We start from the raw sequence: 258,433 nt of genomic DNA, 5'->3' as shown, positions 1-258,433 counted from the left end.
TGTGTGTGTGTGTGTGTGTGTGTGTGTGTGTGTGTGTGTGTGTGGGTGCACCAGGAGTGTCATATTAGTTGGTAATGCATTGAACAGCTGTGACACACACACACACACACACCCTGCTAATCTAATTTAACTAACGCTGTCTGATGTGTTGGTGTTGGTGTTTTTGCTCTCATAGCGCCCCCTACGTCCCCTCCACAGGAATGTAGCCTGTCTAAAGTCACTCATCGAGCTCTGACCTGCACATATTCTCTATATTTGGGACACAAACCTCATTGTAGACATTGTAGCACAGTGGGTCAAATTTCCAACTGAACTGCTCGTGTTATGCTGCGGTTAGTAGATGGAATAGTGGCATCACTCAGGTCTGAACTCAGCTGCAGCCTGCAATGTCTGAACTTGTCCAGTGGAAATGCAGCGTGCTAAATTAGCCCCGGCTGGTCGGGATTGTTTGATCAAACACTATGAAGACTGGCTTGTCGGGTTTAATAGGAGAAAGCATTTCACATCAGAAAAACATCACAAAAAAATATAAAAAATTAATTGTACAATGTACAAGTTCCCAGACACATAATATAAGAACACTCCAATACAAATAAAAGTATTATCAGCAACTTATCACACTTATCACAAAAGTACTCTTATGGCTGTTGTTTGTGTTTTAAATAAAAAATAAAAAAAACATTTTACCGGTCTAGCTGATCATATTACCTACGTTATATATTGTTGGGTAATTTAATCCATACAAATGGATCATATTAAATTATCTAAAGTTTTGTATGTCAAAACTAAATTTGTGGGCTGTAACTTTAGCTGTCAGATAAATTTTGTGGACTAAAAAGTATAATACAATATAATCCCTTCCCGTGTTGTGGAGTAGAATTATAAAGTACCACAAAACAGGGGAAACAGTCCAGTAAGGTACCTCAGAATTTTTCTTAATTACCCTACTTGGGTAAATACTTACTGTAGATACTTTCCACCACTTGATATCAACCACCTGGAGAAAAAAAAGCACGATATGATATATATTAATATACATTAGTAGCTGGAGAGTTTTCTTCATTTAATACAGTAGGTATTGATGGATGAGGGATGACATGTGACAAAGGTCCCCCGAGTTGAACTGTTCGATTTAACCCAATTAATAAGTTAATGTGAAGGTTAAGAGTTAAATGTTTAAACATTAAAGTTGTAAAACCTGAAAACAAAATAAATTTTGTGTATGTCACAAAATTGTAAAAGTTTTGTTATTGTTTCTTTTGATAAACATACGTACAGTCACTGAGAATCATTCCCTTTAAATCATCAGTCACCAATACTGATGTTTTTAATTGATGACTTTTATGTGTGCTTATATGTATGTTTGTGTGCACATGTGCATTTGCATGTATGTATGCGTGTGTGTTGTCTGGCTGGTGTCCAGGAGACTTAATGGCCAACACTGTTTGCTTTCATGGCCCGTCTTTCCAACCCGCTGCTCACAGGAATGCAGAATAGACATTAGTCATTTTGCTCACTTTAACACATATGGTGTTTAGGTAAAATGCAACGCAAACACACAAAAAGCCCCGACAACCAATCAAGAAAGCGTACAAGTAGTCCACAATATGCATGACTTCTCATATTCACGGTTGGCCATGTGGAAATGAATTTCAGCTTTTGTTTGGAAGTGTTTGCTCTCCTTTTTTTTCTTCCCCTCTCTTTCGTCTCTAACCCTCTTGCTCTTTGTCTTTTTGCTATCATTGTCAGATATTGTATTTATTTTGACACAGCCCAATAAACATAAATTGTTCTAAGGGCATGGTGTCTTTGCCAGTAACTGCCACATTTTAGCGCCAGTGTTGTGTGTGTGTGTGTGTGTGTGTGTGTGTGTGTGTGTGTGTGTGCAGAGCAGACAGTGGACAGATGGTGCAGGACAGCTGGTCCAGAGTGACAAGTGTGTGTGACCCGAGCCTCTACGGTGGTGAAAGAAAGAAAGACAACATTGACGGAGAGAAACTATTTGAAGAGGAATATTTCAGCTAGCTTGCGATTGCCAGGAGCTGGCAAACAGAGGGGTGGGGGAGGTGAGGTGTGGGGGGGTCTGAAGACATCTTGAATAGATTTGGAGCAAAAGAGAGGGAGGAGGAGGTGGAGTAGTGATAAAAGAAAAGCAGAAACTATGCCTTTCTGCCAATTTGTTCTTTTTTATCTGAATAGTGCTTGGATTTCTTTTTGATGGCCACAAATGTTGTTCTTCCATCTTTTTGTCCTTGCCTTTGGCCCCGTCCCCTCCATCTTCCTCTCCTCCCCACTGCTCTATCTCTCTCTCTCTCTCTCTCTCTCTCTCTCTCTCTCGCTCTCTCTGGTCTAAAAGCGTTGTGCAGGTGTTGGGTCAGATACTGTAAACTGTCGCACCCTCATCGCCCTCCAAGTGCAGAGCGGCTGACTGATGCAGCCCTCATTTCCCTAAACAGCTCTGAGTAGACGATTGACAAGAGGTTCATTCTCACACTGAGTTCAAGTGAGAGGCCTCAGGGGAGGAAACACTTTCTGTCTCTAACATACACAGTCACAAACCCACACACACACACACACACATACACACACACACACACACACGCACACACACACTCTCTCTAATAGCGCCTGAAGGAAGAAATGTGATCTGTCTTTGTACCTATTGAACCAGTGATAACCACCTCGCTCTTCTTCATTCTGTCTATAATTACGTCTCCATCCACCTGTTTTTATTTGCATTTTCAATGAATACATAAAGAAAAAAAAATGCAGGGAAACATCAGAATTGCTAAATATAATTTTTTTCATTTGACAGAGGTGAAAATGTTGGCCTTATGATGAGACAAAATGCTAGAGAAGCTGATAAAACTCACTGTTCCATGCCTCCACTCCCTCAGAAAGTTGTGTCAAAAACAAAAATGCCAATAAACTGGTGTGCAGTGTGTATATTGACCTGAATATAACATAACGTGGAAACACTAACATAATTTAGAGTTCTACTTTACACTTATAAAGGTTAACTAAACATCCAATTTTTTTTAAGCAGCTCAACACAAAACAGGCCGTGCATATGTGCAGTCGTTGGATTCGATGCAAATTATTTCAAGCAGACCCCTTGTCCTCTACAATGTTAATCAGCCTGCAAGCTGTAGCTACCCATTTAGCTATTACTGTTCAAAGTTTGTTGCTTGTAGAGTTGTCCAGGCGTCTTCGTTGCAAACTATCCAGCACGGCCTGCCTTTGGCGAGGGGGAGGAGGGTTCTTTGCATCAGCCGTATGCTTGGTCAGCAAGTGTTATTTGAGCAGGCTGTCAAGCAGGGGAGCGGAGTTCATGTCCCGGGAAAAACATAAGACTTTCACCCAGGAAACGTATCATATCATACAAATTATTGTGCATACATTTTTGTACGATATCATACTAGCCCTTTCATCAGAATGCTTTGATTTGAGACTGTACCTGGTGGTAACTCAATTCACATCGACAGTACATGCAAATAACTTTAGTCTTGTCGAGAGAACCATCTAGAAGGGCTTTGAAACTGAACTTGCCATTCAAAAGACCCTTTTCTTTATTCATTTATGCTCAAGGAGGTTTGTTTCTCCTAGCCATCCACAACATAACTGCTGCATCGCTTCCTGATTTCCCAAACTACGGAGCAGTCAGAGGCCTAAATTACAGAGCGTGTGCGCGATTAAAAAAGTCAAAACATTATTGTGCCGTTAAAATTATTGCCTTAATTTATATATTAGAGCTGTCAAAATTTACGCAAATATGTCTGATTGTCGGTCTCTCTGTTAGTCACTCCATCTTTCTGACTGTCTGTGTGCACGCATGTGTGTATGCATGAGAAAGCCTTGCCAGCATGTCACTCCAAGCTGCTGGGTAAACACAGGGAAGGAAAGACAAAACCGCACAGTGCTGAATTGAGAGGTGTGTGTGTGTGTGTGTGTGTGTGTGTGTGTGTGTGTGTGTGTGTGTGTGTGTGTGTGTGTGTGTGTGTGTGTGTGTGTGTGTGTGTGTGTGTGTGTGTGTGTGTGTGTGTGTGTGTGTGTGTGTGTGTGTGTGTGTGTGTTGCCTGTCTTGTCATGGTTTGTAAACTGTGAATAATGACATCAAGGTGAGTAAGTCATCGCCAGTGCAGTCCTTTGCTGCTGACACACACACACACACACACACACATTTTATGCCTCTTTCCACTGATACACTACATAAACCGTCATTCCTGATGTACAAACAAACACACTCTTCCTGACCATAAACTATCCTAGCTATCAATCATGCTGGAAATGTTGTTCGAGGGAAAAGAAACTGACCTCTAAATTTTCTAGTTGTTAAATTGTTTATGAACTGTTTAGTTTTTTATTTTGATGTTGTCTCAGGTTGTTTGTTTACCGCATCGGGCCGCACGAAACAGCAGATGGGCTTTTCATTTATTTGATTTAACAACACAAATCAGACTTACATAATGCACAGTACAGGATGGGTTCGCTCTACTCTCGACCCCAAACTTATATGTTTTACTTTTTCATCTGCCATTTCTGGTCATCTTGAATGAGCTGGATGACAGATGAATACAAAGAATGAATGATTGATGGATGAAAAGAGTGATGCAGTGATTAAGTGATCAGAAGACTAGTGCAGCAATTGATGGATGAAGCGAAATTGTAAGGGAAAAAAATAGATGGAATAGCTAAGCCTGAAAATGACAAAGGATCGTTGGGCGCCAGATTGATACATTATCCTGTATTGAGAGGGCTTTTTTTGTAAGACGTTGGGGCTTTTAAATGGAAAGGAGGCAGACAAGAAGGGAGGTGGCTGCTTCAGCTTATTGGGTCATGGAGTTTGTGGCAGATCAGGTCAAAGACGTGGGTGAAAAACTTTCTGACCTGGCAAGGGATATGCAGACTGGGACACACACACACACACACACACACACACACACACACACACGCAGATGCAGATCCGCAAACCCACACAAATAGACCCAGACACGCGGCCATGTGCTGTCACTTTCTATTTATCTTTTCTATTTATTATTGTATGGCAATGTAAGAGGCAAACAGGAAAAGGATATGATGTCACTGACCAAGAGTTTGTGGTAACCGAGTGGTCTGGCAACACGGCCAGCGGTGGTCATTTTAGCTGTGGTGTGTGTGTCTATGTCTACATCTTGTGTGTGTTTTGGACACCCTTCCAGGCAAAGACTGCAATAAATTTGGTCATAGTGCTGAGCTGGTTTTAAAATTCACACACACAGAGACAAACACACACACACACCTACATGTGTAGGTGTTAGAGCTGGGGTTATTGACTCGTAGAGACGGAGACAGCAGCGAGCAGCGAGTGAACACACTGCTATCGGAATACGATTAATACTGTCTGGCTGATGGATTAGACTCATTACACAGGGAGCAGGGCAAAGGAGGGTGGTGGAGGGTGGAGATGATGTGAGAGAGAGAGAATAAAGAGAGAGAGAGAAAGGGAGAGAGGAGAGGGAAAGGTTGCCAAAGAAAAAAGGGGGGAAAAGAAGGATTTAAGACGAGAGGTTTGAGTGAGAGAAATGTGAGGAAGGAAGTGACTAGAACTAGAAGGAATCAATGCAGGATAAGAGAGAGATCTAAGATGTGACATTCAAATTCTTTGATTACATTTAGTCCCTATGTGCTGAAAATGCCAAAAGAGTTTGAGAAAGATAGAATCTTTAGAAATCAATCATACTTTCTTTTGTCTGAATCCTCTCTGCACTGAAATAAATCCAAAAAGCTTCTAGAAAAAGAAGGACATTAAACTCCAAATGACCAGCAGAGGGCACTCAAAGAGCAAAATGCTAAATGAATTACAGTCGATCGCAGATCTGCCAATTGTTTTCTCTTTTGGGCTTTACTGATTCATTTTCTGTTTACCGACTAATCATTACAGCTCAACTGTTGATCGGCTTTGAGATATCAAATTTGAGATGGAAAGCTAATTTAATCTATATTGGTTGATGTCATCACTATTACTTGATAGCTACGCTCACTAGCATTAGCACAACAATAATGGCACACTACTTGGTCAATAGGTGCTTGTTAGCGACTGTGTGAGCAAGGATTTATTCAACAATGACAAATAAAGGTCATGCAAACAACACTTTTGTACGAAATTTGCTAAGAAAATATTTCTAAAGCCACAAAAAATATCAGGGAAACCCTTTTAGTCTAATGTTGTCTTAATTGCTAGTTTAGACGATCTACTGTAAAAGTAAGGTTTAGAGATGTAATCCAGGGCGTGTGGGTATCTCACCTGGTAAAGCACGCGCCCATATATAGAGGTTCAACTCCAACCTGTGGCCCTTTGCTGCATGTCATTCCCCCTCTCTCTCTCTCCTTTCATGTCTTCAGCTGTCCTATAAATAAAGGGCCAAAATGCCCCAAAAAAAGAAAGTAGTGCTGTCAGTTAAACGCGTTCTTAACGGCGTTAACGCAAATTTCAACCCGACATTTTTTTTAATATGTGGGCCGTTATAACTGACATTGTCAACTACAATTCCGAGTTGTTTGAACTTCAGAAATCTGTTTAGAATTATCTTAATGAATAATGCAACAAGGACGAAGCATGTAGGCCTAGCCTAAACTGCGCTGTTTGTTTATTCAGAATGGAATGGATCGCAAATGGATCCGAAAGAAGAAACGTAAAAAAAAACTCAACACATTTCTCTGTGAGGGCTTGCCTCGCCCTCAGGGGTATGGTTGGAGAAGTAACAAAAGAGGACATTGAAGGATGACTATCATCTTTTCTGTCACGGTGAGCCTGCTTCATGTGTCTGTTCATCGTCCAAGTCCCCGTCTTATTTGCTGTCGTAGGCGAGCAGCGTGCCGCACTTAATGCACTCGACAAAGCCGACACATACGTTGTCATTGCCCACGACTTGTTTAAAATGGTTCCATACCTCCGACTTTCCTCCAAACTTACTCAAAATTAATTCTCCTGTTTTTCTTTTTTTCTTTACATCCTCGAGGTCCATGCTGTATGATGTGTGCGAGAGGAGGAGACTCCGTGCATGACACCTGTTGCATTTTGTAACTGTAGTCTAACTTGTGTAACGTTTTGGGCACATTTGTTACTTTGGCCTAAATATAGCCTATATAGATAATATTTCTGATTATGGCATAGCTTTCTCCCCAACCAATAATAATAAAGTAATGATAAAAAAAAACACAAATGCAAGGGCCCGGCCCGGCCAGAGGATAGTGGCGGAAAATAGCGGCTTGGGTCGGGCTCGGGCAGAGAATCTAAACTCTAGTGTGTGTTGTCGTTGTGAACTGAGCTATCATCGCAGCACGTCCAGTCTGAAATACATCTTGATGGCCAAGCACACAGCTGATGCGAATTCTCCGCCCCCTCGTCAAAGTTAGGCGACAAAAGCACAAAGCAAGCCAATCCACTTTTCCATGTTGATAAGAGCATTAAAATGAGAAAAAATAATAGGACAAAAAGAAATCAAGGGACATTTAGAATAGATACAAATTTTCACACACAATGGGCTCAGCCAGCTGTTGTGTGAAATAAAAATGTTTCCTACAATGTTTCATACAATTACCTGCTTCTCTTGCAAATGTAAATCCTGAAAGAAGAGCAGTGTTTTCTAACATGTGAGTCAGTGCACAGTATGATAGGCCCTGCTATTGAACCATCTTGAAATCTAAATATCAGCATCAGATGTTTAGAGGGAAACCATGTCACCATTACAAAGTGGTGACATGGTCAGCAGTTACTGCAAGCCACTGTCCATTTCTCTACAGTGTGCGTGCGTGCGTGCGTGCGTGCATGTGTGTGTGCGTGCGTGCGTGCATCCGTGCAACAGATGTATTCCTCACTGGCTATAATTACACGTGTAAACATTTCTGATGATGTCATGGTCTCAGAGCGCTGACTAATCTGTTCCTGAGCTGGAAAGCGACGTAATCAGTCTGGTTTTACACATCCCTTTACACACATGCATGTACATACACACACACACACACACACACACACACACACACACACACACACACACACATACATACCATACATGATCTTTATTTTTTCAGCTTCGTTATTTAGTTTTAGTTAATATTTCTAGATAGATGTGATAGAAATGTCTATTAAGTATGCCATTTCCTCAGCAACAAGACGCTGGTGTTACAAGTTTGGCTAGAGGCTCACAGCTGGCTTTGTTAAGAGCTCACTACAAAACGATTGGTAGCTGAATGGAAAGAGCAGGAGCTATTTATGTAGGAAATCAGTAGGCAGAATGTAGCATTTCTACCAAGCTATCATCTTGGCTTTCCAGTCTGTTTTCAGAGTATAAAGGAAGAAATGTTGCAAAATAAAACTCAAGTAAAGCAGCAAGAAGAAAATAACGCAGCTGTTGCCACAAGAGCTTTTGTAAACTGAGCACTCTGTAATGTTATAACATTTTGGAGGCAACACACACACACAAATAAACACACACCTTCTCTGGCAGATTGCCATCCCGGTAGCCAGATAGGCACATTCACATGCACACATATGGGGACATCCTCTCTGCCAAGTCAAAATGTCCCCTATGTGTCCACTCTGCTCCAGTAACCATAGCAACCCTCTTACCTGGCATTTAAAGTATGTGTGTGAGGCGTGATGAGGAATAAAGAAAACAGACAATGAGATGGGAAGAGAAGGGAGAGGGAGGATGATTGCAGATCTGTCATTCATGAGCAAAGTCAATATTAGTTTAGAAGAGAGCGACCGAAGAGAGGCTGAAAGATGATGTGTGTGTGTGTGTGTGTGTGTGTGTGTGTGTGTGTGTGTGTGTGTGTGTGTGTGTGTGTGTGTGTGTGTGTGTCTTTGTGTGTGTAGGAGGGTATGGGTGATTCTGCATAATAACTTGGTCTAACTTGGAGAAATAATCATTTTCTATCATGTTGTGCACACTCAATCTTAAAAGTCTACCACACTAGATTTCTAGGATAAAACCATCACACTCACATTCCTCCACATTCCCAGGTGCCAGTCCTGCCCCAGTGTGTTCAGTAATCCTCTGCATTGTCTTCAGCAAGCCTCCTCTCCTCCTTCTCCTTTCTCCCCCTCATCCCCTCTCTTTTCTTTGGGAGTCTTTCTCCTCCTAATTGCTCACAGAAGTGTGGTCTTTGGGGGTCCACTTCATGGTATTGCTCCTTGAATTAGCTGAAGGATACACACACACACACACACACACACACACACACACACACACAGTCTCGTTTCAGTCTTTCTCCATGACCATCCCATCCTAAACACCCCTCTACTAAAACTCTCTTGCGAAGTATCCGTCTTATCTTCTGCGCTCATATTTTCTCACACTGTCCATCTCTCCCTTACTTTCTTTTCCTTTTTTTCCATTTTGACTCTTTCCAGCTCCTTCTTTGCCCATTCACACATTCTTATACTTAATAGGATTAAGGTCTCCGAAAGGGATTTGAACAAGATGATTAGTTTACTGTTCTGCCAACTCTGGCCCATACTCTGCCACACACACACACACACACACACACACACACACACACACACACACACACACACACACACACACACATACACACACACACACACACACTGGTATATAGATCCACGGGAACTCCCAGTTTGCTGGACCTGGGAAGAATCTCGTGGCAGTAGGGCACGTACAAAAGAGGTTCAGAAACTATGACTGTGTGTGTGTGTGTGTGTGTGTGTGTGTGTGTGTGTGTGTGTCTAGTATGAGAGAGAAAGAGCAAGGAGGAGGGGAAGGATGAGGAGTGCATGTGTGAGAATTGAGTGCTGCTCTTTCATGCCCAGGTCTTCTTAGCCACGCAGGGCGTCAAAAGCCCCTCTCATTCTGAAAAGACTCTTTAGAAAAGCAGCACTAAGCTCTTAACACTGGAGACCTGACTCTATCACGCACACACACATGCACACGCACACACACAAACACACATCCTGGGCCACCAAAGGTGAGAATAACAGACAGAGGAAGGTCAGTAGATTTAGAAAAAGACCACGTCCACACGATTCGGACTCAATCTGATCGGCTCAAACGATGAGCGTCCATACCTTGGTTTGGTCGGACTTTTTCTCTCTCCGTAGTGAAACACCAAAGCAATATGAAAATTGCTAAATCTCTTCCTCTTCTTCCTCTTTTGGTCGGCAAACAACCAAATTGTGAATCACAGCCAACATCTGCTAGAGTCAAACCCCCATTTCTCAGTCTGAGCTGGTTACATCTTTGTTTCCATTTCCATTATTATTTTTCTGTTTCTGTTATCAGACAGCTAAACAATAATTAAAAAAAGTTATTTGATCATAAATGCTACCTGTTTACCAAGGCAAGTTGTCAATCAAATCACAATTTTGTGATTGTGAACTTGACAATATACTGTAAACATAAATTCAGTTCAATGCCAACACCTGTATTGTGTGATCAGCTATACTGACATTTAAAACAAGTGATCACAGAGTGGGTTACAGGTGACTTACGTACTTTACTGCCACACCATTGTCTTAGCAGGCTTACGTCATTGTTTCTCAAAAGCTCTGTTTTCCCCGTCCACACAAAAACATGACGCTGGTGTTTTCAGATTTATTCAGCCTCCTGTGGTCAAAAAGAGAGAGAGAGAGAGAGAGAGAGAGAGAGAGTGGTGTGTGTGTGTGTGTGTGTGGGTGTGTGTGGGTGGGTGGATGTGTGTGTTTCAGAAGGTTCTTAACTTAGCAGCATGGTATAGTTCCTTTGTGGATTTAATACCTCCGGCCCGTTCAAACGAAAGCACATGCACACACATTCACACTTGCACACATGCACTGGGCTCAGCAGGAGCCTTTTTTAATGAAGGTAACCTCCCGGTTAAGGCACAGGGGCAAAGGTGAGGGGTTAAACTTTGGGGAAGTCCAACAACAAGACCAATTTCAGAGAAAAGGAAGAGAGAGAGAAAAGAGTATGACATGGGAGACTTCAGTGGAGAGAAAGCTAGAGAAGGATATTGGGAGAAAGAGAGGGAAAGTGGTGGGTGGGACATCTACCAAACCATTTAACTAAAGATGAACTTGAATCAGGTGCTTTGGCTCAAAACTGAGGAAAAGAAATCCACTCCTAAGTCTCTAAGAAGTCAATTTCCTCATAGGGGGAAAACTTACTATTCACCCTTTCTCTCTCTCTCTCTCTCTCTCTCTCTCTCTCTCTCTCTCTCTCTCTCTCTCTCTCTCTCTCTCTCTCTCTCTCTGGTGGTCTGAGTGATGAATAGGGTTGAGAGTGGCCTCCTGCACTTCCCCACACTACCCCAAACTGCCAATCATATATGCATGCATGTACTATGTGTGTTTGTGCGTGCTGTCTCTCTCTTGTCGTAGATCACAGGGACAGGTGGACGTAAAAAATCAATGTCCAATCATCTCAGTGCATCAGAAGATAAATGTATATGTCACACGCATGCAAACTTTCATACTGTACACCAGTGGTTCTCTTTTTGACATCAAGGACGCCCAAACTGACACAAATTAGACCACGGACCCCCATTTGATTAGATTTTGTCCCAGATCCCCACCTGATAGGATTTTTGCTTTTAGATGTTTTATTACAGAAAGTCTATGAAAGTGACCAAAATAGTCATTATGGATGGAATTATAGTGAAAATAAATGATTCCACTTTTTGCTGGGGACCCCCTGGAACCCCCTCAAGGACCCCTAGGGGTCCCGGACCTCACTTTGAGAACCATTGCTGTACACCACCGCTAGTGTACCAACCCCTACCTTCATATGGTGTTTACTATACATTACAAGTGTGTTGTACGTTTCCAGGTGAACATGTTATGTGTAAACACACTGTGGCCAACATTAGTTAACTGTGTGCTGTGGGTTACACTGAGGTCTATGTGCGGCCTAAAACATAGACATACAAACTGTCAAGCTGTCATCTCCTCATATGACACATTAACAGGGTTTTACGCATTTCTACATCCAATGATAAAGACACGCAGATGAAGTGGATGCGTAATGCAGGTTACATACTCTGCTGTGTGTGCATGTGTGTCAATGTGTGTTTGCGTAGGGTTAAGGAGTACTTTAGAGTGTTTATTTGGTCTTAGAGTTGCAGCGGTTAAAGGAGCATGGCTGTTTTGCAAACCCCCCCTGGTCCTGTAAAAACAGTATCAGGATACACTCCATTTGATTCAGACCAGCCGCTCTGTGTGTGTGTGTCTGAGTGAGTGTGTGTGTGTGTGTGTGTGTGTGTGTGTGTGTGTGTGTGTGTGTGTGTGTGTGTGTGTGTGTGTGTGTGTGTGTGTGTGTGTGTGTGTGTGTGTGTGTGTCTGCATGAGGAGAAGCACATACATGTTTGTTTTGTGTGTGTAAAACAGCAGAAGTGAAGCCTCTTTTTCATCTACCTTTGTTTGTAAAGTCTTATTCCAGGATCATGTTGATTGATCCCGGCATCAGAGAGCATTGAAATATGATGTGTACTTGACGTGTGTGTGTGTGTATGTGCAGGTGCATATGTATGCATTAATGTGCACATGTAAAGTCCAACTGAAATTACATTAGTTAGGACTGCTTTATCTATTTATGAGGAAGTTACATTTTACATTTGTTGGTCATTCTGTGCAACAATTATTTTGGCCCTCATGATTTCTTCAGAGCTGAAGTTAATGTTTTCAGCTTGTTTTGTCCGACTGAACAGTCCAAAAAAAAATAGTTTTGCATGATTTGAAACGGAGAAAAGCAGCAAATATTCACATACAAACATTTTAAATTCACTGACTGATCGCAGAGCAACATGGATGCAAAAGAGTCATAGTTTGTGAACGTCTTACAACTTGGCTACTAGGAGAAACAAACTTCCAAGAAGAAAACTACACTCTCTCTCTCATGTAATTTCCGCAGGCTTCATAGCCAGTTTCAGCTGTAGCAGTTTGAACATATTAAACATTTTTATGCAGATGTCATGATCAGCGGGTGTAGATGCATAACAATCGTCCTTTTTTTATCAATGCAAACAATCCCTTTGCTAATAAGCTGCAGTTACCAGAGACATTTTGTTTACATTGCTCCCTGCAGTCTCAGCTATCAATCAAAAACGTACATCAGTCCTTCGTCCAACAGGAGTCTGAAGAGGAGCTGACTTTTACCTCTGATTGCAATAAATTGACTAGTTTTGTCAAAGAACAAAAATAAAACCACTCAACGTTCTCCATCTTTTAAACACCCTCTCTGTCATTTTTCTTTATTATTGGCAACACAAAACAAATGATACTTCTGATGTAGATATAAAAGTAGCAGGTGGAAACACAGGAGATGGATGATACCTGCAGTACTGATTATACGATCACACACAAAAATGTGAGGAATGTGGCCGGGCATTAGCTGTTAGCTGATTAGCATGGTGGAGGTCGCGCTGCCACAGTCGGGGGTCAAGAGCTGGAGGGTCAGTGGTGAAAGGTCAAATAGTCTGTCTGGAACGTGGGTCTGTACTGGCGGCGGACGACACACGCACACCGAGTCAAGCAGTCTGGGAAACCATTAAGATGTCTAAGTGTCCTGTTTCCAGTGATGTTGAGATGTTTCTCTGATGATGAGATTCAATATTTTTGATGTTTTAGTGGCTGCATTTCACATCTGCATCTTTTGAAACCGATTAATTCATTCTAATCCCTCTTCTTGCGTGCTAAATGCCTCATTTCATGTAATTTGTGCGTACATCCTTCAGCACCTATGTGTTTGTCCTTCAATAAATGAAGTTGCTATACCAACCAGTGATAGCATGTATTTTAGTTGGCTGCAGGCAGTAGATTTAGTTCATGTGACACACCTGTTCATGTGTTTCTGTTTGAGTGTATTTATGTACTCGTGTGAGTGAAGAGGAACAGGATAATCAATCCCCCTGAACACACTGGCATTATTTCTAGTGCCATTCTGTGTGACAGATTCTGTGAATTTTTCACTGATAAGGTGTCCAATATCCGGGCATTAACATGTTGTACTGCACCAGATCCCGGCATCATACCATTATGTTCAGTCAGCTTTGAACATTTTATGTCAATATCTTTTTCTGATTTGTTAAAGACGGTCCAAAGTTAAAGACCTTCGGTCTGTTCATTGGACAGCCTTCCTGCAAAGCTTTTTAAGGATGTTTTTGACACAGTTGGGCTTTATATTTTAAATATGTCAAATATGTCTCTTTCAACTGGATCTGTACCAGCAGCTTTTAAAAAGGCCATCGTACAACCCCTTTTAAAAAAACACAATTTGAACCTCTCTGTTTTGTCCAATTACAGGCCAGTTTCCAAGCTGCCTTTTTTATCTAAAATTATAGAAAAAGTGGTTTATATGCAACTTTCACAGCACCTTAAATCAAACAATATCTATGAAAAATTTCAGTCTGGTTTTAAATCTGGACACAGTACGGAAACAGCTCTTTTAAAAGTATACAACGATCTCCTTTTAATTTCTGATACTGGTAGCTCTGCTGTGTTAGTGCTTTTAGATCTGACTGCTGCGTTTGATACGGTTGACCACAAGATTTTACTGTCAAGACTTGAGTCCTGTGCAGGCATCAAAGGCACAGCTCTGAAGTGGTTCCGGTCATATCCGACAGACAGATCTTTTTCTGTAAACCTTGGGTCTTTTTACTCTAGTAAAGCACCGATTAACAGCGGGGTGCCCCAAGGCTCAATCTTAGGCCCAGTCTTGTTTTCATTGTATACGCTGCCTATGGGATCAATTTTCCAAAAATATAACATTTCGTTTCACTGCTTTGCAGATGACGTCCAGATCTATTTACCTTTAAATACCAAATTGAATTCTATAGAAGCTCTGAGTAATTGTCTACGTGAAATAAAAGATTGGATGTCATTAAATTTCTTACACTTAAATGACAGAAAAACTGAAATTATAACTTTTGGGGAGCCTGATATCTCAGATTTAAATAGTGCTCTTGGCCTATTACTCTCTAACTACAGCCCATGTGTAAAAAGTCTTGGAGTTATTATTGATAGTTCGTTTAAACTGGATAAACAAATTAGCACAGTAGTAAAAACAAGCTTCTTTCAGCTTAGACTTCTTGGGAAGGTGAAATTGTACCTACCCCAAAGTCAACTGGAAAAAGTTGTAAATGCCCTGATCACAAATCGCCTGGACTACTGCAACTCTTTATACTATGGTCTCGACCAGTCTTCTGTTCGCCGATTGCAATTAGTTCAAAATGCAGCTGCACGCCTGCTGACAGGGAAAAAGCGCTTTGACCACATTACCCCAGTACTATCATCTCTCCACTGGTTTCCTGTCGCTCTCAGAATCCATTTTAAGATTTTATTATTTGTTTTTAAATCTTTAAATGGTTTGGCACCTTCTTGTTTAGCTGATATGTTGATTTTACATACCCCAGCCAGAGTACTTAGGTCAAATGACCAGCTTCTTTTGGACTGTCCTAGATCCAGACTGAAAACCAGAGGGGACAGAGCTTTTTCAGTTGCAGGTCCTAAGCTCTGGAATGCTCTTCCCTTCAATATTAAAGCAGCTAGCTCTATTGAGTCATTTAAATCACTTTTAAAAACTCATCTCTTTGAAATGGCTTTTAACACAAGCTCAGCTGTGACATTGTTAATACTGTTTGTAATCATGTTTTTCATGTGTTTTAATTATTATTATTATTTCGGGGATACTATGTCTTTAATGGGTTTTTACTTTTTCTTCTTGGTTAATTAGTATGCTTTTATGCTGTTACCTGTATTGGAATCTGTACAGCACTTTGGGGCAGGAGTGACTGCTTGTAAATGTGCTATATAAATAAACTTGACCTTGACCTTGAAAATGTATTGGCACACATATGTCTGTGTCTCTGTGTGTGTGTGTGTGTGTGTGTGTGTGTGTGTGTGTGTGTGTGTGTGTGTGTGTGTGTGTGTGTGTGTGTGTGTGTGTGTGTGTGTGTGTGTGTGTGTGTGTGTGTGTGTGTGTGTGTGTGTGTGTGTGTGTGTGTCTCACCGGCTGCAGTAAATTTAGTGTGTTTATCTTTGTGTTTTTGCTGTTTTCCAAGCTGCAGCTTAGTTAAAGTGGCTGAAAATTAAATCTCTGTAAACCCCAGTGTACAGACACACACATCCATCACTCACTCTTTAAAAGCAGAGGAAGGAGGTGGGGGAGGCGGCGAGGGAGAGATGAGTGGAGGAAGAGGAACCTTTGTGGGAAGCGGAGGTCACTAGTGCCCCCTACAGGTTCTTTAAGCCTCTTATACCTGAGTTGGATGGATGTTCAAAGCAGACAATTGAATTGTGTCTGGCTCCAGATACGTGGATATGTGGTTTCAGAGGGAGAGTTTTTTGTGTCACTGAGAGATGAATAGAGACAGTTGATTATATTTGACGAAGGAGTGCTTCGTGTGCAAGGAACTAAATTTTGCAGATGATAAAGTATGTCTGGCACTTAAGTTCCCCCCGCTGCATTTTGGTGATTACATCAAGTACTTGTGCTGCAAATCAGGATTCTCTGTGACAGCTTGGTTTAACTCTCTGACACCTTATTTTTTTTCTCTCTCTTCTATTCACCTTTCTCTTTCTGTCCAGTGATCTCAGCGAGAATCAGATTCAGGGGGTTCCAAGAAAAGCCTTCAGGGGAGCTGTGGAAATCAAGAACCTGTAAGTTGCACTTTGGCAATACTTTTTGTGCTTTTGTGCTTTTGTGTGTGTGTGTGTGTGTGTGTGTGTGTGTGTGTGTGTGTGTGTGTGTGTGTGTGTGTGTGTGTGCATGTGCGTGCACATCTGTCGCTTGCTTTTCAATGTGTTTGCAAATGTGCACAGCCCCCATGTGCTTGTGCATCAATATTTCATTGTGTTAAATGTCATGTGCCTCCTGCTTGCTGTATTGACTGGCACCGCTGCTTATTAGCAGTTGTGAGTGTGTGTGTGTGTGTGTGTGTGCACTATGGTCACGTAACTGGCATTTCTGTTTTCTCTTTTTGTTTTGCCTCAGTCATAGTTATGATCATTGAAGATAATTGTTGGTCATTTCACAGGTAATTGCCCAGCAGTAATTCTAGAAATATGGATTTTCCAACTATTTGGCTGCATCCTGGGTTTTTTTCCACATCAGAGAATTTTTTTTGAAATGCCTCACAATTATTGTAAAAGGGCAGGGCAGTGTGTGTGTCCGTGTGTGTTACCGTGTGTGTGTGTGTGTGTGTGTGTGTGTGTGTGCGTGCATGTGCGTGTGCGTGCGCATTAGCATGCGGATGACAAGACATGATTTACTGTCCTTATGTCTTAATTAAATTTTTTCCGTAAAGTGATTCTGAGAAAGAAGGAGAGAAAGAGAGAGAGAGAAAGTGGAAGGAGGTAAAGAGCAGCGCATACAAATTAGACGTCAGATAGAAGAGAGCATGAAAGGGGAATGGATACAGAGATGAATTTGTTGAGAAATACATCTACAAAGAACAATGAGCTCAGAAGACAGAACCAAAGCAAAAGAGAAAGTGAGTGTGAGGGTGACAGAGAGAGGTTGTTGATGAGTTGGCTGTCTGGCCTGAATTTCACCTGAAGATATATTGTAAGACGTGTGTGTGTGTGTGTGTGTGTGTGTGTGTGTGTGTGTGTGTGTGTGTGTGTGTGTGTGTGTCTGTACAGCCAGTTGGACTACAACCACATCAGCTGTATTGAAGATGGAGCTTTCCGAGCGTTACGTGACCTGGAAGTGCTGTGAGTACCGGTTTATTCAGTTGCACCGCTAACAACAGCATAATAAATGATGAACAGTAACAGCAATGGGAAACTAAACGGTTAATATCCTCGTTAACCTTTGAAAGACTGCATTGCCTGTACAGCTCCTGAAAAAGGGCAGTTTCTTGTATATTCAGGAATGACAGTATTGCTATCATCTTCTCATTTAATAATTACCATCATTAGTGCCATTTTACAGAACACTTGTCTGTCCTAAAGTCAGCCTGACTAAGAAGCTTGTTGATTTTCCTAATGACGGATATTCATTTTCATCGTATTATGGGACAAAGGCATATTGCTTTGATTTCAAAGTCAAAATTACGAATAATTTGCCGTGTATATGCCCACTGTCGTTTAGCAATTGGAAAAAACTGTAAGCAAGATCACTGCAGTCGGCAGCGGCTTAACAAGCCACAATGTAAGTTAACAGGGCAATTGTCCAGCTTGTATTTACCTTCACAAAAGTGCTCGTTTTGCCACAGACAGGCTCAGATTAATAGTCTAAGTGCCTGACAACATTATGGAAAGGATCCCTTCAGAGATAGACCTTTAAAACCTCTTTATTTTCAACCAGAAACAGCTCTGAAGTCATTAGCACTAAACCCACCAGACTCCATTTAAAAAAGCAATACTTTTAGCGTGTATAGAGCCAACATATTTTCACATGTAAATCGGTAAACTGTGTTTATTTAATTCATTCATTAGTTGTGATGGTTGGAAAAGTGGAAACACGACATAGTTTTATTTAGTTTCTGACTTTGAATGAAGTGTATTTTACGATGCTAAAATTACTGTTTATTTACATGGAGTCTGGTGGGTTTAGCGAAAAAAAGGACCTTACTCTTTAACAGAAAGGTTGACATCCTCAGAAATCCTTTCCATAATGTTGTCAGACACTTAGAATATTAATCTGAGCCTGTCAGTGGCAAAACGAGCACTTTTGTGAAGGTAAATACAAGCTGGACAATTGCCCTGTTAACTTACATTGTGGCTTGTTTCGCCGCTGCCGACTGCAGTGATCTTGCTTACAGTTTTTTCCGATTGCTAAACGACAGTGGGCACAACTGGAGTCACATGTGCAAAACTCAAACTACAGTCTGCACTACCAACAGTCACCTGAGCTAAACAGTTCACATCACCTGCAAAACAGGCTCAGTGCAGCCAAACACTATGCACAAGCCTCACTGAGATAACACACACTGTCACTCAGAACACACTGAGGGTAAAAACACTAGCGTCAAACACCAATACAGAAATTACAAACTTTTTCATCTTTACAGTTTGAATAATTTGAGTGACTTGACACTACTCAATAGTTTATTTAAGGAAAAAATATAGATTGTATAGCATACCAATTTTTACATAAGGTAAAAAAGAAGGAATGAAAATCAGCAGTTTTCTTCAATAAAATATTTTGTCTCTAGTAATTTATGGAATTACTGGGGGAAAAAAACTAAAGGTACATACGTAACAGTACCAAAGAATAGAGATGTTCCGATACCGATACCAGTATCGGTATCGGCTCCGATACTGACTAAAACGCTGGTATCAGTATCGGGAAGTACTGGAGTTTATGCACCGATCCGATACCACGTAATAAAGCCCTAAAGAAAATCTACATTAAAGTAGTTTATTTATGTTCTTTTTCCGTTTTAACTTACTGTCAAACTGGAGAATAAAAGAAAGTTCTGGGGAATTCATTGTTTGTGTTTGTTCATGTTTCACAAAGAGTTTAACCTGAGCCAGACCGACAACAAAGATAGAAATCATATCACATCCATACAGGGATAGTAGTATACAGCTGTTAAAACATAATGAAATATATGACACTCTGGTATCGGATCGGTACTCGGTATCGGCCGATACGCAAGTTCAGGTATCGGAATCGGTATCGGGAAGCAAAAAAGTGGTATCGGGCCATCTCTACTAAAGAATAGTGTGACTAATCCTGCCTCTCTCCAGCATCATGTGGCAAGTTTTCTTCATCACATTGGATGTCTGCATCATCTCTAAATAAAAATGAATGTGGTGTTTCTATTGCTTTCACCACCATTACTTTCTGAAAAACAGTAAGAACACAGTTTTACTATAGTAAAGATAGTGTTTTTTACTTTTTTTATAGCTGTGTATATAACCTCAGACATCTTACCTGGACATGTTGGTATCTTTGCTCTTTTACCTGTTTCTCTCAAACGGTACAGTGTATAATTGTTTCATTCTTATTTGGTGTTTGTATACAAAAAAAGGCTTTCTGAGCTTTCTCTGTATAAATACCATATATGTTCACTTACTAGTCTAAAATAAGACACTTGCTTAGGCTTTCAGCTAAAATTGCAATCAGCAGTGTTTGATAGGCACCAGACTGAAATCTATTCTGTTTTGAATGTGTGGTTAACAGTTTTGACAGCAGTGTGTTAGCATTTGAACAAAGTGCTGTAAATCTACAGTGTTGTGCACGTTGTGGTTAAAGTCATGTCAAGTGTGTAGAGTTCTGAAAACTGTGTTCAAGCAATGAAAAACGAACTAGAGTTTGGTCCACATGAACTGCTGCTGTGCAGACTGTAGTTAGAGTTTTGCACATGTGACTCCAGTTGTGCCCACTGTCGTTTAGCAATCGAAAAAAACTGTAATACTGGACCAATTTCAAAGATTGTTGTTCCCCTCAGTCACTTAAACACAAAAACATAGGAAAATAGGGTCCAGGTTGAAAAAAATGGTAATTATCCTTTAAGTCACAGACAAATATTGTAGTCATCAAGACTGTTTGAAAAACAATTTTGTTGTCAGGATGTTTTTAGAGTTAATAAAAAAAAATTCAATGATTACACACTCAGCAGAGTCCAACTTCCATACCTGCTTTGCTGACTAAGCCACTTCTGTGTCTGTGTACAACAACCCTGTCACTACAGAAGAGTCCAATGAATATATATGGCCTTTGTGTGTTTTCTGCTCTTTTCTCTCCTTAGCACCCTCAACAACAACAACATCAGCCGACTGTCTGTAGCCAGTTTCAACCACATGCCGAAGCTCAGGACCTTGTAAGTGTCACAGCCAAGTATTTGGTACACATTACCACCCGACAGGAAGATTTCCTCTCATCTGTGCCTGTTTGTACAGTTGATTGATTGATCTGTACTTGCACCTCTTCCCCCCTACTTCCACCCACCCTGCTTCTGTCTCCCCCCCATTCCTCATATCTATTATTTCTTCGCTCCCTCCCCCCACCTGTTCTCGCCACTCTCCATCCCCTCTTCTCCTCCCTCCCACCTCCTCTCTTCCCCAGTCGCCTGCACTCCAACAACCTGCAGTGTGACTGCCACGTGGCCTGGCTGTCAGAGTGGCTGCGACAGCGCCCCCGTCTGGGTCTTTACACACAATGCATGGCACCGCCACACTTGAGGGGGCACAACGTGGCTGAGGTGCAGAAGAAGGAGTTTGCCTGCACAGGTAGGTTAAATTGACTGTTTGGTTTGTTGGCTATTTTGTGACGTACATCCGCTTGCTGTTTTACAGTAGCAAACCCATCTTCTGCTTTGTGTTTTTGCTTTTTCTTACTGTCTGTTGCTTATGCTTTTCAAGATGAGGACGAAGGCAAGTATTCATCTTTCATTGCATGGCTTGGCTTTAACCGTATGCACTGTACAGTTCTTACTGAAATATGCACCAATCTGATTCTATATACAGCATTTTTATATTAATAAGCACAAGACTAAAAATAATACTGAAGATAGACAAGGTCACTATCACATTTAGGTACATTGCCTCTCTCTCACCTGCACACTTTGTTGCCCTTCTGCTGTTTTTTTTATTTGATTTTTCTTTACTGAATTCTGTGTGCTTGAACAACTTCACTTTTTGGGATTAACACCTGGCATAACCATTATCCGTGGATTATTTTGGCCTTTTGTCTCTACGTAGGTCACCAGTCGTCATCATCTACCTCCTGCAGTGTGTTACAGTGCCCAGAGTCCTGCACCTGCAGTAACAACATCGTGGACTGCAGAGGAAAGGGACTGACTGAAATACCCACCAACCTGCCTGAAACCATCACTGAGATGTAAGGCACACATGTAAACACACACCTGCTTTACTCTACATGCATACACATGCGCTCTGGCACACAAACTCCTGCATTCCGCTCTCGGTGCAGTGATATTTCTCTTGCTCTTTTACCATGCTTCTCTCTGTTTTCCTTCTTTGCCTCTTACCGCCTTTCTGTTTCACTACTTTTCTTTCTCTCTGTGGAGTCAAATAAAACCACATATCTGTGAAATAAGAAAACCTGTTCATGCAGCACTTCCCTGCTTAAGAAAATAATGAAGAGATGAGGGAGGAAGAATAAAAAGATGAATGTGAAGGACAAGACTAATGATATCTCTTTCTAAAGATGGGGCATCAAGAAAATAGAGCCAGCAGATTTAAAGTGACAAAGTACCACGCAGAGCTGTAGACTTGAAACTTGAACTTGACTTAAGTCACAAAAATGAGGACTCTAGACGTGACTTGGATGAGACTGCTCTGAGACTTGACTTACATTAGATTTGACTCCAAAGACTTTGCTTCAAATCTTAAGTTCTGGTAAAATCCTGGAAAAAAGTGAAATACCAGCTTTAGGCAGGCTTTGTATAACCATACACATGTAATTACTAGGTCCAACTACTGTATTATTTGTCATTCTAGTGGTAAGTATTCAGAGATCTTGTTTTTGGAGACTTAATTTGGACTTGCTTTGACAAAACTTTAAGACTTTATTTGCATCTGTCTGATTTGAAACCTGCTTTGATGATAAATGGACTGAGCTGCCATGCAAGGCGCTGGGCTGACCATCCAAAACAATTTCCTGAAAGACACTCAACATGTGGACCAGTGGAGCCCGGGTTTAAACCACCAACCCTGTGACTAGTTGACAACCCGTTGACTTGATTCTGACTTGTTTCGATTGATTTGAGACATGCTTAGACTTGTTTTGATTGCTTTTAGACTTGACTTGGACTTATCTCAGTTGACTTGAGACTTGACTTGAGACCTGATAGGATAATACTTTAGGTCTTGACTTGGATTTGTCTAAATTGATTTGAGAATTGACTTGAGACATACTTTGACTAGACCCGATTGCTTGTAGACCTAACTTCAGCCCTGCTTTGCCAAAACTTGGGACTTGACTTGTACTTGTCTGGATTGATTTGAGACTTGACTTGGGACTTGCTGGGATAGTACTGTAAGACTTGATTTGACTCGATTGACTTGAGACTTGACTTGAACTTTTCTCTGTTAATTGGAGGCGGTCTCAAGTCAATGATTCACACTTGAATTGCACTCATATCTATTAATTTTAGACTTGACTTGGACTTGCCTCAATGACATAAAAACAGAATACATTACAATATGATGCAATCCTCCTGTGTGATCAGTCAAACGTCTTAGTAATGATGAAATGACTGGAGTGGTGTTGAACAGAAGAGAACAGCAAATGAAGAACAAACTAATTTTAGGGAAATGTTTCACAATCGAATGGTTGGTTTGCAAATCATGTTCCACCAGCTTTCTTGTCACGGTGACTGAATATGTGAAATGTTTAGAGAACGCTTGTTTGGGTCTGTTTTCTCTTGTGTTTGTCCTTTCCCACTCTCTTTCTCTCTCCTGGCCTCACGTGATTGTTTGGGCCTGACTGATGCAGAGATAGAATGGCACTTAATGGAACACTGCCCAGATAGTTAAGGGTGTGTGTGTTTTTGTGTGCATCTGACTGTACACATGTTTAAGGAGGGCAAAAGATCAGAGAAATGTGACAGACTTTGGCAACAGTCATCAAAGCGCCTTATCTGGAAATGTTCCCCTTAGCCAGAGCCCCAGGGAATAAGCAGCAGTCAACGATACAGCAGAGATAGCTCTGTGATAGGCAAATGTAAATGTCCCCCCTCAATGGTCTGTGTGTATGTTTGGTTCCAGACGACTGGAGCAGAACGCCATCAAGGTGATCCCAGCTGGAGCCTTTTCTCCTTATAAGAAGCTGCGCAGGATGTGAGTAGATGAGGAGATACCTGAATTGTGCACCCTGTCAACCATCCACAAAAACTTCTGTTTCTGTCCTCTGTGTTTCACTTTTTATGTCTCTCTCTCCCTGACTGACTCTCTGTCTCTTGTTTTTTTGTCTTTGGCTCTGTTCTTCACAGAGACTTGAGTAACAACCAGATATCAGAGTTAGCCTCGGATGCCTTTCAAGGCCTGCGCTCTCTCAACTCTCTGTGAGTACTGTGTGATATGTTTATATTTAAGATGCAGTTTACACAAAACACCACATTATGGCCCTTTGAATTTCATGAAGAATATCTAAGCTATATCTTTACCTTAAAAGTTGTTGTCTATCATAACTTGTTTTTTTGTTTTTGTAGTTTTAGCCATCACTTCTATCTGTTATGTTAACGCTGTACTCACCAAGTTAATTTCTGAGATCTGGGAACAAAATAACATCTTAACAATACAGCGAGCTAGAAGCGCAAGAAAAGTCAGACAGTCAGACTTTGTGAGCACATATGAATTTATGCATCTGTTCTGTTTTTATTGAATTTGGAGAGATTAACCCAAAAGCATCCTCAAATCCTTTTAACATTTAAAAAAAAAAGAAAGCAACAGTTACCAAGGGGCCCTTAGCAAAGGGTCAGTTTTAATAATAATTTCACCTTCCTTTCTGTTTCATTAGTTTGGCTAACCTTGAGTTTAGTTTTTTATCATCTGAATGCAAATGCTTCTTGCCCTGTTGGACTTCTTATCTTATTGTTATGGCTAAAACTAATGACCAAATCTAACAGCCAAAATTCCAAAATTAAGAAAACTAGAATTATCTTTAATTGTGGCTTCACATTTGCAGTATAATAGAGACATTTTAGATGCATTGAATAACCGTGGTGCTGTTGGCCTCCTCTTGGCTCCTCTTGAATCTCAGGTCGGACCATCTGCTTTGCGTGTGAAGCTTTGGGAAGGAAGATGGAGAGAGGAGCAGGAGAGGGAGTGAAAGATGTAGAGTTATTTCATGAAGGAGTTATATTAAGGTCTTGTCTCTCCAAAGTCAATAATTCATAAATGCTGAATTGCTGAATGGAGGCTTCTGCCACCTCATTACACATTCACCACAGAGAGAATGGGACACACACATTCATGCTGACACACCACATACAGTATGGTTTTCACATTAAACTGCAGTGTGTGGTCATTGTGTGTCAGGGTTTAGTTAGAGAGGATGTAAATGAGCCATTGATTCAGTCAGTGCATGTGTGCATCTGTATGTCTTGACGTGTGTGTGTGTGTGTGTGTGTGTGTGTGTGTGTGTGTGTGTGTGTGTGTGTGTGTGTGTGTGTGTGTGTGTGTAAAACAGTACGTGCTAATGTGTGTGTGAGACATAAATGAAGCATCCACTCCCTACATTGTGTGTTTCCCAATCTCAGGTCTCTCAGGGACAGCCACTCAGCACAATGAAATAAAAGCCAATCTAAAACACATGTCTTTAAACTGCCTACATACACAGCTCAACTCAGCATAGAGCGTAAAGATGACTGATAGCTCTCTCTGTGTGTGTGTGTGTGTGTGTGTGTGTGTGTGTGTGTGTGTGTGTGTGTGTGTGTGTGTGTGTGTGTGTGTGTGTGTGTGTGTGTGTGTGTGTGCGTGCGTGCGTGTGTGCGTGCATGTGTGTGTGTGTGTGAGAAAGAGAGATATTTGTTGGGTTAGGCAGTGGCAGTCTCAGCCTTGAACTGTTTGTGTATGTATTTAAAAAATGCTTTCCTCTGATAACAGCCTACATTACTCACACTGGAGCCAGATTTATGGAGGAGTTTTTTTATTGAGACATTTAGATGGAAAGTGTTCATAACTAGTTTTGTTTGTTTCGTGGTGTTTCATACAGCCAGGTGTTGGCACAAAGGCACAGTGTTTACGGTTAGCAACCTAGATTTAAGGTCTTAATGTTTTTCTCTGGTTGTTTCTGCATTCTCTTCAATAAAAAGCCACTCCTATAGTTTTATGCTGCATTCACTTAATGTCGGCAGATTTGGAAAAGCTAAAACCTGGGTTAAAGCCTTATTTCCAAGATGGTTACACCCATAATTATTAGGCTTGTAGTCACACTACATACTGTAAATATGTGTTACAGATCTGGAGCATACACATATTAATTAGAACCAAAACAATCTTGTTTTTTATTAGTGTTAATTTGGATTTTAATCAGATTTAACTACTTGCGATTTGCCACAGATTTGGACACTTCTGTAGTTCTCTTGTAAGATATATTGTAGCTGTCAGGCATTCCTCAAACCTGACACTCAGAATTACAGCAGTTTTTCCCACAGGCTGCTTGCAATTAAGGTCTGTTACAATTTGACATGGACGCAGAATGCACTGGCACCCTGTCAAAGATTAATTGGACCTGCATCTTTCACTAATAAAATATTAATTTCATGTTTGATAAAAGGTACTAAAATGTTCCCATCAGAAACAGATGCTAGTGGAACAGAAGGTAGTGGGCATGGGTTTGGCTCTCTTTACAGTATATGTTGAGTAAACATGTGAGTATTAATAGTATCAATGGATAATATGTGTGGTCTTATTCATAACTTATTTATGCAGTGTTTGTGCTCTGCAGGGTGCTATATGGGAACAAGATCACTGAGATTTCTAAAGCACTATTTGAGGGACTGTTTTCTCTGCAGCTATTGTGAGTAGACACACACACATGCACACACATTTACACAGACACACACACACACAACCAAAGTTGGAGTTGCAGCAAAGAGCTCACATCCGCATCTCATTGGTATCTCATACTGCTGAAAAGTGCTTACCTAAAATATTGTCATCAGAGAATAACAGAATAAACCTTCATGCCCAACCTCTCTCTCTCTCTCTCTCTCCCCCCTTCTTTCTTTAAGGTTACTGAATGCTAATAAGATAGCGTGTCTGCGTGTGGACGCATTTCAGGACCTCCACAACCTCAATCTGCTTTCACTATATGACAACAAGCTCCAGACCATCGCCAAGGGGACCTTCTCGTCACTAAGAGCCATACAAACGCTGTACGTTCACACACACACACACACACACACACACACACACATACACATAGCTCATTGTACACACAGACCAGACTTGTAGTGGTGAATAAGAAGTTGTAAAATGTTTAGCAGTAGTGTCAATCATCAAAACTGAACAACTCAGACATAAACAAAAATCAATCATATTTTCAGAATAGCCCAGCATAAAAAAACGTCTAAAGTCTAAAGAAAACACTTAATTATTGTTAGAAAAACAATATTGTTTATATTGTTTATGCTTCTTGAATTTTTTGCGACCATGCGTTTTCTCGCACACACAAGAAACAGAACGTGCACAACTTATATTGTTCTGACAGCTTATTTTTGTGTGTTTTCTGTGCTCCATGTGCCTGTGTCTGTGTGGCTGTATCAGTCACTTAGCCCAAAACCCATTTATCTGTGACTGCCATCTGAAGTGGCTGGCAGATTACCTGCAGGACAATCCCATTGAGACAAGCGGTGCCCGCTGCACAAGCCCCCGGCGCCTCGCCAACAAACGAATCGGACAAATCAAGAGCAAGAAGTTCCGCTGCTCAGGTATAAACACACATGGCATTGTAAACTAATATATTTTTGATTATTTCACACACGTTCAGACACATACTATACTAATTGGTTCACTGTATACTGTCCTGCGTTCTCATTCTGTGTCTTCCTGCTGGGATTTTCCCACAGCCTCTCTTTACTAACCTCAACTCCCTGTTTTAAGCATTTTATGGCATCTCTCATTGACCACACTCACACGCGCACACACACACACACACACACACACACACACACACACACACACACAGCCAGTAAGTGCTTTATTTTAGACTTGCCTTTTGTTGTTTTTTACTTTTACTCTCTCTGTCTCTCCATTAGCAAGAGAACAGTATTTCATCCCAGGTATTGTACATTGAGCATGTGTATGTAAGACACTGTTTGGTCCGTCACGGCTGATGCTGCACACTCACAAACTCTCGACACTTTGGAGTGACGTGCTTTGACTGACACCTTTTGAATGCCAAGACGATTTCTTTTAATGGTCTAACATACATCGTAATGCATCACGTGACGTCTTACCAGGCACCGGATAATCAAGTCTTGTTTTTCTTCTTTTGTTTTTCGATGGTAACTGTAACCTTGATAATAGAGGGAGAAGAACAATTGAATTAATAAGCTCATGCTGCTGTTAGCTTGGCACTCCAAGTGAAACTCTGTGTAAATAAAAGTATATCAGTACAGCGATCACAGAAACTATATTTTATACTAGTCCTCCTCACTTCTTACCACATCTAATGATAGCTAATGTATGAGCGTGTGTCCGTGAGCATCTGTGTCTTTTTCGCCCACTGCAGAACATCAAAAGGTCACGCAGTTACTATGCTCAGAGGGGTGCTGGGAAATATGTAAATCAGACATGCATATGAGATCAGTAGCAAGGCTAAAGGCGGTCATTACTACAGCAGCACACAGAGGAGGCATGGTGTGTGTGTGTGTTTGTGTGTGTGTGTGTGTGTGTGTGTGTGTGTGTGTGTGTGTGTGTGTGTGTGTGTGTGTGTGTGTGTGTGTGTATGTGTGTGCTCACTGCAGTTATTAACTCACCGGGGGGACAGGGTTTCAAAACCCAGATACCACATGTACGGCAAAGCTGAATAATTTAATTTGCTGTTGAGAAGTTTAATAAACATGTTTTATTCTGTGGTACAACTTTGGTTTTCGCGCCTTGGATCAATACATCTAAAATCCCCTATAGTTCAGTTTGCATCATGTCCCCCTATATCACTTGAACTGAAGTGATTGATGTCAAATAATCCATTAAACAAAATAATGTGCTTTGCAATTGTGAATGTGTAGAACGGGCTAAACGTTATTGTTCATCGGCATTGCACATTTATGTGGTTATGTGTGCCTTTCATCATCTTGCTTAAAGCAAACTAGACCAGGATGTGTGTCGGCACACATGAAGGCACCCACCAAATGTCCTGTTATGCCAGCACGATTCTCACTATTCACGAATCATTACCTCTTTAAATGAATCACTGCCTGAGGACTGAACACGAAAAAGTTGCAGCATTTATTTCATCCCTTTTTTCCCCTTCTGTTCAAATAAACGAGTGAAATCCCTTCTTCTTTCTCCTACTGCCTCTCTCACACACTCAGGAGTACACCATGTCGGCTGTAAGTAACACAAACACACACACACACGATTCTTGCGCCAAGTCCGAAATTCCTGACCTCTCGTCTCCTGAGCTGGCCTTTGACCTCTACCACCCACAGTGACCTTTGACCCCCTCTGTGACTCCTCTTATCTGTTTACAAACAACAATACTCATATTTATAAGATTACAATTTTATTACACAATGGTTAATGTATTTTTTTCTCACCATGCTGCTTTGTGTGTGTGTGTGTGTGTGTGTGTGTGTGTGTGTGTGTGTGTGTGTGTGTGTGTGTGTGTGTGTGTGTGCGTGCGTGCATGAAAGAGAGTTCCTGGAAGTCTGAGCTTCTCTTGCCTTCAGTGCTGCTGTAACTCTCCTCCCACTCCTCTGTAGCTGCTGCTCTGTTCCTGCTCTACTGTGTTATGTCTGTGAGTTTAGATGTCTTTAGATGCTCCAGTCTACTTCCCATGCTTTTTCTTTACTGTACTTTCCACCCTGTCGGATCTTGTCCTCTTCTCCTCCTCTTCCTCTCCTCCTTGTCACTATTGCTCCCCTTCTCTCTTCTTTCCAAGTATTACGTTTCCTCAAGCAAGACGGCTCTGTCTTTCCCCTGCTTTTCAGCCATCATATTTCCATCTTTCTCCCTTACGGTTCTACCTCTTCTTATTGTTATTTAATTTCCTTTTTTCCTCCTCTCCTCTCCTTCTCATCCTCTCCGCTACATTTCTCTCCTTCTCACCCTTTTATCTCCCCTCTTCTATCATTTTCTTTATTCTCCTCTTCTCTTTTCCTCTTTTCTTCATTACTCCCCTCCTCTCCTTTTCATCCTCATCCTCCCCTCCCCTCTCCTACTTTTCTTCTTCTTCTCCACCTCTCCCTCTCCTCTCTCTCCTCTCCTTCTCATCCTCTCCTCCTCTCTCTCCTACTTGCCTTGTCCTCCACCTCATCCTCTCCCCCCTCCTCTCTCTTCTCCTCCCCTTCGCCCTCTGTCCTTCCTGCCCCTGTGTTCCAGCGGAGGAGCATTCAGTCAGCAGGTTGTTCCTTTGTGCTTGATCTAACCATGTGGCTGCCAGGTTCCTATAGTGGAACATGGTTCTGTCAAGCACCATGGAACGGCCCTGCAAAACCCTACAGCATGGCCAAGACACAAGAGACAGCCATCTCCTGTCACCCCCTGTGGTGTGTGTGTGTGTGTGTGTGTGTGTGTGTGTGTGTGTGTGTGTGTGTGTGTGTGTGTGTGTGTGTGTATGTGTGTGTGTGTGTGTGTGCCTGGACGTTATGATAGATGACTGCTGTGTGGGTGTGAACCTTTTTCTGCTATGATCTAAATTTTGATGCTGTCTTGTTTGTGCTGTGGTTAGCAACACTAACAGTTGCTTTGTAGTGTGACAGGACTGAACAACTCCAATATGTTTGTGTGGATGCGTGAATACATGTCTTGACAGTTTGTGAGTTTTGTGAACTTGGCTCCAAGGCCGTGATACATATGCAGCATTTTATAGTAATGCCCATGGGGAATGTTGCATACGATCATAATCAGCAATGTTTTGCCTCATTTTTGACAATTTACACTCGAAACAAAAGCAGCACAGCCCCTCTGCACTATGTCGAAATTCTTCCATTGTATCACAGCCTTCACTCTGGCCATCTGCTCTGTTTTTGTTGAAACCGGTACCAGTAAATGCTGGGGTTCGCCTCTTGCACGACGAGGGCCTTCGGTGACGTTGTGCTTGTGATTGTCACCAGGTACTGAGGATTACCGCAGTAAGCTGGGAGGAGACTGCTTCGCAGACTTGGCCTGCCCCGAGAAGTGCCGTTGTGAGGGCACCACAGTCGACTGCTCCAACCAAAAACTTACCAAAATACCAGATCACATCCCTCAGTACACCGCCGAACTGTGAGTCACGCTGTATTTTTCTACTAGAAAGTGCATCTGTGTGTGGTACAAAGGAAACCTTGCTTTGGCCTTGATCTTCTCGTCCTCCTCAGTCTTCGTCTCTTCTGTTGTTCTCTCTCTTTGTCTCTGACCACCTCTTCTCTTCTCTGTTCCTAGGCGTCTGAACAACAATGAATTCACTGTGCTTGAGGCGACAGGGATCTTCAAAAAGTTGCCTCAGCTGAGGAAGATGTGAGTCAGACATGTTGTAAATGTAACGGGAACAAAAAGTCACATGTAGTTGTCAGAAAGTCATAATCAGGTCACACAGAGATAGCTATGATTGTTCTTATGTTGACACAGAAATGTGTATTTCTCTTTATATACCTTACCCACTTCTACACCCACTTACACTACTATTCCCTCTTGCTGTCTTTGTCCTTCTCTTTCTCTCTCTACATATTCCTTCTTTCTTGATTTCACTCTTTTCTTTTGTTCTGCCTTCTTACCTTTCTTGCTCCTGCAGTAACCTGAGCAATAACCGTATCACTGACATAGAGGAGGGGACATTTGAAGGAGCCTCGGGGGTCAATGAGTTGATTCTGACCTCCAACAGACTGGAGAACATACACCACCGCATGCTGAAGGGACTCAGTGGCCTCCGCACACTGTGGGTACTACACACACACACACACACACACACACACACACACACACACACACACACACACACACTCGCACACACAGTTACTTAAATGCATAATCAATCCATTATCACATAAATATGCATGTGATATTCAAATATGCTCTCACATACTGTGACAGTGTCCACACAAACATTTAAAACATGTCAGCATGCATAAGTCACAGGTTTATATAATCATGAATATATCTATTTTATTATTATATTGTTTTTTTCTGTAAATTATACAGTATACATTGAATTGTGTGTGTGTGTGTGTGTGTGTGTGTGTGTGTGTGTGTGTGTGTGTGTGTGTGTGTGTGTGTGTGTGTGTGTGTGTGTGTGTGTGTGTGTGTGTGTGTGTGTGTGTGAGCAGTATGTTGAGGAGTAACCGTATCAGCTGTGTGAGTAACAGCAGCTTTGTGGGGTTGAGCTCAGTCCGTCTCCTGTCGCTCTACGACAACCAGATCACCTCAATGAACCCTGGAGCCTTCGACACACTGCATTCCCTGTCCACACTGTGAGTAAACATACTGTAACACAAACATTACAAATGCAAATGTACAAAAACATGCACATGCACACACACACACACACAATAAAACATCCAACTCCTTTCTTCTTCTCCAGCAACCTTCTGGCCAATCCCTTCAACTGTAACTGTCACCTGGCTTGGCTCGGTGATTGGCTCAGAAGGAAACACATCGTCACTGGTAACCCTCGCTGCCAGAGTCCTTATTTCTTGAAGGAGATCCCCATCCAGGATGTAGCTGTCCAGGACTTTGCCTGTGAAGATGGTAAGACGGAGCAGATTTACACTTTACACATGAGGTTCTACAGCATTTGCAGCCCTGACTGAGAGATTGAACTCTCTGGAAATGGATGATGGAGATGTTCACATATGACGACTACGATGATTTCAGATTATAGGCAGCTTTATTCAATATTGAACAAAGGAGATAACCCTGTGTACACACACAAGCTGCATGTACCCAAAGTGTCTCCCGATCTTAGGATTGAACATACATTTTATACTTTCTGGGGCCGCCCATCAGGAAACCCTTATTCATGATCTCATCCTAATACTGACAGGTCCCCCTACTCAATAGAGATATAGACTCAAACATCCTGTAACCATTTGTTACTCAATCAGTTAGTCAATTAGTTACTCTAATTTGTTATTAACTTAAACATCTGAACCAGATGCCACCATCGCACGCACGTGGCCTCTTAGCCTCACTGTGATCTTCTTCCTCAATCATAATAACACATTATAGAACATATGAAATATGAAAATACATTTGAGTACATGCAGGCTTGATTATTTCACCTATCACTGACAAATGTTTTTTTTATTTTTTTTTTAATCACCACTTTTCTATCGTCATTCCTCCCCTCTGCACCACTCCATCCATCTATCTATCACTCATCAGGTAACGACGAGAACAGCTGCTCTCCAGTGCTGAGGTGTCCAGCAGAGTGTTCCTGTCTGGACACTGTGGTGCGCTGCAGCAACAAGGGCCTCACCACACTGCCCAAAGGCCTGCCCAAAGAGACCACTGAACTGTGAGTGAGCGACACAACACGTCACTGAGTACAAGCTCATAGAGACATAGGTACACATACTGAAGGCTGACAGAGGATTTTATTCCAGAAACATATCTCAACACAAGCACAAAGTCCTTGATGATCAGACAATTATAGCCCTAAATGAATTAAACATCAGACACCAGGCTTGGTGATATTATTTCACTATTTCACCTTTGGGGAATGTGCATTTTCCAATATTAACAAAGACTTAATTAATACGCTGGATTAATAGCACATTGTCACAGAGTGAAGGAGATATGATCTCAGGCGTGCTCGGTCGGGTTATGCTGTATTAGGATGCCTGTGGGATATTAAACTCCACTGTTTATTATGGCTGCAGCAGTAATGACTGTTCACACTGCTGGAGATGAGGAATTTCCTACATGGCTAAATAACTATTTTCTCTCACTTCCACCCCACCGCCTCTCTCTCTCTCTCTCTCTCTCTCTCTCTCTCTCTCTCTCTCTCTCTCTCTTCTCGTTCTCATTCTCTCTCTTTCTCTCTCACACTCTCATTCTCTCTCTCTTTCTTTCTCTCTCTCTCTCGTTCTCATTCTCTCTCTTTCTCTCTCTCACTCTCATTCTCTCTCTCTCTCTCTCACTCTCATTCTCTCTCTCTCTCTTTCTCTCTCTCGCTCTCATTCTCTCTCTTTCTCTCTCTCACTTTCATTCTCTCTCTCTCTCTCACACTCTCATTCTCTCTCTCTCTTTCTCTCTCTCGCTCTCATTCTCTCTTTTTCTCTCTCTCACTCTCTCTTTCTCTCTCTCATTCTCTCTTTCTCTCTCTCTCTCTCTCTCTCTCTCTCTCTCTCTCTCTCTCTCTCTCTCTCTTTCTCTATCTCTGTCTCTTAGGTATCTGGATGGTAACCACTTCACTCAGGTTCCTGTGGAGCTCTCCAATTACAAACACTTAACACTCATGTAAGTCTCACCCACATGGCCTCAGCAGACACACATACACTCACATCACAAAGCTAAAGTTTTGCTCAATCAAACACACTTTTAATGTGGATCGTGACTTGGCGTGTGTCCCCTGCACTCTGCTTTTAAAGACCAAAACTAACTGACTGGTATTGTACCAGAGCTCTGTGTTGTATCACTTTTGATGTGACCTAGTTTGGTCCTGATGTGGGCGTGACAACCTGAGCACAGTAGAGTACTGACTATGTACTGCATATAGTTTGTGTGTGTACGCATGTGTTGACAGTGCTGCCTGTGTGTGTTTTATGTATCTGTTATTGTTTCCTTTTCAGTGATTTGAGTAACAACCAGATCAGCACGTTGTCCAACCACAGCCTCAGTAACATGTCCGAGCTGCTTACCCTGTGAGTCTGGCTTTACATCAGTCCCTTTGCAGTGTGTGTGTATGTGTGTGTGTGTGTGTGTGTGTGTGTGTGTGTGTGTGTGTGTGTGTGTGTGCGCGTGCGTGCATGCGTGTGTGTGTGTGTTCGTGTTTGCTCTACTGCTTTGCTCAGTGGTATAAACAGGATTGTGCTCTGAAATGTCTTTCTGCATTTGAAGCTATGTTGAAAAAAAGTCTTCATTTGTGTCCATGCCAACATGTGTATTCTGTGTGTAAAGAATCCTGAGCTACAACCGCCTGCGGTGCATACCAGTGAGGGCGTTCGATGGACTCAAGTCTCTCCGTTTGCTGTGAGTACCTGTCACGACACATGCAAGGCGGTAGATAGTGTAAAAACGTTTTAAATCCCACCGGTGCTACAGAAGCGATGTAGACTTTTAAATTGCTCATATTATGTTAATTATCAGGTTCATAATTGTATTTATAGGTTATATCAGAATAGGTTTACATGGTTTAATTTTAAAAAAACACCATATTTAGTTTGTACTACACATTGCTGCAGCTCCTCTTTTCACCCTGTGTATTGAGCTCGTTTTAGCTACAGAGTGAGGCATTTCACTTCTATTCCATCTTTGTTGGGAGTCGCACATGTGCAGTACCTAGGTAAGGACTACTAGCCAGTCAGAAGCAGAGTATGAGGGAGTGCCACGCTAGCAGCTAGCCTAAGTGAGCATTATAACGTGTTACAAAGTGACCCACGTTTGTCACGGAAGTAAAGGCTGGACTACAATAGAGCTGTTTGGAGCAGTTTGTGAACAGTGTTTTCTGTTGTAAGTCCCTTTCGGATGGACTTTGGGCTTTTTCACTTTGTAAACCTATTACATACACAAAAAAGATGTATAACACAATAAAGGAAAGGGAAAAAGCCAAAAAGCATAATATGAGTACTTTAGCATCCAGACTCTTTTTAACATTTCTGTGGCCTTTTTTCTCTTTCTTCCTCTTTCTCTCGCTCTTTCTTAGGTCTCTCCATGGTAACGACATATCACTGATACCAGAGGGAGCCTTCAAAGACCTGTCATCGCTCTCCCACCTGTGAGTAACATAAAAACACACACATCTCAGTTAACATATTTCTCTAGGATTGAAGTGTCTATCTTTTCACCTTATAAAATTGCAAATTAAGGAAAACACATTATCATGACAAAGAGCCCTTTCCTGTCACTCAAAAGGAAAATGTCTGTTGAGTGAGGCTTCTCTGTGAATGTATCCAAACAACAAACTCATATACAGCCATCTCCTTTTCCCTTCTCTCCTCCTTTTTCTCTCTCCTTTTTATTCTATATTTACTATTGAACGGTGGTATATATATATATATATATATATATATATATATATATATATATATATGATGGGATTCTAGAGTTGTTTCCTTCTTTGAGCAATGCTGCTTTGTTTGTAGCGACAACGGAAAAACTGGATTTGTATTTACCTCCCTTGCTAAATAATGGATTTTTGGGCAATCTGCTAAATGTATTTACTGCAAAAATGTCCAGGAGCACTCCTGTGCAGAAATTCAATGCACTGTGTAACCAATAACCGAAAATTAACGTTACAGACTAAAGAACTATTACTTTTCTCTCTCTTCAGTTTACCAACATTTTCTTGTAGCATGGTATCTCAAAACTAAGTACTCTGTAGAGAGAGTACAGGGGATATATTGGCTGCACACAAGGATGAAGGTGAAGGATGATGCTAATAACTTGCTGGTGGGAATGCCCCTGGGACACTCATGAGGATCAGCACCATGGATAGCGATTGTGACAGGCTGCTGCTTTTTTGAGTTATATACCAGTGCAGACCACTAGTCTAGTATTATCTCTACCCAAAACAAAACTACAAGCCTGGGAATGGCTCTAACTTCTTTGTTAAACACTATAACAGGTCAGTCAGTCAGATCTGTTTTTTTTTTTTGAGCTCTCAAATAATCCAAGCGGCAATGAGTATTCTGCAAGGAGCAGTAGCCCCCCAAAATAAACACATACATGAACTTAGATAATGTATAACTGTACAGTTAAGTTAAATCACAACACAAAAACAGATAAGGCAGAGATTAGGCTGGAGATGGTTAAGGAAAGCTATAGCAACAGAACGTGGCATGAGAATATACAGCAGAGTAATAGTCTGGTTTTGAAGGCAGTGCAGGACAGCTGCATGAATGTGATTGATTACTGGTCAGATAGCGCCAAGTAACTGATGAATGTCATGAAATTCATTGTGGAGCATGACTAAAGCAGATGATGCTAATGAGTTTATGCAAGCACGACTTCAGTGCTCTGTCTGGATTAATGCAGTGCTCGTTAAGTTACCTTAAAAAATTACCTTTGACTTTGTTTATTGAGCTGTAGAACATCAGGAAAAAGTTTATGTGCAGCTTATAGGAAGTGTTTTAGGTTTGAGAAATAGGAGTGCCAACGCTGCTACCAGCATGAGATAGATGCATCGCCACTACAGTCTCAGTTGTGTATGGAAGAAATATACAACGGTTCACACTTAATTTGACTGTGATATACAACTCAGTCTGTAAATATCTAGACAGTGACACATTTCCTTTTGTTATGGCTGTGTATTCCAGCACGTCAGATCTGAAATGAAGTGCTGAGTTTTTCTTCTGTTATTAGGACAGAACATTGTTCTCATTCTCCTCTCTCTTTCTGGCTGGCAGGGCTCTGGGTGCCAACCCTCTGTACTGTGACTGCCACATGCAGTGGTTGTCAGACTGGGTGAAGAGCGGCTACAAGGAGCCTGGCATCGCCCGCTGTGCCGGGCCCGGTGACATGACAGACAAACTGCTGCTCACCACGCCTTCCAAGAAGTTTACCTGCACAGGTAAACACACACTGTCACAGGAATACATGCACATGCCAGCAGATATAGAGTACATCAATTCACCCTTGTATTATTATTGTATTTTCAGTGTACAAATGCTCTTTATTAGGTGTCCAAAAACTAAAGCATGCACACATACTTTGTAGACAAGCAGACCATTATTATGCAGTGCCATCAAATACACACTTGGTGAGGACTCCTAGAGGAGACCGCAAGTTGCCATTTACAAATTGTACACTGGGCAGCAACGAATTGTTAATTTTTAAATGTATATATTAACTCTAAAACCCACAAATTTGCAGTGAGCATGATTGTGGCTGTAATCATCATACTGCAAAATGCTACTGACTGTTAACCTTTAAACCTTACTATATCGCATTAACAATGAATACATGACTGAAACCTATTTTTAACCTAATCTAACTGACGCACTGTAGAAGTCCCGGGGCCTTGTGGTTTTCTGGTGCCAGGTAAAGTAGCCAATCATATCCCAGTACTTCCTCCTCAGTCTCTCCTTCCCAATCTCCTCGAGACAGTTTTCCTCGTGCTTTGAGCCCCCACCGAACTGAACCGCTCTGCTTCCCATTCAGCCCTCATGTTCTGACCAGTATTGTGTGTCCCAACTGTTAGAACTTAATGTTCTGTCATGAAATTTGGGAGTATCCGTGTCCTCTGTACATGTCATGGCCTTGCAAAGAAAATTTTCTCATACATAACTCAGTAACATGTCTGTAATTCTTGCTTATTACTTCTATACAATTTTTTATTATTTTCTTTTGCACATGTTTTTAAGTGCTTACCTTATATTAAAGTACAGGTAACGTTGTTTTTCTTTTTTCCATACAAATTAACATATTTTTCTCGTATATGGACAATATTTTATTATCACTATTTCAAAATTCAAAGTGAAATGTCAAAAATACATAGCAGCCAGTGGGAAAAAACACCATGTTTTTTTTCTGCAGCGCAAGTTGACTTGTGTAGTTGATGCAAGGTTCATGCAGGTCCCTGATAATGTACAGCTGTCTGAGTGTATGTCAACCTATGTATTCTGACTCGTCTTACTCCCCTACATGTAGTACATTATATTAAGCTAATTGTCTCTGTGTGTGTGTGTGTGTGTGTGTGTGTGTGTGTGTGTGTGTGTGTGTGTGTGTGTGTGTGTGTGTGTGTTTTTGTGTGTTTGCACCACACAGGTCCAGTTGATATGAGTGTCCAGGCTAAGTGTGAGCCCTGTCTGTCCAACCCCTGCAAGAACGATGGCACTTGCTCTAATGACCCAGTGCACTACTACCGCTGCACCTGCCCCTATGGATTTAAGGTACACATACTGTGGGAGGCCAAAAGCATCGCATTCACTTGCTGAAGAGTCTCTCCTAATCACAAGGGGATAAGATAATCCTATTGCTAAGAAAAAGAAAATGCAAATACTGCAATTATAAGAGGATGTTTTTCTTTGGAAGCACTAAATGTATGTATGTGTTTGTGTTTGCATGTAGGGACAGAACTGTGAGGAGCCCATTCATGCCTGTATCAGTAACCCGTGCCAGAATGGCGGCACTTGCCACCTGAAGGAAGGAGAAGGGAGCAACTTTTGGTGAGAGACTATTAAAAAAAGAAAGTGGTTTCTAAAGTCTGAAAAAATAACCTTGATGATATCACCCATTTCAAACACAAAGAGTATCAAATGAACTAAAAGCCTAGAATACATCAATGGGGAAATTAAAATAATTAAAAACAAAAGACAAGCATTTACCAGACGAGGAGGGTCTTACAAAAGACACTATTGAGTTGTATTATGGGAATCCTAGAATCCACCCGTTTTGTAGCTTTACCCCTGTTTAGGGACCAAGAGTCCAAATATCTCGGGCTCTGTTGTATTGGGTTTGACCTTCTTTTCTTAAATCTGTCTCTTGTGAGATCTCCAACTTAATGGAAAAACTCAGGAGCAGCTGGACTCTGAATATGTGGAGAGGTTCAGGAGACTTTGATGATCTACACAGAAGCATTTAATGAATTCTCAGTACAGTTTAACCACGATTTGTCTTTCTGAAAGTGTATGTAAACTCATGCTGGACAAGAGTCAGAGATTACCAAACAAACCCCTTCTTCACTTATCTGTGCATGTGTGAAGATGCTATTGCAAGTCACGTTGTAGTATTTTGATGTGAGCGATACTACTGCAGTTTCTGTGTGTATGAGTGTTAGGTGTGTGTGTGTGTGTGTGTGTGTGTGTGTGTGTGTGTGTGTGTGTGTGTGTGTGTGTGTGTGTGTGTGCGCGCGCGCGCGCGCTCGTGCATGCATGCGTGCGTGTGTGCGTTCGTGTTTGCGTGTATGAGTTATGTGTTAACTTCCTCCCCTGACCTTGGTGGGATGGGAGTTCTTGAGGCAGCACTGTCTTATTATACAGCTGTTATGTCGCCGGTCATCTATGGAGACATGGTGTTGAGCTACTACTCTGCCCGAGACAGGTTATGACCTACACCTGTTATGTTGGACACTGACCTGGGGTACCACTGTCTCAACTTACACAGCATGAGTTCTGAAGCTGGAAATTCAACCATAGCTGGAGTGCTCCTTTAACATTTTAATTGCCAGGAGGGTAGCTCTCTGAATTACTTGGCAAAATGGTCTTATTTTAAGTGGTACAACTAGGGAGCTGTAAAGTCAGACATCTTCACATTCTACACATAATAGCTTTAAACAAATACCACGATTAAACCAGTTATTAAAACCACCTCTGTGGAAGTGATGACAAAAGTGAAAGCTCCCAAAATGTCTGTTTTGTCCATTGCAGTGTAAAAAATGTACTGTATGGTATGCAGATTTAAGTAGTGCCAGGAATTAGCTCACCTTTGTTCCTCCTTCTAAATGACTGATTTGTCAATATGGTTAAACAGGAAACATTTTGTGTTTGCAGCATCCTCAGCTCTTAGCAATAAGGTTGGTGAGTAAATTGTTATCATAACTGACCAGAATGATGGACACAACTCCAAAAACATAAGATCCAGGCCATAAAAAACTGGAATATTTTTTGTGTTAACCTACATAGAAACATAGAAACATCAAAGCACACATCAACAGAGCTTCTTTAAAAATACAGAGATGTGGTGAGCACCAGGCATCAGTTACCAGACACTAGATACCAATAAACCAGTGAACCAGTGATTATTGAGAACACATAGACACAGCGTGTGATCTGTGGACACTGCGCAGATAATTCCATCAATGATACTGATGCACCACTAATGGAAGGTGGGGATGAGTGTACAGGAGAGAAAGGGCTCCGGGGACCAATTGTGTCCTCAGTCTGTCTCTAAACTGGACAGCTCCGCTGTGAGAATCACCTTCTCTTCATTAGTATTAACAGGAGGGGAGCTGACGCTTGTCTGCACACTCCAAGCAGATTTTAACCGCCCACACAGACAATAAGACCAGCCCAAGATCATACCTTCTCCTCTTTCTCTCCTTCCTTGCCCTCTATTTGTCTTCTCTGTTACTTTTTCATATCAGTCTTCAATTAGATGTCTGTATTTCCATCTTTGCATGCTTTCTCTTCCTTCTATGTCGTCGGGGGTGGAAAATTTATCGTGAAGAGCTGTCATTGACTATATAATGAGATATTAATCCACCCGAGTGTGTGCCGCATGAGAGCTCTTTATTAGACCCATAATATACCACTGTGTGTGTGTGTGTGTGTGTGTGTGTGTGTGTGTGTGTGTGTGTGTGTGTGTGTGTGTGTGTGTGTGTGTGTGTGTGTGTGTGTTAATATACCTGAGTAATAGTTACAGAGTTGAGGCATGCTCACGTTAACAGAATAATGACAGTATGTATTCAGTATGTAGATGGAGCAGACACTACGGTTATAGGCTGCACGCATGGATAGTAGTGTGTTTGTGTGTGTAATCTAGAGTTTTCTAAGAATTCTGTTGACAGTAATCTGCATGCAGCCCTACATGTGTTTATCCTTTGATACTGTGCTTACAGATGTGTGTGTGTTTGTGTGTATGTGTGTGTGTGTGTGTGTGTGTGTGTGTGTGTGTGTGTGTGTGTGTGTGTGTGTGTGTGTGTGTGTGTTTGATCTCAGGTGTGTGTGTCCAGAGGGCTTTGAAGGCGACGGATGTGAGATCAACATCGATGACTGTGAGGACAACGACTGTGAGAACAACTCCACCTGCGTCGATGGAATTAACAACTACACATGCATGTGCTCACTAGAATACACAGGTAATATTCTCCATTCTGTGTTCCCAGGTCAAATTTGTTATTGTCAATATTACCGAACACAGAAACACAAAACTCTCCAGGATAATGTAACGATCCTGTGGGTTTATGTTATGAACACCAGTTTTAACTATTCCAACTTTGTTTCTGATAAATCATGTTTGTCTGTCATTATGGCATGGCAGGTGGCTCAAAATAAAACAATACCCAAGAGCTTGGCCGCTGTTGCCATGGAGAAGAATTTCTCAGAAATTAAACCAAATTGATTTGAGCTGCAGGTTGTGTTTTCACCTCAATCTTAAGCTTTCTCAGACCATTCAAGGCACACTAAAATAATCTTTAGCTCTGGTATTGGATGTCTCTTGCTAAAAATAACTTTGGGAGTTGTAGTTCACTTCTATTTAGAATTTTTTTTATGTACACAAGCTTGTACCTTTTAACAAAGAACCAAATATTTTCTAACACAGTCATTCATCTTTGAGTCTAATGCCGATCTAAGTTGTAGATGTGCTCCAACTGTGAGTCACGAACAGTAACATTGTGTAAATAATAAATAAATGGGACTTTTACTTCTCTACTTACCCCACTTTACAGCGGTATTGTGTCCACTGAAATGTACTCAACATAGAGAAGGCCTTTTTACAATAATAAACTGCAGACATGTCATATTTGTTCTAACTAACACAGTTCTCTTAGTACTTGTTTGTCTGCTTTTGCAATGTGCTAATCATCTCTGACTGCTAACCTTTGTGGCGGTGTTCTCTCTCTTTCTTTCTATATCTCGCTGTCCTTTGTCTTTTTTCATGTCTCGCTCTGCTTTCTATCACCTGTCGTCTGTTTTTTGTGGTTGCAGCTGCTACCAATGAGGTGGAGAGAGGTTAGTTTGTTTTTCTCTCTGTCCTTCCTGTCCTGCTCTCCTTCCTGTCCTGCTCTCCTTCCTTCCTTCCTTCCTTCCTTCCTTCCTTCCTTCCATCCTTTCCTTCCTTCTTTATCCATGCTCCCCAGAAATGTTGGTCTCACAGAATTAACTTAACATATTGTGTGCAGTCATGCTCCATCTTAGAAGTGCATGTGCTTGATGTTCAAACAGACTGCTGAATTTGTCCTCTCAGATATCTGGGGTTATTCTGCTTGCTGCTTTATGCATACATGTTGCTACTTAAGTCAAAGTAAACTGTCTCATAATATTCCAGGTGATCATTTTGACATTAAAGCCGATGGCTGGGGATATTCTTTGTTTTTGTTATCGTCAAAAATGTCCTTAACGTGTTATTTTATCTTTCAATGCTTTCCAGTTTTCCTTGCCTGTCTGTGGCACTCAGGCCTAAGACCATTTGTTCCTCCAGAAGACATAAATCTTTAAGAACAGATCACAAATATTCGCTTTCATTTTTTTGAAGGGCTCAACAATATACAATACAAATAACTGGGCACTGTAGTTTTTATCAAACTTTACTCAGACAGGAGTTTATTTGGTGAGGACTATTTTCAGATTTGGTACTCTAGTAGTTCCCCGCATGCTTTATAGTAGCCCACTGTTCCTAATGATTCGGATTGGTTAAATGCAGAGGTCAAATTTCACTACGCTGTGCTGTGCACAATTGTATATGTGACAGTAAAGAATTTATTTTCTAAGTATCTCTGCCAGCAGGACCGTGTGCTTTTGATGTCCCACAACAAGGAATGAAAGTTGAGATGACTTGTCTGCTGTCTGCAACCTAAATATCTTACAGTATAGCACTTCAAAACTGTTCTTGAAGCTAATATGACTACTTTTTGGTGACCTAGTCTCACACAAAATTGCACAACAATAAATACAAATAAATGACATTCTTTTAAAAGAGCAAATACAAAAAACATCTGAGTCTAAAATCCACTTTATCTACCCACACTGACTCAGACTTTGCACATTTTTAGAGAAACTTGTCAACTTTTAAATGACAAACAAGCATTCAAAGTCTTTTGGATCCAACCCTCCAATCCTCTTAATGGCAGCTGGGTCCTCTTTATTAAAGCCGTTAAAATATGCAATTTAAAACTAATAGACTAGGACAAGAAGACTCTCACTGTTTAATTAGGATTCCCATTTAAAAATGAGAATCTGTTTAGCTAATATGACTGCTTCTAAATAAGTAAGGGTAGCACTGTTAGCTCCAAAGTACAAACATGCATCTCCAATCATTTCTATCACGTTCTCATTGATTACCATGTAATTATTCCCAGAGTAGACTTTGTGCTGTCAGGAGTATTGGTTTATTCCCTGATGCCTCATCAGCGATTTGTACGGAGTTCAGAGTTTCAGAAACGATACACGCAGGAATATCATCAGGAATACAGTATGATGTTCCCAGAGATGAGATCATTTATCAGACCACTGTGTTGGTTCTGGCCACAAGAGTCATCCATCATCAGAGTACACACCCATACAACACAGACACACACACACACATTTCTGTGCCTGCAGTACAGATACATACGGTACTGCATATACACACAGAGATGCTCAATCATACCAACATGCACAAACACTGTCAGGGCATTAGAGTTGGCAAATAGTGATATGTTTTTATATTATAATTTCACTTTTTGAGTGTGTGTGTGTGTGTGTGTGTGTGTGTGTTTTCTTAGGGGAGTTATGTGAAGAGAAACTAGATTTCTGCACTCCAGAGCTGAACCCATGTCAGCACGACTCAAAGTGCATTTTGACTCCTCAGGGATACAAGTAAGTGGACTCCACACACAAACACAAACACTCATACACATACACGTAAGCAGAGTTGGTGAAGTTTGCAGTCTTTTCTTGTTTCTCTCCCACATGATTTGAGTACTAACATTTTTCACACTGAAATAAATGAGACACTGTTTTTTTCCCTGCAGAGATAAGCTGTATGTGTGTGTTTGTGTGTGTGTGTGTGAGAGAGAGAGAGAGAGAGAGAGAGAGAGAGAGAGATTACTGTCTTTGTACATTCTCTACATTGTCTATGTTTAAAAAAGAAGACTGCTGCTCAGTCTGAGGATTAAAATTCAGTATCAACATGCATTTCTGTGTTTGTATGTGTACATTGTAGGTGTGAATGCACTCCAGGCTATGTAGGTGAGCACTGTGAGCTGGATTATGACGACTGTGAAGAGAACAAGTGTCAGAACGGAGGTCAGTGCATTGACGCAGTCAATGGATACACCTGCGTCTGTCCTGAGGGATACAGGTAAGGTACACACCCCAGCAGGAACACACATACTGATGATATCAAAGTACTATTCTCTTGACCAACGATATCTGTAATAAAATTGAATAGTATTGTGCAGTGCATGTTACGTTTTTTTGCATTGCTGACCATCTGCTGCTCTTTTAAAAGATTTCTAACAGATTTAAATAGTTTTAAATCACTGACTTTTGTTAACATTCGCATTACCATTGTCTTTCATGTGGCAAAACATTTTATTGTCTTATTTTCTGTTTTCCAAAAGAAACATGGCATTCTCACCATTACACCATGATAAATGTGTATTTATTTGCAGTGTGTGGTGTAGAAGGAGCTCCCCCTTGTGTTCACTATCAGTTATTGCTATCTCTTCTAAGTTCCAAGCAAGTTGATTTTCATAGCCCGACATTATTTAGGCACACTTTTTGTATTCAATGTGTGTTTGAATGTGTGTTGCAGTGGGTTATTCTGCGAGTTCTCTCCCCCGATGGTACTTCCTCGTACCAGCCCCTGTGACAACCACGAGTGCCTCAACGGGGCGCAGTGTGTTGTCATGGGATCGGACCCCCGCTGCCAGTGTCTCCATGGCTACAAGGGCGATCGCTGTGAGACGCTGGTCAGTGTCAACTTTGTCAACCGTGAGTCCTACCTGCAACTTCCATCCAGTCTCCTCTCACCGGACACCAACATCAGCCTACAGGTGTGAGCTTTATACAGAGTCTCATTGTTTAACTCTTAGATGTCCAGGCCCACAACTTTATTGTTTGGGTTCACCCTTACTGGTCCCATAACATCATTTTTAGACACAGCAGTGAAAGATACAGTTTTCAGTGAAAAAAGCTCTTAAAAGCCACTTTATACTACCTGCTCTGCACCGGCGGAACGACAGAAAGACACAGTTAGTGACTAGCTGGTGAACGTAGTGGAGCATTTGGCATTTTAACAGGAGCTAGCCCCAGTTTGTGCCTCTTATGTATTAGCATACTGGTAATGCTAACCATCAGTTTTGCGGGTTAAGTATCGTTTAGAGACCCAAATGTAGCTATGCTTATAGGCACAAAATGGGGCTAAGGTTAGAAACCAAAAACAGAGCTAAAAGACGACAAATATTGGACTTGAGTTTGACATATAAACTTAAAAGGTGACGATATGTCAACGTTGTGAAATAGCTTGTTTCTGCTGCCCCCAAGTAGCCAAAAGATATTGCAGGTTTAAATACGTTTTGCTGATGTAGGAGTTTGAATGTGGGACATTTACTTTAGAGTAGTTTTACGTTGTTGTATTGGTGCTTTTATTTACTTAAGGTCATTTACACGAACATCCCACTGTGTTTTCAGATTGCTACAGATGAGGACAGTGGCGTGTTGTTGTATAAAGGGGACAATGATCATATTGCCATGGAGCTGTACAGGGGACGCCTCAGGGTCAGCTACGATACTGGATCTTACCCTCCTTCAGCTATATACAGGTACATTCACATACTGTATAAGCAGAAATGTCCAACTGCCACATTCACATGATGGATGATAAAGATGTTTAGACACAATCTCTCAATGCTCTCTCTCCCCCTCTCTCTCTCTCTCTCTCTCTCTCTCAGTGTGGAGACAGTGAATGATGGTAGCTTCCATGTTGTGGAATTGGTAGCATCAGACCAGACTTTGTCTCTGTCCATTGACGGCGGGCCGCCCAAATCCATTAACTCCATCAGCAAACAGTCCACACTCAACATAGATTCTCCACTTTACCTGGGAGGTACGGACTGAGTGTGTGTGTGTGTGTGTGTGTGTGTGTGTGTGTGTGAATGACTGAAGACAAATACATATATGCTTCATTGTTCCACTGCAGGTCAAAGAGGATAATTGTATAGAATAATGTATTCATCAAGAAAATCTGGTTTATTTGTGAAGACAATTATAAAGGAACAAAAATATTTTTTATATATTATTTTCAAGAATACCCATCACAATCACATTGTTGGTCAGGTATAATGAATATATCATAATAATGGGACATAAAACAGTTTTTAATTGCTCTCCTCAAATGTGTCTTGTGTGCTGTTGCATTTGATGAGTATTTACTCTGTTAAGTGTATTGACCTAAACACAATATCCTGCAGATGGCCAAAAATAAGAAAAAGGTTGTTTTCTATTGAAGCAAAGGCCCAGATAGACTTACTCAAAATCCCTGGCACAAAACAAACCGCAAGTAACCTTAATATGCATTTTGATCAGTTGAAGCAAAAACATCCTGCCAGCGGAAGCATGTTATTATTTTTAAACTAAATGCTGATACATTTAAACTAAGTATTTATTGCCACTATTTTTTACTATACTATTGAATCCATTGCCTTTTAATTTACCCTCTTATGTCTGAAACACACATTGCAATCTTGCACAAAAGCCACTATTATAAAGAAAATTTGATTTAGATTTATTTTGTGCACTTCTGATATATACTTAGATTTTACCTCTACAAATTGATGCTCTAATCTCTCTAATCCTTTCTTCCTCCAGGTATGCCAGAACGCGCCTCAGCCTCCGGGGGTCTCTCGTCCATGCAGCACAGCTCAGGCGGACGCAACGGCACCAGCTTCCATGGCTGCCTCCGTAACCTGTACATCAATGGGAAGCTGCAGGACCTGGGGGCCGGGCTGGGGACAGGGGCTCCAGGCTCCGGGACTGCACAGAGCACCACCAGACAGTGGCTGGGCCGCGGGGTGGAGCCAGGCTGCCAGCCATGCCAGAGGGGAGCCTGTGTCCAGGGTGACTGCCACCCAACAGGGCATCGTGGCTTCACCTGCACCTGCCACCCGGGTTGGACGGGAACAGTGTGTGACCAGCAAGTTAACAATCCCTGTGATGGCAACAAGTAAGTGTTTTGTGTGCCTCTACTGTATGTCTATGTGTTAGTGATTGGGTGATTACAGTTATTGGCATGAGTTTAAAACCATAGTGAGTGCCAGATTTCTAGGATCCAAAGGTGGATTTAGCTGGGAGATTTGTATATCTGTCCACATCTTTATCTTTTCTGTCTCTCCCTTCTCCATCCTCAGGTGTATCCATGGTACCTGCCTTCCAATCAACTCCTACTCCTACTCCTGTCGCTGCCAGCCTGGTTTTGCTGGTGTACTCTGTGATGAGCAGGAGCAGGATGCAGCTAACCCCTGCAGTCTGTCTCGCTGCAAACATGGCAAATGTAGAGTGTCTGGCCTGGGCAAGGCATACTGCGAGTGTAACAGTGGATATACAGGAGAGGCGTGTGACAGAGGTGAGATACTCATGTACTGTATGTTGTGTGTGTTTGTGTATTAATTATTACCTGTGTTTACAGTTCTGACTACTCACATTCTTCTAAAAAATATATATATATATATTACTGTACAAGCTTTTGAATATGAAGCATGTTTCTATTAACAGAACTTCTTCTCTTAATCACTTCTTCTTAGCTTCTGCTTTATTGTCTGTTACTTGTAGTGTCTCACACTCAGTATGTCTTTGTCTAACAGTGTTTAATGTCTCTGCATTAACGCTTCTAACCCGTTGCCTTTTCAACTCAGCATCTCCTGAGCTTCCTCTTAATCCCTCGCGGGGAATTACTCAGGTGAGACTGGCTGGTCACATCTTACTGTTGCCTTCTTTTTTCTCATATTCTTTCTTGGTTCCTCTCCAATTCAACCCACAGTATGTCTATCCACTGCCCTGCTTCACCTTGTTTTCCCCTCATTTTTCAACTTTCAAATCACACACAGCAATAGGACAATTGAAGAAAGTCATAGTATCTTATTATATAATTATTTTTCTCCATTCATTCCATAAGGAAAACAACCAATTAGAGCCAAGGAGTCTAACGCAGTGTCAGCACTGCTCATGAACTCCGATCAAACTGTCAAACTAGGCAGCGCTGATCAAATATGAATCAAGATTCTGTTGGCTCAACTTGGTCACAGACTTTCTCTTTTTAATGCTAACGAGTAGCAGTTCATGAGCAGTCATTGAAACTGGGTTAGAGACTCCTCTTAGGAGCACTAGGAGGAGGCAGAGCAACATGATTTTTTCACATAATATGTCTTGTCTCGTTACTGTCAGAATATAGTGATAGTTTCAGCAAATATGACAAAAAGTTATTTTTGTCAGAGTTACCTAACATGTAAGGTCAGTGTTTTGTTTTGTTGTACAAATCTCCTGAAATTCTATTCCATTGGCAGATGTTTTATTTTAATATTAGCAAATTTCTCAACATTTCACAATATTTTGCTTGTTTATAGCAGAGGAATTTTGCAGCGTGTCATCCCTCATGGCATCACTTTGTTTCATTTTACTGTCCTCATATTGTCCTCTCTACAGTCTACTGACATGTTGACATGTTGTTTTCACCATTACGACTTTCATCATTGTGACGCTGTTGTTTCAAAACAGTTAAAAGCTGGATAACTTGTAACCTTTCTGTTCCCTCCTCATGCCTGCAGAGGTGGCCTGCCGAGGGGAACGGGTCCGAGATGTCTACCAGAGACAGCAAGGCTACGCGGCGTGCCAAACCCAGGAGAAGGTCTCCCGCCTAGAGTGTCGGGGCAGCTGCCCGGGGGGAGCAGAAGGACAGGGCCCCTGCTGCACCCCCCTCCGCAGCAAACGCAGGAAATACACCTTCCAGTGCACTGATGGCTCTTCTTTCGTCCAGGAAGTGGAGAAAGTGGTCAAGTGTGGCTGTACACAGTGTTCCTCATAAAAAAAGAAGAAAATAAAAACAACAAAAAAGAGACAACACCCTTGGCAGGTTTCCTCCTCTCCAGATATGTTTTATGTTCTTGCCCGCCTTACTTGATCCCCGTCCCCCTTGTCCAAGGTCCCGATTTCTCCTGAGAAAACCCTTCACCCTCCACGGTCCCCTCCCCCACCATCCCTGTTTGTTTTTTTAAAAACCCTTAAAAAAAGCAACAAAAAAAAACAAGAGAAACAACTAAAAAATAGTTTCTTTTCTTTGTCAGTGCTGGACTGATGATTGATGCTTCCTCGGTGGGGATGTTGAATTGTATTGTAAAGTACAAAAACAGACTTATTTTTTATTATGAAGTGAAGAAAAAGACAAAAAAACAAAAAAACACAAGAGTTGACTTTTTCCTTACATCTACTTCTTTTTGTTGGTCATGATGACTCCAATAGTGTGTCACACTGTCTCTTCCCTGGAGGACTGACCGGTCACTGACGGCAGACTGCTTCCTGTAGACTTCCTGCTTCCTGTCTGTGAGTTATGTGTTTTAGGAGTAACCTTAACTGGTAGTACCACAGACTCACCACTAGGAGGAGCTGCATTAAGGCACGGGAGATGGCGGGCAGTGATAACCCCCTACAACACAAGAAACCACCACTGTATCTCTCTCGACAGACCTCCTGAACCCTCTGAGGCTGTGTGCACGATCCTACACACAGCTGCGCTCAAACTTGTGGTATTTTTTACAGCTACTGAACAACACACACACACACACACACACACATGCTCTCATCGGTAGAAGAGTTATACACAATACCTGCCAGATTGAATACAGTACTCTCTGTATATCTACCCCCAGTCATGAATGACAAGTATTTATTGTATCATAAATACCTGTACTTATTCAGTAGATCCCCTATGTATCAATCTGATTCTTTTAATATATATTAATTTATATTTGTCCTTATTTTTGTATTAAAAAGATAATCTGTCAAAATAGCTGAACTAACAAAATGGTGTCCTTTATTTTGGTTGAAGAGAAGTTGTTTTTTTGATCACTGAAACTATTGTGCTTGCCAGAGACCTTAGTTACATTTTAATCTGCAAATGTGACGTGAAGACATTGTATATTTTTGTCGCCTTTCCTGAGAGTTTGTACTGTGCCATTACCAGAAGGTCTTTATATTAGAGTATAAATGTATAGATAATTTCCCTACCTATGTATTTCACACACAAATCTTGTGCGTAGCATTGACCCTAGAGGATGCTTAGAACTGTTTTTACCTTTTTAACAAATTTATGCTTAAAGAATACTGTGACTTTTTCTAAATGAAACTACTTTGTTAGCCCCTTGGTCTCTGATGTTAACATGTTGCTGCTAAGTTTTTGTACCGTAGACTTGGATCCTGATCTGTATGTTATATAGAACTTCCTGCTCCTACTGTACGGGGGCACCTTGTGTAACAGATAAATACGTCCCCCCACCTCTACACATGTGCATTGTGCTTTATATTCCCCTCTTCTCCATCCCCAGACTAATGTCAGTTCCCTGACTGATGTTTGTTTTATTAAACACAATATTTACCTCACACTTCTCACTTCTGCTTTTTTTTGTCACATTAAGACGCCCAAGTCAGAAATATTCCCCTTGACATACTGAAGAGAATGATTATTAAAGTTAAGCACAATAATGTGGACAGTAATCTTCCATTATTATTTTAAAGATACTTTGCATAAAATGGACAGTACAGCAGGGACTGTGCAATATATCTTCATCCTCTACTTCTTTTTATCCCCTGTCAGTCTCTAGGTAAACATTTAACCTTCTCCAGTGACATGTGTAATCCTGATGTCATATGCTCCTCTACACTCCCATAGTATTTCTGAGTAATTTTGGAGCATGCACCGAAGTGTAAAACCAGTTTAGTCTAGTCCCACTATATTAAACAATAGGGCTGGAGATATTCTATATTTTTCTTATTGCCAACAAAACCCATGAAATGAACAAAAACAACAATGATTTTTTTTCCACTAACTGTTGGCTGAATAGCCAATACGTAATATAGTTTATTCTTCTGGGTTCTAGACCTCCATTGTTGTCCAAAACTTTGCACTGGGTGACATGTTCCTTCATTATGATGATAATGCGCACTGTGGTTTAATTACGTTAGTCCCCCATCCTGCTGCTGTAAATATTCACTAGCATGCCAAATGTGTATTAATCTGCAGCAAATAGTCCCCAAGAAATGCACTATTTGGTCCTGTTTGAGTTACATATCCTAAAAACTGGGGGCCAGCTGTTTTATTTTATTTTGTAAATGATTGTGTCCTTATTTATCAATGAAACTGTATATTTGTGACCAGTTTTTTCTTCAGTTGGAACAAATCAGCTTAAGGCTGAGCGCCACAGACAAGGGAGGGAAGTCAGAAAGTATTGAGAGACGGACTAACACATTGTTGTGTTTGATATTTTCATGAGACGTGTTGACAATAAAAATATAATGCCAGCCTTATGCTTTAATGTTTTTGTATTACAGGTAACAAGTGTGATTTGTGCTAAAATCCAATGTGTTAAAAAACTATACTACTGTATATACTATACTATGCATTGTTGCCTACAATTCTAAGAATGTACTATTTTCAAGAGAGACTCATTTGTGCTTTTGCAGAAAAGCCTCTAAAACTGTATTTAGACCACAATGGGCCACTAAAGATATATTAAGAAGCACTCTGAATATTTTGAAATAGTAGGTAATATTTAAATACTTTAACTGTATCAAAATAATAAGTAACATTTCATGGTCATTGGTCTGGGTGGAAAATGTATCATGCCAAATTTGGATGTGAAAAAAAAATATAGAATATACTTCTAATATTAATTAACACTGCCAGTGTGGTCAAAGTAAAGTGTTTGTCATGTGCAGTGTGAAAGAGCATCTCACTGGACAGATAGGATGCAAAATTGAGTGGCCTTAAGCAGCTGCAAACGCACAGGAGACAAAGACACTCAACTCAAATACCTTAGGTTAAGGGTTAAGATTAAGGTTAAGGTTTAATATTTTATTTGAGTTTGCAGTTATATAGTTATAACGCCATCTGCTGGTGTGCAACTTAACTACAAATTACTGTTTGTTGTAATATTAGATCTTCTTTATGAACAACAACATAAGCAGAAACCCAAGGTTCCTGCCATGTCAATTTAGACACAATGTGATTAGGAGCTTTACAAATTAACCTGACTTCACCTGAACTGAAATCTATTTGGCTACAACTGTGATGGTTGACTAGACTGACATTTCATAATACTCAAATGTTTAATACATCATAAACTACATGTAGGCTACAAATAACCCTCTTAACGGTAGAACAGTAAAACAGCAGACTCAGTCATCTCTTTGGAAGCACTCCAGCCTTGCTCCCTTCCCAGTCTGTCCCAGTCAAATGATGGGAAGTCCCCACACTGGTCAGGGGGGAAATATCCACCTCCTCCTATACAGTACTGGAGACACAGACACACAATAACAGTATAATTACATACTGTGTCTCACTTGCTGTGTTTTCTGACAGACAGCAGAAGTGTGATGATGGACTCACGTGTTCAGTGTTGCATCCAGTGATCGGCTTGACCCCGGAGCAGATAGCCATGGCTGCACGTTCATGATTTATTGCTCTGAATGTGATGAAACCTGCTTCAAACTCCCCTTTCATATAAGACTGGGGGGACACAATGAGTGATAACATTATTCAAGGATAACCTTTGACCTTGAAAGTTAATTGAATATTTAATAATTTATAACATTCTCATACACTTATTACTACACATTAAGCACCATACATGAAGGTAAAAAGCTCTTTATCTTATCTCACATCCATCTCATATTATCTTATTATTTGTTACCTCTTGACCTGGGTCCATATAACATTCTGGTTGACTGTCTGTCTCCGTGGTCGTACACAATGGGAGCAGCTGGCCCTCTGTTGCTGCACGATCCAATGTTGTATCTCACTGGATATTGCTGGTAGAATGTGACAATATCATCATGAGGGCCTACCTGTAGACTTGCAGGTTTGCTTGTGTAGTTAATGATTTTTGTACTGTATTTTTGTTATATCTGATGCCTTGTTATCCATTTGTTACCTAAGTTATAATTGAACATCACTACACAACTAAGTTACCATAAAGAGCTGAAAGAGGTTCCCTCCATACAGGCGGAGGAAGCGGTTTTCAGTGTGGTAGCGGAGGATGGCTGCCAGCTTCCAGTGCTCCAGTGGGAAGTTGTTGGGAACGTGCCACACAGACATGTCTGCTGCTACTATATCATAGTAACCTGGATTCTGTGAAAATTACACACTAGTATCACAACTTTAATTGGAGTGTAGAGTCTAATGACCCAAATAGGCTGTGCTCATTTTTCTGTCTTGAGACCAGTGCCCCATTTATGGCTCGCACCTGGAACACTACAGTGAGCATAAACCTAGTTTAGTAAAAAAGAGCCGCCATTGAGGCATTTTCGAAACAACCAAGATGGCTGCAGCTACTTTTTGTTGAAGTACTAAATTCTTATGGCAAAAACCGCTCACAGACATATTGATGCTACACCATTACAGCTCATCTTTCCACGCTGTAGTCTGTCCGTTGCTTAGTGCTACCACACATGTTTTGTTGCAGTTTGGTCATACTACAAATCCCCATCTGTTAGATGGAAACATTTGTACAGGAATTCATGATTCCTAAACAAAGTTTAAGTTCCTTTTTTTTTTGTTGTTTGTTCTTTTGTTTAACTCCACCCATGACTCCAGCCCACGACTCTTAATTAGCTTTGTATCAACTCATTTCGCAATGGCTTGAATGTAATAGACGTTAATTATTATAAAAAATTATGCACTAAAACTATCAGCTTCACAAAACACTCTTTGTATTTCTCAGTATGGCTATGTTTAGAAAATGGTGTCATCCGGCAACTTTCGCTCGCAGAAACTTAAGTGAAGATAATTTCCTCTTCTGAAGAGTCCATCATGTTTTTTTAATCCTCCATGTCCTCCTTGGCTACAAGTAACTGTGTGGAGGAGGGGTGGGGGTGGTGCACGACTGAAAGCTTGTGTCATTTGGATGCAACAGCGTTGTCATTACTTAGATTTCCTCAGGATTTTCCCTATTTATTCTTTAAATATTTAATTAAATAACTAAATTCTTTACATGACATCCCATTCAGCAATGTGAGTCAATGGTCCACAAGAGAGAATACTACTGCAGCACGTCTGTGCCCTGGCCCCTGTGTACCTTAAAATCATCCGAGGTGGCGCCCTCTGCTGCTCCAAAGGTGTTTCTGTTGGACCAGTTACCGTCTCCATCTGGAAGTTCAGCATTGTTGCCCTGCTGGCTGGACCAGCGATCGCCCACTGTGCACCTTCCGTAAACACTGTTCTCATGGACGCTCGCCACCAGCGTCCAGCCGCCTCCCGCAGTGGTCATATCACAGAAGGTCTGATAGACCATGCCATTAGCAGTGGTCAGGTAGTACAACCCATCTGGAAATATTACATTTAGTGTTAATGAGTGAAAAATATATACCATTTGGTCATCAGCAAAATATTTGTTTACAACATGTGCTTGAGGGGATTGCAGCACAGTGAATTAATAAGAAATAGGCCTAGTATTGCATAGAGCATTGATTCTTAAAGTAAGGTGAAAGGTTTTCAGATTATTATGCTAAAACTTTTTTTTCAAAGGGCTTCATACAGTAGAAACAAAAAATATCTTAATTCTTTTTAATCTACAGATTAAAATCATATCACTAATTATTTGCTAATCTAAGAAATCTATAATTCCTATAATCTGCAAATATGTTTAATACATGTCTAGTATCTTTCTTATACATTTCTCCTCCGTAGAAAGGACATACATGAGGGGGTTTCCTTTATATTCTCTATCTTGTAACGGGTCCTTGGCTGAGCCTCTAGCATAGACAAACATCTCCCACAGGCTGGGCCTGCGTACCTTCTTGCTCATTATATCTGTCCTTGATCTCTTTACAGCTCCTTGCAACATATCTGGACCTGTTGCTCAATTCCTCCAAGCGTTCAAAGATTGTCCTGGTGAGGTTCTGAGTCGTCTCAATATCCCTGATGGCGTCTGTGTGGATAAGCTCTTCATTTACTGAAAATAAAGACAAATTTTTTTAAATAAGAAAGTTAGATAACATATTTCTTGTATGTACAGTATGTGTTGTTGTTTTTTACCTATTTGTAAAGTAGTATCTGCAAATGAAGAATCTTCCACTAACACCAAAACCACCAAAAACAAATGTATGATGTTTAACATGTCTGTGAAAAGAAACAAAAAATGCATTTAAACATCAAAGAAGCATAATTCTACCTATTAGTACAGAGTATGTGATCCCATACAAACATAGTAATTAAAACCTGACAAATCTATCAAAATCTGAAATCTGCCAGAGCTCTATTCTCCCTAAATTGTGTTAATGTTCTTTCCAGCTTTACACTATTGAAAGGTTTAAGACAAAAAGTTAAAGGTCTGACAGATTTTAGGACAAGCAGCAAGTTCTCTTTTCCATAATTCAGAAATATAAAGTAAAAGATGAGGAGACAGGAACTTTCATCCACGTAACTCCAACAGTACATCAAGGGTGAACAGCACTTCATTACTAAGTTGTCATAAACCAGTCCCCAGTGCACCTATTTTTGTAACAAAATATCTACTGTATATCCTACCTGTGTTGATCGCTGTGAGATTTCTTGTGGCCCACTCTTGATCCTCACAACTATATGTATATCTTTGCTCATTTGTCTTCGTTGATTTCTCAACGTTCAAAGTGCAAAGAAATTAATATTTTATCAACTTTATTGCATTACTTACCGAAACATCACTCTGACAAGGAAACTATTCAATGAAAATAAACTGAAATATAGTCATAATGACCCCAAAGTCCAATGCTATCTTGTTGTAACTCATTGTTTCATAAAAATTAAAAATCTTACACCTAACAAAACCTTTTGGGCTTTCTTAATTGTTATATTATACAAACCGATTATAGGGACAAGGGTTACTGGTAACATGTTGCAAGTACAGTATAACTTCTTTGTGTCCCACTTATGAAAACAAAAATGAAGAATAAAAATAAGGATACAACACTTTATTTCTGAAGTGTCCTAATATAGTGTACTAAAGGGGCATTGCCAACAAATGTTCCTGAGTGTCATGGCAGTGGTTTTCACAATGTGTTCCCTTATTGTTTACTGTCTCATGTGTTTCTGTATTCTCTGTGTTTTACCATGTTCCATCCGTGTTCCATCCGTGTGTATGTTTTATGCCTCAGTTTTCCTGTGTTTATCTGTGTTGTGTCTTGTTTTACTTCCTGCCTTGTGTTTTCCCGCCTCTGTGATTGTCTGCCCCGCCCTGATGTATTCCACCTGTTCAGCAGCCCTCATGTCACCTGTCTCCCGTTACTACCCTCGTTACCTTGTCTATTTAGTCTCTGTGCTTTCTTTGTCTCTTGTCTGTTCATTGTTGCTGCTCCCTGTGGCACTCCTTCCTTGTGGGTTTCCTGTTCTTGTGGTTTTTGGATTTTGTTTTGAACTTCCTTTTTCCTTCCTGCCTGCCTCAGGACACCTTCTGTTGTAAGCTTCTTTGTTTAATGAATCTTTTTTCTCTGCCTGCTGTCTCCTTGTCACTTACTCTGCATTTTTGGGTCCAAACTTGACAAGTCCTCAGGATCTTTTAAAATTGTTGGCTACTCATCCAAATCATTATTTTTTTTTTTTTTTTTTTATGTATTCAGTTATTTGATTTCCCATGTGTTTTCCTTTCATTGTCATTGCCTGTGAGACAGGTGTGCCACTTTGGGTATGCCTCAACAGTGTCTTTTTATTTTTATAAATATATATATTACAGTTTAGTCCACTATATTAAACAATAGGAATGGTGATATTCTATATTTTTCTTATTCCCAACAAAACCCATGAAATGAACAAAAACAAAGATTTTGTTTTTTTTCAGTAACTGTCGGAATAGCCAACACATAATATAGTTTATTCTTCGGGGTCCTAGACCTCCATTGTTGTCAAAAAACTATTAATAACACATCAATGAGGGGCAACTTTGCACTGGGTGACATGTTCCTTCATTATGATAATGGTGTTGTATTACAGGTAACAAGTGTGATTTGTGCTAAAATCCAATGTGTTGAAAAACTACACTACTGTATATACTATACTATGCATTGTTGCCTACAATTCTAAGAATGTACAATTTTCAAGAGAGTCATTTGTGCTTTTGCAGAAAAGCCTCTAAAACTATTTAGACCACAATGGGCCACTAAAGCTATATTAAGAAGCACTCTGAATATTTTGAAATGGTAGGTAATATTTAAGTACTTTAACTGTATCAAAATAATAAGTAACATTTCATGGTCATTGGTCTGGGTGGAAAATGTATCATGCCAAACTTGGATGTGAAAACAATATGTGCAAACTATAGAATATACTTCTAATATTAATCAACACTGCCAGTGTGGTCAAAGTAAATTGTTGAAAGCCCAAAAATCTGCATAGGGAAGTTGGTTGGGGTGGTGGAGGGATCAAACACAGGACTTTCACCCAGGAGACCGGGGATCATGTCCCGTGTGTTACATTTCCTAAACCGAACTGTCGCTTTCTTGTTTTACTAAATGCAACCTTCCCGATCTTCTTTTCCTAAACTCAACCGTCCCATTATTGTTTTCCTGAACCCAACCGTCCTGTTGTCCCGCCACGGCCTTTTCCTTAACTTAAGGGTCCGTGTTAATTTCACGGAGTTGTTCCGTGGGCCCATCACGGAATTTTTGGCGATTCCGTGAAACTGCCACAGATTTTGAGTTAAGGGGCCGTGTTCATAGTAGCTACGGCGTAGAGTTGACGCAGAAGCATAAAACAGCTTTTAAGCAGCTGAAAATGCACAGGAGACAAAGACACTCAACTCAAATACCTTAGGTTGAAGGTTAAGATGTCCCGCTGGAGACCTTTGTAGCATTTTCTCTCAATAAATAAATGCCAAAGTTTAATATTTTATTTTAATATGCAGTTTAATACCGCCATCTGCTGGTGTATGACTTAATTACAAAAGACTGTTTACTGTGATATTAGATCTTCTTTATGAACAACAACACAAGCAGAAACCCAAGGTTCCTGCCATGTAAATTTAGATACAATGTGATTAGGAGCTTTACAAATTAACCTGACTTTACCTGAACTGAAATCTATTTGGCTACAACTGTGATGGTTGACTAGACTGACATGTCATAATACTCAAATGTTTAATACATCATAAACTACATGTAGGCTACAAATAACCCTCTTAGCGGTAGAACAGTAAAACAGCAGACTCAGTCATCTCTTTGGAAGCACTCCAGCCTTGCTCCCTTCCCAGTCTGTCCCAGTCAAATGATGGGAAGTCCCCACACTGGTCAGGGTGGAAATATCCACCTCCTCCTATACAGTACTGGAGACACACGCACACAATAACAACCGTATTATTACACTGTTTAATTTGCTGTGTTTTTTGACAGACAGCAGACGTGTGATGATGGACTCACGTGTTCAGTGTTGCATCCAGTGATCGGCTTGACCCCGGAGCAGATAGCCATGGCTGCACGTTCATTGTTTATTGCTCTAAATGTGATGAAACCTGCTTCAAACTCCCCTTTCATATAAACATAAAGAACATGATTTTGATTACAGCAGGATTAATTTAGTTTAGTTGATTTCTTAACCATTTTATAATTGAAGGACAACCCTTTACCTTAAAAAGTTAATTGAATATTTAATCACTTTGTTTTTGTAGTAAATTTATACAGTAGCCTAACTATTTTGGAAAATGTGATAAAAATTAGTAAATTATGAATGAATTAAGCACCAATCCAGATTGATATCCACACACATCCATAATGGTGAGAAAGCTCTATATGATCTTCCTTTTCATTCCTTCTACAGGAGGTGTTTACCTCTAGGATTGGGTCCATATAACATTCTGGTCGACTCTCTGTCTCCGTGGTCGTACACAATGGGAATAGCTGGCCCTCTGTTGCTGCAGGAGCCAACGTTGTATCTCACTGGATATTGCTGGAAGAATGTATTATTGTCATATACCAAGGCCACTGAGAGTTCTTAATTCTGATTGGCTGGAAAGTGCTAATTAACTTTTAGTAACCTATGACATTTGATCTCAGTTCCATATAAAATAAACTGTAGTTAAAGATAGCCAACAGTGTGTGACAAATGTCACCAAGGTCCAGCCAATCTCAGTCACATGTTCTGGTTTTGCCCCACCCTTGCTCCTTTCTGGTCATGCGTTTTTGACCCAGCCATCACATTCACCCCTCACCATAACCACACACATCGCCCTGTTTGGTGTCCTACCTATTAGCCTTTCACTACCGCCCTGTTTTGCTGAGCTTGTTGCCTTTCACTGCTAGCAAGGCGTGCCATTCTCTTGCGGTGGAAAAGCCCTTGTCCCCCGTCTCGCTCTCAATGGATAAAGGATGCGCTTCATTTTATGAGATTGGAGAAAATTAAATATTCCCTTTGTTTCTCAGAACGGAAATTCCATAAAATCTGGCAACCCTTCCTAGACCATGTCAGGTCTCTCCATATAGACATTGACCTTGATGTCTAGACAACTAGTTATATAGTTATATTGATTTGTGTGAATCTGGGCATCCAAACCGTAAAGTAAATTTCTAATTGTGTCTTCAAAGCGCAATTACTTACAAAGTCAATGCAAAGAAAAACTTTCGCATAGGTAAAAATGCGTGTGCCGCTGCGTCACGAAAGCCTGTCAGTGTTGACATTCTCCTGACGTTGCGGACATAAAGTAGTTGAATCAGAAGTGGAGGAAAGAATGATTGTAGCCTTCCGTGGGCGGTCAAATTCACCAAGCTGTGTGCGCCTTTGGATGATGTTGTGAACCCAGACACGACGTATCTGGGCGCATCTGGGACATCCACAACTGGTACAAAGCAGCAATAGTGGTTATTTCGGCCAAGGTTGATGACGGAAAAGCTGCGCGAGTAATGTGAATAAACACAATTTATCTCACTTGCGTGAGTAATGTGTTTGGTGTTAACACAGCAGGGGCGTAGCACAAAATTGTGGGCCCTGTAGAAAGGCATTTTCTACGGGCCCCTCCCCTCATCCACAGCTATTTATTCTAGCATTTTTTTGGGCCCTCCTCACATGGGTGTTCAGTCCCCTTTTTCCCCCTAGTCCGACGCCCCTGGAACACAGCATAATCTTTTCAGGATTATTTTTTTATTCAACCAACATTTTGTGAACCCCTTCCTGTTTAGCTGGATGTTGCCTCGAAATTATATTGAATGTATGTGTAAATGAATTATTTGGTTACATATGGCATTTTGTTGGCAAGTGGCCATAGAATAAGTGGGATACTGTAATAATCTCAAATTGTTACGCTCCATGTAGCCTTATGGATTTCGCAGAGGGTGACTGTTAGCCCCCACGTACAGTCGGGTGTTATCTGTTAAAAAGTCTATAACTTTAACCTTAAAAAGTAGCCTACAAAAGTATTAGAATCAAAATAAGTACTAAAGTACTGAAAGTACTCAAAATGCAGAATGGCCTACTTCAGAATAGATTATATTGTATATTTGGTAATGCAGTTATGTGTAAGGATCACTTAAATGTTGCAGCTGGTAAAGTTGGAGCTAATTTTAACAAATGTATACTGCCAGGTTGCCCATGTATGTAATATAATTTATGTTAAATATATTTTGAATTACTAATTTGAATCTGCAAAGTAACTAGCAACTCCCACTGTGAAATACATGTAGTAGAGTTAAAAGTACAATATTTAGAAAATAGAAATACTCAAGTACAAGTACCTATTTAAGTACAGTACTTGAATAAATGTCCTTAGTAACTTTCTACCACAGTAATTTAACATAGCTTCACATTACCTTGAAGAGCTGAAAGAGGTTCCTTCCATACAGGCGGAGGAAGCGGTTGTCAGTGTGGTAGCGGAGGATGGCTGACAGCTTCCAGTGCTCCAGTTGAAAGTTGTTGGGAACGTGCCACACAGACATGTCCTCTGCCACTATATCATAGTAACCTGGATTCTGTGAAAGTTTGGTTCATTTAGTTTGGTAATATCACATAATTCCCTGCATAGCTCCTCCCAACTCTAACTTGAGGGGTCTAATTATCCAGAGTAATCAAAAACACCTGTGTGAGTATGCAGGGTCTTTAAATTTCCCAAAAAGTAAATAGACTTACAAATTCTCTTTATGGTAAGTTAACCCATTCCCAAGATACACTTTTTAATTTTACTGTTCATCTATTGAAGCAGTGGGAGGGTGAACAGAAGTACTTATCCAGATATCAGATCTACTAATGCAAGAGAGCGGGAGAATGAATCCATTTGTGTACAATATTCCTGCAGTGATGGATGAAGTACTCAGATTCTTTACTTCAATTACCAACAAAACAATGTAAAAATACTCCATTACAAGTAAAGGTCCTGCATTCAAAATCAAGGAACATAACTGTATTATCAGCTTCATGTAGTTAAAGTGTCAGCTGTAAAAGTATGCAAAATGTACTCAAAGTATCTAAAGTAAAAGTATTTTTTTGAGAAAATATGTATTCATATTTTGGACCTTTCTCTAATCTTTGTTTTTTTGGGAAATATATGATCAATGGATCAACAGTTATTCAAGTGAATCCATGTGAGAAGGGAGACATCTCAAACATGACAAGACTATAGTGTTGTCATGTTTGAGATGTCTAGACACAACTTGTTGTATTTTATAATTCGATCATGTGTTTTTAATGTAAAATTTAAATCTGAAATTAACTAGTAACATATTCCCATTTGAATTGTTCTGGAGTTGAAGTAGAAAGCAGAAAATAGATGCAAAAGTACCTGAACATTTTTACTTAAATGCAGTACAGTGTAAATGCACTTTTACTGTTACTTTCCACCACATCATCAAGTTGTACCTTAAAATCATCCGAGGTGGCGCCCTCTGCTGCTCCAAAGGTGTTTCTGTTGGACCAGTTACCGTCTCCATCTGGAAGTTCAGCATTGTTGCCCTGCTGGCTGGACCAGCGATCGCCCACTGTGCACCTTCCGTAAACACTGTTCTCATGGACGCTCGCCACCAGCGTCCAGCCGCCTCCCGCAGTGGTCATATCACAGAAGGTCTGATAGACCATGCCATTAGCAGTGGTCAGGTAGTACAACCCATCTGGAAATATTACACTTAGTGTTAATGTAAAAAAAAAAAATCTTTATTTTCAGAGTGTAGCAACACTTTGAATTACTGTAATGAAAGAATGTTGATCAATAACATTTGTTAAGTTTAAAAGTATTGTCAGAAGAAGCACCTTCTTGTTCATTATATCTGTCCTTGATCTCTTTACAGCTCCTTGCAACATATGCGGACCTCTTCCTTAATTTGTCCAAATGATCAAAGTTTGTCATGGTGAGGGCTTGAGTCCTCTTAACATCCTTTATGGCTTCTGTGACGGTGTGATTCTCATTTACTGAAAATGAAGTCAAATTTGTTAAAATATGAAAAGGAGACAGCAGTGCTGTGGGAAAGTACTGCAAGAGCATAATAGGAATTTGTACATTTGTGTGTTCTGTATTTCCTTTACCTGTTATTGAAGAATAATCAGCTTCAAAAAGGGAAAGGGATGAACGCTTAGCAAAGGATACATGATCCACTGACACCAAAACCATTAAAAGCGAAACTGTGTGGTGTAACATTGCTGTAAAGAAACATATAAATATATTAAAACATTTGAAAGATGCCATGTGTTATCCCTTATACCAGTGGTTCCCAAACCTTTTGGGTCTGAGGTACCCCCACAGCCCTGTCAGATGAACTCACGTACCCTTCATCGATTCCCAATGCATTTTTAAAATGTATGACACTATTCATATAAAAGTGAATATTGTTTCTCATACAATTGAACCATCAGTATTACGGTGGGTTTGATCAGCAAACTACTAGTTAGCAGCAAAGTACTACTAGCCTACTAGGTTACTACTACTTAGAATGAAGCTGAATATTTGACAATTTATCCCATAATGTTACTTTTACTGTAAACAACAATTACAACCATTTATCCAGTACTTACAACTAATCATTTGAACTGTTTAGCCATTCCTTTACCTACCTGTTAAAACTTCTGTGCTTGCTTGCTAACTAGTTTTCTCTCACAGAACTGCAACATCTAGAGTTGAGGTGTTACTGTTGACTTAATGTTAATATGTTGATATATTGTTTTTCATCAAATCATAATTTCAAAATGTTCAAATTGCAGTAGTTGGATACAATCTTCCCATGTACCCCCTGGCAACTGCAGAAGTACCCCTGGTTGGGAATCACTGTCTTACACAACCCTTCATTAGTAAGTTGTTAACATAGTTAGTAGATAGCAAATTTTTTTATATATATATATATATATATATATATATATATATATATATATATATATAGAGAGAGAGAGAGAGAGAGAGAGAGAGAGAGAGAGAGAGAGAGAGAGAGAGAGAGAGAGAGAATATATATATATAACAATTTGCTTGTGGTTAGGGTTATAATGATCCAATCTTACTATTAAAATGATATCCAAACACTAATAGATCATGTCAAACAATATTTCTATGAGAAAACTTAATGTCACATTCATACATGTACATGCAACTTTCTCATCAATCTCCAAAATCTCTTATACTTAAACAGCTTGATATAGATCTCCCATTATAGATAATTACATTACATAATAGAGTTACAGTTAATACAATACAGTGGGTTGTAATATTCGTAATATTTTCATAACAAAAATATTCTGTGGGTCCAACAAGTTAGAAAATTATAAGTTGTGTTCCTTGCTGACAACACAGCTAAGCCTCTTTGCTTTATATATTTATGAATACCAAATCAAGTGTGAAATTAAGCTGAACTTTGATTAGTTTTGATGTAAATGTGAGAATTAAAACCAAAAGCAGTAAATACATAAGTATATGTGCAAGTGTCATTTCTAGTCAGTAAAGCAACAGAGACAACATTCAGGGACTGTGAAGAAACAGTTCTTACCGTACTCTCGACTGAAAATTTTCATCAAAAACCTGAAAAAAATAATTGATCATAAAAAAAAAAAAACTGAACAAAAATTAGTCAATCTTAGCCGTTTCCTCAATAAAACTGCAAATTCACTTGTGATGTAAATTCTGTCCTGGGTTGAAAGACTCTTGTGAGAGCAAAGTTTACAGTATTAGCCAAGCTGAACCAGTTAAACATAAACTACTGTTGTTGGATGTTATTTTTACTGTTGCGAAATTTTGGACGTATCAAAACAACATGCTCTCCTCTGTTGTAATCAAAGAGGTAAAGAATAACTCAGATCTTTTACTTAAGTAAAAATCAGCAATACCACAGTGCCCAAACAAACCCTCCTTTCAAGTAGTAGTTAGTTAAAAACCCTGCATTCAAAACTTTACTTAATTAAAAGTACAAAAGTAGTAGCATCAAAATATCCTTGAAGTACAGTATCAAAAGTAAAAGTACTCATTATGCAGCTATTTTTAGAACAATATATATGTGTAATCTAAGCTAATTTTAATTTCTTTATATACTAGCTGGTGAAAATCGTACTTAAGTACAGCACTTGCATGAATGTACTTAGTTACTTTCACCACTGGAATGTCCTCGTTTGACCAATCATAATGTGATTTTTATTTCTCAGCTTTTTGTGTTATTGTATTAAATTTCAAATCCTCTTTTACAATTTACTGATTCTGATTTGCACTGGATTTCACTTTCCTCTTAAATGTATCAGGACATTTTTGTGACCAGTAACACACAAACCATGACTTCTATTTTTCTCTCTGTGTGTCTTTCTCTGATCTATTTTTAGAGGTTAGACGGACACTGTAAGAGGCGTTCACTAATAATTAAACTGCTTTACACATACACATCCACATAACCTCTGTAGCTGTATACTTTATAAGTGACATATATAATTTACTTGATTTAACTAAATTGACTAGGGTTAGGAACCGGAGCGTCGTGGTTCAAGTCCCCATACGACATACCACACGACCAAAGTGTGGAGTGTGGACTGGTAGCTGGAGATGTGCTAGTTCCATTCCATGTGTGTGTAATTCTGTGTGTTGTTTGTTCTAAGAGTGACAATAAAAAGTATTAAATAAAAGTGGAATATTTTAAGTTTAAAAAAAGAAAACTCATAGTATATCATGTTGAAAAGTCATAGTAGGTGTGTTGAAAAAAGTCATCTAAAAGTAATGGTATAGTATATTGAATAACATGATAAAAAGTCATAGTATAGTTTCTCGAAAACGTTCATGAAAAAGTCATGTTACAGTATGTCAAAAAAAGTGGTAAAAAAATCAATAAAGCATGTCAAAAAGCCATTATAAAGTAATTGTATAGTATGCTAAAGAAAAGTGATAAAAAGTAATAGTATAGTTTGACAAAAAAAGTCATAGTATAGTATGTCGAAAAAAAGGAATAAAAAAAGTCATAGTATATCAAAAAAAGTCATAAAAAAGTCAGAGTACAGTATGTTGACAAAAGTAATGCAAAAGTCTTAGTATAGTATATTGAAAAAAGTCAACAGGTCATAGCATAGTTTTTCGAAAAAGGCATTAAAAAAGTGATGGTATGGTATGTGAAAGAAGTCATAGTATAGTATGTCGAAGAAAGTCTGGAAGAACATACAAACTCCCCAAAAAAAAGGCCAAGCCCGGACTGGGGACTGGCACTAGCCACCATCCCATCAAATAAATCATGTTGAAAACAGTATGTCAGAAAAAATGCATTAAAAAGTCATAGTACGTTATGTTAAAAAATTAGTATTAGTATAGTATGTCGACAAAAAGTGATAAAAAAAAAGTCATAGTATAAGAAAGTCTGGAAGAACATGCAAACTCCACAAAAAAAGGGCCAGCCCGGAGTGGGAATCAATAACATAAAATATGTTGAAATCAGTCATGGTATTGTATGTTGAAAATAGCCATTAAAAACTCATAATATGGTATGTTGAAAAAGTCAGAGGATAGTATGTCAAAAAAAGACCAGAAGACCAGGTTGATGAAGTTGAAGTTTCTTCTCTCACCATCCCACCAAATAACTTATGTTGAAAAAAGTGACAGTATAGTATGTCAAAAAAAATGATGAAAAAGTGATGGTATAGCATGGTGAAAAAGTCATAGTATGGTATCTCAAAAAAAGTGATGAAAAAAGTCATAGTATAGCATGTCAAAAAAAAAGTGATAAAAAAGTGATAGTATAGTATGTCCAAAAAAAGTGATAAAAAAGTCTTAGTATAGTATGTTGAAAAAAGTCATAAAAAGTCAAATATTATGTCAAAGAAAGTCTAGAAGAACATGCAAACTCCACAAAAAAGGCCCAGCCCGGTCTGGGAATTGAACCTGGGTAAGAGTCTACAGTGCCCACTTTCTGGTGCTAGACACCATCCCACCAAATAACTAATGTCGAAAAAAGTAATGAAAAATTCATGGTATATGTGGCCGGGTTGGTTCAGTGGGCAGGTGCACATATACTGAGAGATTTATGCCTTGACATAAAGGTCCTGGGTTTGAATCCGACCTGCAACGATTTCCTGCATGTCTTCTGCCTCTCTCTCATTATGCATTAAAAAGTCAGTTTAGTATGTCAAAAAAGGGATTAAAAAAAAGTCATAGTATATTATGTAAAAATCAAACCAGGGTCAGAGTCTGCTGTGCCTACTTGCTGATCCAATTTCCCCAAAGAGACCGAAAGGAATTATAAGGTATTTTGGACAGAAAGACTTTGCAAGCTGGATCAGAGGAGAAGTCTAGTAGAGTCAAAGCTAATCCACCAGTCAATATCTATGCATATTAAAATGGGAAGTGTTCAAAAACTCTTCATACGGTATGCTGAGGCTTTAGAACAGTAGCTACATTACCTTACACAAATCGATTAACAGCGCCTTCTGAAACTCTAGCTTTCTGTCCTGCCTGCAGCCTCGATGACTAATTTAACTCTCACACATTCAAGGTGGGCGGGTGTAGCCCATTAAAAGTTCCCCCTGACGAACACAACCTACTTCGAGGTCCTTTTCGTGTGACATGAGAATGAAACGAAGGAAGAATAAAAACAAGGACAGTTATTAGTCAGTCATTATTAACAGATGTAATTACTTTATCATTCCTCGGAGAAAGGACCCCACACACTTCACGTGTCAGGCCTGTAATGAGAAAAGTCATTACAGGCCTGTAATGACTTTTCTCACTCAGTAACCTGCATGCAACGACTGCAAAGGGAGACTCATTTTTAAAAATGTATTTGACCTATGTTTTATTAATCCTCTTTGGTATGGTGACTATTCTTACATTAGTTAGAGAAGCCTACAGCTGATGGATATCCTATGTAGGTTACATGCCCATTACACAGCGAATAGCAAAAGTCTGCACACGCTTCCCTTCTGCAAACAGTTATACAGCATCCTGTACCATCTCTGTGTTTTCTCACTCCTGCATAATCCGAATAAACACAAATATGTTATCACTGGTGCCTAATAGTTTTATACATGTGATAACTGCATACATTTTCAGAAAAAACAATTACAAAAATTAAGACTATCAGTTATTGCACTGATCCATGTGATGTACTTTAAGATGTGGTGTACTTTAAAGGAATATTATGACATTTTTGGGAAACACAATTATTCTCTTTCTTGCAGTTAGATAAAGAAAATCCATACCGCTTTTATGTCTGAGAGTGGTATCAATCTTCTCATCTAACTCTCAGTAATAAAGTGTTTGTGTGTGTGTGTGTGTGTGTGTGTGTGTGTGTGTGTGTGTGTGTGTGTGGGAGTGGCAGTGGGGGAGGGAATCCCGTAATAGTTGGCTCTATTAAGGTTTGTACCTCCTTGAGGCTGTAACACCCACTTTCATATTTAACACTAACAAGGGTGTCTCATTAAACAATAATGAACAGATGTTAATCTGCAGAGAGTTCATCATGGAGCAGAGTTGTCACTGTAAAAAGCTTCTGTATTCTCACTGGTCAGGGCATCTTTCACAGGAACAACCTTTACAAATTATTCATGTGTGTTTCTTTCAGGGGATAGAAAGGGGAAACAGAGTGCACAGTGCATCCATACAAGATGCACAGCTGACAGGTGCTAATGTGAGTTAGTTACATAATCCCATTTTTAGAGATTCAGAGAAATCCTGACCTGTCTCTCCATGATGGGGAAAGGCCTTGAATGGAAGCCAACAATACCCATCTTCAGTGGTAAATCCACTGTATGTCAGTGTTTTCACAGTAAAATGGGTGAGATATTTGACTTGTTTGTGGTAACCTTTAATCTGAAAATACTTTTGAAATTTGTCATATTACTTCACCATTTGATTTTAAGGTGTATTATCATCCATGTACAAGATCAATTCTAATCTAAAACTAAATAAATGAGGGGAGAGATGAGCACACCTATCCCAACTTGAATCAAGACTTTGAACTAATCAAGTGTTTGCCTTACTCTGTTTTGTTTTGGCATGTAGCTGTTTCTTAGAAAATGACTCAAATAAGTGCCACGGTGAAATAGGAAATTACTTATTTCCTTTTGAGTTTCTTTTTAAATCGATTTAACTGCAGAAAAAAATATCATAAACCCCAGTCACCTCTTCTATTTTATGTAATCTTGCTGATAGGCCTCAGTTTATACCCAGATCTGGACCTGTCGATATTTTTCTTGCTACTGGAAAACGAGTAGTAATCCTCTCATTGAATTTTTCCAAAAAATGCAATACATTACTAGGCTACTAGACTACAAAGTCTTTGTTGGGTAAACATCATGTGAACAAAAATGAGCTATACAGTATGTAGCCCACACACCATTAAAAAAAATATAGATCCAACACAATTATTCCCAGAGATGTACCATGCTCATGTTATTTTGTTATTTTGTCATCATCAGATCACCTAAGGTGGAACATCTTTGTCTACATGCAGCTGCTTTTTGTACACATAGATGTTAAATATCTGGGAGTAAATTCACTGTGTGTGTGTAAATGCTTATTTTCTCTCTCTGTCCTACAGGCCTACTGGGGTCAGATGTGCACACCATCTACCTTCTTTGCATATTTTTCCTGGTCCTTTGCAAATGGTGTCACTTATATTGGTATCTGCGTCAGTCTGTCTTTGTCGTTGCTTTCCTGAGTGTCCGTGACGTGCTCCGACGAAGTCGCTCTGTGATAAAACACAGTTACCGTTGTGTTCCCGCTGTCCTCGCTTCCCCTGGTATTCGTGGCACAGGAGACGTCCAGTTTCAGTGGGCTCTCCTGCTTTAGGTTTCCGGCCTCGTTGCTCGCCATCACCGTCTCCACCGCTGCGCTCACCGCTGCGCAGCAGCCTCGTCCGCGGCAGCGCAACAAGCGCAGGAATGCGTCTCTGAAGTCCGCGTTAAACGCATAGATGACCGGGTTGAGGGACGAATTGCTCCAGCCGATCCACACAAAGACATCAAAGGTTTTTTCGCTGACGCAGTACGGGCCCCGCTGGTCCTCTGGTCCGGTACAGAAGGGCAGAGCGCAGTTCAGGACAAAGAATGGAAACCAGCAGCAGACAAAAACACCCATGATGATGCTCAGAGTTTTGAGGACTTTCGTCTCTTTTCTGATGGAGACTCTGAGCTCCCGGTGTGACTGATTGGAGCGCTGAGAATCAGGATGAAGATTGATATGAGGCTGATGTGAGTTGGCACCGATGTTCGTGAACAGGTGAGGACAAAGTTCGGGTACGTCCGAGCGGCAACTCTGCGCGTGCTCCGCCGCCCGCTCCAGAGAGGATATCATCCGGATCTGCATCTGGGCTATCCGGTAGATGCGAGTGTATGTGACAATCATGATTGCCACGGGGATGTAGAAACTGATGAGGGACGAGGAGATGGCGTATGTGCGGCTCAGTCTGGAGTCACAGCTCCCATCAACGCCGAGAAGCGTCAAATCCTCCCCATGTGGATCACCCATCTCCGCACGGTGCCAGTTCAGCTGCACGGGGACGAAAGAGATGACCAGGGAGACTGCCCAGGTCACACCGATCATAACAGAGGCCACCTTCTTGTTCATACTCCTCTCATAGAGGAAAGGGCTGGAGATGGCCCAGTATCGGTCCACACTAATGAGGCACAGATTGAGAATGGAGGCCGTGGAGCACATGATGTCGCATGCCAGCCAGGTCTTACAGAACCCTCCAAACGGCCAGTAACCAGCCACCTCGACCACAGCTTTCCACGGCATCACCAGAACGGCGACCAGGAGGTCCGACAGAGCCAGGGACACGATGAAGATGTTGGTTACTTTGGCGCGCAGGTGCCGGAAGCGATAAACTGCTGCGCACACCGTGAAGTTGCCAAAAAGCGTCCAAATGATAAGCAGCGCCAGGACGCAGCCCGTTAAAGCTCGGTGCGCCGGTAACTCCTCCCGGCTGCCGGCTCCGACCAGCGCAAAGCCGGTTGTGTTATTCATTGCATCTACCAGTGCTCGGCCATTTGTCAAACTAAAAGGACAAGAAATCCAAACAAACAAAAGCAATATTAGAGAGCGCGCGTTTTTCTCCAGTCGGACTGATCTGTGTTGCTGCTCCGTGCACATAGCAGATTTACTGGGGACCACATGCAGCACCAGCTGGTACTCACTGCTGACAACACAGCTCAGTGACGCGCAGCGCTGAGATAAGTTTGACATCTGAGCAAAGACAAACATGTCAAGCAATTTTAAATTATTTCTGTTAATTTACTTTCATTCACCATTACTGTTTAATATTCCCTTTTTTACCAGTGTCTTCGTCCTATTTCTCCCTCCCACTCAATGTATCATTAGAGGTTCTATTAGAATAAAGGACTGAGCGGCTTAAATACGCGCTGTTAACAGGGCGACATCAGACTACAGTAATGAATAATTTTTATTTATAGAGCACCCTTCATAACAAAGATACAGAATGCTTTACATTTCAGCACTGTGACTAAATAAAATCAGGCAACTACTGAGATAAGAAATAATACAAATAGATGTGAATAGTTTTTTAAGGAGTAAATAAATAAAACATTAACTGAAGAACCACTGAACTGTATATTAGCAAACTTAAAATTAACTAAATATAAATGTCACATGGGTGTGAAGTTGAGAAAAGAGGAGCTAAAAGGGCTAATTTAACAAATGAGAAGTCATCCAAGATGACGTTGTCCATCACGCCTCACTTCCCTTCCGCTTAATCTCTCCCATTCACCTGGTACATTGGACTTATTGTGAACAATAGATATTCTTAGATGTTTGCTTTTTTAATAGGCATTATTTTATTTGACTCATTTCACTAGACCCATTCCCTGAACTTATTATTTGATAAACCTGTTATTGCATTATAAACTGCTTGCCATACAGTAATTTTGTATTTCAACTTTTGTAATTGCTATTTTTCCATGAATTACTCCATTCCTAATAAGTCCATGTATTCTTTGAGCCAGTCTGTTTTACATTTTCAATTTTCCTGGTGAAAAGGTGTACAAATAAACTTGACTAGACCTAGCATGTTTCTGCAGGACAAAGCAGGCCTGATGTCAGCTTAATTTATAATTTACCTTATTTTTATTGTTTCACATCATTCATGCAACACAAATCTTCTGCATTTGGACTCGCACATGAGTCATGCAGATTCATTTAAAATTTCACAAAGGCACATGAGTTGGCAATACATTATTGCACATCATCATAGGAGTTTCCAGCAGACAGGTTTCAACCAAAGCTCTCGTCACAGTGTAAGGGTCACAGTTGGCAGCAGGACGTCTGTCCTCAAAGTACCCACAGCCCATCCGACTGACATGGCCAGGGATGCGAACACTAACAGCACGAGAGCCTATTGCTGTAGAGAATTCATTGTAACTGGAGGTGGTGAGTCGATTGTTGAGGCGACTCACGTTATCAGCGCCATCGTGTGCATCGTAAACACGGAGGTGCTGAGAGTGACGCTCGCTCAGCCTTCTGATTGCATCTTTAATGTACCTGCAAATTAACAATGAACATATTTTATCTTTGCATTTTAAAATGCACTGGTAGCACAGGATAAGTGTGTTTTGGTTATTGGGTGTGTGTCACTCAGTGGTCTAAGCTTACTGAAGTCCCCCTGGGCTCCTCATCTCCTTGGTGCTGAAGTTAGCGTGACAGCCTGCTGTACCAACGTCAACCTCGATGGGTTTAGGATCCAAGGAGGCAACAACTCCAAAGTCTTCACAGACACGGTGCAAAATGTAGCGGGCCATCCACAGATCATCCCCCATTTCAATCCCTTCACATGGGCCGACCTGGAACTCCCACTGAGACAAAAACACAAATCACATTGTCATGTGTAAAATATTGTATGTGACCTTGAAGTAATGTATTTATTTGGCAGATACCATGTAGATTTACAGGAAATATGGGGGGAGACAGAGATAGGGAAAATCAAACCAGGCACCTTGCGCTTATATGGTACGTGTATCTTTACCGCTAGACAAACATACATTCAATTGAGTAATGTTTTACTGTCATATGAAACTGACTACTACTACTACACACATACATACATACATACATACATACATACATACATACATATATATAAAAAATATAACAAATTTGGTGATCAAATAGTTCAAAACCAGACAAGCTGTTCATACCTGGGAGGCTAATGCTTCTGAATTTGTGCCAGAGATCCTTACACCAGCATACAGACAGGCTTTATAGTGACATATACAAATGTCTCTCCCATACACTTTGTCAATGCCCACAGCACAATTTGCTAAGAATAAAACCACACAGAAAACATTTGGTGAGAAAACAGTTACAATTAAAATCACTATAAGAATTTGAACTGTTACTGCAACTGTTACATACTACATTTCAAGCTATAAAATGAATTGCACATTTCTTTGTAATACTTTCAATATACAGTATGTATTTGTAGTTCAATCCAATATTCAAATATCTATTTTTAAATCACACCTAGTGCTGGGAATCCAACCAAAGGAGGCCAACCAAAGGGACGTCCATCCAAACCAAACAGTGTGTACTCCTGTTCCATCCCGAACCAGGGCTGAAATTCTCTTACTGCCTCCATGACTTTAGCACATGGTGAACGCTGATTACTTCCTGTGTGGAAAAAGTAAAACAAAAAATCAGTAGGCGCAGTAGGCTACATCTAAACTATGGGCTTCTTAGGGTCCTCTGTATTGTACATGTAGCTGACACTGTTGAGTTCTATGTTACCTTTGGGCACACAGTTGCCGTCAACCACTTCACACAGCACCAGTTTATTGGGGTCAAGAATGAAAGGATCTCGAAACATTTTCACCGGGACCAAAGTGACTTCGATTAAAGTCTCACAATCTAACCAGACCGCATCCCATTCTGCAATATCTGAAACAGCAACACATCAGGCAAAATATCCATGGATTGTGAAAGACATCAACAATGTTAACTAAAGCCCTTTAAAAAATAACTACAAAGACCACACGTGGCGATCAGTGTCCATTCTTGCAGTTTGCTGTACCTCTGAGTCCTGTTGGTTCTTTGTTCAGAGTCCTGGTTTTACACTGTAGCTTTTCTCCTGCTTCATCAATCCAAACGTACGTCACCTGGCACTCTGTACCGCTGGCAAGAGACAGATAGTGCTCCCTGACTGTCTTGTGAAGACTGAGGCTTTCGGACAGGACAGACATGACGATTTTCTCCAGATTCAAAGAAATGAACCTCAGCGTAAATTCTTTCAGAAAGACTTCTAAACCTCATCCACCTCTCTCTCTCTTCCCTAAAACTGATCAGCTGTTTCGAGGCGTTCACTTTTCAGTTAGACAAAGCATAATTGGCCATGAATTTCACGAGCCAATCACTTTAATTCTGTTCTCTGCTGCTGTCAGTTGTCATTTCAGGCAAAGCGTGCAACCCTCCTCCTCCTCCTCCTCCTCCCCTTCCACCTCCAGTCATCGTCACCCACGGCACCCTGGGTCCTCCTCCAGCAGACCGCTCCGGTCAGCTGCTCCTTCGGTCCGGTCTTCGGGCTCTTTCACTACCACCATCAGTCTAGACTCCATCGGGGGGATATGCCTTGGCTTCTCTACCCCTTTAAAATTATTTTTATAACGATGGAGTCTAATCTCCAAAGACTGTGTACATTTCATATTATGCATATGTACAAATAAACCTTTGCATATTTGCAACGAAGTCTCTCCTGATTGAAATACTTCTCTTTGAATGTCTTCCAGGTGTGAATGTGTGCAACTGTGTGAATGTGATCAGGGCGTTCCTGCAAAAGAGAGGCTGCCTCTCAATGAACCTTCCCTGAATAAATATAGGTTAAATGTAGCACTCCTGCTCATTGGCAATATCTGTCCCTAATGCAGTTTGGTTCATTACACTATGTTTGAATATTCAAAAGAGTTAAATATTCAAAGAGTTGCATATTCAAATGCATTTTGGGGTTATTTATTATGCATTGTATGTACTGTATAATGATGATTCAGAGAATAATCAACCAAATCTGCAGCCCCCCTCAACTTTAAAGAGCTTTTAGCAAGTTTAAGCTCATTGTTTAGCTGTCATGTCCACATCTTCACTGTTTAAGTTTACTCTCACAGCTCTTCATAGCGTTGTTTTCAGCAGCAGCAGGCAGCTGTCTGCAACACCAAACAACAGACAGACAGAGTTAAATTTTTTTCCAATCGCTATGACAATTTTTTCAATACTTTTAACAACTTTCCTAAACTCTTAACGCACCAACACACCTACAACACACAATTGGCAAAACAGTTAATTTCATGCGCAAAAATTTAAACTAAACTCCAATACAAATTTTCAAAATACAATAATACACTAATACAATACACTATGTCTACCAAAACAATGCAAACATGTCTCAAAATCAAATAATTTTTCCAAAACACTAACACATGTTCTCTGCCAACAGGAACATTTAGTCAACAATATCATACAAAACTCTAAAATCCCATGGAATTACAGAAACTGCATTATTTTATGTGTCAGGTCTGCCCTTATATAACAGACAACAGTGATTGTATTGATCATAGATTGTGTTTTGCACTGCAGTTTCTCTTGAAGCCTCTCTAAATTTTTGTTTTGTTGGATTTAGTACATGCATGCATATTTTTTTTTAAGATAATTTTTTGGGCTTTTCCGCCTTACAGTTTTTCACAATCGCTCTGACACTTTTTTCAATACTTTTAACAACTTTCCTAAGCTCTTAACACAGTTAGCACAACATCCGTCTGTGTAGGCTATACAATTAACACATTTCTTGTTGCTTTGACACAAAATGTATTCAGTTAACACAAATTTAAAATGCTTGAACTTCTTTTACACACAAGCTCCACCAAGACCAAAACAATGGATCTTCACTGCCAAATTTACAAATGCTTTCACACTGTATGTCAGAACAGATAACATCATGTTCTAAACCTAACTTATAGGCTAAAGTCAAAGTGAACAGCTGATCATATTGTAAATTGAAACACAAATATATTCTCTGCATTTTATATATGCATTTATTGAGAAACAGCTGATTGAAGTTATGCAAATAGATCAATCACAGCTGATTCCCTTCTAGGAAACACACTCAGGTGTTGAGGTTCTTTCAATCGCATGATCATATGGTAGTACAGTAAAAGAGGACCTATTTGAACAATATACTGTAAATTAACACAGAAAATAAGAAAAATGCCTTCACGAGGGAGAGGAAGAGGACTACCAGGACAACTTTCTATAAAGCTACTCTGAGATGGGTCAATGATTTTTTGTATTGAATCTCTGCAGCAAAAGAAAGAAAATGGTGGCCGGGTTGGATCAGTGGGTAGAGCAGGCGCACATATACTTGGAGGTTTATGCCTTGACGCAGATATCCAGGGTTCAAATCCGACTTGTGACTATTTCCTGCATGTCTTCCCCCTTTCTCTCTCTGCCCTTTCTCAACTAGCTGTCCTGTTGAATAAAGGCAGAAAACCCCAAAAAATAATCTTTAAAAAAATTTGCTAAACCCAACAAAACAAAAATGTAGAGGCTTCAACAGAAACTGCAGTCCAAAACACAATCTATGATCAATACAGTCACTATTGTCTGTTGTATAAGGGCAGACCTGATACATAAAATAATGTAGTTTCTGTTATTCCATGGGCTGTTAGTGTTTTTTATGACATTGTGCTATGATTGACTAAATGTTCCTGTTGGGAGAGAACATGTGTTAGTGTTTTGGAAGAATTATTTGATTTTGAGACATGATTACATTGTTTTGGTAAACACAGTGTATTGTGTTAGTGAATTATTGTATTTTGAAAATCGGTGTTGGAGTTTAGTTTACAATGTGTGATTTTGAGCATGAAATTAACTGTTTTGCCAATCGTGTGTTGTAGGTGTGTTGGTGCGTTAAGAGTTTAGCAAAGTTGTTAAAAGTATTGAAAAAAGTGTCATAGCGATTGTGAAAAACTGTAATAAGACAGCTAGGTGAGAAAGGGGAGAGAGAGGGGGAAGACATGCAGGAAATTGTCACAAATCAGATTTGAACCCTGGACCTCTGCGTCGAGGCATAAACCTGCTATATGTGCGCCTGCTCCACCACTGACCAACCCGGCCACCATTTTGTTTCTTTTGCTGCAGAGATTCAATACAAAAAATGAATGACCCATCTCAGAGTAGCTTTATAAATGTACGGTTTATGGAAAAGAAAAGGACACAGAGACAAAATTGTCCTGGTACTCCTCTTCCTCTCCCTCGTGAAGGCATTTTTCTTATTTTCTGCGTTCATCTACAGTATATTGTTCAAATAGGTCCTCTTTTACTCTACTACCATATGATCATGCGATTGAAAGAACCTCAACACCTGAGTGTATTTCCTAGAAGGGAATCAGGTGTGATTGATCTATTTGCATAACTTCAATCAGCTGTTTTTCAATAAATGTATGTATAAAATCCAGGGGATAAATTTGAGTTTCAATTTACAATATGAACAGCTGTTCACTTTGACTTTAGCCTATAAGTTAGGTTAGGTAAACATTTTTAAATTTGGCAATAAAAATCCATTGTTTTGGTCTTGGTGGAGCTTGTGTGTAAAAGATGTTCAAGCATTTTAAATTTGTGTTAACTGTATGCATATTGTGTCAAAGCAACAAAACATTTGTTAAATGTATAGCCTACACAGACGGATGTTATGCTAATTGTGTTAAGAGTTTAGGAAAGTTGTTAAAAGTATTGAAAAAAGTGTCATAGCGATCGTAAAAAAACTGTAATAAGAAAACACAGTAAGCTGCTGGTTAGCTTAGCTTATCTAATCTTATTTTAGTTTAGCGTAAAGACTGGAAATGGGAGAAGCCAGCCCAGATCTGTTAGCCTATCAGCACCTCTAATCAGCAAAAACACACATTATGTCGTCTGTTTGATCTGTACAAAAAGTGAGTGAACGACATGTTGTGGTTAAGCCAAGGTAACTTCCTCTTCCTCTATCTTGTCATCATTGTTTCCCCTGCTTCACTAACCAGCTGCTAGCTGTGGTAGCTTCATATTTACAGTACAGACATCTAGAATCTTAATCTTCTCATCCAACTCTCAGCAAGAAAGCAAATAAGTGTGTTCCCCAAAATGTCAAACTAAAGTTTTGTTTTACCCAAGGCAGTATATTGTAATAGTATAGCTTTGCCTCTCATCTACCTGCTACCTTTAGGCAGTATTGTTTAGATAACATACCGCCATGACAGTGCACTCTAAATTTAATACTCCCTCTTCCCACAGCTTTCACTAACTCACTCATTCTCTTACTCACTCACTCACTCACATGCACACATCAGCACACACTCAAAGACACGCTACTGTGGCTAAAAGCAGACTTTTCGGCCAGGAACACAACCAGATGGCACAGCTGAATATGAGCATGGGTGAGGACACTAAAATAGCACTCAAGCAATATTTGATCTTTATTAATGGCAACAGGGTTTTGTTTGAATACAGATTTAGATGATGGTGACAGAGACAGACAGTCCAAAGCAAATAGGAGGACGGGGAGTTTATAATCAGATTATCTCCATCATTTTTGAGAGTTTGTATTATTTTTATGCATTTTCTGATTTAGGACACACTGGAATTAAATCCATTTTGTTGAAATCAAATTGGTTTCATATTTATTTCCTTTCTTTTCCTAACGGGGAGTTAATGGTTGAATCTAGTAATAATAATAATAATAATAATAATAATGATAATTCAAAAGTCACAACATATTATACCTTTTACATTCCTGAATATTAGGTAGTTAGTAGTAGTATGGTCATACACATATGCATGCAAATTAATGTATTTGTCCTGTACAATATTTAATCCATTTTAGAAATCTTCATGTTGTTACTGTATACAGCAGGGAGCTGCAACACTCTCTAAAGCTACGTTCAGCCCCACCAGTCCCATTTCTTGCACATATCCGGACACAGTCTCCACTGTGCTGTGTTTTTCTGCAGACGTCTTCTTGATTGTCTCGTTGCAAGGCTCTGAACACTTCTCATCGCACTGCCTTTTTAAGGCAGACATTTCTTTGTCACACGTTTCTCTCTCCCTCTGCAGGCTGTCCTCCAGCTGTCTCTTGAGGTTTTCTTCACTTGCTTTTTGTTTATCAACTTTAATTCTGATTAGTTTTAGCTCCTGCTGGAGGGCCAGGATTCTCCTTTTCTCCGCTCTCTGATTCTCCATCTGAATGTCCCTTTCTCTCTGGTCCTCCTCCGTCTTGCGTCTGAGCAGGTTCTCTATTTGCTTTTTCCTGTCCTCCTCCTTCCTGCTCTGCTCCTCCAAGCTCTGGCTGAGTTTATCCAGCTCTTTCTGCAAAGCGTCTCTCTTCATTTCCTCCCTCTGCCTGATGGCCTGCTCTTTCTGTATTTGCTGAAGTTCCCTCTCTCTCTCCTTCTTTTCATTTTCCACTCTATCCTTTTGGATCTTCTGCTCCATTGCTCTTCTCAGTTTCTCCTCCTGCTCCTCCTGCTCCTCCAGCATTTTAATAACCTGGTCAAGCTTTTCTTGAAGAGCTTCTCTCTTCTCCTCCTCCTCTTGACGTATATACATCACTCTTACCATCTCTTGTATCTGCCTCTCCTTCTCCTTCTTATCATTCTCCTCCATACATCGTCTAAAGGCCTCCTCGCGTTCTCTTGCCAGCTTCTCCTCCTTCTTCTTCTCCAGCACCTGTTTTTTCTTCAGCTCCTCGATATCCATCTGGCTTTTTTCCTGAACCATCTGTAGCTTTTTTTCATACAACTCTTCTATGGCTGCCTCCTGCTTCTTTTTTAACAGCTGCTCCTTCTCATTCAGCAGCCTCCATTCCTCTTGCAGCTCCTGAGCCAGATCCTCCTCTGCTTTCTCGAGCATCTTGCTGCCATAGAACGCTGCTCCATTTTCCTGCATCATGCTTTCCACTAAGGCAAGCAGCTCGGACACCTGGTTCTTGTTCTTGGAGCTCTGGTTGTTGAAGACACAGTACCTGCCCCCACATCCGGCCACCAGCTCGACCAGATCCTTGCACTCATCTATCAGACAATCTTTCACGGATGTCCCTTCTTCAAGAAGGTCTCCATGGGTAAAAACCACCACAGAGAAACTCAAAGCATGGGAACCCATTGCTTGTTTGATCTGCCGCACCGCCTCCTTCTCCTCCCGAGTGCACCTCCCAATCTGAATAACAAGGAGGAACACATGTGGCCCGGGGTACAGGAGGCTAACACTCCTCCTCAACTCCTTCTGCACCTCCTGTGGTGTCTGATGACTGTCCAGAAGTCCCGGAGTGTCCAGGAGTGTCAGATGTCGCCCACGGAATTCTCCAGCGACCCTGCGACAACGCTGGGTGACAGAGGAGCTGCTAACCTTTGAGTCAAAGACCTTACGGCCCAAGATGGAGTTGCCGGTGGAGCTTTTTCCGCTGCCAGTCTTCCCCAGCAAAACCATTCTGATCTCAGTGGAGGAGAAAGACATCTTCCTGCCTGAAGAGACAAAAAAAGAGCATGGTTATGTTCAAATAAGAGAAAGACAGAAGGAAAGAATAGGTTACATTCAAAACACAAATCCCAACTGACCTGCGCAGCCAATAGAAGACAGTTGCTTGCTAATGGATGACATGCTGTTTCTGGGCACTCTCCTCCATAAAGTGAGAACAAAAGAGAACAGCGCATCGCTATATAGATCCCAACATTGTGGGTGTGTCTGGCCCTATGACACGTAAAACTCCTCTGAACTCTAACCATCACTACCACCGTGTTTCTAATCAGTCTGAAGAACATGTGAGACAATAGTCTGTCTCTGTACATCAGCAGATCTTATCTCTGAGTATACACACTGCAGCAAGAGGCCATCCAGCTTCCAGCAGAGGCAAAGATCTGGAAAGCAGGCTGAGGTACTGTACATGAGGAGCAGTTGGATCAAAGTCCAACAAGACTAGTCATTTGATTGTTAGGTCTCTTTATCTTAAAAGTGATTAGATGTTGTTTAGGAACCACCAAGGACCAATAAACTAGGCACTCTTCTGGCAGTGTCACACAGACCAGACAAACTGGCTCTGATCATACAACAAGACTGAAAGTCTACAGTCATGCTAGCAGCTCTATGAAGCTGTACTTTGGCACAGCAGTGTTTTGAGCCAAATGCTATTGTCAACATGCTAACACGCTGACAAGCACTAAGCAGGTATAACGTTCACCATCTTAGTTCAGCGTGTTAGCATGCTAACATTTGTTAATTAGCACTAAACCCAAAGTACAGCTAAGGCTAATGGGAATGGCATTAGTTTGGCAGGGCACAAACCAAAGTATTGGAAATATTGACCTAATGGTGGTGCTAGAGGAAAAGTCCAAGGATCACCAAAGTTATTACTCTTCTTTTTTAGGGGGACATGGAAGTGTGTACAAAATTCCATGGCAATCCATACAATAGTTGTTTATGCACTCCACTAGACAGAGGCAGAGGTCAGTCTGTGTGATGCTATCTATCAGACAAGTTATTGATTGTTTCCATGAGACGTCAACCAGTCTGGTGTCAATTCTTTGTGCCACAGACACAAGAGCAATAGCATTAATAATTAAGAGTGGATTTTAAATGGATGATTGTGTTACTATTACTGTATTATTCTCTTTTGTTGTGACTTTATTAATTGAATCTACTGAAACTACTACATCTTAAAGCCTAAAAGGGTCTGATAACACTTCACAGAGTCTCTGTAGTTTATGTCTCTTGGTATCATTAAGCTGTCTATTCAAAAAATAAATGTACTGTGTGTAAATGCACTTACATGTTTACTTTGTTATGCATGGAGTTCATTCACTCACTCAGTAAGTCAGCAACTGAATCATCTATGCTTATAGCATATCTGCATTCAAGAGGTGGGGGGACATTGAAATCTCTAAAGAAACTAAGCCAGGTTCACCCATCTGCCTGTTGTACTGCTGAACTGTGTTTAGAGCTTTGTGTGTGTGTGTGTGTGTGTGTGTGTGTGTGTGTGTGTGTGTGTGTGTGTGTGTGTGTGTGTGTGTGTGTGTGTGTGTGTGTGTGTGTGTGTGTGTGTCTGTGTCTGTGTGTGTGCATGCGTGCATGCGTGCATGCGTGTCCTCTTAATCATGGCTTATATGATTGCAATGATTATATACATTTCAGTTTTCCTGAAAATATATATCTGCCTGTTGTTGTTATGAAGAAACTCAGGAGCAGCTCAACTCTGGATACACGAAGAAGTTCAGGAGACATTGATGACTTACACAAAAGCATTTAATTAAATCTAAATGGAGGAGATTTAGGATTAAGCAGTACGGAACCACAATCTAGTGTTGTGTAGTGCCATCTCAACTTTTTCCAGTGAGTACTGAACTCATGCTGGAGGTGTAGCTGAACCTTCAATGCAAACAAAGACATTACGCTGTGAACAAATATGAACCCATGAATCCAAACACCTCAGCACAGACTGAAAACAATGTCAGCCGGACCATACCGCAGTAAAGCCTATATCCTTAGGTCTGTGGGTTTATTCAACAGTGTCTGTGTGTCTGGATGTTATCTAATTCCAGGGACCTTCAGAGACAGAGACACACAGGCCCAATCCTTCTTATCATACAGCTGCTCAGTCTCCCTCAACTCTAAAGACCCAGAGTTGACATATGGCCAGGGGGCCAGGGGTCCGTTTCGTTTATCTGTGTTTTTTGCTGCCTGGAAGGCACCGTTGGGAGGCACTGGTTATGGTTAGGGTTAGGTTTGGGTTAAAACACAATATTGGATTTACAATCATTTATTTCTTTTTAATGTCTCTTACTAGTTTGTGTCCAGGGAACTCTACGTAAACGTTTAAAACACGTTTCAGAGCGAGGCACACTTTTCTGATGGCTCTGTAGACTATACAGTGGCTTTACCAATCCGCATCAACAATGTTGTAAAGAAAACTGCAAAAAAACATAATGCGACACAAATAATGTGCTGGGATGTAGAGCATGTCCACAATGGGTGACGTTAGTGATATGAGGACCGATAAGGTTATGTAGGCTACATAACTGATAGACTAGGAAGAAAACGATACCGCTTATACAGTGAGGAAAATAAGTATTTGAACACCCTGCTATTTTGCAAGTTCTCCCACTTGGAAATCATGGAGGGGTCTGAAATTGTCATCATAGGTGCATGTCCACTGTGAGAGACATAATCTAAAAAAATAAAATCCAGAAATCACAATATATGATTTTGTAACTATTTATTTGTATGATACAGCTGCAAATAAGTATTTGAACACCTGTCTATGAGCTAGAATTCTGACCCTCAAAGACCTGTTAGTCTGCCTTTAAAATGTCCACCTCCACTCCATTTATTATCCTAAATTAGATGCACCTGTTTGAGGTCGTTAGCTGCATAAAGACACCTGTCCACCCCATAAAATCAGTAAGAATCCAACTACTAACATGGCCAAGACCAAAGAGCTGTCCAAAGACACTAGAGACAACATTGTACACCTTCACAAGGCTGGAAAGGGCTACGGGGAAATTGCCAAGCAGCTTGGTGAAAAAAGGTCCACTGTTGGAGCAATCATTAGAAAATGGAAGAAGCTAAACATGACTGTCAATCTCCCTCGGACTGGGGCTCCATGCAAGATCTCACCTCGTGGGGTCTCAATGATCCTAAGAAAGGTGAGAAATCAGCCCAGAACTACACGGGAGGAGCTGGTCAATGACCTGAAAAGAGCTGGGACCACCGTTTCCAAGGTTACTGTTGGTAATACACTAAGACGTCATGGTTTGAAATCATGCACGGCACGTAAGGTTCCCCTGCTTAAACCAGCACATGTCAAGGCCCGTCTTAAGTTTGCCAATGACCATTTGGATGATCCAGAAGAGTCATGGGAGAAAGTCATGTGGTCAGATGAGACCAAAATAGAACTTTTTGGTCATAATTCCACTAACCGTGTTTGGAGGAAGAAGAATGATGAGTACCATCCCTACTGTGAAGCATGGGGGTGGTAGCATCATGCTTTGGGGGTGTTTCTCTGCACATGGGACAGGGCGACTGCACTGTATTAAGGAGAGGATGACCGGGGCCATGTATTGCGAGATTTTGGGGAACAACCTCCTTCCCTCAGTTAGAGCATTGAAGATGGGTCGAGGCTGGGTCTTCCAACATGACAATGACCCGAAGCACACAGCCAGGATAACCAAGGAGTGGCTCTGTAAGAAGCATATCAAGGTTCTAGCGTGGCCTAGCCAGTCTCCAGACCTAAACCCAATAGAGAATCTTTGGAGGGAGCTCAAACTCTGTTTCTCAGCGACAGCCCAGAAATCTGACTGATCCAGAGAAGATCTGTGTGGAGGAGTGGGCCAGAATCCCTCCTCCAGTGTGTGCAAACCTGGTGAAAAACTACAGGAAACGTTTGACCTCTGTACTTGCAAACAAAGGCTACTGTACCAAATATTAACATTGATTTTCTCAGGTGTTCAAATACTTATTTGCAGCTGTATCATACAAATAAATAGTTAAAAAATCATACATTGTGATTTCTGGATTTTTTTTTTTTTTTTTTTTTTGTCTCTCACAGTGGACCTACGATGACAATTTCAGACCCCTCCATGATTTCTAAGTGGGAGAACTTGCAAAATAGCAGGGTGTTCAAATACTTATTTTCCTCACTGTAGGTTATCTGGAAATGAAAATGCATCTATAGTCGGGGCTTCGATTAGCCTAGAAATCTAGACGCACCCTAGCAGCTTCTGGAAGACTTGGAGTTAAGCTTTTCTTTGGGAAAAGAATAAAGAACGACAAATCATTCTTAAAAAAGCAAGATGTGTTTCGGAGTTTTGCCGACCAGATACGGCAAAAGTTTAATCTATCAACTAGCTTCGCTACCTTCTTTGTTGCTCTGGTTGGTTGTAGCGTTAACCTATTACGTGCAGAGGGAATTTGAAAGACAACCGTTTATCCCGCCCCTCGGATTGAGCCCTGTCAGTGGTGAGTACCCAGACCCAACATCTTGATGTGGGTCTGGCTTGTCAGGCTAGGCCTCAATATCATCTTCCGACATATGTTTAACTCCCTGCGGAGTAAAACAGCTTCTTCATCAACGTGATCGTCGACACAAGGAAATGCCATGTTCGGAACAAAAACATTTTATAGTCTGCCTAACATGGTTAATAAACCAACACTGTTATTAATTCATGCAGATAACAAACTGAGTTAAAATGCACCTGATACAGACTGAATGAATGAATGAGGGAATGAATGCGCGCTGTGTCAGAGGGAGGAGACTGAGAGAAACTCGAGGTTTCTTGAAGAAAACCAGCTCCTGACCAGGTTCACAGGCTCAGTTACCATAGTTACTGACTCTGAGGTTAAGTTACCTCTCTTTCTGAAACGGGCTGGAGTTACCCCTCTCTCTCAGGTTTGATTAACCTCTTTTTCTGAAACGGAAAACTCAGAGTTTCCCTCAGGGTTAACAAACTCAGAGTTTTCACTAAACCTGCTTTCTGAAACGGACCCCTGGTCTACAAGTGTTTCCAAATTGAACATGTTGGGCTTTAACCTTTGACTTGAATATGCCTTAGGGTACTACTAGTCTCAATTTAGAGCATGAGTGTGTAAGCTAAAAATTCTACCACAACTCTAACCTCTCTGCCATTGAAGGTGCTAATGGATTCCTGCTAATAGTGTGCATTCACACTATTGATAGTGGTTATTAGTTCATCTTTCTAAACAGATTGAGGGAAATGAATTCCTGTGTATGCGAAACCAATGATTTCACAGAAAATGTATGAAGCAATGAAAAGAGATTTTGTATGCAAAAGAAACAAATGTAAAAAATAAAAGTTTTGAAAGTGTGTGCATACATCATGTATAGCAAATTAGATTCGTACTATAACGCAAACTGCTGTGACAGGGAGCAAAACCATATTTAATAACAAGTTATCAAAGGTTTTATTTTTTACTGGACCAATAAGCAAAGCCTAAGTTAGACAAAAGGTACAGCACATCCACTGTTCACGCTCTGGGGGTAGCCTTTAAGGTCCAAACATCACATTAAAAAGTTAATTAGAAAGGTAAACATTCACGCTTTCTCTTCAAGTTTCACATAGAAGTATTTCACAATTTATGTAAACCAATTTCTTAACACTTAGACCAGAAAAACACCAAAAGGTTGTTTCATAAGTATTTAAGGTTAATCTGCTGGTGCTCTTATTGTAACGAACTCTGGAAAATAGCCTCATCTGGTTGCCTAAAACGTATTGTAAGTAATGTAATGCCTATAGCTGGATGTCACGCTGTAAGCTAATCCATAATGAAGAGGCCATGCATGTTCAAGCGAGGCCTAGATTGTCTTACCGCTCTACTGCTCTGTCACACATGCAAGCACACCTGACGTTAACAAACCGGGAGGCTTTGATGAATTTCTGTGTTTGTGTGTGTGTGTGGTTAAATGGATAATTTGTGTGCAGTGACCTTGTCCTCTTTATGTCAAAGCACAAAACAACAATGAACCTACACAACTGCCCACACACACACACACACACACGCACACACGCATACACACACACACACACACACACACACACACACACACACACACACACACACACACACACACTACAATACAGTACAATACTGACACACTTATAAAATAGTTGCATTAAAGCAAAAATTAGGTGAATCATGAGGTCCATCATTGACGGAGAATGAATGTTATCATGGTGGTAAAAAGATGATGAGGAAGGAGGCTGTCAGGATGCCTTGGCGATGATGAGGACGCTCATGAGGAACACCATGATAAAGAAGATCCACATGAAAAACCTATCCATCACCTTTGCAACCTTCTTCCACTCTGCTGCCTTGACACAATTAGCTTTCTGCTCGCGGAAGCAGTTGGCAATGTACTGGATGTTCTTCACCACCTGAGGAAGAGACAGATAGAAGAAATTAAAGCAAGCACTTAAAGAAACTTTAGAAGAAGAGGAGTAATCAGATAAATGGGTAAAGTGAGTAAATGGAGATGCTGTGGTGATGCACCTGTTTATGTTGGAGGCAGGGGCAGCAGCCGGCGCAGGCTGGGACTTGATGTTTCTCCGTGGGATAGAAGACCTTATCCTTCAGCCCTCCGTTCAGGTGCTTGAGGTTTTGTGGATGGTGGGGGGCCTGGTAGTCCAGTTCATCCCTCCTGATGTGGTGGTAGTGCTGTCTGGGGTCTTGCTTCCCCTCGCCCCTCTCCAGTCTGGAAGCGTGGTTGTAATGGTGACGGCTATTGTTGGCATTGCCGTTTGCCTGGCCTTTGTGATGATCCACACCGTGGCCGTTGCTGTACTTGTACGGGTCGCTGTCGTGATGGTAGTCATGGAAATGGTCATCGTTGTAGCTGCACTGATCGTTCACAGGTTTCTCGGGGTACAGCGGGGTCCTCTCACTCTCCGCCGTGGTGCAGTTCTCCCCCACCTCATAGACGAAGAAGATTTTGGACATGTAGTCTATGATGAGCACCTTAGCCCAGTGAGGGACCGGCTTGGCCTCAGCACCACAGAAATGAATGTTCATGATGAAGATGGTGAGAGAGGTGGAGGCCGTGATCATAGTCATCGTGGCTATGTAATACTTACCTAGAAGAGAGGACAAATGACAGGACAGATTTATGAAGAAGAAAGGCAACGCATACATAGCAGCCCTAATGTGTAGACTACGAGACTGAACATTCACTTCATCAGCAATGATCTGGAAAGGCATGCCATGGAAATCTGTTGTCCTAGATCTTTAAAAATAGACATATCAACCTATTTAACAGCCAATTTAGTCTACAAGTTGCATTATTGAGTTGTATATGGATGCCCATTTGTGCCAGGAAAATGGATGAAAAGTAACTCATAATAAATATACTCATGGTAAGTCAACATTATGGACATGATAAGTCAAACGTTTGCCTTGCTTAGTCAAAATTGAGTCAAACATATGAGACACTAAGTCCAAAATCTAGTCTAGTCTAGTCAATCTAGTCAATCTAGTCTCATAATGTGGACTTTATATAGTATATAGTTTAAATAGTTCAATAATGAGGCAAAACTAAATGCAGAGAGAATAGTTCCAACCTATATAGGGCATGCTCTCTGCAGGAGGCATGCTCTCAGCCACCAACAACTGGAACACAGTGAGCGCCAGCAGCACTGTGACACCGAGGGAAACTTTCTCCCCTGAGTCGGCCGGCAAGTAGAAGCCCAGCGGGGCCAGGAACGAGATGAGGAAGCAGGGCAGGAGCAAGTTGAAGATGTAGAAAGAGGAGCGCCGCTTCAGGAGCAGGGTATAGGTGATTTCAGTGTAAGGGTCGGAACAGCAGCCGTACATCATGACGTTTCTAACTGCCGGCATGCCGTGACACTCCCACTCCACGTTCTCCACAAAGTCGGACAGGTCCCCACTGTCCATCCCCAAACTGATGTCCACCTGTGTAGAAGACACACATTGTGGGTATTAACACGTGCAAATATGCTAATGTCATGTGGATGCAGAAACTAACAACCAGAATTCCCCACATATAGTTTAAAAACAAGAAGTTATTTTTTATTCATGAACTAAGGCCAATAACAGGTAGTAAGTAAGATGGTGGGACATAACCTGTATGTCTTTTTTTCCCCCCAGGATGGCGAAGTCATGACCCGCCCTAATCTCCCTCTGATTGGTTCGGTTGGTTAGGTTTGGGCATAAGGAGTAAGACTGGTTAAGGTTAGGGTAAAAACCACCTACCAGGGTTCGCCAATCAGAGTAGTGTGGGTCATGCTTTCACCACCGTAGTTAAAAATATTGCAACCCGTACTGATTACCAGGGCTAAGAGATAGATAGATAAACAGATACAGTGCTACCCAAGCTTCCATCCTTAACTGTTTTGCCAGCAGCGTGTTAGCATTTGAACAAAGTGTCCACAGTCTGTGCAGACTGTACAGTATTGCCTGAGGCCTTTTGGAGGAGCAACACTTAGGTTTTAGATTGTCTTCTCCCTGCAGGGAAAACGGTCTCTAACATGTTCTGTTTGAGTTTCAACTTTACTCTGCAAACAAAAGTGTATTGGCATTGGGAGTTGCACCTGGAATTGCTTCCAGCCTGAAAATAAACAACAAAAAATGTGAAAAGGTGAAGTGAAAAACATGCAGCTGTTACTTGCATCTATTCTGAATAAAACCAAAGGATGCGTGTTGCTCAAGATGCAAAGGCGTTATACTTTCAGCTATTCCATCAATCAATAGATGATCTCTCTCAAGGGTTAAAGACGACACAAGGGTTAACAAACAGCCATGTTTATCAGCTCTTCCGGTCTCTCCACTGCTGGCTGTTCCAATTTAACAGGAGAGAGGAACAAGAGGGGTTAGGATCTTGACCGGCCTCTGACGAGTTGTTAACACCATCATTTTCAGCCAGAGAGGACATTATATTCTTCAGCTTCTTGCGTTGTCACCCTGGCGGGAGGTGTGCCAACAGGGCTTGCAGCAGGTGAATCGGTCGTGCTATTAACGTCATCGCTACACAATTTCTTAGTACAACCAAAATTAATTAAACTGCCTTGTTTTCGTTTTGCCATGGCTATAAGATGCTAACTGCAGAATGGAATTCAAGGACTTTGGGTGCCAATTAATGGCCTCCAACGTTTATATTTTTTCTACGAATCTTTGAGTTAACATGTACTAAACATGGTTGAAAATGACACACTGTTAATATTTTTAGAGAGAGAGGCCCTCCTTGAAACCTCAAAGTTTGAAAGTGATTTAAACCTGCAATAACTGATTTCTTGGTCACTTGGGGGCAGCATAAACAAATTGTGAACACAACATTAACATATCATCACCTTTTAATAAGCAAACATACCATACCAATATTTTAGAAGCTGCATTTGAAGGTCATGAGTGTGGGCAGAATATCACTTTTAGGGGGGTATTCCTCTCAGGAACAGTCACGATCGAGTTGATTCATTAGACTTAAGCATTTACAGCCTTCTAAATAATAGACAGTCTTAAACTCAGAATATTAACTGATTCAAACTAGATAGAAAGTGTGATCCCTGTCTCATTCACCCCTGTCACCCCCCTTCTTAAACACACCTGGTTGCCATTGTAGGTCCAGGAGCCAAAGGTGAGTTTGCATTGCTGCCAGTCGAAGGGGAAGTAGGAGACATCCACCACGCATGTGCTCTTTGTGATGGCTGGAGAGTCCCAGACAATCTCTCCGTTATACCGCAGCTTCACATTAGTGCTGGATTCACCTGAAGAGTCCTCATCTGCCCTACACAGACATACAGAGGAAACTAAACAACTATCAGAAACACACACTGCTGCATTATAGGTGCACTGTGAGCTGTCTCTTGTTACTGACTTGTTGTAGAGGACGATGTCCGGCTTCCAAACCAGATCGCTGGGGATGTTGATCATCTCAAGGTCATCATAGTCCTCCTTGTTCCACTTCAGGTAGGCGTCATACCAGACCAGCCTGATCCACAGGTACGTGGTTAACACCTGGTTCCTCTCATCCTACACACACACAAAGACATTGAAAAAGAGAGATAGGTAACATCAAGTTCCTGAATAACTAATTCTGACAGACTGACAGATTCACATTCAGACTCGATGCAGCCCATTCTTTTAAAGATTTTTTTTTGGGGCATTTTAGGCCTTTATTTCCACAGGACAGATGAAGACATGAAAGGGGAGAGAGAGGGGGAATGATATGCAGCAAAGGGCCGCAGGTCAGAGTCAAACCCGTGGCTACTGTGTCGAGGAGTAAACCTCTATATGTGTGCGCCTGCTCTACCAACTGAGCTAACCTGGCCACTAGCCCATTCCTTTTACTCCAGTACAATGCTATTCAATGCTGGCCTCTGGTGGTCTCTACAGGAACAGAAGACTGAAGGCAGCATTTTGTACAGTGTGAGAGCCAAACATTTGTTCTGTATCTTAATCTCACTTTGACAGAACCTCCTCCAAAGCGCGCTGAAGGAAGGTCTGGCTACTCCACATAGCATTCAGGGATGGGAGGAAAACGTGCTCTGGTTTAATGGCATTTCTTTAAACCAATCAGAATCATCATGGGCAGTGCTAAACTCTGCACAGAGCCGCTGCAAAATAGTTGTGCAAGAGAAAACTCAGATTGGACAGATAGTCTAGCTAGCTGTCTCAATTTACCATGTAGAGATCTGAGGAGCAGTCACCAATAGTCTTCATAAATCCACCACAAAGAAAGCGGAAGAAAACGGAAAATACATGCATCCGGCGGAATTTCCTGCAGCACCGGAGAAATCCCGGAAGTGGAACGCAAAGGATATAGACTATGTAGCTCTTAACCATGAGCACATTAAAGGGGCACTCCACCGATTTACATGTTAATTCATTAGTGACTGGGAGGACTACACAGCCTGTGGCTCTAGAAGATCTCTGTCAAAGTCTGACTCAAGTGACATCACCCAGGTATCTCAGCTCAGAACGGAGACTGCAGATATGTAACTGAAAGCTTGAGTTACAAACTGGAAGTTAACCAGTCAGGGAGGATCTAACAAAACAGGCGATAGAGTTGCATAAAGGGACTCAAGTGTGGGACCCAATGTTTTTGGAGGTAGATGGAAATTCTTGGCCTCTGCTGCATTTATTCTGACCTTTCTTTTTTTAAATATTTCTTCGCAAGACCAATACTTAATGAAGTGCAGTACTGAAATGCTGGAATACTCTTTTAAGCCTTGGTTGCATTGGCCATACAGTAGCACTCTAATTTAGCTCTCTAACTAACTTAATATATAACTTAATTTATATTCCTTGTCAACGTGGTTCTGTCAGTCTCTGCTTACCTTTGATACTAGAAAACGTGACCTAATAATTCTTAATTATTGTTTTTACTCTTATTCTAATGTCTATTCCTTATTTCAGCCTTTTTAGCACAGACAGTGTATGCCACCCTGCAAAGGCGCTGATCATATTGTTGAAGTTTCAATTGGTGAAAATTAATGTTTATTTATATTTCATGTATTTCATTTATGTGTGTATATATTGAGAAATAAATCTAATTTTACAAAGAAAAGAGTATGTCACTCTGGATTTTACTTCACGTATTCTATGAGCATGTGACAAATAAAACCTTTGCATTTTTAATCTTTAAATCTTGAATCTGTGGCAGTTTGAAGTCAGCCATAAACAACAACAGATTTTGATCTCTGTTTTCCTATAACCACCTTAATCATTTGGCAGTTAGAGATTTATCCTCTTAAAGTCTGAAGCAGCCACAGGTAAACCCAGCTTTACATGTTGTGTCTTGGATTTGTATATTTCATTCAGTGTAGGTGTCCTATAGCTTAAATGAAGTGTTGGAACAAGAAGGTACAGAATATGCGATATTGTCAGCCAGGGTGCAACAACTTAAAGACCAATCTGAAGAGATTCTTGTAAATGGTTGTATATGCATTTTAATACCTCTAAATCTATGCTGAGTAATGAAATGTATCTGAGTTTCCTCTCTACTAACCATATCTTTGATCTGTGACAGGGTGATCTGCAGGGAGACATTGAGGGCTTTGTCTGTTTCGTCCACTGGCCTCAAAGCATTGGAGTAGTCCTCCATCAGGTCAGCCAGAAGTTTTCGGGCATAATGACCCTGAGCACCATGGGACACTGAGGGGGCAAGCGGAGAGCAAAGTGTTGTTACAGCAGCAAAGGTTACAAAAGACAAAATGTCAGGGAATTGCAGAGACAAGAGCAGAAACCAAGTCAGAGTTGGCTTTACAATATCAGTCAGATATAAAGATCAAACCATATATGATCCATCATGCAGAACTGACCTCGCACCAAAAGGCAGATCCAAACCATCAGCACTGCCTTCCTCATTTTCAACCAGTCACGAACGGAGGGATGAATTATTCAGCAAAGCAGTCGCTGAAAAAGCCTGGATCCAAATCCAGAGCATCACTTTATTCTGATCTCCATTCTCCCCTGTTGACGCTAAGCAAGACCACAGAAAATTCTTAAAAGGTTACATCCTGTAAGAAGCTCTGAATGCTTCGGTAGTTGTTAGACGCAGTTTGCCTCTCTGCCGCTGTCTCTCTGTGTGTGATCGTTGCTCTGGAACAGGACCTGGGGCTATCACACACACAAACACACACACACACACAAACACAGGTACACTGCAGTATCACATTGCTCACAGGTACTGGGTGAAATATGATGCCTGCAGCCCTATCCACTTGTGTACATGACCACAAGCTGTACCACACACACACACACAAACACACACGCACGCACGCAGGCACGCACGCACGCACGCACGCACACACACACACACACACACACACCCACTGAACCTTACTGCATTACACAGCTAACGACATATGTCAGTCACACATACAGTGACACTTTCTTACCTATCTCAGGTCATTCAAGATGAATACACACATGTCATGACACATGTCATACACATTACATGGCAATGAACTTCACACAGATCAAGGATCAGGTTTCACCCTGTAAACATAAGTACAGTAAAGCTGTACTGTGATTGTAGATCAATAATAAGAGTAGATCATATCCTCTCTGTGTCTCTGTGCAAGAGATCAGTGACCAGAAACGGAGGCCAACTGATTAACTTTGTAATATTGGCCAGCAGTCGTGACATCTTTAAGGTTTAACGTACATTTATTTATTTAATTAATTATTTAATTAATTAAATACTGCCGATTATCATGCATTGTTGTGATGTTTTGATGGACTTAAATGCCAGTGGAAAAACAATCCACTTGTCACTTTTACCACTTGGTGACTTTAAGATACAAAATTGTTGTATTGTTGTGGATGTTGTGTGTAGTTGTGCATAGTTGTAGTTGTATGGTATCTATCTATCTATATATTGAACGTTAGATATATATATATATATATATATATATATATATATATATATATATATATATATATATGCCTGTAGGTTCATTTATATATTATGTATGTATTACAAGGCAGTTGTACCTGGAAGACTAAAGATCATGATTTTCTTCAAAAAATCTTTAGGTTTTTTACTTAAATTTACATTTAAATCTGTGCTGCGATTACAGTAAACCACTTCAAAAGAAGCAGAGAAGCAGGGTCCTTGCAGCTTACAATAAATCAAAACTTTTGCAGCAAACAACATCAGTAAGAATTGTTACTGACATTGTTCTACTCTGTTATTTTGCAGAGTACTGCACACGGTAATGTGTTAATGTGTCACTGAGTTTCTGTGGTACTGAGCTAGCATAGGACAGGTGTTTCCTGTGTGTGTGTGTGTGTGTGTGTGTGTGTGTGTGTGTGTGTGTGTGTGTGTGTGTGTGTGTGAGAGAGAGAGAGAGAGAGAGAGAGACAGACAGACAGACAGACAGACAGGCAGGCAGACAGGCAGACAGATAAGGACTAAATGTGTGTTTGTAGTATAAAGTATAATATAACGGATACACTGTACAAAAAGAAGAGGCACTGTGAGCTTGTAAATGAGAATGATGGTGTACATCAGAGGTGTGCGCGTCTGTGTTTTCAGTAAATTGGGGAGAGTGGGGCAGAAGACAGTGGGGCAGAAGACAGCAGAAGACAGTGAGAGAACGACAGAACGGTAGAGACACAGAGAACAACAGAAAAAGCAAAAAGCAGTGGTGTAGTAACAGCTAAGGAAGTGTGTGTGTGTGTGTGTGTGTGTGTGTGTGTGTGTGTGTGTGTGTGTGTGTGTGTGTGTATACAGTAATACAGCAATGTCTAGTGAACAATGCTCCTCTGCAGTCGTAGAAGTCATTTTTACAGTATATACAGTATACAGTAAGTTATGTGGTTGACGTGAAGTCTGCTTACATTCTATATTTTCCTTATAGTTAACAAATCACATTAGAAAACAAAAGCAATAATGAACTGATCCTACTAACAACTATTCTATGTAGCTAAAGCCTGATGTATTTTACTTCATGACACATAGTACAAGGTTGCATACAACTGAGCAGGGGGTTAAGAAGTATTCAGATCTTTTACCAGTGTAGAAATAATGGTAACAGGTAAAAGTCCTGCATTTAAAATGTTATTTAAGTAAAAGTACAAACGTATTGCAATCAAAATACACTTAAAGTACCAAAAGTAAAAGCACTCATTATACAGAATAGCTCATTTCAGAAAATGTGAATTATATTATTGGATTGTAATTATTGATGCATTAATATGTTCATCATTTTTAATTTTGCAGCTGGTAAAGTTGGGGGTAATTTCAAGTACTTTATATACTGCTGGGTAGCTTGTGAATTCTCCCCCAAGGGATCAATAACGTTTTATGATTCTATTTTGTATTGTTAATCTTACCTTATCTTAAGTACCTTACTTACAGTAGTTGAGTAAATGTACTCTGTTACCTTCCAGCCCTGCAACTGTGAATTAGCTGATAAGAATGAGCTGATTTATTTGTCATAGTCAGAAAAAGCGCAGCTGTAGCAGATTAATAATGGCTCTGTTTCATGTAGGTTAAGCACTAAACCATGTCAATGAGTACAATACCAGAACCCTGGAACAACACCTAAATGAAACGAGATCATTACTAATGTTATTAGTTACTGTACATAATGTGCACCTCTGCTATGACATGTCAAAATGTCTGCTGTGAAAAAGGCTAATTTATTAGTACATTGGATAACACATCAGAGGCCCTTGAGAAGTATGTCAGAATGTGTGTGTGTGTGTGTGTGTGTGTGTGTGTGTGTGTGTGTGTGTGTGTGTGTGTGTGTGTGTGTGAGGATGAGGCATTGCGGTAGTTGTGGGAGAAGAGAGCACAATGAGAGATGAAAGATCTGGCCACAGCAGGCACTCAAACATGTTAAACTCAAAGCGTTTTCTCTTTGTCACTTTGTCAAAACTACAAACATGCAGACAGTATTTAAACGATAAATAATAATATAATAATGGATTATATGTAGTAAATTCAATAGGAGAGCTGTTTTGTGAATGAATCTGAACATACTTGGGGTGTCTGTGTCAGATGTTTAGTCAGTGTCCTAAACAACTTGTAAAAAGACAATAATAATTTGAGGTTTATGGTAGTAAAATAATAATAAGTAGTACTATGATATATATAATTTCCAATATTAAATGGTTCATCAGTATGCTCTAAGAAGTTTTGGTATTTTGTCATACTATGTCAAGTAAGAAAGACTTTCATAAAGTTCATACCATGTTCATGTAGACTGTCCTGTGCATTTGTTATCTACATGACTCTGTATGATGTGTGGATGTATGGTTATGTATTTAAGAACATAAGTGTGTGCACATGGACAGAATGAGTAAACGTGTGTGAGAACTGAGTAACTTAGAGTCGCTGTGTGTGTTTGCACAAGTTTGACTTTATAATGTGTGTTGGGATGTGGTTAAGGGTTTTCAGCGTATCCTTGAAAAGCCTGTATTGTATCTCTCATCCTCAGCAGCTACGAACACCACATTAGACAGAGAAATGTAGAGAAAGAGCGGGAAAGAAGCATGGGGGGGGAGGAACAGCTTTTCTGAGCTTTTTCCTGGTTCTTTGCTGTTCCTGGTCGTCTTTTTTTGTGCTTTTATTATCATTCAGCTACAATAAATCGTTTAACACAGCCTTCATTTTCTCATATCATCCTCTCACGTCCATATTCAAACCTCCGGACACACACATAGAGACCTACATATGTCACATTTAAGGACATAAATCTTATTCCGTACTTACTTATATACAAGACTACACTGGTATGTATTAGGTATAAAACTTGACTAGGAGAGATACAAAGATTTAAAGTCACACGTGGGATCTACTATCTTACGTCTCTATCTCTTCTCTATTGTGGGTCCGGCCAGGTGCGTTGTGTGTGTATGTTAGCTATGCATTGTCACACAGTCAAACAGCTATGTGTTGTTTTCATTGACTAAGCTGTCTCTCGCAATCTTTGTTACCTTTTCACTGAGATAATTCTATTTATTAAGTATGCAACTCTTCCGTTATTTTCATGTCTTGCCACTCAATTAAGCATTTATGAATACTGTATTAAAGACACACAGCGCGTATGTCTGACAGCATTGTTTGATGGCTTCGTAAACAAAATTGTATGACCTACTCATCATTCAACAAATACCCTTTGATAATCTGGTCAGAGTCAAAAATGTGATACCGCTCCAAAAAAATAAAATCGCAATTTAAATCATACATTGTAAAAATGTACAAATCACATTATTTGTATATGAATCTAATATAATGTGAATTCTAATACAGATTTCATACATAGGCTTGGTAAATGGTAGTGAAATACTCCATAGTGTATGTGTTTTGATATGACACATATGGGATATAAAAGATGTAATATAAGTATGTACATCACATATTTAATACTCTATGAAATCTGTCTGGAAGTGGCCAAAATAATATAAGCTACAAAACACCTACAAAGTGTATACATTATACAGATGTCTTCTTACTTGATGGTTTTATTTCTTAAGGTGCATAACAGTGACTAACGTTTCGATGTAAGATTACATCTTCATCAGAGTCCTAAATCATTATTATTATTATTATTAGAAATAAAACCATCAAGTAAGAAGACATCTGTGTTGCACCGGCAATTTTTTGCTATTTTATATTGTTGTGTCCTGCCTTGGTTGTACTGGATTGTTGTGGTCTGCAGAAGCGCAGAGAACTTCCCTTTTTTCTGTATACATTATACCTTTTATATGATTCTTATGGAGTTTATTTGAGTTCAGACAAAGTGTAAATCAAGAAAGGCAGAAAAGGGAACTTTCATAATAAATGCACACTTATATTCAAATCCAATGCAAACTCCCTCAAAAAGATAGAAAGAGAAACCAAGGGGAGATAACGCAGCCATCATTAGGGAAAATTACTATTTCAAACTCTTGTAGATTATTTCCCAGTGTTTTTTTACGTAATGGGTAAAATTGTATAGATATAAATTAAACAATACTGTGTCAATGTTATGAATGAAGTTTTAATTTATGGACAACAGGGATAGTTTGCAAGATACATAGTAGCAGGTCATGTCTTCAAATGTTTCTTATACGGTAGTTTTCTAAAACGAGGTATACAATTAAATTAAATAAAAATACAATTTAAAAAAAATCCACAGAAGCTGCCAATATGTGGCATATAGTTTCAATAAAAAGTGTAAACATTTCAGACAATGTTTATGTATCATGTCCCTTTTTTTATTGTAGAATTTAAAAAAAAGTTTCAATCCTCTTCAAATATTAAATTATTAAACAAACTTCTCAATTATATTTTGTTTATATAAAAACAAACTTTTAAAATATATGTTTTATGGTTTTTTTTCAATGATTGATGTGTGTTGACTGTCATGCATTAGTCAAATTTCATTTCAATGCAACTGATGTCTGTGTATACATTTCAAACAATAAAAACACAGGTATCTTATAAATAGATTTGAGAGCTATATAGCATATAAAATGCACGTATAACCGAGAGAAACATACAGCCTGCTTCGATCTATTGACGGTTTATTTCCTGTTCAAGTCTAATGAAATGTTATCCTCCCTGGTGAAATAATAGAGAATATTTAGAGCCCGATGCAACACAAATGTTGGGCTCTCTGAGCTAACACCCACATTTCCTTATTCTGAAGAGTTTAACTCAGCTGTGTCAATATCAAAGTTTCAAATGCTTTAATTAAAGTAAGCCTTTCATAGTAAAAGTTCTTCATGGAGTAATTCTGAAAGACAAAAATTCTCCAATGTCCCATCGAAAACACCTCCATGTGATGAGCTGTGGTTTAATTCACAAGCAGATCAGAAGAATCAAAGATTAACTCCTTTTCTTCACATCTCTCCCTGGATCACACAAAAGTAGAACTTTCACCAGTTTACATTTGATCAAAGTATTCCTTTTTTTTTAGTTTGAGTTTAGAGGAGTCTTTTGGGGCGGGCAGGACACACCGTTAGCGTAGGTATATACGGAGAAATACAGCTTTGGGTTCTAGTACCTCTACAGGCCCTTTCTGAGTTTGAACAGCGCACTTGAAAAAGGCCTCTCATGAAGGCTCAGGTGCCCACCAAGTCTAAGGTCAAAGGTCAAAAGACCTTGCACTGGTTAATGCTGAACATCCGTCTCCTGGCCTGTTTCCTGGCCTGGTTTACGGCCGTCCGGACTGCATGCTCAAACACCTGTTGCACGCCACGGTTGCTTAAGGAGGAGCACTCCAGGTAGCCTTTAGCGTGGACTTCATGAGCCACGCGTCTCCCCTCCACCGCTGAGATGCAGCTGGCCCGATGCACCCCCATCTCCCGCAGATCCGTCTGGGTGGCCACAACCAGCACTGGCACCTTGGGCAAGTTCTCTCGAATCTCAGCCATCCACTTATGCTGAATGCTGGCCAGCGAGTTAGGGTTGGCCACAGAGTAGCAGACGAGGACGACGTCAGCCTGCTGGTAGGATCTCGGTCGGATTTGTCTAAAGTTGTCATTGCCCGCAGTGTCCCACAGCCCCAAGCTGATCTGAACACCGTCCATATACACCTCCACCCCTGTGTTCTCAAACACTGTGGGCTTGTACGTGTCCGGGAAAGTCTCTGAGGTGAAGCGGACCAGCAGCGCCGTCTTGCCCACCGCACTGTCCCCGACCAGGACACACTTCACCGACATCTCTTCCAGGCCGTCCATAGTTGCCTCCGACAGTCTCACTCCTCTAGATTTTGGTGGTTCTATGGGAGAAAAAAAAAGTATTTCTCTGGAACTTGAAGAGGAACAGAGTTCACGAGGTAGTCAAAGTTGGCGATCACTCATCTGTGTGTGTTGTACTCCTGTGTTCAGGAAGTAGTTTTAATAGCAGGCGATTTGTAGCCCTTCCTTGTGGTATCTCCACGCCTAGAGATGCCAGTGGTCTTTCAGCTTGTTGAACTGACCTACAACGTCTCTCTTTTCAGAGTCCTTAACCGTCTCTCATATGGAGAAGTTTTTGTACAGTCAGCAGTTCTCCAGCAGTGAGCTTCATACACGCTTCACATAACGTCTTACTTAGTTCTTCAGGCCCTCTCGGCTTATCTCACTCCTGCTGGGTCTCTGCAGCGTGGTCAGGTGATGGTCCTTCTCTCTAATGATGGCCGTCATTCTGTCCAAACAGATCGAACCGCTCAGAGTTGAAGAGGGAAATCTACTGAGGAAGAGAGGATATGTTACAAACACAAGGTATCTGTAAGCACTCTATTGTCTTACTTTTAAAAGACAGAAACGTAATTGCTTTAGCAAATTGTTCATTTAACTGAAACCATGTTCCTCCAGACAGTGGACAGATTCTTCTCATACAACATGCGGCCTACTGTAGAAAATGACAGCAGCGTGGCTCTTAATAAAATGTTTTGCAAGACAATATGAAAGTAGTAAACTGCTGAGTAGTACTGCATGTGGCAGATGACATCCACTTTTCTTTTCGTAACAGACATTTTAAATTCACAAAGAGAGGTTGAAGTGTAAAGCATTACATATATAACAAAGTATACGGAAGTAAAGATTTGTGCTTGGGTGTGACCCAAAATTCACAGCTTGATCCTGAAGACTTTAACAGAGGCTCATTAACAATATGTTTGCTGTATTATCAGACACATACATATGACGGGTCTGTCTCCATTAACTCCAATGTATCTCCCTGATGAATCTCATGATCAACGAAATACTGCTGGTGGTTTCTTAGGACTTCTCTGACACATAACAATTGACAATTTGACAATTGTATTAAAGAGGCAGAAGTAATAAGTCATAACCTCAAAACCACCTGCCATGACACATACACATATATGGAAAGACCTCCATCACGTAAATGGGACACTTTAATCAGTGTTTTTTCCACAATTCAACTTTCAAAATTATCTCTCAAGAGGAAGTCTTAGTTTTATACTCTCAGTCTACTCTTGGAGCAAGAAGTAGGCTATTAAATTGATGAAGTAAGAAAACATGGATCAAACCCTCTTTCTTATTCCATGTAGGCTAACATACTTTTATTTTATTTTATATATATAATAAAATTGTATTTTACACATTCATAATTATATTTTTGTTCTAGTGAGAGAATAAGAACAAACCCTGAACATCTCAGATGTTTATTTTAAAGTTGTAATGTTGAAACGTTAAAAGTTTAGGTTTTTGCCAACATTATGGAGTCTTAATTACATTTCTAAATAGATAAGAATAGCATAGAATATCGTAGGATAGAAACCTCAGCAGGCTATCATTGTGTATCAAGACAAAGGAAAAGACTGTTACCTTTCTTGTCAGTCTTCTCAATCTTTAACGGGCGGATGCAGGCTGCCGCTTTTGAAGACTTCACAGCGCGGAGCAAAATCACAAAACTGCAAAAACGGTCTGTTATTAATTACAATCTGCCGATCCACATAGGCTTACAATAAAACGCCAATGCTAGAGTATGAATTGATTAGAGACGAAACAAGATACAGAGACGAAATATGTTGGCACCTGCCTGACAACGCCGAGGTTGGTAAGTAGAGGAGGGAAGTGAGAACGTATGAGAGAAAAGAAAAGTAAAACACATCCGCTAGTTGCAGTGGAGGTGCAACTCGTATGCTCGCCTCCCCCACAGCAGCTGTGTTCAAATGTGTTTTTTTTTCTTCTTATTTTGTGCATTTGTACCATTTCATCTGGCATTTCACAAAGCAGCAAAGCTTACAGCTGGCACACATAAAATAAACAGATTTGTTTAGGCCTAGGCTATTTGTTGCCGTGATCACACGACACACGTAGGCCTACGGGTGATTTAACGTTCCTGTGATTGATTTAATTGATAGACAGATAGATAGATATATAGATTGATAAGTTATTCATCCAAAAGGAAATTTTAGGCATCCAGTACCATAACACAACAAACATATACACACAAAAATACAATGTATTATGTATGTGATATATATACAGTGAGGAAAATAAATATTTGAAGACCCTGCTGTTTTGCAAGTTCTCCCGCTTAGAAATCATGGAGGGGTCTGAAATTGTCATAGTAGGTGCATGTCCACTGTGAGAGACAATCTTAAAAAAAAAATTTAAAAAAATAATCCAGAAATCACAATGTATGATTTTTTAACTATTTATTTGTATGATACAGCTGCAAATAAGTATTTGAACACCTGAGAAAATCAATGTTAATATTTGGTACAGTAGCCTTTGTTTGCAAGTACAGAGGTCAAACGTTTCCTGTAGTTTTTCCACCAGGTTTGCACACAGTGCAGGAGGGATTTTGACCCACTCCTCCACATAGATCTTCTCTAGATCAGTCAGGTTTCTGGGCTGTCGCTGAGAAACAGAGTTTGAGCTCCCTCCAAAGATTCTTTATTGGGTTTAGGTCTGGAGACTGGCTAGGCCACGCTAGAACCTTGATATGCTTCTTACAGAGCCACTCCTTGGTTATCCTGGTTGTGTGCTTCGGGTCATTGTCATGTTGGAAGACCCAGCCTCGACCCATCTTCAATGCTCTAACTGAGGGAAGGAGATTGTTCCCCAAAATCTCGCAATACATGGCCCCGGTCATCCTCTCTTTAATACAGTGCAGTCGCCCTGTCCCATGTGCAGAAAAACACCCCCAAAGCATGATGCTACCACCCCCATGCTTCACGGTAGGTATGGTGTTCTTGGGATGGTACTCATCATTCTTCTTCCTCCAAACACGGTTAGTGGAATTATGACCAAAAAGTTCTATTTTGGTCTCATCTGACCACATGACTTTCTCCCATGACTCCTCTGGATCTCCAAATGGTCATTGGCAAACTTAAGACGGGCCTTGACATGTGCTGGTTTAAGCAGGGGAACCTTCCGTGCCACGCATGATTTCAAACCATGACCTCTTAGTGTATTACCAACAGTAACCTTGGAAACGGTGGTCCCAGCTCTTTTCAAGTCATTGACCAACTCCTCCCGTGTAGTTCTGGGCTGATTTCTCACCTTTCTTAGGATCATTGAGACCCCACGAGGTGAGATCTTGCATGGAGCCCCAGTCCGAGGGAGATTGACAGTCATGCTTAGCTTCTTCCATTTTCTAATGATTGCTCAAACAGTGGACCTTTTTTCAACAAGCTGCTTGGCAATTTCCCCGTAGCCCTTTCCAGCCTTGTGGAGGTGTACAATTTTGTCTCTAGTGTCTTTGGACTGCTCTTTGGTCTTGGCCATGTTAGTAGTTGGATTCTTACTGATTGTATGGGGTGGACAGGTGTCTTTATGCAGCTAACGACCTCAAACAGGTGCATCTAATTTAGGATAATAAATGGAGTGGAGGTGGACATTTTAAAGGCAGACTAACAGGTCTTTGAGGGTCAGAATTCTAGCTCATAGACAGGTGTTCAAATATTTATTTGCAGCTGTATCATACAAATAAATAGTTAAAAAATCATATATTGTGATTTCTGAATATTTTTTTTTAGATTATGTCTCTCACAGTGGACATGCACCTACGATGACAATTTCAGACCCCTCCATGATTTCCAAGTGGGAGAAATTGCAAAATAGCAGGGTGTTCAAATACTTATTTTCCTCACTGTATATATATATTTCACATACATAAAACACTCACAGAAATGCAATGACCATGATAAGGTACTATGGTAGAGTGTGCGCAATGGTGGTAGTGCAAAAGTGAACAGTGCAGGGATTGAACAGTGCAATAGATTATTAAATATTAACTATGACTATGAAATATTAACTGTGGTAAACAAAAGACACATTGTAAACTCCGGTCTGTAATCAAAAGAAAACCACCTGCACCTCAAGATATGATGCTCTGTGACGTCATCTCTTATTGAATTGATAAAGGGGGACTCGCCGAATTTAAGGCAAGGCAAGCAAGGCAGCTTTATTTGTATAGCACATTTCAGCAACAAGGCAATTCAAAGTGCTTTACATGAAACATTACAAAACAGTTAGAAAACAATTAAAAACAATTTCAAAGCATTTAAACATCATAGTCTAATATTTTGGCTCCAGAGGGAGCTGCCAGCAAAATCTGATAAATTGGTTCAGGTGATGTCACTAGAGCCAGCGGTGGTTGGGTTTGAAAACTACAAGTTTGAAAATAAAACAAAATCTGTGTGTACAGTTAGAAAGAAATGAGCTCATTATCTGCTACCATCCAAATGAGTAAATGTCAGGCTATGCCACATTCTTTCAATTTTGAAATGTGCACTAATCATGTTTTTACCCTCCACTACATCCCTGGTACATGGATTTAGTCATCTCTATATCTACAGTCTTTCCCATGAGTCCAACCCTCTCAAGTCCAGTAACAAACAAATACAAATGGGATGTCAGATCTTTGTCCCAGTGAGAGAGCTTTGTTGTTCAATCTGGCTTCATACAGAAATAGTCCATACTGTACATGTTGGGGAAGCTATGAAACAGTAGGGCTCGACATTAAGGCTTGTGGATTTTTTTGTAGGGCAAGTGGAAGAGAAATGTACTCGTCCCACTGGACAAGTTAAAATTCAAACAAACTAAAATTCCATGTTAGTTCACGTCATGTGCCACTCATTACGTCTATGTTAACGATTTGAAACAATAATTTCTTTCCCCCGCAATCCCGGTCAGCGGGCCGCTAACGTTAGACCCAGCCCACTGTTCAGCTTGTTCTCTGTAAGCAATGCAGCATGAAAGCACGGTGAACCTGCCGGTGTTAGTTAGCTAACGTTAGCTTGTCAACTCCGCCTTAACGTTACCTCCTCGTTGACAGAAAAGGAGAGACCTGGTGCTAATATGGCACCGGTGCCTTAACGACCGTTATCTACCCGACCGAATTGCAACGCGGTGCCACTGAAATGCCTGCGCTTCTCTCGGATGCTCCGAAAACGGATGTTAGAGGCAACCTAAACATCGCCGCATGTTACGCTAGTTAACACTACACTCAACAGCAAGTAACGTTAGACTATCGTCAACTAGCAGCTGGAGTAAACAGTTAAAATGCTGACAGCTAAACGGTGTAAAAGTGTGTCTGTATTTCACGGGAGAGGAACATATGGCAGTGTGCCTGCTGTTGTCGGAAAAACACAGATGTTGTGTTCACTTGAAATTTGCCCCGCCAGCGTCGTGCTGCATTCAAAGTTGTTGTAAAATACCCTTTCCCCATCCAGTGGTTGTTTTTGTCGTTTAACAGGAACTTACTGGTGAAATAAGTTATTGTTATAAGTTATTGTTGTTACATTTTTAATAAATCATTTAATTTTGCCTAGCAATAAACAAGCCGTTCTATAATGTCTTGTGTTTTTTTTTGCTCCTTTTTGAAAAAAAATTAAAAAAATATGCAGATTAAATATCAGGTAATAATCAACTGTAAAGTAGCTACACCTTTTTAATAGGATCCTTTCGGTAAATCAGCCTCTGCCGGGTAGAAATTTGTGAAATTGTACAAAAAAAGTTAACACCAACATTTAGTGGCAAAATCCATTGTTATGTCTACAAAATTATTTTAGATATAGTAGCAATTCAAGTCACCACTACCTCTGGTCAAAATATTGACTTAGTATCTCAGAATATAAACCAAGAATCTCAAAGTAATGAGAAAATGTCAAATATTGACTTAGAATCTCAATATATTGGCTTAGTATCTCAATATATTAATTTATCTCAAAATATTGACTTAGTATCTCAATATTGACTTAATATCTCACTATATTGTTCAGTATCTCAATATATTGATTTATCTCAAAATATTGACTTAGTATCTAAATATATTGACTTATCTCAAAATATTGACTTAGTATCTCAATATATTGACTTAATATCTCACTATATTGGTTCAGTATCTCAATATATTGATTTAACTCAAAATATTGACTTAGTATCTCAATATATTGACTAAGTAACTTAGAATATTGACTAGGAATCTGAAAGTAATGACAAACTTTAAAATACTGACTTAGAATCTCAATATATTAACTTGAACACACCGGCGTGCAACATATTACTTTGTATTATGGAGTCTGGAGATCCTTTTTTCTTGTTGAAGGGGAAATCTATTGTTGGGGCACGTTTGTTTCTACTGTTTCAACAGAATTTTATTAATGCTGATAGTGTTTGGATGCTTTCAACGGTTTGTTCAAATTGTTCAAACAGAATATTTTTTATAAAATGATGAATCTTTACCCGGACAAGTGACTTTTATGCATGGACAAGTGAAACATAATGTACTTGTCCGAAGGACAACTGCCTCAAAAAGTTAATGTCAAGCCCTGGTAGTTATCATTTGTAGTGCATGATCTCTTTGCACTGACTTGTGCAATGTATAACTGTAAATTGCATAAATTATACTGTCCCTCTTCATCAGCATCATTACCAAAGCACAACATACAGTATCTCACAAAAGTGAGTACACCCCTCACATTTTAGTAAAGATTTCATTATATCTTTTAATGGGACAACACTGAAGAAATGACACTTTGCTATGTAAAGTATTCAGTTTACAGCTTGTATAACAGTGTAAATGTGCTGTCCCCTCAAAATAACTCAACATATAGCCATTAATGTCTAAACCGCTGGCAACAAAAGTCAGTACACCCCTATGTTAAATTCCCATAGAGGCAGGCAGATTTTTATTTTTAAAGGCCAGTTATTTCATGGATCCAGAATACTATGCATCCTGATAAAGTTCCCTTGGTCTTTGGAATTAAAATAGCCCCACATCATCACATACCCTTCACCATAGGGTTCACGTTTGATTTGCATTGAGATATGATTTTATGGAAAGTACCCCATGCCAATCTCTAGGTATGGTGAAGGGCATGTGATGATGTGGGGCTATTTTAATTCCAAAGGCCAAGGGAACTTTATCAGGATGCATAGTATCCTGATAAAGTAAAAATAAAATTTCCATGAAATAACTGGCCTTTAAAAATAAAAATGTGCCTGCCTCTATGGGAATTTAACATAGGGGTGTACTGACTTTTGTTGCCAGCGCTTTAGAAATTAATGGCTGTATGTTTAGTTATTTTGAGGGGACTGCACATTTACACTGTTATACAAGCTGTAAACGTAATACTTTACATTGTAGCAAAGTGTCATTTCTTCAGTATTGTCCCATTAAAAGATATAATGAAATATTTACTAAAATGTGATGGGTGTACTCACTTTTGTGAGATACTGTACATGAGATCACACAAAAACTGGCAGGTCTTTTGATACAGACTAATATCAAATGACTAAAATGATTTATCAGTGTATTGTGATGGTTTGTTTTGTTAGAACAGCAGCACAGGCTTATTCTTTCCACTATGATACATAATCATTTGATGTAAAACCATACATATACACAAACTGTAAACAAATGAGTTTATTCCACAATACAATATTCTCTGTAAAACGATTAGAACAAATGAATAAAAAAATACAATTTTTTCTTTATAATTCATGTGTTCACAACATTATGTACAATCAGTAAAATCTTTCAACACTGTTGTTGCATTTTTATGAAAAATATCACATCGATAGAAAAACAGAAGCTATTTTAAACCTACAAAACTAGTGTACCAACCTAAGGAATACTACTAAATTTGGCACAATAGGTTAAAAAAAGGCTTGAAATAACTGACTGGCCTCGAAAGACAAAACCTCACAATGGTGAATCTTTTCCTGAGTCTGAATATCAACATTTTAGCAGCTAAGCTTGGCTTTAAGTAAATGAAGAGTTGCAGTATGTTGCTGAGGCAGCTGCTACGACAAAGGAGACCGATTGCTGCAGAACTCACGGAAGATGTTGTTAAACCTATTTATTGGCCTTTTGATTATCTGAAGAGTTTCAGCCTCACCTCATGGTGAGCAAGAGACACTGTAACACTACAACCAAGTATGGCTGGGCAATACATCGATATTATATCGATATATGAGGCTAGATATCGTCTTAAATTTTGGATATCGTAATATCCTGATAGAACATAAGTGTTGTCTTTTCCTGGTTTTAAAGGCTGCATTACAGTAGAGTGATGTCATTTTCCGAACACACCAGACTGTTCTAGCTGTTCTATTATTTGCCTTTACCCACATAGTTATTATATCAACATAACTGATGATTATTTATCAAAAATCTCATTGTGGGAATATTTTGTGAAAGCACCAATTGTCAACCCTACAATATCGCCACAATATCGATATCAAGGTATTTGGTCAAAAATATCGGGATATTTGATTTACAACCAAGACAAAAAAACTCTCTTCAATCTCAGCATTTAGTTTTGTGATAAATTCTCAGACTACTCTGTATTAAATCTAGAATTGGCGTCAAATGCTTAAATTGTGTCTCAAAAAAGGATGTCATAGTACTTAAATTCCTAGATAGCAACCTCCAAGCAGACAACATGCAATCATGATTCAATTAAAGATTCATAAAATCCTCACGTTTCAAACGTGACTCCAGATTAGTAAATGTAAGAATGATTAAATAACGCCTTATTCAACATGACGCCTTCAAAACACAGGGATTTGTCACACTCTTTAAAAGGCATAACGATAAATGTAAAGCAAAATACAATAACATTATAAAACATTTTTACATTTAAAATGTACATACATTCTAGCTTTACAGCTGTGTGAAATTAACTTATTTGCGTTTCACCTTATTTACCATAATCACAAAAGAAAAAATAGTCTTAAGATCTAAATTACAATTATGAATTTAAAATTAACCTCAATTTAACCTAAATTAAGATTAGGATTAATTTAAGAGAGATAGATAGAGACAGGATGAGTGGGGAAAAGTGTAGTAATTGTAAATGTGGAATTGTAGAAGTAGTGAGAGAGACAGTGTGTGTGTGTGTGTGTGTGTGTGTTGTCCTTCATAGCTGCTTTAGTTTGAATCCAATAAGATCGGTTTTTCTCACTTCAAAGAGACCAACACGAGACCTGGCTTTGGCTCAGTGAACCTGAAAGATGAAGAGATAGGATAAAAGGTGGGTGACGATGAACATGTGTGTGTGTTTTGCGTGTGTGCATTTGTGTGAATGTGTATACCTGTAGTGTTTGTTGTTGAGGTAGTCTATAACGGCGGGGCGGATGCGGGCCACGCCCCCCTGGCTGTGGTTCCCTCTTCCTGTGATGACAGAGAGCTGAGGTCGACAAAGACCCTGCTCACAATCTACACAGAAAGGGGCCAAAGACAAACAAAACAGAAGACAGTCAAGAGAAGCAGCGTGCACAAACTTTGACAAAGTCTACTTGTTAGATGTTCTGATCCCTCACATGATTTAGATGTACACCACGTAACAGTGTCGTCTCTAGTTTGAGTCAGCACTGTTTGGCAAACCCACCAAATACCCACAAAGCTCAGCAACATACTGACCCATTTTCCCGTAATTATCTCTAAATCAGTTCAAGACCCAACCGGTTTATGTAAGACTCACAGTTGGACTCTTACCCATCATCTAACCCAATGCTCTAAACTAGTGATTGGTGCCAACAGTATTTGTTTTACACAGTTCTACCCCTCCAAAATTCCAAAGTGCGCACACACGCACTGTCAAGAAAACACAACTGTTTGATTTCTAGGGCTGTCCTCGACTAAAGATATTCTTAGTCGACTAACACTTATAGGATTTTGTCGACTAATCGATTAGTTGATTTAATTGACAGAGCTGTACGCTTTGAGAGGTGGTTAAGACTAGAAAAGCACAATATAAATGTAGTTAATTAACCATCTGTAAAACTGAGTTTCTCCACAATTAATCCTGCAAAAGCACCACTTTAAATCTTGTGTTTACCATAAATGTGCTCAGAAGTTTCCTGAAATAAATAATTAAGCATGAATAAGCATTAAAAATGACTAATTGACTATAGAAATCTTAGTCGACTAAGACCAAAACGACCGATTAGTCGACTAATCGACTAAGAGGTGGCAGCCCTAGTGATTTCTTTGTTACTCAAACAGCCTTAACTATCCTGAATGGAAGTTTAGTAAAAGAGCTGAAATTAAACAAACATCGGTCATTTTACATTATTTTAACAATTTATGGACATAATTGTATAATAATTAACCTACAATACAGAACATAATTTGCTGAACATCATTTCATTTTAAAAGTTTTTTATTTCTGTTCTCTTGTAGCCCATCTGCATCCAAATCCTTTGTGTATATGTTCTGTGTATATTAGGGCTGGGCAAGTTAACGCGTTATTATCACGTTAACTCATTAATTAATTAACGCCGACAATTATTTTATCGCGCATTAACGCAGTTTTTATTATTTCTATTGTAAAAGTTTGTTGCTCACAGGCTTTTTTTTTGTAAAAGTCTGTTGCTGACTGCTGCCGCACTTACAGGAACCGGAAAAGAAAACAACTGGCGGATAAACAAACCAACAAACAAGGAGAAAGGTACGGAACTTTTACATAGCCATTGACATTTTAAAGTTCTTCCACACGGCGCAGTCGACAGAGCGTTATTTGTAACCACTGCAAAGTAGAATTTTCTGAATCACCAGAATACTCCCAGTCTAAAATATCACCTAAGTGCAATACACACAGTTGATACCAGCAAATCATTCAACGAAACAAAGAGTGGCGCGTCAGCAGACTACGTTAGATGCAGCGTGTGGGAGAAGTATAGATAAACAAAGGCAAGAGAAGCTAACAAATGCCATAGCGAAGTGGATAGCTACAGACTGCAGGCCGATTAGTGTTGTGGAGGACGTCGGTGAGAAAAGTTCTGAGAATCAAGAAATTGTGGCTCAGGATTTTGTTTATATTTATATTTATATTTATTTATATATATTTATTTATATATATATATATATATATATATATATATATATATGTTTGCAGAACAAATTTTCTGGCACTTTTGGTCATATGGCAGAACATTTAAAATAAAATTGCACTATACAATACTTTTTACTTTATTATTTGATTTTGCGTATAACAATGCAATTAATCGTGATTAAAACTTTTAATCATTGCCCAGCCCTTGTGTGTGTGTGTGTGTGTGTGTGTGTGTGTGTGTGTGCAGGCCAAAAGTTTGGACACACCTTCTCATTCAATGCGTTTCCTTTTTATTTTCATGACTATTTACATTGTAGATTCTCACTGAAGGCATCAAAACTATGAATGAACACATATGGAAGTATGTACTTAACAAAAAAGTGTGAAATAACTGAAAACTTGTCTTATATTTTAGATTCTTCAAAGTAGCCACCCTTTGCCTTTTTATTAATAAGTGAAAAAATTCCACTAATTAACCCTGACAAGGCACACCTGTGAAGTGAAAACCATTTCAGGTGACTACCTCATGAAGCTCATTGAGAGAACACCAAGGGTTTGCAGAGTTATCAAAAAAAGCAAAGGGTGGCTACTTTGAAGAATCTAAAATATAAGGCATGTTTTCAGTTATTTCACACTTTTTTGTTTAGTACATAATTCCATATGTGTTTATTCATAGTTTTGATGCCTTCAGTGAGTCATGAAAATAAAGAAACACATTGAATGAGAAGGTGTGTCCAAACTTTTGGCCTGTACTGTGTGTGTGTGTGTGTGTGTGTGTGTGTGTGTGTGTGTGTGTGTGTGTGTGTGTGTGTATATATATATATATATATATATATATATATATATATATATATATATATATATATATATATATATATATATATATATATATATTTATATCCTATATATACTATATATATAGATGCTTTTGTCCAAGGATGCCTCGTCTACATGCAGCCCATGGAGGTCCAGGATGTTGCTAGGCAGCAGCGATGAGTTGACCCTCTTAAAAATCTGAACTGCTGCACGGTGATTGGCCTCACGCATCCGCTGGCCATGCAGGTGTCCCTACAAAAGATGGTGATGCAAATTAAGTTACCGTAAGTGCAGAATGTATAAATAAAAGAGCTGCGCCTTGAAAACAAACAAATACAAGGGAAGCTCAATGATAAAGTTTGAAACATTACCTCTAATATAGTATATCCTCCACCCCCTTCTTGTTAAGCAAAATAACTTTTGCTTAACAAGAACCTTTGTAACAAAGTGAACCTTTGTGTATGATTTGTGACTAGCTGTGAGGTTGTAGATTGTAACCACTTGAAACTTCTCCTGTGTGCCAAGTGTGTAGGAGAACTATGGTGGCCAACGTAAAAATGTGAATGGCCCTATCTAGAACCAGGGTTTGGTTTGTCCAATCTGGTGGACTCTGTGGAATATATATTCATTTTCTGCCAATAGATCACGCTAAATCCTACACACTAGACCTTTAAATAAAAAGAGAAATACAAAGCGCTTGACAGGTGAAAATATTACAGTAAAAAATTCAGCGCCTCACCTGCTGTGCGTAAAATGAGGCCACATCTTTGCGTCCTTGCTTGAAGGCCTCGGCAGCTTTGGAGAAACACTCGAGCTGTCTGCTCTTCTGTTGGCTGGCCTCGGCCCTGAAGTCCTCATACTCTGGGTCTTCCGTATCCTGATAGGTTAGCTCCGGGGGCTTCTGCCTCTGACAAAGTGACAGTGAAACAGAGCAAATTAGGGTAGAGAATTAATCACTAAATCATATATTGTGATATGGTCTCTTGTGGTGAAGTTTCAATTTTTTTTTTTTATTCCGGAGGAAAACCAATAAAAGATAGACAAACATGACCATAGCATTTGTGTTTAACATGTGAAAATGATGAAAACATTTGTTCTGTTCCACCCTTTGTTCCTCTCTGCTTGTGTTTGTGAATACCTTCTCCCTCTCCTTGCTGGCTGCTCTGAGGTGGTTGGATCGAGGAGCCTCTGGGGCGACCACTGTCTTAACGGGTTCCTGGTCCAGTAGAGAGCGAAGAAACAGCTCCGTCTGGGTCAGGCTGTAACTATGCAAAGATAAACACATATACAAGTTAGTATAGAACAGTGCTTCAACACATCAGATGTTGAGAGCCTAGATTCTCTGCCCCGAACCCGATTGGGCCCCCCATAATTTGAAAATCAACATTTGAGGCTCCCACCTCTCATTAATGAGGAGAAATGTTATACAATCTTTATTAATATGACAGTTTTTGGGCTGTGCTGAACATTCAAGAAAGTCGCATGTCGGAGATCGTGTTGAGAGAAAGCACTAAAAAGATTAGTTTACTCGCTTGTAGTCTCGCTTTGCCAGACCATCCACGCACTGCGGAGCGGAGGAGGGTCTGGCTAGTCCACATAGCATTCCAGGATGGGAGAAAAACGTGCTCTGGTTTATTGGCATTTCTTTAAACCAATCAGAATCGCCATGGGCGGTGCTAAACTCTGCACAGAGCCGCTGTAAAATAGTCGTGCGAGAGAAAACTAAGATTGGACAGATAGTCTAGCTAGCGGTTTCGATATACCATGCAGAGATCTGAGGAGCAGTCAACCATAGACTCGCTTGTAATACATTTGTTAAATTCGTTTGTTTGTTTTTCACAGTGAAAATTCAGGTTTTTAAAATCAGGCTTGGGCTCAAAACTGCTGCCATGGTTTGGGCTTGGGTCAGGCTCGGACAGAAACTATGCAGGATCATGTGGAGGATCATGCATGCTTGGGCCTTTTTGGGCCTGATCATAGCTCTACATCAGATACATATATTTTTGCTTGCTATAGAAACAAAGAGAGCATGTTTGTATTATCAACCTTCATCATTTATATGATAAAGTGTCTCAAACTAATTAAATGAATACATTCTGAAAGTTGTTTTCTCACTTGTGGTCTCTGAAGATGTCCTGGAGGAAATGCCTGTCAATGGTGGGGAAGAGGCAGTACAGTTGGTTCTCTTTCATCAAGGCGGCTCCATCACGCCGGTCAAGGTCTGCACAACTTTGTCTGGTCTAATAGGAGGAGGGTTGAAAGAGGTGAGGATGTGGGGAACAGACAGGAACAAACCAGGATAACATTATTTAAGAAGTTCACAGGTATGCGTTACCTTTTCCTCGTTCTTCTGCAAAGCCTGCTGCTCTTTAATAATATCTCTAAGAGACACATGTGGGCGGGACACATTCCAGTGGTCCATGAATGGCATCTGACCATGGGCCTCTGGTTGGTTGTTCAGTGGCTGTGTCCAGTCTCGTGATCCAGGTCCTGAACCTATACATTCAAAAGGTTGGGAAACAAAATGTTGCTATTTCTGAAAAATGCTGTTCCCAGTAGTATTTCTTTATTTGACTCAGACAATATGGGTAAACACTGCTACATAGGAAAAATGCATCAGATGTAGTGTATCTTTCTGAGTCTTTTGCAGCCCCCATTACTGGTTGTACACAAAAAACTGTGATTTTACATGTAGGTTTCCATGTGTGTATGAATGTGAGACAGTAATGATCATATGCTGAGAAAGCTGCAGTTATCATTACATGATGCTCAATGGATTGTGTGTGTGTGTGTGTGTGTGTGTGTGTGTGTGTGTGTGTGTGTGTGTGTGTATGTGAGAGAGAGTGAAAACTTACTTTCCTGAAAGAAGTGAGAGGAAAGAGTTGCTTGTCTCTGCTTTTCCTGTAAAACAACATTAATAGTCAAATTAACAAACAGAGACCCACTCACAGTAAATCAGAATATCAGGGTACATTTATAATTGCATGGATAGAATGGATTCTGGTAAAGACTCGCTAAATTATTAAACCTGCAATAAATGAAGCAACTTTGTAAAGCCGCGGGGAGCTGCAGATTCGGGTGATAATTCTCTGTAGATTAATTACTACTAGCGAACCCTCTCACGCAGTCATTCGTTAACTTGTTATTTATTTTAAAATTATTATTATTATTATTGTCGCCTTAAACAGCTTACCTGAATGGTTTCCTTCCACTTCTGGTGGAGTAGTTTAGCAAGTTTCAGGTCCATCTGCACTACATAGTCATCAGTTGAGCATGTACCTGAATATTGTGGAGAAGACGGATACCCTTATGTCAGTCTGACTACCAGAGAAGTATTTAAAGATTGTATTGGTTCAGCTATTCATTAACTAGTATATTTCAAGCAAAGCTGCTTATCAGATCATCTAACAGCTACAAAAACACTTTTTAGTTGATCTTGAGGGCTGCGCTCAACGCGTTTTGTAATTTTACAAAGCAGACAATTACACCCACATTGGGCAGCAACTGACCAGGTGTGGATATGTGAAAGACTTAAACTTCTGTTAAAGTTAATTTTTATGAATCACCAAGTACTTGTTTAGCTTTAAGGCCTGCCTTGTCATCTGAGTATTACATTCAGTGGTTAAAAAGGGTTTTCTTCATTGTGACACCTGTGTGTTGGTTACCTGGGTCTATTCCAACAGGACCAAACAGTTCAGTTAGCTGCAGTGCCAGTTCAGTGGGTAGTTTCAGCTCCACACTCTGAATGTCTAGGTGTGTGCTCCTTCTCTCCTCCATGTGCCTCATTTCAGTCTTCTCCTCCTCCGCCTGTTTTTGATCTCTCTCCATCTCCTCTAGCTCAGCCTGCAGCAGCCGGTGAACCTCATCCATACTAGCAATCTCCTCATCAATCTCAACTCTTGACTCTTCAATTATTACGCCATCGTCTAAGTTTCCACACCAAGCCCCGCCTTCTAGGTCAGCTTCTGATGTCACTTTGTGTTCAGTGTCACCACATCTCTCTTCTTCATTTACTGCATGAGGCAGACCAAGTTCTGTTTGAGGAGAGGATTTTAAGTGTGAGGTTGTATCAGGAGCTGCACCTCCAAAACTTAGCAGATCGGTATTCTTGGATCTCTCATCGGATTCTCTGACTGTCCCAAAGGTTGCCTGCTGAGTCACCTCCTCAAACCCAATTGGCTCTCCCTTTGGCCAATCTTCAGGGTGATGCTCATCTAACACATCAGGACGTAACCTGGTTCCTACAGGCTTGCCTAAAGCTCCACACGGACTGGATGTGTTCTGCTCATCTTCACCCCCCGCACCATCCTCTTCCTCCTCTTTCTCACCATCATCATCTCTGAAGAACCTCTCTCCAGAGTCCAGCAGCAGGTTGGTCGTCCATTCTAAGTCCTGATAGCATTTGTCATACAGATCTTCTAACGTATCAAAACTAACCAGTTTAAAATGGCGACTGAGAATGCGCAGGCTCTCAAGCCGGTTTTGAGTTGCCCCGAGCTCTTTTACTTCCACCTGTGTGCCTTTCTCGTGGACCATGCGGTAGGGCACCACTCTGTGGCCGGATGGGTGGACTGCAACCGTGGACAACTCTGGCACAAAGCGAGAAGAGTCTCCGGACAGGACTGTGATGTCACTATGGTGGCTGCACGCAGTGACGACTGCATCGTCTTGACGATTGAGACGCCAAAGAAGGGCAAAGTCTTGAGGTTCTGTCTGGGTGGGGCTGCCTGTGTCTACCAGTGGAAGTGGAGAAGAAGGCTGCAGGTGTGCCTTAGATTTGGACTTGGTGAACAGGTCAAAGTTTGGTTTTGTTCGGCTAGTGTTACAGTTAGGACTAAAGTTAGGTTCAACATCTGTGTTCGTGCTATTCTGAATGCAGTTTATACTTTGGGCTGTGTTTAAATTTGGACATTCGAGAGTATTCGGTGAAGAAGCGGGGCAGTTTTGAGTAAAGGTGAGGGCTAGTTTGCACTGTTTCCCTGATCTACGACCCTGGCGCTGCTTTCGCTCCTGACTGCCTCCACTGAAAGAACTGCTTTCTGCTTCCACAGAGCCCTCACACACAGGACTCTGACACATCTCACTAATATGACTTCCATCAGCCTGAACTCTTGTCTCTCTGCCATTGTCTGTGCAGTTATTCCTTTCTGTATCAGTAGGACCAGCAGTAGGCTCTGTACCAACCTCACCTTCAATATTGTGGCTTCCCGCTCCATCATGGCATTCGTTTGCCTCCACAGTTTTGGAGATAACTAGTGAACTAGCAGTAAGAGCTGAGAGAGGATTTGTTGGATTGGTCGATTTCAAATCCACAGACCCTGTTTCTCTGCCAATCTCTAACACATTATCATTCCCTCCTGTGGTCCTACTTGCTTCATTTTCAGTTTTAAGTCCCTCACAATGATCAATTCTTGATTCCCTGACCTTACAAGAGTCAGCTGCCTTCCAGTCTTGTTGTTGTTCTCTCTCCTCACTGTTAGATCTACTGCCATGGGATTCCCCAAACCTGCCACCTGCCTCCTCCTTCTCCAGTTCCTCTCCAGAGCTCAGGGAAAGGGAGGACGAACGGGAAGAGCCTGTCTCTATGTCAGCGACTCCTGTCTGAATGAGATCAAGAAGCTTCTGAAACTCTGTCACATTGGGTCCCGACTGCACTTTCGTTTTATTTTTGTTAGCTTCTTGAGACACACCTCCATCTTCCTTCCTACTTCCCTCTTTATGCCTTTCTCTTCGCTTCACCGGTCGCTGCTCGAAGGACCCCTCACAAGGCCAGTCTCCTACAAAATCTAACGTCTTAGGCATTCCCTTCTTTCCCCCATACGTCTCCGTCTCAACCCCTTCCGCTTCCCTTGCCTTTTCTTTCTCCTTTGCCTCGCTGTGTGATTGGTTGGTATCTTTCACCAGATCTGCAGGCTTTGAACTGTCAAAACCCGACCTCCTGCTTGGCCTCTCTCTCCTTACTCTTTGTGCAATGGACTCAGAGAAAGCCACAGGCATTTCATCCCCACGATGATCTTCACTCATCACGGATTCCACAATACAGTCGGGGATTCTCTGATCTCCTGTTGGACGATTCATCTCTAACTTGGCGTCCAACTCAGAATCTAATTCCCCCAAATCCATGTCATCATCCCCATCGGACATTACAGGGTTTTCCGTAAGTCTTCCAGTAGGATGGAAATTGAGGGACTCCGTAGATTTGTGGGTACCGCCTTCCATCATTCCCACCTCACCAGAACGACCAATTGATGACACGTCAGGAAGAGAGGAATATAGCTGAGGGCGGGATTTCATACATCCCTCTGCCAATTCAGGCTGCCCTACAAGGTCAGGACATGGCGTTTCAGAAGACACTGGCCTAGAGAAAACAAAAGAGATATGAATGGTTAGCTATGTTAATATATAGCAATTAACATAACTAATGAAGGGTGCACAATATCAATATTATGTCTGATTTAGTCCAATGATATTTGATGATTCATGTTCATTGGATTAGCATAAATCTCATGATTTTCATTTATTTTAACCAGGTTTTTTTTCCCTTTTTATACCAGGTAAAATTTATCTAAAATACGACATTTATTTTGAGAAATTAACAGGAAAAGTCACTAGTAGAAACTAGATACATGGCGGTATTGCAGTGAAATGAAAAATAATGATACGATTGGTATATAAATTACTTCTAAGTCCTCAGTAAAAATTCTTTTGCATCCCTAGTCAACAGTCAGTCAATTCCACTGTGTTTCAGCTGTAAAATATGTGTCTATACACTATCCTAACCCTACAGACAGAGTTCATTTCATCCACATATCAACACGTGTTGTGTAGCTTGCAGTCTTAACAGTCTTTAACTGTCATATACAGAAAGTGACCCCAGGAGGTGCATCAGCACAACATCTACCGTTTGAATTACTTGACTTTGAGAATATTCACATGGACTCTTATCAATTATCAATTTATTAGATACTCCTCCAGGTTATGCAAGTCATAATTGGGTTTTCTTTATCCAAACGCAATGTGATACAAAACAGATGCCCTGTGTCTCCAAGACAAACGTTTTAAGGTGAAACTCACTGTGAGCTTCTGTTCTCCAGAGGGACACGCTGTTTGACCTCAGGCATCTGTGAACCCATGATGCCCTGGACTGTGATGAATCGCTCATAGCCATTAAGCATGCGTCGGATTTTTTCCACTGGCACATTGTGTGTGGTACGCCTACATATGCGTGTAGAGCCACACACAAACAAACAAATACAAGACACAAAACTGGAATATATCAAATAGTCTCCAACAGCATTTTGCTCTTCATGTGCAAAAAAAAAAAGAAATGGTGTTGACATTCTACATTAAAAACAGATGCTACTGTAATTCCTCTCCCTTCTCTCTCACCTCTCCAGTTCTCTTGGCTTGTTCTTCCACCAAGTGTCCGGCTCTCGGAACAGCACCTTATATCCATGTTTCAGGGCCTAGAACAGGAGCAACCATTTTTTGCTCTTCATAACAAAGTTATGTGTAACTATATCCAGCCACTTGTTTTTTATTTTAGTGCAATCCCACAAAATATTTGTTTAGAAACAAAATGCTTCTGCCGCTGTTAATACATAAAGAGGTATAAGGCAAAAGTGTAGTTTAACAGGCGTGAGTGAAGTTCAGACCAAAATCATCCCTGCGTTTAAACAAAACATGGGCTCTTCTTTTTTGCATGTTCACACGCAATCTATATCTTCTTCAGCTAGAGCTGACACACTCTTTTGCTGTCTTTGTATTGCACGAGGTCTGGACAGGACTAAACCATACAGTATCATGAATTAAATGTTATTTAAGAGGACTTGTATGATCCTCTTATGTTTAAGCAGAATCAGTTAGCCATGTGAAAGCTGTTACCATGCTTGTTGCTGACTGACCTGAACCACATAAGGTCTCATCTCCCAGCTCTGCATGTTGGTATTGTCAATGATGATGGGGTTAGCGCCCCTTTCAAAAGCCTCTTTGGCTATAGAATAAAGTTGGCACAAGAAAGAAAGCACAAGAGAAACAAACCACTTGTCATTTTACACACAGCAGTTAAAGGGAAACAATGGCAATCAATTACATAGATAAAAGAAATCTCATGACTCGCTGCTCCTGCTTCACTTCTTATCAGAACTGTGTGTGTGTGTTGTTTACCTTGTTTATGGTTCCACTCATGGGCCTCCCCCAGAGCAGCGGGGTCAAACTGATATTCTCCATTACGAGTGAAATAGTCGTCAGTGCTCAGTCTAACGCCACCTGGGTTATGCTCCAAGTAGGCTCTACACACAACCACACACACACACACACAACCACACACAACCACACACACAACTGACACATGAGATCTATAACTGAGACTCCTCTCAGTGGTAAAAGGAGCCTGACCATCTAATGCCTTGTAGGTCTAAAGTAAAATTTAAAATGACTCCTAAAAGCTCTATCCTAGTCCAACAACAGTCTGTCTATATATATATATATATATATATATATATATATATATATATATATATATATATATATACACTTTTTTTTATAAAAAAGGTGTGTCTGTTTTTTTTTTGCTAACAAACATTAGTATCAGTATGTTTGCAAGCCAAATGAGTACCTTCCAATAAATAGTTTCTTATTCTGGCATGCAACAATGTCTCCACTCTGCTGGCTATAGTGCAAAACTGCAAAACTGCACTCCTGAACACCATACGCTACTACGAGTGCATAGCGTGTTGCTATTTAGAGTATCCCAACATTCTTACCTTGCCAAGGTTGTCTTGCCAGATCCTGGAGCACCACGTAGCAACACAAGGACCTTCCCTACCAAACGAAGCCTGCTGTGAGCAGGAGAATGTGGAGCAGCAGGCAGGGCCCAGGACTTTGGAATAGTAGCAGAAGGTTTGAGAGGTGCTTGGCTGACGGGGCCCTGACTCAACCAGGGAGAGGCATGCCTGGGTTGGCTGGGCCAGTTGGAAGGTGTTTGAGCCACAGGGGTAAGGAACACTGGTCCCTGTTTTCCATGGATACGAGGAGAAAACACTGGTGCCCGCAGGTTCCAGGGTGATGGCATGTAGCCAAGCGGCTCCGGATTCAACACGTTCACCTTGGATCTTGCTCCTCCAACTATCGCTTTAGAGGGCATGAGCCCAGCCTTGTCTGAGATAGTGTGTAATGGGTCTTGCTTTTTATACACCTGGAAAGCCGAGGGACGTCCAGAAGCTGCCAGGTCCAAAGGAGATTTCAGCTTGTCTCCAGGCGTCTCTGTCATCAGATGTGTGAAATCCACCGACTGCTGCTCCTCAACGATCTTGTCTTCCCAAGTGCTGAGGTTGTCGAGCGGAGAGGAAGCTCCAGAAATATGCTCCACCAGACTTCCCACTAGGCCTTGCTGCTCGACAGAGGGTCCTCTAGATCCAGGCTGGAGGCTGGACTGAAGCAGCTCAGGGAGGACCTGATGTTGGAATGGTGGTGGAGGGAAAGAGGAAAGGGACGTGCCAACAGGTAAATACTGGCTGCCGCCTTGTTGTGCAGTTAGTGTCTCTAGCTCCTGATCAACTAGGAGGTCCAGCTCCTCTGTCAAGATGTTGCTGGAGGGAGGAGAGCAGGGCAGCTGTGATAGTTTGGAGGAGTCTGGGTCTGGTCTAGATTCAGAGAAGTGATGTGGGCTGAGCAGGGCTGCAGCAGTGCGCTCAAAGCCAGAGACAGGAGAAGGTAAAGGGGCTGCACCTTCAGCAGCCACAGACAGCTCCAAGAGGGAGTCCATTGCATTTTCAACTAGAACACAAACAGAGAAACCACAGACACCAAGAGAATGAAAAGAGTGGGTCACTTTTCAAGTCATGATTGAATGTTTCAATACTTCATTTTAACGCAGTTGATAGAAATTTGTTTTGATGAGCTCACACAGAACACAATAAAAACAGAATGGTAAAAAACAAAGAGCATTAAAAATGATTTAAAAAATAAGAGTAAGCAAAATGACCAACCAATGATCAACACCATTCAATTCAATACATACCATTACAGGACAAGATCTTTTCAAGTTCGTTTTATGTGAACTCATAATACATGTTTAGGCAGGACTCTTGAGTCATTGGATCTGGGATTAGTGGCATGGTTAATTGTTTTCTGTTGTACTCCCGAGGCTCTCAAATTGTTTTTACTCATTTATATCAGCAATGTAGGCAGTTTAAACAAGTGGTTGCGTTCTAAAGGCATTGATTGCTTTTGTTTGGTCTATTTCTGGGTTTTTTCTGCTTTACTGACTTGAGAATCAATTTGGTGACACTTTAATACCGGTTTATTTCAATCAACTTTACCAGGACATACAGCATCTGTTATCCATATGTATTAGGGACGCATGGACTAGCGCATCTAAACAGGCACAACAGGTTGCGGAGAGTGCGTGGGTTGAAATGCAAAGAAATGCAGGGTGCAGTCTTATGGCGCTTTTCCATTACATGGTACCTACTCACCTCGCCCCTTAGGTGACTGCGGATACTGTCATCAATACACATGGGACCTCCACTATAACGTTAGAGTAACCTCATGTAGTAAAATGCTATCAGAAATATACAGCTAGCAAGCTACCCAGCTAACTGGTTAGACAGAATACACTGAATAGCATTCCCACGAGTCACAAGCAGGTTGGACAACGTTCGTCCATGTTTAGTGCTACCTTTAAAATCACACTCGGACAGCACGATGTATATAACTTCTGGGTCCAGGTGTGAGAACATCTCCTGCATGCTTCTGACGATTCTCTCTTTGACGGAGCTGGATGGAAAGTTGTTCGCCATGGCACTGTCAAATCCCTGCGGTAGTCGGTAACCCGTGTTGTGGCCGAGGCTTCCCCCCTCTGGCGGTCCGCCGGGGACTCTGGCCGGACTCTGGCCGTTTTTCTTTCTCCGAGGCATTCCGTAGCCGGGCCGTAGCCTCTCATTAGCGGCTACACGGAGCTAACTACGTAGCTGAGGAGCTACAAAAAGGGTGGCCCGGAGCTGAAAAGTAAAAACATCGGGTAAAGTAACCAAAGTGCAGCAACTCAAGGTTATGATATCTAACAGCACTCCAAGTGGTGGAATTATATATATGTCAATGGAAATACATCAGAAAGTGGCAATCGGTCCAAGTCCGCCAACAAGGTTGACACCGGAAATCAGGACAGTGACTTCAAAATAAAATGTGGCCCTGGCACTATGGAGATAGGTCTGGTGCGAGACATGAACAATGCCTGGACTGCTGTGGATTAAACAGTAGTTTCACATTAGTAAAAGTAGCAATGTAACAATGAAAAAATACTCCTGCATTCAAAATATTATTTAAGTAGAAGTACAGAAATATTATGAAAAAAATGTGAGGCATCATACGTTTTACAATTGTAAAATTGTCATATTATTATAGTGGATTATTAGTGATATAAGAAGTAAGTAACATTGTAACTACCTAAACTGATGGTGTTTCATCTTTTATAATTTTAAATTCAAATATAATTGTATGTAAAAAATGTCATCTGTAAGAACTAACTAGCTGACAGATAAACAGTGGAGTAAAAACTGTGAAATGTTTCCCTCTGAAATGTAGTGGATTATAAGTATAAAGTAGCATTAAATTCGAGAAGCTGCTCACTGCAGAGCCATTTGGCTGGTCCAGCTCCACAAGTACAGTACTGGAGTGAATGTACATGCACTTTGTATACTGCAAACAATTTGCAGTAAGGTTTTTGTAATGAAAATCAATTTGAAATTCTGACTACTTCGACACATTGTAGGAACAATTTTGTGATTAAACAAAAAATAAAGTTATAGGTCATAACGGAAACAATGAATTTTCTATAATACAACGTCGTGCTTTTTTGACAATTAAATACATGCTTGGTTACATACCACTGTTTCTTTGTTTTACAAATAGGGGGTTGTGAGATATTTTCTTTTTTTCTGTATCATAGACTGTAAATATTATACAGTATGTACCTGATACGATTTAGGAACTTGCCCTTTTACAGGTCAGGTTATCATTGATGCGCATAACCAACTAAATATTATAATGTCAGATGTTACTGAAACGATAAAATAGTAGTCAGCGTGCAGAAAATCAACCTATTTAAACAAAAGCAGATGGTCAGCAGCATTCATGAACTACAATATGAAATATGTAAAGTTAAACCACTTTTTTCAATTGTTAACCAGTTGACCACTAGGTGTCCCTCACTCTTACAATTCATTATTTTATAGATAAAGTTAACAGAATACTCCCACAAGTACTTAGTAGAAGCAGTAGTGGTAACTACGATTATCATGTAATGATTATTAGTATATTTTCAATGCTTTTCATGCCAAAAAAAAAAAAAACGGGAAAATGGCATCATGCATATGTGGATTTATATACAAACACAGTCATTACATTTAATTAACAAAAACAATGTTGACAAGTACGGGAGATATTTAAGTAAAGGGCAGGATTAATTTGAGTGTGCGAGCAATATGCCACAATGCATCTAGTTTGCCGGAAAGCCAAAAGAAGAAGAAGAAGAAGAAGAAGAAGAAGAAGAAGAATTTGAGTGTGCGAGCTGTTTGTTTCTGACTCCCGCCATGAATGTTGGTGATGCAGTACTCCTATGGGACCGAGGGGGGCGCTCTACACCCAGCCTTCACACAGACAGCACTGACTGAACGGACAGAGAGCTTTGTGCCGAAAACTAAACCCAACCTGTGTCAGACTAATGAATTAAAACGGCCCACTTGAGAGGTAAATACAAACGAGGAAACGCTTGGCAAATATCCTGCTGTTTTAGTCGTAGTTGTATGTTTGGAAATATATTAATTTAGCATTTTTTAGGGTGTTAAAAAATCATCTGTGGGGGCAAGTTGGTGGTGAGAGAGGAGGGCTCAGGGCGACGGTAGCAGCCCTTCTTCGCCTGTAAACTAGCGGCAGTACGGGGCGATGCGTTGAAGTTGAAAAAAGACAGTAAAGTAAATTAGCTTGATTTTTAAACTTCACAAAGTAGTTGCATTTGTTGTAAACCACTTGAACTGACCATGAGCACGGCTATTTCAGGCAGAGATGATATGATACTTCACTTCCTCTGGTGATTGTGTGTAGCTGGAGATGTGATGGGTACCTCAATAGTTTGCGGCCTAGGCTAGCAAAGTTAGCTAGCAAGGCTAACGTGTATTAGCCACTCGCTGCTAGCATTACTTCCTTCCCGCAAAATGCTAGCCGCTAGCCAATGATGTTTGCACTGCAGCTAGCTAGCTCGCTAATTTGATAACCTGTATGACAGTAGACCTACACTGGCTGCTCTCGTGTTGTTTTTAAAGTGGTTTTCTAACAACTAGCTAGCTAAGCGGTTCAAATAGCTGTAAGGGTACCGGTATAGCAGTTGAGCTTGTTTATCTAGCGATACTATGTTTGATGAGAAATGTACGGAAAATACGGAGCTGATGTTTAGCTGGGGTATTTTAGCATACAAGCTAATACTATACACAATGCTGGTTTGATGTTGGCTTTCTGTCAGAAAAGTTTTCTGGATTAGAATATCGCTAAATATACAGGTACGATGTTGACAATTTTAGCGGACAAAATTGATGATTGGCAAATGGGAATTGTGCTTAAAACGAGGTTTTGGTAAGTGCGGTAGCATGGTTGTGTTGAACTTTTGTTTTCTGACCCATAGAGGCCAGTAGAAGACCGTGTGGACCATACACCAACAAGCATGGAGTTCCCGCAACAGCAGAAACCGGCGGGGGAAGGAAAAATCATATATCCTCCCGGAGTGAAGGAGATTACGGACAAAATCAGCAACGATGAGGTGGTCAAACGGTTGAAGGTATGTTATTGTGTTTCTTGCTGTCAGTAGTATACATTTTTGCAAGTCCAAACCTCAGTGTACAGCCCCTGACACAATGCCAAAACCCTCCTAACTTTGTAAACTACTGTATATTAAGTCATAAGAGACCCTTATCCTTTTTATATGGCTGGCTGTTTTCCCAGTCCTCTGTCTTTTTGCTGAAATTTGTCCTATTAAAACTGAAAAAATGGGATGATCCCAAAATGTCAACACAAAAAAAGTAAACTTTGCACCCTGAAGCTATATTTACTGCTAGGGAAGAAAAATTGCCTTTTATTTGCATTGTTTTTATATATATATATTAGGGCTGCAAGATTATGGCCAAAATGATAATCACGATTATTTTATCAATATTGAGATCATGATTATCACGATTATTTGTTGATTTTAGTCAAAACTAATTTTATTGTCACATAATTATATAATTATAACTGCTTTTACATCCATGTTGTGCTACATTCCTACTAATACATCCATGTTGTGCTACATTCCTCCTTTATTGATTTATTGATTCCTACTCTATGTAGGTTCATTACTACGAGCGACCCCTTTCACATTGTTTTCATGTTATCATTTGATACATCTATTATTCAAATATTGATGATAGTTCCTTAACATATGGGTGTTAAACTTTTCTCAAATGGCATCCTGATATCCATCCCTCCCCTTCCCCCACACTTCAAACATTCGGCAATTTCAAAGTTGGCATCTGTGTTTATAAGGATCTTGTTGTGACCCTTCTTAATCTCTCGATTGATTGTTTACTACAGTAATACAGAAATGGTTTCCTGACATCCTATAACTGTTTATAGAGAAGCATTGTGACCATAAAGCACACAACCCTTGGCCTTGGCAAGCTGGACAAATGTGCTGAATGGCAGGTTGTTGACTGTGCAAGACAGTGGTTTACAGACACATTAAAGGACAATTCCGGCACAAAATGAACCTAGGGGTTAATAACACGTGATTACCAAATCGACCGTTCTCTGGGATATGTTTTCATGCTAATCGAATGTGTCTCTAGCTTGAAACAAGCTACCGCTGATTAGCTATAAAGCTATTCGTTGGGGCATGGGTAAAGTAAAAGAAATCTCTATTTCTATACCATTAACAAGGCTCAAAATAGCACCACACTTCAACGATAGCATAATGAGGGTCCCTTTGTAAGTGTACAGACAGTTTATTAAAAAGATTATAAAGACAGTAGCGTTAACATACAAGCAGGCGCCATCTTGGGAAAACGGTCATGACCAGTCGAACGCCGTGCAACCAGTAACATAGCCCAAGCACGGTGTTTGTCGTTCAACTGGTTAGTGGTATAGAAATAGATTTCTTTTTACTTTACCCATTCCCCGACGAATAGCTTTATAGCTAATCAGCGATTTGTGGTAGCTTGTTTCAAGCTAGAGACACATTCGATTAGCATGAAAACTTATCCCAGAGAACGGTCGACTCTGTAATCATGTGTTATTAACCCCTAGGTTCATTTTGCGCCGGAATTGTCCTTTAAGCAGGGGGTCTGGGTGGTCCTCCCCCAGTTCATTTTGAGCGTAAAAGACTTCAATTCCTGCATTCTGATACATTTTTAGGCACCAATTTATTGTAAAAACAGCTATATTTATGGCAATGAAATCACAAAATGACATTAAAATAATGCCCTCCTTTCTATTTATTCAATCACAAATTAGTTTTGAATCGAGAATAGAATCCCAACATAAAAAATCAGATTTGAATCGTAAGATTCCTACCCCTGTAAGGGAACTACTGCCTTAAAGAAGATCTGCCATTACGCTGGTATAATGCTGCTCTAGGGTGTGATTTATACGTCTTTCACACCACTTACCAGGGTTGGGCTAGGGTTGTCTGATCAGGTTTCAACCCTCCTTTTGGAAGCTCATCCAAGCCAGTCTACATGGGTATATTCCTGGTCATGACAATTCAGAGATCACCCAATGCATAACAACTACCTTAAGTGCTAAAAATGGGCGGGGCATTCACGTCCTATTCAGTGAACATCACATACTCCAGTCCATCTCTATTAGCCTAGAAATCTAGACGCACCTAACGGCGGCAAAATTATTTTACAGTCGGGGGGGGTCTAGGCACTCTCCGTTGACTTGCGAGCTGGAAAAACCAAACTCTGTTCAGGCCACTCACATTGTGTATAGAGTCCGTAGGCGGGCTTATGGCTGCTGCTGCTGGGAACAGCGGACTTCTGGAAGACTTTGAGTTAAGCTTTTCACTGAAATCATTCTTAAAAAAGGAAGATGTGTTCGGAGTTTTGCCGACCAGATACGGCAAAAGTTTAATCTATCAACTAGCTTCGCCACCTTCTTCGTTGCTCTGCCTAGTTGTAGCGCTATCCTATTACGTGCAGAGGGAATTTGAAAGACAACCGTTTATCCCGCCCCTCGGATTGAGCTCCGTCAATGGTGAGTTCCCAGACCCTACATCTGGATGTGGGTCTGGCTTGTCAGGCTACATCTCTATCTCTATACCAGCAGAACTGTTTTGTAGCTACTTGAATCTCTCATTGTGAAGTAAGGAGGGATAAATTAAGCTTATTTTATGACCGTTTCGCAGTGATTCCAAAGCACAAATAAATAACCATCAAACACTTGATGATTTTGTGCAGAGTGATTTCTCCATCTCTGCATATTTATTGCAGCAGCTGGACAAGGAAGTAGGTTACTCTAGTATTGATTTTTGACTATTTTAGAACGCAAAATGTTTGATTTTATTCACGACTCATTTAAAAAAAAAAAAAAAAAAAAAAAAAAGGGAGCTTTGCGCTATCGCAGCAGCCGCACTGAACTGCAGTCTGGGGACGTCTAGTGCGAGAGAGAGGTAGTAAGAGTGGTGGTGCAGAGAGAATTAAACACAACTTTTTTTCAATATGCTTACCTTCTAACGCTGGGTTTTTACAGGCAGTTTTGCCTGTAAAACTCTGCTACCGCTCTGCCGACAGACTACCGAACATCCGGGCACCCACTGCCAGCGGACTGTTTGGATATGAATTGAACTGCTCTGCTCTGCTGTTGAAGCTGCCTGTGAAAATCCTAGTTTTATACAGTCTATGGTGAAAACAAAATGTATGTGGCTGTTTTTTCAAAGTGTGCAGCAAACATAGGGGGCGACTTGTGACGACTGCCCCACTCATTTCCAACCAACCACATAATTTGTCCAGCCCCAGCTGTTAGCGACCTAGGTCGTGCGCAATTCACATTGAAATAGACCCTAGTCTACCCTGATCAAACCCATCTGGCGACCTGGGTTGCGAAGCCGAGTAGATCGAGGAGGGTTACCCCATTCAAACACAGTCGAACTGGGCATAACCCTGATTCAGCCATTGGTGTGAAAGGGGTGTTATATTCCAGAAGTAAGAGGTGTGTGTGTGTGTGTGTGTGTGTGTGTGTGTGTGTGCGTGCGCGTGTGCGTGTGCGTGCGTGCGTGGTCCTGCTGACTGTCTCTTTTAAGGCGCTGACACACTAACCCGATAATTGACCGTTGGACAGTCTGGCGAGGTCGGTAACTCAAGTCTGTTCAGTGTGTTCCGTGCTGTCGTCCGTCTGAGGGGCCGTCGGCCTTCATTTTGGCCGACCTGACATGTTCAGTTGGAGACAGGGCAGTCGGGACTCACCCGGAAATGGCGAGCAGAATGAGGGTGACTAGAGTCTCTCAAAATCTGATGAAAATCTTTTAAACTGACCTTTGTTGATCTGAAATGAAGACAGATTCAGCAACTGCATGGCCTATTTCTCGCTTAAAATGTTTTCAGAAACATGTTTCAGTGAACTATTTTCATACATTATGAGATCGTATTCTGAATGAGCCGCCATGACAGTCTGGCTTTGAATTTCCGGAGAAAACAAACCCATGTGACGCGTTCGGAACAAGAGGGGGAAGAGGAACCAAAACACCGCGGAAGACTCGAGCGGTTGCGGTTACATTTGGTCTCGACATACTATTTACACACTCCTACTGACCGACACTAGACTCACGCACTGGCCACGGTTACATTCTGTAGCCTGGTGGGCGGTCTCCTCGTGACAGTCTAACTACCATGTAGCAACATTCACTTTTTACATTTAACATAACTACCAAGATAACATTACGTGTATTTGTATGGGATTATAATACTTTCCCCTTGGTAATGTATCCTATGAATTTCCATGAACACAATTATAAAATGCACTAGACATAAAGGCTTCTGCTATTGGTTGATAACTAAAACTTGCCGAGAACCTAGACACCAGTTTGATTACATAGTCATGCATTAGGCTCGGTTACGGTCTCGTTCAGTAGCCTGGTGCGCGGTTTCCTGGTGACAGCCCACCTACCATGTAACAAACCTTTAATTTAACATAACTACTAAGATAACATGACGTGTATTTGTATGTGATATCTATCGATAATGTAGTCTATGAATTTGTATGTACACAATCCTCTAAGATTCATGAGAAATAAAGGCTTCTGGGATCGGTTGATAACTCAAACTTGCCGAGAACCTGTTTGGATATAGACTCATGCCTTAGGCTACCATCGGTTACAGTCCTTACGTTCTCGTTCAGTAGCCTGGTGAGTGGTCTCCTCGTGACAGCTTACCTACCACGTAGCAACATTCACTTCTCTAACATTTAACATAACTACCAAGATAACATGACGTGTATTTGTATGTGATTTCCTTCCCCATTGATAATGTGTGAATTGCCATGAACACAATCATCTAAGATGCACCAGAAACAAGGCTTGGTTAACAACTCAAACTTGCAGAGAACCAAGACACCGCGGGATTACATGACTCAAGCGGGCCGGCCGGTTGCACGGTTACATTCGGTCTCCTTCAGTAGCCTGGTGCCCGGTCTAGGCATAGGTCTAGGTAGCTCATTTCCTGATTGATTCTACCACCACCACTCCAGTGGAGGCGCTAATGAGCTAGATTACTACACATAGATAGCTACACATAACTGCACAAATGAGGTAAAGAAGAAAAAAACAGGAGTGAGTCGGTTTGTTGACGTATTGCACTCAATTCTCCCGGTTCAGGTTCACACGAGTCGGGTTAATTAACCGGCTCTTCGGTCAGTTCGTCAATACTAATCGCGATGCGATTTAAGGGCCCAGCATAACGAGTTCATTTTTTTTTTTTATCGCGCCATTTATTAATTTATTTTCACTTTGCTTCGTGCCTAACCGGCTACTATTTTGACCCTTTGCCATACTTCCTCGTAACACTTCCTGCTGCAAGAATAGCAACGCGGATTCCGGTGCCTCATTCTGGTGCCACTGATATGCCTGCGCTTCTCTCTGATGCTCTGAAACAGACGTTACAGGCAACAGAAACATCGCTGCACGTGACGCTAGTTAACACTTCAGTCGACAGCAGCTAACGTTCGCCTACCACTAGCTAGTAGCTGGATTAAACACAGTTACAATGCTGACAGCTAAAGCTAAACTGTGTAAAGTTTGTCTGTATTTCACTGTAGAGGATTCCGATTCCGGGATGTAACAATCTGCAGCTGCCGTTGTCGGAAAAACACAGACGGTGCGTTCAATGAAACTGGTAACCTACAGCGTCGTGGTGCATTCAAAGTTATTGTTAAATGCCCTTTTCCCATCTGGTGGTTGTTTTTGTCATTCAACAGCTTTTTACTAGTGAAATAAGCTATTACATTATTATTAAATCATTTAATTTTGACCATGTGGCCTTAGCAATAAACAAGCCGTTCTTTAATGTCGCCAACTGTTGTTTAGTACTCTTCTTTTTTTAAACTTTCTTAAAAAGTATTGGTTCAGGCACTGTTTTAAAAGTACCACTTTAGCAACTGTATCCAAACCAAACAATACCGAACCCTAATATTGACTCTAGATTCAAATGTGTGACTAGATTCACACATTTTTCTTATGTTTACAGTAAATAAATAATAAACAAATACAAATCTTAAAATCAAGTTCATAAAGTCACTTTCTTTGCATTCATTTGATTCCCAATCAAGATACACTGGTAATAATTGCTTTCCATTGTTAATATGTACTTATAAACAGTTCTGAAATGCAAAATAAAATTTTAATCGTGATAAAACGTGATTAATCGCGATCAACTATAGAAATTCAGCGATAAAAAAATTTATCATTTTGACAGCCTGTGTGTAGATAGATAGATAGATAGATAGATAGATAGATAGATAGTAGTAATGTATAGTGAGTAGCTGTCAATCCTCCCTAAATGCAAATAATGTAATTATAGAGATTGTTTCAGGCATTAACACCCTCAATCAGAGCTCTCACATTCCAAATAAGGCTCTTTATAGTTTTGAAAGCGAATAGCTAACTGAGCCTACCCAGTGGCAAAGTATTTTCTCTCCACAGACTAGTCATGTACTCATTGATCTATCAAAGAAAAGCACTGTACAGAAACGGAAGGATGAGGAATCAACCACATCTGCTTAATCACAGTGTTTTGTAGAGATGGCAACAATTTTATCCCCCGTGGCATTGTATAACAAATAGGGCAGCTCTCCAGGTAAACAAAATAATGCACCAGGAATGTGTGCTTGCACGTATTTGATTTGCTAACGAGTTGCATTACCAGATTACATCACTCTGCATTTCCGCAAAAGTTATGCAAGGCTCTACTTTTTTGAACGGTTTTGTTTTGCACCACTACTTGACAGTGTGTGTCACATTGAAATGAATGGGAGACCTGGTTGTTTTTTTTTTATGCAGCGCTTATGAACGAACACAGCCGAAGGATTCAATACCCCGGCTAACCTGTTTGAATGACATGAAGGGGGTCACAAGGGATGTTTTTCACTCCCTGGGGAATAACGTGGTTATCTGCTTATAGTTTATTAGAGCTGCTTTCATACATTACAGGGTTAAATTGTGGCTTTATTTCAGTTACAACATTAAGCAGAAACAGCACAGCTGTTATGGTGTCTCAGACTTTGCATCAGCAGACCTTTTTAAAAACATGTCCCATATACAGTATTTTCAGACTGAGCCAATATTCTGTCCAAACAAACAATACATTTAAGGGGCAGAGACGAACACCTACTCCACACACTTGTCTCTGGGTAAAGAGCTTTCACCGGCTGGGTTGTAGAGCTTAGATCGGCCCAAAAAAAGCCCGACACAGCCCGAGCACGTTGTGTCCGAGCCCGGCCCGGCCCGACACATTAACTGTAATTATGAGCCCAAGCCCGATTTAAACCAACACTTTTTTAACACGTGGGCCGTTATAACTGACGTTCTCAACTACAATTCCGAGTTGTTTGAACTGCAGAATTCTGTTTAGAATAATGCAACAAGGACGAACCATGTAAACTGCGCTGTTTGTTTATTCAGCACAGCAGGCCCGGTGTGATGCGTGCGAGTAGAGGGGAGACTCCGCTCCGTTGCATGTTGTAACTGCAGCCTAACTTTTGTACACATTTGTTACTTTTATATAGCCTATATATATTTATAATATTTCTGATTATGGCATAGCTTTCTCCCCACCCAATCACGCTTTAAAAAAATTTGCTTGATCAAGGGTCCGGCCAGGCACGAGGATAGTGGCGGAAAATAACGAGAATCTAAACTCTACTGGGTTGTGACTGTTTCAGCTGAGAATGTGGGAGGGTAGGAGGTAGTGCTCTGCAGTCTGCTGGAGCTGTTGGCCCATCCCCCACCCTGCTGACTGCCTAGCTGTATAGTGAGCTTCATTGCTCTGCTTTGCCTCTTTCATATACTCACACTCACTCACTCATTCTCATAGAGAAAGTGATAGTTTAAAGCATGGTGTCCTATTGCCTATCCACAACGACTGAGATGTTTGATAAGATTGGTGTGCATACAACCCCTCAGTTGTGTTCATGTTAAACCTAGAAAAAATACTACTAATTTATTTCCTGTCATTTTAACCTTTGGCCTATTTGTTTGCTAGGTTTGTAATCCAAATGGGCAAAGGGAAATTAAAAGTCAACCCAATAAGCACTGGGAAACTATCATTTTCAACAAGATTAAATGCATTTAGGATTTGAGCGGTTTATTTTGGTCTCTAAAAGTCACAAATCTTCCAACTCCAGCGAGGGGAATGTTTCTTACCTTGCATTGTCCCTCCCTACTTTAAAAGTGTAAGCACTTGAGAATATCTCAAACTCGTTGTCATTGAATTCACTAACTCTTTAATGATAAAGGGTCACATGTGCTCTGAAGCTACATTGTTGTTGCCCTTCATTTTGATTGTCTGGTGCACAAATACTGTGTGGTTGAGTCACGCTGCTCTCATCTATCAATTCACATAAAACTAAATGCAGCTATTTCAAGCAAACAAGCTCTGACAGGCCAAGTAACTTGTAACAGACGGATTATAAGGTGCTCTGGATAATTGCTAAAAGTGCTCGTGCTATTATGCTCGTTTTCAAGTTCATAATTGTATTTTAGAGGTTATATCAGAATAGGTTTACATGGTTTAATTTTTAAGAAACACCATATTTTTGTTTTACTACACATTGATGCAGCTCCTCTTTTCACCCTGTGTGTTGAGCTCTCCGTTTTAGCTACAGAGACATCATACTTCTATTCCATTCTTGTTGGGAGTCGCAGAAGAAGATGTATTTATTTATATTAGGACGATGCACATTAATCAACATTTCTGTAAATGCGCCAGTGTTAGCCAGTCGGCTAATTTTCAACTGTAGTCCTAGTTGCATGGATGTCCTTATGGTGGGAAGAAACCGGAGCAAACCCACCCAAGCACGGGGAGAACATGCAAACTCCACACAGAAAGGCCTGGGACAACCTGGGTTTGAACCCAGAACCTTCTTGTTGTGAGGCAGAAGTGCTAACCACTGAGCCACCGTGCTGCCACACTGCCTAGGTCAGCACTGCTAGCTAGTCATAAGCAGAGTATGAGGGCGTGCCACACTAGCAGTTGGCCTAGGCAAACATTATAACGTGTTACAAAGTGACGCACGTTTGTCACGGAAGTAAAGGCTGGACTACAATAGAGCTGTTTGGAGCAGTTTGTGAACAGTGTTTTCTGTTGGAGATGGTAAGTCCCTTTGGGCTGGACTTTGGGCTTTTTCACTTTGTAAACCTATTACATACACACAAAGGATATATAACGCAATAAAGGAAAGGGGAAAAAGCATAATATGAGCACTTTAAGTTTCTCTACATACCAGTGTTTGCACCCAACTTCCTTGGTGATTCTTAAGACACACCAAGGCGACCGTCTGCAATCGGTCCTAGTTGGGCTGACAATGAGCGACTGTTGCGCTAGTTTGTGCCGTGTGTCCCGCTCTGCAAAATGGTCTCGGGGAGGAACTTGTTTTGGTGTAACATTTGAACCCCACAAAAGAAAACGCCACATACAATATTAAATGAAGAAGTGTTTACACAATACAGTTGCCTAACATTTAAATGAGCTGGATACATGGTTAAACATAATTTGTTCTTAACAGTGTATGGCTGTGTGTACTTCGTCCACAGAAATCCTCTCCAATTGGTCCCAAGATGTCCTATTATATTATTATATTATTATTATATTATTATAAGTTTGTTGTTTCCCGAAGCGAACCGAGTCTCAGGATGGCAACACGCAGAGAGCGGAAGGTTAGGGACATCCAACACGTGAGCCCTTCAGTCACTATGACCACTACTACGGTCAGAAACATTGTGCCAAAATATGAACAATAACGTCGCTGTCAACGGGCTTATCTGCTAATGTTAGCTACCGACTGTTAACTTCAAACCATCCAGCAAATAGACGGTACCGTAGGGTTCCGTTACCTGAAACCGGTGATTTAACGTCACCGTTCATTTTACACACAGTTTAACAACAAAACAAAACGCTGAGTGAACATTACTAGCTACGTTTTTCGTGTTAGTTTTGAGCGGTATGGACCCCCACTAACCTGGAAAATGGTTTTAAAACGGTAACGTAAGGCCAGGGCTTGACATTAACTTTTTGAGGCACTTGTCCGGGTAAAGATTCATCATTTTATAAAAAAAATTGTGTTTTGCTAATGCAGAATTTGAACAAACCGTTGAAAGCATTCAAACACTATCAGCATTAATAAAATTCTGTTGAAACAGTAGAAACAAACGTGCCCCAACAATAGATTTCCCCTTCAACAAGAAAAAAGGATCTCCAGACTCCATAATACAAAGTAATATGTTGCACGCCGGTGTGTTCAAGTTAATATATTGAGATTCTAAGTCAGTATTTTAAAGTTTGTCATTACTTTCAGATTCCTAGTCAATATTCTAAGTTACTTAGTCAATATATTGAGATACTAAGTCAATATTTTGAGTTAAATCAATATATTGAGATACTGAACCAATATAGTGAGATATTAAGTCAATATATTGAGATACTAAGTCAATATTTTGAGATAAATCAATATATTGAGATACTAAGCCAATATATTGAGATTCTAAGTCAATATTTGACATTTTCTCATTACTTTGAGATTCTTAGTTTATATTCTGAGATACTAAGTCAATATTTTGACCAGAGGTAGTGGTGACTTGAACTTCTACTATATCTAAAATAATTTTGTAGACATAACAATGGATTTTGCCACTAAATGTTGGTGTTAACTTTTTTTTATACAATTTCACAAATTTCTACCCGGCAGAGGCTGATTTACCGAAAGGATCCTTTTAAAAAGGTGTAGCTACTTTACAGTTGATTATTACATGATATTTCATCTGCATATTTATTTATTTTTTTTCAAAAAGAAGCAAAAAAAACAACATTATAGAACGGCTTGTTTATTGCTAGGCAAAATTAAAGGATTTATTAAAAATGTAACAAGTAAGTTCCTGTTAAACGACAAAAACAACCACTGGATGGGGGAAGGGTATTTTACAACAACTTTGAATGCAGCACGACGCTGGCGGGGCAAATTTCAAGTGAACACAACATCTGTGTTTTTCCGACAACAGCAGGCACACTGCTGCTAGTTGACGATAGTCTAACGTTACTTGCTGTTGAGTGTAGTGTTAACTAGCGTAACATGCGGCGATGTTTAGGTTGCCTCTAACATCCGTTTTCGGAGCATCCGAGAGAAGCGCAGGCATTTCAGTGGCACCGCGTTGCAATTCGGTCCGGTAGATAACGGTCGTTAAGGCACCGGTGCCGTATTGGCACCGGTGCCGTATTAGCACCGGGTCTCTCCTTTTCTGTCAACGAGGAGGTAACGTTAAGGCGGAGTTGACAAGCTAACGTTAGCTAACTAACACCGGCAGGTTCACCGTGCTTTCATGCTGCATTGCTTACAGAGAACGAGCTGAACAGTGGGCTGGGTCTAACGTTAGCGGCCCGCTGACCGGGATTGCGGGGGAAAGAAATTATCGGTAACATAGACGTAATGAGTGGCACATGACGTGAACTAACATGGAATTTAGTATGTTCTTCCACTTGCCCTACATTAACATTAATATATATATATATATATTTTATATATATATATATATATATATATATATATATATATATATATATATATATATATATATATATATTGAAGGAAGAACAGAGTGATGCATCACATACAGAACAAGTTTAACAATACTCCTTGTTTTTACAGTTTTTTTCACTTTCCCACAACCCACCCACTGAACAGAGAAAAAAAAAAAAAAGTAAAAAAAAGAAAGAACAAAGCTCTTATGTTGCAAACAGTGAGAAAATAATTGACAACATTGTTAGCCAAATGTGTCGGATTATCTCATCCAATGCAATGTATACAGGTCTTTTGATATCAATAATTATTTTTAATTATTTTTAGTTTGGGGGAAGAGTTGCATTCTTTTCAAAATAAGAAATCATTGGGTTCCATACAGAATAAAAACGTTTGCTGGAACCTCTAAGAAAATATTTAATTTTCTCCAGTTTTAAAAATAGCATCACATCACTAAGCCATAGTGAAACTAAGGGTGGTTTACTTGACTTTGAATCAAGTAATATTCTTCTGCGAGCCAAAAGCCATGCAAAAGCACATGCGTCTTGACATTTTTTGGACAAGACCACATCTTGTTCAGGTACTCCAAAGACAGCCATCCCAAAACTAGGCCTGATATCCTTAACATGTACCACAGACAAAATTTTAAATATAGCTGTCCAGTAATCCAGCAGTCCAAAACATATGAGCAAGGTCTGCCTCAGCAGAGCGACAATGCTCACATGTATCAGCTACATTTGCGTATATCTTAGACAGTCTAACCTTGCTGTAATGAAGTCTGTGTAGGACCTTGAACTGGATTAAACCCAAGCGAGTTCATGAGGTTATTCCATTCACTCTAGATAATGCATTATTCCAGGTTTCCTCTGATATATCCACTGCCAGATCTTTTGACCATTCTGCACGAATTTTATCGAGATTAATATTTTTTATCGACATTAAAGTATTATTTATATATATATATATATATATATATATATATATATATATATATATATATATATATATATATATATATATATATATATATATAAGAAATGATTCCCTTTTAAATGTAAAGGGATGTTTAAAATTGCATCCAATCCTGTACTAGGAGGAATGAATGGATATGTGGGACAAAGATTTTGAATTAGATGACGAACCTAAAAATATCTAAACAGGTGTGATCTGGGCAGATTATATTACTTGTTTTATTTGTGGTGTGCCCAGGATGGTTCCCTTCTCACCCTCCTCTTCCCTTGTCCTGTTTCACAGATGGTGGTGAAAACCTACATGGACATGGACCAAGACTCTGAAGAGGAGAAGCAGCAGTATCTTGGCCTGGCGCTCCACCTCGCCTCAGAATTCTTCCTCAGGAACCCCAATAAAGACGTAAGGCTACTGGTGGCCTGCTGCCTGGCTGACATCTTCAGGATCTATGCTCCCGAGGCCCCCTACACCTCCCACGACAAACTCAAGGTTAGGAACTGACCCTCGGTAGCCTACTGTATGAAATCCTCTATCATCTATCCTGAAGGGAATAGTTTTCAAAAGCAGTCCAAGCGTTTCAGTTTTGCTCATAACACTAGTTGAAATGATTTGTCTGCAGATTTTATGAGCTGTAGCTGACTAGTCTGGATCAACAAAAGTACATTTCCAGGATAAACCTGACAAGCTGGATGTCTGGCTTTGCCACTCCCCTGCTGCCATCTGTGTGACAAAATCCTGTCGCTATGATAAACAAAAAGAACAACCTCCGAGCTAGCAAGCTAATGTTACTTGCTGAACATGGCAAGTTTTGACGAAGATTTTAATCATGCAATAAGGCAGGCCTGCTTGTTTTTTTTTTGTTTTTCTGCAAATGATTGTAAAGATTTACAAAGAATATGTTTACGGCATTAACTATCTAACTGGGACGTTTGGCAGGGATTGCTATAGACTAAGTACACACGGCGATACACTGGTATGCGGGGAGTGTGTGGTAAAGCGAGTAAGAGAGTAACCGGGATAGCTTCGGAGCGAGTACTGACTCTAGATGTGTAGACTGAAAAACAAAGTGTCTACCCTGTGCTTTCTGACCACGGTCGGAAAGCTGTAGCAGGAAAAGTTAACCCTCATGTTTTGTTTTTTCATGTTGTGTGTGTGGAGAAGGAGAACCCGGAAATGAGTAGGGGGGGAAATGCAACGCTACCAAGCCACGGCCAAGTGGACCAATCCCAGTTGTTGTTGTCTGCGTCGCCGCAGCGTGCAGTTTTTTTTTTTTTTTTTTTTGAGAGGTGCACATCAGGATACTGCTTAGGGTACGGCGTAGGGTCCGTATTTACACATACCTACGCCGTCGATTTAACGACTATAAATTGAGGTCTGGCAATGCGAGACTAGTAGACTAACACGAACATGAGCAAAATAAAATGAATGGCAATTCTATTATGTTACAAAATAAAGGTATATAATTTTGTATAATATATCTGAGAAAGAGAACCCTGACTGCCTCTCTAAGTCATTAAGTCTTCAGTTGGTTCAGGCTAATCTTTTGGCAAGCCAATAAAAAATAAGTGCTATAAACTGGTGTTATTGTAGAATTTAAAATTTGCAGCAGGTTAACCACATCAAAGAGCCATCTAGATCTAACAAGTGTTTCCTTCAAAAACCCAAGGAACATCACTGAGATTTCTAATGTTACCAGAGGTGAATGTTGGCTGACATTTCAAACCATCGTAATGGTTGTCATTGCTTTTTCTAATCATCATATTTCATCTGCTGTTTTGTGGTCTTGCCAGAATTTTTTTTCCAAGCACTCCCCATTACTAACATAAAACAACAAGTGTTTTCCTGTCTTGTCTTTAGGACATCTTCCTGTTCATCACCAGACAGCTAAAGGGACTGGAAGACACTAAGAGCCCTCAGTTCAACAGATACTTCTACCTGCTGGAGGTAATGCGCTTATGTGGTAGAAACCACAAGAGGCTAAACTTGTGTTTTTGTTAGTTGTGGTTCAAGGGACAGTACAACAAACTACTGATGAAGGAGTAACTTGTGTTTTTAATGTTTCTCTAGAACCTGGCATGGGTGAAGTCATACAACATATGCTTTGAACTGGAGGACTGCAACGAGATCTTCATCCAGCTTTTCAAAACACTCTTCTCTGTCATCAAGTAAGGCCCCTGTTATCTGCTGCGGCTTCCTTTTGTGTCAAATCTTATAACTGAACATTGTTTTTTTTTTTTTTTTTTAAATCCTTTAATATTACTGTTTATCAGATCTTTTTCATATTCCAGCACAGTCTTACTTGAATCTGTTACATGTCTAGATAAGCTCAATTTTGACACCCTTTTTAGCATGTTTCATTTACCTAGTGTCACGGTAAACCAACCCTAGGAACTTGATTGCTCTCGCTACGTCTAGGGTTATACCAGATACCGTTACCGATATCAATACAGTGACTTCGATACAAGTTCCTAAACAATACTTTTTTTTGATACCAATTTTATGAAACAAAAATAAAGTACAACATTACACATGGTGGCACAAATCTTTATTTTTCAGCTCCTACTACTTGAGCCCTGTTTGTGCAGAACGTAGAATTTTTCCTGTCTGCCTCTGCGACGTGTAACGTTAGACAGCCAATCACAAACCTTATTAGATCTTGGTAGAAGCATGCTGTAGTGTTTTAATTTTAGTTTTAGTCTAGTATTTGTGTCAAGCTGTCATTTTAGTTTTTACTAGTTTTAGTCACGTTCATACTCTGTTTAATCTAGTCGAGTTTCAGTCGACTAAAAGTCTGATCATTTTAGTCCGAATTATCCATGACTATTTTAGTCTAGTTTTAGTCGACAAAAATTGATGACATTTAGTCTCTTTTTTTTTTTTTTTTTTAAGTAATTCAATTCTATTTAATCCAGTCAATATAGTATAAGTACCTAGTAGTATAGACAAAACCAAAATGTTTGCCAACAAGGGATGCTTAGTACACACGGACTCAGCCAGGTAGGAACTAAGAACTCTTGCTCTCTCTCTCTTTTTATTTCTTTCTCTCTCTCTTTTTCCAAAATGCCGTTCTCTCCCAAAGACAAACTCCGGCTGGCCTGCCATGGTCCCAGCTTTCTCTGTCAGACTTAATTTAGTTTGTTGTCGTTTACGCTCATCTCACTCTCTAACTTCATCTAATCATCGTCACATGACCAGCATTTACGTTGCGTCTCGTCTCGTTACGTGATAAAGGTTTGTTGAAGACTATATATTTAGTCAGAATTTTTGTTGACGAAAACAACATTAGCATTAGGGTTGGGCATCGAGAACCGATTCCTAATTGGAATAGTTTTAAAAAATTACGATTCCATCGGAATCGTTTCTTTATTGGAATCGTTTTGGAATCGTTTGGAGGATTTGGTTTCAAATCCGATCATCACTTTCCAATTTAACATGCGCAAGTTTGGGTTTCCATAGCGGCCAGGTGCTTGTTGTGTTGCAGCCTTGGAGCACAGTAAGCGGTGCTCTAGTGTGGCTTTATTTTACGTTGAAAAAGCCCCGTTAAACTGCAACTCACCTTTGAATCAAAATAAAACTTTCCTCTTATTTGTGAAATAAGCATGTGACCCGTTTCAACTCCACCACTCAAAGAATCGGAATCGAGAATCGATAAGAACCGGAATCGAAAGGAAGAATCGGAATTGGAATCAGAATCGTTTAAATCCAAACGATGCCCAACCCTAATTAGCATGCTGCATGCTTATTGGCTCACTTACACTGATGAGATGTACTCCTTAGGTATTGAAATTGGGTATTGAATGCATTTTTCGATACTCAATACTTTATAGGCAATTCAGTCGGTGCCTAAAAAGTATTGAATTCGGTACCCAGCCCTACTCGTACATTTGAAAACAAGGAACTGAATGATTGACCGCCAACTGAAGCCAGCATGCTCCTCTCCATTCGTCAGTGTACAGAGGCGTTGCCACTCGCTTGACAGTTCATTTGGTATACATTGAGGACACGGCATAACCTAACGAAAACTTTATAGGGAGAAACGTCAATTAGCTAGGAAACGCTGATCCTCACGTGCAGCCTGTTTCCACCGTCACATGTCCTCAGGCTGACCCCCGTCCCTCTGTGACACAGGCCACCACCCACCCCAGTCGGACGGCCAATGAAACTAACGGCTGTATTATGACGTGTCACTAGAAACCTGCAGACTGATAGCTATAATCCCAGTTACTGCTAGGTGTTGAGGGGTTACAATGAGTAATCACTTTGTTTTTTTTTTTTTTTTTTTTTATTGTTTTGAGTTTTTCTTTCAATTTCATCTCTTCCTCCACAGTAACAGCCATAACCAGAAGGTACAGATGCACATGATAGACCTGATGAGCTCCATCATCATGGAGGGTGACGGAGTCACACAGGAGCTGCTGGATACCATCCTCATTAACCTCATTCCTGCTCACAAGGTAGGACACACACATTCATGTACATTATCTAGTTATATTGTCATTATTTGTATTAATTTTGTATAGTTTAGAAAGATCTTTAGATATAATTATGCAACTGTGTTGTATTTTCTTATTTTTTTTTATTTTTCAATCTGCATATTTATTTTGAATATTAAATAATGGGTGAAAAACATACAAAACTCAGGATTAAAATCAGATTATAAAATAATCAATTGCAGCACACACATACTGGATTAACTAAACATATTCTGATCTGTGCTCCCCACAAGAGGACCCATATTACACAATTATGATAAATATTTAGAACAGCTTCTTTTTTTATTGATGAAAATCGGTTTTAAAAATTGACAACAGTGATCTTTAAAATCAGATAATGCTTTATTAGTCTCACAGCGGGGACATTTGCTGTGTTACAGCAGCATCAGTAAAAAAAAAGATATAGCAAGTAAACTGACTTGATGGTTACATTTTACAGAATTGCACATAGGAAATATATATTTTGCACAGTTTAGTATACAAGCCTTGCATATTTCTCAACCACTGTCAGCTGACATCATATTGGACAAGCTTGAAGTTCTGTGTATTAGTGAATATTTAATGTTCACTGTCAGTTAAACTAAATAATCAGTGTTTTACTTTCCTTTGGAACAGAATCTGAACAAGCAAGCGTACGATCTTGCTAAGACTCTGCTGAAGAGGACCGTCCAGACCATCGAGACATGCATTGCTAACGTGAGTAGCAGCCTCACTTATTCATTTTCAGTTTGCGACTTTTGTTTTTCTTACTCTCTACGTAAGCTGTTGTATGGATCTACAGTACATCTTGTTTAATGAAGTATTTGTCTCTCACAGTGTTTTTTTTTTTTCCTTCCTCAGTTCTTCAATCAGGTTTTAGTGATGGGCAAGTCATCAGTCAGTGACCTGTCAGAACACGTATTTGACCTCATCCAGGAACTGTTTGCTATCGACCCTATGCTGCTTACCTCTGTCATGCCACAGCTGGAATTCAAACTTAAGGTGAACGCAACACACAGTCAAAATGTTAACCGTACATCTCACCTCAGATCACAGAGGACTAGTTCTATTGATGCTTTGCTCCAAACATTAACATTGATCAAACTATAGATGGTGTCAACTCTATAGGAGTGATGTAACTTTGTAGTATTATTTTTGAATCATTTGTAGGGAAGTATTAATGGGTGATGGACAAACGGGGCAGATTTTAAAGCTTGTTTCACCTTGGGTTGGCTTTACCTCTCAGTAGTGTAAGATAATGCACATTGTCAGGTGTGTTTATATTGGTGATTGACAACCAAGGACCCTTGTGCTTTTGAACAGCAAATGCAGGAACATACAAAAAACATGTTTATTTTTAACCGCAGCCTTTAAGGTAAATTTTGAGGTAAGTATTGGTATAATATTGGATAATTGTGCAGGTGAAGCACAAGATAGGGATGGTTTGTCTTACTTATTTGCAGAGAAATAGTCTATATCCACGACGTTCCACTTCCGGGGTTGCTCCATTACCGTCGGAAATTCCGCCGGATTTCACTCTTTTCTTTTACACGTTCCACCAAAACAAGTTAATTCCCGAGGCTTTTTTGCAGCGGCACCGTGGCTCTGCCCAGTTCTTAGCGCCGCCCATGATGATTGTGATTGGTTCAAAGAAATGCCAATAAACCAGACCTCGTTTTTTCCACATCCCAGAATGCTGTGTGGACTAGCCAGACCCTACTCCGCAGCGCTGTAGAGAAAGGTCTGGCAAAGTGAGAGTAGGAAAGCAGGAAAGGATAAAAATTCTAATTATTTCCGGAGGAAAAATGCAGTTTGTATTTTACATGTTTTTGTTGTGTTTGCAGAGCAATGATGGCGAGGAGCGTCTAGCTGTTGTACGGTTGCTAGCAAAGTTGTTTGGGGCCAAAGACTCAGAGCTGGCCTCACAGAACAGACCGCTGTGGCAGTGCTTCTTAGGACGGTGAGTTACGTGAACACAATGCAGACACACTTGCAGAAAGTGATGTTTAAGCTGATCCACTTCAACCAGGAGAGACTAATTAAAAGAAAAGTGATGTACTTCTTATAGAGTATTAAAGATATATAAAATGGTTTTAGTTTTGTATAACAGATTTTTTTTTTTTTCTCTCTCCAGCTTCAATGACATCCACGTTCCAGTCAGGCTAGAGTGTGTTAAGTTTGCCAGCCACTGCCTCATGAACCACCCAGACCTGGCCAGAGACCTGACAGGTGTGTTTGTTTTCTGACTCACTGTGTCTTCTTCACTCTCCTCTCTTCTAATTGAGTAATTTCTTTAAAATTATGCTCTGAACAAAAAGTGGTTACATTTCTTTCTCCTTATATCCAATCAGAGTATTTGAAGGTGCGCTCCCATGACCCAGAGGAAGCCATCCGTCATGATGTCATTGTCACCATTATCAACGCCGGGAAGAAAGACCTTAACTTGGTCAATGACCAGCTGTTGGGCTTCGTACGGGAAAGGACCTTAGACAAGAGGGTGAGACAAATATGCACTCTCATGTGGTTAGTCGTAGTAGCAGGTGGATGTATTGATTTTACTTTCAAATCCAAGCTCTTTCTGTCATCAGGGCTTAAAGTACACCCGGGGTGGTGCCGGATTTCCTGCAAATGACTATTGTAGGAAAAAATGATTAATTAAAAAGTCAGCATGGGATTTGTTTTTGATGCACTAACCAATCATCCACTGCACCTTCAATGACCGACCGTGTTCGTGATTTTAAAAAAATATACAGTTTGTGCTCAATTGCCGAGCCACTGGTCGATCGGTGTAAAAAGCTCCAGACAAAACTGCCTTGACAAAGCTGTCTCTTGCATACTGCAATTTAAATAGCAAAGTGCTTTGAGGGTTTGTTTTGAAATCCATATCTGTGGATTTTGTTCTTGTTTGCAGTCTTAATTTGTTGTGGAACCTGACTTATAACATTGGTCATTTAAAGAGAGTCTGTGTTAATATGCAGTGATGCAAGGATCACATAAATGTGGTGGCAGATATTTCACAACAATCGAACAATGGGCTTTATCATCAAAGTCACATAACAGTTGTTCGGATATTTTATTTGGATGTGGACATCAGATTTTGTTTTTCACAGCGTTTCAGGGTGCTACACAGCACTACGCAGGGCTTCAGCCTTCTGTCTGAACCCAATACTGCAACCAGAAACACACCAGCAGGCGCACCAATGCGACCAATCAAAATGTTTAGTCCCACGTTTTAGATTTTTGGTTGCACTTTGGAGCCCTGATTCAGAGTCTTACATTTTGAATTTCCTAATGACACACAAACCGTAAGGAATTTCCCTCAACACCAGGTTGCTCTTTTCATACTTGTACAATAAATGTAAATTAAATTTCCTCATCTTAATTTAAATCTTACCTCCCTGATCATTTTTTCTTCCCTCCTCTCCCTCCCCCTATAGTGGCGTGTGCGTAAAGAAGCCATGATGGGCCTTGCTCAGCTTTTTAAGAAATACTGTCTGCACCATGAGGCCGGGAAAGAGTCTGCCGGGAAGATCAGTTGGATCAAAGACAAACTGCTGCACATCTACTATCAGAACAGCATTGATGACAAGTGAGCATATGCACACATATATAAATAGTTTAGATTTTTGTTAATACAGAAAGTATTACTGCACAGGGGATATATTTGTTATATTTATTTTCTCACAATTCACGGAAACTCTCCCCTCTTCTTTTCAGGTTATTAGTAGAGAAGATCTTCGCTCAGTATATGGTCCCTCACAGTCTTGACACAGAGGAGAAGATGAAGTGTCTGTACTACCTGTATGCCTGCCTGGACACAAACGCTGTCAAGTCAGTAAACCTGCAATATTGCCTCCTCTAAGAAAAAACGCACATTGTACACATAAATACTGACCTGTATCTTTTTATGTATGTTAAAACATAGCCTAAACATTGCTTTAGAAAATACAAAAGTGCACAATGGCCAGCAAACCCAACGTTGTATCTGCAAACAACATGAAAACAACAATACTAACAGTTCTACACGTATGTACATATCACATTGACAGTATATTGATCAGCCCCTGTGTTTTTGCCAATTCTCACCTGTTTCTCCTCTCTTTTGGTGTATTCTTTGCTCTCAGGGCCCTGAATGAGATGTGGAAGTGTCAGAACATGCTCAGAAGCCTCGTCAAAGAGCTGCTTGACCTCCACAAGCTGCCAGTGGTGTGTTGACACACAAAAACTAACCTTCTCCTCTGTGTATTTCGATGCAAAACATATATATGACGTATTCCTCTCTCTTTCTCCTGGTAGTCCGAGGCTAATAGCACAGCAATGTTTGGGAAGCTGATGAGTATTGCCAGTAAGTTGGAAACCACACAAACGTATACAGTACACTTTTAGTCCCCACGCTCTGTCATTTCTTCATAATGGTAAAGGTCCATTCCACTTAACATGACTGACATCCTAATTAAACTCTCCTGTATGTTAACAGAGAATCTGCCAGATGCTGGAAAGGCCCAGGACTTCATGAAGAAGTTCAACCAGGTTCTGGGTGAGGACGAGAAGCTCAGAGTTCAGCTGGAGATGCTCATCAGCCCGACGTGCTCCTGCAAACAGGCTGAGATCTGTGTGGTGAGAAGAACACTCATCCATTTAGCATACACGTTCACTCACAGACAGGCTGCAAGTCTCATTCTCTCTCCTTATCTTTAACAAAGACTTGGTGCTGTGAGCTTGTTTTTGAACCTATATTTACAATGTAGCAGTCACAAATGCCTCAAAATCCCTGAAGAAGTGACGTTTTAGAGAAAAGACTTTGTGGCAGTTAATAAAAATGTTTATTTTTTTCCTATATTTTCAAGGTGCCGTCACTTAAAAATTTAAGAAACTTTATATTGTAGTAGCAAGAAATGTTATGCATTAAGCATTAATAAACACCTAGTCTCACATTGCCAGACCTTCCTCCACAGCGTTGTGGAGGAAGGTCTGGCTACACCACAGATACATTCTGGGATAGGAGAGAAAAAAAGCTTGTTCTAGGTTTGTTGTTTCCTGTAGCGAAGGGATATTATTGAGAACAGCGACACACACCGCAGAAGGTGAGGGCCAAAGCCTCATACACCAGATGTCAGGCTTTATCCTGGAAATGTATTTCCGTTGATCCAGACTAATTAAATGTAAATGGACTGTATTATATATAATAGAGCAAACCATTCAACCTCTGTTTTTGTTTTAATCCTCATAATGTTAATCCGCTACCACATTAATATTAAAGACCTCAAAATCACCAGTCACAGTCTTGTGTTTAAATTGAGCACACATTCGAGGTTAAAGATCAAAGGTACTTTACTTTTTATACAGACATTGGCGTGAATGCGGTGGAGATATATAAGCAAAAATCCATGAATGTTGGTACTAAAGGTGCACTGTTTGTACTGTGTGCAGAGGGAGATCACTCGGAAGTTGACGTTCCCCAAACAGCCCACCAACCCGTTCTTGGAGATGGTTAAGTTCCTGCTGGAGCGCATCGCCCCCGTCCACATCGACTCTGAGGCCATCAGGTCAGAAAAACTCCTGACGTGTTCAACACACCAAGTGTTGGGGTTTGGTTTTACTTTCAAATTTCACAACAGATCAAAATATTTGAACATAGTCGAGTCTAAATTCTAATGGATTAAAGTACATTTTGATTAAAATTGAAAGATGAAACTCGATTGTAAATCCTGTTCCATCAGATTTAAGTGTCTCTTTGTATAGTACACACAAAGAGGCAGTCATACCACGGACCTGCACTCCCTATCTCCGTAATAAGGAGCTTCATGTACTCCCTGTGTCTCTGTCATTGTGTAATACCATTAACAGGCTTTTCTAATTCACTGAGACACCTAGTGGTGGTGAGTTGTACCTGCAAGCCTTAGACAGAGAACAGGTTTAACCCTTTCTTCTTTATGGAAAAACACCATGAGAGAGGAAACGTACATACTGAATGACTTCTAGTGCTTACGTTAGGCAGTGTAACAATTTCTGTCATGTTTAATACTTGCTATTATGTTGTCCTAAGATATCCGAAAGTGCTCCAGGTTGTCATGAAATGCGCATTTAGATTATAAAAAAAAAAAGGTGAGGTAATCCCTTGTAATTTGTTTTCTTTTAGTGCTCTGGTGAAGCTGCTGAACAAGTCCATTGAAGGCACAGCTGACGACGACGAGGAGGGCGTTACCCCTGATACAGCCATCCGCTCTGGCCTGGAGCTGCTCAAGGTACATAGCATGGACCAAGCATACCGTGATAAATGGAAGCCAATGCCCAAAATGTAACAAGTGTGTGATTTTTAGCAAACATGCAAAATATGGTAACAGTCTTTTAAGGCTGGATTGTGCATTTTTGAAACAAATTTAATGTTAGAAAATAAATGATTTCTACTTTGTAGGTCCTGTCGTTCACCCACCCCACAGCATTCCACTCAGCAGAAACCTACGAGTCTCTGTTGCAGTGTTTGAAGATGGAGGATGAAAAAGTGGCAGAGGCAGCCATCCAGATATTCAGAAACACAGGGCAGAAGATCGAGACAGAGCTACAACAGATAAGATCGTAAGAGAGAAATTACATTATACTTAAACATGCAAATGATGAATTCAAACAATAGACATTTGTATTTGGACAGTAGTCTGTCGCTTTATGAATCTACAGGCGAAGGGTCCACACTTTCGTCACTTGCCATACTGGTCCACATCTGGGTTGAATGAAAGAAATAACCTGCATTGTGTAACTCCTCCTAATGTCCATCAGGACTCTGATTCCCGTCCTGCATCAGAAAGCCAAGCGGGGAACACCTCACCAGGCCAAGCAGGCCGTCCACTGTATCCACGCCATCTTTAATAACAAGGAAGTGCAGCTGGCACAGATTTTTGAGGTAGGGGACCGTTTTCTTACTTACTGATATGTAGGGATGCACCTTATATTACAAATTGACATCAATCTTTTATTGTACTGACATTTATTGGTTGGGATGCACTCACACCGTTTTTTCCCTTCACCCCCAGCCTCTGTCACGTAGTCTGAATGCAGATGTCCCAGAACAGCTCATTACTCCTCTGGTGTCCCTGGGCCACATCTCCATGCTGGCCCCAGATCAGTTTGCTTCACCAATGAAGTCCATTGTGGCTAACTTCATTGTCAAGGACTTGCTCATGAATGACAGGGTGCGTGGCGATCAAACGGTGTACTGAAACAGTTGCACACATAATTGCACCCTTTTTTACAAACATGTTTATATTTTTGGACATCTGTTTTATGAATTACAACTTTCAACAAATAAACCCCAGTCAAGAAAAGAGTGTGAATGTGATGCGCCTTTATGTCTCTAGTCGGTGGGAAACAAGAATGGGAAGCTGTGGACCACTGATGAGGAAGTTTCACCTGAGGTCCTAGCTAAGGTAAGAGGCAAACATATCTGTGGCATTTATTTCACTTCTAGTCAAATAGGATTTTGCTTTTTTACTGCAGGCATGCACATATACGATCTTGTGTTGATGACAAGGATTCAGATCTTGTTTGATGTTTTTGTATACCGAAAGATATTTTTTAAAGATTTAGGGACCTCACTTTGTCTAATTATTCATGCTCTTCCGGTTCCCCCAGGTGCAGGCCATCAAGCTGCTAGTGCGTTGGTTACTAGGAATGAAGAACAACCAATCCAAGTCAGCAAACTCCACCCTGCGCCTGCTGTCAGCCATGCTGGTCAGCGAGGGAGACCTCACAGAGCAGAAGAAGATCAGGTAACTCGGGGCTTGAAGGTCACCGTAGAGCTGTTAGAGGATTAAGATGTAGTGGGGGCAAATCATTTCGTACAGATTCCGGGATACACTCGGGGGAACACATTTACCAGTTGTAATTTGATTTTAAAAAAAATGTCCTCTTTGTTATCCCTCTTCCCCTTTTTATTTGTTCCTCTTCATAGTAAGTCAGACATGTCTCGTCTGAGGCTTGCCGCAGGTGGAGCCATAATGAAGTTGGCCCAGGAGCCCTGTTACCATGACATCATCACACCTGAACAGTTTCAGCTCTGCGGCCTCGTTATCAACGTCAGTCTCACCTTCATATCCCTTTTTTGTAGAACCTTTTTTAACAGAAGACATTTTGACATGTCTCAGTAAGAGAAGGTATAAATGAATTTAATGATGGCTGAGTTCCATTTAGTGGCTTCGTCCTGGTACTGTGCATGCTATCTGACTGTCAGAATGGAGCCATTTTTAATGTCATTAGTAGAGCTTGGCAATTATATCAATAATGAGATATGAGACTAGATATCATCTTAGATTTTGGATATCGTAATATGGCATAAGTGTTGTCTTTTCCTGGTTTTAAAGGCTGCATTACAGTAAAGTGATGTCATATTCTGAACTTACCAGACTGTTGTAACTGTTCTATTATTTGCCTTCACCCACAGTCATTATATCCACATTACTGATGATTATTCATCATAAATTCATTGTGTTATTTTGTGAAAGCTCCAATAGTCAACACTACAGTATCATTGCGGTATCAATATCGAGGTATTTGGTCAAAAATATCGTGATATTTGATTTTCTCCATATCGCCCAGCACTAGTCATTAGTAACTCCTGTACTTTTCCTGCTATGACAAGTCAAAATGGCTGCTGTGTAAAAGCCCTATTATAATATGCCAATTGTACTGTATGTGTACATAATGAGAACTAATTGACATGTCAGTTGATTCAGTTACAATGTGTCATATGAATAAAAGAAAACATTCTCATTAGTACTAATAATCTTCTTTACTCTCTTGTGTGAATTGAGTTTAATTGAAGTTTATTCTTCCCTACATACAGGACGAGTGCTACCAGGTTCGTCAAATCTTTGCTCAGAAGTTGCACCTGGCTCTTGTCAAACTGCTGCTGCCCCTGGAGTATCTCGCCGTCTTCGCCCTGTGTGCCAAGGACCCAGTGAAGGAGCGCCGCGCCCATGCCCGGCAGTGCCTCCTCAAAAACATTTCTGTCCGCAGAGAGTTCATCAAACAAAACCCTCTCGCTCAGGGTCAGTGGATGGACCTGTGGATGTTTTCATGTTGGAATTTACTGAAATGTTTAGTGTGGGCTTTATTGAGCAGCACTTTAAACTATCAAAGACCACATGAGCCAAGTTTCCATCATATATCACCACAAACTTTAACAGATTTTCAGAAAATCTGCAAAAGTAAAGGCAAATTAATGCCTTTTTCGTCCACCAGTGTTTTGCAAATATTAGGAGTTTGGTACATATAGAACAGTTTGTGGTGGCAATTTTCCAATCTGGTGCCTTTTAAACAATTGCAGGAAAAAATGATGTCATTGTTTTTTTTAAAAGCAATGGAACCCTAAAAGAATGTCAACAATATGGTATACATGACAGTAATATGGCATTAAAGTTTGTTTCATGTATTGATTTGAGGAAGATTATGGCCTCTTCATCACCACACTGATCTGATGTTTTGTCTGCTGCAGTTTTTTTGTCTCTTTAGTGGAGTGGAGGTTTAAGTCACATTTCCTATTCGTCAATAATTAAGTCTGTTTCCATTGCACTTTGTCGCATTTGTTTTTGTCAATACACCAACTTTTCCACCTCAGTGTAAAACCTTTTTGCAATATTTTTATTTAATATTTAAATTTCACAGAGTTTTTTTTTTTTTTTTATTCACAAATTGAAAAGGTGCATAAAAACAAACGGATGGAAACCCTTATAGACATTTAAAATGAGTTACTCTCACCTTTCCCACAGATAAACTTGTCTCCCTCCTTCCTGAGTATGTTGTTCCCTATATGATCCACCTGCTGGCCCACGACCCAGACTTCACGAAACCACATGAATATGAACAGCTCAAAGACATCAAAGAGTGAGTGTTGGCATACTATGTTTTGTATGTTTTATGTTGTAACTTATCCCTGAATTTGATGATAAAGCTGGGAATGTCTTTTTTTTTTTTTTTTTTTTTTTTTTTTTTTTCAATTTTAATGAGAACATTTTATACTCTATACTTGACTTATAATGCTAATAAGAGAGAAGGGGTGATGACTGAAGCTGTGACATACAGTATGTTTATTGTGCTTGTGTGTGTGTGTGTGTGTGTGTGTGTAGGTGCCTGTGGTTCATGCTGGAAGTGCTGATGACCAAGAATGAGAACAACAGTCATGCCTTTCTAAGGAAGATGGTAGAGAACATCAAACAGACCAAGGATGCACAGTGCCTTGATGATGCAAAGGCCAATGAGGTACACACACACACACACACACACACACGCTTACTCAATGTGGCAAACAACAACAAAAAAAGCATCAAACATTAATCTCTAAAATGTTTAAAATAAAAAGTTAAATTAATGCAAGAATGTGCAAGATTTAAAAAATAGCTAACATAGTATAGCTATACTTGAAAGAAAACCGTTTTCTTTCGTTCTTTAAGAGTAATAGTCGTTAGTAAAACAAGTTGGTGTCCATAATGATTTAAAATTAATAAAATGATCAGGAAGCATTCTTTGTAAAGAAAGCAAGGATGCAAAAGCAATAAGCTAAGAGCTCTTTGTGACCGGTCACCTAATTATTAATCATAACTGTGTGTCTCTTGTTGTCTTGGTTGCAGAAGATGTATATTGTCTGTGATGTGGCTCTCTTCGTTATCGCCAACAAGAGCACTGCATGTCACCTGGACTCTCCGAAAGACCCTGTTCTACCCTCCAAGTTCTTCATCATACAGGACAAGGCAATACACACACACACACACAATTCTTAAGAATGACTTATATCCACTCAGTGGTAAATAAATATGGGCACACTCTTTTAATATTCAAGCCAAAATCATGTTCCACCTTTTGTGGTTTAGCAGTTTATGCTAATCAAAGTTTTCTGCTGTAATTTCTTTCAACAGGACTTCAAAAATGATAAAGAGTATCTGTCGACAGAGATGAGACAAATGCTGCTCACTGGAAAGGTAAATCCAAAACACTCCAATTTACTGAGCAAGCCACATTATAGGTAATAATGCTTAACACTGTAATGAGTGTAGTTTAATTTGAAGCAAAGGCAGAGGGGCAGAATACATAATGACGTAAACACTTCTTTGCTTTTTATTGTTTAGCTAAGTAGGCAAAAAACCATTGTTAGTTTAGAAACCTCTGTTTATACATACTGTACTTGTATTCTCAGTATATGAGTATGATGCTTGGGTCAGAGTCAAAGAGGAGCAGAGAAAATTGAGTGATATATTGAACTCTGAGTAATCACTGATTTATTTTTACACACCACATAACTGTCGGGGATCTAAACTATCAAATGCTTGCCAGCCTAATACCATTAACTGCACCCTACAACTCCACCCTTTCTCTATGCAGCCTAAACCAGCTCCAGTGTTGGGAGCTGTGAACAAGCCTCTGACGGTACCAGGGAGGAGGATCTTCACCAAGACCACCACAGTCTCAGACACCAGTAACCCCAGCACCAACTCCTCCCCACTGAGCTCCTCAACTATCAATAAGAACAGGTATATAGACTCACTACACACACTCGCACGTACACATCAACAATAATGCTTTCTTCGGGGCAACCTCTAGCTCACCCAGTAAGAGCGTTCGCCCCATGTAGGCTGAGTCCTGCAGCTGCGCAGGGTTCGAATCCGACCCGCTGCCCTTTGCTGCGTGTCATCCCCCATCTCTCTCCCCCTTTCATGTCTTATCCACTTAAAAATAAAGGGAAAAGCCCCCCCAAAAAAGAATATTGCTTTCTTCAACTTTTTAAACATGTCTTGTAGTAACAGCAATGCTGCCACTGAGTCATCAGAGAGCCAAACGCAGGAAAACAACGAGAACCCAGTCATCAAGAATGAAGAGGGGAAGAAAGTAAGCTAAGCCAACCAGATGTCAGCTGGAACTACACTTACTGCAACATTAAGAGAGTTCTCTTGACTGAGCTTTTCTCACCGTCTCTCTCAGGAGGAGCCTAGTCAGAATGTGACCCCTGACGCCGAGACAGAAGCGTCGCCCGTCAAACGACGTGGCCGTCCATCAAAAACAGCTGCTGCTCCTGCGGCGGCTGAAAAGGAAGGAGCCGCGGCAGCAACGGGAGGTGGAGCTGGCAGAGGAAGGAAGAGAGCAGCTGACCCCAACTCCAACCCATCGGCAGCGTCAATCAACATCAAGATGTCAAAACAGCAGCAGCAGAATGACGAAGGGACAAAGAGACAGATTGACTTGCAGAGGTGAGAGTCCGGAAGGGTGCGGCAGAAAGTGACTTAAGCTGGTATTTATGGTGCGTTCTTTTTGTCTTGTAATTGAGACTAGTAGCTCGAGTGTGACGTCACATCCATGTCGAAAAACGAATAACTGCAGGTTGTTGTGTTCTTTTTGTCATACAATACTACGAGTCGGAGAAAAGATGGATTTTTGTAACATTTTTAGTAACATTTAGGATTCTATTCACCCAGTTATTGACATATTACACAAATATATTTCACAGTTTGATACATGAAAATTACGTTTTGCTCTTTCTGCTCAAGACTCTGCTTAAAGCCATTGTTGTCATATAGCAACCGAGCATCTTTAGCCAATTTCAGCTGCACAAGCTACAAAATAACTAATTAGGCGGTATTTAACTCCTAATAAGACTGTAGCGACATGCCTATAGGTAACAGTATACAGTGCTATGTGTACGACTTATTCATTTGGTTACAACAAAGACAAAAGTGCTTAAAATTGTAGAAAACCACAATGTTTACTACGTGTGATGCACGACGTAGCCATCTTTGAAAGTGAACTCGGGGTCCTCGAGTCGTGTATATATACGACCTCGGGGGCGTTCTTTTTGCAACTTCCGGTTTGTAACTCCGCAAAACAACTCGTAGATCGACTTCGGTGGACAAAAAGAACGCACCATTACCTCCGTAGCTTAGCTTATCGTTTGGCAGATAAATGATGAAAAGGGTTGACGGTGGTGCGTTTAACTTTGTATTCCCAGTTTGTGTCCGTTTCACCGAAAAGCTAATGAACCTAACCCTGAGATTGCACAAAAATCCCATCGTCTTTCAGATGTCAACCGTTTTCTCTTCAGGTGGTCGCATGTGAGCACAGAGAAGGAAAAAGCGAGAAAGTGGGAGCCTGAAGAGGAGTCAGGGAGAGCTGTAGGGACAGTCGCCCTCCTCCTGGGCAGCGAGGGCGACACTGAGCTAGAGCTGGAGTCCAGCCCGGAGGGGGTTATCTGTGGCAGGAATGACAGGGAGGGATACCCCCTCAAGCAAGGGCAGAGCAGCTGTGCAGCCTGGTCCGACCCATTTAGCCAGGGAGATACCAAGTCTACAAGGAGAGGAGTTCCTTCTGGCAGGCAGGGAGAGCCCAACAGTGGGCTGGCAGTGAGTTGGTTTAACCCAGGATGTCTCTAAACACCACAGTGTTTTAGGTCTTGCTTTTCTACCATGTCACTCATTTGTCAAAGGGAAAATTTGCCACCTTTTTAATGTTTATGTCCAATCAGTACTGATGGTATTTGTAGTCCATTGAAGAAATAAATTCCCCAGTGTGTGCTATATTGACTGAGAAAGCAAGTTATTCTGCATATGGGGCCGTGGCAGCTGTGCATATGTACTAGGATGTAGGGCTGCAAGTAACGATTATTTTCATAGTCAATTAATCTATTGATTATTTTCTCGATTAATCGATTAGTTGTTTGGTCTATAAAATGTCAGAAAATTGTGAAAAATGTGGATCAGTGTTTCCCAATTGCCCAAAATGACGTCCTCAAAGGTCTTTTGTCCACAAATCAAAGATATTCAGTTTACTGTCACAGAGGAGAGAAGAAACTAGAAGATATTCACATTTTTAACAAGCTGGAATCAAAGAACTTTTACTTTTGTCTTAAAAAAATGTACTCAAACCGACCAATCGATAACAAAATAGTTGGCGATTAATTTAAAAGTTGACAACTAATCGATTAATTGTTGCAGCTCCACTAGGATGCATTGCACACCATTGGCAAGTTCACTAAGCTCTCTTAGCTTTTTTTTTTTTTTTTTTTAGTTAAACAACACTTCATTCAAATGGGACAGTAATAAAATAAAAATGTACCTGTTCCAACAATCACCGACTCTGGTTTGGTCTAAATAAATCTTGAATTCACAGATTAAGAGGTGAAAATATGCCAGCTGTACTTTCCCCGAGCTGCAGCTCGTTGGCAACTCTCACTCCTTCGGACACAGACCATTCAATTAGAAAAATAAAATAGGGTTAGGGTCTGCGACGAATAAAGAGCCAAGAGTCAACTGGGCTGGCACTGAGTCCAAACTTTGTTGTCTTTCAGGTAAAAAGGAGACCGGTGAAGGTGAAATCAAGACTGTAGAGAACGGGTCAGACTCTTCCTCATTGCTCCTCGACCCTACGTACACGCTCCTCTGACTCTAAAGCTCTCCTGGACACATTATGGACCTTTCCTAAAACACACACACGTACACACACACACACACACACACACACAAACCACTGACATCCTAGAAGGTTTTAAATACCTTTATAGTCTTGATTTGAAGCTCATTGTATGTAGGTCTTACTCAAAAAAAACATGTTATTTTTTTCTTTGTGTTTGTTGCTCTTTGCTTCTTTTGTGGAGCAGTTTTTAAAACAAAAAAAAAAAAAAAAACAGGATGGACATTTTACAAACATTTTAATCTGGTTCTGATTGTTGCTTATTAAATTCCCTGGGAAAAATCCTACTGTATGTCTCCTGACCTCTTCCTCCTTATGTCTCTGTTGCACAATATTTTTTTTACTTTGAGCTTGCCTGTTTTACTTACACAGTTGTATTTTGTAAATACCCATTGCAGTTAAATGTTTTTTTTTAATATCCAAGACCGTTTGCGGAAAAAATTGCTGAAAATGGCTGTAATATGGAACATCATAGCATAAGATTTGTGCATTTAGCAGATGTACCGACACCAAAATTTTATAAACTTTGGTATGTTTAGGTTTCTAACTTTGGTATGTTGAGATGCTTTAGCTTGTTTATAGCATCACAAGGCCCAGTAGAAACTCTCTGTGGCCTTTTAACTGCCACCTGTAATGGTTTTAAAGGCCTTTTGATTTATTTCCAGCGTGTTAATGGACAAATTTAAGCTGTCAAACATTTGTTTGGATACCGTGCTCCAAGCTCGCCGAGACTGGTCTGGGGCTCTGACATCCAGCTGGGTGAATTACCTTTGTTTTTTTACTGCTGAAGTATGAAACAATACTTCCCCTTGGAATTCATAAATGATATATTACTGCACAAGTATGTGTTCATCTATTACAATTAAATATTTTTTGTACTTTTGTCAGTTATTTTGCTGGGTAAATCCTGCTTTTAAGCATTGGGTGAGTGGAAACCTTGCGGGCTGTGTTGACAACTTAATTTTGATGTAGTTAAAGTATGCCTATTCTCATGATCATATTTAATTTTTTTTTCCAGAAAATAAATGCTTTTAGATGTTACCATGCAGTGCATTTGTCTTGATCACCGTGTTTGAGGTGTAGTTTTCAGAAGCCAAAAGACCTGACAAAAGCAAACGAGATTTTCCACTTTTTTTTTTTATCAAAGAAACATGACACTGTCACAATAAATAACCATGCTTTAATACTGCTGATGCTCGCTTCCAAGGAAACAAAAGAGGAAAATAAGTCTCAATCCAAATGGAAAAACTGAGATGCAACAGCCCCTTATTCTATGCTTCGTCATCGTGCAATATTGTACATAGTGAGAACACTGGGGAGGAGGGGGGCCACTTTTCATTTTTCTTACAAAATATAGATCCAGCCATCAATGGTGCACTCCAGTGAAAATGAGAAGGCTCTTTATCAAGAACTGGACTATTTACAAGTGAAGGAGATGGCGTGTGCCTTCTACTTTTGACTATGAACTTTTCTTTTTGGGGCTCTGGCTGTTAAACTTCACCATCTGTGGACAATGTGCACGATAACTGTAATACTGCAATATGCTAGCCTAGTAATCTAGACGCACCCTAGTGGCAGCAAATGTAATTTGCAGCCAACATCTTGATGTGAGTCAGGCTGGAGGACAAGCAAAAGGAAGATTTTTATTTTTTATTTTAAAGGCCATGTGTAAGGATTCATCAACACCCCACTTCTCCATATATGAAGCATTTCTTTACAGTCTGTGTACCTCAAATCAAAACACTGTGCAGGCCTGCTATCTGCTTCAGAGGAGTTCCAGCCTCTTACTAATCATTAGACATTGTTCATAGACAACCTCAATGAGTATTTTATTTGGCTGTTTAGTAAAGCATGTTTGGTAATATAGGAAGTCACCTATACCCCTCTATATATGGCCAAAGTTTTGATTGCGTACTGCTGGATTGGATCAGGGATTCTGATAAAGCTCCCCCTCTTAATGATCAACATCAGGACTGAAAGGGTGAGCAGATCCCTTAACCAGTGGTTGAATGCAACGTGCCTATGGTTGAGAATGATTGCTCTGAAATCAGTTTAGAAAAAAATAAATAAATAAAAACAGCACTTTGAACTCAAAATCCTTAATGACATTCCGAATCACTCATTTCTTCTTGAGGTGTGTCCCCTGTTGGTGCCAGGTGGATCTGTTCAGAGCAGAAGAGAATATTTCCCAGCAACATGCTCAACAGAAAAGGCTTTGGTTCACTACAGATATCTTTCTCTTTCCACAAACTAGAAAGACTCTCGCGAGTTCCACAAGTCTGAAGGGAGGTTGAACCAAACACCCCCCCCCCCCCATCACCACATAATTTGGCCAAATAAAAAGGCAGCATAGAACATGCAAGGACGAGAAAAGGTTGGATGTAAGGGCCTGAGCTGGCTGTCACCTCCTGTCCCATTAGGGCCAGGATTGTGGCTGTATCATCCCTAAACAACAATCTTAAAAAGAAAAAAAAAAACAGGGATTTCTCATGGATCACAGAAGCATTAAAAAACATATCTCCATATAATTGTAAACTAGGCATAGTTTATATTTAAAATAATTTGTTTTAAAATGCCATGTAAGAAGAAAAAAAAAAAAAAAAAGTGTAATCCCATTGTATTTTCAAATTTACACACATCTATTTACAGATAACGTTTTTTTCTTCTTTGAGGATGTTTGGGTAATCTTTTCTAATTCTGCAGAGAGAGAAAAACTCTGCAGGTGATTGAAGCGTCTATGATAAACTGTTCAGGAACAATCCATTACACTGTTCATTGCAGAACACTATCCAGTCGAGTACATTTAATCCAGCTAGACCTTTATATTATCAAATGTCCATAAAAGAGAATAATCTGACATAAGGTCTAAGCAGGGAGTAAATGGTGATTTACTGAGAGCTGTATGCAGATTTCCTTCACATTTCACCCTGGACAATCTACCAGGAAATGGCAGTTATTTGATTCTTTGCAATATTAGGAACAGAAATTTGCAAAAAAGAAAAGGTTTCAGAGCCAATATGAATAAAGAGCATAGAAGACAAGATGAATGATTGAAAGCTTTTGGTGGCTTATTTCGAGGATACACAGTTTGACTTAGTGGAAGAAAAGACAGCGTAATGGACAGATGGGGGTCAGACAGGCAACAGGGTGTTGTGCATATTGGCGATTGCGGCGCTACTGTTGTTGAGTTTGTAGCAAACAAACTTGTTATAAAAGAAGGCTCAGACTGCTGTGGCGAATGGGGGGAAGGTGGGGGGGTTTTCTGTGTAACAAAAGGCAATGGTGGAATGGATGCCAGGGAGGAGCTGATGCTATGATGAAGGGAGTTTGGGATCCTCACACCTGGCGTTTAGTTGCTGAGGAGCAACTCCGTCGCCGTTTCCACATCCCAGGATTTTGAAGACAAGGCCGCTATTACTGCATTCTGTACGCGAGGAGGATTAAAACAGTATTGTGATGCGTGTGTCATTAAGCAACATCAAGTTAATAAAAAGCAAGTGATTTTAAAGTATACTATGATGAACATCAAATATGTCAACCCCTTGAGCAGCTTTTTTCAGAAAACAAAAATGAAATCAATTCTTTCCATGGTCATTAGGTTTGAATAAATTGTGCCTTGTTAAGAGTACATCCTTTGACATTACTACAGTGAGACTACACAACCCCTGACAAACATGCTGTCAAATAAGGCAGCAACTTAAAATTCTGACTACTTCCATTATTGATTAATAATGGTCTATTTCTGTTTAGTCTATAAAAAGTAGAAATACAGTAATAAAAAAAATGCTAATCAGAAGTTCCTTGCGTCCAAGTTTACATATCCAAATGTGCCGTTTCATCGGCCCAACCATCCAAAAGCTGAAGATATTCAGTGTATTAACACAGAAGACTAAAAAAAAAAAAAAAAAAAAAAAACTATCCTAAAATATTTACATTCAAGGAGCTGGAAACAAGAAAATGGCCTCCAACAATTATCAGAATTGTTGCCCATTAATTTTCTAATTTTCGATTAGTCTACCTTACTGTTTCAGTTTAACTATGAAATAAACCCTCCCCAAAAAATCTCCTGTACCACTCAATGCTTTGTTCAATATATAAATGTTATGGTACAACAATAACAGTTAGTGGTTCTGACCTTATCAAAGCCCATGGCACAGAGTTTGTCTATTTTGCGTGTGTAGTCGGGACTGGAGATAGGAGCGCCTGCATAGACGTGAGACCACAGCCTTGCCGTCTGTTTGAACATTTCTGGGTTCTGCTTGTACTGAGGATGCAGAGACAAAGCTCAGTGAGGTCAAACATAAAAGGATTCAGCAAACAGTGACCGGAGAGAGAGAGACCGACTCAAACACCTTTCTCACCTGGTTTGCTACTACTGCATCCTGTGGATCATCTGGTTCTGCTGCAGCGAGGAGAGCCTGTAGAGACAACAACACCGTCCGCAGGGTCATAGCAGCTGCCCTGGGGGAGACACATTCAAAGTTGGAGCAGGTAAACGGAGGGAGTTCGAGATGGAGGAGACACACTGGAACATTGAGTATGGTAGCTCACAAGGTTCAGGTACGTCTCACTCACCACTGGTCTTTTAAAATGTCCAGACATATTGCTCCTGTCACAGAACTGATATTAGGGTGCCAGATCTTAGAAATGAAACGCACCTAAGAAAGACAGGTGTGAGAGGTTATCTGGATACAAATGGTTTGAATACAGAGAAAAAGGGGGCAAGTGTAGGTTACAATGGGTACATTTACAAGCACATTTGTATCCTGGTCTTGAGATCCTATTTAGGTACATTTTGTCATACAGTTTGTCACTTTACCATCTCTGGGTGTTGCAATGTTACAAAGCAATGAGCAGAACTGCTTTATGGCAATATTGGATTTGTTATACAACTTGCAATCAATAAGAAAAAACACTTCATTCATCAGGTATTTAATTCACAGGAGAAGCCAAAAACAGACATTCCTTTCTTATTATATCCCCATATATATCAATATTGCAATGAAAATAATAAAATAACTGTGATAGACGATTTTATGGCTATCACCCGTACATTTGAAATATAATGTTTACATGAGATATCAAGATTCAGTTCCCTTTATGAGTCTAACAGTATCCAGGTTTCTAATTGTGTGTCTCCAATTCCTCAACAGCTCAGAAACTCTAGTTTTTGCTTTTAGACTTTCTCTTTCATTTTAGCATGCAGATTCTCACTCTATTCTTTTTATTAACAAACTACTATGGGACCAGAGTAGAGGGCACAACTGTGCACATGGCAGACAGTGATCGGAAACCGGAATACGGGGTTTACGAGCCACATTAGAGTACTTTAGCTAGCATCTTCAGGTTCCTTGAAACCAAATTAAGAGCATATCAAAGTTTTTTAAACAAGAATACGTTTACTCCGAAACTATGATGCTAACCAGGATGACAGTGTGCATTAGGGCTGGGCAGTTAATCAAATGTTATTTTCAATTACGATTTTGCCTTTCAATGGTTATGAAAACAAGATAATCGAGATAAACAATTATTGTGCCACATTCCGCTTCGTCATAATGATGCTTTTGTTCTATCTTACGTTATAAATCCAGCGCACTCTTTTCTTTACAGCAGGATGATTTTGCCTGTTTTCGCTGAGTTACTGACTTGAATATGTTAATTACAGTTTACCAAACTATTTATTTATTATATATATATATATATATATATATATATATATATATATATATATATATATATATATTTTGAGTTTTCAGTGGGTTGTGGCAGTGCACTATAACATATTTGATCTAATTTATTTTAGTCCAATATGTATAAATTTGTATATATACATACATACATATATATACACACACACACACACACACACACACACACACACATATATATATATATATATATATACACACACACATATATATATATATATATATATATATATACACACATATATATATATATATATATATATATATATACACATATATATATATATATATATATATATATATATATATATATATATATATATATATATATATATATATATATATAAATGCTAAATATTTAGCTTTTAAAAAAAAAATAAGTTCAAGAAGATCCACTGTTAAAAATACAAGTTCTTTTTTTTAAAGTTCAATAAAATGCATGAAGTAGCAGAGTAGAAAGTAGTTGTGTTAAATAATCATTATCTCAAAATAATTCTGATTAGGATTTTTGGATTATCTATCTATCTATCTATCTATCTATCTATCTATCTATATCTAGCAGATATAATGTATATGTAAATGAATGCACTCAAGAGAGATAGAGGGGGGGTGGGTAGTAAAGGACATGCAGCAAGTAACAGTTGGGAGCAACTAAAGCACATACCTTTGGCGGGTTAAAAGGATAGGTTTCTGGGATTTTTATTTCAAGCTGATATCTGCCACCTTGGAAAGAAAGGAAAACAACAGCATAAGAAATCATAACATTAAAGTCTTGTAGCAAATATTATGTCAGTATGAGTGGAATGCAGATCTGTGACAATAGAATACCTTCATATGGTGTATCTGGAGGACCTGCTATCTCCCCCCTCAGCTCTGTGAAGTTCTCATCCACCAAATCTACTTTTATCTGGTTTTTACTAGTCTATGGGTTGGGACAAATGAGAGGGACACAATGAGTTACCCTGGTGTTCCAAAGAATCACAGCTCTCAGTCTGTGTCTTGACATGTATCTGTCAAGTATGAAACCACATCCTTTTAAAAACAAATCAGAATCAGCTTTCATGTCCAAGTAAGTGTGAACACATACAGGGAATTTGATTCTGGCTTTTTATGGCTTTGAAAGTACACATAGAAATACTGCTAAAAACAAGGACAACAAAGCAGAACAAGGTAAACATTTGACTACTATGTACAGATATGAGTTTTTATATTTAAAAAAAAAAAAATGTGTGTATATATATATATATATATATATATATATATATATATATATATATATATATATAAATAAACACAGGTACATACATATGCATACACACGTAAACCAATTGCTCTATGAGGATTACATTTGTCAAACAAATGTTGGCTGTTAAAGGCACAACAGATTTTCTACAAAAATCTAAATTGGCTTGTTCCACAGGAGCAACATAGCATACCACTAGGGCTAAGCTAGCAAAAGTTGTCATAACTACAAACCCACAATAACAAGACTTGACAGGTAGCAGCATGACAAAATACACACTTTAAAATGACCGCAACCCTTCCCTCTTGAAACCTACAGTTGGTTAACGTTTAATAATTGTGATAAGTTGGTGAACGTTGTATCATAACACCACAGGCTAGCTAATGCTAACAGTGAATGAGATGTCAAAACAACGAGCAAGCTAAAAGCTGCTAACCCCGAGTGTCAGTAACTAGCTAGCTAGTTCAGGTTAGTAAACACCTAGCTAGCCTTAACGTTACGGTACCTTGTATGAGGCGAGTGCTATTTTAGTTATGTAATTAACCAAAGGTATGCGGTATTGTTTGTTAGAAACAGAGGGCCTGTCAGTTAAAAAAAAGCTGAATCCCCGGTGTTTCCTGAACACACCCACCTGATACAACAGGAGAGGTTGGACTAGAGACTGACATCAAGCTAAAGCTAGCTGAAGTTCTGCTGTTTAACGTAAGGCCTGACCTGCTGCAACACAGGACTGGGACCTGACGTTAGATCATGTTGGTGTCTGTCATAGCGGCTACAGACACTTTACATTTAAATTAAGTTCAAACAGTAACAACAAGGAGATGAATCAAAATAAACAAAAGAGCCAGCAACGTTACCGCACCTCTTCGCTTTTGAGAACTTCTTTGAACTCCCGCTTGATCCTTTGGACCGCGATGTTAGCCATGGCTGTGTCTGCTGAACTGCTGCTGCTGCCTTGAGGCCACATCCGGGGCCTCTCTCTCTCTCTCTCTCTCTCTCTCTCTCTCTCACACACACACACACACACACACACACTCACACTCACACTCACACTCACTCACACTCACTCACACTCTCTCACACACACACACACACACACACACACACACACACATAGTGCAGCTAAATGGAGTAGAAACTGGAAGTTTTATTCATGCGCTCTGGTAGGCTACATGTGGTTATGTTCTTTTCAAACTTGCCTTCAGGACATTTCTCATCATGTGCTGAACACATCGGATTTCTAGCACTGGTCATTCACCTACAGAATTTTACATCTGACTGTGATGTATCATGGGGATCTTACGTACTAACTGACACTTCATCTGTCTCTGGCGCTTTTAATTTCACTCAAATGACATTTCAAATTTCATCTGAACGTTCAGCTGTTTTCATCACTTACACTTCAACTGACAGCTCAACTGCTTTCATGGCTTAGATATCAACTTCCATTTAAGTTGCTTTCATGTTTTATTAAGTGGGGTATAAGTACTGAAATAAAAGTTGTCAGGTTCTCCCTTGACAGAGTGACAAGTATTTGGATTTACCCAACGTATTGTTGAACCTTTTACTCCACTTCACTTATCTGACAGCTAGTTGGTATTTTGCCGATTTTACATACAAAACATCTATAAAGTTTATAAAATATGATACAACCTACCAACAGAATTATCTTTTTGACAAGATACAACATTAAAATGCTACTTACACATTTATTCATCAGTAATAATGATCTAACAATGTAATATAAAAAAACACTTTGAAAGGCTGATGATACTTTTGTACTTCAACTCAAGTAAAATGTTGAACTTTTACTTTTTACTTTTATTACCACTTCTTACTTTTAATTTTTAGTTTTCTATTCCATCAGATAAATATGAAGTAATTACAGCCAGCTGATGGGAAAACATGTGTGACTAAAGTTTAATGTAATAAACTCTTAGTAAAAAAAAAAATCTTATTATCTTATTATATATTTATATATTGGCACAGTGGCGGAATAAGTATATATAACCAAAGTGAAAATAGCAAGGCTGTGATGAAAAAAGAATCTGTAAGTAATAAGTCATAGTCCTGCATTCAAAATCTTACTGATGTCAAAGTCAAAATATACATTATGCAGCAGAATGGCCCCTCTTACTTAGTGTTATATTTTAATATATTATATCATTGGAAAATAAATATTAGTGATGGATTACCAGAATGTTGTATATGGTGGAAAGTAGCTTTTAACGGAAATATTCAAGTACAATGTTAAGGTATTGTACTTTTTGAGTACAGTATTTGAGTTACATTCCAGCACTGTATATTTGGTTACACAACTGTACAGATGTTGTACCTTCTGCCTCTGTATGGTGATAGGCAGCCGGACTGTTTGTTTACTATCCAGTCGTTTCTGTCGTTTCCTAGTGTGATTGGCTCAAATGCCCGCCCATTAAATGTCTGGACCAATAAGAGATGTTTAAATCGCACTGTGCGTGTCTACAGTATGGTCTACAGCCCCCTCCCCCCCAGTTCCCGGATGTCTGTCGTGAAGAAGGTTGGCTCACGTTCACCAAACAAAACACAGACGGTAGGTTGACATGTCTGCTATTTAATGGTTTCTGTGGGGAACAAGTGCTGCAGCGGTGCAGCCCAGGCCCTCTAAAGACATCTAACGTTTTCTCAACATCTACACTGATCAAGTAAGTCGTGTTTTAAAGCCATTTGCTGTGACGTCTGTCTCTAATCATATGTCATTATTAACAGTCGGAAAAAAGACAACGCTGTGAGTTTTCTGTGGGTTGGCTGGCTAGGTTAGCAAGGAGCTAGTCGAACGTTAGCTAAATTAGTTCAAGCAATATTATGTAATTGTAAAAACTCAAGGGGTTGGTTAATAAACAGTGATGGTAGCTGCCCTTGAATGGAGTTCAGAATCAAAATCGATGTAAAAAGATGTATTGCCAAGTAAGTAACACTTAACAAGGAATTTGCCTTGGTGATTAGATACAAAACGTGTTATGGAAATAAACAAAACAAAATACTGCAACAGACAATAACATAAATATATTAATAATAAATAATATGTATATTACAATAAAGAATGTATACAAGACACGATAACCTAACAATTATGTACAATATAACTGTTTTACAATAAGAAAATTTATGTTTTTTTGGATAATTCTTTTTATTAAGAAAGACACAAAATGGAAACATTAACAAATATACTTTACTCCTTTTTGCAGCCCCCGTCCCCCATAACACATACAATGTAAATCATTTTAAAAAACAATATCAACCCTTGTAGAACGCGGTATGGTTCCGTGCAGGGTGTGCAAAATGTTTGAGGGAATGTGCAAAAGTTCAGCGTATATAATATGTGCAATTGTCAGGTATATAGTCCAGGATGTTCGCTGATGTAACGTGTAGTGTCTGGGAAGGGGTGGCTAAAACAAGCCAGTCAACAACATAATGTGCAAAAAGACAACATAAGATGCCAAGACAAAAACTGGAAAGACCCATAACCATACATTAAACCCAAATTATATATAATTTTTTTCAACTCTGTATTTAGAATAGAATAGAATATACTTTATTGTCCCCTAGGGGAAATCTGTCATGGACTCAAAAGTGAGTAGTGCATAGTAGTAGCTGCCATTACAGACAATAGATACACGTAAAAATACAAATAACCACTAAAAAACATACACATAGGCTACATACACACAGAAATAAAAAAATAAATAAAATGCAGAACACCGGGTTATTGCACACTTTTCAGGCCTATCTATTACAAATCTATTTAAAATTTTGATTTAAAATTTTGATGGAAACTGGTACGAAGGAGTATTTAAAACGGTTCAATTTAGTTTTAGGGATTCTGTACCTTCTGCCAGAAGGCAGGAGCTCGTATTCCGTTTGAAGGATGTGGGACAGGTCCAACAATACTCTCCGCGCCTGCCTAAGTACAGACCACTCATAGATGGACTGAAGGTCCTCCCCATCACCTTCATAGCAGTCTGTACCAGGTGCTGCAACTTTGATTTGGACTGTGTGGAGAGATTGCCGAACCACGCCGTCATCCCATACATCATAACACTCTCTATCACTGCCTGATAAAATAAAAACATGATGTTCTGGCTGACACCAAACACCCTTAGTCTGCGTAAGAAATACAGTCTTTGCTGTAAACGGGAACATACATAATCTACGTGGTCACTCCAGCTTAAAAGGTTATCCAGGTGGATGCCCAGATACCTATAAGAAGTGACCAGTTTGATATCCTCCCTATGAATGGACAAAGGGGTATGATCCCCCACCGACCGAGGGTCAAACACCATCTCCTCAGTTTTTTGAATGTTAATGGTGAGATGGTTCTTGTCACACCACAGAACAAAATTGTTGACCTCCGTGAAGTACAGTGATGGATCTGAGTTCTGATGATGCGGACTAAGAATGGCAGTGTCGTCAGAAAATTTAAAAAACAGGTTACCCGGGAGACTATTAGTACAGTGGTTAGTATAAAGGGTGAAAAGGAACGGCAAACTTACGCAACCCTGAGGTGCACCTGTACTGATGCATTTTGATACAGAAAGCGAGTCGTTAATCCTAACATTTTGGGTTCTATCTGTTTAAAAAAGAATAAAACCATTTTATAATAGAAGATCAACATTCATCTGAGTCATTTTCTGTAAGAGCAGATGAGGCCGTAATGTATTAAAAGCAGAACTGAAATCAATGAACAGAAGGCGTGCATAGGCTTTGGGATCCTCCAGGTGCTTAAGAGTTAGGTGGGTGATGCTATTAATTGCATCATCTGTACTCCTCCCCTGCCTATAAGCAAACTGGAGTGGATCTAGTTCAGTGTTGACTTCAGAAATTCAAAACATTTCATAACAACAGAAGTTAAAGCCACCAGTCTATAATCATTGTTTTCTGTAGGACAGGGTTTCTTTGGAATGGGAATAATGTTAGATTTTTTCCAGAGAGCAGGAACCAGATGGGACTCGTCAGACCTCTGAAACACAGGGCATTATGCAGGGGTTAGCTCTGCAGCAAAGGTCTTGAGGAGAAAAGCAGAGATGCCATCCGGGCCTGCAGATTTCTTTTTACATACATGGCTGAAAAGTGACTGAATTTTGAAGGGATCAACTATTAACCTAGGACAGGGGTCAGTTGTAAATGACTGTAGTACATTATTACATTCCAAAGAGTAGTCCTGTGTATCAAATCTCAGAAAGAAATCATTAAATTCATCTGCTTTACTCTGCTCATCATATGTTATGAGGCCCTTTCTATGTGTTGTCATATTTGTAACTTGTAATTTCATGGAGACCCAAAGTTTTTTAGAGTCTATAGAGGCAAAATTATGTTCAATTACATCCCTATGTTTCCTTCTTGCATCCCTTAATAACTGATTAAGCTCCCTTTGAACTGATTTCAACCCCATCCTATCATGATTTCTAAAGGCCATTTTTTTCCCGGTTGATACAGTCCTTTAACTCTCTGGTGATGTATGGCTTGTTGTTAGGGTAGATTGTAATAACCTTCTTGGTGGCCACACAATCCTCACAGAATTTAATATAATCCGTAATAGTGTCAGTGGCCTCATCAATACCCAAACCATGGAAAATGTCCCAGTCTGTACAGAGAAATGAGCCCTTCAGTGTCTCTATACTGTCTTTAGACCGTACAGTCACTGTCTTAGTTAGTGGTTTACTGCTCTTCAAAACAGTCTTATATGTAGGTATTAGATGGAGTGTATTATGGTCAGAGTTTGACAAACATTGAACATATCCTGGTCACTATTATTTAAAAATTTTTGAATTCAAAATCCTTGTGTATGTTAATAAAAAAAAAAAATTACGACAAAGAAAGGGAGAGGAATTCAGTCAACCAAATATCAATGATGTTATAAGTCTCAAAAATGCAGTATAGTGGTATAGACCCAGATAACGTTGATTAGGCACCTGTTGCAGACATCTGTGCATTTGACTGTATATTTGTCTAACAACTGATGCATGCATTGTCTGTAGGTTTTCCATCAGTACGATAGAGGAATAATAAGTTTTTGTTGGCAAATTATGAAAAACCATCTTTATTCCTCAGAGTAATAATTGCTTGCTTTCACTCCATCTTGAGCTGACACCAGCCTCCCGTCATGATAGGTGGTAAAGTTAAACCACTTCAGAATTTACATTTCAGAAATGCATGGATGGCACCAGAATCAACTAATAAAACATATCCATTATGTTGTTAATAAAGGTCGAATTAGAGTTTTTTTTTTTTCTTTTCAATAAAATAATGTCTCAATAATTTCTCAGTTCACTTTTTATTTTTTTACTAGCTTTACTGTGAAGTTACATCGCTGCAGCGCAAAAATGCAATAACATGTAGTGTTTAAAAACTTTTAGCTGGCAGCATATGGGGCATTTCCTTTGAAGGTGCAAATATAAATACAGAGAAAATAGCCGTCACTGTTGACAAAGACCTACATTACATGCAGCAAGATAATACAGCCACAGAGTCTGCTGACTGTCGTTAACTGAGCAGTCTCCTCCCTCTAATCTGCGTGCCTGTGAAACAACAATAGAGCACAGCGCTGACAAGAGGGAGCATTAGGTTTCTTTCACTTGTAAATGTACGTCTTGCATACAGTACTTTCATTTTGTTCCAGGGGTGGACACCATCTGGTGAGAAATGGCAGAGGGAGGTTTTGACCCTTGTGAGTGCATCTGCACCCATGAGCATGCTATGAGGCGCCTAATCAACCTGGTAAGTCATGGAACTGAGTAAGTGTGACTGATAAGTGTCAGACTTATAACAGAGTGTAAGTGCAGGGACAGGTCAAAATATTTCAAGTATGCAGTGTGAAGTAAAAATATCTCCTGCCACCAAAGTTGAGAGAAGGAGGCAAAGAGATTAATGTTATAAACAACTAGCAAGTAAATGAAAGTCTCAGCCAGAGAGAAGGAAATGAAAAGCTGCCGACTGAACATGAGCCAACATATCCTGGTTCCTGCTCAGTGTTTATCTTGAGTCAGTTCTGCCACACAGAGACGTTTCATTCTGTTGCAATGTGTGCTGTCACATTTGCATTGTTCTTGTAAATATTCTCTGACCCTTCTTGATGGAAGGTGTGTTGAAAAAGATGAGGTCAAAATTATTGAGAGAAACTACTTTTTAAAGAAAGAATAAAGCTTGTAATTATGTTGTCAGTTTTCCGGTGACCTCATTGGCTCTTTGTGCACAGGTGTAACTTGCATGGCGAGCTGCAGTTGGCCAGAACTTAAAACCACCCTGGGGGTTTGTGATTTGTCTGGCAGCAGAAACGGTGTTGTCCAAAAAAACAAAATAATTTACACAGTGTTAGCCATTTAGAACTGTACAGTATATTTTATGAGACAGGCACCATCCATTTATGAATATGTGCGGTTGGAAAACCGTAAGCTGCAGTGGGTCATTTGTCTGTATGCCTAGTGTAAATAACTCTTAAAGTTTATGTTTTATTAGCAGAGTGTTAGCAGAGTGTTTAGACTTCCTGTATTTTCTCTCTTCCTAGATGAGAGAGAGCAGTGGACACCAGGGTAAATAAGTCAGTCATATTCTCTTTGTATTAAAGGGGCTGTACTCGCAATACTGGGGGTGGGGGGGGGACAGCGGGCTGGGAATGCCTCTACATGGCTTTCACAGACCATTTCCCCAATACGTGAAATAACTATGTTTTTTCACAGCCACATGCACTAAAATGCATGCACGGCCAGACCGGCTATCAATATAAAGGACAGAGAAGCTCGGATTACAACACACACAGAGGGAGTGTGATTTCAATCTCTGCTCCAGGACCCCATTACTCCACTATGTCTTTACATAAAAAAAATATACGGTCGCTGCTATATTAATGTTCTGAATGTCGAGTACAGCCCCTTTTTTAAATCTACCTTGTTCCTCCTGTAATTTCTCTTTCAGCTCAGGCAATCTCAGTCCTACTGCACAGACACAGACTGCCCTCAGGAATGTATGTATGACCACATTAGACCTTGTGTTTTTTCATAATGTGTTATATCATGTTCTCGAATCAGAAACATTAGTGTAGGTTACATATGTGAAGTGCAAATATGTGTTTGTTTTAAGTGCCAGGTCCCAGTGGGCCAGTCAGCGGAGGAGGTGACCTGACCCTCCCCATGGTTCTGATGGGATGGGCGGTGCTGGCTCTGCTCCTGTTCCTGTTGCGCCCATCCAGTCTCAGGGGTTCCCGTCCCACAGGCAAACCTACTGGACCCCACAATGTCAGTATTGTTCACACTCAGCCTACACAAAAAAAATTATATATTTTGGGCTTTTCCATTTTTAAATGGACAGGACAGCTACGTGAGAAAGGGGGGAGAGAGAGAGGGGGAAGACTTGCAGGAAATCGTCACAGGTCGGACTCTAACCCTGGACCTCTGCGTCAAGGCATAAACCTCTATGTATATGTACGCCTGCTCTACCAACTGAGCCAACCCGGCCACATAACAATGACATTTTATAGGTGTAGGTTCAGTACTGCTCTGCCTTCGTTTACCATGACAATGAATCACGACATAAAAGTAAGATACTGAATAAGACACAATTTGTCTTTGTGGTGATTTACTGAAATAAAATTTAGTCCCCATTTGATGAAAACTTTTCACTGTAACGTGTCGTGTATTTTTCCTTGTCTTGTTTTGCAGAGCGATGGAAGAGAGCCTCCAGCACCCCCTATTGACTAGCAGTGGAGAGTAGCAGCACTCACCCACCTACTCTGACTGGAGCTGCACAGTGAAGCTTGATTTATACTTCTGCGTAAAATCTACGCCGTTGCTACGTATGTAGGTACGTGTAGACACAAACCTACGCCGGACCCTACGCCATAGCCTGACGTGCACCTCTCGAACGTACGTTGCTCAGCCGTGGCTTTGTAGCGTTGCATTTCCCCCGACTCATTTCCTGGTTCTCCTTCTCCATAAACCACACGGAATCAAGGAGAGGGTTAACTTTTACTGCTCCAGATTTCCCACGTTGGTCAGAAAGCACTTTGTTTGTTTCTCTCACTATGACTCTAGAGTCAGTACTCGCTCTGAAGCTAATCGCCTTCACTTTCTCCCTCGCTCTACCACCCACTCCCCACACACACACATGCCGGCTCGACGCACACACACCAGCACACAAGTATAAACATCAGGCCACTTAACGTAGGCTACGGCGAAAGCTCTGCGTGGAGCCTCCGCAGAACCATAAATCAAGCTTTAGACAGTGACTGTGACCAGGACAGCGCCATCTCAAAAACATCTCCCCTTCATTCAAATATCTTTTGCTTTACTCCTATTTCAATGCCATTGTGTTTTAATCGGTCTATTATTCTTGTTTCTAGAGCTCAACTGCTACTGGAATAATGAGCCCAATACAGATATGATATTTCAAGTTATGTCATTTTTTTTTATTTTTACATAAACATTCAACATTGGGCAAGTATTGGTTATTTTTGACAAAGATAAAGACTGAGGCAGGATATTTTACAGTGAAAAAATCAGAAAAGTTTGTGGGAAATTTAATAACCATACATGGAAACACATTTTCTCCACAAATACAAAACTTGAATGAAAGTTATAAAAAATGTTTCGGATATCTGCAGATCTCCCATTTTGACTGATAATATTGGCTAACAGTATCAGCATGTTGATGTATCAGTACGTAAGTCTTTAATCAGAAGGCGTGGCATTGTTCTGAAACCCTGATCTGAGCTCTGGTGCTGACTGGTCGCCAGTTACATGAACCCAAAATGAAGGAATGTGTAATATGCGTTGGTGGAAAAAGGAGTATTAGTTATATTGTTGTTCGAGTGCTTGCTAAGTTATAATGAAGGGTGGCGGTTTCTTCAGACTCTCCGAAACATTCCTCTCTTTCCAAAGTTACAGCTCTAAACGGTGCCAGTAATGATGTCATACCACATGTTTTAATTTAAACCAGCAATGTCATTAATGAAATAAATTAGAATTACAATAACATGGCATATTGATTTTAATGCAGTGATTTCATCTTATGTTTACATCCAGTCCTTAATTAGATTACATACTCCAGCAAATAGTCTGATTTGAACATGTCTGTCCTTTTAAGTAACTGTTGGTTACTGTAGTATAAATGATTTAAGACAGCAGTGACGGATCTTATGGGTCTGTTTTGGCGCTTCAAACTTGTATCACATAACTGAAATGAACTGAATTGCAAGCATACAGATAGGGTGTATTAAGTGTGGTCATTGTAATACAATATACTCAGCGCAAGCATTTAATCATATTGAAATGATTCCGTGTACTGTAATTGTTTTGTAGTTAAAAGAAAAAAAATTGAATGGTATACTCAATTTGTAGCAGATAATCATACTTTATTAGCACTTTTGTTGTGGTATGTTGTTTCCTTATGAAGGTGTGTTTTACTGATTCAACTGTCTAAATGAGGTGGAGGTGAGGGCCTGTTCTTTTTGCAGCAGTGTGTGAATAATGGGAGCAATCTAAAGTTTCTACTTCTGCAACTTCAAACCAATTAAAAGGAAAGGAGCAAGAAAGGGTGCATTTTCAAACAGTGCCAATGTGAATTTTAAGTTTTGGTCTCAGTGCTAATTTAGAGAACAGTTTCTTGAGAAAGAACAGCAATAGTTGAGCTCATTTCTTTTTTAAATTTGAGATAAAAGGACAAGGAAATGATCTGCAGTGGAAGTTTTTGTCATGTCTCATTTTCGTGGTTTACACCAGAGGTGTAATTAGTGAACAGAAAAATAGAAACCTCTAATGCAGAACATTATAGTGGTGAATGTCTTTTGTTCCTTAACTATGTGTAAATGTGGGTGGATATTTCAACAGCACCACAAACTACAGCCTCAAAGTTATAGAAGAGAATCAACCCTTTCATACAATCTCAAGAAAAATGGAACATTATAATACTGTATGTGGTATTTTTTTTTTATATGTATGTCTATTGTTGGCTATTGGATAGCGGAACATGATGGAGGGTTTCCTGTTTGTTTTTTTTCAGTCAATGACCATATCTTTGTCGTGCCCCTGTCATGGCAACAAGGCTATTAAAGTGTATCTTGGCCTTGGATTATGTTCTAGGGTACTTGTGATATCAGAAAATTACATGGATACGTGTCTTTCTTAAACATGGTGTAAGAGTTCAGAACCTGGATATGATCTGTAACAACTTTGGGCTGAGTACATCCCAACAGTCTTCAGTGGCTAGCTCTTAATTGCCATATCAGCGAATGTCCTCTAAATATTTCTTTACTACATCTTTCTAGACTTGCTTGGGGGATGGCAGGGAGGATATATAAGGAAGGGAACAGTTAAGTAAACCATAGTTGTATATAATTAAGGGGGAAGCCATGCTAGATTTTTGAGATGAACAAGTGAACTATCTGGTACCACAGGAGACCTTGATATGCACTGTTTCTGTCTAAAAGAAAAAGGGCTTCAACTATGCACTTTTCCTATAACAAAACAAAAAAATAAAATAATTCAATCTTACTGCCTGGCTGTGTTTTGTTTTAAGCTTGTACATTCCTGCATTCACTAAGGCAGATATACATCATATGTATGCATGTATGTAGCCTATATATGTTTGTGTATTTAAAAAACTGAAGCTTTGTTACACATGAAACTGCACTTGCCCAGCAACATAACAATTCTGTTTACATGTTATTTTTATTTATAAAAACATTTTTATGAAGAATTTAAGATAATTTCCATGTAATGTGACCCAGTGACTCATATTTAATACCAAAAGGTAACACTACACTGGACACACAGGACACACCTCTTCATATGGGATTTTAGTTCTTCTATCTTACAGTATATAAATAGTTTTATGGAAAATCCATTAATTAATTTTCAATGTGAGCAAGCACCTCGATTGTAATACCAAAATGTAAAAATCATGAATTTTCCATTAAACAGAAGAACGTGTCCTGTGTGTTGTACTGAGTAATCTTCTGAGCATGCGCAGTGGTGAAACTGTACTCTACGTTTCCCAGGGTTACCATCAACAAGTCAGTTAGCCCACTGTAGCTAGCGTAGCTAGCTAGCATTATGTCAGTGTGCCTTAAGGTTGTACCATTTATAACTAGCTAGGTGTATGGTATTTACTTAGTAAATGGTAATGTAGCTGTAATAGAATCTATATATTATAACAATTAACTAGCACAGGAGGCTTAGTAGCTAGCTACTTATTAGTGTTACAGTGAACTTAGCGAACACTACCTAGTTAGCTTGCATGCTAATGTCAATGAAGGCGATTAGCTAGAGGAAACTGTTTATAGTTTTCAGAATGACAAATCAGCAGTTCAGTACGCTGGCTTACACGAAAAGCCCGAAAACATCGAGAAGAACAACATTTCAGGTAAAAGCTTTATTGTATGCAGTCCTACCAAATGAGAGAATAGTAGTTAGATTATGCTAGTTAGCTAGCTAGTTAAACGGACAGCCGTTATTAAGTGTCATGTTACTATGCATATAACGCCATTTTCATTGTTTTTAATGTTGTGTTGTGTTATGTGTATTGTATGTACCTTTACTTGGGAGAAGCCAAAGACAAATGTCCACTGAGGTGGACAATAAGGTAATCTTATCTAATCTGAGATGGTGTCGTTGCAGGATGAACTTCAGGCTGCTGTCTCCGCCAGGGCAAGCAAAACAAAAACAGATCGATACTCGTACTCTGATGACTTCAATGACGATGAAGATGGTAAGATGGCAGACCATCCGAATATCTTGTTAAGACTGGGTTGTGCGCCATATCCTCAAGATGTAGGTCTCCTTAGTGCCTTTGCTTGTAATTGTAGTCGATATATCGACTATCATTAGACACAGATAAAGGTGATATATCACCTTTATCTGTGTCTAATGATAGTTGTAGCCTTATTGCAGTATCCTTCCTCGCTCATCTTATATGAAGAAATAAAATGCATCATGCGCTAAGAGTGCATTAAAACTAGTTAACAAAAGAGCAGAGACGTTAAAGCATGCAGCTAAAAGTAACAGATAAATGGTTGAAACGTCCAGGTTCTGCCACTTCAAGTGTAGTACAAATGTAACTTACTGAAAAAAAAGCACCAAGCCTAATATCGCCAATTCCAGGACCACTTTGTCCTGTGTATAATATATTGTAACAGTAGCCTATTTTATGTAATTGGCTGTGTTAAATAACATCAGGTTTTACATCAGGTTTAAATATATATATACATGGATGCTAAGATGCAGTTGAAAGCTCCAGAAAAAGCTACTAAGTTGACTTAGAGTTTAGATTGTTAATGGTAAGTCCTATCTTGTCACTTACTTGCCATTTTCTTTCATATCACAGATTTTTTAAATGAACTTCTCAAAAAAAAAAAGAGGGCTGGTACGTTTAAGGCTGGGAAGAGCAAATCCAAAATCAACGACTTTGAGATTTCAGACGATGAAGACAAAAACGGTAGGACGAAGAGAGTTTCATTTCTGAAAACCCAAAGAATCGTCTCTCCATCGGGAGACACAACAGCATCAGAGTCTCGTGAAACCGAGCCACCCGACTCTTCCACCCGTCGACACAACAATTATAATGACTCATTTTCCTCACAACACTCCACAAATGTCAGTGAAGATAACTTACGATTTAAAAGTAGTGATGTGGAGTCTACCGATCCTCAAATCACAAGAGAGAGCTCAAGTAAGTCTCTGTCATACCAAACATCAGATGACACTCTACTGGACATGCCATTGCCCTTATCGTCTGACAACAGTGTGATGGAAACTCCAGGTCCCGAAGAGAAGAGCAACTCTGTTCTGGAAGAAAGCTCCCAGACTCCCCAGTTATCAGCAACTGACCTCAAACACGTGTCATCAGCAGGTCTGTTTACGTGCTCCATGTATAAGTCCATAAGGGCACATGTTACTTTTGTCAGATTTTCCTGCAGAGTTTTGAATTTATATTTCCACAAACTGTCATTATTCAGATACAGAGAGGGAGCCACCCAGGCCTAAACCGAGGCAAAGGACTCTTGGATTGAGCCTTCAAGCTGCAGAGAAGATAGCTGAAGATGCTGAATCTCAGGATCTAAGCAGGCCCCAGACTTCCTCTGCATCCATTCCCCTCTCCACTGACATGTCCAGCAACATTGCTGTAAGGAGCTGTGGTCCACATGCAGGCATCATTACTTGGTTGTTCAGTATTTTTGAGTTGAAACATCTAATTGTAGCACGTTTGTTATGTCGTTTCACCGAAGTGGACAGAAGGAGATCACGCAGTTTCATGCAGCCTCAGCAAATCCTCTTCAAGTAAGAGTGAGCAGTCACAGCTCTTCACCAAGTCCACAATTGATTCTGGATCCAGAGGTAACCATTGGCTTCCTCAGAACCATAACATTATTTTCTGTATTGTATTTTGAGCTAATTAATCTTCTCAATGTTTAATTTTTTGTTTTAGATGGCTTTATTTCCGATGACAGCAAAGAACAGGAGAGAAAGTACTCCACATCATTTGAAGAGTTTAATGTAAGTCATTTATTATCAGGTGTGACTGTGATAGTGTCATGATAGATGTGCTCGCCTTTTATTTAGATTATTTTTAGTGTTTTTAAATGTGTTCATTGTCTTCTTTCAGGCAGACTCAGTAGATTACTCACATCAACTCTCTCATGTTCATGAAAAATCTTTTGATACTAGGTTTGTAAACAAGCTGCAACAATACATACTTCTAAAGCTTTGTGGATAGAACAGGGTAGTAACCTAACTGACCGTCATTTTGTTTAAATTAGGACATCAAGTTCTCACTCTAAGACCACTCAGAGATCTCAGAGTGTGTGCTCCGGAAAAGTGGAATCAAAGTATTTGGGATCTCTCAAACTTCTGGATCGTAAAGTCTCACTACAGGAGTCTCAGCCTCAAGCAGCAGATACACTCAGAGCTGCCATTTACCAGGTCAGTGTGATAATGAACCTGTGTTAAGACTCCACATTGCTGAAGTTCTTCACAGTCGTCAGTTCTCCAATCTTCACAGCGTTTTTCCTGTTATGTGTTTTATGGTGAAGGACAATATGCAACCAATGCAGTTCTTCTCAGTACTATCTAGAGGAGCTCCATTGTATGCTCAGACTCAGACACTGATATTGATTTGATTACAGGTATATAAGATATAAAGAATATACTTATCAGAAGTAGAGTGTGATTGTTAATTTCTATGTTGCAATATTATCCTCAGATTTTATTACATTATTATCAGGAGGTAAAGAGGAATGGATCCTAAAGAGCCAATTTGGGCTTGAAAACGTTGTACTTTTCCTAATAATAACAGATTTTATGAAAGTGTTTTGACAGGCAGATATCTGAGTATGTTTTTTCTCCTCAGCACCTGGACAACAAATATGTACACGTGTTTTGCACACAGATTCTTTTTTAACATGCCAGTAGATGGCTTTTTTCTACAGTGCATTCTCTGTCAACTAAAAACCCTGCCCACTTACATGTACTCCTAACAGGAATGGCTTCAAAAGAAAAAGGAAAAGTTAAAAGAGAACATGCAACGAAAGAAGAAAGAGGAAATCCTGAAAGAAACAAAGAAAAGGGTGAATAATCAGTTTTGTAAAATTGCTGTTATACAACACCATAAAAGACATATACTGGTTATTTTAACATATATGCACGATGCTTGCTATCTTTCAAAAAAAAAAAAAAACAGGATGAAGTGGCTAAAAAGGAAGATGCTGTTGCATCATACCAGGCTTGGAAAGAAAAGAAAGCAGAGAGTCTCAGAGCAAAAGCCAAAGAAAAGCAAGATATGATCACAAAAGAGCAAAGAGCGATCGAAGAGAAAGAAGAAAAAAAGCAATCTGCTAAACAGGTAAAGTGATTGATATATTGTGCGTTATTCTTATTCTAAGCTATAATAATCTGTCGGAAGATGTAAAATTAATGAGTAATGTTATAAACATTGCAGGTGTTTGAAAAATGGAAACTCGAGCATGATCAGCTACTCAAAGAAAAGTTCAGAAAACAAAGAGAAGCTGAAATTAAGCTTCAGTTTAGAAAACAAAAACAGGAGGAAGAAAAAAAGAGAGACCGCAAATGTGCTTTTTCTGAGTGGTGAGTGTAAATTTACTTTTTAACAGAAACAAACACTGGCTTTAACAGTAGAGCCAATACAGTCTGACAGCTGCTGTACCATTAGAGGCACATTTTCTGAATGCCTGCTGTTCTATCCAGAAAACAAACGTCACACATTACTGTCATTTAGTGGCTAGAATGGCTAGATTGCATACATTGTTTGTAAAATTGTCCTACTGTCCATTTTTTACTACACATTTTATTGGGGTCTGAAAGTAAGTATTTAAACCTTTACAAAATAAAAGTAGTGCATTTCAAATAGCTGCATGGGGCGAATAGCATTCTGTATCTGGGTGTGAAAATGTTCAACCACTAGATGGCAGCCAAAGCTTGATGTTTAGTCACATTTCATCACCTGTATCTTTATCATCTAAACTATTGTTACTTTTTTTTGTTCTAAAAATGTTTAAGGCGTGAAAAAAAGAAAGATGTTCTCCATGAAAAATTCACGAAGGAGCAAGAAAAAATACAAAATAAAGCAGAGGAGGAACGCTATATGAAAGAAGAGAGAGATAAAATGGCTCTAGAGATGTATGAAAACTGGTTGGTAAGTAGAACTACTTGTGGTGCCAGTGATAAATGGGCATCAAAGGTGGTGGCTCTTTATTTGTTTTCCAGAAAAATGGTCTCACTCACTCTTGGGGGGTATTTCTTCCATAATGCTGACAGTTTTCTGAGATCTGACAGTCCTCAAAGAAGTCTTTATATCAAATGCATCATAATCCGTTTTATTGACCAAGTATGCTTTTGCATACAGGGAATTTGACTCTACGCTTCTAGTACTTCCATATACCTTACATATATATGAATAATTTAAAAACAGAAAAAGAGGGCAATTACATAACAATAATAAATAGAATACTGGAGGTAAGTATGTATGCATCTGATCTCCTCTGTGTAAGTGAGTGTGAGTTTCTGGCCTGCTTGTACAGGGCAACTCCTCTTCTATAGGCATTCTGCTTGGCCTGCCGAAGCGGTCTGGCTGTGAACCATGGCTTGTTATTATTGTATGTGCATAATGTCTTGGTAGGCACACACATCTCTTCAGAAAAGCTAATGTAAGATGTCAGTGTCAAGTCAGTTGCAGCATCAAAACACTCCAATCGGTGCATTCAAAACATGCTTTGCGTCGCTGGTCCAATACTTAACTGTTGGTTAAGATTCTTTTTTGGGCATTTTAGGCCTTTATTTTTATAGGACAGATGAAGACCTTTAAAGGGGAGAGAGAGGGGGAATGACATACAGCAAAGGGCCGCAGGTCTGAGTCGAACCCGCGGCCGCTGCATTGAGGAGTAAACCTCTCTATATGGCCATGTGCTCTATTAGGTGAGCTACCCAGGCGCCTCGTTTCTCCTCTGTTTTAACCACAAGTTTTAGTTTCTGCCTGTAGGTTGGAATAAGACAAACCAGGCAGTGATCTGAGTGCCCCAAAGCTGCCAGGAAAACAGAGCAATATGCGTATATGCGCATATGTGTAGCAGTGTGGTGGGACAAGTGATATGCTGTCTATATTACAGAAGGCATGTGAAAGGGTTAATATTTCTGAATATTGATCCAACAGGTACGGAAAGATTTGGAACAGAAGAGACAAAGAGAAGAAAGACGAATACAAGCAATACTCCACGACAGTCCACCTCCTCCGTGGAGCCCTCCGAATAAAACTATACCATTTGGAAAATGACACTTGAAATGTAACATACCACCCTTAAAATATCTGTGGGTTCTATGTTACATCTTAAGTTGTAAGTTTTGTACTGTATGTTGTGTTTTAAACATAGTTAGATGGCAGCTGTTAAATTATATCTTTTTTTATCAGGTTTTGTAGTAGCCAGCAGCTCTAGTGCAAGTTTATATTTTTATATGTTTTTTATGAAATGTTGCAGTATGATTAGAAAGTTAGAAAACGTTTGTGTTCCTGTGACATGGTAACATGTCAATATCAGAGGAAACTTGCAATAACAGCCCCTTTTTATAAATGTGGTGGTCTGATATTACCACATCTGAATGTAAACCAGCAATAAGAAAACATATTAATGTAAAGGGCTATTATAATTGGTCTGCTGATTCCTGTACTGTTTATTGTTGAACTGCTGTTGAATTCCACGTAGTTTATTTTTGTCTTAGAAACTGATCTGTTTAACACAATAAACTAATGAGAGCAACACTTTGACACTTATGAAGCTTTCTGGACATCATCTTCCTGTAAAAATGTGAGGATGAAGATCCCTCTTGACTTTTAAAATGATTATCATACTCATTTGTAATTTTTCATGCAAACAAATGTCATGGTTCCAGCTTCACAAATGTGAGGATTTGCTGCTTTTCCATTAATCATTGTAATAATTGTATTATCTTCAAATCATTTTAATAATAATATAATAATTTATAGTCCAATCAATCAATCAATCAATCAATCGATTAATCAATAAAATAATCACCAGATGAATCCATAATAAAAAATAATCATTAGTTGCAGTCCTGTAAAAAAAGTTTTTAAAAAAATAGCTCCACCTCAACCAACTTTAACAGTAAAATCCTATTTTCAATAATGCATGAGTAATAGTAATCGAATGATATTATAAATAATAGTCCGTCACAGAGGCCATTTTTCGGTATTTAGCTAGTACTTGTACTTGTAATACTTTGTGTACATTTTTCTGACTATAGTAATATTTTTTTCCAATGCAGAACTTTTACTTAATCTAAGCTCCACTAGCGTTAAAAATGGTTTTGCGTTATACAGAAAAGTGTTGCTTATATTTTATATGAATGGGAGAGGACCCTGAATCATGTTGTGCTTTTACTCTGAAAATAACACACCGGAAGTGTCTCCTGGGCTGCTTGGATTGGTAGTGTACTGTAGTGTACAAGTACGTAAAGGTAAAGGTAGTGCAGGAGACAGTTGTGAGAGAAACGCTGGTGCTGTGAGTTTGTTCGTCGAGCACTAGTTTACATTTTAGTTAAAGACGTTTAACATCGTTTGTATCCGATCACCGGCTCCGGTGTTCCGACGGCTATTTCGACACATTAACGTTAAAGAGAGGAGCTAACATAATCTGCGCATTCCTGAAGTTGACTGACTGTCGAGTTGGCAGAGGTAATGTAACGTTAGCTCAGAGTTGCTAGCTAGCTGCTTCACTATAGACGTCCATTCATTTGTTTCTTGTGTTTAGTTCTCTCACTCACCAATAGGAAATAAGAGGTAAACTAGCGCACTTATGGTCCTGTTAGCGCGTAATATGTTACCATACAAACAGTGCCACTTGCTCTGCAGCACTGCTAACGTGAAGTAGCTAAGGTATCTGGGATAAAAGGTCAGTTTTCATCTCTGTAAGACGTGGCTGAGCTGCAATGAAAGGCTCTTTATTTTCTACCAGGCTGTAACGGGGCGACTGGTAAGTACTGATGAGTTGGTGAGCTATGACATTCGGAGGCTTGAACAGGATGGTTTAGAAACCGAGATCAAAGTGTTAGAAGGAAAGCAAGCTCAACTTTTCTGATGGAGCTCTGCTCTTCGTAGTAAATCAAGGTTTCCTTTAAAGTTGACACCTTTTTAGCACGGTGAAATGTAAGGTTAAGACGGAGTCTTGCCTTTAAGAGCAAATCAATATTTATCAGTACTATCGGGCCCCAAAAACCCAATCGGCCGGGCTATAATTCAGAACGTTATTTAAAACTTCTGTAGTAAAATGTTTATGTACTCTCTCATTTAAGATGTTTTTTTTTCTGTATTCTCTTGTCTCTTTACATTTGCAGATGTTTCAGATAAAGAGGATCTGTTGTATTGGTGCTGGGTATGTAGGAGGCCCAACATGTAGTGTGATCGCCAACATGTGTCCGGAGATCACAGTGACCGTCGTGGATGTCAATGAGTCCCGCATCAAAGCCTGGAACTCGGACACTCTGCCCATATATGAGGTATCATATCAATGTACTTATTCAAAAAAACTGAGCTGAAGGTATGAATAATAAAACTTTAAAGGTCCCATGACATGGTGCTCTTTGGATGCTTTTATATAGACCTTAGTGGTCCCCTAAAACTGTATCTGAAGTATCTTTCCCGAAATTCAGCCTTGGTGCAGAATTACAGCCACTAGAGCCAGTCCCACAATGAGCTTTCCTTAGTATGTGCCATTTCTGTGTCTTTAGCTATTGAGCAGGAGAGAGAGGAGAGGGGAGAGAGGGAGGAGGAGGAGGAGGAGGAGGAGGAGGAGGAGGGGGGGGAGACCGACCAACTGCCACTTTGCTCTTTTGAAAGCCATGGTTTTGCGAAAGAGACTTCAGATACAGTATTAGGGGACCACTAAGGTCTATATAAAAGCATCCAAAGGGCTCCATGTAATGGGACCTTTAAACTTAATAACCGCGTTAGAAAAAGTAGATTAAGCTAGGCAACTGCTCCAGCCAATGTTTTTGTACAACATTTCTCCGATAGTGGGATAAATTAAATAAATTAGTTCCAGATTGCTCGGTGTTGCAACTTCTCTACGTCAACCACTACCACAAGGTATTACATCATCATGACTAGGGTAAAGGGCAGTTAAGGACCATTCATTGAGAATATGTATTACATTCCTAACTGTTTGTGCCATGTTTTTCCTACACATTGACCGACACACCCTCCCTGTCTGGTTTTCCCTCTTCCTCCCACTCCAGCCGGGTCTGAAAGAGGTGGTTGAATCATGCAGAGGGAGAAATTTGTTTTTCTCTACAGACATAGACTCATCCATCAGGGACGCAGACCTCGTCTTTATCTCTGTGAGTCCATCAGTTAACCCCTCGCACACTTCCCGACACAGCGTCGGATATAAATCTGACATTTATGACACATAAATGAATTCATGGGAGTGGTTGTACTTCCACCCACAGGTGAACACCCCAACTAAGACCTATGGGATGGGGAAGGGTCGTGCGGCTGACCTTAAGTTCATCGAGGCGTGTGCCCGGCGGATCGTGGAGGTATCGGATGGTTACAAGATTGTCACAGAAAAGAGCACCGTCCCGGTTCGAGCTGCTGAGAGCATTAGGCGGATATTTGATGCCAACACCAAGCCCAGCCTCAACCTACAAGTGTGTATTATTGAATAAGAATGAAACACTGATATCTGTTCTGCAAGTTTCTAAAGTTGTTGTGCCGCTGCTTTAGGTGCTGTCCAACCCAGAGTTCCTCGCAGAAGGAACAGCCGTGCGGGATCTGAAGGAGCCAGACCGCGTCCTGATTGGAGGAGACGAAACAGCCGAAGGTCAAAAGGCAATCAGAGCGCTGTGTGCCGTCTACGAACACTGGGTCCCCAAAGCACGCATCATCACCACCAACACGTGGTCATCCGAGCTGTCCAAACTGGTGAGCGTAGGGCGGAAACTAACAATCATTTTCATTGTTTTATTTTTATTTCATTTGATTATAATTGTCTCAATTAATTAATTATTTTGTTATAAAATCATTGTTGCGTTTATGTTTAAATACATTTTTTATTTTTTACACTCCCAGATATTGATAACTATATTCAAAAACTGTCGGGCTATAGTCCAAAACCCAAAGATATTCAGTTTACTATCTTATATGACAAAGAAAAATATCAAACTCCCATTTGAGAAGCTTGAACCAGGAAATGTTTGGTACTTTTGAATGACTAAAAACAATTGGTTATCAGAATAGTTGCTGATTAATTTGCTTTGACTATCACTAAATGTTTCCTTTGTGTGGCCTTTACTATTTTGTAGTTGTCATAAGTACAATCTAACAAAAAAATAAGAGGTAACACTTTACTTGAAGGTATCTACATAAGTGTGACATGACACTGTCATGAACACATGAACCCTAACCCTAACTCTAACTTGTCATGACAAAAACCGTCTGACAGAAGCGTTATGTCATAAACCTTTATGACTTGTTTATAATGTTTATGACATGTTCATGACAGTATCATGTCACTCTTATGTAGATACCTTCAAGTAAAGTGTAACCAAATAATGTGTGCTTGTGTAGGCAGCCAATGCATTCCTGGCACAGCGGATCAGCAGCATCAACAGTATCAGTGCTCTCTGTGAGGCCACTGGGGCCGATGTGGAGGAGGTTGCCAAGGCAATTGGTATGGACCAGAGAATAGGCAGCAAGTTTCTCAAAGCCAGCGTAGGTAAGAAGCGCATCCAAAAGGTGTTTAAAGTGAGCTTTTACGTAAAGTTGTATTCGTTAAAACACAGATTAAGTGTTGCCTTCTATCGCTTTGCTTCTTTAACGCCCTGGTCAGGTTTTGGTGGAAGCTGTTTCCAGAAGGACGTGCTGAATTTGGTGTACCTGTGCGAGGCCCTCAACCTGCCCGAAGTAGCCTCCTACTGGCAGCAGGTAAGAACTACACCACACACGGTAGCACCTAATTTTTCTCTGCTCGCTGTATTCACCTTCTCTAATCGGTTTGTGATTTTTCTCAGGTGATTGACATGAATGAGTACCAAAGGCGGCGGTTTGCCTGCAGGATTATTGACTGCCTATTCAACACTGTTACTGGTAAAAAGCTTGCTCTGCTGGGCTTCTCCTTCAAAAAAGACACAGGTGACACAAGGTTAGTCTCATTTCATCACCTCCTTGTAGACATTTGTCACCGCTGTCATTTTCTTCTATATTTCTTTTCAACAGCCTTATGTTGATCATTAACCTAGGATTATTTGTACAATCACACTTTACTCCTGCAAACATACTGTGGTGAACTATGATCTGTATGTCGTGTGTGTCGCAACTCCAGGGAGTCTTCCAGTATCTACATCTCTAAGTATCTGATGGATGAGGGCGCCAAGCTGTTCATCTACGACCCCAAAGTTCTCAAGGAACAAATAATTCATGACCTCTCCCAGCCCAACATCTCAGAGGACAACCCAGAAAGAGGTGGGTATTCTTACCAAGGTTCATATGCATTTATGCAAAGTATTTTTTTGTAAAATACTTAGTAAATATTTTTTGGGAATTTATTTGCCTTTTTAATTACATCAGATATAGCTGAGTGTACAGGAAATGGGGTGAGAGAAAGAAGAGGGAAGACATGCAACAAAGGCTGTGATTGCATGGTCAGTGGTTACATGGCTGTGTATGAACACTGGTTTTAAATTTTTCAGTGCACAGCAAGCGGACCGTGAGATGTCCGCTGAATTTGTAAAAAATTGTGCATTGGATTAGTATCGCTGACTCCATTTTTAAACCCCTAGGCAGCTTCCAGTACTACCCACAAAAACATTGTCAACTTGTTTTGATAATATTTTAGTCAGGTTTAGGAAAAATGCCAAATAATTCAGCGGTCTCAGCTCCTAAAAAAAAGATGAACATTTGCTGGCTTAATTTAATTTAGAACTTCTTTTCTTTTTTTTATCCCAAGGGAAATTGTTGGTATGGGGCAAATATAAAATATCAAAAAGGTGCAAATTAAAAATGCACACGTCATTCCTGATACATTTTAATTGACACTAAGCTGAATGGTTTGTTTTGAATGTTTTTAAAGAAAATCATTCTTCATTTGTCATTTCCTCTCTTTTGAATGCTACGCTGTACTGATAACTAGCTGAGATGAGAACCTGCAACTCTTCACTGTTTTCTCCTTCTTAGTGTCTGAGCTGGTGACTGTGACCTCAGACCCTTACGAGGCCTGCCAGAGTGCACACGCATTGGTCATCTGCACTGAGTGGGACATGTTTAAGGTCACAATCGCACATTGTTTTCCTACCATCTTTATAAATTGCTTCAATCTTGGAATAAAAAAAAAAAAAACTTTTAAGTCGTCATAACTCCCAAATTCCACCATAGGAGCTGGACTATGAAAAGATTTACAAGAAGATGCTGAAGCCAGCCTTTATATTTGATGGTCGCAGAGTGCTGGACCACCTCCACCCTCACCTCCAGAACATTGGCTTCCAGGTGAGCAGACAGAAAGAAAACACACCACACAATGCACTGTTACACATCTCATACTAAATCAAAGTTGGTGAACTGACTTCTGTCATTTTGCTGCTTTTTCTGTCCACAGATCGAGACCATTGGTAAGAAAGTGACCGCAACACGAATTCCCTACACTCCAGCAGCTGCTTGTCCTCGCATCGCTGCCAGTGAACCTCCCACCAAGAAAGCCAAAGTCTAAAACTCACTTCAGCTCCTCATACACAACATGCAACACATTCCTCTTAACCTTTTTGTTGCTGGTACACGCCTAATTATCAAAAAAGGCCAAAACAGTGTGACTAACTGCTCCCCTGGAGTGAGTCTGAGAGGAAGAAGTTGAGCCTTCAGTCCAATATAGTGTGAATGTGAGCCATGAATGTGAACAAATCTTTGGAAGAGGTTTAGTGATAAACCATCAATAAACGGTTAATTTTCTACATTTCATTTGTCAACCAAACATTCAGATGCAGCCATAGATGCACCTCTATTCCAAATGAACACTTTTATTGTGAGTCTACTTTCTGACAGTATGTACTAGATAATCAAGTAGTGTTGCTGAATTGCAAAACTATTTTATACAATTTTTAAAAAATATTTTTATAAATCTTACTGTATGTTGAATCATTATTTGCTCTATGTATCATTGACTGTTTACTGAAAATGGAGATGCAATAAAATGCGACGTGTGTCCTCAATTTGTGCCCGTTGATAATTCCAAATAGAAAGAAAAACAAATTACAACCAGCAAATGTCGGCTGATGAGTTTTAATTCTTTAAATATAAATGTACATTTTAAAGATTTGTTTCGTCTAAACAATTAGTGTGCAAAATAAACGCACATCTTTCTCTACAAGTGTAAAGTTTAAATTATTTTACATTAGAAAAGGAGTTTGAGCCCAAATTGGCTTTTTATCCTATACAGATATCAAAAGTACCTCTTTTTATACTTATGTACTTAACAAAAGGCCAATTTGGGCTTAAATTGTATTTTTTCTAATGTAGTAGAAATTTAAAACAGTGTTACAAGTCTTCAGCAACCATAGATTTGTTTGAAATTTAAGCCACTGCAAGAACCCATAGACCAAAAAAATACCTCTCTTAAACGCTTCATTAAATCAGTCCTGAAGCAGCAGACATCAAAGAGCTCGTGGTTAAAGATCAGTCGCACTCTACCTGAAGTCCAGGGCCCCTGAGGGGAGGGAGTTCACGGTGGATTTGATTTAGGGGCCCCTGAGGTGCAGAGACAGCTAATTACAGCTACTGCTATCACTAGGCTGTATTTTCTCCTAGCAGGGTTATATGGACAGAGTCTGTAGTTTATCTACATATCTGCAGGCCTCTAACTGCTGCTTGTTCTCATTGATGTCCTCTCACTAAAACGTTAGACCTTTGGGTTGTCGCAGGTGAAAGCTGGAGAACTTGCATGAAAAGGAACAGAATGGTCCCTGTACTTACGTGAGGTCTTGCTAATGTCACTTCTGTACTCTCACTGCTACCTGCCCTCTTGTTACCCCAGGTTGTTAATTTGTTACATATTAAGTTTGGTAAAAGTGTTTCCTGCGCTACAGCTTACAATGATGCATTATGGTACGGCAGGAGTAAACGCTGATTTTGTCACTGTTAATGTGTATAGTTATAGGTACAGTAGGGATGAGACTAAAGGGAGAAAGCCCCTAGAAGCTGCTGGTTTGGGGCTTTTCATTCTGCTATAGTGACTTCTTCTTTTCGGTTCTTCAGTAGATTCTTCAGGAAGAACTCGCCTGTAAAGAGAAAAGACAGATTACGAAAAAATATATATTGTGTCTGACTCATATGAACTAAATGAACAAATGCATTTACCTTGCTGTCCATGATGTTTTCTATTAAGTTGTATGATATATAATAATGTACACAACTACAATATAGCTTTGGCTAGACGTAACCAGTGACCAAAACCTGACGTATGACCTATTTTGGTTTCAAATTATCGTGATGTGCTTAAAAGAGCTTTGTGAGAAAACTAAAGTCTTGATCACTGCATTCAAATTTAAAAAAGGGTCAGTTCACCCAATTTAAAAAAAAATGCAAATCCTCACACTTACTTCATAGCCACACAAATAATTAGCATTTTAACTGTTGATGTTTTGAGATCTCAAAGTTCCAAGTAGAAAAAATGTCCCGGTTACTCTGGACAGACCACAGACCTCACTAAACAGTTTTCATTGGACCTACTTGATCATTATTTTCAAAAGATGTTACTGCTGCTGAATTTTTAAATGTACATTTTCAGCATAAACAACCTTGTTTTCACCTACATTGTATTATGTCTCAGAGGCAGATATCTCAACCCAAACACATCTGCATGTCTACATACCACTGGGGGTAAGTGAGAAAATATATTTTGTTCCAATTTGGGTGGATTGACTCTTAATACTGCTGTTGCACTCTTTATGCACTGATTTGCTTTTAATGAGTTTCAGCTGAATCTGAATATTCTGTAATTGTCGAATCAAATAAAGTCGTCCTGTATGTCACTGGGATAAATTGGGCCATCCATAACTTTGTGTGTGTGTTAAAACTGTGCAAGGTGTATTTCTCACCTGCTTTGTAGGAGGATCGCACCAGTGGCCCACTGGCTGTGTACATGAATCCCATATCATTCCCAACTTTCTCCCAGTGGGCAAACCTCTCTGGAGTGACATATTCCTCCACCTAGACCCAAACACACATTGTCACAGTGTGCAATAATTTACCAAATGTGCATTTTTCTTAGTAAATGTGGAAATACTGCATAAAGTGTAATATGTTACCTTTAGGTGGCGTTTAGTGGGTTGCATGTACTGGCCCAGTGTTAGACAGTCCACTCCTGCCTCTCGCAATTCTGCAACATCACCAGAACAGTGTGGTCAGGAAATAGTTGTACTTTCTGTCAACATTTCTGGAAGTATGCTTATGTGTACACACCAGTCAATGTGTTGAGTATCTGTTGGTCAGTCTCGCCCAGTCCTAGCATGATGGAAGTCTTGGTGAGCACAGCTGGTTTGACCTTTTTAGCGTGCTTCAGGACACTCAGAGACTGGTCAAAGTTCGCTCTGGGGTCACGCACAAACCTGAACAGATGGGACAGATAGACACCCTGGTTGAAATAATCAAAAAGGTAAATATATACCCCTATACTTAAAATGTATACCCAGATTACCAGAAGCAATTAACAATCAAATGATTCTACATTGTGTCGTCCCTAAATACTAATAGAAATGTCTCTGATGTGCAGGGGTTAAAGCAAAAACCCATTTGTGAGCCTGAAATGCTGCCCTGGAGGAAATGTGTACAATGTACTGAATTAAGTATTATATAAATGTAAAATTCTGCCTGTGATGTGCCCCCTGCTGGTCAGTGTGTGTGTTTACTGTCCTTCTGCCTATGACTGGCATTCCTCTTGTGGCGAAGTTGTAACCAAGTAGAGTAAAACAACTACACTCACTACATACAGTATTTTTAAAAATATAAAATCAGATTTTATACCAGTCAGCTTGTGCATGTAAGGACACAAGCTGTAAAGTTTGTATTTACATTAGAACATGTGATTGGTGACTTTTAAACGTTGCTATACAGCAGCTTAACATGACACATTTTACAGTGCTCTTGCATATCACTGCAAATACATTTTACTTTTGTGCAAAGGATAAAACGTGTGTTGTCTGCCATTTTCTAATGATGCCTTTACAAGAGACGTTCTCATTATTCAAAAACCCTGATATTATTTGGCTTGGTGGCTGATCAGAAGCCACTAAAATGAGACTAAAGGGCTGATGAAGTCAAAGCCTTTAGGCTTTTCCTAATGTTGAAACATAGATTAGATGCTCAGCTTCTAGCCTTGAGAATTCATCATCTTATAAAAGAATTACAGCCAATATAGTAACAGCTGGTATAATACAGATGCAATGTGTTTAGGCTCAGTCAGTACCTTTGCAGCTCTCGCACTGTCTCCACATTGTGGGCATACACATCCAACCCTGACAGGGCGATCTTCTCTACTGCTGCCAGGTCACCACGAAAATCAGGGGTCAGACATTCAACCAGGATCTGAGAGTCCCTAAAATGAGGATGACAAAAGTTGTTATTTTGCATAGATATTAATGAAGCCAAAAGCAATAGGAGATTATATTGTACCTTTCTTTTAGGTTGGAGACAGTTTTAGCAAAGTGCTCTGCCCCTCCATCAGCAATATCTGTGGGGGAGGGGGAAGGAACATGTGGCTTTACATGCCATCACTGCTGACAAATCTCTTGGTTGGTTATTTAGAATTTGTGTATATTTAAATTTTTTTGTAAACCTTTTAAAATGGTGTAAAGTCACACCTGGGAAGAATTAGGTAGAGTTAGGGAGAAATTACCATCTCTGTCGACTGAGGTGAGAACAACATAGTCCAGTCCCCAGGCAGCGATGGCCTTGGCTGTATTGTAGGGCTCGTCTGGGTCCAGAGGTGGAGGTCGACGGGCGGTCTTTATGGAGCAGAACCTGCACCCACGGGTACATGTGTCCCCCATCAGCTACATATAAAGAGAGCAGGGGGAAAAACAACTTAGTTATATGTAGGTCATAGGACTGGAGCAAATCATCTGTACAGATATGTATCTCTTGTGATATGTTACTAATACACAAGCAGCAGGTATAGTTTTATTAAATGTGTGAGTTAGGGATTTTAGATATATTTATAAAATTATGTGAAACTGTACAAAACGTACATATTTACTAGACACAGAGATAATATCAAAGTGCCTTTTTTGTCTCCCAACGGTCAGTAAAATTCAGTCACAGTGTGCCAGGAGGATTACCATGATGGTGGCTGTGGCTGTGGCGTACTCTCCTCCTCCCCAGCATTCCCCAATGTTAGGACACCTGGCCTCCTCACACACCTGAGAAAAAACAGAGTCTAAAAACTGCACAAGAACTGACTGACATGTTTATTTGACTTGTCTTCAGTGTCAGAAGTATTTATCAGACATAAAACTCACTATATCCCTTAAGCCCATGTATTTGAAGGATATAGTTGAAGCAAGTATTTCTTTTGCGTATGGGTTTCAAAATGCCATAAGTCAAAATTCAATACAAGCTAACAACTATTCTGTTTTAATGAATAATGTAAAAAAATTAATAAAAAAAAATAGAAAAAAAATCCTCTTCTTTCATACAAGTAAACATAACTTTTTTTGTCTCCCCCATGCATGTTCTACTGTTTAAGCTCTGTTAAGTATAAATAAAGTTAGTTAAATATGACAAATAAAATAACATTGAATGGATTTGTTGTGATCCTTACATCAAAGGGCACAGGTCGAACTAAACATTTTTAATGTCAATGCCCCCCATGATTTTTGAAGCATCTGCATTTCTCCACTAACTTATGCAGACTATTCCTTTAACTTGTTACCTGTCTACACAACTCACTGTATGCAGGTTCAGGTCTCTCAGAGTGTTCTTCAGCCTGTTGTAGTTTTTTCCAATGGGGATCTCCGTCTTGAGCCATGGGGGAAGGCGCAGCCTGTCACAAAAACAGCAGCAGAGTCATTCACCACTGTAGGTGTAGGAGATGTGGATACAATCTTTTATCACTGTATGTATGCACTGTAGCTTTCGTGAAAATTCAACAGACAAAAAATATTTTATAGATAAAGGATTCAGAAATATTGTACATATAAAACCTTAAAGATGTCCTACTGAACAAAATGCAACATTGCCCAAAATGAAATACTAAAAAGTGATAGATGCCTTAGCGAGTTCTTATCATACTGTGATTTGCTTTGCCCTTTTTAATACAGCAGTAAAACTTCAAGGTGAGGAAAGAAATTGCTGCTCAGTCAGCCCACTAACTATCATATGAAAACAATTACAATCTCTTAGAACTAAAACTACACACCACTATATCAGATCCTCTGTAAAGTGTAGTGTAGATCAAATACAGGACTTACACAAGATTGCATCACCCTGATACACCCCACATCCACGACATAAAACTTGACTTGTTGCATTGTATGCATTATGTGTGTGTGTTTGTATCTATTAGGGGTGTGAATCTTCACTGGTCTCACGATTCGATTTGATTCGATTACGATTATCAAAGTGTGACACTATTAGCGAGTCAGTTGCTGTAAATCTAGAGCAACTAACAAGTTACAACCAGAGTCAAATTCTTTGTATTTGTAGACATACTTGGCCAATAAAGTTGATTTGGGTCTCTAATGCAATACAAACAATACCTAGTGTACAGAGGCACACATAATGTACATACAAGCATATATCATTATGTAGTATTTACATGTATTCTTACGGTTTGCTCTTTCCGTTACAGTTTTGTATTCTGTTTGTTTACGGTTACTTGTCTCTTTTATACTTTACTCTCTTTCGCTGACAAGTTTGTGTGGACTAACCAATGACAACACAACAACTTCCTGGTAAAATAAAACAGATTCAAGTGAATCTATTAAGATTATGCAACAGTAGAGATTAAATGTAAAGGCAGGGTGTCCTGCAGTGCTTTACAGAAGAGGTGGGCCAGCTAGCTTAAAATAGGGCAAACAGATTACACTTTAAGTAAAACATAAACCATTACTATTATTACTACTCCACACTGCAAATGTCAGACAAGATGGATGAGTATCTCCCTGGGTAGCGTGCAACCTTGAACAATTTCCCTTAAAAGTATGACAGCTATGCCACTTATTAGACATCAGGGGATTCAATTCAGCAGTCTGGTGGATAAGGCTTGGTCTGATCTGGTCTGGTCCTTGAACCTTTCTGATACACCCACAGATGAAATAGGAAACTGAAACACTTTCTCACTGCTGCAATATCTCTGCCGTCTCACCTCTCTCCTTTCTCTCTCTTCAGGTTGCCTCTGTACTCTTCCCACTTGTTTTTCTCCGTTAATTCCCCTGAAATGAAGTCTTGTAGATCAGGCCCGTCGTCACCCAGAAGCTCCTTCTTTCTGTCAGCCCGGTTTGAGGAGGATTTCTCCACAGCTGTCAGACTGCTAGTGTAAACCTGCAGAACAAGGACTCGATGATTCATCACAGAGCAAGGACTCGATGATTCACAAGTCTCTTCGTAAAATCATACACGTCATAATGCTTACAAGTCCGTGCACCATGCCACTTATTTGGGGCGTTATAAACAGCCATTACTGTCACTTCAGCTGAGTTACAAAACATAACGTTAAGTACTTCAAGGCCCGTGATCAGGCTTGCACCAGACGGTACCCGTTATAGATATCCAATACCGTCAATGTTTGATAGTTGGAGAATATTCGAGCAGTGGAAATACTTACATGTGGGATGCATCTGGGACTCAGCCATAGATGGTTTGTGGAGAAACGGCCAGCTACACAACAACTTTGTTTGAGCAGCGCCATGACTTTAGCTAGCAGGCGTCAGGCGACCGTCATTGGCAACAAACCTCGACAAGCGGCTGCTTTGGTCTGGTGCTGCATTCACGTACAGCACAATGGGAAGATAGGAAAACCTTCCTTTGCCCCATAGAAATATCAAGTTGGGGCGTTCATAGATAATCCCAACAACAGTTAAATGCGCCAAACTAATAGATTTGTAAAGTATTGGAGATGTATTTTATAATTCAACCTTTATTTAACAAGGTAAGCTATAATGAGGTTGAAAACAAGAAGACCCAACATTTAGAAGGTTGATGTGAAAGGTTTTTCCTACTCGACTGATAGTAATTGCGGTCTTTACAAACTGACAAGAATGCGGCAGAGCTAAATAGAGCTAAAATGACAGTTAATAGTTAGACAATAAAACAATGTCTGGGCCGGTCGGTACTTGTTCCCAATTTTAAAACAACACAATTTTGCTATTTTCTACATTTCTATTATAAATATATCAGACATATACTACGAAAATAATCATGAAGTTACTCGATTGTCTATGCCTGATGACAGCACGTACGTGCTCTACAATTGCGTCGTGACGTCCTTCCTTCCTCCTTTCCTCTGCTACCGGCGAGGTGAGGATAGCTGAAACGATTTTTTCTTGGGTTTCATCTGGCTCCATCTGTGTCAATTAAATATGTTTTTGGCTTAATTTTGAACTACCAGATGCGGGCAGCATTGTATTACACATTATAAGCTGTATTTGCCTTTACTTTAGGTTTGTTAAGCAATATGTTAGTTGTTTTTCTTTTGATTGCGCTGTCTGTCGGAGGCCTGACGTTGTAGCCCTGTTCATGCGCTGGGCCTTATCGCGTTTAACAATATTATTTTTATAAACTAGTATTCTTGTTCTATCAGCTGCTAATTACGCCCATTTACATGTAGTGGAGTTATCATTGTTCAGTGATAATATGTGATTCACACCGGTGTCCCAGTTTAGACTAGCTTTTCGTTAGCGCAAATGCTAGTTATGATAACTCATTGAGGCTGTGGTGAGTTACTCCAGCTATACCCTGAATTTTGCAGTGGCCACATTTTAATATAAAACTAAACTTGTCAGGTCAACACTGGATACTTTGCCCCCTTTAATCTGAATTTAAGAAGTAACGTTAACCGCTGTCACGTAACGTTATCCAAACGCAGGGGTCTCAACAAGTAGCTAGCTCGCTAATAAGTTGACAAACTGAGACACAATTACCACGATATTGAAAGTGAGGTAGTTAACTTTGTGGGCCATAGTCATTTAAAGTGATAATGTTTCCTTGGACCCTGATGGGAACATTTTCAGCGACGTAGCTAGCTAACTATGTGGCCCATATAAAGTGTAAAATAGTCATGAACTTTGACGTGAAGATTTTTCATAAGCTTTGGGTATTGCAATTTCATAACGTGTAACGTTAGGAACAGTAGCTTCATTCATCTTATCTGTGTTATATAAACAAATGTAAGCAATGTGATGCAAGTAGCTCTTGGCCACTTTAGATTTTTTAAAGTAGCCCTTAGATGAAAGGTTAAAGACCCCTCTCTTAAGGGATCATGGGTTTAAACATTAAACGGTCTACTTTTTTTTATATATATAATAGAATGAAGACCATTCTCAGCAGTCAGACCGTCGACATCCCCGACAATGGTAAGAATCTGGTGGTTATTGCACACTATCAGGATAATCCTGAGGTGTCTGGTATTTAAACATATTTAATAATTTGTGTGGAGTTTAGTTTCTTACTTTTGTGTGTCTTTTTTTTGTTTTGTTTTTTGCAGTCGAGGTGAGGTTGAAGGGACGGACAGTGACGGTCAAGGGTCCCCGTGGCAAACTCGTTAGGGAGTTCAACCACATCAACCTCGAGCTCAGTCTGCTGGGCAAGAAACAGAAGAAGGTAAGGAGGAACAAGTCTTGTTTGCGTCAAATGATGCGAAATGCAGATAAATTCTGTGCTTTTATTGCTGAGCTGACATGTCTCTTTCCAAATACATTCATTGTACTGTTGACCCTGTTAACGGACATATGACTGATGTTCTACATGTATGTTATCTTCTATTGCATATTTGTAAACTTTCAATAACTCATTATCTTGTTGATGGTAATTACAGCCTAATTAGATCTGTACAGGGCATTTGCAGCATGAAAATGTGTTGCTCATACATCGCAAGGCAGTTGGATAACAATATTAAGAAGCCCTTGTCTCAATGCACTCAAATAACTCAAAAGGGCAGCTCAATGCAGTTAATCGGCTCTGGGATGGATAACTAACATCTACCGTATTTTGGATATTTTTACATCCGACAGTTTTTTTTTCTTCTCTCCAGTTAAGTGGATCTAAAAATTGCCAGTAATTTGTAAAAATAGCCGTACCAAAATCCCAGATGTCAGCAATGTCTTCAAATTGCTTTTGTTTTCTGACAATGAAAGTGATGGGAGTCTCTTTACTGTCTTCCTCAGCTTCGTGTGGATAAATGGTGGGGAAACAGGAAGGAGTTGGCCACAGTCCGCACCATCTGCAGCCACGTCCAGAACATGATCAAGGGAGTCACTTTGGTGAGACTACAGTTACATTTATCTGATGCTGTTTGAGTTATTGATAAAGGCTAATTCCACCGATGGCAAACTGCTAAATCATCTGTGCCCAGCCTCTATGGTAGGATTAGTATGTTTTGTAGTCATGGCTTCTGTTCTGTATGGCCGATTACTGTTGGTAGAACCATTCATTTTGTTTGCCTTTTACGTTTCGGCTCAATGCCTCTCGCTTCTGTCTGACTGCAGGGTTTCCGGTACAAAATGCGTTCTGTGTACGCCCATTTTCCTATCAACGTCGTCATTCAGGAGACTGGAACTCTGGTCGAGATCAGGAACTTCCTGGGAGAGAAGTACATCCGCCGTGTCCGAATGAGGGCTGGTAAGTCTGCTTCAAGGTATGAAAATATGAAAGGGTCCAAGAATATTGTAATTTTCTCAAATCCAAGTTTCTAAGATGTGGTATAAGTTATGGAGTACGTTTAAGCTACATTGTTTTTTTTTGGGGGGGGTGGATAGAATTGATGCATTTTCTGTGAAAAAAATGCTAAATGCCCTCACTCTGCACAGAAACTCCACCACCATCTGTGTGGGTGAATTGGCAGCATAGTGATGCACTTTATCTTGAGGTTTGAAAGAGTCTGTATTTGATAATGTGTGTCAGAAATTTTATCCCATTGTGAATAGTTCAAATGTTTTCTCTCCCCCAGGTGTTAATTGTGCAGTCTCCGCTGCCCAGAAGGACGAGCTGGTGCTGGAGGGTAACGACATTGAGCTGGTGTCAAACTCAGGTACACTGTCTGCCTTTTTCTCTACAGCTGTTCTACATGGCACAGATATTTTTCACAACATTACAGCGGAATGATTCATAACGCTACACCTGCTAATTACCTTCCCCATGTTTGAACTCATACATTCTGCTTCTTAAAACTCCTCAACTAAGATTTTGCGGATTGTTTGTCATTACGTTCTTAGCGGAATTTGTGATATAATCACTTACCCGGTAAGTTCATTAAAGCTACCTTGAAGCTTGGTGTAATACTTTCAAACGGATCAGGAAATCTGTTGGTTATGTGATTGGCAGACTGGCTGGTACCTCTTACCCAAAACTATAGACATTACCATGCTGCTAGTTTCCATTAGTCATATGGTGTTGTAGTTAATCCTGTCAAATCCTACTTTCATGTATAGCCCCGTCTTCCATTCTACAGAACTACGGTAATAGAATAGTTCCCTGAACTGTCAACGTGAGGTTTTTTTTTACCCTTTTTTAGTATTTTTCCTGCCATATAAAAATAGAACTTCCTCATTACTATTTGAGGTGCACTTTGTTTTCTCATTGATAAATGTTGTGATGTAGGAAACTGCGGCCAATTCTCATTTAAATGTATATGGTAGAATTAAGTTAGTTAGTTTTTTTTTTTTAGTGGTTCCCAAGCAATTTTGGCTTGTTCCTAGTAAAGCAAAATCAAGGTTAAATCTGAGCTGTGAGCACTTAAGCAAAAGTGACTTGAATTACTTTAGAGTTCTGAAGAATGATTATTTTACCAGGAAAATGCAAAGATCAATGTCCAAAAAAAATTGCTTAACAAAATGATATCAGTGGCTCAGATAAACCTTGCAAACCCACTGTTCTCAGTTATCTGTAATATCAAGACTAATGTCCAGCACCTTTTTTTATTCTCTACATTGGAACAAATTACTATCGCAGTGATTGAAGTGAGCACTCCATCCCCCTGTCCCTCTATGGCCACTGGTATACAGTTGTTTGTAAGCAGGACTGTTTCATATTGTTTTTTGGCTCTATATTACAGCACATTTGACTTTTACTTAAACAGATTGAAGATGTTCAGCTGTATGTGCTTTGGTCAACAATGTAGGAGTTAAGAATGCAACAGCACAATAAACCCAATAGTGTTGAATGGTTTATATCGTACTGACCATGTATTTAACTTGATGAAGATGACGTGAAATCCCCTAAAACCAGCAGCAAGTGAATCTGGCTGTTGTACAGGCCTGGTAGAGCATCACAAGGGAAGACGAGTAGTAAGCTGATGGTTTGTAGCCCGTAGAAAGACTTGACTACAACAGCTTAGCAAATATTAAATGTGACTCATTTATGCTATTGCCATATCCATTTTTTGTACCCTAAAATGTGTGTTTAACTATAAAAATCCCACTTTTCATATGTAAATGTAAACACATTTTAATAAAGCTGAAACCTCAAGATTATCTTACAAATGTGAAATGGAGCCAAAACAAAGCTATCATGACCTTAGTACTTACTGACTCCAGTGCTCATCCCTTGTCAGTCTGATATCTCCTCCCTCCCTCTCGCTCTCCCTCTTTCTCCTCCTGTATTTATTGTAATCCCATGTGTGACGTGTTGCTCATCATCCCAACCTCTCTCTGTTCCAGCTGCTCTGATCCAACAGGCCACAACAGTCAAAAATAAGGATATTAGAAAGTTCTTGGATGGTATTTACGTGTCTGAGAAGGGAACCGTACAAGAACCAACTCAGTAAAAGTTACATCTGCACTCGTTGAGGTTAGACAATGCCATCAATGCCTCCCCTGTGGCCTATCTGTTTTCTTTATCTTTGCATGTTTCTTACACGTCTGTTTTGTCTTTTGTTTTCTTTAAATTGCTGTTTCCTGTTAAAAAAAATTTAATAGTAAGGCTAGGCAATATGATATAAAACCATGTTTTTTGTTTTTGTTGTTTTAAATGAAGTGATTGATTATTTTCAGGGGTAGTGTTCTATAAAAGTCAGCCAAAGATGTCATCTGTAAATTGCTCTTTTTAATCTGACCAACAATCCAAAATTCACCCCTCGATATGGATAGACGAGTCTGATCTGTTACATGACGGTCCACAGCAGGTTGACGTCGGGTTACTTTTCTCCAAAAGTTGAATCAGACTAATTTTTTGCTGCAGGCGTTCAAAATATATAGACCTGCATTTTTCCTGGACTGACCAAAAAAAAATACAATTCTCATCTTGACTAAGATACTGACTTGAGTCTTGTTTTTAAAATAAGAAAACAGCAGTTGTACTGAACACACTTGCAGTTTTGGGACAGATGCACTTCCAAATTTTGACATCTCGTTCTTGTTGCAATTATAGTTTTTTCAAATAAATGTAATGTACAGACTCATCCCAACATGGCAGATGTATTCAAAGAAACTGAAGTAAGTTGTCAATATTTACCAAGACATCAAAACTCTTTAACATGCAATTTACCAATCCATATTGTTTATAATTAGAATTAATTTGGCCCTCAGTTTTGTGAAACAATACATGATCATATTGACAAAAAATGGTTCCACTGAATGTCTAGAATATAATTAGTGTTGGACTGTTGCCCAGCCATCTGTTGAAGTGTTTTTTGACTTCAGTTTTTCTTAATTTAACACTAACCAGAGCATGCAGTCTTTAATAGTGCTCATGTTATGCAGGCAATCAGGCCTCAGTAATAAAAAGCATGTTGTGTTAATATAAGGTGTTTCATTAAACCACCCACCTGCAGTGGTGGAAGAAGTGATCTAATCTTTTACTTAAGTAGAAGTAGCAATACAACATTGTACAAATATTGTTACAAGTCCTGCATTCAAAAGCTTAAGTGGAAGTATTGGCACCAAAATATACTTGAAGTACCAAAAGTACTTTAACACTGGATTCAAATTATTGATGTATTGAGTACATCACTTAAATGTTGCTTTGGATAATTGTAATTGTGGAGTATGGCCTATAAATGTATTAGTTAATTTATATTTTGCATTGATCTGAATTCTCTAATGTCAAATGAATAGTGGTGTAAAGTGTATTTCCCCCTTCCAAAAGCACTTGCTATGTCTGCTCAGTGGCTGGGTGAGTTGTCGTTGAAGGGTAGATTGACCTCATCACTGTGGGTGAGATGGCAGCGACACGCGGTGGCTGACTAATCTCAATCAGTGATGAGACAGACAACAGGGCTGGAGCCAATGTCCTTTCTAAACCACATTAATATTACAATGTCTCCTTTCATGTTAAAGAGGGGTAATAAATTACATTATTTGGTATAATGTAGTGGCATAAAGGTATAAAGTAGCATAATATAGAAATACTAAGGTCAAAAATTGTACTTGAGTAAATGTACTTAGTTACATTTCACCGGTGCTTGCATGTGTTCTGGTCTCTGCCTTCACCAGGCTTTTCTGTTTCTTTTCAGCGGCCTTGATCCAACAGGCCACCACAGTCAGAAAGAAGGACATCAGGAAGTTCCTGGATGGCATCTACGTCAGCGAGAAGACCACTGTGGTGGAGCAAGATGCTGAGTAACTGTTCACCATGTCCTGTTATGACCAATAAAGCTACAAACTTTTCCAATTCCATCTGTCATCTGGTTCTTTTGGTTGCATTTGCTTTGTTTAGCTTCATGGGTAAAGTTAAAATGGCACTTGTGGAATACATTCTGCAAGAATAGTAACGGTAACTCAAAAGCAGGGGTGGAAGCTACTAAATTTCTATTTGTTGCTTAACAATTTTTTTTAATTATGTACTTGTATTTTTAATTTTTACTTTTTTTTATCATTTCAAGTCACATTTAGTTGAGAAAAGAGAATGTATCAGCTTTACACGATGCTGAACTCTTATCTAATTCTCTGGCAGAAAACAATTTAAAATGACCTGCTGGAGACGGAGTGTGCAGAATGAAATTACCTTAATGTACAGAGTTACAAAAAAGGGATTATTTTACAATTTCTTGGTTATATATATATATATATACATACATATATACACACCGGTAACATGACAGTGTTGCTTTTAGTTCAGCAGCTATATGTGTATGTTTTGAAAATAAGTTAATTTTATTGGTAATATGTAAACATTCATCAAGCAATGCTACTTTAATTTGTAGTTAAATCTGTGTTAGTAATGGCTCTGGCATGTAGGAATGTACATAACATTAAAGCTGTGAGCAGCGATGGACGGGCCCTCGCTCCTCTGCGCGCGTCGGGGTTACCAGCGGACGCTGCTCCTTGCGACTGCGCATTCGCGCGGCACTCAGACACCGCAAATTGTCAACAATGAAAAGCCGAGTTCAACGATAGCTCACACAAGACTCTACGTCATACGGTTCATTAGCTGTGAAAAGGTGCGTGGCAAAAGCGTAGGGGGCGGGTCAAACCATCACCAATTAAAAAGGAAGTCTGTGCTGAGTTCAATGATACCTCACACAAGACTCTACCTTAGATGGGTCAGCATGTATTAAAAGGGACGTGGCTTCAACATAGGGGGCAGGCCAAACCATCACCAATGAAGAAGGAAGTCTCTGCTGAGTTCATTGATACCTCACAAAAGGGTTTATCTTAAATAGTTCAAATTTTATGAAAGGGGGCGTGGCTTAAACGTAGGGGGCGGGTCAAACCATCACCAATGAATAAGGAAGTCTCAGCTGAGTTCAATGACACCTCACACACTTTCAAAAGGGGGCGTGGCCTGAGTAAGTGGGCGTGGTTATATTATAGGGGGCGGCTCAGTATCACATGTAGACCACACATTCTGAGTTTCATGCAAATCGGATGATGTTTGTCATATAAGGTGCATTTCCTGTTGCCAGCGGGGGGCGCTATGACCAAAAATCTATTTTGGCCTGAAGGGGTCCTCAGGCCTGGACCCTTGTCAATCGTGACAAATTTCGGGCAGATACGACAACGTACACTCAAATTACAACAATTTATTTTTTTCATCTCTAAACACTCAAAATGGCCGCCACGCCACGCCCACACCGTCTGACAAAAAGTTTTTCTTTCAATAACTTTTCATCGTTAAGGTGTTGGGATGGTACTGACCAAGTTTGAAGTTGATCGGATGAAATATCGAGTTCGTTAAAGTATAGCACCTTGACTTTTAGGCCTACTTCCTGTTGCCACTAGGGGGCGCTATGACTTTAAGTAAATATCGGCCTTTATTTGTCCTCAGGGTTGGACTCTTATGAATCCTGAAAAGTTTTGAGGTAATTGGACAACGTACACTCGAGTTACACCCACTTCCTGTTTCGGCGGCGAAACGCACAAAATGGCCGCCCCGCCACGGCCACGCCCTATGACAAAAAGTTTTTCTTTTAACAACTTTTCATCTTTAACATCTTAAGATGGCACAGACCGAGTTTGAAGTTGATCGGATGAAATCTCTAGGAGGAGTTCATTAAAGTACGACATGTGGAAATGGCCAAAATCGCACTAATTTCGAACTTTGAAATGAAAATGGCGGACTTCCTGTTGGGTTTAGGGTATGGCTGTAATGAAGTTTTTTGAGTCTACGTTAAACACACTACAGGGGCTCAGTTTTCTTAACTTTCTAGGGGGCGCTAGCGAGCCATTTTTGTGCAGCTATTCGCGAAACCCTTAAAATACGTAAATTTTCACCAGAGTTGATGCGACCGCCAAATTTGGTGAGTTTTTGAATATGTTAAGCCCCTCAAAAAGCCAATTCATTTGACGGGAAAATAATAATAGAAAGAAACAATAATTCCTTCAGTTTCAATAGGGCCTTTGCCGCTGTCGGCGCTCGGGCCCTAAATATGTCAAAATGTGTTTGTTCTTACAATGTTTTTACAACCTGCTACAAATGTTTTCATAACTGTCCTTTTTTCAGAACTACACAATTCCCAAAGCTGCACACAAAATGCAAAATGCCTCCTTCAAAATGAAACCGCATTCAAAATGCCAAACATCTCAAAATGAATGGTAAACACTTTTCATAACAGTACATTTTTGGATATATCATGTACACACTGATGTTCTAAATCTAAAGCTCTTTTGTCTTTCTTAGGATTATATCCACATTTCCACGCATGTTCTACAGTAAAAGTAATTTGCTGAGAGCGGTTGAGAAGTACATTGTAAACACCAGTGGAATGTTGAAACAGAAAACATGACTTACTGTTGTAACATTACTATTGTAACAGTAGCCCAGTGTTGTATACAATAGCATACAAGAAAGTAAAACTACAGACATGTAAACCAAAGGTATAATTTTTAGAATAAAGAACACATTTGTGTGTGTATGTGTAAATGGACTATTAATTTGTATTTATTTAATAATTAAAGATTACTCAAAGCGTTTTTCCATATTACAGGTACCGTTCACCATTCACACACATTCCTACACTGTTGGTGAGGTTGCCATACAAGGTGCCACCTGCTCATCAGTAAACGTACTAGGGCTGTCCTCGACTAAAGAAATTCTTAGTCGACTAACTATAGTACTTATAGGATTTTGTTGACTAATTGATTAGTTGATTTAATTGACCGAGCTGTGCGCTTTGAGAGGTGGTTAAGACTAGAAAAGCACAATATAAATGTAGTTAATTAACCATCTGTAAAACTGAGTTTCTCCACAATGAATCCTGCAAAAGCACCACTTTAAATCTTGTGTTTACCATAAATGTGCTCATAAATTTCTTGGAAATGAGTAATTAAGCATGAATAAGCATAAAAAATGACTAATGGACTAAAGAAATCTTAGTTGACTAAGACCAAAATGACCGATTAGTCGACTAGGTGGCAGCCCTAAAACGTACACACACGTGTGTGTGTGTGTGTGTGTCTCCTCCTCCTCCCCTTGCTCTCTGTCTATTGTTGACATCCATTGTTCCAAAACAGGTAATCTGACCTTTGACCTAACCCTAAACAGTGATTGATTAGTGATCAGTTAAGCAATTAGTGGTTGCACATGTGAGGAGTGTGTGTGACCAGGGCCCTGGGCCCCCCGGTGAACGGCGGTGCGCCGGCAAACGTGTTTGCGATTACGCAATTCTGACGCTTCTACTGCCTCCGGAGCACCGCCGGTGGTCCGTCGACTCATTGCTCTCTGGGGGGTCTCATTTATAAAACTGTGCGTAGGATCCTTACTATAAGTGTAGCCTACGTGCGCCCAAAAGCCCAAATTGGCGTACGCCGAAAAAAAGTCAGATTTATAAAACCGTGTGTGCGCACACCTGTAAGCAATGTTCCCTTTATAAATCACATATTGACTATAAGTGTGCGTACGTGGATCAGCCTCTTATCCCGCCCTGTACACGCCCATTTTTAACCATGAATAGTCAATGCAAAGCACCTCGTGAATACTGATAAGTATGTTAATGACCCTTGCAGTTGTTCTTTCGTTACACCGAATCATGCCGAATCATGACGACTGGCGGAGAAAAAGCAAAAAACCTCTCCGACGCTCGGGGATTGCTGCCAATTGAATTATAATTTCGGCCTGTTGTCGCACAGTGTAGGGAAACCGGATATACCTTTATTAATAAAATGTTCCAAAACGGCCGTCATTAAGGCACTCGGGGACAGCTTCGATATACCAGACGTAGGCCTATATAATAAGATTTAACATAACTATTTCATACCTGTTACTTTATATTGCAGATTAACTAGTAGCTTACCAAAATTATACTTTAATTCCATCAGTGTGCTTAACTGTTATTCTATTAAAAATAGCTTGGAAATCCTATTTCACCAAATATTTTACTTACTCTGTTTTTAACATTTTCATTCCGTGACAGTGCTTAACTTTTATTCTATTGTTAAATAGAACTTGTAAATACTTGTGTCACAAGTCAGCATTGCAGTTACAGTATAATGGTCTGTTTTACTACTGTTTTTACCTCAGTGTGTGTGTATGTATGTATGTATGTATGTATATATATATATATATATATATATATATATATATATATATATATATGTGTGTGTGTGTGTGTGTGTGTGTGTGTGTGTGTGTATTTCCCCAGATAGCAAAAAATATCCGCAGGGCTTCTTTTTGCCGCGGTGCGTCCCGCTGGCGGGGATGAAACGTTTGCCGCCGAATACGTCACTCCTATTTCTTGCGAGATGCCGCTGAAATGCATTTCTGGAACTAATGCAAAAAATGTAACATTGTAAACTTCACTCTACATTCAATGAATGGAACTTTCATTAAGCTTATCCTTTTACCACCTTTTAACAACTTCAGTGAACACATCCAAGACAGATGAAGTCATCGTCATCCATAAGTCCGTTGTGCTCTCCGCAGGACTTTTGATACCACCGTTGGTAGTGGCAGCAAGCCACCCATTCCTCATTGGCCTTTGGGTCGCTTGCATCCCCATAGACCCCCTTGCAACCAGTAGGCCTACAGGGGTCACTTCCCTGAACTGTTTGCAGGGGAGGAACGGCAGCTTTTGGGGGGCGGACAGCAGCAGGCTTACGCACTTTAGTTGTTTTTTGGTTTCTTTTTGTCTGCTTTGGTCTGGACAGAGTTGAAGTGTTCCTGGCTTGTTAGGTGGTAGCTGGGTGGCTAAAATGTTATCTTCTTGTTCATGAAATGGCTGCACTGTTTGCTAGCAATTAGCCCTAAAACTGTCCCACTGGGACAGTGCTCTGAATCTAATTTTCACAAATATTTTATACCGTGAGATGCTCATTGTTATTAATCTCTAATACACAGACAGTATAAATGTATGTAAAAGCAAAAGTTTTATTGTTACATCATAAGTGACAGAATTATCAACCTTATTATTCTAAAATAGATTTACACTTGCCAGGCTTATCGTGAGATCCCAGGAGTCAAGCAATTTGAAAAATAACAACTGGACCACATCTGTGATGTCACACCAATCACAACCTTTATTTCATATCCAATAGACATTCAGCTACAACACAGTAGCAATTGTTGTGATTGGCTTACAAAATTAAGCCTTTACAGTACCCAAAAGCTTAAGTGTCCCACTCAACCTGATGTCCCACTCTACCTGAATTCACCCTAAGGTTTAGGAAATGACATTTAAATTACTCTGAAGCGATTATACAGTAATATATGTAAAATACATCGAATTATTGTATGCACTTAGGTGAAAATTGTTTATTGTTATGCACAATTGAGACACACACTAAAACTCCTGGGTTATTTCTTCAACCCAGTTTCTGGGTTATTTATGGTGGGTTAAAATCATGGGTTATTTTTTCAGAGAGTAACCATTTTCTGGGTTATAGGGTTGGCTTTCTCTCTCTCTCTCTCTCTCTCTCTCTCTCTCTCTCTATATATATATATATATATATATATATATATATAATGTATTTTTTATTATTATATTGTCATGTCAACATAGTTTATAATATGAACAATCACACTTGTGTGTTAAGTAGGCCTACATTATGATAAAACAGTATCACCATTTGTAGGATAAATTGACACACCCTCTAAACATGGATATATTAACTAAGAAATAGAAGAAATAAGTTCATATTACATCCTTGCCCCTATAACATACACATCAGTCTGCCAGAAATTCAGGAGAAGAGGAAGAAGAAACATCTCCTTCCCTCTCTACCCCCGTAGAAGAAGAACGCCCCCCGGTGAACGGCGGTGCGCCGGCAAACGTGTTTGCGATTACGCCATTCTGACGCTTCTACTGCCTCTCGAGCACCGCCGGTGGTCCGCCGACTCATTGCTATCTGGGATGGCACTCGGGGACAGCTTCGATATACCAGACGTATATAATAAGATTTAACAGAACTAGTATATCCAAACAAGCCTTAGTGATGAAGTTGAAGATTATATATAATATTTATTTAAAAAAACACTTAGCTGTCTGACATTTCCCTCTGGAAACAACCGGTTTCACCCAGAGTGGCGATGACCTGTATATTTGGACAAGGATGGCACGGTTCCGGCGCGTTGCCCTCTCTACTGGACCCAATTCAGTACATAGATCCAAAAGCGCAGCTATATTACTATTACAGCTATATTAGGGAATTTAAATCGGCATATGAGCCAGTCATCGTCATGGTCCCTGAAGTCTCTTTCTCTCCTGATTCTTCCATTGGCGTAGTCCTCCTGCAGCATTACGCACGGGGTCACCGCAGTATTTATATGTTTAGTCTACAACAATTTGTGATTGTTAACACCTTGCTAAAATCACAGCAACAACTAGTGGTATCCCCCACCCCGAGATACAATTTGGAATCGAAATGTAATAGGCAAACACACTTTTCTTCATGCAGGTTTTGTTATGAACAGTATTAAAGTTTAGACCGATAATGAGGACATAGAGCGTAACCATTGCGCGAGAGCTTAACGGCTGTATTTCCAGACTTTGACATTTGATGATATATGCACAGTTTTAAATACAGATATTTAGTTATTTACACTGTGTTCTGCAGTTATGTAATTCTAGGGTATTTGATGCTATCCTGTATTCCATACAGTCGGGCAATCTCCTCCTCCTGCGCTCCGTAGCGGACAATGTGACGGCGAGACAACGCTGATTAAATATTAAGAACGAGTTTTTATTTAAGATTTGAGTTTGAGGTGTATATGGAACAAGTATCACTCAGTACAAGCGCAAATAACACTCCTGGATTTAATATTCATGATATGGTGTGAAGAAATGTGCGTGAGGCATTACAGTTTTTTACAAAAGCTTAGGCCTACACACTAAAATTAAAACTTTCCCACAAGTAGCAAAACATTACACTCAAGAAGCAAAACACTAGCCTAGATCTGCACAACTGTAAGCACATTGTCAGCTTCACAATTTTTGCAAAACATCACACACAGTGATTTGCAAAACACTAAACACACTTGTATGCATTTGACACAGAAATTTATCATGATGTCATTTCCTTGCAATTTCAAAGCAAAGGCTTTCAAATGAACACACCCATGAACCAATTGGTTAAACACAGCCACCAGGTATGAAAACACATGATTGCTTAATTGTAGACACACCAATCAGGTTTAAGCACTATATAAAATGCAGCAGGTAAGTTCACCTGCCCTCAACCAAAATGGAAGGAGTCAGAAGAAGAAGACTGAGAGTGAGAGGGAGAATCCACAGAGGAGGAGAAGGAGGTAGAGGAAGAGGAAGAGGCCTAGCCAGAGGTAGAGGCCGAGGTGGAGGTAGAGGAAGAGGGAGAGGGAGAGGAAGACCTGAAGCCGGAGAATATGCTCAAAAAAGAAGAGGACCAAATTTATCAAATGAAAGTTGCGCAACACTAGTGGACCATGTTCTGAAACACGGATTGACGCTGAGGGAGGCTGGACTAAGAGTTCAGCCAAATCTTAGATACACGGTGGCATCTGTCATAAGGACATTTCAACAAGGAAACAGGTAAAAGAAAATCTGTCAACAGTTACAGTAATCAGCTGCTCATTGTATGCACCATATCAGCACTTTTGATACCCCTCCCTGTGACATGAGGATTGAGGGTCGAGAACGACAAGGAGGAAGGGGGCCCATATTCAAGCGAGGGTTTACAATCTCCGGCCCCAGGCTCAGGTACCCTTCATTGAGGCCATGGAGGACACCTGTGACCAAGTTGACGCCGCAGCTGCGCAAGGATGGATTCGACATTCAAGACCGTTGTCTTGCCAATGAGGATGTTTGCCTGTGATGTTGATGAAATTCTCTGGTCAGATCCAGCTAGGCAAAGAGATAATGTCTAATATTTTTCTGTGTATTTTTGTGATTGTAACCTGTACTGGATACAGTATGTTATGTTTGTCTGTTGTTTGCTGAGCTAACAGTGTTATACACACTGTAGTAGCATGAAAACTGGGACATGTTTTGTTGTGATTATCCATGTTGACTGATTTGGCTATATGGAGAGAAATCAATTATATTTTCCTCAGTCTGCAGCATTGGTCTAGTGTAGTGTGTGGTGAACTTATGGTAAATTTGCACTTTCTCTGTGTACTTCATTTACAGTACTCTAATCACTGAGAAGTAGAATTGCTAAACGTGTTTTAGGTTAGCAACAGCAGCGTGACAACTGGTTCAAACAGGATTAAGTCATATGCAACGTGTGTGTTTCATATGGTAACAAAATATGTTTTTTATAAATTAGTGTATAGTTTTTGCAAGAGTGTTTCATTTTACAAAGGGTCTGAGGTGTTCTGCTAATTTGGTGCGTGGTTGTGCTAATTGTGTGTAGTGTTTTGAAAAAGACTGTCCCTGTTTTCAAAATTGTGCTTAAGCAATTGAAAAAAACTGTAATACTTAAACATATTAAGAGTAGCCTAATCGTTATTCCCACATGTAGCCTACTTTCTGCAGTCTGACTTCAGTTCACCACCTCACCATCTGCGTCGCCACTTCCTATTTTGTCTCCAAAATGTGCGTACGCATGGGTCAGAGTTTGCGTGGAGGACCGCACATTCTCCCGTCAAGTTTGTTTTTTATAAATCACAACCTTTGTGTGGGAAGTGGCGTACGCACATTTTCAGCCCCGTTTTGTGCGTACGCCACGTTTATAAATGAAACCCCTAGTGAATAAGTGTAGCATTTTGATTGGTTGTGTTTGGAAAAGGAAAGCAAGTCACTTTCTGTTAAATTTGTGTGTCTTTTGTACAGAATTGTGTGTAGTGTTTGGAAAATAGTGTTTTATGCAATGGACAACTGAGTGAAAGGGTGAGAAATAGCGTATGGTTTTGGAGATTTGGTGTGTAGTTTTGCTCTTTGAGTGAGAGATTTAAAAAATCGTGTGACATGAAAAGATTTTGTGTGTAAGCTGTTGTAAAAAAACTGTAAAACAAAAAAGTCACGTCACATTTGGATGAAGTATCGACAAGTGTGCACTTAGTAGACTTGTAGACTTTTGACAGACTTACCCAACAGTTTGTTTCAATGCATGGTTTTAAGTTTACATGATACATGAAAGAGTACAATTGTGCGGAAAGCATGACTTTCATAACCATTCAATTCCCTCTTATTAAAGGTCCCATGGCATTACAATTTCACTTTATGAGTTTTTTTAACATTAATATGCGTTCCCCCAGCCTGCCTATAGTCCCCCAGTGGCTAGAAATGGCAATAGGTGTAAACGGAGCCCTGGGTATCCTGCTCTGCCTTTGAGAAAATGAAAGCTCAGATGGGCCGATCTGGAATCTTGCTCCTTATGAGGTCATAAGCTAGCTACAGACACAGAAATGGCACATACTAAGGAAAGCTCATTGTGGGACTGGCTCTAGTGGCTGTAATTCTGCACCAAGGCTGAATTTCAGGAAAGAGACTTCAGATACAGTATTAGGGGACCACTAAGGTCTATATAAAAGAGACTTCAGATACAGTATTAGGGGACCACTAAGGTCTATATAAAAACATCAAAAGAGCACCATGTCATGGGACCTTTAAAAGCTCTAAGAGGCTCTCCAGCTCCTGTTTACATCACTTGTCGTTTCATCCTTTAGGCAGTTATAACAGTGGCAAATAATTAAAGATATGATAATTGAACCTTTAGGTAAGGTTTTTGACACAAACACAGATGAGTACGCAGACAGACACACAATCACACGCCCTTGGTGGTTTTAGTGTTGGTGTGATTGATGGTGATGCATGCCTCTGTGTCAGCTCAGGCATCTTAGAGTGACTTGACACAGACTGATGGTTGCAGACTGCTACAATCCACGTCATCCCAGCATTTGTCACCTGTAAACACCAAACACAGTCAAAGTCAGTCAGCGCTACACCAACCAAAACCTGAAACCTTCTAATAATCTAATAGACAAAAATAATTGAACTGAAGAACAAAAGTGACTTATTCAGAAATTCAGAAAAATATTGATCTCAAAATAAATCCCAAGAAAATTATATTCTTAAAGTATTACTTTAAACAGAGCCATGTGTTCAGTGGTGGAAAGTTACTAAATATTACTAAATACAATTTTAAGCTACTTGTACTTTACTTGAGTGTTTCCATTTTCTGCCACTTTATACTTTTACTCCACTACATTTCAAAGGGAAATGTACTTTTTACTGCACTTAATGTATTTGTTAACTTTAGTTACTTTCTAAAGTCAGATTATTAATACAAAGTATAATCAACAAAAAAAGATTATGTAAGCTACCCAGCAAAATATAAAGTAATTAAAATTAGCCCCACATTTACCAGCTGCAACATAAAAGGGATGTACATTAATGCATCAATAATTATAATATAAAATACTTAATTCTGAAATGAGCCATTATGCATAATGCATCCTGTTGTACTACTTTTGATGCTTGATATATTTTTATGTAAGTACATGATCTGAATACTTCTTCCACCAGCGGTATTGTTTATCACAGCATCCTTCATCACTTATGACTTTAATTGACAACAATGCCATTAACTTGCTACATTTACAAAAACAACACTACTGCCTTCAGTCATATAATAATATGCTCTTGTTTTGATTTACCTGCAGTAATGTGCATACAGCACTGCTCCTTGGCACCGTTTGGTTGTGTTGGACACCAGAAAGTATAATCCACAGATATACCATCAATCCAGAACCAAGCATCTAGAAGACAGAAAAGAAAGAATATAATAAAATACTGTAAAATAATTTTAAAAAATCCTTTCATTCTGTTAGAACCATCAAAACCCTGTGTAATGAAATATTACCAATGTGTGGCCTGAGAAAGGAATTTCAGATTGACGTCAGTGGAGTTTGCACCCTCTACAGTAGGCATGGTGCCGTTGGTAGATGTGTCTAGGTGTAGTATGGACAAACAGGGAAGAGTTAGCAGAAGTTTTGCTGGGTTTGGGTCTCAATTAGTTATGTGGAAAAACTAACTGAATAACTAAATTAATTATTAGGTTGGTTCATCAAAAATGCTAAAATGAAAAGAAAAAAAAAGTTAATTTGAGTTTTAGTTTAGACTAGATTAGATTTTCCCAGCTAGCTTATCTCCTGCTTCTTTACAAGTTAGATTTTTAAATTAGATTTAAATTCACATGTTTCTCTGTAAAATTTCTCTATGGAAGTATACCTTTTATATTACATGATATATGATAACAAATGCCAAAAAGTCAGATTCCAATCTTATTTTATCTTAGTTACTGTTATGTTGTATGACATAATTGATTGCATTTGTTTTTGATGTGTTTAACTACATGTTTGTCAGCAAATAATGTATGCATGAATTTAAGAGTATAACATACAGTATGTGGTGCCAGTGTGTTTTGCTTTACTGTAAAGTGTGCTACGTGAATATAGTTGTGCTTATAACTACACAAAATTGTTGTACCACCATTAACTCTAGTCAGAGCCATCATGGCACAAACAAGTAGAGACACAGTCAGCATCCTCGTTGTGGAGATGATGCAGATATTGAAGACGATTGATTGCCTTAAATAAGAAAAGAAAAACACATGAGTGAGAAATACCTACAAAGAAAGCTGAGCAGCTGCTCCTCAAGATGAAGAAGATGATGACAGAAAAGAGCAGATATAAGAGGCTGAGAGCAAACCTGATGGGGAAATATCTTCTCTTCTGTCAGTGTCAGCCTGTTGCCTCTGCCTTCATGTGTGGACCAGAGAAAGGCCAGCTCTTTTATAGTTCCTTTCCTTACATTTCTCAAGATTATTAATTTACCCATAATTGATTTTTATGTGGAAACTTATCAGTTTTAATCCTGCCAACAACTCAAGAGCACACTTTGCACTCTGATGCTTCATAGTAAATATAGAGTGAATTACTGGAAGTTTTCACCTGAGCATCAACCGTAAGGCTATTGACAGTGACTATAAAATGTGATTGAACCCTGTTATCTGACTTTGATCATATTGCATATTAGTACACAGTTTAATAAAAATGTTACTGTCTGGTTATTTCAGATGACAATGTTTAACCTTTTTTTTTTTACACATGAACTTTCTTAAAAATTGCCTGTTTTTGATTTCGAGGCCATTTTAAATACATGAAATTACTGTGAGATTTTGTCTGTGTGATACCTTAAAAATGTGTCCACTGTTTGTTTTTTTTCCGCTAAGTCATAATTATATATCAGTGTTTGGGTATTTATTGATGATATTGGTGATCATTTACTGTTGTTGAAGTATTTATCTCACTGAGTCACATTTGTCCTTGTTCTTAAAGACTTTTCATCTCTTCAGGAACATTATGGATAACATTGCCAGATGATTTAAGTTTGTCATTCAGTGTTATAGTATAAGATGGAACTGCAAGCTGTATATTTATGTGCACATTGTAAAAATACTCCCTGTACTATTACTTTTTTTGTATTGTAATATTACTGTTTTGAACATCATTGGTATTGCGGGCATTTGGTTATAGGTTAACAACCAATGTATCTGACTAATTTTGACTTTATAGTGGAGCTAGACGAAAAGTTAAAGGATTAAAGTAGAGCTGGGCAATATATTGATATTATATTGATATCGTGATATGAGACTAGATATCGTCTTAGATTTTTGGATATCGTAATATCGTAATGTGGCATAAGTGTTGTCTGTTTCCTGGTTTTAAGGGCTGCATTACAGTAAAGTGATGTACTTTTCTGAACTTACCAGACTGTTGTAACTGTTCTATTATTTGCCTTTACCCAATTAGTCATTATATCCACATTACTGATGATTATTTATGAAAAATCTCATTGTGTAAATATTTTGTAAAAGCACCAACAGTCAACACTACAATATCGTTGCGGTATCGATATCGAGGGATTTGATCAAAAATATTGCGATATTTGATTTTCTCCATATCGCCCAGCCCTAGATTAAAGGAGTTACTAATATTCATCTCCGAGGGGGACATACTGTAAGTGTACCAAATTTCATTGCAAGTCATCCAACAGTTGTTGTAACATTTTACTCAAAACCTTTTACTTAAAGATGTGAACCTGACGGTGGCCTGGGAAAAGTCAGGATCCTATTTATATCAATTAATAAATACATAAATAAATATTTCTGACTAAATATTGACCTCTACATTTCGAATTACCAACTTCTCATAATTACAACAGTTTTCCAATGCTGTTTGAGAATATAGCTAAATTAAAACTAAATGTGACACTCTAAGTATAGGTATTGTTGTTTCCTTATCTGACCTCTCCACAGAAGTTTACTTTGTGTAACTTACCAGCAGAGGTGGTCCACTTTTTCAGAAAGTATTTATTGTCTGTATCCTTGGATAGCCTCAAAGTGAATCAATACAAGCATCAGATGGGGGGTGGGGGTTGTTTGTTTAGAACAAATACATGCAGATAAAGTGTTTGCCATAGGTCAATCTGACTGAAGACAAATCCATGCCTTGTTTACTTGGATGTGTATGATTCATGACTAGAAATATCCCTGGAAAAGCTCTTGCAATTACAGAAGCAGGTTTTGCATGATATGTATTAACTATAAAAGATTAAATTGGGAAATTCAACAGGCTTTCTTAATTTTATAGCAAGTGATGAATGTGATGGGCATCTATATTTGAAATACCATTTATTTAAGATTAAAAGTGGATATTTGCCTGAATACAATTTTTCGCCATAGGCGTGACTTTGGTGATCCCCTCAATTTTTTCCTGTAGCCTCACCGTGAGGTTCACATTTCTAATTTAATAATATTAATATATTTAAATATAGCACCCAAAAGTGAAATGTAAATGATATGCTTCAAGTAGACTAGTCAAGGCAATTTAAGTAATTCAAAGTGTGTAACATTAACAGTAAAAACAACAATGGAATTATAAGATTACACATAAAAGATAATGAAAGATGATAAAAGACAAAATTATTAATATGGTTGTACAGGTTTCTGGGAGTTTATTCCAGGCATGAGGAGCATAAAAACAGAAAACTGCTTCTCCAGACTTTGTTCTTATAAAGGGAACAGCAAGCATCCCGGCGTCTAAAGACCTGAGGGGTCTGGTTCATGTCTTTGATGTAATTTGGTCCTAGCCCATTAAGTGCTTTATAAACAAGCAACAGAATCTTAAACTTGATTCTCTTGCTTACTGGAAGCCAGTGAAGTGATCTCAGAACTGGAGCTACATGTAAGCTACATAATATACATATATTTACATCTACATAATATAGTAACTGTAAATCAGCCTTACTGTTTCAGCTCAGGTGATAGACCGCCAGGAAGTCACCCCAATAAAATATTTAATCTTGAAACAACAGTGTGATGTGGTGCCCTTTGATTTGTGTATTCTGAATGGTGTCCTGGTCATAAAGGAACAGTCTGGCACTGACAGAAGAGAAGATATTTCTCCAGCAGGTTTGCACTCAGCCTCTTTTTTTCTGTTCTTTTCTTTCATCATCTGCTTCGTCCTGTGGAGCACCACAGTCACTGTGGCTGTCCTGCTCACTTCAGCTTTCTTTGTGATTGTTTCTCACTCTTCTGTATTTTCTTGTTGAAGGAAATCAACCATGCTTATCATCTGCATCATCTCCACCACGATGATGATGACTGTGTCTCTACTTGTTTGTGCTACTGTTGCTCTGACTAGAGCTAATGGTGACGGTGAGTATCAGTCTTGACACTTTCTGTACATAAATATATTGAATTTGAGATTTTTTAAGGTACTGTAAATATTTATGGTAAAAGATAGATGTACATTTAGTCTATTTGGACTGTGAATAATATTTTTTTTTAACTGTTTAAAATTGTCAAGAAAGGTGAAAGAACACTGTTTTGTTTGTAGATACTGTGTTGTCCCGTGAAGATTGTTACGTAGGTTTTTAATCATCCTAAACAGGTATAAAATGCAGCATTACAACCTTTCTGTTTGTTGCTCAGTTTTCCATTTAGTCTAAAAACTTTTCAACTATTGGCGCTCTTATACTTCACTGGTCTCCATCCAGAGCAACGGGATCTGTTGGTCCATTCTTATATACTGTCTATGCTTGTTCCCCAGCCATCACCTGTTCCTTGTTTTCTCATTTACCCTGTGTATTTAGTCTCTGCATTCCCTTTGTCTGCGTTTGTGTGTTAGTCTTCCCTGCGTTCTCTGGCTCTCGTTTTGTTATCCTGCTCTTGCATTGGACTTAGTTTCTGCCTGCCTCAGTTTAGAATCCTTGTGTGATTGTTTTTACAGTTTTGCATTTTTGGATCCCTTTTGGTATTTGCCCTGGTTTTTGTGTTAAATAAATCTTCAAGCAACGAAACTTCCGCCTGCTCTCTGCATTTGAGTCCACCATTCCCTGCATATCATGACACAGCCCTTGTCACATGACCAATTAATGTTTCCAGGATGACTATCCAAAATTGTGATACCATGGAACAAGCACTGGAATTGTTTTGTTTTTTTAAGTGGCAGACTGAGCCTATGTATTTGGATATACAATTTGTTTAAAATGAAAACAAGTGAAATTAGTAATGAACGTGATATTTTATGTGATATTTTATTTAGAAGAATTACTTTGTGTTGTTCTATCCTATCCAATATTTCTAAGAAGATTTCTATGCTGTATTCTGATAAAATGTCCCCCTTTACTGATTATTGGTCCCCCCTGTGCTTAAAAAAAATCCTGGAATGATGCCCACCCTTTTCTGTTTGTCCTCAGAAAACCTGTCTGCCAACATATCTTGTCCCACTAATTGAAATTAATAATAATAATAATAATAATAATAACAATAATAATACATTTATTTCATATAGCGCTTTAAAAGGTACTCAAAGGCACTTTACAAGGTGGACGGAAAAAAAACACTAACAATAACTGATCGGGATCAGTTTAACAATCTCCTTTTATTCAATATTAAGTGAATAAAAATATAAATGAATACATAAATATAACCTATGAAATACATACTTGAATAAATATATAAATGACGCAATTCAGTTACAAAAACATCTTCTGATGCACAATCCTGGACACATCATCAGTGTTGTTAGCATTTAGCTCAAATGCACCACAGTGCCAAAGCACAACCTCATAGAGCTGCTATGACTGTAGACTATTGTATTTAACTTTATTTACAAATGTTGAAAGCTGAACTTAAATGGATTTGAATAGATAATAGAAATCGTTTTTTGTGTTTAAGAAGTGGCTTTGTGGTTTTTGTTGATAGGTTGATTGTCTGCCATGTGCTTATATATGTTAGCCAGTGGTTAACTTTAAGATTAGAAGCTAAAATGTGAAGTTGATTCATTCTATTCTATTTATGTAGGAAAATACTTGGTTCTGGGGTGATGGTAAACCTTTCAAGTTCACGTACTGGTGTCCAGGAACACCATAAGGATCACAAAAAACAGAGATGTTTACAGATTTCTTCTAGAAGTAAATTATGATACATATAGCTTTAGAGTGTGAGGATTAATTACAAAATACCTTTATGTGTTTGATAGTCCCAGTGATAATATTGGTGCATTAAACTGTACAATCAAGTCCACTATAGTCAACATTGTACTTTTACCATTTACAGTATTGAGTTTATATTATTAGTAAATTATTTATGACTATGAACGTATGCACCAATTACCACACTGTTGTGATGACAGCCAACAAGTTCTGCCTATAATTGCATGGGATGTTGTTATACAGAACAAGCCTGTGTCTTACAGTATCTGTTTCTGCCTGTTATGCGACTGCGGCCTCATTAGACAGTTTCAGGTTTTGGTTTGTGTATCGCCGACTGATGTCTGTGTTTCTGATGTTTACAGATGGACAGTGCTGGGAAGACTCATTGTGTTACAATCTCCTCCCATCAATCTGTGCAACAGCCTCCAGTGATTGCTGAACGGAGACAGAGGCATGCACTACCTTCAAACAAACACTTGGTATATGTGACAAGTGAAACTGAAGCTGAAGAAGGGGATTGAATGATTGTTAATGAGTATATTATCACGCTGAGCAAATAGTCTTATATAAAATGAAAAGGCTGAAGCATTAAAACAAGCTGGTCTGTGAGTCTGTCAGAAGTCTATTGTTTTTATAGATGTCTTTTTTGCATCTTGACAACATCTCAAAGCACACACACAAGTTGTGGTTCTATGTACTTCACGGGGCAATGTATGTCACTTTTACATGAAAGTACATAAAATGTATCCTTTATCATCCAAACACCATAGAGACCTTCCTGTTTGCAAGCAAAAGTGTGTAACACATTTTCTTAAGCTTATATATTGTATGAAGCCTACATATTATAGTGTCACCACCTGGATAAACAGACAATTCTTCATATAGTATAATACAGTGTAGTGGCAATCTGTCCACAAAAAATGCCACTACAGGGAATTTGAAGCCATTTCCAACTCTTGCTGTTGCAAAAAATGAGGTCCGCCATCGCCGTATAGTTAATCCTTTATTGTATAAATGTATTTAAAAACACATACAAAAAACTGACTTGAAAGATTAAAAACGAACAGAAGAGATCTAAAAACCATCACTATTGCACAGCTAAGGTTGAAAAACTGTGTGGCTTCCCAGACTAGATTCTCCCTCTGGCTCACCTGTGATTCCCTCACTACCCTGGCTAATTAGCACGTACACACAGGTGCGCAGGTGACGTAATGATTAAACCATTCACACAAACCTACCACCCACACACACACAAATTGGCTACAACATACAGTATGTCAGAGGTCATTTAACATACACTTGAGACTGTCAAGATAAAAATGTCATACACATAAATTATATTTGTTATTTTTACACCTCAGCTGTCTGTGTCTCAACACGTTTTTTGTTGTTCTTCTATGAAATAAACTATAGAACATTTACATACACATGCATTTTGGAAATATATACAAAACTTGTTGCCCTTATAAGTTATAAGTTAATATTTTGAAATAAACAATCACGTGTATTCAAAACCTCTTTTAATTATCTCTAGTATATACTCATGTTATATAAAATATATTCATATTTATTTTCCCTTGCTGTTCTTGTTTTTCTTCTCTTTTACTATTTTGGATGATTTCTTTGCTATGTAAAATTTTGTATTAAAAAACCAACAAAACGCATGCTCAGTGACGCACATGACGGGTGTGCGTCATCTCCAAGCGACAGCAGAATTCGCGCCAATCACTTGAAGGATATTCTGAAAACTACCCTAATCGTAATCTGGGATAACACCTGTTTATAATGGTACGTTACACATTTAAACTATTTATTAGCTCCTTCTGCAAGCTGTCTATACAAACAAAGTGGTTCAAAAAATACTCCTGCTGTCTTGTTGACTCTGCTCACTGCTGCTGAAACTGAAAATTGAAGTGCGCAGTGTTAACGTTAGCTAACGTTACAGCTAAAGATGAAGATACAAACTAACGTTAAAGTTAGCGGGTAAAAGTTCCACGAGGGACACATATTTTGCTATGTTGTCGTGTAACAGTTGACATGTGCCTGATGTTTTCTTAACATAGTTTAAATGATGCAGCACTTTTTTCCTGAAATCAGTGTCAGAAAGTGAAATCTTCAAACATCAATTTGCATCCAGTAACGTGAACGTTATATATAGGCCTAGTTAGATAACGTTAACGGTGTAGCGCTGTAATCTGTGCCCAGTCAACAGTTTTGTTAACAGGTTAACATATACATGTTTGTGTGCACACAGGACATCAGGCGGTTCTTTGCACCGACTTCAGCCAAGCCTTCAGTGCATAAACCAGCTCCAAACGGAAACATCAAAACAGAGGAGAAGAAGGAGAAGAAGAAGAAGAAGAAGAATTCCTCCTCATCATCAAATGAGGAAGTGAAAAAGAAGGAAATCGCCAAGGCAAGGAAATGATGTTACCTCCTGCCCTCCTTCTTGTAGTGATACATCTGTTTTATCATGTTATTCATCACGTTTTATTGTGGTTTATATACTTTAGGTGAAAAGCTCCAAACCAAAGGAGACACACAAAGATAGTGAGAAAAAACGAAAGAAGCATGCAGTCATAGAATCAGGTGTGTATGATTTTGTGCTACTACATAATTCCCCTGCATCATGGTCAGAAAACAGGTTTTCATGCCATCTTTAAAATATACAGTTTATTTTTTTTTTAAATGATTGTTTTGAAGGTGTTTCTAGGCCGATAATACGATTTGCTATTTTGTTTCATTTTATTCATTCAGTTTTTGAGACACCAAACAAATCTGAGATGCAGGCAAGAATTCAAAGGTTTCCAGAATTCTCTTCAGTCTATCTGGATTTAAAACTAATCAGTCTGCTAAGAGAGAAAAAAATGTCATATGGCCATATCTTCAATTATTTCCCTAAATTTTGACTCTTATTTTCTAATCCAAATAAAAGCAAATTACATTTCTCTTTGTATGGAAATAATAAAAAATTGAAATCAACACAAATAACTTCTATTGCAATGGGCCAAATATGTTTTTATCCAGAAGGTTAGAAGAGTTTTTAAAGGATTCTGGAAATGCATTTTAAAATAGTAAGTGTTGTAAAAACAAGATTTACAGAATTTAATTTCAGAAAAATTATGCTTTGCTCAGTGATAGGCATAAACAAGGAACTTTTTGATCAGGTAAAAGAGAAGCACCTTAAGAAATAAAACTATTAAGTAAGAAGATATCTGTGCTGCATCGGCAATTTTTTTGTTATTTTAAACTTTTTGATTGAAAGCTTGACACGTCTTTTATTCATGGCATATCTTGTATTTATGTCTATCCAGACTCTGAGGATGAGGAGCCAGTGAGGAAGTCAAAAAAATCCCCAAAAGAGAAACAGAAGAAGAGCCAAACTGAGCCACCTCCCAAAAAAGATCCTGTGCAGTATGTCTCTGAAACAGGTAATGGGTCTATGGTTTATTATCATCATATTGCAAACATACTTGCTGAGGATGTACAGACCTGGTATCCATGTTGTGATTAATTGTCATGTTTGCCTCAAAGACAAAAATACACCTGTCCTCAGAACGGCTCTCTAATTAATTCTTTGTCAAGTTGAGTCTGTTAGTTAATCATCACAATAATAAGCACAAAACAATAATGTTGACCACCTAAATTTTAAATACATTTCAGCAGAAAGTTAGGAATTGCAACGGGCAAAATAAATCTTTTTGTTTAGAAATGGGCAGACAAAAACGCATTAGTAAACAGATGGGTCCAGCTTGAAGATGACAATGATGTTTTGTTAATTTATGGAAATGTATTTTGACATTTGTCTTTTTTGTTGTAGACTCAGACAGCGACAACTTTCAGTCCTTAAAGAAGGTGTCTGAACCTAAGCAGAATGGCACGGCCAAACAGACAAAGTCAGATGCAGGAAGTGTTCGTCCAGGAGTCAAAGAGGGGCTGAAGTCTCCTGTCAAGCCCTCCTCCACACAGGGGAAAACTGCGGTGAAGTCTCCTCCTGTGCCCGTCACCCCTAAATCAGCCCCGCCTCCTCCGCTCAAACGAACCCCCACTTCAGTACTCGACTACTTCGGCAGTGCGACCGTTCAGCGTTCAGACAAGAAGCTTGTAGCCAGCACCAAGCGAAAGGCTGTGAGTATTAATTCATTATTTCCAGTTTTCACTTCTTCTCTTCAAACCCTTTCACTCTTTTCATGATCCTGCTTTTTCATCCAAGCTGTCAAGATTCATGACTTTCTGAGTATCGCCCAGTGAACCCTTCACCGAACTTTGTTTTCAGCCTTCCATTACTGTATCAAATTAGAGGATGGATACCCGACCCCAGCCTGACGGTACCTGACGGGCCGGGCCAGGTTCAAACAGATATTAAGAAATGATGTTCGGGTTCGGGTCGGGCTCAGTCACATCAGCACGATAAGGCATTGAACATTTTAAATTTAAAACAACTTATTATATAGGTAGCCAATGGGCCTGTTTCACTTGATGCAATGGTTCGTTTTTTTAACACACACACACACACACACACACACACACACACACACACACACACGGACATAGCTACACATACACACAGACATAGCTACAGACACACGCGCGCGCACACATAGGCCTGTCACGATAACAAATTTTGCTGGACGATAAATTGTCCCAGAAATTATTGCGATAAACGATAATATTGTCATCGAGAGACAATTTGCATCTAATATAATGATAATGTCATAATAATAATAATAATAATAATAATAAGAATAAGAATAATACAGGTACACCTTTTCAAAGATCAATATACTTTTATTTCTAAAGAATATTTAACACTGGAACTGGAAGACATTTTAAATATCCACAATATGTCTTTGATCTCCTTTGGTATGTCGTCTTTCACGCTGATGTACAGTTGTGGAATTGCCGTTTGTGACACGTAAGTTCTCAGACTAGAGACTGTACTACATTTTACAATTATTTAACACTAAATATTACATTTAAATAATATATAATTAATAAATAAAATCTATATGTATGGCTATCTGCCATGTGGTGAGTAAATGTACCAAAATAGTTCTGTTTTTCAGTCTTCATTTTGGCGAAGGTGCGGCTTCTGCTCCTCTTCAGGTCGGAGCTTCGTGGGGGCGGGCCGACACACACACACACACACACACACACACACACACACACACACACACACACACACACACACTCGCACACTCAGGCACCAACTCTGACATACTTTCCACACTCCGTGTCCGCGGACAGCTGTAGGCTTGTACCGTTAATGTTCTGTGCATTGTTGGACACATGCAGCCACTTTCCTGAAACCGCTTGCGAGACTGACGAGTCCAGCGGCGTGTATGTCCGAGCCTAGTACCCTATATGTATCTAGTACCCTATATGTATCTAGTAGGCTACCCTATATGTATCTAGTACCCTATATGTATCTAGTAGGCTACCCTATATGTATCTAGTACCCTATATGTATCTAGTAGGCTACCCTATATGTATCTAGTACCCTATATTTATCTAGTAGGCTACCCTATATGTATCTAGTACCCTATATGTATCTAGTAGGCTACCCTATATGTATCTAGTACCCTATATGTATCTAGTAGGCTACCCTATATGTATCTAGTACCCTATATGTATCTAGTACCCTATGTGTATGTCCGAGCCCGTCTCCACAGTCTCCACCGGCAGGTTGTCAGCTGTGTGGTTTGGAATGAAAGGGAGAAAACGGGACGCCGAGTAACACGGTGGATATTGCTCATATACTTTTATTTTTTTTTTTTTTTTACGGCGCCTTAACTGCAAAGTGCTGCAGGAAACCCTGCTCCAACTCTCTCTCTCTCTCCGCCTGGAGTAGCCTACCATGCGACTGACAAGAGGGTTCACTCCTCGTTATGCTAAGGAACCGAGAGTGGTCCTCCAGTCTCTTTTGGTAGAGGGAGAGGGAGAGACGAGGAAAATAAACAAGCATGCAAATGGAAATTATCGCGGCCGGAAAAATTATCGAGATCATTTTTTTTTATCATGCGATAACTCAATCTATTGACTATCGCGACAGGCCTACGCACACACATATGCGCACGTGTGCCTGTGTTAACGTGCGCTTGTTGCCCCATGTGCGCTCATCTGTTGACATTTCCGAATGCCTTCCTACAGTTGCTTAATAAAAGCGGGCTTTCCACACAAACAAACGTACATGTGTCATTAGTATTAGAAAAAAATTTGATTTTAACGGTGTCGGGCTCGGACATAAATATCTTAAAGCCTGTTGGACGTGGGCCGGGCTCGGACAGAAAAATGTGACCCGATCCGCACTCTATATCAAATAAGGATGCTTTTACAACACACTGACTTTGTAAAAACTCATCTTCTCCTCAGCCGACTCAGGACACAGATGATCTCATGAGTGATGAGCAAATCGCCAAACAGCTGCAGATGGATGAGGACATGGAGGTAGGCTGATCAACATTCAGTAACATCTGCATGTTCGTTGCATGAGTAATTCCAACCAGAGGTCGTCCATTAGTCGTTTAACAGAAAATGAATGATTGATCATATATGATTGTAACGGAATATCTCTGGGTTGTGGACTGTTGGTTTGATAAAAGGAAGCAGTTTGAATATGTCGGGCTTTTTAAAAAACTAAACAATTTTCAGCATTTTAGAGGTAAAATGATTAAACTTATAAAATATTCTGCAAAGGTTAAGGACTTTAAAGGTTTGCCTCCCAAGCCTGGTAATGTTTGTTGTTGTTTTAAGTTATAATGAATCTTTTGGAGAATTACTGAAATTCTTAATAATGATTTATGATTTAATTTTCATTCTTGTACTGCTTCCTCATATTGCTTTCTTGCTCCTACTTCACTCAGCTGGAAAAGCAGGTCCATGAGGACGAGGAGTTTGCCAGAACTCTGGCCATGCTGGACAAGGAGCCTCAAGCAAAGAAGGTGATGTAAAAAAACAACAACAAACAACCACAACACAAAGGCACATCAATTTTGATATTAGTGATTGCTTAATATAATTTTGTGTGTGTGTCTTCATCCAGGCTCGTAAAGGCTCCGAGGAAAAATCTGCCGCAACCGCGTGTCCCAAAAAGAGCAGTACCGGCTCTGCTGCTGGCAGCCCGTCAAAGACCAACCGAAGGGGCAGCATGTCAGAAGACGTGATTAGTCCGTCTCCTAAGAAGAACCCCGCCCCCATCAAAGCCAGCTCCAAACTGGCCATGATGAAGAAAAGGGAAGAAGAGAGAGAAGAAAGGCCAAAGAGTAAAACACCAATTTCGCCCACAAAAATAAAACACTCTCCCAAAAACGAGCCCCTGTCTTTGTCAATCTCAGACAAGAGGTTTACTCCCAAGACAGGAACCACACCCACCACAGTAAAAATTTCTCCCAAGAAACCAGAGGTGAGCAAGGCATACATTGCATCAATATCATGATGCACATAATCAATCAATTCTTCAATCAAATTTCCCCAAAGGAGCAGTGAAGAGAAACTCATGATAAAACGCAAAGCACATGAACACATCATATCTATACAAAGCAAAAATGAGCATGGAGTACACAAGTTAAAACAATTTAAAGACAAATGTCCTCACTGTCTCACTCTGATCAGAGCACGAGTACAAGTCCTGATGGTTCAGAGAAGAAGAAGGTCAACTCTGCAGCTTACAGGAACTTCCTGAACCGCGATGGACCACGAGCTCTCGGCTCCAAGGAAATCCCACAGGTACTCACTCACTCACAGACGCATCACACATCAGCCTTCAGACTGACCAACATCTTCCTTTGAACTGCCTTTTTCGTGTGTGTCTGTGTGTGTCTCCAGGGTGCTGAGAACTGTTTGGAGGGCTGTGTGTTTGTGCTGACGGGGGTCATGGAGTCCATGGAGAGGGATGATGCCAAATCCCTCATTGAGCGCTACGGCGGCAAGGTGACTGGCAACATCAGTAAGAAGACCACCTACCTGGTGCAGGGCAGAGACAGCGGAGTCTCGAAGCTCGAGAAGGTGACCAACCTGATTCTGACTAATAAATTCAGATCCAGAGTCTTAATCATATGGAGACAAATTTACCTTGATGTGTTGGCAAGTAATATAGCGCATCGACAAATGATTTGAAATACCAATCATCTTGGTAACCTTACCCCCAATTTCCACTGGCTGCGTAACGGCTCCAGAACAGCGGCGGAGTCATTAGGTTTCCATTGAAGTCAATCTGTGTATTTCCACCGACTGCGGAACGGCTGCGTTCCGACTCCGTCCCAGCTCCGGCGGTCTGCAGCCCTCCGGAGCAGATACGCAGAGATTCTATTTTTGCCGGACGCCGGAGAGCTCCGCAGCAATGCAGCACACGGCAGATAGTGCGGGACAGGAGGTCAAGCACAGAAACAAAATAAACATCCGGTTAATTTTCAAAATAAAATACACTGTGCTCACGGCGGATCATATTTCCCTGCACTACACCACACCTTGAAAACGCAGCACAGAGTTGTTTCCCCTCTACTCCTCTGGATGGAAACAAACTGTTGTTGGATTTGTGGTTTTATTCTACCTGAATTCGCGAACTTGTAGGTCCTCGTGACTACAGCTGTCAGTCATGGCCGCAGCCTTGCTGCAACAAATCCGGACCTAGTGGGTATTGATGGACGGTGGAGCACGGAGCTGACACGGAGCAGAGCCGGTCTGTGTTCAGTGTAACAATAAAAAGTAGTATTCAAGCATTTGAGGCTTTCAGTCTTTTACTTCCTGTCTCTTTTCTGTACTGATTTCCTTGTATCTGTCCATCAAATAATATGGTGTGTTTGGACAATTGGCTTTATCCTCAGGCGGAGAGTCTCGGTACCAAGATCCTGGATGAGGATGGTCTGTTGGAGCTGATCAGAACCAAACCAGGAAAGAAGTCCAAGTACGAGATTGCTGCAGAGGCTGAGGTCAGCTCTCACAACTTAAATCAGTTGTTTACAAAGTGATTTTATTTGCTATTTTTATTAGCAGTAAAACCATTTCAACCCAGAATATGTCAAAAACGTTTTTAAAAACTAACTGAAATCACAAACAGTCACATTCTTTTTGCAGTCCTTTTCAAAACATTTTTTTTTAACTATTTTTATTATAAAAAGGAAAAACAGTCTTAAGATGCATCAGAAATTCTCCTTTGGCTGATTTACAGATCATCTGTCACAGAAGAAACATGCAATTTATTTTCAGTTGGTCTTTTAACTGCAATTATATCATGCACATAAGAGTGAATTTAATGTTGATGTGCTTCAACGGTTCTGGGATAAATTCTTTATTTTTTTTAGAGCAAAGCCTCAAAAACCAGGACTCCCCCCAACAAAACATTAAAAAGCACCCCCAAAGCCCAGAAGATCTCTCCCTCCAAGGGGAATTCCAGGTCCCCCCACACCCCGAGCCCGTCTAAGACCGGCTTGGCCCAAGGCCACGGTGCCAGGACCAGAGATGGCTGCACTCCACCTGGGAGAGGCTCAGGCCACACAGCCCGGAGGGAGCTGGGCCTTTCCCCCTCCACTTCTTCATCTTCAGCCCCAGGACCATCATCGCCATCACCGACGCATGAGGACGCCAGTCTGCTGTGGGTGGACAAGTACCGCCCACGCTCTCTGAAGACTGTGATTGGTCAACAGGGAGATCAGAGCTGTGCCAATAAGCTGCTCCGCTGGCTGCAGAACTGGTACAGACACCACAGCGGGGGCTCTTCCAAGCCACCAGGTAGCAGACGGTTTATCTGTCTTTGTGTTTTGAGGTGTGTGAGCAGAATTCAGAGTAATGATACAAACTAGATATCAAAACTCCTATTGTTTCAGTGAATTTTAGTTCTGAATGTATCTGTGTTTGAGTAGCTTGTGCTTTTTGTGCTGTTTGTGGTTGTACAGTTGCAAGGTTTGGTAAGTTTGGAGGAAAAGATGATGGATCTGGATTCAAAGCTGCTCTTCTCTCTGGACCTCCGGGCGTGGGTAAGACCACCACAGCTGCCCTGGTCTGTGAGGTCAGTCTGAAAACACACACAGCCATGTTGTTGGGTGCTTTTCTTTGTATTTTCTATATGTAATCACAACAGTCAGTATGATTTAAGTAATGCTGCACATATGACTTCCACTTGGGACAAATATGTCCCAAGTGTCAGTGTCTTTTTTTAAATTTTTTTACCCAACCTCTCCACTGTGTTTGTGTGTCGGCTTGCAGGAATTGGGCTTCAGCTACGTGGAGATGAACGCCAGCTGTACTCGCAGCAAAAATAGTCTGAAGGAAGTCGTCTCAGAGTCGCTTAACAACACCAGCATTGAGAGCTTCTACAAAGGTGATCTCTCTTTTTAATTTTTGTTTCTCCATGTTTCCGCCTGTTAACACATTTGGACCTACATTAGCCTTTATTGATGTGCTTGTTTCAGAAGAAAACAAACTGGAAGGCTTTAATTGTGAAACAGCAATAGGAAGTCTTTTTTCGCTTGAAGTGAATACTATGTGGTGCTGTGTGTTTTGTAGGCACCTCTCAGAAAGTGAGCAGTAAACACGTCCTGATCATGGATGAGGTTGATGGCATGGCTGGTAACGAGGACCGTGGAGGAATCCAGGTAAAAAAGGAACAGATTCTCACATTTTGAAGAGGTTAGAGGTAGGGTTGTTTATCGAAACCCAGTTCCACTATGGAACCGGTTCCTACGCAACCGGTAGGAATCGAACCGGATTAGAACGCAAATTTCGGTTCCTCATTTCGGTTCCACTTAATGTGTTGACTGAAATATTTTCCCTCTGTCGCTCCGAAACGGACGTAAAAATATCACCCTTTCTTTGTACTCTACCGTTGGCTAGCTACCGTGAATGTAGGCTACTTTTTAAAATGCTATATTTTCCCTCTGGGCTCACCAAAACGGACGTAAAAGCAGGACATGCCATAAATCAGGAGAGGTGTCGTATCTTGCCAGAGAAGGCAAATATGCTCATTTCACTGCTGAAGTTTGAAGCTGGTTTAGTTGGCATACCAACTCAACATTTATTTTGTTACTTGTTAATAGTGTAACTGTTATTTATTATTACATTATTGTAGTTGTGTGTTAGGTGACTTATGTTGACTTATTATATATTTAAGTACTTTAAACCTTTCATATATTGTTAAATTTAAATAATTTTCAATAAAAAAAAAACTGTCTTGATACTAACCTCTGACCTTTCGCCTCCTGCAGGAGATGATCGGCCTGATCAGAAATTCAAAGATTCCCATCATCTGCATGTGCAACGATCGTAACCACCAGAAGATCAGGTCACTGGCCAACTACTGCTTTGATTTGCGCTTCCAGAGGCCACGAGTGGAACAGATCAAGGTACACACACACACACACAGACAGACAGACAGACAGACAGACAGACAGACATCTGACGAGACAAGTTTTCTAGCATGTTGGTTAAAATAAAACGGCATAAACTTTAGGATGCATCACACACAGAGACGCTGTGGTTGTAATTTGGATAGTGGCTGAAAACAAGCTAATAATATGAAAACCTATAATGTCTTTTTGGGACACTCATGAATGGAGATAATTAGGACTTTAATATATGCCAATGATTCCTAATTATGACAAGCTGCACAGTAGACAGTAATAGCTTCCTGTTACCAGCTTTAAATTGAAATATTATGCATATTTTCAACCAATTTTGTATCATAATAATGTTGGCAGTATGTGTAAATAAACGATGTTAAGCTTCCCTCCATCTTACCAACGTCCCTACTCTCCTCACTCACTCACTCATTTGGTTAGTGTTTTGCCTATTTCTCCCTATTGATCCTATGACATGTTGACATTAGGTCCAGGCCCCAAGGAAGTATGGGGCTTTGAATTGAAGCAAATTTGACATAGCGGCCAAACAGGGGAATTACGTCTGTGTCCCCATAGTGCGGAAGCAGCGCCGATCGTCCGATTAATTTTATAGGAGGAAGCGCCGCAAACGCTGTATCCAGTTTTTTTTAATTTTTAAATACATCGATGGTTACGTCACCTACCAATGGGAGCGTTTATTGGTCTAGTACGGTGCATTCTGGTAGTTGTAGGTTTTCTACCCTTTTTAAATGAAAGGGAATACCACAGCCTATTTTCTCTGTTTTCTTTGGTCATGTAGCGTGCACCATTTTACTGCATAGAAGGTACAGTTTTATGAAAAGCCCCTCTTTCCAGTGGTAAAATAGTTCTTTTAAAGTGAGCGCTTAAATGTAAATATTTACATTTCCTGCTCCTTTACTTTTGTTTTTTTTCTCTCCATTTTTTAGGGAGCAATGATGTCCCTCGCTTTCAAAGAGGGAATCAAGATCCCCCCCCCAGCTCTTAACGAAATGATCCTAGCCTCCAATCAGGATATCCGACAGGTAAAGCATAATTAATTCATACCAAGGTTTTACCTTCATTCGCCACCCTCGGTCTCCCCTCTCACCATGCTGACTGTTTTTTCCTCCAGGTGATCCACAACCTAAGCATGTGGTCGGCCAAAAACAAGGTGATGACTTATGACCAGTGTAAGTCTGACGCAGCCAGCGCTCGCAAGGACATGAAACTGGGTCCGTTTGATGTTTGTAGGAAGGTATTTGCCTCAGGGGAGGAGACTGCCCAAATGAGCCTCATCGACAAGTCTGACCTCTTCTTCCACGACTACTCGCTAGCGCCGCTCTTTGTCCAAGAGAACTACCTGCATGTTCGACCAAAGGCTGCAGGGTGAGAGAAGCCAGCTGTTTCCACCTGTGACCAGTATCTATGCTGAGCTAAGCTAATTTGCCCCCTGGATCTAGCTCCATTAATGCACAGACATGAGAGTGGTATCAATCTTCTCGATTCTCGACAAGAAAACAAAACAAACATTCCCTACACTGTCAAACTATTCATTTAATATTTCTGTATTTTCATGTCTCTTCTCACAGTGGGGACCTGAAGTCCCACCTGGTGTTGCTCAGCAAGACCGCTGACTCCATCTCTGACGGAGACCTGGTGGACAGACAGATCCGCTCTCGGCAGAACTGGTCACTCTTGCCCACACAGGTAACACTCACTCATGCATGCACGCACGCACGCATTCACTTGTTTAGATTGGCTTTTGTTAAGCGTTTGTAAAACACTGAATTATATGACATTAAAGGTCCCATGACATGGTGCTATTTGGATGCTTTTATGACCTTAGTGGTCCCCTAATACTGTATCTGAAGTCTCTTTCTGAAATTCAGCCTTGGTGCAGAATTACAGCCACTAGAGCCAGTCCCCCAATGAGCTTTCCTTAGTATGTGCCATTTCTGTGTCTGTAGCTATTGAGGAGGAGAGAGGGGGGGCAAGGTGGAGGGTGGGGGTGTGGCCTTGACCAACTGCCACTTTGCTTGTTTGAAAGCCATGATGTCTCTCTCTCATGGGTGGGCTAAATTCTCAGGGCGGGCAAAGCAGAGAAAGGGGAGGGAACCTTGTTCCTTATGACCTCATACGGAGAAGATTCCAGATCGGCCCATCTGAGCTTTCATTTTCTCAAAGGCACAGCAGGATACCCAGGGCTCGGTTTACACCTATCGCCATTTTATAGCCACTGGGGGACCATAGGCAGGCTGGGGGAACGCATATTAATGTTAAAAAAACCTCCATAAAGTGACATTTTCATGCCATGGGACCTTTTAATAACCATAAACACACACTCCCTTATCACATCATTCTTGCAAAAAACCTAACACACAGTCAATACACACACCCTCGTGTGTCGGGATACCAGAGATTGATCATTGTGCTGGACTGTGTTTGTGCTCGTAGGCCATCTATGCCAGTGTGTTACCAGGGGAACTCATGAAAGGCTACATGAGTCAGTTCCCCAACTTCCCCAGCTGGCTCGGCAAGAACTCCTCCACCACCAAACATTCCCGCATCGTCCAGGAGCTGGCCTCACACATGTGTTTAAAGTGAGTCGGCCTTGATCACTGTCTTTGAACTATTTACACCCTGTCAAACACAAAATCACACTCGAGTATTTAAATGTTTGATTTGTTTATCTCCTGCAGGACGATGAGCAGCAGACAGGCAGTGAACCTGGACTACCTGTACTACCTGCGGCAGGCGCTGCTGAGCCCGCTTCAGAGGCACGGAGCGGAGGGCGCCGGCGAAGCTGTGCAGCTGCTGGACAACTATCAGCTCATCAAGGAGGACGTGGACAGCATCATGGAGATCAGCGTCTGGGGCGGACAACCAGACCCTTACTCCAAACTGGACTCCAAGGTCAGCAGGGGGTGGTATAGTATAGATGTTGGTGATTGGAAATTGGTTGAAATTGATGTATAAAGAAATACACCACAATAAGTTTACATCATTGTGATAGCAATTAGAGCATCTCTGAGCATCACTCTGCTTAAGTACCACTTATACTAGAACTGTTCAACCCAATGCTCAATACACACCTTAACCACTATCATTGGTTCTCTACTGGGTACACACGAAAGCGAAGATTCTGACTCCCATTGATCGCATAAAAAAAGACAGCAATGCACGCCAATATTACCATATTTCAATCCATACAAATAATCTATTTAAACCTGCGATAACTTTCTTTTTTGGTCACTCAGGAGCAGCAGAAATAAGCTGTAAACACAACACTGACATATACCTTTTTTAAGTTGATATGGTAAATACTGAGTAAAGCAGCTTCAATGAAATGACCTTAATCAGCTTTGTTTGTTTCAACAGCAAATCACAGATGATGAAATTGTCAAATAATATCATAGCAAGTTACTTTTGAGGTCATGCTCATCTACAGTTACCAAACTCCAGTACCAATGTTTCACAGTATGCCACTCGCCTTTTATGTTTTTTTACTCACATTTTTATTAGAAACCCATTGCTGTACAATGCTGATAAATGAGAAGATAGTCATCACACATGAGGGTTACATGTGATGATTATGCTCTCATCATCAGCATTCATCAGAGCCTACGGTCTCTAGCAGTACTTAACAACATAAAAGACATCATTCTGGCCTTTCCATGGTTGATCCTCCTAAATGCTAGCCTAGAAATCTAGACACACCCTAGCGGCAGCAAATTAAATTTGCAGCCAGGGGGGTCTAGGCACTCTACGTTGGCTTGTGAGCTGGAAAAACCAAACTCTTGTCAGGCCAATCACATCGTGTATAGAGTCGGTGGGCGGGCTTGGAGTTAAGCTTTTCTTTGAGAAAAGAACAAAGAACGGCACAGAAATCTTTCTTTAAAAAGGAAGATGTGTTCAGAGTTTTGCCGACCGGATACAGCAAAAGTTTAATCTATCAGCTAGCTTCACTACCTTCTTCGTTGCTCTGCCTGGTTGTAGCGCTATCCTATTACGTGCAGAGGGAATTTGAAAGACAACCGTTAATCCCGCCCCTCGGATTGAGCTCCGTCAATGGTCAATCCCAAACCCAACATCTTGATGTGGGTCTGGCTTGTCAGGGTACCTAAATGTCCAGCATACAGTGAATTTCTCACCTCTGTTGTCTGTCTCCTTGCAGGTGAAGGCAGCATTCACACGAGCCTACAACAAAGAAGCTCACCTGACGCCATACTCTCTGCAAGCAGTGAAGAAGGGCCGCCGTGGTGGCGGGGGAGAGTCAGAGTTCGGAGGAGAGGACATGGACAACGAAGTGCAGGAGTCTGAAGACGAGGGCCTCAAAACCGACGCCATGATCAAAGTAAGAGCATTAACAATGAGGTTACAATGTGTAAACCCATTTGATTCCAAGTACACTCCATGCCAAAGGCTGTCTTCGTATCTTTTCACTGTTTATATATCGTCTGTCTCGTTCCTCCGTGCAGCAGAAGAAGGCCAAAGCCACCAAGGAGTCAAAGAAAGAGAAGAAGGAAGATTCTGGAAAGGGCAAGGGGACGGGCAAAGGCAAAGCCAAAGCCAAGAAATGACCAAATGACCAGAGGAGGAACCCTTTCCTGGTCTGCCTCCCTCCACCCCCACAGACTGTAATATTGTTTCTCTGCACTTGCAACGATCCTTTAATGAGCAACAGAAAGTAGTGAGAGTGGTCTTAACCTCTGCAGGTAACTCATCTGTCCCTTATCCCAACCACCCTAAGCTAAGAAATGTCTTTCCACTTTTTTAAATTCCTGTCATGTATATTACCTGCTTGTTCCATCCATTATCATGTCTACGCACCTCTGTAGTAACATGTGTCTCAACAGGAGTAGAGTGCATTTCTCCCGTCATCGGTTTGTGGTCCAGGTGTTAAGGTTGTAAATAATGTCACTGCGATGTATAAGACTGTTACTTTTTGCTACGACTACAATACAGAAATGCTTTAGCTCTACGGTTAGCACTGATGTTCCTGTAAATTGCAATTTTGTAAAAAACATTCATGATGATTAATAGAGAAATATGTCACTCATTAGTGTCAGTGATTGATTTTCTTTTTTTGTTTAACTGAGAAAATGGTTTCTGGGAATACTTTTTTTTTTTTTTTTTTAGATTTTAAATCCGATATTTAGTAGATTACACTTGGCCTGAATATAGATCCTATTCTCAGATAAACTATTACTATCTATTTTGAAAAACTCAAACTACAATCTATGCAATAGAATCTCAATGGTATTTAGTGTGTGAATAATGTCCAATAATGTGGATTCTACCTGCAGACTTGAGGCAAAGCCAGTTGATAAAGAAATATAGACAAATGGAAAAACCTTTCACTAAATAATCTGAGAGGTTAGCAAATAGAATTAGTGCTGCAACTAACAATCATTTTCATTATCAATTAATGCGCCAATTTCTTTTTTTATTTTGGTCTATGAAATGTCAAACAATAAGAAAAATCTAGAAAAAGCCAAATGGGTTAAGATATCAGGGCCCAGCACTTATTCTGCAGTTGTACTGAAGTCGCTCTTCAGTCACTACTGCTCTTTATACTAAAAACGTTAAATAGGACAACATTGAGAGTTCATTCTTGACCTTGGAAACTATAGTTGACAATCTCAGCCTAAGGTCCATTTAGCTTTCAGTCTACTCACACAATCTTCAGCAGATGTGGTTACACAGTTGTCATAGAAATGTTCTTTCAATCACATTAAACCAACATGGACAGGAGGTCCTTAAAGAAAAACAGACATTTTAACATCTATATTTCTAGGGATGATGATGATATGAAGATGTTGTGATCCGATCGAAAGCTCCAGAACTGCCACCAAACGGACTTCATGGTGCTCAAACTACACAATTTAAAGTAAACTCTAAAACCAATACAAGAAAGACACAAGAATGGTTCTTGAGATATCTGTTTGAATCATCTTCAGCCACTCTGTTTGCAATGGTGTCATTCAAAAAAACACAGGAGCTTAAAAAAAATGAGAAGAGAACATTTCACCAGAATATACATAGTGTTCTTTATTTGATTTGTCTTTCAGTTGTTGGCATATCAAGCATCTTTTGAAATGCATCATACAAAACTAGAAGCTGCATACAATCTATCCAAAATATATATTTGACGTATTTAAGCAAATACAAAATGACATGACATTTTTATATATGATTGTTTTTTTTTCCGTCTTCATTGATCCGGTTCATCAGTCTGCAGGTATTTGGAACAATCAGAAATCTTCTTTACCTGTTTGATGCCGAGAGTCTCCGAGCACATGGGACACACAGTCTCTGTTTCCAGCAACCTAGACACAAACGGTTCAGTGGAGGTTTGTAAATGTCCCAATGGATGACAGAAGTGACTCACCAGTGCTTATCCTGGAATAGTTCGACATTTTGGGGAATACACTTGTTCTCTTTCTAGCACAGATTAAAACGATGGATACCACTCATGTCTGTATTTAGCTTAGCACAAAGACTGGAAACGGGAACACCGTTAGCTTGGCCCTGTCCAAAGATAACGAAATCTGAATACCAGCGTCTCTAATTAACATGTTACATCTTGTCTGTTTAATCCGTCTAAAAATGTGATTTCACAGGGAGTTGAGTGCTGGACCATTTCTTAGCCAGGAGCAGTGACTTCCTGGAATCAATCTTCTCATCTGACTCTCAGAAAAAGCCAATAAAAGTATTTCCCCCCAAAAAACTATTACTTTAAATTGAGGAAGAAAGGGTGCTAGACTAGTACTCTAAACCAACCTTCTACTGTCTTATTTGATTTAAAATTATCAAGTAACTTGGACCTTCTTTTTATACCAGCTGATCACTTTAAAATTTGATGTCCAAAATGTCTTGTAGGTGGAAAAAAAAGCAGAATTAAGATAAGCACCTCAACCTTTCATCCGTATTTGGATAGTTAAAAAGAAATTATGAAAAACCAATGCATCACTTACAGAAGGAATTGTGAGTAGAGAGCGGGGAATTCACAGTGAGGACACACAGACCAGTCTTCTTTCAGCATATGACGACCCTGAGTAAAGGAAAAAGGTACAGAGATCAAATGATGTAAAGTATACGGGAAACTATTTTTTTTTTTTCCAGTGTGTTTATGAATAAGGCAGTGAATTTGTGTTTGTACCGTGGCAATGCAGTAAGGCAGATTGTTCTTGCAGGAGATGCACAGCAGTTCGTTCTGTGCCAGCTGAAAGCCACAGAAGGGACACGGAGTAGTTTCCTCCTCCAGCTCCGATGTGTCTGGACGTCTGCGGTGTGGCCAGATAGGCAGTGTAAGGTAGAGCAGGAGATGAGGTAGGCAAGAGTCAGACGGATGAGGTAAAGTGAAATGTGTGGAGGAGGGATGTCAGGATGAGCCGGAGAGGGGAGTTTGACAAAGAAAACTGAAGGTGTATAAAGATTCTCATCACTCACCGAACCATAGCCTCGATCTTCTTCCTGTACTTTGGGTCGATCTCGTTCCGGTACTCCGGTCTCATCAGCATGGCAGCAAAGCTGAAGGCTGAGTTCTTCAGTCCGGCACGGTGACATTCGATGACCGCGGACGTCAGAATAGGAACAACATCTACACAAATAAGAGACTTCTGTTGGACATTTTTTATTTCAGTGACATTTAAGCTTTCCGTTATCCGTTATTTTTCATGTGAATTGGAAGGTAGATTAGAGTTTGGAAAATTCAGTATGGACTCACGTGCAGGAAACTTGCTGATGTTGTTGCTGACACGAATGAGCATGCGTGCCCCTTTTAGGTGGTCTCCCCTTTTTACATGGATCTACATAACATTTAGGAGGGAGATTCAGGAACACTACACGCTTACGTAATGTTAAGATTTTGGAGCTTTATCATGTAACAGTACATTCTTAACAAAAGATATTTTTTAGACAAAATGCCCCCATATACAACACTATTAAAACAATTCTGGACAGTCTATGCTACAAAAGCAATTCACCATGACAACAGTAAATAACCTAAGCTAACACATGGCAGGTGTGTGTGTGTGTGTACTGACTTTGACCAGTAGGTAGGAGTGGAGGATCATCAGGTTGGTGGCCATCTCAGCAGGGATTTTAATCATCTGGGCCTGCAGCTCCGTGTACATGCTGAACAACACGTCATGGGCATTACGGTAGTTCCCTTTAGGAGTAGCACATGAAAAAAAAAAAACACAACATATGAATATGAAACGTATGATTATGTTTGTGTAGCGTGTCATGGTTGTTATTGGTCCAGTGTTTGTGTGAACGCATTTGTACCTGCACACTGCTCTTCTCTGGCGATGATGATGGCGGTGCGAGCAGCCTCCCTGTACTGCTGCAGCGCCATATACAGACGGAACAGGTACTTGGCATCCTGGGAAGAGGAAAGAAAGGTCAACTAACCATCACCAGTTTGGTGAACAGTGTCACCGTCACTCAGGGTCAGATTTACATACATGAATTCACAGGGTGAGATTGTGCTGCAGCTTTTATGCAGCTTGCGTTGGTCACAGCTAATGACGCAATCGGGGACAGGTTATGTAATACCTGTGGATGTATCTGCAAGGGGAGAGTGTGAGCTGCAGTTAAGTGTCTGAAATTAGCAAACTCAAAGCAAGTGAAAAGCAGTGATGCTGGAATAAAATAGGAATAAAACATTTTCTATGATTGTATTTTAACTTCTCATCTCCACCTGAGAAAATGTATTTACAACTATTATTCAAATAAGACAATGATAACATGATGTCCACCTCCCTTTAATATTGGTGCACATTTGCACTGAAACAGACCCAAATCAGGCAGATGCACAATCAACCACATTCATTATATTTCATCTGATTGTTTGGTGCATGGAAATATGTGGCATTAAATTATTCTAACAGAGACCTGCCTACTTCAAACAACTAAAAAGAGACTATTCTTTTCCTGTATTTTTTCCTGTATTGTTCACAGTAAGAACTTGTATATTAAATTGGTTTTCAGGGCCTCTAAACACGTATTTAGAAAGAAGCCTACTTCACAGTTGCTGATAATATGCAAATAAAAACAAACTGTGCTGGTCGATCTGTAGACACACAGTGCATCTAAAACAGGTTTTGGAATTGTTCAAAACTGATAAATCTCACTCTGTCTCTTTGGACTTCAGTTGTCTAGCAAATACAACGGACTGTTCCTTCACCTCACCCTCAATAAAGAGCAAGCTAGAGGAAAAGGGACTCTCGTGCCCTACTGCAACACAACGACAGCACAGGACACATCCTACATCAAGTAGTATCTGTCGGGTCCCGATCTGTGCTGCCTGCACGATCCGTCACGCACAAGACGTTCACGCATCTCTGAGATACTCACAAGGATGTACATTACCTATGACACACATATACACACCAGTCCCCATACCAACAGGCCACCTGCCTATTATATAAACAATTTGCCAAAAATAATGAACTCCTACTAGACCACTGATCTGTTGGCTGTTTTTTTTCTAAACTACACTTGGATGGAGTGTTATTGGACTTGAGACACCTAGCTACTGAAAATATGCATTCACATTTATGAATTTCAGCTTCCAGTTGCCACATGAATAGAAATAAGCTATCACATTTAAGAACACAATGTGTTTTTCCTTTTTGAATCTGCTGATCAAACAGTTACAGTGTGTCTGTGGGCAAAAACATGAACTTATGCCACGCACGCACACACACACACGCACGCACGCACGCACGCACGCACACACACACACACACACACACACACACACACACACACACACACACACACACACACACACACACACACACACACACACACACACACACACACACACACACACACACACACGACAAGGAGGAGAGACAGTGAGAGGGAGAACAAGGTAATGCTTGATATATCACAACACAGTCACACCTCCACTGAGACAAAGCTAAGAGAGAAGGCTCCGTTGTATTGATTACCTTGGGCATACCGTCGCTCTCTCCCATCAGGTAATCTATCAGCTGATTGGTCAGAGAGCTGTCCTTGGCCTGACCCACCTGAAATACACACGCACATTAAAACTACTGGTCACATAATTTTTGTACATAAAACTGGGATATTCAGTTTGACACACAGCTCTCACCGTCTCTATAGCCATCTCAACAGCCAGGTTGTCATCAGTGTTGGGACACTTCAGGAAGTGCTTTAGGGCCTGAGAGACAGAAAGAAAGAAGAGACAGACATATTGAACCGGTGGATGAGTCAGAGTGAGGCAATGTCTAAGTCAATAGCTGTTAGAATATATACATTAGTGTAAAAACAATTGAATTGAATACAAAAAAAAATAAAAATAATACTAAAGCAAGCGTTCTTACTCTGCTGAACTGCCCACACTTCTGAAAGAACTTGCCAGCCTGCAGGTGTTTCTTCTCTCCCTCAAAGTAGAGAGCAATGCTATGGTAGTCCTCCTGCGTCGCCTCAGGACCTGACGAACACATCGCAGCAGTCATGCAATTAATATTTAACTTTCAGATTCAGACAACTTCATTCATCCCGAGAAGGGCAACTCATTTACAGCTTACCCAGTCCATTCACAACCATCCATACCCAACTTCAAAATTCACACACAAGGTGTATGTCAGAGGCAACAGATAAACGTACATGGGTCAATACAAAGGAATAACGAGCAGTAGTAAATAAATAAAGCATTTTGTTATGGTTCATATAAGTGTCAAAACTGCAGTGCTAGAAAATCATTAGCAAATACTGCAATAGGAAATAAAGTCAGACCCATTAACCCCAAACTGTAAAATTGTGTATATGGTCCATATAAACATTCACACACAGACTGACCGATGATGTCTGCATAGACCTCCATTTGTCCGTGCTGCTGCGCCAGTTGGAACGCTTCATCGTTGCACTGAGACAGCACCAGGAAGTGGATGGCTGAGCCGTAGTCGCTCAACCCCAGGAAGAACCTGAGACACACACAAACATATGTTAAAGGGGTAACACTTTACTTGAAGGTATCTACATAAGAGTGTCATGACACTGTCATGACACATGAACCCTAACCGTAACCCTAACTTATCATGACAAAAACAGAATGACACTTAATGACAGAAGCGTTATGTCATAAATGTTTATGACTTGTTTATAATGCTCACGTTCATGAGTGTCATGTCACTCTTATGTAGATACCTTCAAGTAAAGTGTAACCATTAAAGGTTTATTACACCAATGGGAAAAGTAGCAGAAGGAAATAACTGGAGATTTGGAGTCTGCAGAAAATTAGTTAGCAACCGCACTAATGATTGAGTAATCGTTTAAGTCATTTATCAATCAAGGATGCCAACATCTGCTCGTTACAGCTTTTCAAATGGCAGGATTTGCATCTTGTCTCTGTTTTTATATAATTGTAGATTAAATATCTGTGGGCTTTTGGTTGGACAAAAACAAGCTACATCACTTGATCAATGGTATTTTCACAATTATTTGACATTTTATAGCCTAAACAATTAAGTGAAAAATAATCTTGAGATTAACCTGTAGTGGAAATAATCGTTAAGACGCTCAGCACAAAGTGTTAAAAAAGTAGTAATGAATGTTAATGTGCTGGTGAAATGGTAAACAATGCAAATAAAAATAGTAATGGGTGTTATTTGTTCATTATTTGAAGTGTCATACTGAGAATGATTAAACAGAGTCACAGATCGGATTAGTTACACAGGGTGTCCTCTTTCCTTTTGGCCAGATTCAGCGGAAATGTAATCATCTATCTGGAGACTAAATAAGGAGATAATTAACACACACAAAAATAATAAAAATAAAATAATCCTTACGTTTATAAAACATAAAAACTAAATTTACCAGTTGTACCTGTGCTGTGAAAATACGTTTTTGGTTACATTTAGGGGATGTGAGTAGAAAAGCCCAATTAGTAGTAGTACAAAACTATTTGGCTGAGGTTGTTTGTATACACCTGTGCTCTTGTTTGCTTTACCTGGCAACCATCTTTGCTCCTTCGATGCTTTGCGTTTCCCTGACAATGCGAACAGCCTCCTCCGTATTATATAGGTGGTCCAGCAGCACGCGTATCACGTTGTCCCAGTCTTTTGCGCTCTCATAGGCCTGTGCAGCATCCTTATACCTATATACACAGTAAACATTACATCAGCTTCTTCTTTAATGATGTCATTCTCTCCAATGTGACGGACATTCACACTAACAACCTACTTTCCGTCCGCCTCCTTGGCCTTGGCGTACTGCAGGTGGATCTTAGGAGAGAAGACGTGTGGGAGCAGCTCTCCCACCTTCGCCCTGAGTACGGAATAAAATAAGGTGGAATTGTATTTAGTAGGAGAGAAACTTGCAGGTCTGAGAGTGTTGGTGTGTGTCTTACCAGTTCTTGCAACGAATGTAGACTGATGCAGCCTTGTCATAGTACTGTCCTTTTTCATAGAGTTGAGCGGCTTCAGAAAATTGCTGTAAGAGAGATGAAAACCACAGAAGAAGATATGAACACAAAGATGACCTGATGCTCAACACTGTTCTAGAAACACACTATAAAACACAAACACATCAGATGACTGTAGTCTACCACTACCCTATGATATGGTAATTTACCAAAACATATAATTTACAAGAAGAGAGCGAGAAGGCTGACTCTCTACCTTCATGCTTTCCAGTATGGCTCCACATTCCTTCTTGAGGACTCTGCTTGGGTGCTGAATTGCCTGAGCAGCTCCTCTCCTGATGTCACCCATCCGGATGGACATCCTGGCTACACCGGCTTTACACGCCTCATCATGCTCCTGGAACTGCACCACAAGCGGAAAAACGGAGGAAGGTAAGGGCAGTGGAAAGAGGAGACTTCAAAGTAAGTACAATTCAAATTATTTAATTATGACATCACCTTTGTAAATACAGAGTGGAAAGGACAACAGTAGATACTCCACAGTGTATGTAGCATTTTCAGCAAGGAAAGATCAGAAATTACACGTGGACTGGACATGCCATTGATTATTAAAGAAAATAATAGTTGAAATTATTTTATATGCCTAAAAGGAGGTGATACTATATCATCAGTGGTGAAGCTACGATCCTTTGTCCTACAGCAGCTTGGTTTTCGACAATGTTTATGAAGACTAAACCACACCAGCACAAATAACTAGAAAATGCATTTCCTGCAGAAAATGCTTGTGAATGCTGAAAAGCTACATTGCTAAAGCTAAACTGGATTGCTGGCATAATTGCATAAGAAGAAGGTAAAGTAGTGAGAATAGTTGGAAAAGTGGGAATGGTTTTAATTAATACGAATTTCATTGAAATGTTGAATAATACCAGTAATGTATGGAATATTTTAGGGTTTTTTGAAAAGTCATAGTATAGCATGTTGAAAAGTCATGGTATAGGTATGTCAAGAGCGATGAAAAAGTCATAGTATAGTTTATTGAAAAAAGGGATAAAAAAGTCATAGTATGATATGTCAAACAAAGTCATAGTATAGTATGTCAAAAAAAGCCATTTAAAAGTCAAAGTGTAGTATGTCGAAAAAAGACAGTACTATTGTATGTCAAAAAAAACGTCATGAAAAGGGCCAGCCTGGACTGGGTATCGAACATGGGTCTGAGTCTGCAGTAACTACTTGCTGGTTGCCTGTTGGCAGCAGAGCTAACCTCTGAGCCAGTGTGCCTCCAAAGAATTAAGGTTGAAAACAGTAATAGCATAGTATGTAAAAAAAAAAAAAAAAAAAAAAAAGCCATTTATTAGCCATAGTATTGTATGTCGAAAAAAGTCATATAAAAGTCATAGTATAGTTTGTTGGAAAAAGTCATAATATAGAATGTTTAAAAACTCATAGTATAGTATATCGAAAAAAAAAGTAATAGTAAAGTATGTTGGCAAAAGTGTAGTAGAAAGATGTATGTAGAAAGAAAAAAAGCTTAATATTTTAAAAATGATAAATGGTGGAGAAAAGTTAAATACAAGAACAAATGTCCAAAGCTTATCATTTTGATATTTTAATGTTTTTTGTAGCTAGAAGTAGAAGCTAGAAGTAGTAGGCGACCGAAAATCATATGGAAGAATCGGATAACAATACTGTCAACGCTGCTGAATTAGCATTCACACAATTATGTTTTAAATGCAGGCATATGTCCTTTTGTGTGGTATGTGTTGTAAGTACACCGTTAGACAGCTAGTGAGGTCACATGTGACGAGTATGGTGACAAACTAAAATGCCAAGGAAAAAAAAAAAGATTGTCACACTCATAAACTTCTTCAACTGAAAGTCGAGATCAAATAAATTGCACTTACTTCATTATTGTGGGTCATGCCTTTTTCGTAGTGTGCTAGAGCATTCACATAGTCGCCACTACAAAGAGAGAGAAAGAAGAAGTTAAAATGTAGATATATCAGGTCAAGTGAATGGTGTGTGTGTGTGTGTGTGTGTGTGTGTGTGTGTGTGTGTGTGTGTGTGTGTACTTACGTAAACTCCAGATGGACAGCGTATTCTTTGGATATAAAGGGAATTTGGTCTTTTGCTAACCTCTTGGCTAACATAAGGGCGCTGTCCCAATGCAACAGGTCCCTCCTCATCTACAACACACACACACACACACACACACACACACACACACAGTGAGAGCTCCTGAAGAATTAGCTTTGAATTTAAGCCTATATTATTATATCTTTAGCTTTACATTCACAAGTTACACTTAATAACAACATTTAATACAGAAAGGTAAGACATTAGTAATACATTTTGCTACTGGGTGTTACAGTAAAAGACACAAGCAATCATCTTTGGTCTCTTTGGAATTGATTCCCCACCGCCACACAAACACACAAACACAAACACAAACACAAACACACACACACACACACACACACACACACACACACACACACACACACACACACACACACACACACACACACACACACACACACACACACACACACACACACGTTAGTTGTGTGTATGTTTTTACCTCCAGGGCAGCGATTGGGCAGCCTGAGGACAGATACAGGTCCTGGGCCAGGTTGTAGTCACCTAGAAACATTGCCAAATGTCCTGCCCGTAAATTCATATCCTCTATACCCTGGGCAGAGGGAGACAGACAGAGAGAGAGGGCGAATAAGGGTATCAGAATTGTCAGACTGAAACAGTATCTGTCATCAAGACGGTGTGATATATGAACCATGGTTTGTGTGTTAGTTGTACCTGGATGCCCTGCAGTGAAAGGACCATACCCACATTGCCACTCATGCGGTAGACCTGGATTGCCAGCTCAACCTCCATGTGCACCAGACAGGCTTTGCCTACCTCGGCCAAGTCTGTGTTACTACCTGCAGACTTACACATACCCCAGGCTTCATGGAACCTGGACAACACACACACACACACACACACACACACACACACACACACACACACACACACACACACACACACACACACACACACACACACACACACACACACACACACACACACACACACACACACACACACACACACACACACACACACAGCCACCTCAGAGTGAAAATTTAAAGAACAGTCCTGTTTCACTGCCTCTTGTTAAATATGTCCAGAAGGTTTTATTACTTATTACTAGGTTTTAGCTGCATATCTTTCATATACTGTCTGAACATGTAAAACCCACTCAAATAACTGTGGTCTTCTTAAATGGAGGATATAGGAACAGGAGTCACATCTAAAAAACATTCTCTCCAATTATATTATTATATATATTATTTTTGCAAACAGATTTGGAAAAACCCCTCTGAACACATCAAACCTGGACTTTGTGTTGGTTCATTCAATAATAGCAACTGATTAAATAAATGTCAGTTTAAAGAACTACATTCATTCACTTATCCTGAGCCACTAGATAATTTAAAACAAAATCACAAACAAACCAAAACGGGACCTGTAACACATAAAAACTATGCAGTGTACAATACTCGGCTATCTAAAGTCCTGTCAAGCTTCACTAACTTAAAGTACTGTGTGTAAAGGCCGTGTAGTGTTTTCTTGTGTTTTTCCATTTTTCTTTTTTCAATTACATTCTGTATCTTGACATACTGTGTTAAGGAAGAATATTAATTATCTTGATGTTCCATATCTATCATAATATGTAACAATCCAAAATGCTGTTACAGCACAACTGTCCATATAATGTCAATGTACACATATGCACCCTGAACAGCAGCATCTGAAAAAAAAAACTAACCACAAATTGGATTGACCATAGGGTCTCACAACCAAATAAACTTCCAACTAAAAAATAAGATAAAAGACCAAACACCAATATATATCTTTGTCCATCAGAAGCAAACATCATAAGTATCTCCAACATGGCTGACCTCTTGAGCATCAGCGCCTGGGTGAGCTGCGTGCCGAGCTGCGTGCCGAGCTGCGTGCCGAGCTCCGGCAGCGTATCTGTCGATGTGCTGGTTGAGTTCTTGAGGAAGGAGTGCGTACTCAGAGCCACTTCACTGGTCTTGCCGCTTGCCGTCTGACATGTTAGCTCTCCATTGTGCAAAAGCAAAGGCTTCTGGGAAAAGAGGAGTGCGGTGCTCCCCACCAACACCACCCGGGGGCCTGGGCAGACAGAGTTAGAAAGGAAATAAAGTTTAAAAAAACGTTCCTGTTATCTCTTGGCTAATTATGGTAACAGGAGTATTTTAAATACGAGAACCCTGATTTATTGCATCATGTAATGTGACATAACAGTATTTGTGTTGATTTACATTAAAATGTATGCTGTTGCTTTCATTGCAAGTCCCTCTGAATAAGACAGCGAGCGTAAGAAAAATCAAGGACCAGTACTTAGTAGTAGTAGTTTAATAATGTTTAATATGCTAGTGGTAAATATCAGAGAGGTGTGTGTGTGTGTGTGTGTGTGTGTGGGCTTGTTTAACTATATTTGTGGGGTCCCATAACTGGGAGTCCAGTATGCATGTGGGGTCCCAACAGCTTTGTGGGGCCAAAATGCTGGACCCCACAAGTTTAAGTTTAAGACTTGGTTTTAGGATTAGGGATAGAATTAGGTTATGGTTAGGGTGAGGGTAAAGGTTAATGTTAAGCATTTAGTTGTGATGGTTAAGGTTAGGGTAAGGGGCTAAGGAATGCATTATGTCAATGATGGGTCCCCACAATGATAGTGCCACAAACCTGTGTGTGTGTGTGTGTGTGTGTGTGAGATGGCGTGGCATCACCCATCACCCTACCATATATAGTGGTTTTGTGCAGAGCATAGGTATAGACCTTGTCATCATCATAAGCTACAAATACTCCTCTGTCAGCATGCCAGTTGTCCCACAGCACTCCTGTGATGGTGGGAGAGAAGTTTGGGAGCTCATAGCAGGAATCCGTTGCCTGGGTTAGACAGACAGACAGACAGACAGACAGACAGACAGACACACTCTTGTTATTCCAAATCTGTTATTTGAAATCATACGGTTTTATCCTTGTAAAGCACCTTGTAATCACTGCTTTTGATAAGTGCCATATAAATAAATTTGATTATTCATCATTATTATTTTATTACTTTATTGTCGTTATAACTATATCTTAGTTAAATGAAATATTAATGCTTGTCTTACTATGATAATTCATCACTTACTGGTTTAATCAGTGTGTGTATGTATACTGTACTGTATGTTTAGCTGCATGCGTGCATAGATGTGTCAGGTAACCCCATGTACTGACATTTGCAGGGGAGAGCAGAAAGCCGCTGTTCTTGTCGTCGATGAAAACCAGCCGTGTGCCGTTAAGGTCAGGGAACACTTTCCTCACACCAACAGAATGGCTGTAGCTGTTCACAGTCTCCCAGTCCTCCACCAAGACACACACCACATTACCTGACTGATAATCAGATAGACAGAGAGATGATAACATCCATTAGAAAAGGGGATAAAGGAAGAGCAAGATAATGGACACATGGAGTCAGGCTTTCATTCATTATTTGTGGTGGAGCTTCATTGTAAACTGGCTTTAGGAGACACATGCTTATATTCAGAAGGCTAGAGAAAGGTCTTAAGGAAACATGCAACCCAAACTAAATAGTATCCACCTATTTTATCCTGCTAAAAAGATTTTAATGGGCTGATTGAGGTGAGGATGTGCTGAGCCTTACATCAGTGCCATAGTAGAGGAAGTCAGCAGTGAGTGCATGGCAAAGGATCCGACCTTTTCGGTCATCGTCTGGAAACAGCTTCATCTGCTTCTTCTCCTCCTGGTCTTTGCCTTCGATCTAAACATACACACAGACAGTAAATGGTGAAACCTGCTCAATAATTGATAATTGGTCAATAAAAAGAGAAACAAAGCACTGACTCACCATGTGCAGCTGTACTTTTCCCTCAAACAGCGCTGCTGCGTAATCTGAGTTAAGGCACATGCTGGCTATTGTCCCCAAATACTCAATGTCCTTCAGCTTATTAAAACCTGAGGGACAAATCAAATGGTTTAGTGACACTTATTCTCACACACACACACACACACACACACACACACACACACACACACACACACACACACACACACACACACACACACACACACACACACACACACACACACACACACACACACACACACACACACACACACACACACACACACACACACACACACACACACACACCAGGTTCTTGGTCTACCAGGGCGTAAAACCAGGCTCTGTTGTTCATTCCCACAGCCACATGGTATGGTCCCATCGCAATGAAAGTAGGCTCTACTTCCACTTCTATGGCCACAGGACGCTCCTGAAAAATACAATGGATCAAAGACGGATTAAAGGTGGTTTCCCCCCAGCTGTAACACCTTACGTACTGTATCTCCCCATTTTATTTACTCTCATTTTTAAAAACCCTTCCTCCATCAATCTGAGCTCACTTATTTATTGTCCAAACACAATTGTTGATTAGTTTTGGGTCACGTCTCATTATAGCATGAATACTCCTTTCAGCTCCTGAAACTTTGGTGATTATTTTACATTTCTTACTTTTGGCAAATACATTTAAATGTTCTCTAATCTGCACCAAAATTAGAGCATAACATATCTGCATCAAGACAGCCCAAAACGGTTATGCATTTGTCCTTTTATATTCGATACCACAGGATTTAGGTATTTTCCATAATATGGCTGCCATCATTTGAGAACTGTGCAGCCTTGGTGGAGGGATGCAATTTCTGAATTCTTCCTTGTTGTGTTTCTGTATTCATTCAATCCCTCTCTACGAAAATCTTCTCTTGTGATTGGAGGATGGAATGTAATTCTGTTTCTATTACAGTGTGTGTGTGTGTGTGTGTGTGTGTGTGTGTGTGTGTGTGTGTGTGTGTGTGTGTGTGTGTGTGTGTGTGTCCCCTCACCCCCTCCACCTGGTTGGACACAGTGACCTCCAGCAGGGAAGTAAGGTAGGCAAGCCGGGTTCCAAAGCTGCCACCCAGGATGGGCAGCTTGGTTAGAAAGACATGGAGTGTTCCTTTCTGGGTGGAGACCGCCAACAGCTGGCCATCATCTGTCCAGTTCAGCTGGTCCAGACCTGGAGAAGAGTGAGGAGCAGATTAATGAGAAGTGGTTCAAGATAGCCCTTTGACAGTATGGCTGAAAAAGAGGACTGTCTCACCTTTAGTTTCATCATCCAGCCGAACTACACTGTTGATATCTTTGAGCTCGGACAACTCATGGATCTTTATGCTGCAACAAGAAGCATGGGGCTTTAGTTTTTTTCACTTACCTAAACATAAACAGGATTGGCTGTGCTGTTTCTTTTAAAAAGCCTGTATGTACCTGTTGTCCCCGCATGAGGCAGCCTTGTTTAATGCTGCCGAGATGGCCACACTGTTGAGACTATGGTTATGGTTGTGAGCCTGATAGAGCTCATGCCCAATCTCCCTGATGTGAGTGGAAATAACCACAAAGAACCCTTGGGAGAAGCCAATCAGTATATACCCATCACCGTACCTTGAAGAAACACACAGAAGAGAGCTAACTTTAGCACAAATATCTCACTGCAATGATTCAGTCGTACCAGTGTTTTGTTAGTGTGTGATCATGTGCAGTACCAGCGGTAGGACACAATGTTTCCGTAGTGGCGCTGGAAGGTCAGCTCTATCCGGTTGTCAGGGTCGTTAATATTGAAGAGCATCAGTATCTTCTTTTCCACAGACACACTCACCTGAAGGGTCAATATTTGCATAAAGGTAAACACATGCCATGAAGTCAAGTTCAAACAATTATATAATTCATACAAACTTTAAGTTTGTCTAAAAGTTGCACAGTTTAAACAGGTTTTCACAATGAAAATACAGTACATGCCAATGTCAATGGTGACTATTTTGGCCAGGTATGACAGAAGTTATAGTGCGTTCAATTTACCTCGGAACTCGGAAGCCGAAGCTGGGAATGACGTCAAACTCAAGTTGAATTTACAAGTCCGATTTTCATTGTTTTAATTAGCTCTAGCCAGGTTAGCCATTGTTAGCAATGGCAGTTTATAACAACGCATTACGCTGTTTTTGCATACAAACAGCGAAACATCCACAGATAGAAAATGGACAGCACTGTGTGTACGACGGATTAAGTGAGACACAAATAAGACAGAAGTGCTTACAACAGTATCTTACTACAGCTCGGAAATCAGAGGTCAGGGGGCGTGGTTCCGACTTTGGCCCTGGAAAAGCCGACTTCCGAGTACAAATGGAACGCACTATTGACTGGTGACACTTCAATTCAACACAATAAAATGTGAATAAGTTGTAATAAATGTGTGATGTAAAAATGATTGAAGAATGTGGATAAATTCAAGTTTGGGAAAATTGCGGAAAAAACACAAACTTACAGTGCTCTCTCCTTGACCGGACCTTTCATCCGTCTTCACCACTGAAAAGTGTATCTCAGCAGGCTCACCGCGAAGTGTTGTCTAGAGAAAGAAAATAACCATATACAGTACTTGACTACAGTACTTACAGGACTCTTTTTTTTTTTCTCTCTTATTCAAGTTTCTCGACTTAGTGATACTTTGCTGTTCTGTAATTTTTCAAAATTATGTCATCTTATATTTGTTTACCGTGTACTTCTCTGTCACATACAGTATGACCAATGTAGGATTACTTAGTATTTACTATTGTACTACCAGGTAGTACCATTGTACTACCTGTCTGATGGTGTCTCCCTCATGATTGCTGACACTCAGAGTGTTGTCTTCACTTCCCAGAGCCAGTAGATTCTGAACACTCCAGCAACCACAAGTGATCTTCTTGGTGTGTTTACCTGGCATTTGTGGTGGGAGAGGGAGAGACAATCAATCCAACAGAAGTGACTACTGAAAAACCATGAACAAGTATCTGTGCAGTTGTGTTGTGTGTGCATTACCCAGTACAGGGATCTTGCGTGAGGTCTGCTGATTGTAAATCAACAGATTTCCTTTGACTGTCCCAACTGCTAACAGTGGGCCCAATTTTGACCACAAGATGAAAGACATATGATCTCTGTTGAAACCAATGACAGCAGGAAACAAACCCAGAGTATTAGGAGTGATTACCAACAATGTCACAGCTACTGTCATCCAAACTAAATGACAGTTGAGCAACATGGGCTGGAATTATGAATGAAACACTGGCATTGAATTTCCAGAGAATCAAGCCAATCATGCTAACTTCTCCCTCTTTGGAAATGCGATTGATGCTTGTCATACCTCATGCCGCTGTCTATCTGGGATGTTTTATTGACGCTGGCATCCCATAGGTAGATGAAGCTGGATTTTGCAGCTATCACTGCCAAAATGTCCCCATCTTTATCCCAGTCCATCCCCACACAGCGCCTAAGGGGAGTTGGAGTAAGAAGAGAAGTTGAAAGGAACTTAAAATACTTTTAAACAGCAAGAGGTAATCACCTGGAGCTTGTCGATTAGACAAAACTGGAGCCATACATGATTTTCTCACACTTACCCCGGAAGGTTGAGTTCAGTCCACTTGTGTCCATGTCGATCAAATATTTTCACTGAGTTGTCCTGTCTGCATGATTAGAAATATCATGCATATTTTAGGTACTGTGCTGACGTAAATCGTGTATAAAAGAGAAGTAGATTATTACAAAGTTCTCTTTGGTTTGTACTCACCCTGCAACAGCGATATAATTACCAAGGGTTTTCTGCCACTTATACAGTAGGGTAGAACCCGCCCAGGCTTTGTCGGCGAGGATGAAAACGCTCTGTGGACACATAGATTAAGTAAGTTTCATTTGTAAAAAGACATACACATACTGACTTCATACCAACTGAGATTAGAGCGTGGTCAAAACCTACTCTATCTGTAAAGTGTCCTGAGATAACTTCTGTTATAATTTGATACTATAAATAAAATTGAATTGAATTAAAAATTAAATAGTTCATAGTTGTCTACATATACTTATAACATAAGTTCCATCTTAAAAAACTTTCAAAAGTTTTGAACACACTTTATTTCAGCATTTTTGACAAACCAGAAGCAATATTATTGTAAATGTGCTGTTCAAAATGTAGAAAGTAAGTAAGATGTAGGCATAAGTGAAGACTTAAATTAAACTAACTAGAAATCCCATAATTCTTGATCTCTGTTTTTGAGGATCACTCCACTAATTACACATCAAAGTGAATTGAGTAGTTAACAACAATAATAAACAACTGCTGTCACCTGCTGAGTAGTGACATCACTTGAGTAATCGTGGTTTGGGCTTGGAGACTGCAAATTTTGAACTGCAAAGCTGCATTACAAAATGGGGGCGTAGAATTTGAAAGAGGTTTCAAGTTTACCCTGATGAAAGACGGTATCAAATAGTATTATAAGAAGTTCAGGGTCCAGCGTTTTTGGAGTTTGATCCATACTAGGGTCTCACAAGGGTACCACAGCCTCTCTAGTTCCACAACTTTATGAAAGTTTAACATACAGTTGGTCTGGCAAAGCTTTTGTTTCTAACCTTTTCTCACTTTTTTGATGCCTATAGATAAGCCTCGGTGCTCAAAGATAACTCAAGTTTGGGCAGTTTCTGATGTGTTTTGTTCAAAGCATAACCATAAAAATGTCAGTTAAGTGTATGTATTATCTGCAACAGGTGTCGAGTAAAATGTATATAGATAAGATAGATAGATAAAAGCTATTTTCATTGTAATTAATGTAATACAGAGTGGCAAACATATGATTCTTCACTTGGCCTAAACCCATGTCTTACTTGTAATTGTAGGTCATTTGTAAAGTTAAAATTAGTTTAACAGATTTTTATAAGCTGCTTAAAATGTTAAACGGACACATGACAGACAGCTCTCACACATTATCTTGTGTGTGTGATTAATGTAGGCTAGCATTACCACTTTGACACACTGTGTTCTGATTATTTTGGCCATTACTAGTTAGCTAGCATAACAGCATGCTTTCCTGCTGTCTTTATAAAATGCATGGATAACTTAACCTAACATTTGGAAAAACTACGTTCTATAATAAGTTAAAGTCGCACCTAAAAACCCACATCGTTAGTTGACTTTATTACCGCTAAATCCAACAAAATAGCTAGCTGGTTTAGCTAACGTTAACGAGCTAACATTACCCAACATAAAACGATAACTGGCTCTGTTAGCTAGCTAGCTGGCTGAAGACAGTTCATGTGACAAAACCCAACACAGAATTCTTAAAACCAGAAGTAATGCTGTTACCAACCTTCATCTTGATGACGTTAAATCATTTAAACTTTAAATTGATATTTATATTCAAAACATCTTCGACATAACTGTTGTGTGTATCCCACAATGCCTCACCCTGAAGCGTCTGCAGAAGCTACGGCGATGTCATAGCAACCATTAGCCAATGAGGTGCCTCCAAAGCAGAGAGGGAAAATAATGAGATTGACGGAATAATGTCTTATATTTTAGAAACTTATGGTTTTATAGCTTGGTAGAGTAACCTGAAAAGTCAACAACAAAAAACAAATACATTAGTTTAAAATAACGTTAAGTTTCACATTCTTCTTGTGAGAAATCTATACCAATACATTCTAATCCTTTCATTTGTTAACCACAGTTTAAGGAGACACACATCTAATAATATTTATATTACAATTGTCGAATAATCTAATTGCTTACTGGAAATCATACTTCACTCACCTCTTTGTTAGCATAACATTATACATCATGTACAAACACACTGAACACTAAACAGCACATTTACTCAAGTACTGTAGGCCTACTTAAGTACAATTTTGAGATAGCCTACTTGTACTTTACTTTCCCTTTTTTGTTACTTTATACTTCTACTAAATATCGTTATTTTTACTCCACTACATTTGTTTTGACAGCATCAGATTATTACTTCAAAATATAATCAACTAATAAATGATGATGCATTGATATGGATCAACTGGTAGTTCATAAAGTAATTAAAACTAGCTTCACCTTTACCAGCTGAAACATTAAACGGATACTTTCACATAAATGCATCAATAATTATAATCCAAAAATATTATATTATTCTGAAAAGGGCCATTCTGCATAATAAATACTTTTACTTGGTACTTGGTTTATTTTAGTGTTAATTCTTTTGTATTTTTATTGAAGTAATGTTTAATGCAAGAAGATCTGAGTACTTCTTCCACCATGGCTGACATACATTATAAGGAATGAAAACATGACATTACACCACAGATGCATCACAGCAGTTTCTGTGATTCTAATACCTCGTGCTTCCATCCCAGATCCAGTAGATGGCAACCTTGCACAATTTTTAGGACTTCATCACTCCACTGTCACCAGAGTTCCTAACATCTGCTCGGTCCCATCTAATCTTTTCTGATTTCATGTAAGCAATCAGCAATGCTCTTCGAAAGAGAGGAACACCATCTTCAGCTTCTCCAACTCAATAGTGAGCAGGCTCAGTGTACTATCCTTCTATTCATCTGAAATCACTATCAACTACTCCTTGTGTTATTTCATTATTGAAGAAAGGCAGAGGAAAACACTCTGGTGACACAGTGCGTTCTGTACTCTCCCATATAGTGATGGAAGGGTGACAGCTTACTTTTTCTGTACAAATGTTGGGAGCTGGAATGAAATGCCAGCTGTGTGACACAAATATTCCTCACTGTTCTCCGGCATGCCGAAGCAGAAAGCACCCTGCTGACTCAGATCTCATTAAGATGCACTGAAGGGAGCAGCTGTATATGATTTCCAAGCAAAATGGTAAAATTAGAGCAAAGACATAAAAAAGAAAATAATGTTGAGAAATGCTTTTTTTTGCCAGTGAGACAATAAACATTAAGTGAGTGTCTTAATGCTTTTGTGATTTAAATTGAAGTATTATACAATCTAGTAACAAAAGAAGAAATATAAACTATTTAATGCAATTTGTCTTGTAGTCCTGCAACAAATCATGAACAGTGTGTGATTTACTGTGTGTAATCAAATTTAATGTGTTGAGGTTAAACCTCACGTTTTTTGCAGCTGCAGAGGGTTGGGGTTGTAATGGTGTTTTTTGCAGTTAATTAAGCTGTTCCTTAAGAAGATGCCTTTGATTCAGATGTAAAGGAGTCCTGTAGGGAGTATAGCCTACAGGTATTGTAAAGGTATTATAAAGTCCTACTGAATCATTCACTTACTGTCTTTCAGGACTAGATTTAGTAGATTATGGCAGTACTGCAGGACATAACTCCTCTTCTGATATGGGCTGGTTTATTACCATCGGATTGCTGGCTGTCACTGCAGCACAATCTCATTTTTAGCAGGATACACCGAATCAGCAGAATCTATGCTTCACTAATAAAACAAGGAGTCAATGTGCCACATGAAGTTCTGTACTCTACCTATTTTTGATTAATTATTGCTGCATGAATTAGAAAGAAAATGTCAGGCATTTGTTGTAAGTAAAAGTTATCATAAGCCTGCAGAACCAGAACACAGAGCAACACAAACATGCTTGCAAATGGCAGTTGTCCTGACCATGGGCGGCGGGTGAGGTCACGCTGGAGGTTTGGGTAGGTTAATGTGGGAGGGAGGAAGATTTGGATAGCCTAAGCTGCATACACATGATTCGTGGTAAAACCGCTCTGAGGACACGCTCGTTAACGAGAATATGATCCGTAAGGTTGCATGATGACCTTAGGTTTTGATCCGACAGCTGTGTAGAGATCGCTGGATTAATGGCCATTTAAAAAACAACAAGGATTTCAACTTCTGAACCCTAGACGACACTTAGTCAATGGCAACACTTCTGCTCTACCCTTCACAATAAAAATCTCTACGACCTATGAAAATTTCAAAATATTGGTGTAACCATGACCGAGACTTGGGTGGGGATTGATGGCTTCTGGACATTGACGGTGCATTCAATACCTTGAGATATTGTGGGAAGTTACCAATAGATTGGCACCTGGAATGATCAATCCAACCAAGGAAAGACCCATGACTTGGCTAGAATGGCTTTTTCATGTTGGGCATATATCAAATTGAACTATTGTTTATCATTTTATACATATTTCCTCAAATTCAGCCTGATAGTTTCATTATTTATGGAAACTTTGGGTCTCCACTAGGATTTAATATAGGCGACATTATATAAGTGTGGGTTTGAACAATGTTTGGCTTCACAGCACACATTTGTAATGATTCACTGAGGGGCCAGTTGGGTAATTTAGCTGCCTTGTAAATGCAGATGTGTACACCTGTGTATAGCAGTGACAGATGTGCAGCGGCATTTGGATGTGGAACATGGGGAGTAAGACAGTCCGGCACTTTCAGTCTCTTTCTCGTTCCTGTCAGGCAGAATGGACTCAGGTGCTCTTAAGGCGGCAAGACAAGGTCATTGGTGCCAGTCAGAGCTGGTCATTATACAAGGTCATTTCTCAGCGCCACCAGGAGCCATTTGTCAGAGCTGGCTATGATTAAAAGCTTCCCCTGCAATAAATAACAGAGGGAATCAGTTGGCTACTGGCTGCTGTCTGGGGGTTAAAATATCTGTAAATTGTGAGCATTCCTCTTTCTCATACACTTATTTCACTCTGTGAATGTTTAAATCTCCTGCTGTGTCCCTGGCTCAGGCTGCAGCTTTTAGGTTAGAGCATCTACACTTTCATATTAGTGATTCATATTAACCTCCAAGCCCAAATTCAGAGCAGAAAAACCTGCTAATGGGGATGCTGTTAGAGAGAAGAGCCACATATAGACGTATACACATTTAAACCACAATAGTATTTATAGTGCTTTTGTGACAAATGGAAACTGCAAAAACATCTGTGCCATAAAATTATGTAGTTGTTATTGTAAAACTGATTTTACCAATTAATTAACCCCAGAAACAAGTGTTAAATCACATCTTGACTTTAATGTATAAAAGACCAATAACAGAATATTACAGCAGCATTTATTGACATACATCATATTGTAAAAGAGGAGGTGTAATATTCAGGTACAAAAAGAGGAGATGAGCAGCTGTACCATTTCTGACCAACCATCATTTTATTACACCTCTTCTTTATTTTTAATTCATGGTATAAAAAGAAATGCACAATAACATATGGTAAATTTAGAGGGCACTGTATAATATAGAGCAAAATGCAATAAGACTACATTAAGATTTTATAGATATTTATGTACATAATATACACAAAATATATAGTTTGATTTGGAATGTATGTCTTTATTTTTAACCTCTGACTGAAATTAAACTCTGACTACCTCTACACAGTGGAGGTGACACACTACTTCTGCTCTGATCTAAAGAGAATTGCTCTCTGAATAAACAGTGGGCAGGTTTGTAGGGGAAGAAAATAAACTTGAATAAACATCGGCTCAGCTGTGGGGAATCGCTAGCCTGCACCGTCTCTGCTTTTTAGATGTCATGCTGGCAAATCTGGGAGGCTTTTCAATCTTTACTGGCTCCTGGGGCACTTGGCTTTCAGCTGTGTGGTTAAGTGTGTCTTGTACAAGTGTGTGTGTGTGTGTGTGTGTGTGTGTGTGAAGTGCATCCTGGGGGCTACATTAGCTCTAGTTCTGTCAGTTCAGACAGGATGCCTGCTTTGCCTCTCACTATTGGGAGTTTGCTTTCTGTACACACACACACACACACACACACACACACACACACACACACACACACACACACACACACACACACACACACACACACACACACACACACACACACACACACACACACACACACACACACACACACACACACACACACACTTGAGCCACACAGGAGAAATACACAATTCGGTAGGCAGCATGTCAGTATTGAACCTGCAGTCAGCTTTTTTTGTATTCTTGAGGTTTCTTGACATGTAAGTTTACTGAAACAAGTATACAAATATGAACACATGAGGTTGTATCACGGGATTCATTGTCCACTAATGTCTCATACTTTGTCTGCAGT

General features: G+C 39.9%; 18 protein-coding genes across 31 annotated transcripts in view; 7 read left to right on the top strand and 11 right to left on the bottom strand.

Moving 5' to 3' along the window:
* Window positions 1-50,991, top strand: part of slit2 (slit homolog 2 (Drosophila)) — an 89,158-nt gene extending 38,167 nt beyond the window's left edge. For 2 of the 5 annotated variants that reach the window (XM_028591648.1, XM_028591684.1), the window contains 33 exons: window positions 16,562-16,633; window positions 17,618-17,689; window positions 20,677-20,748; window positions 20,994-21,157; window positions 21,629-21,767; window positions 23,660-23,731; window positions 23,884-23,955; window positions 26,343-26,414; window positions 26,629-26,772; window positions 27,164-27,327; window positions 27,655-27,678; window positions 30,679-30,829; window positions 30,986-31,060; window positions 31,335-31,478; window positions 31,867-32,010; window positions 32,121-32,287; window positions 32,924-33,056; window positions 33,932-34,000; window positions 34,333-34,404; window positions 34,661-34,732; window positions 35,406-35,477; window positions 37,108-37,271; window positions 38,468-38,592; window positions 38,771-38,868; window positions 41,359-41,498; window positions 44,124-44,217; window positions 44,564-44,701; window positions 45,158-45,398; window positions 46,036-46,166; window positions 46,296-46,450; window positions 47,212-47,566; window positions 47,751-47,965; window positions 49,164-50,991. In XM_028591648.1, the coding sequence (XP_028447449.1) occupies window positions 16,562-16,633; window positions 17,618-17,689; window positions 20,677-20,748; window positions 20,994-21,157; window positions 21,629-21,767; window positions 23,660-23,731; window positions 23,884-23,955; window positions 26,343-26,414; window positions 26,629-26,772; window positions 27,164-27,327; window positions 27,655-27,678; window positions 30,679-30,829; window positions 30,986-31,060; window positions 31,335-31,478; window positions 31,867-32,010; window positions 32,121-32,287; window positions 32,924-33,056; window positions 33,932-34,000; window positions 34,333-34,404; window positions 34,661-34,732; window positions 35,406-35,477; window positions 37,108-37,271; window positions 38,468-38,592; window positions 38,771-38,868; window positions 41,359-41,498; window positions 44,124-44,217; window positions 44,564-44,701; window positions 45,158-45,398; window positions 46,036-46,166; window positions 46,296-46,450; window positions 47,212-47,566; window positions 47,751-47,965; window positions 49,164-49,420 (4,279 nt within the window). In that variant the 3' untranslated portion in view covers window positions 49,421-50,991. Of the gene's footprint in view, window positions 1-16,561; window positions 16,634-17,617; window positions 17,690-20,676; window positions 20,749-20,993; window positions 21,158-21,628; window positions 21,768-23,659; window positions 23,732-23,883; window positions 23,956-26,342; window positions 26,415-26,628; window positions 26,773-27,163; window positions 27,328-27,654; window positions 27,679-30,678; window positions 30,830-30,985; window positions 31,061-31,334; window positions 31,479-31,866; window positions 32,011-32,120; window positions 32,288-32,923; window positions 33,057-33,931; window positions 34,001-34,332; window positions 34,405-34,660; window positions 34,733-35,405; window positions 35,478-37,107; window positions 37,272-38,467; window positions 38,593-38,770; window positions 38,869-41,358; window positions 41,499-44,123; window positions 44,218-44,563; window positions 44,702-45,157; window positions 45,399-46,035; window positions 46,167-46,295; window positions 46,451-47,211; window positions 47,567-47,750; window positions 47,966-48,254; window positions 48,299-49,163 lie in introns of all 5 variants that reach the window. The other 3 variants (XM_028591674.1, XM_028591657.1, XM_028591664.1) reach the window with 3 other exon arrangements.
* Window positions 50,992-52,757: 1,766 nt separating this feature from the next.
* On the bottom strand, window positions 52,758-56,704 carry LOC114562664 (intelectin). The gene is made up of 7 exons (XM_028589233.1): window positions 56,695-56,704; window positions 55,401-55,559; window positions 54,684-54,931; window positions 53,579-53,737; window positions 53,301-53,418; window positions 52,997-53,103; window positions 52,758-52,901 (listed from the first exon to the last, which is right to left on the bottom strand). The coding sequence occupies exons 1-7, from the start codon at window positions 56,702-56,704 to the stop codon at window positions 52,758-52,760; spliced, it is 945 nt and encodes a 314-aa protein (XP_028445034.1).
* Window positions 56,705-58,467: 1,763 nt separating this feature from the next.
* On the bottom strand, window positions 58,468-69,794 carry LOC114564419 (intelectin). The gene is made up of 8 exons (XM_028591753.1): window positions 69,564-69,794; window positions 63,074-63,187; window positions 62,801-62,959; window positions 62,414-62,661; window positions 61,372-61,530; window positions 59,401-59,518; window positions 58,993-59,099; window positions 58,468-58,898 (listed from the first exon to the last, which is right to left on the bottom strand). Exons 2-8 carry the CDS (start codon window positions 63,183-63,185, stop codon window positions 58,755-58,757), a joined length of 1,047 nt encoding a protein of 348 aa, XP_028447554.1. The 5' UTR covers window positions 63,186-63,187; window positions 69,564-69,794; the 3' UTR covers window positions 58,468-58,754.
* Window positions 69,606-70,958, bottom strand: LOC114562656 (D(1) dopamine receptor). Its single transcript, XM_028589220.1, has 2 exons — window positions 70,233-70,958; window positions 69,606-70,148 (listed from the first exon to the last, which is right to left on the bottom strand). Exons 1-2 carry the CDS (start codon window positions 70,956-70,958, stop codon window positions 69,606-69,608), a joined length of 1,269 nt encoding a protein of 422 aa, XP_028445021.1.
* Window positions 70,959-72,051: 1,093 nt separating this feature from the next.
* Window positions 72,052-74,368, bottom strand: LOC114564411 (glutamine synthetase-like). Its single transcript, XM_028591742.1, has 6 exons — window positions 74,014-74,368; window positions 73,731-73,880; window positions 73,467-73,613; window positions 73,142-73,263; window positions 72,600-72,799; window positions 72,052-72,488 (listed from the first exon to the last, which is right to left on the bottom strand). The coding sequence occupies exons 1-6, from the start codon at window positions 74,180-74,182 to the stop codon at window positions 72,155-72,157; spliced, it is 1,122 nt and encodes a 373-aa protein (XP_028447543.1). The 5' UTR covers window positions 74,183-74,368; the 3' UTR covers window positions 72,052-72,154.
* A 4,489-nt stretch (window positions 74,369-78,857) lies between these two features.
* On the bottom strand, window positions 78,858-80,612 carry LOC114562650 (immune-associated nucleotide-binding protein 9). The gene is made up of 2 exons (XM_028589209.1): window positions 80,570-80,612; window positions 78,858-80,476 (listed from the first exon to the last, which is right to left on the bottom strand). Exons 1-2 carry the CDS (start codon window positions 80,610-80,612, stop codon window positions 78,858-78,860), a joined length of 1,662 nt encoding a protein of 553 aa, XP_028445010.1.
* Window positions 80,613-86,725: 6,113 nt separating this feature from the next.
* Window positions 86,726-92,837, bottom strand: chrna9a (cholinergic receptor, nicotinic, alpha 9a). Its single transcript, XM_028566567.1, has 7 exons — window positions 92,792-92,837; window positions 92,479-92,624; window positions 90,346-90,500; window positions 90,075-90,255; window positions 88,076-88,427; window positions 87,012-87,592; window positions 86,726-86,896 (listed from the first exon to the last, which is right to left on the bottom strand). Exons 1-7 carry the CDS (start codon window positions 92,835-92,837, stop codon window positions 86,726-86,728), a joined length of 1,632 nt encoding a protein of 543 aa, XP_028422368.1.
* Window positions 92,838-97,985: 5,148 nt separating this feature from the next.
* rhoh (ras homolog family member H) lies at window positions 97,986-101,582 on the bottom strand. 2 transcript variants are annotated; one of them, XM_028602351.1, is made up of 3 exons: window positions 101,457-101,582; window positions 101,247-101,332; window positions 97,986-100,143 (listed from the first exon to the last, which is right to left on the bottom strand). In XM_028602351.1, the coding sequence occupies exon 3, from the start codon at window positions 99,648-99,650 to the stop codon at window positions 99,063-99,065; it is 588 nt and encodes a 195-aa protein (XP_028458152.1). In that variant the 5' UTR covers window positions 99,651-100,143; window positions 101,247-101,332; window positions 101,457-101,582; the 3' UTR covers window positions 97,986-99,062. The 2 variants fall into 2 exon arrangements, with proteins under 2 accessions (XP_028458152.1, XP_028458144.1); XM_028602343.1 differs by having other exon boundaries at window positions 97,986-100,140; window positions 101,247-101,582.
* Window positions 101,583-109,889: 8,307 nt separating this feature from the next.
* Window positions 109,890-122,684, bottom strand: n4bp2 (NEDD4 binding protein 2). Its single transcript, XM_028589195.1, has 15 exons — window positions 122,214-122,684; window positions 120,298-121,309; window positions 119,699-119,823; window positions 119,437-119,525; window positions 118,922-118,998; window positions 118,607-118,747; window positions 115,198-117,890; window positions 114,726-114,811; window positions 114,388-114,433; window positions 113,868-114,028; window positions 113,648-113,772; window positions 112,671-112,797; window positions 112,272-112,439; window positions 111,659-111,784; window positions 109,890-109,898 (listed from the first exon to the last, which is right to left on the bottom strand). The coding sequence occupies exons 1-15, from the start codon at window positions 122,449-122,451 to the stop codon at window positions 109,890-109,892; spliced, it is 5,223 nt and encodes a 1,740-aa protein (XP_028444996.1). The 5' UTR covers window positions 122,452-122,684.
* A 1,424-nt stretch (window positions 122,685-124,108) lies between these two features.
* Window positions 124,109-157,007, top strand: pds5a (PDS5 cohesin associated factor A). Of its 4 annotated transcripts, none has more exons than XM_028591477.1 (34): window positions 124,109-124,282; window positions 125,211-125,363; window positions 138,092-138,295; window positions 139,664-139,750; window positions 139,874-139,971; window positions 142,134-142,260; window positions 142,915-142,995; window positions 143,140-143,280; window positions 144,123-144,238; window positions 144,413-144,507; window positions 144,630-144,775; window positions 145,716-145,867; window positions 145,996-146,109; window positions 146,403-146,484; window positions 146,575-146,623; window positions 146,756-146,895; window positions 147,709-147,824; window positions 148,418-148,523; window positions 148,694-148,854; window positions 149,053-149,176; window positions 149,307-149,465; window positions 149,631-149,699; window positions 149,905-150,041; window positions 150,224-150,347; window positions 151,115-151,319; window positions 152,040-152,154; window positions 152,397-152,529; window positions 152,898-153,017; window positions 153,183-153,245; window positions 153,646-153,794; window positions 154,062-154,149; window positions 154,243-154,508; window positions 155,357-155,654; window positions 156,599-157,007. In XM_028591477.1, exons 2-34 carry the CDS (start codon window positions 125,250-125,252, stop codon window positions 156,635-156,637), a joined length of 4,218 nt encoding a protein of 1,405 aa, XP_028447278.1. In that variant the 5' UTR covers window positions 124,109-124,282; window positions 125,211-125,249; the 3' UTR covers window positions 156,638-157,007. The 4 variants fall into 4 exon arrangements, with proteins under 4 accessions (XP_028447278.1, XP_028447301.1, XP_028447285.1 ...); XM_028591484.1 differs by lacking the exon at window positions 124,109-124,282 and adding an exon at window positions 124,404-124,506; XM_028591492.1 differs by lacking the exon at window positions 124,109-124,282 and adding an exon at window positions 124,803-125,088.
* Window positions 157,008-157,880: 873 nt separating this feature from the next.
* ube2kb (ubiquitin-conjugating enzyme E2Kb (UBC1 homolog, yeast)) lies at window positions 157,881-164,659 on the bottom strand. Its single transcript, XM_028591510.1, has 7 exons — window positions 164,534-164,659; window positions 163,257-163,350; window positions 163,093-163,151; window positions 161,296-161,378; window positions 161,082-161,181; window positions 160,856-160,984; window positions 157,881-160,144 (listed from the first exon to the last, which is right to left on the bottom strand). Exons 1-7 carry the CDS (start codon window positions 164,636-164,638, stop codon window positions 160,070-160,072), a joined length of 645 nt encoding a protein of 214 aa, XP_028447311.1. The 5' UTR covers window positions 164,639-164,659; the 3' UTR covers window positions 157,881-160,069.
* A 1,501-nt stretch (window positions 164,660-166,160) lies between these two features.
* On the top strand, window positions 166,161-172,665 carry smim14 (small integral membrane protein 14). Of its 2 annotated transcripts, none has more exons than XM_028606098.1 (5): window positions 166,161-166,240; window positions 170,327-170,424; window positions 171,619-171,667; window positions 171,784-171,938; window positions 172,362-172,665. In XM_028606098.1, exons 2-5 carry the CDS (start codon window positions 170,350-170,352, stop codon window positions 172,398-172,400), a joined length of 318 nt encoding a protein of 105 aa, XP_028461899.1. In that variant the 5' UTR covers window positions 166,161-166,240; window positions 170,327-170,349; the 3' UTR covers window positions 172,401-172,665. The 2 variants fall into 2 exon arrangements, with proteins under 2 accessions (XP_028461899.1, XP_028461898.1); XM_028606097.1 differs by having other exon boundaries at window positions 166,183-166,352.
* A 3,032-nt stretch (window positions 172,666-175,697) lies between these two features.
* On the top strand, window positions 175,698-181,940 carry map9 (microtubule-associated protein 9). Of its 2 annotated transcripts, XM_028602454.1 has the most exons (14): window positions 175,698-176,061; window positions 176,316-176,406; window positions 177,022-177,366; window positions 177,457-177,546; window positions 177,653-177,819; window positions 177,923-178,031; window positions 178,123-178,190; window positions 178,300-178,361; window positions 178,454-178,616; window positions 179,174-179,260; window positions 179,374-179,535; window positions 179,632-179,777; window positions 180,210-180,345; window positions 181,360-181,940. In XM_028602454.1, exons 1-14 carry the CDS (start codon window positions 175,990-175,992, stop codon window positions 181,477-181,479), a joined length of 1,818 nt encoding a protein of 605 aa, XP_028458255.1. In that variant the 5' UTR covers window positions 175,698-175,989; the 3' UTR covers window positions 181,480-181,940. The 2 variants fall into 2 exon arrangements, with proteins under 2 accessions (XP_028458255.1, XP_028458250.1); XM_028602449.1 differs by having other exon boundaries at window positions 177,022-177,546.
* A 679-nt stretch (window positions 181,941-182,619) lies between these two features.
* ugdh (UDP-glucose 6-dehydrogenase) lies at window positions 182,620-188,417 on the top strand. Of its 2 annotated transcripts, none has more exons than XM_028566501.1 (12): window positions 182,620-182,895; window positions 183,555-183,716; window positions 184,455-184,556; window positions 184,668-184,868; window positions 184,945-185,142; window positions 185,788-185,935; window positions 186,050-186,144; window positions 186,231-186,361; window positions 186,542-186,681; window positions 187,393-187,484; window positions 187,591-187,701; window positions 187,811-188,417. In XM_028566501.1, the coding sequence occupies exons 2-12, from the start codon at window positions 183,555-183,557 to the stop codon at window positions 187,919-187,921; spliced, it is 1,491 nt and encodes a 496-aa protein (XP_028422302.1). In that variant the 5' UTR covers window positions 182,620-182,895; the 3' UTR covers window positions 187,922-188,417. The 2 variants fall into 2 exon arrangements, with proteins under 2 accessions (XP_028422302.1, XP_028422308.1); XM_028566507.1 differs by having other exon boundaries at window positions 182,623-182,678.
* A 54-nt stretch (window positions 188,418-188,471) lies between these two features.
* Window positions 188,472-195,216, bottom strand: lias (lipoic acid synthetase). The gene is made up of 11 exons (XM_028566519.1): window positions 195,026-195,216; window positions 194,567-194,742; window positions 193,150-193,243; window positions 192,540-192,620; window positions 192,098-192,254; window positions 191,875-191,932; window positions 191,669-191,797; window positions 190,666-190,811; window positions 190,512-190,582; window positions 190,302-190,413; window positions 188,472-189,482 (listed from the first exon to the last, which is right to left on the bottom strand). The coding sequence occupies exons 1-11, from the start codon at window positions 195,107-195,109 to the stop codon at window positions 189,421-189,423; spliced, it is 1,170 nt and encodes a 389-aa protein (XP_028422320.1). The 5' UTR covers window positions 195,110-195,216; the 3' UTR covers window positions 188,472-189,420.
* Window positions 195,217-195,681: 465 nt separating this feature from the next.
* On the top strand, window positions 195,682-202,028 carry rpl9 (ribosomal protein L9). 2 transcript variants are annotated; one of them, XM_028566533.1, is made up of 8 exons: window positions 195,682-195,717; window positions 196,726-196,772; window positions 196,904-197,019; window positions 197,583-197,678; window positions 197,904-198,036; window positions 198,365-198,445; window positions 200,073-200,202; window positions 201,866-202,028. In XM_028566533.1, exons 2-7 carry the CDS (start codon window positions 196,727-196,729, stop codon window positions 200,177-200,179), a joined length of 579 nt encoding a protein of 192 aa, XP_028422334.1. In that variant the 5' UTR covers window positions 195,682-195,717; window position 196,726; the 3' UTR covers window positions 200,180-200,202; window positions 201,866-202,028. The 2 variants fall into 2 exon arrangements, with proteins under 2 accessions (XP_028422334.1, XP_028422344.1); XM_028566543.1 differs by lacking the exon at window positions 195,682-195,717 and adding an exon at window positions 195,765-195,860.
* An 18,362-nt stretch (window positions 202,029-220,390) lies between these two features.
* Window positions 220,391-235,093, top strand: rfc1 (replication factor C (activator 1) 1). Its single transcript, XM_028564380.1, has 23 exons — window positions 220,391-220,492; window positions 220,959-221,120; window positions 221,218-221,293; window positions 222,019-222,135; window positions 222,525-222,832; window positions 225,077-225,151; window positions 225,568-225,645; window positions 225,747-226,106; window positions 226,316-226,429; window positions 226,529-226,708; window positions 227,527-227,631; window positions 228,004-228,430; window positions 228,595-228,707; window positions 228,905-229,019; window positions 229,205-229,293; window positions 229,903-230,040; window positions 230,982-231,077; window positions 231,167-231,420; window positions 231,624-231,741; window positions 232,489-232,634; window positions 232,734-232,947; window positions 234,209-234,388; window positions 234,513-235,093. The coding sequence occupies exons 1-23, from the start codon at window positions 220,490-220,492 to the stop codon at window positions 234,612-234,614; spliced, it is 3,570 nt and encodes a 1,189-aa protein (XP_028420181.1). The 5' UTR covers window positions 220,391-220,489; the 3' UTR covers window positions 234,615-235,093.
* A 996-nt stretch (window positions 235,094-236,089) lies between these two features.
* wdr19 (WD repeat domain 19) lies at window positions 236,090-253,844 on the bottom strand. 2 transcript variants are annotated; one of them, XM_028596349.1, is made up of 36 exons: window positions 253,730-253,844; window positions 252,160-252,251; window positions 251,990-252,055; window positions 251,737-251,862; window positions 251,415-251,530; window positions 251,197-251,312; window positions 250,882-250,962; window positions 250,106-250,218; window positions 249,831-250,004; window positions 249,667-249,737; window positions 249,410-249,582; window positions 248,682-248,802; window positions 248,376-248,482; window positions 248,172-248,288; window positions 247,745-247,900; window positions 247,264-247,411; window positions 246,397-246,634; window positions 245,249-245,408; window positions 245,016-245,126; window positions 244,511-244,620; window positions 244,339-244,396; window positions 242,694-242,840; window positions 242,423-242,505; window positions 242,257-242,340; window positions 242,024-242,170; window positions 240,874-240,998; window positions 240,396-240,505; window positions 240,164-240,232; window positions 240,000-240,077; window positions 238,327-238,423; window positions 238,083-238,207; window positions 237,764-237,845; window positions 237,487-237,637; window positions 237,197-237,320; window positions 237,012-237,088; window positions 236,090-236,363 (listed from the first exon to the last, which is right to left on the bottom strand). In XM_028596349.1, the coding sequence occupies exons 1-36, from the start codon at window positions 253,733-253,735 to the stop codon at window positions 236,249-236,251; spliced, it is 4,074 nt and encodes a 1,357-aa protein (XP_028452150.1). In that variant the 5' UTR covers window positions 253,736-253,844; the 3' UTR covers window positions 236,090-236,248. The 2 variants fall into 2 exon arrangements, with proteins under 2 accessions (XP_028452150.1, XP_028452158.1); XM_028596357.1 differs by lacking the exons at window positions 250,882-250,962; window positions 251,197-251,312; window positions 251,415-251,530; ... (2 more) ...; window positions 252,160-252,251; window positions 253,730-253,844 and adding an exon at window positions 250,419-250,603.
* Between the last annotated feature and the right edge of the window lie 4,589 nt (window positions 253,845-258,433).

This window comes from Perca flavescens, chromosome 2, assembly GCF_004354835.1.
Source record: "Perca flavescens isolate YP-PL-M2 chromosome 2, PFLA_1.0, whole genome shotgun sequence".
Taxonomy (NCBI): Eukaryota; Metazoa; Chordata; class Actinopteri; order Perciformes; family Percidae; genus Perca; species Perca flavescens.
This window is presented reverse-complemented; position numbering and strand designations above follow the sequence as displayed.

Coding starts and splice junctions, on each gene's coding strand:
- LOC114562664 (XM_028589233.1), bottom strand. Junction 53,738..54,683: donor CCACCTCGGATGATTTTAAG/GTACACAGGGGC, acceptor TAATTTTCACAG/AATCCAGGTTACTATGATAT. Junction 52,902..52,996: donor CTGGATGCAACACTGAACAC/GTGAGTCCATCA, acceptor CTGTGTCTCCAG/TACTGTATAGGAGGAGGTGG.
- LOC114564419 (XM_028591753.1), bottom strand. CDS start 63,185: ATGTTACACCACACAGTTTCGCTTTTAATGGTTTTGGTGTCAGTGGAT. Junction 61,531..62,413: donor CCACCTCGGATGATTTTAAG/GTACAACTTGAT, acceptor AAACTTTCACAG/AATCCAGGTTACTATGATAT. Junction 58,899..58,992: donor CTGGATGCAACACTGAACAC/GTGAGTCCATCA, acceptor GTGTGTCTCCAG/TACTGTATAGGAGGAGGTGG.
- LOC114562656 (XM_028589220.1), bottom strand. CDS start 70,958: ATGAATAACACAACCGGCTTTGCGCTGGTCGGAGCCGGCAGCCGGGAG. Junction 70,149..70,232: donor CGCAGAGTTGCCGCTCGGAC/GTACCCGAACTT, acceptor CCTGATTCTCAG/CGCTCCAATCAGTCACACCG.
- LOC114564411 (XM_028591742.1), bottom strand. CDS start 74,182: ATGTCTGTCCTGTCCGAAAGCCTCAGTCTTCACAAGACAGTCAGGGAG. Junction 73,881..74,013: donor AGAACCAACAGGACTCAGAG/GTACAGCAAACT, acceptor TTGCTGTTTCAG/ATATTGCAGAATGGGATGCG. Junction 72,489..72,599: donor AGGAGCCCAGGGGGACTTCA/GTAAGCTTAGAC, acceptor GTTAATTTGCAG/GTACATTAAAGATGCAATCA.
- LOC114562650 (XM_028589209.1), bottom strand. CDS start 80,612: ATGTCATCCATTAGCAAGCAACTGTCTTCTATTGGCTGCGCAG. Junction 80,477..80,569: donor GTCTTCTATTGGCTGCGCAG/GTCAGTTGGGAT, acceptor TTGTCTCTTCAG/GCAGGAAGATGTCTTTCTCC.
- chrna9a (XM_028566567.1), bottom strand. CDS start 92,837: ATGAGGAAGGCAGTGCTGATGGTTTGGATCTGCCTTTTGGTGCGAG. Junction 88,428..90,074: donor GGACCTACAATGGCAACCAG/GTGTGTTTAAGA, acceptor TCTTCTACACAG/GTGGACATCAGTTTGGGGAT. Junction 87,593..88,075: donor AGAGAGCATGCCCTATATAG/GTTGGAACTATT, acceptor CCTCTCTTCTAG/GTAAGTATTACATAGCCACG.
- rhoh (XM_028602343.1), bottom strand. CDS start 99,650: ATGGACGGCCTGGAAGAGATGTCGGTGAAGTGTGTCCTGGTCGGGGAC.
- n4bp2 (XM_028589195.1), bottom strand. CDS start 122,451: ATGCCTCGGAGAAAGAAAAACGGCCAGAGTCCGGCCAGAGTCCCCGGC. Junction 121,310..122,213: donor GTCCGAGTGTGATTTTAAAG/GTAGCACTAAAC, acceptor TTTGTGTTCTAG/TTGAAAATGCAATGGACTCC. Junction 118,748..118,921: donor AAGCCAAGAGAACTGGAGAG/GTGAGAGAGAAG, acceptor ACGCATATGTAG/GCGTACCACACACAATGTGC.
- pds5a (XM_028591477.1), top strand. CDS start 125,250: ATGGAGTTCCCGCAACAGCAGAAACCGGCGGGGGAAGGAAAAATCATA. Junction 146,110..146,402: donor CTGGACACAAACGCTGTCAA/GTCAGTAAACCT, acceptor CTTTGCTCTCAG/GGCCCTGAATGAGATGTGGA. Junction 147,825..148,417: donor ATCGACTCTGAGGCCATCAG/GTCAGAAAAACT, acceptor GTTTTCTTTTAG/TGCTCTGGTGAAGCTGCTGA.
- ube2kb (XM_028591510.1), bottom strand. CDS start 164,638: ATGTGGCCTCAAGGCAGCAGCAGCAGTTCAGCAGACACAGCCATGGCT. Junction 163,351..164,533: donor AAGTTCTCAAAAGCGAAGAG/GTGCGGTAACGT, acceptor CCCAACCCATAG/ACTAGTAAAAACCAGATAAA. Junction 160,145..160,855: donor GTGCCATGGGCTTTGATAAG/GTCAGAACCACT, acceptor CCTCGCGTACAG/AATGCAGTAATAGCGGCCTT.
- smim14 (XM_028606098.1), top strand. CDS start 170,350: ATGGCAGAGGGAGGTTTTGACCCTTGTGAGTGCATCTGCACCCATGAG. Junction 170,425..171,618: donor TGAGGCGCCTAATCAACCTG/GTAAGTCATGGA, acceptor TTTCTCTTTCAG/CTCAGGCAATCTCAGTCCTA. Junction 171,939..172,361: donor AACCTACTGGACCCCACAAT/GTCAGTATTGTT, acceptor CTTGTTTTGCAG/AGCGATGGAAGAGAGCCTCC.
- map9 (XM_028602449.1), top strand. CDS start 175,990: ATGACAAATCAGCAGTTCAGTACGCTGGCTTACACGAAAAGCCCGAAA. Junction 176,407..177,021: donor CTTCAATGACGATGAAGATG/GTAAGATGGCAG, acceptor TTCATATCACAG/ATTTTTTAAATGAACTTCTC. Junction 177,820..177,922: donor ACATGTCCAGCAACATTGCT/GTAAGGAGCTGT, acceptor GTTTCACCGAAG/TGGACAGAAGGAGATCACGC.
- ugdh (XM_028566501.1), top strand. CDS start 183,555: ATGTTTCAGATAAAGAGGATCTGTTGTATTGGTGCTGGGTATGTAGGA. Junction 186,145..186,230: donor TAGCCTCCTACTGGCAGCAG/GTAAGAACTACA, acceptor GATTTTTCTCAG/GTGATTGACATGAATGAGTA. Junction 186,362..186,541: donor AAAGACACAGGTGACACAAG/GTTAGTCTCATT, acceptor TCGCAACTCCAG/GGAGTCTTCCAGTATCTACA.
- lias (XM_028566519.1), bottom strand. CDS start 195,109: ATGGCGCTGCTCAAACAAAGTTGTTGTGTAGCTGGCCGTTTCTCCACA. Junction 191,798..191,874: donor GTCTCCAACCTAAAAGAAAG/GTACAATATAAT, acceptor TCCTCATTTTAG/GGACTCTCAGATCCTGGTTG. Junction 190,583..190,665: donor GATACTCAACACATTGACTG/GTGTGTACACAT, acceptor GTGATGTTGCAG/AATTGCGAGAGGCAGGAGTG.
- rpl9 (XM_028566533.1), top strand. CDS start 196,727: ATGAAGACCATTCTCAGCAGTCAGACCGTCGACATCCCCGACAATG. Junction 197,020..197,582: donor TGGGCAAGAAACAGAAGAAG/GTAAGGAGGAAC, acceptor TGTCTTCCTCAG/CTTCGTGTGGATAAATGGTG. Junction 198,037..198,364: donor CCGTGTCCGAATGAGGGCTG/GTAAGTCTGCTT, acceptor TCTCTCCCCCAG/GTGTTAATTGTGCAGTCTCC.
- rfc1 (XM_028564380.1), top strand. Junction 231,078..231,166: donor CCAATCAGGATATCCGACAG/GTAAAGCATAAT, acceptor TTTTTCCTCCAG/GTGATCCACAACCTAAGCAT. Junction 232,635..232,733: donor GCCTCACACATGTGTTTAAA/GTGAGTCGGCCT, acceptor TATCTCCTGCAG/GACGATGAGCAGCAGACAGG.
- wdr19 (XM_028596349.1), bottom strand. Junction 252,056..252,159: donor AATTATATCGCTGTTGCAGG/GTGAGTACAAAC, acceptor CTAATCATGCAG/ACAGGACAACTCAGTGAAAA. Junction 244,397..244,510: donor GCTGTCCATCTGGAGTTTAC/GTAAGTACACAC, acceptor CTCTCTTTGTAG/TGGCGACTATGTGAATGCTC.